The sequence below is a fragment of the Cuculus canorus genome, chromosome 2, assembly GCF_017976375.1.
Source record: "Cuculus canorus isolate bCucCan1 chromosome 2, bCucCan1.pri, whole genome shotgun sequence".
Taxonomy (NCBI): domain Eukaryota; kingdom Metazoa; phylum Chordata; class Aves; order Cuculiformes; family Cuculidae; genus Cuculus; species Cuculus canorus.
The window spans coordinates 92,147,857-92,436,214 of record NC_071402.1 but is presented as its reverse complement, the minus strand read 5'-3'; the positions used below and the strand labels follow the sequence as shown (position 1 = coordinate 92,436,214).

At 39.0% G+C, this 288,358-nt stretch overlaps 1 protein-coding gene across 1 annotated transcript; it reads left to right on the top strand.

Annotated features, from left to right (window-relative positions):
- Positions 1-72,895: 72,895 nt before the first annotated feature.
- LOC104062149 (uncharacterized) lies at positions 72,896-269,937 on the top strand. Its single transcript, XM_054057879.1, has 21 exons — positions 72,896-72,947; positions 76,945-77,162; positions 100,152-100,224; positions 100,524-100,700; positions 113,662-113,748; positions 116,942-117,025; positions 122,433-122,605; positions 136,965-137,020; positions 138,701-138,821; positions 140,970-141,209; positions 153,884-154,147; positions 155,391-155,505; positions 167,227-167,315; positions 171,683-171,822; positions 204,002-204,220; positions 206,026-206,278; positions 210,793-210,956; positions 216,037-216,196; positions 247,531-247,740; positions 258,934-259,078; positions 261,187-269,937. Exons 1-21 carry the CDS (start codon positions 72,896-72,898, stop codon positions 261,300-261,302), a joined length of 3,156 nt encoding a protein of 1,051 aa, XP_053913854.1. The 3' UTR covers positions 261,303-269,937.
- The last annotated feature ends 18,421 nt before the right edge of the window (positions 269,938-288,358 follow it).

The following is a 288,358-nucleotide window of genomic DNA, read 5'->3' as shown; positions in this document are numbered from 1 at the left end:
ATTTATATTATATAATTTCTAAAGAAAGTGATTTTTTTTTCAAGAGTACTTTTATGTAACAGTAAATGCTTACTTGCAAAATATTAGCCCACATAAATATTTGTAGGTTAACTACTTGGTCATGAAGTTCTTGCTCATGCATCATCTTCTGGATTTCAAAGGTAACAACAACAGGTATTCAGCCTTTTTATAATGACGTTGAATGTAGTGATTTGCCAAGCGACCCAGAAAATCAATTTCTATTAGAAATGTAGTCAAAAGGATCCTTGCTGTCTGAAATGACAAGGAAGACCTCAGTGAATAGGGTGCCTCTTGAAGAAGAAGCACCTGGGTACTGCAATTACAAGAGGAACACTATCTAAATGTTGGCTAAGTAGGGGAAGATCCATAGTTACGTTCACCAGACTGGTGCCAGCCAAGTTTGAATAGTTCTACCCTGTACCATGCAGTTTCTTTTCTATAGTGAATTTTCTCATAACTCTTGATGCACTACCACATCAGTGCCACTTGACATGTTATTGATTTCATTCTGTATTTATTAATTCTAGGTACTTTACAGTTTGTTTATCCAGGACTTGTACACTAATCTAGATCTAGTAAACTGACAACAGAATTGCACTTGAGTGGATCCAGTTACAGGGCTTCAAACTATGCCTAACTAGGCTAATTTTGCTCTCCATTAACTACACAGACAAAAAGGCTTTGTAAAGTAAATGCTGAGCATTGCTACCCTGCAGAAGTATGGACCCCTGTGATGTACAAAAGGTAACATTGTGCTACTTCTTCACCTGGGGCTAGTTAGACCACTTGTTTCTGCTTGAGGTTGGAGATAAAGTTTCTCTTAAGTGTTTTACACTAGCAAGGTAGGTTAGACCAACCCAAGACCAGCATGAGCAAATCCTGATCTGGAGCAAGGAACAGTGGAGTCAAATGGCACTGGGGTACAGGACAAGAATGGGAAACTTAAGTAAGACGCTGACAAGGAGGAGATGACCTAGCACATGTGATGCTTGTAGTCAAAACTGGTTCAGATCCTGGGATAAGTCTTCTCCAACGCAATTAGATCAGTTGTTTACCACTTGTGGTTTGCTGCTCTCCTGCAACTGAGGCAACTTCCAGGTTGCCCCTTGCAGTACGTTTCTTTCCTTGTTGGGAGACAGTGATGGGGAACTATACAAGGAGCTGCTAACACAGGTTGTCATTGCTACCTCAGGCAGGGTATGATGGTGAAAGTGGCAGAGGGGTATTTGTTGAGTGAGGCTGACTGGCCAGGTTTGGAGGTTGACACGCTTGGGTCTCTTTTTGATCTTTTTCTCTGGAGTCTTATGAAATCTAAGGCTGAACTAAATGTTTCCATTTCTGCATTAAAAGCACTGGCAGGAACAACAAAGGGCTGTGAATGAATGTGATAGGCTTGGGGAAGGATGTATGAAACTGGTATGGGGACACTGAAGCCGAGGATATTGGAAAATGGCAATCAAGTGGCATAAGGGAGATAAAGAAAAGATGACTTGCATGGGTTACCTAGCTACATGACACTGCACCATGTGAGATCTGCCATCTCACTTAGTAAGTCTAGTTTTTCACTCTTTATGGCATGTAGATCCCAAGTAAAACTATTACACTGGAATTGCTGAGTTTCCACTGGATTTAGAGTAGAGCTATCAAAGTCAAATTAGATTTGGTGTTAAAATTTTTCTTTTAAAAATTAAACTTTTTTTTAAAATGCAGTTTTACTTTGGAAGACTGGCTGGAACAAAGCACATTTGAATCAGCTTCATGTAATGGACTGGCTTAAAAAACAAATTAATTGATTTTTTTTTAAGAAAGCACTGTTACTCTTTGGCTAAGGTTGCACCAACGCACGTTCTAAACTCGGCAGCACTTCTGAACAAAATGCAGAAGAAATGTTTCCTTAGTTCTAACAGTCATTGAAGCCATCTTTGGTTGTCACATTCCTTGTTCGTATATTATTTTTATGCTCCCAGCATACAGGAACTGCAGCTAGGGGAAGTTTTTTATTTTGCGTTTGACAAGCTGCATTTTGCTATTTTTCAGCTTGCCTTTTTCCCTCTTGCTGTGAGGAATTATGTCTGGGGCTTAGAAACTACTACTGCTGTTAAGATACGTACTATGAATTTCAACTTCATCTCAGCAACTTCTGTTTTCCTGTCATTTTATTGTTTAGTTATTGGTTCCACTTCAATTTAAATCCTTTACTTGGGGGCTTTATGGCTTGTGTAGTTTCTACCAAAATTTTAGATAAGAATACATTTTTTTAAACTGAGATTACAAAGTAGTTTACTTGCTACAGGAGAAGCAGTTTAAGAAAAAATGCAGTTATTAAAAACAAAAATTAAATAAACTTGGCAGTTGCTTTCTTCTTCTTTCCAAAGCAGCTGAGATTAATGTTTAAAAATTTAATGTTGTAAATTAATCACTTGATAGTACACCATATGCTTGCTATATTTCCAGTCACTTGCATTGGATCAGCTTCTCTCTGCCTCTGAATTTGCCTGTGATCCAAACTGCATCATAGTGTGTGAAAAATGCAGGAGATGTGGCTATTTCATCTAGTTTTGGTTATACGTTACACTGCAATTTGTTCAGGCCTTATCTAAGGAACTATAATTAGTCCTTATCAGTGGAACTTCTGAATTGGTGCAGCACATGAGACTATGCTAGACATGAAGAATGGGGGCGAAAAACAATTCTGCAGATATTCACAGCTGTTACAGGTCGGACTGCAGGTTAAACGAAAAGGAGATGGGAAATAATGTAAAAACTAAGAGCAATTTTATTAAATGGTATATTCATACACTACATATTTAATATAAAGAGTATCATAGCTGAACTAATATGCCTCAAGTAAGAGAATTTGCACATAAGAAAGACCGAAAGTGCTATATATGGCTTGGTCACTCTGCAGCACTTCTTGCAAATTTATTTGCTGATTTATATTTTTACCTTCCCAATCCCACGTGAGGCTTAAAGCAGTATGGAAAGCAAGCCAAGCTTTGCGTAAGATGGGAAATGTCTCCTGGCCACAGGCAAGCCTGATCCTTTGCAGCAGGCAGAGGGAGGAGAGGGCGATTGGCTGGCTCATCTGCCGTGTAGCTGCTCCTAGAGTGTGTGCTTACGTAACCTTCCCAAAAAAAACAGGCCCTGACAGCTCCAGAGAAACTTGGCCTGTTGCACTGCACGTATGCCACCTGAATTCAGAGGAGCTATTATGTGCAAGCTGGCACCTCTTGCAGGGCAATTACGTGAGCAGTGGTAAAACGCAGGCAGCAGGCAAGGGCAGTGCCTCTGCCAGGGTTGCTGCCTGGCTCCCTCCGTGGGATGAGGCTGCCCATGGTGGAAAAGGACTTGTCTTCCTCTTGGGAGGAAAAGACTAGGTCTGCCTCAGGGTCTTCTAGAGTTGGCAACTTGGCACTGCTTATGTAGCCCTCTCTTATCAGGCCTGTTGGGCTCTTTTTGCCCAAATGCTCGTCTAGGCTGAAGACAAGTGCGTAAGGAAGTCCTCTGATTTCTGACTGCAGCACTCGGGACCGGATCTGCAGGGTCATTTAGCTTCTTCCAATCTATATAGGTGCCTGAGAGCATTGCAAAACTGTGTTGGAGTCAGGCACCCTGCTCTGCTGACTTCAGTGAGGACTAGATACCTTACCTACTTAGGTGATTTGAAAGAAACATCTGACGTTTCTGGATGTCTAAGAAACTTTGGAAGTCTTGATCTTCCTCTTTTTATCCTTAGCTTCCGAGTGCTTCAATGGTCTGCTAATTTTAAATGTTCTGAATATGCTCCAGGTTGATTATATGTATGTCCATATAAAAGATTGTGCCATCACTGTCCGTATCATAAATGTAACAAATTTCTGTAAGAGTCCTAGATATCTTCTGCAGTTTCCATCTCTTCCATAAGCCACAGAAAATGCATCTGTGTAAATGAATGATATTACTTCAGTACTGTCAACTTTAAGATTGGCTTTGGGGCCATGATCTCCATTTTGCAATTGCTTTTACTTCTGTAGAGTTTCTAACTCCTGAACTACCCATTCGTTATGCTTTGTCTCCAGCTTCCTTCTTCCAAGAATTTTCTTACGTAGGTATATTTCAGTGGTCAATCTGATCATGTTTGGCTTCCCAGATGCCTTTTTTTGATTTCAACTCATATGAGACACGAACAGTTCTCCTGAAGTGGGATGGACTTCGCTTGATGTTTGTATTAGACTGCCTTTTATTTCTTTGAAAGTCACTCCATGCTTACTCTTACTGCAGTGCTATCATTTTGGTACATTCTAGAGCTGAAAAATGTCAATCAGCTTTAGAAGGAAACCTCTAATCTAATGTTTCAGTGTAAAAGTGTGTGCTGAGTTTTTAAAATTGTGATCTTTACTTTTGGCCAAATACCTTTGCTGAAAAAATGTACTTATATCGACAGAGTTCTGCCATTGTTTCCTGCTGCTTCCTCTTTGTTTCTCCTCAAAACTGAATCACAGACTCACTGCCCAGCCTGAGCTGCATGTCTCTGGGTGCCTACAGCTCCCTCTTGCAGCTGATTGCAAACATCCTTTCCAAATGCCTATTCTTAGGCTTTCTCAGGGCCTGGGGTGGCAGGTGGGTGTGACCACCCTCCTTAGCAGGGACTCTGTGGGGTTGCCTTTATGCCTGGGGGAGAGTTCAGGAAAAGGAAGGGGGTCATCTGGCAGCGATGTGGCTGCAGACAGGACAGGGAGCCAAGCTGGCTTGCTACCATTTTTCCTCATTGGTAAGACACAGGAGTTGGTGCTTCTGTCCCCCATGTGGATCTTAAAAGACCACCCTGCTGGCCCTTTCCAGGAGCAGGCTGAGGAAGGAACTGTTGCTTTGAGCACCTTTTCACTCCCTGCTCTTTTACCCCTCTCCGCTATTTATTAGCTCTAGAAATTCTTATTATCCCTTGTACCTTGGCCATACCTATGTAAATCCCTCAGCAGTCTGGCCTTGCTGATGTTTCGTGTTGATGTATTGTACAGGCTTATGTGCTGTGTAATGTAGAGAAGTGGTGGGGAAATCCACCTCTGTGTTTTTGTTTGGGTGTGTGTTTTTTCTGTTGTAGTTACAATGTTCCATTTTCATTTAAAAATTTCAAAGCACCCTGGCTACCCTTGCAGGGGACCGCTATTGTTTGTTCAGAGTTCGGAATAATTTTTAAAAGGAATTCTCTATGAAGCGTGAAAATGATTTGTACTTTTCTACATTAATAATAATTAATTGGAGAGAAAAAATCTCATAGTAAACATGGCTATCAAAAGTTAGGGAGGAGGCTCCCGTTGATGTCTGAATGAATCACTATAGCAGCCAGAGGACTCTTAAAAGTATGACACTGAATGTAAGCAAAGTTAAACGAAGATGCACCAGAAGGTACATTCTTGTGCTGGCAAAACGCCTGGAACTTTTGAGGGATATTGAGGAATAGCCTAAGGCCCCAAACCTTGTGGCTTTCAAGGTTTGCTTCTTTCGGTCTCACACCGCTTGTTTGTCTTTATTTTGTTTTTTAAGAAAGTCTTTCAAGTGAAGTTCTGACTTGAGACCGGTACTTCTGGAAAGGTTAAGTCAGCCATGAAATTTGCTTGTTCAGCTTGGGGTGGCTTGCTAGCACGGGTTTTCTGTGTGTTGTTTTTTTTTCGTTTTCTGGTGAAGTGATGTTGTCTCTTTGTCTAGTCATCTTCATCATGTATATGAACGCGTCTTCTGTGCTGCTCAGCCCAAACCACCAAGTTTCATGTACTTGCAAAAGACCTGAGTGGTGCTCAACACTGCAGACAGAGGAGGAGGTCAAGTGTGAAATCTGGCAGGACTTAAATTTTTTAATCCTCCAAAAGCGCAGTAGTACTGATGGTGTGTTTTTTTGTGTTTTTTTTTGTTTTTTTTTTTGTCTGGACTTGGATGCGAGGTGGAAATGAAAGCAGCTGACCGGGCTGCTGGGCCGTGCAGGGTCTTCACCGCTGTAGGCCCTGGCATTCAGTGATGCCGACACCTTGCAACCCAAACTTGCCTCCTTTGCCTTTGCTGCCAACACGCTCAGTGCTTGTGTAACTCCTGCTGCTGTGGTTTGCAGAGGCTCAAACGGAGTTTCAAGAGGTTGGGTAGCCTTTGTGTAGAGCAGAATATGCTGGAATGGGGTTTTCAGCAATATTAAGACTTGGGGTTTATTTTGTAATTGGGCTCTCTAAGGTGAGTAATGTTTGTGGAGGACATGCTGAGCGATGCAGTGTGCATTAGCATGCCGTATCTGCATGTGTGAAAATACCCTTTTGTACATGTGGCTGCTCCTTGTTTCCCACATTTGTGGGGGGAAAAAAAAGGGTGTGAAATTTGGAGCAAGTTCCAGGAAAAACAGTTGGCTCTTTTTACCTCAAGGCAATGCAAGGCTGGCCCTTTGCCATGTTTTGGACACTTTGTTCCCATTTGCAGAGTGGCTAATGACTCAAAAGGAGGAGGATGAGGGGGCTGGAAGAAGAAGTAGCACACAAGGTGGGGCACAGTTGAGCACAGGAGAGAGGCAGTGTTGCCACCCATGGTGGGGCTGTAGCCTGAGCTAAGCCAGGGAGCAGCCAGGAGTGCTCCTTGAAGCTTCTCCCTGCCTGTGCTGGGCGTGCAGGCGTTTTGAAAGAGGCAGGTTTAGGCGTGCGTAGAAGCCTCTTCCACCTTTTATGATCTGCCCAGCTTGGAAGGAGAAGCCGTCATTTTTTCCCAGGGCGTGTAGAACCAGTTTCACTGGTTCAGCGTGCTGCAGAGCCAAGGTATATCATGAAAGGGACTGTGATATATCTGCCTGTTGGTGCTCTTGATTTGTGGGAAGGGTGTGGACAGGGAGCTCAGAGGCTCTATGTACTGTCTTGGCCACCTGCAGAAAAATCTATTTTTCTCAAAGGGCTGTCACCATACAGTGTTGCCGGGTGATCGGCCACTTATTAAGCACTGTTTCAAATGGTCATTACGGAGCTCCAAGCACAGCTTCTTCAAGGAAGACTTTTCATTTTACTGCGATTATTTTTCCATTTACATTGTCATATTTGGATCATCTGCCCCTGCTTCTCCAACAAATTTCTCAGAGTGGTATTTCCAACTTCCCTGATTTTTATTGCATGCTGTGGTATATATTTTTTTTTATTTGCTTGAAGTGCAAAGTCTTATGATCTTCTGAACATGGAAATCTTGGATTGCACAAAATACAGTTCTAATTCCAATGAAGAAAATCTTACATTTACTGGTGTATAAAAAAAAAATAATTAAATTTAAATTTCCACTCTTCTTCCTGAATGCTTTCTTTGAATGGTGACTCATAATTATTTTAAATAATTGGCATTGGAAGTGCTGCACTAACCACTGTGAGCAGTGCTTTTACAAAGGTTAGATCAGAAATGAGTCAAGTCAGATAATCAACTCCTCACTTTGACGCTATGTGGACAATGATGATGGCTCCTCTGGGCTCTCTTTCTGCAGACACTTCCTTTGTGACAGTTCTGTGCATGCCAGTGCACAAAGGATACCAGCATAGGTTTTTACATTATTCTGCCCTCCAAATTAAGCTTCCATGCCAAGTCACCCTTAGAACTGAGGACTGAACTACCTGGGGCCTTGATCTTGCCAAGCCTTTGTTTGCAAATAGTTTTTACTTAGCTAATCTTCCTCTAAAAATGTTTTGAAAGCTCAGAACTTCAGTGTAGACAAGCAAAACCAGTCTAGATGGCAGGTTTGGTTTATTAAGATTACTGGCCACACAAATTATCAGAAATAGCTTCTTCACCATACTACTATCCATGTCCTATTTTCACCCCCTTCTGCTATTGCTAGCATGCCAGTTTTGCCAAGAGAACTTAGTGGATATAGACTCAACCCTGAAACTGAAGAGGGTGGTGGGAACCACCTTAGATTTGATTCATGATTCCTAAGTAGAGTGTTTTCAGTTTTGCACTCTGTCAACAGCACTTCTTTTTTATTAAAAAAAAAAAAAAGAAAGATTTTTGGGATAATTAAGAAGGTGTGAAAGCTATGAGTGATGAAGGTGTTTGTTTGTTTGTTTGTTTTTAAAGAAAAAAAATAAATAAAGGTGCGTTTGGAGCTGCTGGAAGCAGTCCAGCTTCAGGACAAAAGCTGGAATGCCATGTTCCACTTAAATACACTATCTTTTGGCTGGAAAATTTGAGCATGTCAAACTGTTTAATTGTAAAATTCTCATGAAATGGGATAAATGTATGTTGAAAACACAGCCATGAATTAATTTCCCAGCCCTGAAGAGAAAATGCATGTTTCATTGATATTTGCTAAAACGTGGACTGTCTAAGAGTAGGGTTATGTGAATGTTTATCTATGTGTGAAAATTGTCGAGCGCTCTGCTCATTCATGTACAGTTACATAAATACATGTCTGCAGGTTTACATCCTTTATCACAGAATGAAGTAATTAATAGTTTAGCCTACTTGTTTCACCACTTTTGTGCAGCTCTGTATATAAAACTGGAAAGTACTATAACAGCTTGAGAGGCATCTGTGGGTTTATTCTCTTTTGCTACCTCCATTCTCATCAGGCATATTTCTACCAGTCAATTGGACTTTGCATGGTAAGGATGGCATAAAGTAGAGTAAAATCAGTGAAAGAACCAAGCTTTTTATTTGCCATGCAAACACTGCTCTGAAAATCTGTTGATTTTAAAATTATGAAATAAATGTTGCCCTGTACTAATGGGTTTATATTAAAATATCAGAATGCATAAAAGAATTATTTTTCTATCAGATAAGCCCATTTCACAACAGTTTGCAGTTTGTCCTTGGAGATTTTGAGCTGTGCTCCTGGTTTTAGCCACAAGCGCATATGTAGGCTACAGGGTGGGATAACACTGTGATCTGAGCGCTGTGTTTGAAAATACCTCAACGTTGGCACTGCAATGAGCTTAGCTACATTTTTTACACCATGAATGTTTCTTGTCTGAGGAGAGGTCGAGGCAGCTGAAGGCCTCCCCGGGTTGTTGTTCTGAGGCAGTGTATCGCTGTTGGGCATGACTCCTCTAGGAACACTATCCTGGCGTCACTGGCAAACGTCTCTGTTGTGGCTGAGGGACCTGCGTTATCACCTTTGCAGCAGGAGCCAGTTCTCCCTCCTGCTCTTGCTAACATGCTTTGAACTTTGGCATGAACAGGGCCTTAAACATGGTGAAAACTGCATTACCAGCCAGCCCTTTTGCTCTGCGTAGGGCTTCTGGAGAACCACTTCCTGAAGGCAGGAGCAGTGTCCTCAAGCTAGGTGCTCTGCCAACCCTGGGGCCCTGCAAAGGAGGTCGATACAGCTGGGATGTGTCCAAGATGTGTCCCCAGGTGAATACTGGTGTGGAAATCATGCTATCGTCTTTCCTTCCCCGTAAATCTGTACAACAGGACTGAAAAAGCAGTTTTAAAAAAAATATTTTCTGCTTAAGAATGGGAGTCAGCATAAATACACTTAAAATTTAGTCTTACATCTGTATGAAACTAAAGAAATATGAGCCAGTGAGGTGTTTTAAAACAAATAAATGTTTAATGGCTGCTCTAAGGATAAGCTGGTAGGAGAAGGTGGGGAAAACGTTTGCTATATTCTTATTTTATTTTTTAGCCTGTCGGCGAAAGTCCAGCAAATCTTCCATGAGAGAGATAATTATGTGAAGACAGTGTGTTGGAGATGTCTGTTGTAGCACACGTGAATACTGATCTGTCTGCTCCCAGGACCCAGTGGGGCTGGCGTGGTGCTCAGAGTTACCTTTCCTTCTGGTAGGCTGGAAGAGGAGGAGTTTGAGGGATTGGGGTGAAGGCAGGAGGAGCTTGTTCAATTACAAATCTCAAATTTCGCATTGAGGGAAATAACTGATGCTCATGAGGCATCAGGGCAGTTTGACCAATCTTGAGGTTTTAAGTGTCTTTTTTTTTTTTCCCCTTTCATACTAGAGATTGCTGTAGCAAAACACCTGATGGGAGGCGATGATATAATTTGCAGTCAGATAATAATGTGCATATTTATGCAGGCTTTGGAGGTGGGATAAAGAGCCCTTGTGCAGGAAACAAAATGTTATTTGAAGAAACCACTTCTTGCCCGCTGTAATTGGCCTTTTCATTCCAGATCTACTTTTAGCATTCATCGAGGGATTCCATATGGATAAAGATTTTACTTTTTTTTTCCTTGGATTGGGTAGAATGGTGGGGAGAACTGAGGAGAGTAAGGCCTTGGCAACATTTGCAGTACTATGGTGATCGAAGCTGAAAGGAGGGCAGCAGTGTCAGGAGGCTCCTAGCTAAGCTGCTGGGCAATATAGCCTGGCTATTTGGAGAGGGGTGAGGGGGGGAAAAAGGGAAGCTGCAGGAAAAAAAGTAATAAAAAACAACAGGGTGCAAAAAATATCTTTACTTAGCGTTTAAATATGCTTTTGTGTGCTTTTTTTTCTATTTTTTTTTTTTTTAAAGAATTTATTGTGGCTAAGCAATAGGCATGCTTACCTGTAACTAGAGAAACGCATTTTGGATGACTTAAATTACAACAAAGGCATATGTTTTATATGTAAAACTTCTGCATGTATTTTTTTTTTTTTGTGTGTGCGTGCGTGAGCCTTTTATTTCATTCAAAAGGAAGGCCTGTGAGGAGTAGAAAAAGAGGAGGATACTGTCTCTTTATGAATACTAATAAGGAAATCAAGGGGGACAATGGCACTTCAAGTTTCATCTTTCCATTTCCTAGAGGCGCAAACTCTGCAAGTTGTCACCTTGGTGTATTCAGTGCCTCTTGAAGCACTAGACTCCTCCAGAGAGAATGTCAGCCCCAGCCCTGGGCAGTTTTGACAAACAGAGTATATATTGATACATGATAAAGTATGCTAGAAATCACCCCAGCGCTAAAGGCTACTATAGTTTTAATATCATCATTTGAATTAACAAGCATTCTGTGGAGAAATAATGAGCTTTCATTATTCAGAACATCATCCTTACCCCGGGAACTCAGAAACCATTAGCTCTTGAGAACTTAATGAAAAGATGATAAAGAATGTTTTAGATAAAAGTTTGAATGGGTGCACTTGGTAACTAAGGTAAAATATTAATGTTTCTCCCAGTGATGAATTGCTGTTGCTAAACTCATGCTTGCTGAGGAGGTGGAGGGGGGTATAGGTGTTCTTATGGGCAGTGACCAGGATGGAGGGCTGTCACCGCTAGCATGCCCTGCACTGCTGTCTGCATCCTTTGGAGAAACGGCAAGAGGAGATTCGAGGCTGGAGAAGCTGAATACTTGACTCTCCCTCAGCAAGTATTTTCCCAGCATGGGACTGAAGCTAAAATCCTAATGCTGTTTCCTTCTTATCGGGATTTTTTTTTTTTTTTTTAATTGAAATAGTAGCAAATGTAATATAACCATGAAAGACAAGGAAGAGGCAGAAGGGACAAAATGAACTGGAGCAAAAAAATCCCTTTCTGAAGCCACTGACCTTATGCTCAGTTTGGGCATGTCTGAGGCGCTCAGGCCAAGTGCGGTTGCCACTTTCTGAAATTCCTTATGGGTGGCTTGCTACATGTCTGCAATAAACCCCCCCCGCCCCCCCCCGGTGCAATAAACGAAGAAAAAAATATATAAAAGTTCAAATTTTATTGGGTGTAAAGCTCTTAAAGAACTGCTGTTCACAAAGAGTATAACGATTGCTGAGTCTTGGTGTATGCACCCCTACTAAAACGTATTAGTCCTGCTGTTTTTTTTCTTTAACTGTAGCAATTTGCTCTCTTGCTGTTCTTTAATCCTTGCATTTACCAGTGTGGAGTGCTTGCAGCCTGCTTCCACCTGTGGGCTTTTGGGAGAGGTGGTCTGTCCTTCCGATGCAGGTGGAGAGGTTGTGCAGGGACCCCTGAGGTTCACATTGCTGTAGAAGGGTTTGTTCTCACTAAGGAATGCGAGTGGGGGAGGAGGAGGAAAACAAATGGGAATAAACTATCACATAAACAGTCTTAAGTCATGGTTTTTGCTGCTAACAGATGCATTTAGGTAAATGCTGTTACCTCAAGAGGTGTTATCTTCTGGGGATCCTTATCATAATTTTGTTTTAAATCTGAACAGCTGTTGTTTAACTACCACAGACCACAATTTATCTACAGCTTGAGGCCATAAAGGTACCTTTATTACACTCTTTCCTTTTTTTTTCCTTCCATTTGATTTAATTTCAGTGTGTCTGACACCAAAATGCTATATACAATTTGCATATTACAATATGCACTATTGCAGATTCCATACACTGCTAAATGGGAAAATTGGAGCAGAATGGTAAATGGGGAAAGCTTGCAATGACAAATAAAAGAGGAAGATGAGCTCCCATGTTTCATTTACATGTAAAATATTCTGACAATAGTTGTTTCCCCAAGAACAAAGAGCTGGTTTTTCTAGGGTGACTGGTTTATGATGGCTGCAAGGAAAAAAAAAAAAGATGTGTTTTTTTTGGCACTGGAACAGAAGCATACTTATCTGAATTGAGCCCTGGGGCTTGCCATATAATTAGAATAAAACTTAAGTCTTACTTAAGAAACCAACAAATATGGAAACATGAACCATACCCAAAAGAAGATGCCATGGTATACTAAGATTGAAAATCACCTCTCTGCAGGCAAAGTCCTGCCTAAAGTTGAAGTCCTGAAAGGACAAGAGGGTATGAAAACATAGGTGGCTTTTTTTTTGAGGCACTTGGTTTTTCTTAGTTGATTTCCTTAGCTTATTGTGGGATGCAGGAAGGAGAGGCATGCAGGTGTTTTATAGCATATAGCGTGCATGGGAAATTGTGGTTCTTGCAGGGAATTCTTCTAACCTTTATGTCTCTGGCCCCAATGATCCAGGTGGCATCTTCCAGGCAAAGTTTATGGCTTCTAGGCCTGCCAAGGAATCTCTGTTTATAGATTTGAGTTTCTTGCTACCCCACAGCGGAAAAGGGATACAGCTTCCCTCGTCCTTCTCCCTTTTTCTCTGTGGAAACAGAAGGCCTTTGCCTCCAGAGTTGTCAGTCCAGCAGCTCTCTCTAGCACAAAAACTGTGATAAGAAATCTCCCCAAATGTAAAGCTTTAAGTAAGTATTTGAGTTTGAATAGCCCTTGACACTTAATCTAAGTCTCTAGAGTTTTGCCTTATGTTGGTTTTGGTTCAGAATAAGTAATAGTAGTAGCACCAGTATTAATTATGTGTATAACAACTTGATGACAGAAGATACACCTCACCACCTTTACTCCTCCGTTTCCTCTATCCTAGCTGGGTATGTGAACATTGTATGGGTCTCGGGGTGGGGTGTTTTTGTTGAACTGTTTTTGTAAGTGGAGAATACATTAATCTATTGACACACAAAATAAAAAAAATCATACCATAACTCATCTTCTAATTTGACCTTTCATACTCTAACATCATCAAGTAACATAAGACTGTTTAGCTTGGGTGTTCACAGGTATGGTGGAGAGAACCACCTGGTGTGGGGGGGAAGCAAACTGGAGCGTATGTGACAGCTTAATAACTACTCCCTGATGTGATTCTCAGATGCTGTTGGTGATCAAGCTGTTTTCATCTCCTTGGCACTTAAAATGAGCACGAGTAGAATGGGTGGGCTATATAGTGATCCCAGAAGGAAACATTTTCTTATTTCTGAAATCTCTCCCAGCCAACTGAATCTCAGTTTAAGCTTCCCCATCTCAGAAAACCGGAAAGAACTGAGATTTCTTTCCTGTTCCTGAAGGGATGTAGTAGAAAGAGTTAGCAAAAAGGCACCTTGATGGTAGTTGTAGACTTGTCAGCATGGAGTACTTGTGTCCTTAAAGATGGCTAATGTCTCTTGTATAATATTACTCCTGGAAGTACAACTCCACAAAGAATACTGTCTAGAATTACAGGGCAAGAGCAAGTCAACAATTAATTGGCTGTGCTGTAATTACTCCTAGATGCATAATGTGCAATACTTATAGGACTTGTAGAAGCGGTATACAGATTTCAGTGGTCTCCTGGTACTTTATCAGGTGTGGAGGATTTTGGTAGTCTCTGTAGATCTTGGGATCAATGACGCTGTTGTTCTTTATTCCCGTGCTGCTATTTTAATATATTGTGTGGTGTGTGGTTTTCTTATTTTCCTCTTTATTCTAAAATGAAGTCTGTCTTTAATTGTCTTAAGCTAGAGGAAAAAAAAAATGGGACAGATGCTGTTCAAAGGCTCTGTTGTTCTTTGCTAGGATGGAAGTCATTTGACTTGTTTTTTATTTGCTTGGAATGGCTTACCCTTCTGGCGGTGTGTGGCAGCTGTATGTAGTGTGCCATGGTACCACAGCCCAGTGGGCTGCAGACCTAACAAAGGTGCAGATGAATATCTACAGAGAGACAGATATGGTCTTTGAATATTTGGTACCTGATTTTACCCACCTTTAATCCCAGTGTGCATAAAAGGTAATTCCACTGAGTTTATGCGATTACTGTGGTCATATTGGGCAAAGATCTGAAATGTCCAAGAACTGTGACAGTGGAAATATGTATGATTTCTCTAGAAACGAGGCCAGGCAAGAGTAAATTCTTGACCTGACTATGTCTCATGGTTTCAGCAGTCCCCAGAGCTGTGGCTCTTTGGACGTTATCCAAACCTCTGAAGTCAACCATAATCTTTCCCACTGAGGCTGTGAAAAGGCTCTGAAATTTGGTGGCACAGCAGGCGCATTTCAGGGTTGCTGAAATCAGACTTAGTAAGTGAGCTTGGAGGGACTTGTGTGCGTGTGAGGTTTGAATGTACTCAGATCACCCGTCTTCTGTGATGTGGATACAGAAGCTATTGTGAAGCTTTATAATGTGGAATTCAGAATCGCTAAACTGACATTTGTATTTTACCTTATTAAATATGGAAATCATGTCAAAGGTAAATGTCAAGGGGCTATAAAATTACCCTTCTTATCTCCTGTACGTTTATCAGTTGATAAATGGAAAGAAGCTGCTGCCAAAATAACTGTGAATGAATAATTTATAAATGACTGATGCATCGTGTATGTTGTTTCAGGCAGAAAACAGTGGGACATCAATAATCAAAAGAAGTTGGATTAATTTAGCAGTATTTTGCTATTAATATTTTTATCTAAATGCTGCAGTCTGTATCATTGTCGTCATGAGATCCTTTTCTTTGTCACAGGGACTGATCCGCAGATCACTGAAATCAATGGAAGTCAGCTGTTTACTTCAGCAGGCTGTGAATAAAATTTATAATATGCATAGATAGCTCTTTTTTTCTGCTTTCATAATTTTCTGAATTTGATTTTCTTTAGCACTGTGTGCCTTAGCATAGAGTTTGGTTCCGATGTTTCCTCCCTCCCATGTCCCTGTAGGCTTAATGCCCCACATGTGAAATTTGGGGAACTTGATGGAACAAGGATGGGAGAAACATGGCTGCCAACAGAAGTACATATCTACTCTTATTTTTCAGATAGTTTTGTTTCACACAGAGAAAACTGTTTTCTTGCAACTTAAGTTTCAATAAAAGGTGAACTTTTTCCCCCAACGTGTATTTTTCACATGCCTGCTCCCAAATAGATAACATTTTAAAGATTTTCAGCACTAGATGTTGTGAATAAGGTTAAATACTGAAAAGGTGAACTAGATTCTTCCTGTTCTCTTCCATGTGATTTAAATATGGCCCATTTTGCCCATCACATGACAGAGCTGCCAGAGATTGCCTCAAGCTAGTTTATGGCTTTAACTAAAGGTCATCTTAGGGGGAGGGGAGGAAAAGAAAAATCCTGTGGAGCAGGGGGAGGAGACAAATCCATTTTTAAAATAATACATTAAAAAGTGGTTATTAAGCATTAGTTCTGAAGAGTACAAATAGAAAAAAGAAGCTGACGTTATATCAGAATGAGTCAGGGGAAAGAAAGGCAGCCACCACCACCAATAACACTAAATTCTCTTCCTCCCTCTGCACAGCACAATGCCTTGTGAAAGATAGGTGTGCAAAGTGATTGACTGGATTTTGGTCTAGGGCTTTCTCTACCTGACCTAGATATCTGGCTAGCAGTTTACCTCTGCAGAAAATGCCCTACTGCAGAAATCCTATCCCACTGGCTGCTAATAAGAGCAATTCTCACGTAGCACTACATCCATCCCCACAATGTAATTGGTCTGGCTCTCCCAGCTAGCGACCGCTCCTCCAGTAGGCCCACACTGCGATGAGAAATCCCAGACCTCCTGAGGGCTGAGGGGGCTCCAAAACCGTGCTATGTTATCAACAGCTACATGGTTAGCTAACTGCTGTGACTAAATAGAGATTGGGAAGCACTGCAGGCAAAGGATGAAAAGTGATGCCCTCCCATAGCACAATGCTGATATGCAGAATTGGCCAAAACAACGAAACTTCACAGACAGTGCAGCAGAAGGCATTGGCTCTCTTGTTTGGGCATTTTATTACCTGGAGCAAAATGTGCAGAGAAGGGAGATAATGAAGTACTTGACTAATTCAGTGTGATCCAGCTGGCTAAGCCAGAGGGGCTGGAGAGCAGGAAAAGCTACAGAACTCACTGCTAGCCATTTTCCCTTGATACCTGTGAAGCCAAAACAAAGAAGTGCAGAGATCAAAAAGCAGAACAATATCAATATCGGGGAAAATGGGGAGGGGGGGGCAGCAAAAAGGGAGGAGAAACCTCTAAGATTTCCCCCCTCCCTTCTGCTCTCTATCTAGCATGTACGGGAATGTTATTTTCATTTGCCTCATGCTAACTTCTAATCTATTTGAGAAATTCACAAAACTCCAAATGTTTGGCACACTGTGTGCCACAATACTAAATGCCGGCTTAATTTTTAAAGTTTTATTTACCATTTGTGCTTGGGGAGGAAAAAAAAGAGGCATTATAATGCAGTCACATGCATGGTCGTGCCTTCAAAACCTCCTACCCTCCCTTTTCCATTGCCTAAAAGGCTAGATAAACTATGATTCTTATCCAGGGGGACATTAGAAAATTTAAAGTGTTTAAATTCCTCTCTCCATTTCCCAGGCATTGGTGTGTTTTTTTGCCACTGCTCGTGCATTCCCCCTCCTTCCCAACAAGCCAGAAATTTAACTACACAAGTTGCATTGCTCTCTCTGTCTCTTCCCCTTCCCTGGCTGCTCCTCACCATCTTCCTATGGAGTGCAGTGCAATTCCAGCTTTGCTAACAAGCTGTTCCCCAAACTAGAGTGTAATGCTTGCAAAAAGCCAGCAGTAAGTAAAAGACATTTACTATACTTAACTAAATATACAAGGCCAAACTTTGGACCTGAAGTGATGAAGATGTAATGCTATGAGAAGAAACAGAGAAATACCCACCTCCACCAAGGCTGAATTTAGCACACGCTGCTCATCATGGCTGCCAGGGAATGAATCAGTACTGACCATTGCGCCTGCCAGCCGCTGTTCATACAATTCCTTTTTAATAGGAGGCAGGCAGGACTATGCATCATTCAGAGATGAGCATCACAAATACGCTTTGCAGGGAAGGCGACCACAGCGGACTGCCAACACTCTTCCAGTGCCAGTTACAGTGATGGTTTAATCATAAAAGCAGATTTATTAAAATGGGATCAGAGCCAGGGTGTTTGTGATTTGGAGGTTTGTGCTAATTTTTGATAATTATCATTGGGGGCAGTTGGTGTGACTTCACCCTGCAACTCTATATGACTCATATTTTTAACGGAGTACATGCATTTGTGTGATAATTTTGCTGCTAGGGTTAGCTTGGTGTTAGCTCAAGAGACGGAAATGCCAGCAACCAAATCTGAAGATGCGTTGAGAGTTTGCAGTTGCCATGGAAATCTGGGGCAATGGCTGGTGCTTGCTTCCCCTCTAAAATGGAAGTCCGCATTTACTCTTTCCAGTCTGGAAGCTAAAGAAAAGAACTAGGTGAGATGGTTAATCTCTGACAATGATGATTTGTAGATATGGGAAAGCTCCTTTTAGGTTTTCCAGAAACATTTTTTTCTAGGAAAATAATTTCAGTATTGGAAAAAATCTCCCCTGAACCTCACCCAGTTTTTACATATGGTGTTTGTGTGACCAAAAAAATGCCCGGACAATGCATCACAAATCCCTCACAGAGAACAGACAAACTTGAAGTGCTGGGTTGTGATCCAGCTCTGTTGTGATACAGTTGGGATTTCACTGTAGGCAATGCATGTATTTGGCTTCTTTTGAATGTAGGCAGTCTGTACTCTTTGTGAAATAATTTGGAGGTTACACGATGGTGTGTGATGCCTAGCCAAGAGTATCTGCGTGATGCAGATTAGCAACTACTTATAAATAACTCATGAGTTCAAAGAGTCATTACAACCTCTGACTAGGCCACCTCATGTATCAATACAGCTATCAATAATGGTGATGAAAATTATTCAGACAAAGCCTCTTAAGATACTACTGGATTTAGCAATGAAGGCAGAATAGGAACACACTTGTCCCTGGAGGAATGATAACCTGTACCCCTGCTACTGAGGAACTGGGTATGATGCTGACTGAAATACATGTATAATATATACAGAGATGTACTCTATCTAGGAATGTGGTTTGGAATCATTACTATATTTAAAATCATAGCTCTGATACAATACCTATTTAGTGAATTGTTTAAATAGAAACTCATTGAGCAGCATTGCGCAATCTGCCATCAAAATCATGTCCAGCTTGGTGGTCCCAGGTACAAGTAAGGACACGTGTAGCTGCTAAATTTATAGGAACGTTCAAGAGAAAAAGAAACCTATGTGCTGTAAAGCCCAGTCTTGTATGTCGACTAATTTGGGCAAATTAAGCCCCAAAATAAATCGTGTTTAAATCCTGTTTTCAGAGCAGTAGAAACATATAGATTTCTTTCTTTTATTATTTCTATGTTTTATTTTTTCCTTTTCTGTATTTTTCTTTTTCTTGTTTCTGTTTTTCTTTTGTCCCTTTTCTATTTTCTTTTATTTTCCCATTTCTGTTTTCCTGTTTCTGTTTTTTTCTTTCTGTAGTTGTTTATAAGGATTCTGCTCCTACTGCTGCCAATGCTCATTGAAGGTGATCATGGGGCAGGCAGACCACCAAGTTGAGGGAGCAGAAGCAGAAAATCATTGTTTCTGCCTGCGTGGGCCTGGTAGAGGCTGTTTTTCTGCACAGGTTGTGTTTAGGGGAGGAGGGGATCATTTTTTACAGTGCCTGCTAGCCCTTTGCCCATGGAAGCTCCTCTGGAAGGGTGGCTGGTGCTGTAGCACTGGTTGAGGTGGCCACTGTGGCTCCCAGTGAAGAGAGAGGGGTTGTTGGGCCCTGAAGAGGTAGGCATGGAGGGTGGGCAGGATGACTGCACTTTGGGAGCTTGCTTACTTTGCTGCTTCTGCCATAGCTATAGCCACTGCCTGCAGTCTTTTTTACTGATGGTCGTGCAGCTTAGGGGTAGTAGGCCACCCATGCTTTGTCAGAGGGCTCCAGCTTTAGCTGCAGCTCTGCAGCAGAAAGGAAGAGAAGGGGGGAGGGGGAAAGAACATTAGGGCTGATTCCTAGGAGCACCCGTGCCGATTCAGGACTTTCCTTCCTTGATTGTAACCTCTGTCTTCCAACCATGGCTGCCTGCTTGCATTAATTACCGCTCAGTCCCTAGATGCATTCATTTTAAGCTACCTTTAGGGTTCAGAGTGTGGAAACCAACTGACCAAGGCTGAAAGCAATTAACAAACAGGTTATTTTAAATTAACAGCTTCTTTTAACCAGCTGTCCAGAACTGCCTCCCCCCCAGCAGAATTAGCAAGGCAGTGTGCCTCAGTCGAAAGATGGATTGGGTTTTCTTTTGTTATTGTGCTGTGTTCCCTCTTCACTTTGTCACATGGACCCTCACTGATTTCCTTACATCTTAATCAGGAGCTGAATTTGCAGACAGGACCAGTCTTAGCCCATAGACTGAGACCAGCCAGCAGCCATGAGGTAACAGAGCCCAGGCTCTGCTTTCATTCCTACAGGAACTTGTTAACTTGGCCTGGGTACACTAATGACTTTTATCACTTTCTGGTCAACAGAGAACACAAACTGATCAAACTGTCCTTTAAAACCTGGGAAGAAGAAACAGAGCTAGAAGCCCCTTAATACTGCCTAGAATCTTCTTTTCTTTGGGTTTTAATCTTAAAACTATACTACCTATAAGGATGTTATAAGAAGGTAACACCTGTCATCTTGAAGTACTCATTCAAAACATGCTGGCCCTGGTTATCCACCTCAGCTCAACAATATACCTTCTCAAGTAGCTTCAGGCCTGAAAACCCTACTGTATTGCATTTTGGCAGTAGGGTAATTCAATGTCATTCTGACTCAGGCTTGAGAAAGGTGGCCAGCTTGTTTAGCTCAGATCTACCTTTTAATTTTTCTTCCATAAGTTACACTGAAGTCTCCTTTTGCCATTCTAAATTGGTTTTCTTTTTCTTTGATGCATTTGCTTTTCAGAGACTTCTATCCCATTGTGCTTTTCTTAGGTATTGCATTAGCCAGAAACAATTCCCAGAGTGCAGCTGGAGAGTTAAATTCAACAGCAGTTCTGGAAATAATTGCCCCACCAATGTCAACACCCTTTCAAGTCAAGCTGGGTAATGCTCAAAGTAAGTCCCAGTTGCTTTTGGTGCAAAAGCAAGCAGGTTTGCATAGCCTACCCTCAACAATAAATTATTTTGTCTCAGCTTCTTAAATTGTAGTAACTGCTTTGCACGGGTTTTCTTTTGCTTTTCTTTTTTTTTTTTTCTCTTTTTGTCAAGTTTTCATCTTCCCTAGTTAGTTCTGCTAGCCCTCCATGCTAGTCTGTGACTGTTTTGTATGAACTCCCTCCAAATTACTATTAGTTTTTGTTTACACAAAACAGAATTGAGCATGTCTTTTTCCATAGTAGGCTGCACCTGATCAATATAGACAAAACCCCATTATTTCCCTGTTACTTGCAGTCTCTGCGTATGCAGCCTAAAATTGTGGTGACCTTTTTTGCTGTCAGACTGCATTGTGGACTCATGTCTAATTTACTATCTGCTGCTGACCCTCAGTCTTTCTTATCCATTGCTGCTTTCTGGGTTTGTGCAGTCTGGAGGGCTTTTTTCTTTCCTTAAAAAAAAAAACCACCAAACAGCAACAAAACAGAGCTGTTTTATGTTACTTGCAAGTTAAATTTCACCTTGCAATTTTTCTGCTTATATATTCAGTCTTTCCAGATTTCAGCTGTCTCTCTGTCCTTACTCTTTTGGACATTGCAGTTTCTGCAGTTTAACTCAAAGAAATCACAACCTTTTAACTCTATGCCATGTGGTAGAAAAGAGAGGTTTCACTGCCCTACACGTGTTATTTTGTTGCAAACATTTTGTTTGCATCTATTTGCATGTATAGATCATTAGTATAGTTAGTAAGTGCTGATAAATGGAAGCTGAGTGACAGATTACTTCTGGAGAGGTGGCTTTGAGAGTCATTGTCTGTGCGATGATAACCAAATACCTTTGAATGGATGAGATCACCTGCAGCGCAGCAAAAGAGGAGGAGATGGGCACGGTGTTGGAGAACTGCTGTGGGGCAGAAATCCAGTAGTCTGGCAAGGAAGTACAAAGAGATGCTGAAAGACAAACTGGGAAACATATGGGAAGACAATGAAGTTTGAAGCAACTCTCAATGATGGAATGATTTTTTTTTAGATAAATGGAGAAGTCTTCTCACCTGTTCTGTGTTTTCAATTCAGCATTTGCTTACACAGTGCCTACCTCAAGGTGGAGACAAGGCAGTATGTGTTTCTAATGTGGGGCAAACGCCCATCTTGTTGATGTGTTTTTACTGATTTAGCTGGCTCTTGTGTCAACTAGACTTAATCTTGCTTTTCATAGCATTGTCTCACTCCTCTAGTGAAGACTAAGGGTTCCATGGGATAAAGGTGTTTCCTTTCCAGAAAGTCTGTGAGGAAAGGGAATTGATTTTTGCCATATCTTCACTCAGAAAAAAAGATATATTATTGTATAGGAATAAAGTAGGGCTTTGAATATATGGATTTATTTGAACTCTGTGCACGTACTCTACAGGGGAGTTTCAGGAGATGTTCAAGTCCTTCTGAATCAGTAATGGGATGGGAAAAGCTCCTCCAAAAAACTGTAATCTGAAATAGTTGAATTTCTCACAGCTCTACTAATATGAGATGTGTATTTAAACACGGGTATCAAGATGACAGAAACTCAGAAGTTTTAATTCAGCATTTTAACGAATCTCAAATGTTCTCTCTGATTCTCTGACAGTGCGCAGATTAAAAAAATGAACTAGAAATAACCTGACCTTGTACTGTTATTTTTGGGGAAGCTATGGTCACTGTGTTGCCAGCTCAGAGGTCTGGTCATAAGAGCGCAAATTACTCTAGCTTTATACTTGACATGTCAGTTTTGCTACCCATCTGCCTGCTATTATGGCAGTTATCAGTGGTACTAAACTGCAGGGTCTGTGGCCACTGCAGTAGCTTCAGCAGTAACACAATGTATATATAACAAACATATATGTGAAACAAGCTCTTGCTATCAATTAGTCAAGGTTTGCTTCACTGGCTTTTTTTTTTTTTTTTTTTTTTTTGTATTTTCACCATTATGCAAATATGACAAGCAGAGGTGTAAATGAACAAACAAAAAAAACCCCAACAAAATAAAACAACCCAAACCACATACAAAAAAGATGTTATTAAGATCACAATAAATGAGTTAGAAAAAGGAAGGTATTGCCAGAAATATGGACCTTTAATATTCCCCAGAAATTCCTAATGATGTGAAGAAATGATTGTGAACTTAAGTATGTAAAACTGATTTTTGACAGGTCAAGATATCTGCTCATCAGTGCTTTCTGAAATGACAAAGCTTCACAAATGCGAAGGGCCCCATACAGCAGCATGCAGTGAACATGCTGTATGTACCCCAAAAGGTCTTAAGATCATCAGCTAGAGAACAGATACAGTGAGCAACCATTCTAGTTCTTGTTTCTTGTCTCCATTACAGAAAATAAAGGACTAACAGATCCCTGGTGTAACTCTGTAAAGATTTTCTGCACCTGAAGAGTCTTGAAAGATGTCTGTCCTATCTTCTCGAGCTGTGACTCCTGAATAATTTAATGAAGATGTTTACCCTTGTGTGTCAGGGTGCCTGATGAGAGACACAATGTGCAATCAGGCAGAACCATGATAGTGCTGTGAAACTGCATGTCAACTGCTGGGTTATTGCCTGATCCAGCGCCTAGCTAGCATGTTTCCCCAACTGATTTTGGATCACGTTTGCACAGAGGCCAGATACTTCTGTGCAAACTTTGAAAGAAAAAGGAAGTTAAACTGGAATGTATTTTTTCTTTTCTGAAAATAAATTTCAAATGTTTTCTTCCTGTTTGGAAGATTTGTATGTGTGACTAGGGTTTGTGATGTCACAGCCTTATTAATGAGGACTCTGAGTCGGTAAACACAACTTATGTTTCTACAAGACAAGGTTTGTATAACATGGCATAATTTTGATCTCATTTATTCGTGATGTTAGGCTGCTTAGTTCTGTGGAGGTTGATGATTTACTCTAGAATAAATAGGAGCACAATGAATTCCAGCTGTCTATGCAATACATTGGGATACATCATAGGATGCAAAGTCACAAATGTCTGAATGAGAGATTTTTGGTTACTGAAACTGTACTTTGAACATGACTTATAATGGGTGTTGTCTTTCACAGCCTCTGTCTGGGAGGCTGCAAGATCTATTTCCATACAAAGTGTGTGACTTGTGCCAAGTTATTGCGGATAGATTTATGATACGGACAAGAGACTGAAAGGAAACAGTATGTCAGAAATGAATTAGAAGTCAAGAAGAAAAAAGAAATGTGAAACACTTGGGCAGCCTGTATCTTTTTAATATTTCAAATAGAAAATGATATTTCACTTTCTCAGGGCCTTGGTCTAGGGAAGGTATTTAAACCAATTCTTAAATTTAACATGGGCACATAGATATTTGAAGCATAACTTTTTCTCTAGTGGTTTCCTGGGACTGGGTTTAAGAGTTTAGAAAAATGGTGCTAGTAGTATGTTTTATTTATAATTTATGAGGAACGCTTGTTAGGGCATAATCCATATCGGTTTAATCTCTTGTATTATTTAAACACTTGCAAAGTGCACTGATTAGAAGCTTTATTTGGTTGTCTAGTTGCATGACATGTACCGACTGACAAGAACAGAGATAAGCAGAATATCTGCTCAGATTAAAACTTCCTTGCATGTCCTTGCATCTGTCTGTGTGAGATTTAGTCAGATTGAGTTTTGTTGTCCTGAAAATTTCTGACAAATTGAATTTCAAGCTGACGTATTTCAATATTTTTCTAAGATGAAGCACATCTTTCTAGTCATTGCATATAAAGAGCTAAAGGAACCAATTCTGTGCGGTTGAAGCCACTAAAATATTTTATATTTTTTTGTGAAAGCATAAAATAAAATGCAAACAAATACTGAAGATCTATATTGAAGAAGGCTACCAAGGGAAAATCAGCTTCTCTGCAGTAAATTTTACAGTGGTCCTCTTACTAATGGAAATCATATGCCTATACCAAAACCAGGGAAAGATATTTCATTTCACATTTTCTAGTTCATTTTATTTATGACCTCTGTTATAGATATTCAGACCCTTTTTCCTAATGTAATATGTGGCTTCAGTTGCATACCAATGACATTTACTTGCTGTATTTGTGACAAATTGCAATCAACAGAATTCAAGAATTCGTCCCCTGATTATTACAGTGAATGTACAGAAAGTGAACATTGGTAATATGAAGAGCATATATATTTGCACTATGTTTCCTCGGAATTGTGGATGTGAGCAGGTCTTTTTCTTTCCAAAATCCTTCTTGCACTATCCCAGATCGTTCTCACCTGGTAGGATTCATTGGCACTAGCCCAGAGTGCCATAACCACTGACCTACTGTCTGGGTTTGCACCAGGTTACTGGTTTGCTGTCGAAGACAGTGTATTATAGCTGAATTTGGACTCCATGGAAACATTAATCTGAGTGTTTCCCTGCTGCCCAGCTGCTGCATGTCATGAAACGTGTAGGAATGTAGTGATCTCTGAGACGTCAGCTCCTCTTTTGGATTTGGTGGAACTGGTGTCTGGGTTCAAATACAGGTAGGGGAAGGAGACAAGATTTATTAGACAGGCAAAGCGATACGCTGCCTTCCAAAGAAAACAGTCTGGTTATTTTTTTCCACAAAACTGTGGTGTGCTAAGAAACTCATGTTGATAAAAATGCAAAATAGTTAGTGCTCCTGTTTAGTTATTGTAAATGCTTTTCTTGACTTTAGTCAGAGCACAATGCACATGAATGACCACACCTCCCACACCATGCTGCTCTGAGTGGAAATAGTCTTGCAGGAGATATTCTGTTTTCCCAGTTTCCTTTTCTCTAAGCCTTTGTTAAATCTAGGAACTGTTGTAGACTTACAAAGGATCATAAGAAGTTAGGGTTTGCAGAGGCCAATTAGTTCTGCTCCATCTCTCTGCCAGTGCAGAGTTGTAGGATACAAAATAATCCCTAGTGCTTTGTCTAGCTAATTTTTAACATGGGCATGTAGTGTTTTCACAGTTGAACAAAAGTCTTTCTTTCCCCATGATGTTCAGCCTAAAATGTTCTCTTTCTTGCTTTCATCCTATGACCCCTTGTTATACTGCCATGTACCACACTCAGAGACTTGATTTGCTTTTTGGTGTTCACAGCATGTAGGTGAATGTGGAAGGTTGTTGTATTTTGGCTGTATAGCGTTTCTTTTTAGAAAAGGGAGGTCAGAAATGTACACCACTGAACCCTCACTATGTGCTGTGCAATCAGTTACACTGCTTGGAGGAACACTGGTGACACAGTCTGAAGGCTTAACAAGTCACTTTGTTGCAATCAGCTGCCTTTTTCCTGTTTTGTTCCATGTTCTCCTCACCCCTCTACTCACAGTAGGAGCCAGCCTTTTTTTATCCTCCTCTTATTTAAATTCTTCCTTTTAGCTACCCAACTCCATAATAAACTGTATCAAGGCAAAGATGTACACACAGTAAATCGCTTCTTTTGGCAGAGGAGGAAAGTTTGTGCTTTCTTTTATAATCCTCTTCATGTATTCCAAATTAATTTGTTTCCACAGCTTTTCTCCTTTGTATGTTTCTTCAAGAAATGAAGATATTGTCTGTTAGCATGAAAAACTGCTGTCCCATACACACTTGCTGAAGATAACTGCTCAGCCTCCCACAATCTGCTTGCTTTTACCAGCATCATTGCCTCTACTAGTTGTTGGGAACAATCAGGTCAAATTTGGCCAAAAATCAGCCTCCAAGTTCCTGCAAGACCTAGGAGTTGTGGATGGTATTTTTTTTTCAACATGATTTGGTAGAAACGGTGTATGTAATTTCAGATAGATATTTTAAACAAATACAAACAACAAAATGAAATTCCTCTTGTAACACTGGCCTACTGCACTTTCAGGTATCTGTTTAAAGATGGCAATGAACACAAGCAAAACTGGTTAGTCTGATTGTTTTAACAAAAGATACCTACAAAAAGGAAAACAATCACACTCATAAAACTATTGTCTTTTCCCTCACACTGACCAAAGTATGTTGTCCTAAGTGGCATTATCATTTGTCAATACTGCTTATTATGGAAAGATCCTCGTGTTTCAATTTTACCGCCTTTACGGTTGGCTAGAAAGTGAGATGGCTAAAATGTGCAATTGGCTTAGAAGATGAAGTTGAGTTGGGTATCTCTGGTGTAAACCCAAGCCTTAGTCCCATTTTTTTAACTCACGCCGCTTTTTTTTTTTTTTTTTTTTTGTTTATGATGAGGCTCTGGAGTGTGTCCAGAGAAGAGCAACAAAGCTGGTGAAGGGGCTGGAGAACAAGTCTTATGAGGAGCAGCTGAGAGAGCTGGGGTTGTTTAGCCTGGAGAAGAGGAGGCTGAGGGGAGACCATATCACTTCCTACAACTACCTGAAAGGAGGCTGTAGAGAGGTGGGTGCTGGACTCTTCTCCCAAGTGACAGGTGATAAGACAAGGGGGAATGGCCTCAAGCTGTGCCAGAGGAGGTTCAGATTGGACATTAGGAAAACATTTTTCACTGAAAGGCTCATGAGGCACTGGAACATGTTGCCCAGGGAGATGGTTGAGTCGCCATCCCAGGAGGTGTTTAAAAGATGGGTAGATGAGGTACTTAAGGACATGGTTTAGTGGCAGACAGGTACGGTTGGACTGGATGGTCTCAGAGGTCTTTTCCAACCTGGTGATTTTATGATTCTATGATTTTAATCAGGAGAATTACAATAGGCGGCCAATTAAAGGGGCAACTGAGACAGTGGACAAAGGAATAAAGAGAAATATGTCCTCCTGCCTATACATCTTGTTTAGCTCCAGATCACGGGGTAATCCTTGTAAAACATATGCAGAAGGCCCTTTTCACAAAACATTTCAGCTGATCCAGAGCAATATTTCACCCAAAGTACTGAGTGTCTTTGTCATTTCAGAACTCTCTTTTTAATGCTGAAGATGCTGAGTTTCTGCAAGCTGTAGAAACCTGCTCCCTGTTTCAATGCAGCATACTTCATTTGCATTATCTTCTGCTCTAAACCCTGAGTTTAGCTTGTATTGTTCAAAACAAAACCTGTTTGTGAACACCATCCACATAGTAGTGAGCCTACTTTATGCTACTGGTGTTCCTGGATGTTTTTGGGATCACCTGAGCTCCAGGTATCAAACAGCTGCTGCAGCTGTTCTTATGTCGCCACTGTTTTGCCAGCACTTCCCATTGACAAGTTCTTCAGAAAGAAAATCATCACGATTCCCATTTTATTGCTACAAATTAGTTTCTAATAGCACTTGGGTGATCAGCATGGCTTTGGAAGACACCCTAAAATTCTACTTCACAAGTGGAATTCAAAGATAAAATACAACACTGCCAGTTCTGGTCTTTGCTTTTGGTAATCGATGTAGTTGTTGCATCTGTTCTTGTTTCCTGAGCTCCAAAGTTTTCGTGTCTGGCTACTGAACAAGTAAATTGCGACACTGAGTTACAGCCTCTTGCAAAGTGCTGGGAGTTCTAATATGGACTTATATGTTCCTTATAAGGATAGAACCAGAAAGCATAAAATGTCTCAGTAGATAAAAGATCATCTATCTCAGAGTGACTCGCCATCTACCTAAAATCCTCAGACTTGACCCAGGAAAATAGATCTTGTTTCATTGTTTAATTTTTAAGGTAGCAAGGTTGCTGCTTTTCACAAGTATGATGTAAATTGCTTTTCTGTTAAGTATTATTTGAAGTATAAGTGAATGTCGTTTTTAGAAGTGACTATTATTTTTCCAGATGTTCGTATGCCAGGCAATGATGGGTATTCCATGTACCAGGGAACAGGCTTGCAAACATTTGGTTTGCTGTACAGAAAAGGGCCAGAAGTGCCACTCTAGGCTCCTGGTGCAGTTTTCGCAACAGAACTCAAAGGACAAGTGACGAGATCTTTCGCCGTGAAGTGGGCATCTAACAAAAAGGAGTTTTCTTTGAGTTCGGAAGTTTCAAGTTTGGGAGGAATTTGACTTCTGACTTGGTGCTTGCATTGCACGTGCCTTAGGATGCTGGCAGTTACAAATTTCACCAGGTCCTCAAAGCATTTCCCCCTGCTAATTAGTATAATTTCTGCCTTGTCCAGGTTGAGCAGCAGCCAGCTGGCCTTATTCCAGAAACCAGTTTCTGCCAGACATTGTTTGAGGTTGGCAGCAGCTGTGTCTGGGTCAGGAAGGAAGGAAATACAGGGCTGGGTGTCATGAGTGCGTTAATGGTAGCGCAGCACCTACTGCTTCATAGATGCCCTGCAGCAGCTGATGAACCAGAGAGGTGGATGGAAGTGAACCCAACAGGAAAATCTGAGGGTGCGCAGTCGCCCAGCTAAAGATTTGAAAGAGTGTATCATCTCACGTGGATAAGGGGGGAATGTCTGGAATTTCTCCCTATGGATTTTTGTGTTCATTAATGTATGAATCTGGTAGTGAGCCGTTTGTTCTGGGCTGCATTTTCACTCAGCCACTGTAAATCCCTGTGGCCAACTATTACCCTCAAGCCTGGGTTGTGAACAATTTTGGCATCGCTCAGGCAGCAGATTGTAAAGGATGGTGACCTGCTTTCTGAAAAAAAACCAGATTCAGCAGCCTTTTTCAAGCATATATCAGACATGATTTCAGACCATGAAGGATAGTTAGTAAGTGAAGAGATTTAGGTATGCCAATACATGGTTTCATGCTACAGTTTCAGCCTGTTATGTGAATGTATCCACTTTAACCTGTGACCCTGAGAGTTTGTGTTTCTTTTGTAGTACTTTGCCATACTTGCACTCGCACCACTCGTGTGGCATTTTAGCTGATACCTCTATCAAGCTGTGCCTGGGAAGGGCTGAAGAGTTAAGTTTCAGAGAATAGAAATGTCCCTGAGATGCCGTGTGACATTCAGTAAGAAGAAATTGAGCAATGTAGTATATCTCAAAAGAATATTTTGAACATAAGGCTAGGACTTACGAGTGGAATGTATTATAGTGTAAAATCTTATTGTGTAAAATCTGTGGATTCAGCATGAGATGCTACTTTAATGCGATGTCTTTAGGACATGAACTCATTATGATCATGATGTGATTGGTAAGAAGAAATTCAAAGAGTTTTATGCCGAAGAGTGGTCTGCTAAGATGAAATAGCATTACGAGTTTAAGTAATGCTTTAAGTTTACCATCCATAACATGCAATTTACATGTATTTAGAGTTCTCGCATACCAGCAGAACAATGTGATGGGTGGTATCTGCTTGCTTTACCCATAGCAGAAGCCCACTGACATTGGACAGTTAGCTGTGCTTCTTATCTGAGTAAAATATTGCCTAAGAAACAAGCAGAATTTAAACAGGAAATGATATGGAATAAAATACCAAAGAGGAAGTTTTCACATAACCAAACCTTAAAGAAACACTTAAAAATAAGATATGTGGAGAAGTTAAATGCTGTTGTTAGCTAGGAAGACTCAAGCTGCCAAAACACCATTAGTGATGGCTTGTGGACAGCAGGTTCTTGAAATAATTCTTTGGAAAGATAATATCTTTAAACATGTATGTGCATGTTTTTATTCTGTGTGCTGAAGGGATGTGCTATGATTTCACAGGTTTAGGCTAACTGTAGATATATTCTAACTTTGAATTGCTCTGTGATAGTCTTGAAGGTTTCTATGCCTTCCCAGTTTTCTGTGGAACACCTTACTTTTGAGAACAACAACCAAACAGCAAATCATTTCATTTGAGCTATTTTATTTTGAAGTGGTGAGGGTATAATCTAAACTTCTAGATGTTGTTTCTAATTAACTGGATTTGGTAATATGCAAATTACCAATTCAGGTTTTCAAAATAATTTGCAAAAAAAGTGTTTGTGATTTACCACGCTGTCAAACAAAGGAAAATTTTTCAATAAAGGTTTTTTTTAAAACAAATACTGGAAATCAATTCTGTACCTGAGACTGTATAGGAAAGTCCTGTATTATATTAAAGAAAAATTAGAGTTGTATGTTTGCAATCTTATGCTGTTTCACTCAGACTTTAAGAAGAAAATAAAATTCCTTCGACATATCAGGCTGTGAGCATTTCAGATTAAATAGTAAAACTTAGATAAACTTCTTATGCTTGGAATAAGTCTTTACATTTGGTCTAGTAGATAGAAAGATGCTGCATTAAATATTTGGCTAGAGAAAGTGTAGGGGTGTACTTGTATTTGTTTGTGCTTTAAATATCAATGTGAGGATGATAGCTATGTGGGATTTTGGATGCCATTGTACACTGTATGGTGCATCAAAACACCTATGGAAGCATTTAAGGAATCAGTCCAACTGGAGTCCTGTTAGCTATGGGCTTACCAAAAAGTATACTATTCTTTCCCTCTTCCTTCGCACCCCTACCCCCCATGTGCTTTAGAAAATTAATCAATTTCCTGTCTCATACTGTATGTCTCAGCAGGTCTGTATCACTGGCCAAATCCAGGAATGTTGCGTTCATTCACCTTCCATTGAAAGTAGCTGGGAACCAAGTCCTCAGCATCACTCCAGATCAAGTCCTCTTGGGATTTATTACATTTTAATAGAAAATAGCTCATTATTATTTAAAGCTGTAGGCTGACTGAATAACACACTCGGGCAAATACAAGCGTCAGTACTGGCTAAAATAGAGCGTCTGCAATGAGGTTATGATTTTCTCCTGCATTCCTATTGTTGGAATTTAAAGCAGTTTAATTTGTCCTTTGCTCTGTGAGTTAATTACCAGTGTTTTACTGCAAATGCTCAGTCTTTGACAGTTAAGTTGTGTGGCTGCATGGGCTCTGATCAGACAAATTGCACAGCGTTTCTCCTGACAGCAGAAAGCAACTGCTATTAACCAGCAAGATGGCAAATAGGATCATCAGGGTTTGGGGGGTCTCAGAGAACGGGAATGGAGAGGATTTGAGTAGTTATAGAAGTCACTTATTGGGGGCATTTTGAACCTAATTTGGCACCTAGTTGGCCGATTTTATCCTCTAGAATTATTTTTTTGTTTCTTTCTCTTATCCATCAAATTATCAGTAATTTGCTCTGGTAGATTTCAGTGTAACTTAGACAGAGATCTATCAGCCATCTATAAAAAGCCACCATGTTCTATGCTAGCTTAGGTAAGACAGCACTTTTCCTGTTGTGAGAGTGATTGACTTAAGAGATGTGAGAAGCCTTGTGTTTTCCTACTAGTATGCATCACCATTCACACAGAGGAGAAAGTCAGGGTGATCAAACTGAAGAAACAGTATAAGTAAGCTCAACATTCATCAAAAGTTAGGGAAGAGCTGTTCTCCCAGCAGTGCAGGCATGTCCTCCCTGCTCTGCTATCCCTCTGAACTGAGGAGACCTGGGAGCCCAGGGCAGAGCATTAGGACCATGACCTCATGCCGCCTGCCCCTCAAGGAGTCAGAGGAGCCTTCACTTCCAAGTTTCTGCTGGGGAGGTGGGTCTCATACTCCTGTAGATAATATGGTCTTTGCTTCACCCTAATGTTGAAGATGGTGTCCAGATATGGGTGCTCAGGCTCATTAGGAGGAAACAAGTGGATGTATCACAACAAGCTGCTCTGCCAGCACTAGTTACCAGAAGTGTTAGTACTTAGCATGTAACAACAGTACTGTTTGCTGGCATCCAATGTATTATTTGATTGTATAATATGTTGACAGTACTGACGAAGTCTAGTATGAGATACAAAATTGTTGCATTATGCAATGGGAAGGAGTGTTGCAGGCTGGGGTTGTTAACTCTTCAGGGAAAGATCTCTGGTCTCTGCTGGAGACTCCTGGCTCCACCATAATTTAGATCTTCATAAACACTGTGGCTTGCTATGATTTAGGGAAGTGAATAATTTAGCTTTATAAATAAGAATTTCTTCCTGAGTGATCTTCACCCGTTTGTGTCTAAGGCAGTATTACAGGCCTTTGTTGCACAAGTACATCATACTAAAAACGCTTTCTGTAATATGTTTTTTCTACATTCACTCAATGCCTAAACTTGACTTGTCTCTTAACGCCAGTATTTTTAAGAACTAGACTTTATATTTCTTGCTTGATCTCATGCAGAATAAAGAATCCTTTAATTGTGGTGATGTGGTATGTAAACAAGACGCTATTGCCTGTGTCAGGGTACAGAATGTAAGATTTTCTTGTTCATACAAAAAATATTGTTCAAGCAGATGCTGCAGATAACAAACATGAGTCTGGAAGGCTACTTGCTTGTGAATCACAAAAGATGAAATTGCTTTTTTGATGAGAAGAAATATTTTAACAGACCTGTAGCTACTCAGTTCTTGCCTATAACTAAGCAGCATAATGTGCCTATTTGCAGGTGTACTGTGTATACGGAGATGAGAAACAATTCATTTTCTGTGTTAGTCCCAACATAAATCCATAGAGATAAAGGAAATGAGAGCAAACACGTCATGTTTTTTCCAAGTCCTGCCTAGTATCCCAAGCTTTGATCCCTCCCTTTTACTTTCTTGTGGAGGGGAGTGCCTTTCTTTTCTTTCAAGTTGTTCACTTTCTAACAACTTGTCTGTTGTAAATCAATATTATTGATAGCTCTCTCCTGAGCCTTGTTGCATTAAAAAGTAAGCCTCTACAGAAAGCTTTGGGTTTAAGTCCTTTGCACAGATTCACATACCTGGCTACACAGGTGCTCTGACTGTGCTTTCAACTGCTCGGATGGATGTGAGACAGACTCACTGTGTCATTGTGAGCCATAATCTGTTTAATATACTGCTTATTGTTAACCATTATGCAAAAACATCCTGTTAGATAATGGAAAGGAAAAAAAAAGATGCCTAAAAGGACATTGCTCTCACTGTGAACTCCTGGTGTTTTTTTGTATAGCTGGTTGTGTAGCCATGGCTGTGCAGCTCGTGCTACCCAGGCTAGGTACTACAGTGGTTGGCCCTCAAATGTTACCATATTTTCACACCCAGAACCTGCAGCCTGAATTATCTGTGTTTGTTAAGAGTATGGTTACCTGAGAGTAGGTCCTTTCATAACTTGCTAAAAATAAGAGGCAGGGAATTGCCAAGACAGAGAAAGCAGCATATAGAAAATCAAGGGCCAGTTTAGGGAAAGGAAGCAATCAGATGATAGTGGATTCCTTTTTGCATTTTTAATTCCCCCCAGTGACATGCAGAAGTGTATGAAAATACTGCAAGGATGAACCAGAGAGGGGAAAAATGAACTGCTGGGCTGGTGGTGGGAGTCAATGGGAATTCCTTAGCTTGAGCGTCAGGCCATCAGATGCCCATTATGTGCAATATTTGTGTGTCATGTCATGTAGAGTACTTGTATGGAATGAACTGCAGTGGTGTCTTGCTGGTGTGTAACATGGGTTGGAGAGTGCCCTGCTGAAAGAGATCTGGATGTTGGGGAGTGTACTCTTTACCACATATGAATTGCTTAGCTTGTTGTTGAGGGAAAGAAGCAGGAGCGTGGGGAAAAGAGAAAAGCCTGTTGCCTTTGCTTCTTTTAAGTAGTGTTGCTTGTTTAATGGATGGGTAACAGGAAAGAGTGTAAGGGGATGCCATTGTTAATGTGAACTCCTGCAGTTTTTATTGTACTTGCACCCGTTATAGTTAGGGTTGAGCAGCTGTTTCCATTATGAACTCCTATTTCAGGGGTTTATAACTCGGTTGTAAAAATTTGCTCCAGGCTAAACTGTAACTTACTGGTTCTTAGCCTGGGAGAATTTTCTTAAACAAAACTTCAAAACAAGAACTCTGTCTAGTCATTGTTCTGCAAGCTTGCACAGAAGCCAAATTCTACTGACAGGCCTTGAGGTCTGTTTGTAAAACTGTGAGTTGATCACATTTCCCTCTGTAACAGTTTAAAAAAACTGGCTTCAATTACTTCGCAAAATATGGCTGAAGCGACCAAGAGAGGAATGCTGTGGTGGCTTAGCTGATGTCCATTTATTTTGGTAGCTGTTTGGTTATGAAGTTTTCCTTTGAAGAGACAGCAATGTGTTATTGCCATAAGAAGAGAAAATGCTGCATTTGCTTTTACTCATAGGATCTATGAAGATTTAGTGCCTGCATGTATTGAACTGTGCCTATGTAATATTAGCACTGAATTCACACTTCATAGCATACTGTTTCTGCAAAGGTGTCTTATGATATGTGCTTGGCTATAGGTATATTTAAATCCCTTGGGCATACAATTTCTTTCAGAAAGATTTTAGAATGCCATCGCCAGTCTGTCCAAATCTGGTTCAGTGGCCTTTAACTGCTTCTGAGTAGCGTGTTGCCAAACTTTTTTTATGAGGTGCAGTTACACTTTATAACAACACCTTTTATATGTAAAGAGGATTGTCTCTTGGCCCTTCCAGTCTTTCTGTGGCAGTAGATACACATTGGAAACTGGCAGATTTCACCAAAACACTCTGCAGTGTTTGCAGTAAGATTATGAAAAACTAATTCTTAATGTATTCAATCTTTTGTTTAGTTTGTTAAACTGCAGTTGCAAGACATCAAGAAAACATGAAATTCCTGCTTGCAGCGTTGTGTGCGCCGTCATCATCTGCTGTCAGATTTGCAAAGCTCTTTAGATACATGAAACTGAAAACAGCTTCCTGCAGTTTCCAGGGGAAGAACAAACTCTTTAGGCAGACTTTTCAATATAACTGGACACATTTGCGTATTTCTTTCATTGGCACGATACTTGGGTGACCTGAAGAAAGTTTGTGGGGGCTCAGCATGGAAAGTAAGACCAATGCAGCATGGGAATATAGGACTGGACCAGAGTTAGGTTTGGTACTTGATATCAGCAGTATACTTGATATCAGCATTATACTAAGGCTTGCTCTTATAACACTTGGATCTAAAAAAACCTAAATTTTATGTATGATGGGTTGGTCTTCAGGTTTTAGATGTTATTCTGAATCAAAACTGCCAAAGTAGGTAAAAATGCTTACATTTGTCCTAATCTTATGAAAACAGATAGGGAAAAATATAAGAATCCAGGTTTCAATCAGAGAATGTTTCATAAAAATATCTCTGTACTATTAAGAGCTGCCTTATTCTATACTTCTGAGGTGCTTTTGCCACAAAGAATGAAATTACCCTGTGCTTTGTGAAGTGTATATAGTTGTCTGCACCTGTCTTGTCATCTTAGTTATTCAGTGAGGAGGCAGTCTGTGGGAATGAGGATTTGTAGATATTAGTATTTGACAGTGCTTGGTGTCTCCCTGTCCTTCTCCTGATGTGGTCGTGAATGCAACTGCTGGGCTTTTTCTGTCATTGGCTAAGCTTCTCTAACTGCATCGTGTTTCAGACTGTAGTACGGGAGGATGTCAATTCGTGTGTCTTTGTTATTTAGAAGCATGCAGAAGGAAAATAGCTAAGATGTAAAATATATTATGATGATAACCTGCTTAGTCACCAGCATAGAAATGTCATTTGAACTAAATATGCCAAAGTAAATAATTTCTTTATCCCAAACACCAAGGGTGCGGTGAATGAGTCTGCTTACACGAAAAATGAAATTATTTACTCATTCTTCTACTCAGAATCAACTTAGGGCACAATCTCAAAATCTAGAGCCTTTTGCTGAAGGTAGGGTGGTGTCTTCATCTCTGGCATAGAGGAGAGTGTAGTGTCAATCTGACTGCTCTCCCGCAGCAACTGTAGCTCCACAGTATAAAGACAATCTCACACAGGCAGAACCTTGTAGTCTTTCTTGGTCTAAATCAACAGTTCATTCTGTTGGAAATGAATGAGTGGGCAATGCAGGAGTCTGGCACAGAGAAATCCTGTTGAGGTGCTACTGCATTTATCAGCAATGTCATTTTCTCCATTTAAACCTGTAGTTCGGGTATAACAAATCACAACATTGCTATGAGTGTCAAAACCCACTTTTTTTCTCTCTTAAAAAAACAGGCAAAAATAACTTTTTTTCAAGGATAAGCAGAAAGTATGCTGTCTTTGAATTAGTGTGTAGCGATGTGTATAGTAAGCATTGACTGCACATCAGAACATTCTAAAAAACATTTTCCTTCTGATCTGAACTTCCATTTAATAACTATGCTTAAATGTAGACTAAAAATTAGGGGTCACCAGTGGACAAGTTGTACCCCGACCCATCCCTGTTCTTACATGAGTAAAATCAGGTAATGGTGACTGCAGTCAAATGGTGGACATCAGTCTGCCTTGTGATGAGAAGGTGTTTCAAGCTGTGCATGAGAGGATGTCCTATTCTGTGGCCTATAGTCTGCATATGTCTCATGGGGTGTCCCTCAGTTTCCCTCATCCCCATCCACCGTCTCTGTTCTGCATTTGGAGTTTGTCTGTTGCTCGAAGCCGTTGCTTGAGTTGTCTCCATTGTCTCACCCTTTCTCATGTCCCTGCCACTAGATTCTCCCACCAAGAATCCTATTCCCACTGCCCTGTTTTAATGTCCTTTGGATACCTTTTCCTCTCTTGTGTTAGATTTTTCTACCTCCGCTGCACTGTACCACAGCTTCCTCTGTCCCTCACATGGTTCCTCTCTTTCAATATGTTTCAATAAGGAACTACAGAGGTTTTTTTCTTCTCCTCCATTAGAAAGGCATTGTTCTTTGTAAAGTCAAAAATCTGATGGATTTCTTGCATTAGCTAAGTCTGTGTTACCTATGCTGGCTAATTTCGGGATCAAATACTTCGTATAAAAGAGATCAAGACAACATGCAGACAGAATTATAGGGTTTTAACTCTAAATGTAGTATTTCATGTTTAGATGATCATTTTTATTGCTCAGGTAGGGTGCTGTAGAAGTGAACTCAACCCAGTTAATGACCATAAATAATAATGATGGCATTATTCTTTTGTCTTGTCCTTTGCACGCACTAATCTGCTCTGACAGGCAGCTTTGCTCTTTTATTAACTCTCTGTCAGCTGTAATCGGTGATGGTGAAGTCAGGCAGTAAAATTTACATGTGCCAAGTCTCACCAATTTTTTTTCTTGAACAATTTCAGTCTTCAGTTTTATGCATCTTTGAGATGGCAGTTGAGAGAAAGCATAGGGGAAAGAGAGGGCAAATGTGTTTTTTCATGTATTGACTTATCACACTGAACAGCATTCATAACAACACAGGACAGCACCGTCTTTGGTTACTCTTCCCCTCCTTCCTGTCTCCTGCCTATTTCCAAGAATAAATATGTTACATTGATTACATCTTTTGATTGTTTTAATTTTCTTAAAAGTCAGAATCCAGTGTTTGTTTGGGGAGGAAGAGCTTGATGGATCATTTTCTAGCTCTTGTGACAATGCTTCAGCCCATTTTACGGAATGATTTATGCCACTTACTAATAGATTGTCCGGAAGTTGATGATTAAAGTGGAAGTTTCTTTGGAGACGGGTGATATAACTGAGGTCGAGACCTCCTAGTGACCTCGAATGTAACTATTACCCTTCTAGGTTAGTTGCAATTGCAGATCAAAGTGTCAGTACAGGAAACATATTTGGTCCTGAGGTTTTTGGTTGGGGGCTGCTGTTTGACAACAAGGTAGCCATGGTTGGAAGGGAAATAAGCATTTGCCTGCAGTTTATCCATTGCTCACAGATTAAAGACGGGATAGAAACTGCATTTCAGGGTGTGGTATTTCAATTATTTTTCATAAGGAATTCGGCATCTCACCTGAGTAAAACGTCACTGCATAAACAAGTAGGGAAATGATTGAGGCTGGTAGCTGAAACCAGCTCTTTAAATGTGGCAGCAAACTTCTTTTTCTTGCTCACTTACAAAGCTGAGAAACTTTGCTTTATCTTGTGGAGTCCTATTGCTCAAGTTTGTATGGGTATATGTTGCTGGGAGAGATAGGGCAAGAGCCTCAGTACTCGTTACAGATCACAGAGCATTTTATAGTTTGTCTTAAAGGGGTGTGCATGTTGGTCATATGTCAGTATATCAGTGCTTTGCTCAGATGCAAAGAACAAAACCCAGAAAAGTTTTTTTCTAACTGGCTATTCATGCTGAGTCACTGGAATCCTCTAGGTGTTTTTCACCTAGACTTTTGTAAGCCTTAAGGTAAGAATGATAAGCACTCTTGGTTAAGGAGTGTGCCTCATTTGCAGCTTGTGCTCATGTTTTTTTCATGAAGTGCCCTTCAATCTGAGTGCCTCTCATCTAAGCCACTGACAAAATGAGGAACACCACCTAAGTTCGTAGAACAACTGCTTTGTATCTTTTGTGAATAGGCAGAGAAGCCTAGCTCCTGTTTCCTACTATGGAAACACAGCCATACTTCCGAGTGTCAGGCAAGTTCCAAATCATCTTTCATAGCTTTGCTTTTTATAGGGCCTCCCTTTTTCCTGGTGGTGCTGCTGTTGCCCCATCCTCCAGTGTGATTGCACAGGGGCAAGGGGCTGCAAGTCAGGAAGAGCTGCTATTGGCAGTGCAGAACTGGACTACACACCAGCTTGCCCCTTTTATTTGCTCTAGCTCTGCAGGGATGAAGGAAAAGTTCTAATGCCTGAGCCACAAAGCAGAGATGCACAGTAGTCTCTCTTTACCTGTCTGTCTGTCTATCTACCTACCTATCTATTTTATTTTATTTACTGAGATGCTGCTGAAATGTGTTGCTGTGTGTTTTGGTGATGCAGAGTTGAACTCTTTGTGTACTGCTCTTGATTGGCACGGGTCTCTGACTGAGAGACTGATAAGTGTGGACACAAGCTCTTCTGCACATATGGAACCCCACGTGCTTCTGAATCCAAGCAGACCCTAGGTCTTTTGGAGCCTTTTCTAGGTCAGGGCTTGAATTTATGAAGGGCTCTAGCACTATCCTGGCTGAAGACTGTGCTGTAAAAATTCTGTCCTAATAATGAGAACATGGGGGGCATTTCAGAAACATGCTGAAAGGTTTGCTTTACAGTGACTTTTTCTCCTGGTGTGTTTTACTCAGCTGTTTAAGCTGTAAGACAATTTTTAATATGCATGAGTTAAGGCTTGCTCTGCAAGAATGGGTGCATGCAGTAACGCTACGGTTTTCAGCAGGCTCTTGAAGGGCCATTGCTGAGCTCTACTGCAAATACACTGTGTCAGCAGGTACTGTGAAAATAGAAGTGAAAACTCATGATAATGTCCCAGGCAGCCCTGCCAGGGTGTCCTGATTGTGTGTTGCTTTTCTTGGTTTTGATTGAAGTTGCTATAAGGGAGTTGCTACTGGTTACTGAAAAATGACTTTTTGAACAACAAATACAATAAAATAGGTCATCAAGAGGGTTTAAAAAGTCTGCAAGACTAAAAAGTCCTTCTACTTTTCTGTGTGTCACTTAGAAGATTTTCTTCAGTTTCCAGTCACCTAAGCATCCTGAGCTTTTACCGAACATTTCTGGAAAACCTTCCTCTGTTTTCCCTATGAGTTAATGAAATGCCTCATCAAGATCCAAGGCAAGGTTTTCTCAATTCCCTTTTATTTAACAAGTTAATGATAAATAAAATAAAATACATAAATGACTGGCCATCCAGTTAGAAGAAAAATATGTTCAGCTTCATTTCAAGTGAACGTGACAATTTGTGTTCATATGTGCTGATGGAAGCAGTTTCTACCTCCTCCCTTATTGCTAGTGGTAGGCGAACTCTGCATTTTTTAAAATGTTGATAAAAGCTAGGGTTGACATCTTCAGGTCTGGTGCAACCTGTCTGTGCTCTGGATCCTTCTTCAGGAGAATTTCCAAATTGCTGCTGATGCATGCCTTCAAATTGCTTTTCAAAACTGCCCTTCACCACTCCACAGAGAACTAAGAGAAAATGAGACTTGTGGCCCTGTATAAAAAGGCAAATAAAAAGAAAAACAAATTATTTCCAATAGTAAACCCATACATCTTACCATAGCCTGCCCCTGTCTAATGTAGGACTAACTATACCAACATTATCTCTGACTTATTTATTCCTAAATAGAAAGGCTAACCAATTTCCTTTACAATCTAATATTTCCTTTAAGACTGTGTGGCTAAAATAGTCAAACTGTGCTGTCCACAGTGGGAACAGCTGTGTAGTTCAATACTGCTGTGACAGAGGTTAACAGCAATTATCTGTAATTTTTTTTTTTGTATTTGTGTTTCCCATTCACAGAATTTTCTTCAGAACCATTTGAATTCAAAGCTTATTTCTATTTGAGGAAAGCTGGGAATTTTACCTAGCTTCAGGAGTCAAAACACAAAATAAGATGAAATATCAGGCATGCAGTAAAATCATCCATCCTGCAGAGCTGTGTTGGTAGTCCTGTGTGATGACTTTATTTACTCCAGATAGTTACTGTAATATTGCAGAAGAGGGAACAAAAAAATGCTTTAGGCAATAAACCAGATTCATCTATATTAGGTAGTTTGAGGTTACCATAGCTTATTGCTCCTATTTTGTACGCGCATTCAGATTTGGAGAACCCTGTGGACCTCTTCCTATTCAGCATTTCTTAGCTGCAAAATATAACCTGAACTTAGGGTAACAGGCTTTTTCCCTATCCCTTTGCCTGTATCCAACAGGATTTCAAAGAAGCCCAGGGATTAACAGACTTCCTCCCTTTATGTGTTACAGCTGGGCATGATGGGGCTAGTACTGGGGGAGGAGGTTGTAATTTCATTTCATCCTTCTCCAGTAGGCAAGTTTGTGGAGGAAAAGGCACAGTCTTGCTTATCTCCTCTCTCAGCACTAAGGGTATGGCAAGATTTGCAGTTACACCTGATGGTATCTGAGGAAAGGCGGAGGAATTTGCTCCTTAGGCGTAGGAATTTGCTCCTTTGCCAGAGCATGTTTTGCACTTCATTGCACTATTATAAATCACTGTACTCAGCTGTAACTCATGAATGAGTGTTGGGGGTGTGTGGGGGGAGTAGAAAAGGGAGGGTGTGGAGGTTGAGTAGGGTTAACAAAATTTGAAACAGATTTATTGAAAACTCTTCAAGAGTAAATAAAAAAAGACAGCCCAGCTGCTGCTGTTCTGCAACTCAGCAAACTATGAGCTAGAAATCCTAGTAATTAGTTTCATTTGTAGGTGAAAAAAGGTCTTTGAGAATGTCTGGTATTTATTATCATTAAGACTCAGTCATCATTTCCATTTGAGAAACCTATATTTTTTATTTTTGCTTTATGTGTTGTCAGCTTACATGCAATTAAGGAACCCTCAAAGCAACTGAATCACATGTGTCACTGGTACAACTTTACTGGCTCCAAGACATTAACCTTCCCTTGTCCCAGACCCCTGGTGACTCTGGCTTTTCGGGACTTAGATTCAGTGGCAGCCTATTGGTTTGTGTGAATAAAAAGGATCGGCTCTCCTAAGCTGTGCACCTCGCTCACACCCTACAGACAGTTTGGCTGCAGTGGCAGAACTACTTCAGGTGGCTCAGAAAGAGCCTGTAAATCTTGGGTGAGGTATGTGGGTGGAGACTTTCAAAAGCAGAGAGAAATGCTAGGTATCTGCATAGTTTCAGTGGTAAAATTCATACTCCTTTCTGCTCTTTCATACCTCCTTTAAAGTGATTAAAGCTAGTGTTCTCTCAAAAATGGGTTCACTCAATTTTACTTTAAAATCAAACCCCAGGTTTCTTCTTTAGCTTTGCTTGTGGTAGGATGGGTTTCTGTTTGTTTTTATTTTAAATACTATCTTAGATTCTGAATTGCAGCTGCTGCATGTCACAACACTGTATAGCTACTACAAATGATCTTTGTTTATCCTGTATGTGAATTTTAAAGTTCTATTGATTTGCAGTGTGTTCGTAGGGAAAAGCTGATTTTATGCCTAGTAATTTCTTTCTGGCAAGCAATAAGGACTGAAAGAGGAAGGATTTGAGCTGGTTTAGTAAACATGTGGGTAGAATGTTACTTCTGCTGGTTTTGCCACCAAGTTAAATATAACCAGACTCTTGCTCCTTTCCAGTAAATCGCTAGAAGATTTTGGTAATTTGATTTTCTTAAATGAGACAACCATTAGTACCCTTCTGGCAGATCTTCCTAACTCCATGCAATACAAGAGGAAGTGTCACCTGGTGTATGTGATGCAATGCTTGGCTCCTGTGCTGTTCAGTGAAGTTTGTAAACAGAAAATATTTTGGTTGGCTGTTTCTAAGACCTGAAGTAATACTATATCACTTTGGCTCATTATGGCATTAGGGTTTTCTTGTGTTTCTTTACATACTCATAAGGAAAGAGATAGGACAGCTTTGTCATTAATGCGAAAAAAGTAACATTTCCAAAGGGACTCTACCCTATTAGTATTACCTAACTATGGTCCCTTTTTACACCACTTTGTGTGCAAATTATAGCAGCTACCAAGGTGGATGGGCATAAAAGAAAGAATTGTTTTAAAATATTTGCCCACTGGTATTAGTAAATAATGACTGAACTAAAAATTGTTATATCATTATGCTCCTTTCTGTTATCTAGTTATCATAAATATTCTCTCATGAGCTTTTTAAAAAAAATGTATATTTAGGTAATTTGTGGGTTTTGATTTGTATGCGTCTCTCACTGACATCAAGAAATCTTCCTGCAAACAGAAACCTTCTATATATTTTAAGATTTTTGTCCCGAAGGAGAAGCAACAAGAAAAAGAAACAAAGAATAATACAATGGTTATTAGTCTTCAATAGCTTTCATACTATAATTTTAACCCTGATTTACTTAATAGAATAGAATATTTTTGATTATTTCTGTATTAGTTGTTCAAAAATCTCCACTTGTACATTACTTCTTTTCTCTCTAATCACAATTTTTGCTGTTTATGTACTAAAATGTGGGTCAACTGAATACTCTAAAGTGGAATCAACATAATGCTGTTTGCAACATCATCTGCACTGTTATCAAGATAAAAATCCTAATGTAAAGAAAAAATGCTGGCTGATATTAGTATTAAAACACCCCCTGGGAAAAGCCCTCAGTACTAATTAATGAATCATGAAACTCCCAGTTTTAAAGATAATCTTTGACATGTATATCTATTCATAAGAAGTGGGTTTTCATCAGTAGATTCCATCAGAAATTACTAATTAAATCTACCTCTTCCCACTCTGTATTTAGAGACAACATAGGAGGAAAAATGGCTGCTAAAGCTAGGATTTTATTCAGATTTTCAGCACAGTCCAATTTGCATAAATTCTAATAAAGCATTATTAAAATCTATTAACACTTGTCTATGGCAATTAAGTTAAGTTTGCTATTTTGAATGATTGCATTTCATGCAGACTGAGATAAGGAAGCATGGAGAGATAGCAAAGAATGCAGAGTAATCCTGGGAAGGACACGTGAAAGAAACGTTATACACAAGGAGTAAACTTCAGAAAGGAATAAATATTGTCTGCTTTCCAAAAGGCAATGGAAAATTGTGGGCTCTACTGAGTTGAGAGTCTATCATGGCTGCTCTCAGATGTTTATTTTAGTATATATATATATGACATACAAGACTGGTTGAACATCATGATATTTTATTATAAAACCTGGAGGGCACTGTCCTCTAGAGAGAATTGAAGATTTTAACTGATATTGATTATTTAGTACAGATCGTAAAGATCATAAATTAAAATGGGAAAAAAGAAAGCCAAGGAAAGATTTATAATTTTCTATAGATTCTTGAAGGAGAACTGGTGAAAATTCAAATAACATTAAGTCATAGAACACCTTTAGTTGTTCAGATGTGTATTGGATTTATTTGTTTACCCAAATTATGGCAGAAGTGCTTTTGATACAGAGTAGGCATTGCTACCTGGTTTGCCATTTTGGCTTGAAAATCCCAGTTCATCAGTATTTCTACTATTTAGTTATTCATGCTCAGCTGTGGATGAGTTAGGGCATCTCAAAGCACATAGATTAGTGCCCTTGCAGCGTGACTTTCCCTTGCAGGGCCACATCACCCTCTTTTTGACTGGTGCCCCACACTGGGAAGTGGGGCTGCTGGTGGTCCCCATGCAGCCCAGCCCAGAGTTCTGCCTCTGGTTATGTTTGCACTCAAAGCCACGTGGGGTCTTTGTGCATCCGACTTGTCCTGGGAAACCAAGATGGCCACTGGTGGCCTCAGGTTTTTCTTCTACACTTGCCACTGGCGCCACAAACTTGAAGCTGCAGCTGCTTGGTAAACTGACCTTGTGTTTTCGGAGGCTCCTGTTTCTAGGTAGTAAAAGGACCCTTTACTCAGGTTAAAGAGAGTGAGTATAACTACCAGGCGTGACTCTTGTGTTGAAATTTAATGAGGAGTCAAGTGACAGGGGATGAAGACAAGGCTGAGGTACTTAATGCCTTCTTTGCCTCAGTCTTTAATAGAGAGGAAAGTTGTTCCCTCTGTGTACAAACCCAGGAGTTAGAGGAGCAGAATGAGGGTCCCATGATCCAAGAGGAAGCAGTTAGAGACTTGCTTGCCCAGCTAGACACCCACAAGTCTATGGGGCCAGATGGGATCCACCCAAGAGTATTGAAGGAGCTGGCGGATGTGCTTTCCAAACCCCTTTCCATCATCTTCCAGCGGTCCTGGCTGACTCGGGAAGTTCCACTGGACTGGAGGCTGGCTAATGTTGTGCCCATCTACAAGAAGGGTTGCAGGGAGGATCTGGGGAACTACAGGCCTGTCAGTCTGACCTCAGTGCCGGGGAAAGTCATGGAACAGGTGATCTTGAGTGCTATCATGAAGCACATGCAAGAGAACCGGGTGATCAGGCCCAGTCAACATGGGTTCACGAAAGGCACGTCTTGCCAAACTAACCTGATCGCCTTCTATGACAAAGTGACTCGACTGCTGGATGAGGGAAAGGCTGTGGCTGTAGTCTTCTTGGACTTCGGTAAAGCATTTGACACAGTTTCTCACAGCATTCTGCTTCAGAAACTGTCTGCCTCTGGCCTGGACAGGCGCACACTCTCCTGGGTTGAAAACTGGTTGGATGGCCGGGCCCAGAGAGTGGTGGTCAATGGAGTTAACTCCAGCTGGAGGCCAGTCACAAGTGGGGTTCCTCAGGGCTCAGTACTGGGTCCAGCCCTGTTCAATGTCTTTATCAATGACCCAGATGAAGGCATTGAGTGCACCCTCAGCAAGTTTGCAGATGACACTAAGCTGGGTGAAAGTGTGGATCTGGTGGAGTGTAGGGAGGCTCTGCAGAGGGATCTGAACAGGCTGGACTACTGGGCTGAGACCAATGGCATGAGGTTTAACAAGGCCAAATGCCGGGTCCTGCACTTGGGGCACAACAATCCTATGTAATGCTACAGACTAGGAGAAGTCTGTCTAGAAAGCTGCCTGGAGGAGAAGGACCTAGGGATGTTGGTTGACAGCCGACTGAACATGAGCCAGCAATGTGCCCAGGTGGCTAAGAAGGCCAATGGCATCTTGGCTTGTATCAGAAACGGTGTGACCAGCATGTCCAGGGAGGTTATTCTCCCTCTGTACTCGGCACTGGTGAGACCACACCTTGAGTACTGTGTTCAGTTCTGGGCCTCTCACCACAAGAAGGATGTGGAGGCTCTGGAGAATGTCCAGAGAAGAGCAACAGAGCTGGTGAAAGGGCTGGAGAACAAGTCTTATGAGGAGTGGCTGAGAGAGCTGGGGTTGTTTAGCCTGGAGAAGAGGAGGCTGAGGGGAGACCTTATTGTTCTCTACACCTACCTGAAAGGAGGTTGTGGAGTGAGGGAGCTGGCCTCTTCTCCCAAGTGACAGGGGACAGGACAAGAGGGAATGGCCTCAAGGTCTGCCATGGGAGGTTCAGGCTGAACATCAAGAAAAAATTTTTCATGGAAAGGGTCATTGGGCACTGGCAGAGGCTGCCCAGGGAGGTGGTTGAGTCACCTTTCCTGGAGGTGTTTAAGGGACGAGTGGATGAGGTGCTGAGGGGCATGGTTTCAGGATTGTTAGGAATGGTTGGGCTCGATGATCCAGTGGGTCCGTTGCAACCTAGTGATTCTATGATTCCTCAAGAGTTTCCTGAGAGGCTTTGGCCCTTTAGCTCCCAACGACACGATATTGGCTCAAAGTTGTGGAGAAGTTGAAAATATTAGTCAGCCCAAAGGATAGATGTGCACACAGTGTTCTTATCCCAGTAACAATTTGCATTTGTAATCTACATTTGACCAACTCGCTTGAATTCTGCTTATCAATCATTTTCTAGGGTTCTTAAAAGAGAATCTTAAAACAAACTGCAACAAAGAGATAGGAGGTCCTTTCTTCCATATCTGGAATTCCCTTGTCCAAATGATATGGTTTTTAGGGTGACAATCAGGATTGTGACAGTAGGAGTCATCCCTGTGTCAGTAACAAGTGAGAGCTGGAAATGTCATTTTATTTGAAGAGAAAATTCTGAGCTTTTCCATTTGTTTCAAGCATTACTATAATTAGAGGTATCAGGCTTCAGGTTGGTCTCTTTTCTTGAAGACTTCCACTCCTATTTGCCATGCTCTAGAGGGAGGAACCCCTCCTCCCCCCAATAGTAAAGATTGTAATAGTTACCCTTTACTTTGCAATGACCTTTGAGGATTACATCACTCAAAGGCAACTATTTGGCTCTCCCCTGAAGAAACTGTCTATCCCCATCTCAAATTGTCCGTTAAAACCACATAAAGGCTGGATATAGTTACCAGAGATAACCTTGGCAACAACTTCTTACCAGCACTGGTTATGCCTCACTGGAGCGAGAAACTGTGAAGCAATAAAGAGAGACTTCTTGGGTGAAAGATGGTGCTGAGCTACTAAAAACCTCTTTTGCAAAGGATAGGATATCCCATGCCTTATCTAGAACTAAATGCAAAGATCTTGGCTTTGAACTTGTCTCTCTTTCTTGCCAGCATCTCATACACTAATTCTCTGCACATGTAAAATAGAATAAATAAGTTTGCTCATCCCTAGCCGTGGCATTTTTCTTAAAGGCCAGAAACATTTAAGACACCTTGCTCTTGTGGATTTATTTACTTAGATGGGAAGGTTTTCCCATAATATTGCCTAGGTGGCCATACAATTTTCTGGATGGACAGGCTGACGTTGTTTTTATAATTTTAAGTAAAATTACTTTCAGGTCATTTTTTTTAGAAGCTTCTCTAATTTGTTCATTAATATTTTCTTCTCTGTAGCCTGCTAAGTTGGGATTATGAAAACAATACCAGCAACATTTTGGAGTGTTCTTCAAAGCATTTTTAAAATAGTTTTCCAATACTGTGTGGCAAGAAATGAAATGCACAGTATTTTTTCTATTGTACAATAGAATACACTCAAGTATAATAGAATATAAATGCTTTATAGACATTTATTTTTAAATTACCTCTTAATGCAAGAGGTGCAACCCCAGTGCAAGCTATGCTATCGCTCCCAACTCTTGCTAGAGGACTGTTTATTTACCACCATCCAGCATGGAGAATGTGACAGTTTTCTCTATTTCTGCATTCTTTGCACGACCCAAACTGCCACTGGAGCTGGCAATAACTGAGGGCATGCAAAGAAAGTCTATGATGCCACTGCCCTGAAGGAAGATAGAAAGTGATGTTGTTTTCTGTTTCTCAAGCTTTGCTGTAGTTTGAAGAATTTTTATGAGGGGGATTTAATTTGTCAAAGTGAGTTCTCCTTTGCTTTGTCTGTAAAGCAGTTACCATGAGAAATATGCAGAATATTCTGAGATCTGGAGTGTTCTGACTAGTCGTACAGCATTAACAGCCCACTTGCACTCTATGTAAATGGCTTCCCTCCGTGCTCTTGGGAAGGAACAAGCCCTTCACTGTTTCAGAACAAGGCAGTTGGTAGCACCAAAAGCAATCTGAGAAAACTTGCTACCACCACTGTTCTACTACTGCCCAGGCACAGAAATAAAACGGTTTCTGTCATAAGTATCAGATTTCTCTACATGTTAGGATTTTTGCTGGCTGTTACATGAAAAAATTACAGTTAATAAAGTATTTAGGAGTTTAAATACCACTGTCTATGTGAAGTGACCAGTGAAGGCCTCCGTTAAAGCCTTTTATTTACTTTTTTTCTCAAATTGTTACTGTGTTTTCTTTTTACTTTCCCCCATATGACTATTTCTTGCCATCTGTGATAATCACAGCTGAAGTCTGCAAGACCATTTCCTAGAATGGCAGTAGCTTTAAAAGTGCTGAGCAACTTCTTTGCAGTATGTTTTTTTTTTTTTTCAATGTAATGTCTCTTGTGTCCTCTTACAGCTTGCATGCGGCTCTCTATAAATATGTTTCAGTGTCTGTCTTTTTTACTTGCCCACCCAGTTTTTCTGTGACAACTAGCTGCCTTTGCAAAATGCTTCTGGGTTTACTTCATACCACATAAAGTCTGTGCAGATGAATGTTTCCTCTAATGTATTTGTGTAGATTATTAAGAAGAAAACAGACCTAGGACAAGAACAAAATTAATCACTGGCTTATTAGTTTGGCATTGTTGCTTGCATACAGAAGTTCTTTATATCAAACATGTCTTTTTTCATAAGTAATAAATAAATGACAAACAGGAGTACCAAGCTTATCCCAGCATGTATTGACAGTGGTTACTGCTGACAGCCTTTTACTGTTTCTAAACAACATGTTTCATTCCCTTAACTCCATTGTCATAGGGAATAGGGCACTACCAAGCTATTCAGCAGAGATGCATGCAATAACGAACATTCATGGCTTTACTTTTGTCTTGACTTGAAGAGGTTTTGACTAAATTGTGCTGGGAGACTTCAGCCTGGCATCCCCGAGTTAGAGGCTGTGTCTACAGCAGAAACTGGAGACCCACAATTTCCCTGCAATGAGACTGAACTGCACTATTTCAGGAGAGCACTTCTTCTCAGACCTCCAATTCAATTTAATTCAAAACCACTACGCAAACGTGTAGGAGAAAATCCAATAGTCCCAGTAGTTGCAAGGATGCATCTTGATTTATGGTTGGAGCTTCCATTAGTGTTAAGTTGGAAATATTCACCAGAAGGGGAATATACTATTTTACCTTACTCTACAGTTAACATAGCTGTGGCAGCAATCTCCTCAACATAATAGAAGTCATTTGTTGACGTAGCTGCTTTGGCTTTGCTTGGACACAAAAGAATATGAGAATAAAATAGAATCCAGAAGACAAATTCAGCCTTACTGTTCCTCTGTTCTTGTTGTGAATCAGGCTTTGGCAAGGGGTTGGCGATCTGAAGGATCTGTATTCTCAGCTACGATTGAAGTTAGGACACCTTTACTTCTAGAGCTGTGTGGGTCCAGTTCTGGTGTAGGTAGAGTGGGCATGGCCACCACTTGCCCAAATACAGCAGCCTGAGCACCTTCCCACTGCTACATGTTTTCCAACAAAAGTAAGCTAAGTTAAGATGTAGTAACTTTGAGCCTCTTAAAAGAGACTGTTCTGCAAAGTGAAAATATTATGGTGTCTCTCCAAGCTGTCATGTTTGTCTTCATCTCCCTCACTTGCTCTGTAGCCTGTACTACTGGAAGCCCTCTGATGTTAGTAGCAGTTAGTCTGGTTTGTCTTGGCAAAGTTGGCCTCATTTTTTTTAAGAGCATTGTAATCCTTGCATCTTCCAAGAATTACTTTCTTTTTGTTTGTGTTTTCACTTCTACCAATCTAAAACCTTTGCTTCTCACTGGAACTTAAAAGCTGTTTTTAATTACAGAGCTTCATGTGAACTTAACTAGAGAGAGATAATAGTGTGACAAGGGAATTTCAGTCTGTCTTCAGTCAATTTAATTTTACCTGGGAGGTCAGTCACATTGGCTACAACTTGTATACTGCGGTTTTATTAGAGTAGAATGGAAATGAAGGTTTTGTTTTCCTTGGTTTATGGCACATCACATTGATGAATAAAACCACATGTATGCACATAAGCCGTTCCTACTTATTTAGCAACTTACAAATAAAAGCAGAGGGAAAAAAACCCAAGAAAGCACTGCTTTTGCTAATATAATATATGTTTCTGACTTAATCCCTATTGAAACCTCTCTGATGAAATACATTTTTGCTCTTCACTTCTAGCTTTGTTTTAAGCCAGATAGATCATTTCACTCCGTTTATTCTCTTGTGTGGCCAGCTCCAAAGGATTAAACTTTTTTTATGACTCTTCTCTTGTTTTTAATGGTAGCACAGCTCTCAATCTGAATCAGAAAGTAATTGTGACAACTTGATAATCAAATAGGGGGAATCAAACAAGGATAACCAAGACAGGGTCTGGACAACACACAAGCCCATGCCAAATATTGCATAGCTGCACATGGTGCATATTGAAGAAAGCATTTTGCCAGGTGGACTATGAGACTTGAGTTCTGTGTACGCTCTTGCTGCATGCAGCACAAGGAATGTATCTTTATCCATTTCATCCTTGCATGGAGTCTGCATCACTGTTGCCCTGTCATCATACCTGTGCTTGGAAAGGCCCTTTCAGTTGTTACAGTAGTTACTGTATGGTACTTCAGGATCATTAATAATTTCCTATAGATGTTGCATAGAGGCAACCTGAAGAGATTACTGATGAATGCTTTTAAAGAATCAGTAATTATAAAAAATAATATTGAATACTTAAAATTCAAACTTGGCCCTTTGCAAAGCATTTAAAAATGTAATTCACAAATAAGTTTCTATTAGAGGACTTTTTTTATCTCTCTGTGATACACTATGAAGATAGTTTCAAAGTGATGTTCTTTGTTGTATGTGTGATATTTGAGACCTGTCTTGACTTGCACTGAGGATTTGAATGGCTCTTTTTGGAACTGATGGAATGAACACCAATGGATTGAAATGCCTTCAATTAGGCCATAAGATGCTAAAATTACGTAGAAAGATGCACTGATTGCAACGTGGAAATACCAGCACCCCAACAGTATACTAGCAGGGGGTACATCTGGCGTCTGGATTTGGGGACTCGCTAGGAATTATTCTCTAGGGTGCCCATGGAGACTTTTGTGCAATTTTCTTTGAAAACAGTTTTGTGAGGATTTCTATAGATAGTGAGCAAAATTTTTAGTATTTCTTTGAAAAAATAAATAATTTAAAATATTATATATATAAAGTTATAAAAAAAAATCTTGGTAAAATTGTTTTAAAACTACCTTTTAAACCAATTAAGAAAATTTTCAGTTCAGTGCCTGAATGAAACAGAGCTTACAGATGAAAATGGCAGAGGGACAAGGGTAGCATGATAAGACACTTGTTTTTTATGGTGCATTAATAAGATGGTAAAAAAAGAGGGCAAGAGCAAGGCAAGCCTGAAGGGATTAAAATCTTCTGATTTGTGCTGGAACTTAGATTCATGTCCCCAAACAGCACTTATGTTGACCACCTAACAGAATAAAGTCACTACCAATGTGAGTGGTAGCCACAGATTTAAAAGAAAAAAAACCCCTAGACTTTATTTTAATGTAGATCTGTACCACAGGTATAGAAATAATACCTTTCATTGCTACAGTCATTTAAATATTAGGTTTTGTAATGCACTTGCCATTAGCTGCACTTACCGTATTATATTAAAAATAGCTGAAGTTCACCTCTGTAATTTGCAGATCAAAGGAGCAACTCTTCTGCAACTGTGAGAATGCCAGTACACATGGCATACAACGGTGGAGCAATTGACCATTTTTATTACATTGAGATGCCATGTGCAGTATCTGTATGTGCATGCGTGTGTAGACACGTACATACATTCATGCTCGTAAACAAAGCATTTCCAGAGTAATATTTTATTCATTGAGGTTAATTCTGATGCATAGGTCCTCTGAAGTTGAATAATAAGAAAATATTTGGAAGAAGACAACTTCACTTGTTGTTCTTTTGCTGGTTGTAATGTTCTTAATTTACATAGAAACAGGATGCAACTCTAAGATCAGGAAGAGGATTTGAAGAGACTCTGCAGTATTTATGGGATCATAGTATGTCTATAGGATGACTTTTCACCTCACTATACATCCAGTCAGAGAAGAGGATAAAAACCCATAATTTAAATCTATTTACGGGCTGAATTTAGGAGTTTGAATCCACAGGAGATGTAATGTTATAATGTCTGCAAGAAAGTATCCTGTTATAATTTCTCCCTCTTCTTTTTTTTGTATTAGTTCCTTCACAACACGTGTCTTTTACAGCTCTGTTTTCTTCTGAAGCTGCTATTGACTTCTGTAAGGTCAGCGTTTACTTGTGGTCCATGAGAGGTATGATGTGAACCGTGAACTCTCAATGCTTTGGCTTGCATATTGAGGTCAGCAGAGAAATCCTGCCTTGCAGAGATGATACAGAAGGGAAATATGGTGGTGATGCTCTCTGTCTGGAATAATTGCTCTTTTATCAAGATATACAAGGCAACTGTGTTGACCAAGGTTTGTTTAAGCCCTTTTCTGAAGACAGAGCTGTGGGACCCAAGGGAGCAGGGTACTTTGTGCTAAGCCATGGCTCCTGGTGGCTCTCACTGCTGTCCCATGATGCTTCAACAAGTTGCAAGGTTGAGAGAGCCTGATTTCTTTTGTGACTCACGCTGGATCCTTTAGAGTTGAAGGGTAAGCTAGGATTGCATGTTTTTTCTGCTTGGGGACTGTACTTAGGTCTCCCTTTCTTCAGACCACGTTCCTCTTTTCCTGACAACTCACAGGAATTTGGTGTTGTCAAGGTGTCTGACCTTCTGCCAGCTGTGATCAAAGTCAGGCAGATGCTTAAAAGTTGCTGTGAGATATATGGACGGACACACACGCATGCACTCAGCACAATTGCATTAGACTTGTCTCCTTGAGAAACAGATGAAAGCTATATAATTTGGATACCAGTTCTGTGAGTGGTAATGAGAACAGTGCTGCCTCTACCACACAACACAAAGCGCTGGCTTCCGAGTCCGTCTTTGAAGCACTGGGGACAGGCACAGCACTGCAGTGGTGAGACATCTGCAGTGTGAATAAATGTGCTTGGCCATTGCTTAAGTGATGCTGACATTCATCTCTACCTACTTTCTATACAAGAATCTGGTTGGAATAAGCTCTGTGGAGAAGATGTTACCTATGGTCTTTGAACTGATGGAAGCAGAAGTTGAGCCCGTTCTGAGACCTAGCCATGTCTGCAATGACAAGCTGTGGCCTCAGGCATGTTTTTTACATGGTCACTTAGAGATTTCCCTTTCCATTTCTCAGCCATTGTGCAGATTTCCCAGGAACCAGCTTCCAAGAGCTGTGGTAGCTGATGCAAGAGTTCAGAAAAGTTACAAGGACTGGTGGCTGAAAATGCAGTTTTCAGCTGTTAAGCAAAGCAGCTGCTGCAGCAGGCTGGGTAGTGCTAGTGGGCAGGCTTGACTCTGACTAGATAGCTTCCTACAAATTGTATCCTAGAAATGAGAAAGCTATGTCCCGTGATAATAATAACATTGTTGTATACTTTTTCAAAGTGAAGCCAGCATGTAAATAAGGGGGTAGTAAAATCTTGGTCAGGAAGAGAGAGCAAAGGAGATTTAATTTTCAATCTGTTCCAAATCAACTGTCTCACACCTTAGATGCCACTAGATGGGCATGTACTTTTGATTAACTGGCTTCTCTACCAGAACTCAGAATGAAACTGGAGTTAAGATGTGTCATAGGTATAAAAGGTAACTTTACTTAAGGCAGGGTTAAGAGCAGCTAATTTTCTAGATAGAAACTTCGGGCTAGCAAATTTTCTAGCAATTTTTCTAGCAAATGTGCAGCATTTTTCTGCTGCATTATGGTTGAGAAACAGCATTTTGGGCACAGCAACACACAAGATACCATGCCTATGTGTATCTTGGGCTGTGGGAAACCTTTTCGATCTTTAATATCAGTCTATTGGCTGAATAATATAAGAGGTCTGTATTATATAGATAAAATAAAGCATTACTGTATATATGCAAAAGGAAAGTTTAAACTGTGTGGGGTATTTTTCCTCTGACTTTTGCTTGCTCATTAAGCCCAAATTTTCTTTTGAAGAAGTAACTAATGTCTACATAGCAGTGGTAGTGTTATAATTTAGAGTCCCATCCTGTTGTGGGTACAGTCTGCAACTGGTCATCCCTCTACAACAGGAGCTGGGAAATGTGTCTGGGTCTCACTGAACATGCCTCACAGTCCTATTCTCATACATAGCATAGAATTGTTCTCATACCTGTGAGATCGATGTTCAGTGCCATATAAAGGACTTTGACAATTAGAGCTGGACCTTTCAGGAAATATAAATTTTATTTGTTGTTATCGTCATTTTGGTATTTGCAGTTCTTTGAGCAACAGTAAGCTTAGCAGTTGCAGTAGAGTTCTCAGAGCCTCAGATTACTACTTAAAGTAATAGATAATGGCTATTGCAGATTTACTTTGCTCTTGAGCCAAGGAGGGATGAATGCTGGGAGCCAAATTTGAAAGCTCATCACAACCACATGAGATGGAAAAGCAGTGTCTGCGACATATTGATAGATGCAGATGGCAGAAGTGATATTTATTGCCACGGACAGTAAAATTTATATATATTAAAAAAATGCAAACTTTGGAGAACGATGGGAAGCATTGACAAGAAACGCCTTGGAACAAATTTCTGCAAGAAAAAGTGGCCGGAGGAAGCAGCTTCAGTGAAAATGTTTTATTTGTTCTGATCTGGAGGGCAAATGATGGAATACAAGAAAAGTCAACTTCTGAAATATCATTTCCCTTAGTAAAAGTCACCTCAACTTTGATATATAATGTGAATATTCTTCCTTGCATAGCTTTGTAATTAGAAATATTGATGTCTCTTCAGAGAACAGGACCATTAAAATGAAAGCTTTGCTCTAGCTAAAGTATATTGGAACATCCTAAAATGCCTGGGTTAAAGTTGCACTGCTCTCTTTAGCTAGTAAAAATACTGTTGATTGACTATTTAATTTGTATGTTTTTCCCATCCTTTTCTCCAACATGAATTTTAGTATTTAGGAAGCCTAGCCGGCTGGTAAGTGGAACGCTAATTTTATACAGCAGAAGGTGTAAATTACTGTGAGTTTCGTTTAAATTATAGATTCCTCTCTGTTTTTTCCTGGCCTAGCTATTTCAGTTTCATGATGCTGCCTGAATACTGGGTGGCAAAACTAAATTCTAAATAAGAAAAACAGGGTAGACTAGGCTAGGCTTCCTAAATACTAAAATTCATGTTGACAGGCAAAAGTGGGTAAACTGAAAATGTAATGGATACTACAGCTTAGAAATATTGGGAAACAGAAATGAGAGTCATAGGAGTATTTCTTTTCATCTACCTCAAACTAAAGTCCAAAGTTGTGTGATTCTCTTTAAAAAGTCATAGCATCTGTTCATTCTTGGACTGTAAATGCACCCAGAACACGAGTGCTTGCACTTTGTCTTGGCTCTGTCAGAGAGAGGTGAGGAAATGTTTTGTTATGTTTTTTCCTTCCTTTGGTATAGCAGGCAGGGAAGTTGTAGAGATATGTGTTTTAACTGACTAAACAGGTGCTGAGAGAAAAATACTTGAATCAAAGCTAACTTAGATAGAAAACTTGGTTTTCAACTGAATCTTTGCCCAACTGCTTTCCGCAGAAATCTCTTGAAATGTCAAAAAACCCGAAGAAAATTAAAGAAACTCCAGCTGAGTGAAAAGTTGATATTTTGAGCAGAAGTCAGTAATTTTAGAATGTTATGAAGATGGACACGAGATCATTGCCTGCCAGGCTGTAGTGAAGCATCTTGAGGAAATCTAGGGGGTGAGTGAATGGTGTGGGGAGTAGTGTGTGGTGTTTTGGGGCCCCAGCCAGACACTGAGGATGGGTTGGGGTGGCTAAGCTTTGCTATCAGCCAGAGTGACCATAGATCAGTGCAGTACATGAAAGAGAGAAAGGGTTTATATATATATAATATAAAAATATATAGAAACAAATGTATATTTAAAATTCTTCTGAATTATTTGAAAGACTAAAATAGAGAGAGATGAAATGGTCAGAACTTCCAATAAAATAAAAAATAATGAAAGAATAGTCTGTCCAGTTAGGGGATGAAAAGGAAAAGGAGAAAACCTGGCATTTATTGCCTTGTTTCGCAAATTTCAGTGTGCTATGTAGATGTTTTAAGCACCAAACACTTAGCTGCTTGTGCGAACTTGCAGGGTATGACCCTAGACCAGCTGAAGGAAACACCGGAGCTCCTATTGACTGGAGCAGGGGAGACTGTTCCAAACCTGTGTTTTTTCCATCACTATTAACAGCAAATCCCAGGGGCTCCACCACTGACTGCTGTGGGTTTGGGTCCAGCTACCTCGTGGCTTTGGAGGGAGGCAAGGTTGTACGTGGTGTTTGACTGTGTCAGTGGGGTGTGCGTGAGTTGGGGAGAGGTGGTGGAGCAGCATGCTTGTGAGATTTGAAGGCATAGAAATTGCTATATGTCAGAGTCATTTAAGATGCTGTGCACTTAGCACTGAAAGTTTTATAGAAAAGCAAAATATACAATTCAATTACAACTGCTGCAATGCAATCCAAGTTGATCTAGTTTCTCCCACATGAGCTGACCACAATTTTAAGCTTGGCATAGCCTGAAAGCTTGAGGAATGTATTTCCAGTAATTGCCAGGCCACTTCATTGTTTCTGTGTATACATAAACACTAGGCTGTGATCATAATGGTCATGCTTGAGCTGCTATCTGAAATTCACTTGTGCTATAGGGATTGACTAATCTGGTTCATACTGACAGCAGTTTCCATTTACTGTATTAGCTCTCTTTGACTGTTAGTGCCATGTGACTCCAGCTAGACTCAGAAAACAAAAACTGTTAAGAAGTACTAGGCACATGAGTCATACAGCAGAAAACCCATGCGTCATCACAGCATCCACGATTTTTCAGCTCAGGAAATCAGACCAGGTTGCAAAATATATATTTATAAGATGCCAAGAGTACCAAGCACCTAGCAAGGAACAACAGGCAGTCATTTAGGTTTTCAATCATATGGGAGGGGAATAGCAAAGATTTGGTCTTTTACAGCCTCAAGACATGCTCTTACTTGGACTGCATAAGCTTGTTGCTCAGTTTTTGTTTCTCTGAATGCCATGCCACATGTAGGAAGTTAATTCCTAAAAGTTGCATCCTTTTGTTCCCAGGCAAAGTCCCCATTGAAGTTGGTAGGTTTGGGCTTTTTTCCTGTTTTGCTCAGCTTTTGTCTATGCAGCTGTTATGATTTCTTTAACACTGGGCAAACTAAAGCTCCAAGTTAAAATTGGGTGCATTTCTTTATTCCTTTCCAGCAAATCTATTTCTTTTAAGTTTTTCTCAGGGTATTGATTGCTGGTAATTTAATGTGTCTCAACTGTGAAAAGCTGTTATGACAGTTTCACACACTATTGCAGTTTTTTATTTCCCCATTCACAGACAAAAATGGGAGATTTTCCTTGCTGGAAACTGTAATATATAATTCAGCTAGCATCACCCCCATCAGTAGCCAGATGCTGTAACTTCCAGCAGTTAGATCATTATTTTATAATAACCCAGTTTTTAATTATTTGACCTGCTCTTTGTTATGCTTTTATAAAAGAATTAACCCGATTAAATGAATCTTCGGGTAGCAAGGCCAAAATTCAGCAAAGGATATAGTTAACTATTTTGAATTCTTCATATAATATTAACTTGTTTTTAGGTGAGAAGTGGAGGAATGTTTGGGATCTTCAACATCTTTGCCAGGCACATCACAAGATCACTTCAGTGAGCTGACAAAGGTCTGTATGTAAAGTGGATAAAAATATTTCCCTATTTCATCCCCTTCTACTCCCCCCTGATGCAAGTCCTGCCCCTGTCTGTCTTCACTTTACTGAGGAAAGCAAAGCTATCAGTCCTCTTGCTGACTGCTGCTGCTTCTCTGTTCTGGGTTGAGCTCACTGTACTGGGGTGGGTGATCTTTTAGAGATGGTCTCCACACTGCTATGCAGAGTAAGAAAACCACTAGAGTACGTGGGCAATACATGGGCACTGCTTTTCCATGGCTCCCATCAAAAAATAGCAGCTTCTTTCTACTGCCAGCTGGCATGACTCAAAAAGTAGGAATACCTGACATGGAGATTAAAACCTAGGTGCTCTAATTAGATGATGGGAAGGAAGTTATAGAAGGAAAATAAGATCTTGCTTTTGTTTGATTTGCTTTGAAAAGTTTGTACTTCATTATGTAGACTGTTGAAATAACATTTTTAAGATTGCAAAGCCAAGTGCTCCTGACTTCAAGAATGTCATGTGCGTAGTTACCTACGCAGCCTTTGCTCAGTGCTGATGTGAGGAGCTTCCCCATCTGTGACTTCTGTTAATGGCTTCCCCAGCCTGTCTCCCAGGAAATCCGTTCTTTCTACCCTCACCAGCATTAACTCACCTCTCCTGGTGTTCAGGCAGCAGTGGCTGAAGGCTTTGCTGGTCTCAGTGCTTGCCTGCTCTCCTGATTTGAATGAGATGAACAAGTCCAGCGACAAATTACAGGTTAGGTGAAATAAAAAGTTCCCAAATAATTTGTTCTTCTGGTTTATTAACAGCAAACCTAATTTGCCTTTCTGTATATCAGGGGAATTGGATATGGTGATGTGACAGCAGAGAACCCTTGTCTGTGTTCAAAAAGGTGTATGTAAGGCCCTATGCGGATAACATTTCAGTCCGTGAGATTTTGCTCTATTGCCTTTCGTGAGAAGACTAGCACTGCTGTCCTTCACCTGGCTTTTGTCTCAAGTACTGTAGGGAAAAGTGAAAGATTAGGATGTGCCATGCAAAGCAAAGTGTGATTTATTCTCTAGTTAGTTGATATCGATGTGAAATTATTAAGTCCATTGCTGTGAAAGCCAAAACCTGGCATGGTTTTAGTCCAGCTAAATTCAAATATATGGTTTCACAGAAATACAACAAAGCATCACAGTGATAGTTGTAGACATCCAGAATAAAGGAGAATTTATGGGTGTGGGGCTTTTTTTAATGGCAAACTGGGACAGTTTGAAAGAAAGGGGAGAAGGGAATACCTTAAAAAATAAAATGATCCAACATTCCATATGCAGAGAAAACAATTTCCATGCCTCTTATAAAAAATGCGTTAAATCAGCTAACATTGATATAACTTCAAGCAATTAGGAGCATGCTAATAATGATATGAGTCTTCAGCTGTAAATAATTACGCTGCCTCAAGGCTATGCTTTAATTCTTGGCTTGCTGTATCTATAAACAATAATCAAACTGCAAAGCAAGTTCTGTTGCTTTGTTCACAATTTGTGAAATGATTTCTGTACCCTACAGTGATGCTGATGGCTATTTTGACCTTCAGGAACTCCGGCCTGTGAGGCTAAGAGCTAATGTGTGCTTCCATCGATCTGAGTTACAGGCACACAGCAGGTTACTGTGCCTGTTCTTCACAAGTACAAAAGCTGCTATCGTCAATCAGTGTGTGTTGTGAAAAGAGGGCTTGCTGCTGAGACTCAATAAATAGGGACATTAGGAGGAAATGTTATAATTGCTGCTACCCACATCTTGTTAATGAGTAATGTACAGTTAGACTCCATGCAATTGCAGCTAAACTGTTTATACAATTTATTCTTATGTTGCAACTAACATTTAACATAATGAAGTATCATAATTGCAGCCATTAAAGTCAAGATTAAGATTTGTTTAATTAGAATTAAGGAAATGTAGAATAGACTTTGAAAATGTAGAGTTTACTGGGTAGAATCTGCAGCATGTAGGGAAATTCAGAAAATGAGTATTAAAGAGCATTGTTTGTAGAAAAAACGTGCCGATGGAGCATGATTATTCTGTTGCTTACCCCTGGTTTTGGAGCAGATCTGTTGCAAAATAAACAATGTACTGATGCAGGTGTCAAAGCGAAAGCAGCCTGGCTTTGAGTTCTGACTCTGATTTTTGAATCCTCTGATAAAATGTAAAATTATATTTATTTAAAAGGCAATGTGTATGATTGGCTTCCTATTTCACTGTTAAATCACACCCTCCAGATGCAGAGCCTCTTTTCTCCCTGGTGCAAACCTGATATAAGCTTGCTATTAATAGGGAATTAAGAAAGAAATGACTCCTTAGACATGATACAGAATTGTCACGTGTACGTATAGTGATTTATTAATATACTCTTGATTGTCTTAAAGCACTCTGCAGGTACACAGATTCAGACAAGCACTGATATTTAGGGGGGAGGTAAGTGGAAAACTGAGACTACACTTCTGAAGTAGAAAATGTGTTAAATATTTTTATAAAATTGCAAGAAACTTTTTTTAAGTGTAGCAACATTCAGAGATGGCAGAAATATCTTAAGACTTATAAACAGAATAAAATTCCATGTCAGACTTCTGATGGAGCCGAGTAGGCAATATACTGATAAAGTTGTGTTGTGTTTAATGTGGTTCTATTAGCTGTGAAAGGTAGTTGGGTGAGATGTCTCTCTCCCAGGGCTGGTGTGTCCATAAGAACTGATCAGTCCACCACTGATAACTCTCACCTCTGTTTTGAGAAAGGTGCTTTCCCATATAGCTATGCAAATAACGCTATAATTTTGGTTTGTTTGAGAAGTAAATGTCAATAACAGAACTTGTGTTTAGAGAAAACCAAAACAATTTTAAAACTTTCTTGGCAAAAATTTTGCTTTACTTTCACTACGTGATTTTTCTTTCCCCCTCTTCCATTTATTTTGAGGTGAGGAGGCAGAGGCTTGAATGTCTGACCAGATTTGTCATGAGCTGGTTAAGTTGGCATAGAATGGTTAATTGTTTTGTTTTGGGATGCTTTGAATTCTCTTGTGAATAGAATTTTATCCAGATTGTTATTGACTAGGAAAAACATTTTTTTTTAATCTTTTTAATTGGTACTAAAAGATTTTAAGAAAATACACTTTTGTGTTACTTTCAGGCTGTTTTTTCAAGTTACTGAGTAAATATATTGCTATAAAGATTTCGATAATTGCGTATTAAGGAACTCATTGGTCATAAAATGCTATAGTCAAATGTGATACTTTATGAAGAGAATAATCCTTGATGACAAATTGAAACAAAGGCCGATTAGGATGATTACTTCTGTAGTGTCATATCAAATGAAGTTTTTATCTTTATTCTTTTCTCTGGAATTAATCACAACATAAACCTGTTGATCAACATTTTGAAAAAAATTAACTGAACAGCTGTGAATGCTGCTATGATGCTGAAGGTTACTGACAAAGTCAGTGCTGGTTATCTAAGATTTAGAAGCCCATTGATTCCCTTTAGAAGGATCTCTATAAATATGTAATAAAGTTGATATTGATTTCCTTTTTTTTGGGGGGGACACTTGTACTTCAAGATAAGATATGTATTCAGGTATATTTGATTTAGCTTGCAAGATGTAGTGAACTGAGCCGTTGTGTCTGTATTCTTGGCTTTCTTTCAATATATCCAAAATATGAGCTTTGTGGTAATATTTTTAAAGTAGTTTTTTTCTGAAATAAGTGGAAACACTTCCAGCTGAAACATGGTAGTCTTGTTCTCACCCATGATGTATGCAGAGGTAGCGTGGATTCTCCCAGCAGCATGACTTGCTACTGTAATGATTTGGTTTTGAAGGCTAAAGACCATTTCTAGTTCTGTTGCCTGAATTTTTGGAGACAGACCAAAATGCCACCGTGGTTCTCTACAGACCATTTCATGTTGCAATTTATTTTGTTTACCTTTAATTCCCGGAAGGCCCTATTCTGAACTAAGTTGGAAAAAACCCTGCCCTCTTCCTTTCTTCCTTTAGATAGCCTGATCTGTCCTTTCTACTCCCAAATTATAATTCAGGTATTTGGGGAAGCTTATGTCCCAGGTTACCAGATGCGATGCCCTCTCTCAACCTCCTCACAGCCGTCATGCAAATAGCCAGTAGGAGGCCTAAAACTTAGGGTTACCTGCAAAGGGCCATCTGAGTTATAAAATGAAACCTTGGTAACTGCAGTCAGCACACGGCTAATACAGAGAAAAATGTCTTTTCTAAGTGTCTGTAAGCATAGAGTCCTGAGATGCTGTGCCGTATCCATCTTGAAAACTATAAAGGCCAGTAAGATGCACTATAATGGGGGCATCTCATAAGTGTCCTAAGCCTCTGCAATAGCAGGAGATTTTCTGAGGTAGGTTATCCTGGTGGTTGTAGGCAAGAACAAAATATAATACCCCCCCCCCCCCATTGTCAAATGGACCCGAGGGAATTTTTTATCTGTCTCTAAACTCGGTGATCACCTGTGGAACTAGGACATGCCTGGAAATCACCCTGGAGGTTTTAATAGCATAGAAGACTCAGTCTACCTTGTTTCCAGCTGGGAAACACCCATTGATCTACATTCCTGGAAACAGAGGTAGGCATAATAGAGAGGAGGGGGAATAAAATTGTCTTTGCCCCTTCATTTGTTTGCAACTGACAAATGAGATTTTTATTGTAGAGTGCTCTAGATTCCTTATTTAAAAAAAAATGAAAATGTTGCAGAGCTTAAGAAAGGTACAGTTGAAATGATGTAGGCACTTTAAATTATATTCTTCATAAATCACGATGTATTTGGCATCTATGTTCCTGCTCTTCAGAGAGGACCCTTGCCATAGTAGAGCAGGTTTTTTTTGTGTTTTACTTAGCAGAGACCTTACCAGCATTTATTTTACTACTTTGTCCCACTGAATGTGATTCTGTGCATTAAAAAATATGAAAGTAGTGAGGCCAATGCAAATTGTATATCTGTTAAAGCTATTGCTCCCAACTAGGCAGCAGAAAGAGTTTCCAGTTGGGTGTCGCCCCAATGAGCTGTGCTGTTGATGCTCTCTTTGTCCCTGGTGCCCAAGATGCTAGTGTCCTTGGCTGCCTCCAGCTGAAACAGGCAAAATAGCTCTTGGCAGGTCTTCACGCCCCACCACAGGGCTGTACTTTCAGCTAGAAGGGGATCCTCAAGAATGAAGTAAACCACTCTGCTTCCTCCTGGGGCAGGCTTCTGTTGGCATCCTCTGAAATTAGGATGTGTGACCCTTGTCACTTCCTGTGAAATTAGTCCTGTCTTTATATCTAATTAAAAAGGACATTTTCTTCTTGCTAAAATTGGCCAGCTGGTAAAAGAAAAGAATAGTGAAAAAAAAAAAAAAGTCTTTTTGAAGCAGGAGAGAAAACCTAAACCCTGTTACAGTGAATCTCTTCAACGAGGAGTCCAATGATAACAACTGCAGAGAAGAGTACTTCCCAATGATTACAGGTTTATAGTTCCGTAATTATTTAATGCTTGTTAGATATATCTGTTTCAGTATTTTGATCCAAGATCTCTTAATAAGCGTAATTTGGACTGACTCCCTGCCAAATCAATATCAATCTTCTGGCAAATATTATTAAATATTTGTTTGATACCTATTTACAAGTAGGAAAATAATTTTGCTGCCAAGGGATTGTAAATGTGTGAAAAGACCCTCTGACAGCTTACTTCACTCACTGTCTACAAGCTGGTGTCTGCATGCCAAAGTTGGGAGACTAAGATGAAGAACATAATTAAGGAAACATATGAAGGCTAGCGCAGGGTTTGAGATTAATTAGCTGCGCGTCAATAATCTCATCAATATCCGATTAACAAATGACACATTGCCCGATGAAACATATTGATTCATTCACACTCCACGCTGTTAATAAATTGAAGCTGCTTTGCTAAATGAGAAAGCTGACAAAATAATAGCTTCCTAATACTTCTCCAGTATGGTGATAGAAACATAAAATTAGCCAAAAGTATACTTAATTTAGTAGCACTGTCACTACACTTATGAAGCTCGTTAGCACAATAGTGTGGATGATTTTTTTTTTAATAGACTAATCGTTGGAATGGATATATTCACATGTGAATATGTACAAAACTAGAAATTGAAATTTTATCATTTTATTTGGAACGGAGTTCTCAGATGAGTGTATTTCTGCAGAAATACTGTGAACTCTTTTTTATAATGTTGGGACTGGAATTTTAATGGGCATTTTTTGTTAAATAGGATAAAAATATTAGTGTGTAAAATAAGTGTTTAAGTGTCCAAAATACAGTTTTTGTTTTACAGTGGATTTTTTTCTATACATTTATGTATAAGTGGTATCTGTATTTAGCCTTGTGAAGACCAGATTAAAAACTTGCTATTTTGATAGGAAAATTCAGAAAAGTTGATGAAGAAAGCCAGTGTGGAAGTAAAGGAGTCTTGCTTTCCCTCTTACACATTGAGACACACTCTTTGCTCCTGTGAAAGCAATTCTTTATATAAATGTGAAAAATGTCTATGGACAAAATATACTATTTACCTGTCCTATTAGATGATCAAAAATATTCCATACAACAGAAAACTCCAGCAGTGTAAAACATTGATGGTGCGCTACCTCAACAGTTTCTTATGATATCTGAAAGAATACCCTTATAGGGCTACTGTGGTTGTCCTGACTGTGTTAATACTTCAGCAAAGTGTTTCTTAGAGTGTCAGAGAAGCCATTGCAGTCACCAGGGTCTGGACATGGTTTTGTTATGCATGGCAATGGGAGAAATGCTTTCTTGTGGTTTTGTGGAAGGAAATGCACTTGTCCGTGAGCTGCAATTCATCTCCAAGGTTTGGGTTTTTTTGTTTGGTACGTGTTTTTTTGTGGCTGTTTTTTTTTGGCTCTTATTTTTTATTTGCAGAACCCTTCCACCCAGGTGAGGAAAGCCTGCCAAGTGATTGACTTTCTCTTTCTTATTCCCCTAACCACAGTATCTCTTGCTTCTTTGGTGTGAACCTGCATTGTCAGAACAAAGCAGCTGTTTTTCAGTTACCTTTAGTTGCTCTGCTGTTTGCAGGATCCTGCTGGCACTCCTTGCTGTCATCCACTGAGCTCCATGGCACTGCGACAACTTAGGGCAGCCTGCTGGCTCCCTCATGGAGCTGAGGTGGGCGGCAAGTATGAGGTCTGCTTAACCAGCCCACAGAGACCTAAGGTACCCAGAGGTAACAAGATTCACAGCAGCAGCTGCATGGGTTCACTGTCGGCTCACCCTGCTCCTGCAACAGTCCCCATTGATGCAACATCCCTATGGGATGTGGGATTGGGTTAGGAAGAGAATCCCTCTCCTGCCTAGTACTGAATCACTATCTGCACCTGCTGACAGAGCTCTGGTGTGTGTGGAACATGTGTAGCTCTGTGGCGGACTGCCAGCACCAGCCCAGCACCAGCACAATTTAGCTGTTAAGGGCTCAGTTTAGCAGATGGGTTAAAACACCTGCATGCATCTGAAGATGTGCTGAGATAACACTTTGGACAGTAGTCAAGGTATCCAGAAGTTTGGGATCCAGACAATTTTGATTTACCCACACAGGTGTACACAACAGATACATTAATGCCTAAAATCTTGTCTCAGGCTTAGCAGGATAAATTTGACAAATTGGGTGGCCTTTACAATAAGGCTACAATGTTGGTAGATTAAGGGAAGAGTAACTGGCATAATCTTATTCAAGGCATTCGATGCTGTCAAACATGGCATTCCTGTCTCTAAATTGGAGAGACACAGATTTGATGGATGGACCACTTGGTGGATGAAGAATTGGATGGATGGCTGCACTCAAAGTGTTGTAGTCAATGGCTCAGTGTCCAAGTGGAGACCAGTGATGAGTGCTTTCTGCATTGGGACTGCTGTTGTTTGACATCTTTGTCACAGACATGGACACCAGAATTGAGTGCATCCTCACCAAATTTGCTGATGACATCAAGCTGTGTGGCATGGTGGACACACTGGAGAGGAAGGAGTGCCATCCAGGTGGACCTTGACAGGCTTGAAAAGTGGGCAGGTGCAAGAGGTTCAACAAGCCCAAGAGAAAAGTCCTGCACCTGGGTCAGGGCAATCCCAAGCACAAATGCAGGCTGGGCAGAGAATGGATTGAGAGTAGCCCCGAAGAAAAATACTTGGGGATTGCTTGTGGATGAGAAGCTCAAAGCGAGTCAGCAATGTGCGCTTGCAGCCCAGAAAGCCATCTGTATCCTGAGGCTGCATCAAAAGAAGTGTGACCAGAACATTGAGTAAGGTGATTCTCGCGTTCCACTCTGGTTTGTGACACCTCACCTGGAGGACTGTGTTTCATTCTGGAGTCCTCAGCACAGGAAAAACATAGATCTGTTAGAGGGAGTCCAGAGGAGGGCTATGAAGACGAACTGAGGGCTGGAGCACCTCCCATATGAGGACAGGCTGAGAGAACTGGGCTTGTTCAGCCTGGAGAAGAGAAGGTTTCCAGGAGACCTTATAGCAGCCTTCCAGTACTTAAAGGGAGCCTAAAAGAAAGATGGAGAGGGGCTCTTTATCAGTGAGTGCAGTGATAGGATGAGGGTAACTGTTTTAAGATGAAAGAGGGGAGATTTAAATTAGACATTAGGAAGAGATTTTTTTCTTGTGAGGGTGATGAGGCACTGGCACAGGTTGCCCAGAAGGGGTGTGGGTACCCCATCTCCTGGAGGTTTTCAAGGCCAGGTTGGATGGGGTTCTGAGTAACCTGATCTGCTGGAAACTGTCCTTGCTCATGGCAAGGGCTTGGAACTGGATGATGGTCTTTAATGTTCCTTCTGACTCAAACCAAACCATTCTATGATACAATTCTATGAAAAGTGCTTACTTTAAACCTTGAAGTTATTTGAACTGTGCTCTAGGAAATTTGCAGGGTTAGAAATCTGAAGACCAAACCTTTTGTTTTATTTTTAATAACTACGGTGTTCTCATGAGGCTTTTATGAGCCATTGTTATGCATTCAAAAAAACTTAACTCTTAGATGTCACAGAAAATTTTTTGACTTTGTGTAGAAATTAGTGATCAAAAAAGCTCTTTTAAGTATTTGAGCTCATTGCCCTGTTGCTGAGCATTATTTGCCCACAGCGAAGTACAATTTCCAATCCAATTTTAAATGGGTAATGTTTGGTCTATCTGTAGTTGGCTCTTAACTGTCATTAACTTTTTAGGGTTCCATGATATGCTGGATAACATGGAACAACTAATGGTTTTATTACCAATCTTAATATTTAGAGTTCCCTGTGGAGTCATGCATAGTTCTTAATGAAACCATTATTTACAGGATTAAAATCTCCTGGCAAATTCCTTTCCTTCCAACTGCACTAAAATTAACACACACTTGCAGTCTAACTTGGGATGAAAATAGGCTTTATGTGAGGTGTGATACTTAAATCTGATTTCTTTAAATGGATTTTCTCTAAAATGTCAGCAATCAAAAGATCAGTTTACCAACTCCAACCCTAGGTCAATTTAGGATAACCTGCTACTGCAAACTGTGATTATTTGATTATTTTTTCTGCACTGGCTTAGGGCTGGTCCTTGTAATAACTAATTATTTGAATATAGATGTACTTGGGTTCTCCCACCAAAACAGGGTTGTTGGCCTCTGCACTTTTATAATAGTAAAAGATAGTCATAGTCATGAAGGATGTCCTTGTAACCAATCTTGTGGGAGTGTTAAGTTATGCTACTAGGTAAGGGCTTTACCTGAAATGTATATATGAATAGATGTTTACTTATAGGAAAAAACAATTTAATTTCTTATTGGGTTTCTGTCTGTGGCATAGTCACTGGGCGAGAATTTCATATGGTGCAAACTCACTTTCAGAAGAGGAGATTGTTGACACCAATTAGTATAACAGTAGCTAAACTTGTGTCACATTTCTTGTACACACACTGTTATAAAACCTAACCTCAAAATACCCTCTTTCCACAGATATTTTTAATTTTCTGGGGCACTTACAAACTAAAAAGCAGTGACATGAAGTTTGTCTTGACATGTCCAGGCTGAAAGGAACATTTGGAGAGTGTTCTGATGTTAAGTAGCACATTGCCATGTGGTATGTGAATCTGTACAACTATTTATCCTACCTTATTTATGAGAAGTCAGTGGAGACTCTCTGCAACTTTCAGTAAAGTAAATTAAAGTTTCAGGTCTTTCTATTGTCTCATGATGCAGGTTCTTTCCATGCTTTGACTAGATACAAATCACAGAATCTCTCTCCGTCATGTAGATAAGCAGTATGTAAGAACAGTAACTTCTCTGAGGGTTACATATCCATCGGATATCATGAATGGACTCTGGAGCAGTTCAGTCAATAGCGTAGCTCCTGATGATGGTAGTAATATTTCAACAGCGGTTAACAAGGGCAAGGATATACGTCTGCCTCCAGGAAATGATCCTCAGAAACCAGCAGGAGAAAAACCTAATTGGAAGTGTCAAAATAGGAGAAGGAAAAAAAAAAAAAAGAAATCCATTTCTATTAGACCTACAGCATCCAAAGCAACTTTAGCAAGCAACTGGAGCTTTCTGTCATGGACTTGACAGTCTCTCAATGAAAGTCACCTTGTAAGAGAAAAGGGGAACTAGTGGGTGTTTTCTTGTGCCAATCCCAGTGTATTTGAATGGTTTCATAGTCTTTCTCCAAACCCAGCCATGTTTCTAGAAATCATCTTAATTTTCCTAATATAGGTAGCCAGCTTGGAGAAGTGCTCTCTCCTCTTCTTTGATCTGCACTTGTATGGGCCATCCAGCTCCCCCTGCTCATTCCATCTTCACTCTAAAAAATACTAAAGACTAAAGTGAACATTCAAGATCTCCAAATTAGCCCCATGCTCAGCCCTGCTCCTTGGTTTATCATGCAAAAGTTCTAAGAGTGACTGACATGTCCAAATTTTTTTCTCAGGGTGTTTTCCCAGTTTTAGGGAATCACAAAATAAGCAATATCTGTGTGATATCTGAGTGTTCAAAGTCTTTGCTGGACTTGTTATTCAGGAAGGATTCTGCCTGTTTTTTAAGCTCACGTAAACTCGTATAATCCATACAGTCTTGTGACAGAGAGTACTTAACTATGAGACATACAGGAAATATTAATCTTTATTTCAAACCTACCACCTGTTAATTTCAGTGTATAACCAGGGTTTTTGCATTAGATAAAACAGTGAACAATGATGTTTTATAGATCTCTGTCAGGTGCTTCCTCAGATCTGTTTTGCAGACAAAGAATTGCAGACTATTTAATTTTCTTAGACAGAAACCATTCAATATCTTTGATCTTTCTTGCCTTCTAGTTCCTTTTCTAGTTTTATTGTACTTGAATCTGTGCTCATGTTTGCTCCTCTAGCCATGCATCAAATGCTGATTTGACATTCAGAATGAGACCGTGGCTGTTGTCTCTGTAGTCATTGACAATTGCTTATTAGACTGCCTAATCACAACCTGTGCTATACAGTCTATGGCAATGTGACTTACCTATACTATGTCCAGCCTGGTTTTGTAATTCATCTAGACAAAGAGTCCTTTGTATTTCTACTGAAGTTGTAACTTTGGTATGATGGTTTATATGATCTTAAATTTTCATCTGGATCTGTTGGTTTTGCTTGAGGTTGAATGGTCTTGGTGAATTTTGTTTTACTCTTTGAAACTTTAGCTCAATCATTCAGACCAAAATTGTGAGGGTGGAAATTTGGTCAACTCTCCCAAATCTAAGTTGCTATCCTTTTGGGAAAAGATTTTTCTAAAAGTGAGATAATAATAATTTTCTTCATTTTCTTTCTCAAAAGGGAGAAAAAAAAAACCTTAAAAGTTGTTTTGAGATGAAAAATCAAGCAGCATAAAAAAAAAAATTAAGTAGGGAGGTTTCCTCACTAGCTGAATGTAGATTATTATATTCTTTTCCCATGTCTTGTTTAAAAATAGAGGGCTCTGATCTTCTGCAAAAGGCCTTAGAGCTGGTACATGGTAACTGATGGGCTCAGTCTTTTGTTGTGGTGTGTCCAGGCTTTTGTCCCATGCAGAAGCAGGCAGAAAGACCCCACTGAATTATGTACAGGGCATCAGGGTGCTGAGCACATCGCAGTCCTACTTCCTCCTTCTGAATGCCATTTTTAGGTATTTCCAGAATTCTGGGCACATAGACAGCTCCCTATTTCTTTGCTGTTAGTAGCTGTAGCTTCAGCTACATTGTCTGCATGTGCGAAGGCTTACTTTAAGTCTTGTTCAAGTCCCAGCTTTTAGGCTTCATGCCAGGGCCTCAATGATCCCAGCTGTATGGAGCTTGTCCTCATAGCTTGCCTGTCTTCTTAAACACCTGCTAGATCTCAGGTCAACAAGAAGGAAAAGATCCTTTGTATGCCACATCCCAAAATGAGTGATGGATGGGAAGAGACTGTGTGGTGATGCTCTGTCCCTGTAGGCTCCAAGGCTTCAAAGCCTGTTCTAGGAAGACCATTCTCCATTATAGCTCCACAACCTCCTGTGCTGTAAGATCAGATGTGGGGGTATCCTTTGCCTTCCATTAGGGAGTAGCATGAAGGTGGTGGTGTGTCATGTGGGGTTTAAGGTTGCAGAAGACTGAAAGTTCTGTGATGATGAAACAAATCCTATACCTCACTTAATGTAGGTCTTCCTAGCTTTTTCTTCTTTTGACAGAGGGAAAGCAAGATGAAGTCACATGGAATTGCTTCTCACAACGTGAAAAGTGACTGATGTTGACAGCCATTGTTTTGTTCACCAGTGCTGGACAGTAAAAGAACTGGCTCATACATCCTTATTCTATGTATACAGCTCCACGAACCTATGCTGAAGGGTCTTTGCTGAACCTCTGGTATTGTGCTTGTTTCTGTTCCACATCTGTGATGTGAGTCAGGAAACTACACCCTCTTCCTCTCCCCCTTCTTCTTTTATTTCACTTAGAAATATTTTGAGCAATGAATCTCTCTTCCTGAGTGATGTGTACAAGACCTCCTGGCATAGGCACTAACACACATGGCATTTCTGGCAGGCTTGTTAGACATACGTACAATAAGCCTTGAGTTGACCCAAAGCTAATAGGGGACCAGCAGAATATTGGAGTTTCCTTCATGTAAATACTGGCATTTGTGCCATACAGCCTTTCATTGGTGGGTGGTAACTTTCTGAAATGGCAGTTCTTAGGACTAGACATTCAAAACAAAAGACTCATTTTTAAATAACCAAATCCAGTAAACACAAAGAACGTAGCTTTTGAAAAATTGTCATTTCCTTGACTCACATTTTCCTGCTAGTTTTCATCCCTTTATTGATGACAGATAGAGAAGGTTGTTGCTTGTGTTTAGTTGTAAGCTTCCCTTTGTCAGAGCCCTTTCTACCATCTGTCATTGCATAACTGTATGTTCCCAGGTTTGTAGCTCTAATGTGTTTTTGCTGCTCTGTATACAGTATGTTACAAGTTATAAAAGCTTGAGTAAATAATTCATGTAAAAACCTTTGTAAATATTGTCAAACTGCGGAATAAATGATTTACTAAGAGGTCTCTTGGCTCAGCCTAGCAGCTTTATTACTGTAACTTGTTTTGTAAACAACCTCCTCCCCCCCGCCCTGTATTTTTTCCATGAAGTGACTTTGTGTAAATTCTATTGCTAAGCACTACTTAGATGCATTTCGGTCACCATAAATAATGCAATATCAGCACTTTAACCACCTGGGGACTCCATTCAGAACTCAACCAAAGGTGTAGTTTGTGCAAGACCCTTCAGGGAACATATTTCCAATGTGTGTAGAACAATGTACTTCCCACTGCTTTCATCATTGATTGTATTTGCTGGAGATGGCTCCCTCTCAGTTGGATGAAGCTTTTCTGGTAGACTTCAGGTTCGCAAAGGGCTGATACCTGTGCTTAATTTCATGTCCTATGGATGTTCTGCAGATGTGGGAATAGATCAGGAGATGGGGTCATGAAAGGTGGTCCTGACAAATACTCGATTTTTCTTCAGGCCTTTTAATAAAGTGTTGTCTGAGTGGTCAGAGGAAAAGTAATCAGAAACATTTGTGTAAATGAAGAATGTGACTTTGCTTTGATGTATTCATGAGCCCCTTGTTAGCCTTCTGAAAACACAGCTGAAAAAGAAATGTTTATTCAATAATGTTAGTGGAATGGAAAAACGTAAATGGGAAAATGTGTTACATCTGAGTCCTTCTGGGCAGGCATAATTGTGTGGCTACATGTGCTTGTTGTGTGTTTGTTCTGTGAAATACAGGCACGCTTGGCAGGTATCAAACCATTGGTGAACAACTACAATGATCATGAAGCTGGAAGCTATGGACCATCCATGCTGTCATATTGACCCTGAATTTGAGCTAAGGTTCGAGTCCCAAAGTCACTGAACATCTGTATTGGTTATAAGCTGGTTTTGATGCTGGCTCTGGCATAGAGTCAGCAAATCTATTCTCCAGGCATTGCTAGTGGTCACACTTCAAAGCAGACCCGTGCTATTGAAAGCAGGATGAACATGGGCTGTCTTGGGTGTCCTGCCTCTGCAGATTCAAAGAGGACAGCACAGCTGCTGGCCAACTGGTCAAGGGTCATGTGATGTGCAATTTTTCTGTTCAGAGAGGTGAAGCAACAGTTATAGAATAAGCCTAAGATGTTGCAAGTGTAAGGATGGGGGAGCAGCTAGAGGACATGGGAACAGTTCTAGTGATCCCAGGAGCTGGTAGACTCTCCAGGGAAGCAGACAGATCATGATGGCCTACTTGGAGAGCTGCTCCCCTTGGTTCACTGACTCATTTTACCACTCATCCCATCTTGCTTAGCTCTTAAGCTCCATGGAAATGAACAATTCCTTGAAGAGCTGTGTGCCCAGAGAACTTCCATTTGTCTCTCTCGATGTTTTTTCTGTGCAAGTAAGTGTAACTAATCCAGCATAAATGAATAGGATTTCTTAAAATGTATTCTCTAAAAGAGATGTCTTCAGATGTTCCTCTTATGGAGGAGTTAATTTCTGAGTTAATTTCTTTGAAGTGTCTCTATACCAGGCTGATCTGAGCATCTTTGGAAGGTTGCTTGCAAAGATTTCTTACTCTCTGTGAATAGGGGAAGTCATTAATTAGCTTCATAATATTATGTCTGATATCAAATGTATCCAGAACTGAAGTAGTAGTGTTTTCTGATTGTAGAGATGACCTTATTTTACCCGATCTAAAGAAAGGATTTGAGCGTCTTTTTAGTGACTCTCAAGGCTTAAGGAAGCAAAGCAATCTGTGGCTAAAGAACTAAAAGTAGACTTCCAGAAAGAAACCTCTTAGAAAACTTTGTTAATAGGTTTTGAGGATTTTTGTGAGGAAACAGCTTCCTTCCTCTAGCTTCTTAACCCTTATACAAAGAGGACAGTAGCATCCCATCAATGAAGGCAACAGAATTTGTGAGAAATAAGCAGCCGATAATGACAGCATTCAATCATGTAAAGCTGATGAAAGAAGAAATAATGGTGTGCCCTCTACAAGCTTTACTGGTAGTTTCCATAAAAGTTGAGTAAATGAAGTCTGAGGCTCAATTAAACCACATCTTGTCTGTCTTCTTGCATGCCCAAGACAATGCATTGTTTGCTATGAATGGGCCACCCGAGGGCTGATCATGTGTTTTGGTAGAAAACATAGTTTTGTTAAACAAAGCAAAAGACATAATTATAGATTTTTTATATTTTAAAAAACATTTTAATTATTGTTGTGTATTTCCAATGAAAAATGTGTTAAACAGTTGCCCTTAGAAGTTTAAAAACGTGGAAACGGTAAAACGCTAGAGGATTTGTTCTGTAAAAAACTCAGCTTAATTTGCCTCAGTATCAACAGGAAAACAGAGATTCCTCCTGTGCACTCCCACACTTTTAAAAATTTTTTTGAAGGATGAGTAGAGGGTGAGTGGTGTTGGTTTTTTGTTGTTTGTTTTTCCTACATAAGAAAATTCTAAAAGTCACATTATTTGTCAGAGAAGTTATGGAAAAGAATAAAGAAAATGTAACACTTGAAGCCATAATCACTTTTAGTACAAAATATGGGTGCCTAGTCATGTGTTTTACTGGTGTTATGAGATGTAAATTCCTTGGATGTATGAAGTCTAGCTAGCATAATATTAAATACCTGTACAATACAATAGATGGATACAGACTGAGAAGGGAGTGTTTGCTGTTCTTATGACATTGATGGGATTATGTAAGTGAAGAGAGGGGGAAGTGCCCTTAAGAGATCAATTTTAGTCCTAATAAGTCATAAATATAAGACCCTTTGAAATTTCCTTTTCTCTTTATGGTGTGCATGGGCAGGTATCACTTGTTTTAAGATACGAAATTATTGCAGTCAAAGGTTTTGTTCTGGGTTCTCTGAGGAAAACTTTTATTTATCTTTCATGTTTTTCTTCTAGTGGTGCATGCTTCCCCTGTTAAACTCTAATATGAGCTACAGGTTAGACCTTGGAAACTGATCAGTGTGGTACGGTGCTCTTTGATACTCTGACAGTCAATGTAACCCTCTCTAACTGTTAAGTTACTCTGTGTGTTGTCGCCTTGATGCTGCTGCACCTTATGGTCTCCTTTGCTGTTAGACATCTGTGGGAAGTGGAGGAGAAGAAATGCTTTAAATTATACCTTGGTTTTCTAGGTTTTCCTGATGCTCCTTGGCTGATGGGCTTGCCAACATCAGATTTGCTGGTTTGCCTTTCCACGTTGCAGTGCTGGGGATTGCTGTAGGTAAGTGATGGAAAGGGTCTTGCAGGCACCTGTGCAACTCTGCTGATATCATGATATACAGCACTCCTTAGACTAGCGACCTTTACATCCTATGATTTGACTGAGAAATGGTTTTTGTATCTCTTGTTCTGAAATAGATGTTAATTCCGTATGCACTAGGAGAGACAGCTCTTTATCTGCTCTTCTGTTGAGGTTGTTTAAGGGCAAATATACTTGCTTCTGCAGTGAACCTATAGCGATGCTCCCATGAGGAGGAAAATGTGGAGAAAACTCCATCACTTTGGATGAATAAATGATCTCTGCACTTGTAGACTATACGGATTGAGGCATTGCATCATTTGGGTGCAATCCTAGCTTCTCGGGTTATATACATGACCAATTTCTGTACCACTGTCTACTTTTGGAATTTCTTGTGTTCCCTCTCAAACTGCTCTCTTTTTATATTATTGTAGCACCTAAATGCTCAGCCAGGGACCAGCAAGTCAGCATAAGGAGGGCAGTATGCAGAGCAACAAGCATTCCCTAATCCTAAGCATTTACAGTTTGAGTATTAGAAAAGTGGTGATACATGAATAAGGATCAAGAAAAGAACACAGAGCTAAAAATCTCCAAACAGTGGGTAATACACATCAGTAACCAAATCTGGGACTAGATTTTTAACATGTATTGCAGGAATGCAAGTTTTACTAGCATACTATTGCTATTATGTCTTTTCTCGATTGTACCTAATGTCTGCTGGGCTATTGAAATATTAATCTTTAAGATGATAGGCTATATATTTTTTTTGCTGACTGCTGAAAAAGGACACAGAAACTTATGGAAATACAGGACTGATTTGTATCTTTATTTCATTTTTAAAAAATATTTATGTGTATCCAAAAAGACCCTTAAATTTTGAGTGGTAAAGTAGATTCAAATATTCAGAGATAAATCAGAAGTGTGCTGATTGCAGCAATGTATTGTATTTCCCTGCAATATGCTGTTTGCTTACCTGGGGAGGTGGTGGAGTCGCCATCACTGGAGGTATTTAAAAGACTTGTAGATATGGTGCTTAGGGACACGGTTTAGTGGTGGAGTTGTCAGTGTTATGTTTACAGTTGGACTTGATGATCTTAAAGGTCTTTTCCAACCTAAATGATTCTATGATGTACCATACACAGTTAAATCTTCCAGGCAAGACCTCTTGCCACAAACACCGCTGGACTTATCTCCTTCCTTGCCGTGTGGAGTAAGGTTGCAGTGACACAAAACTGTGCAAAAGAGCTTCAGCTGCAAACTTACAAAAGCTCAGCAAAATATAAGGGCAATCTAGATCATCTCCAGGGTGTGCAGTATCAACAGGTGCTGGCACTGGACTGTGGCAGAAAGTCAAAGCTGTTCCCTGGTAGATCTGCCCCCATTCAGCAAACCAGAGGGAAAGCACTAGTGGAGGGTGACCGTCCTTCACTGTGTCTACAAGCTGCTGCAAGAAGGCATCTTACAATGTAGGCATGTTTTGACATTACATGACAGCTAGGTATATACATCATAAAATATAACCAGGCCTATATATAATAGCTGGCATTTGGTAACCCTAGTGACTCACTGCGTCTTTCCTAAGAAGAGAAAGTCAATGGAGCCACCTCCTGTGGCTGCCTGAAAGGCACACCTTTGCAGGTAACACCTGCTGCTCCTCACTTAGCACTCGATAAAAATCTCCCCTCTTGCTCCTCTCTCCTCTAGCCCCAGGTGGATGGACATTGCAGGAGGTTTTCATCGTGCTGCTTATCAGCTGCTTCTACTTCATGATGCAAAGATCTTCTCATTGTCAAACCCTCTCAGAGGAATTACCTGTAATTAGCTCATCCTGTGCAGGATATCCAGATGTGCTCTTTGATAGCAGTGCTATCACATTTATTTCCCAACTAGCAGTAAATATTATTGAAGGGAAAAATAAAAAAATTTTTAGACTGGTTTCCCTCTCTTTCAGGCATGGGATGGTTGTTTGACACTGTTCCCTTAGAAAAGCACCATGTTGCAGGGAGCAGATGCAGACTGGAGAGGTTTTTGGTGCTGACAGACTTGCTCTGGCAACTGATGCGCGTGCCAGCAGCCTTGTCATTGGAGAGACCTGGACGTCACTGTCACCATAGAGATGGCAACAAAGATTCTGTTTCAAAAGGTGAAGAGAAGCTGAGAACTAGGAAGGTAAGGCTGGGTCTGTGTCTCAACTCTCATGAAAGATTTTAAAATGATGGTATGTTTGAAAGGTTGCCACAGTAGAGGGATGCTTTACCATATATTTATACACATGGATAGATATATGTCTATAAATATACAGGCATATTTACCTGAAGTTTTTCAGTTAGACTTGGATGCAAAAGAACCCAATGGAGGTTTTTATAAAACCTTGCTATTGTTCTGCTTGTGTGCTACTCCAATTATTTTTGCTTTTACGGATGGTGTAAAACAAGACATGAGTTCTGTTTAAATTTTATTTTAAGAAGTCATAGAATATTCACTACCTCAAGATTTTATCTGTTTTGCACAGAAACTGAGAAAGCTGTGGTGTGTTGTAAATTAACATTGTTCACTTCTGCCCCTTTTCATGGTCTTCTGCTGTGCTTTAGCAATGATACAGATGTAAAGCAATGGTGAGTGTTGACAGGTAAGACAGGGATCAGCCATGAGTCATTGTTTAATTACACAGGACTTTTAAAGCCTGGGTTTATACTGATCCAGAACAGCTTGCAAGCAATCCCTCTCTGCCCACTCTTATATCAGCAGATAAATCCACCCTTCCTGATGGCTTACCCCATCACTTGCAGATATAACCTCGATGATGCATGGACTCGTTCAAAACTTCAGTTTACGCACTGATAATCCCCAGCAAGGTACCGATCCCAAAAGGATGTTTCTTGTACTTTGAAAGTAAATAATAACTTCACAGCTATGCCTTTGAGAGGAGGAGAGTAGTGGCAAGAAGGAGTCCATCTGGCAAAGTAACGGATGAACTATTAATGAGTAGTGCCATATAAGCATTACAGCAGAAAGGGTGGTAGAGACTTAAAGGTTTATGGAGACTGATAAAAGACCTTGTCTGCAATGCTGTGCAGTGCCAGATGCCACCAGACTGGACAGGGCTGGATGTGTGTTTCTGATCTTGGGCCAGGGATGTTCAGTAGAGCCCTCGAGCCCCTCTTGTGTCTGCCCAAACCACTGCAGCTCAGTAGGGAGCAGCCAGAGCACAGCAGGTTTTATAACCATGCCATGACACACTTCTTGCCTTGACAACTGGAGGAAGTCTGGCATGGGAGCCAAACACGTTAGCTTTGTGTCAGCTCTAGGGTATCTTTCCTGTTTTGGGGATTCCCCATCAAGGAGGTACCACTGCTGTTTAGAACAGAGCTCAGATCTCAGCCGCTGGGGCTGTCCACTCTGGGAGAGAGTTCTGGTCAGGATATGTGTTTCTTGCTATTTCTAGGTCTCTTTGATTTTATAAATTACTAAGTGAAAAGTAAAGTTTTGGTATCTACCCTATGATTGAATTTTCTGAGAGGATTTTTGTGTGTGTACGTGTGTAATATTTTTATTTGTTATTCCTGCTGCTGTTGTCTCTGGCAGGTTTTCTGCAAACACAGAACAAAAGGCAGCTCCCTTTGCAATAAGCTTATGGTCCAACTGCTGTGTAGAGACAGCAGAGGACACACTGCCTACAGGGTGCAAGGAAACCTGAGATAACATTGTTTAGGCTGCCATTGTCAGACCTCTACAAACCATGATGATATACGTATATTGAGAGTATATTGAGTACTAATAAAAAAGGCAGCCAGGTTGTATATGAATAACTGAATTCTATATTTATATGTAGCTGGGGTTTGCATTTTTTGGGGTACCATTGTTGGGACATGCAGCTAGCTGATTGACTTCTGTAACAAACTGCACTTTTAACAGATTTTATCTGATGACTATTACAGGATCCTGTCTACCCAGATTTTAGTCATTCACCTTGACTTCTGTTTCAGGAACCTTCTGACCAAATTGATCTTTGGTATTGATATGAAAATCTGTACTGGTGAACTTTCAGGTTTGACTCACTTTTTGGGATCAGCCTATGCCTCAGTTATGGCACACACTTTTCATTAATCATTTGATGATGCTTTTAAGGGAAAATAGAAATTGCGGTTGTGTTCTATTGGGAGTTCATTCAGTTCAATGCCCTGTCTCCTGTGGTAGTTGTCTTCAACTGTTTCAGAAAAAGAAAAATAAATCTTGCATTAGGTAGGAAGGAGGTAATCTGCCATTCCCTCTAACTCTAACAGAAACTTTGCTACAGTATTTCATTAACAGTTTTTAAAAATATTTTAAACAAGGTAATACAGGAGAACATTCCTAGCCATACAACTATCCTGTCCCTTTTGGAATCCTGTTTTGTTTTTTTTTTTGTTTGTTTTCATGACATCCTTTGGTAAATATTTTTTAGCTTTGCTTTCCTCCTGGAGATTTTTTTTTCTAAACTATTGACTTGTACCCCTCCACTTCATTGAATGCCATCTGCGTCCTGAAGTGCAAGACAAGCAAACACAGATCTTGTCAATGTGTTATCCAGCATACTTGCTCGATGCTTTCCTCGACAGAGAAACCGTTCCCTGAGAACTTGATTACCAGTTGAGATTATTATAAAGCCAGACGTCCAGAGAAGAGCTGCATACCAACATTATCTAGGGGATCTTATCTGAAAGATTTTACTGAGGAAGAAGTCACTTCTGAGAGACAACAGAATCAGCAGGAGTGGACAGAAAGATGTGCTTAATGTCCAACCTCGTGCATTGGTCTTGGCATATTCAATCAATTGCTCCTCTACTAGAGGGGCTCCTTAGCCAGTGCTCTGGCTTCTCAGCCCCTACAATCTGGCCTTGCTGCAGAACACATACGTTTTATCTGCTGGAGGGAGAGGATGGGAAACAACACTTATTCTAACAAGTGCTATCTTTGTCCGGCTTTTGTTTATTAGTGCGTGTGGTAATATAATTCCTCTGCTATACATAATTCCTCTGCTATAACGCTTCACACTTGACTGCCTGTGTAAAGTAGTCAAAACCTGCACCTGGAAATTATGCAGTAACAAGGTTTTTTTTTTCTTCCTCTCTACAGCAGGAATGTTTATTTTTACCAGGTCTATGCTACAGTCTACCAGAACGTAGCAGAAGTAAAACAACTTCAGCTATCTCCCTTATACTGTTATTCTGTGATATTATCACTTCTTTGTAAGATTTCCTGAGGCTTTTTGTTTAGAGGGTGAGGGAGTACTTGTCTGAAGTCATGCCATTATGTTTGTTGGAATGCAGATAATTTACCAATTTGTGTTGAAAAGACAAGAAAACACAACATGAAACTGATGTTGGCATGATTTCAGAATGTAGAGCTGTTTACACACTGTAAGCATCTTCGTTGATCGTAGTGATCATTGCCCAATATTAAATACCTATTAAGTATCTATGTGCTTCCATACTTCTCGTTATATGCTTGGGTTTTTCTAATTGTTTCCAAGTTAGGTCTTTCATCTTTCAAGTGACCCTTTGGATACTTACAGAGCTTATTTTAGAATAAATGTAGATGAAAATAAAGAAGATGAATGAGACAAAATAATTCTGAGTGCCCAGTGTCATAGTAAGAGTACATATCCACCTTTTGTACGAAGCAGTAGACTTTGGGGTTGGTTTCTGACAGAGTGAAAACCTTACTGTGCTGTTGACCTTGCTCTTGGAATGGACCCAAATCAGCTAGGATAATTTTGCAGGCAATCCAGCCAGGATTTTTTCATGTCATAAAGGGAATCATGAGGAACTCTAAGCTCTGAAAGATGACTCAGTGCTGCTGATGCTGAGTTAGACCTATCACTGTACCCATTGCAGAGGCACGCAGTCCACACCCAATTTCATCCTCTGCCCACACACAAATGTGTCATCTGTCTGTGCATGACTGAAGTGCTCATATCAGACATATTACCTGCCAAATTTGTGAGAAATGTCCTAAAGGGTTATTATCCTCTGACTTTTCCAGTATTTCTCTCCTCTCTGATCATTCTGTCCACTCTTTGGATCTGTTATTTCTTCTAGGAAGCCCACCTGTGCATGTAGGTATGTATGTGAGAACTATATTTGCAGAATCATTTGTGAGTCATATCAGTTTAAGGAAAACTAGTGGAAGGGATCCACTGAGCTAAAACAAGGCAGAGAAAATAAATGGATCGCCTTGCTTATTACGGATAAAAATACTGTCTCTTAATGCTAAGTATTCCATTCAAAGTTTAGTTTTGATTAGTGGAATTGATCAAGGTGTATGATCTTAATTTCTAGGAGTAGCAGAGGATTAAAACGTGGCTGTATCTGCAATCTCACCCATTTGCAAGTCATGCTAGAATTGGTTTAACTCTATGAAACTTAACCCTATGAAATAAATTCACCTTCACACTGTGTAAAAAAGGCTGTGAATTCATTCACCTACAAGGAAAAGTAACTTTCCAATCTAAAGGTTTGTGAACAAATGAAACTTATGGTTATATTAAAGTTTCAGATGTATTAGAGATATAGCCTTCCAGGGCCTTGGTCAGGACTTGAGTGTGTGCATGTGCGTATCTTTGGGATTAGGAACTCTAAGCAAGATTGTGATTTTTCAGGTCTTTTTTGAAAAACGTAAGGCCTTGAGACATTTTTCAGAACACATGAGGTCTGGAGTTTCCTTAGGTAAAGTATAATGAGACTTTGTCTCAAAGCAACGGTGAAAGCTCAGGCATGGTACATGAAAAAGTGGTTCGAAGCCACCCTCACCAGGAGGCACAGAGGAGACATGATCTCCTGGCTGGGGAATGTTTCTCTAGGTGCTGCTAATAGACTAACTACTTCCTAATGCTAAACAGTCTGAAGCTTGAAGAAAGAGACATTTCTCCTGTGGAGCTGGGTAAAGAAGAGACAAGACGCAGAGGGAAAATCAGTTTCCCTATCCTCTTTTCTCCCTCGGATGACTGGGGTATTAATGTTTTCTGAGGAAGGAATATATGGAAGCATGGTAGAAGACCAAGGTTTAGAGCAGCTATAACGAAATTTATTTTGGTTCACTTTCCTTTGACCATCAGTCCCAAGAATTCCCAATATGCACTGAAACCAGAACATTTGACAGACTCCTACTTCTGAACCAAGTCATGGCTGAGTCACATCCTGCCTTACCTGACATTGCGCAAATGATCGAGAGAAAATGGCATGATGTGACTCCTTTATGGTAATTTAAATGAGAAGGATGATTGCTCGCATGTATTTCTCAACATGTGGTATAGCAAAATACTTTTCTACAGAACTGTCAGCAAAGGCCAGTGCAGAACAAAGGAGGCAGGGGCATTAGTCTGGGATAATGATGGACAAGAGGTGGCAGGAGGAGCTGAAAGGATTTGAGTCTTGTAACTTATGACAATTTTTACTGGAAACCCAGGAGCACGTCTAACTAGTTCCCAAATAAGTTTGAAATGTTTGGCTAGTATTACGAAGAAATTTACAGTATTAATGGCAGCAATACAAAGGAAAAGAGGAAGATCTTTATCAGTCTTTTTTACTTTGGTTTTATTTAAGTTTTACACATAAAACATATTTAAATATAACAGTGTAAACACACATCATGTCGCATTGTTAATATCTGAGACAGTAAGATACAATTATATGGGAACAGGAACAAGTAAGAGCAAAGCATTTAATTTTACAAAGTCTGCAAATGTAACCAGAGGTTGGCTCAACACTGTGTGCAGCGTTGGCTGGTGGGTTCAAACCCTGGACTCTCACTACAAGCAGCCTGCAATACTTTGGGTTTGAAGTACACTCTCTCCTTGGGTAACAATTGCTGTGAAAAACTGAATTATAAAAAACGTCGAAAGGTTTCCCCCACAAATCAGAGTCTTATCTCCTGTGGGTATAGGATAATCTAGCTTTACTAAAAGGTGTGGGTAACAGCTTGTGGAGGTTGAAAACCTGGCACAAGATCCCTGTTAACATCTTTTACTTTTCTCCTGTCACCTACAACTGCTTCATGTAAGGACAGGCAAAGATACTGCTCATATGAAGACCTTTTTGACTGGGTTTTGCATTGCCTCCTTCTTCCATATCCATGATCATGGTGAGCTGTTTCACACCTACATCCTATTTCTCAACTTCCTCTACTGCCCCTTTCAAGCAGCCTTGTGCTGTATAAAGCAGCTACTAGTGTTTAGTAACTTTCTGCACCTGTACTACTACTGGTTTAGGACACTGCAGTAGATTTTCCTCACTCAGGTAGGTTAAGTTATAAACTGTGCCCTTGGGCTTAGTGCTAGAAAGTATTCAATAGCATCATTTGCGGAGGGAATGGAGGAAGCTGCTCTAGAGGCATCTTGTCAGAATCAAGGCTTGAACATTCATGGTCCAAGCTGAAGCAAATTCTTCAACACGCTGATATGAAACCAGCCTGTTCCTGTTGTCTATATGCGAAAGGAAGCTTTCTCTTAGTTTATAAATAGGATATGATATCTGAACTTCTCATTGAGACTCACGCAATTACCTTGAATGTTTTCAGAAGAAAGAAGATTGTGCATTCCTGTTCCGCTTGCACCCAGATGTCAGCACATAAATTGAGATTTCTTTTTGAAGGATGCCATGCAGGCTTACTTGTGGTTGAAACTGAAGCAAAGGTTGTGTCTTGCTGAAACTACTTATGTTATTTCCCTTCTCACTCCAAATTTAGTTTCTAAAACTGCCTTTACTCCCAGCACAGGAAACCCATGACTCCAGTAGCCATGCCCGGGTGCAGTGATGGGTGTGCATGTGACAGATGAGCTCCTATGACAGCCCGACCCGACTGTGCTGCAGCAGAGTGCTGTGTCCTTTCTTGCACTGCCAAAGCAACTTCCTCTCCAGGGAATGACTTTAGTGTAAAGATGCTTTCTTGGTGGTTATTCCAGAATCCAGTCCCTGATTCAGGCAAAGCGGTCTCTAGGATTTGAAACAGGTTCCCTAGTCTTGCCAGGTCGGCCAAGCCTTTCCCAACTCATATGCCCACACTGTCCACTAGTCTTTGTAGTTTAGATTGTAGACTTGTCCAAGTTGACACAATAAACCTGGAGCAAAGCCAAGAACCGAATCTAAGTTTTTTGGGGTCTAAGTAGAATATCTTGATCCTGAAACCTACCTGTGATTAACTCCTTCCTGTGATTTTTCTCCTTGGGGGTGAGGAGGGAAGGAAAAAAGAAAAGCTAATGCTTTTAACACACAATGTCTGCATATGCTTTGTTGTGGGATTCATGATGTAGTGAATCTGGATCTATCTTTTTGTTAAAGTGAATCCATAATTGAACTCAATATTAAAGACTACAAAGCGGTTATAACTCTCATAACAGTACAAAATAGCTCTCAAAAATTACTGTGTTTATTGTTTCTGCAGATGGGATGATCAAGAAGACTCTTGGTTCTTATGTGTCCTCTTGTTTTTCTGTTGTTGTAAACAGATGATGGAAAAAAGGAGTCAATACAGTGGAGTGCCATTGTTAGCATCATAAACCCATCACTTTGAAGACTTGGCATGGTTTCCTTTTATCCAAAATTATGGACTTCAGAACCTCTAGCCTAATGACATAGACAGGTCTGGTTTATTGGCATTAAACGATGTATTTAAGGTAGGAATGAAGTACTAGAAAGTTTATAGCATGCTACTGAGAGCCAGCACTCACATGATATTTATTGCTATCTTGAATACATTGGCGTGGCTTAGTATGAGGGAAAGAAAAAAAGCCCTCAAAGTTCATGGCAAGGTTTATAATACCCAGCCTTTATTCTCATTCACATAAGCTGAACACCCGTAATTTATTTATATGATGCAAGTGGCTGAAGGGAACTGTGTATGGCTTAGCAGTTAGAGGATGGGCTCCATGTTCCTGCTGTCATGCCATTGTGGAGGAACTTTGAGATCTTACGCAGTCGTGCTGGATTTTGCTTGGGAAGTGGCTTGCCCACACACAGCTTACTGCAGCATGAACTCTTGTGAAGAGTCATGTTTTGTTTTGCTTTGTTTGGTCTTAATTAAGCCAAACGCCCAACAACCAGTTGCAAGAAAACATTTGAAAGATGCATCAACTTCACTCATGCAACAGATGAAGATATTTCCAAATCCAGCTCTCCAGCGCTCTGGAAACATCTCCAAAACCACTTGAAAGACAAGATTTTACATTCTTAATTCAGATATTTAAAAAAAAAAAAAAAGGAAAAAAACAACCTACCAAAAATGACGAATTTTTAGACATGTTTTATGGATCTTTTTCACCTTAAAGATCACCTTTGAGGAAGAGTCAAGTGTGAAAAGTAACTAACTAAAGACTTAAACTTAACCTATGGGTGTATCAGTAACTTCAAACCGAAATGTCATTCCATTGTGCTTTCATGAGAGTGGAGTGAAAAATGCAAAAAAATTAACCCACACATTCTGTGATAACAGCCACTTGTGATATAGTTTTCACTTGCAACATGCCGCGTCTTATCTAGGAAGAGCATATCAGTGAACCAGGGCCTGGAAGGGTTATTGTAAGCAATATAATTTGTATTTTACTACTATCTCTTTCTGTCGAAGATTGAAATACAGAGGAAAAACATAAGGGTGGGCCAGATGGAACTGAAGATCTGCTGAAGGTTTCTTCCAAGTCCTAATGTGATGAGGCATGGTGGCACTATGCAGACTCACCCACTTGCGTGTGGATCAGGGCTATGTCGATCCTTTCCACAAGTTTCTGAAATCTGAGGCAGAGATTGAATCCACAAGAATTTTAGTATGAGGAAACTCCCTATTTTCAGGGTAGGAAAGAATCATGTTGGAATTTCAGATGGAAAACCGCTCAGTATTTGAGCTACCCTATGTCCACTTCGATGCTTTTAGAGTGTGACTGATCAACAGTAAGTATTTGAAGCTGCTTTCACCTCCACCAAATGAGAAAATTCTTTCAAGCTAGTGAAATTATACCAGTCTGAAATTGTGGAAAATGATGTTAGAATGAGCTCCTTCAGTCCTTCTTTTGGTATCTGGGGGGAGGGAGAAAGGAAAGGAGGATGAAGGATAGGAAGAAATGAAGTGCCATCATGCTTCTTTAGTTCTGCAGAGATTTTCACATGTTCCCTTACAAATGTTCTCAGTTGAGAGTGGGTTTATACATCGGTCTGCTGTATTCGATGAAGTAATTAATGCAAATATAGACAGTGTGTGCATGAATGTTTTTCAGGATTGGGATCTATAAATTACAAAGTAGGCTAGGCTTCAATTATCTTGTTCCACTTATCATGTAATACGTTTTTCAATTGTAATAATCATCCAAATCGAGTTCTAAATATACAAACAACTTGTAGACTGTAATATCTTAAATGAGTAATGACATGCTTTGCACAGCTGCTCTTCAAACCTCTTTTCTGTAATAGTGAAAAAGGTAATATTAAAAGGTGTTTTTAGATTGAACCACAGATATGACCCAAGCTAGGAAAATCCAAGAAAGGCAAAACTGACTTATTCTCCAACAAAAGAAGGGATTCTGGGAAAGGAGCTTCTTCTGGCTCAGTTTACTCACTTCTCAAGTTAAACTGACTCTTTTGAGAGAAGCTGTTGAAATGCCAGTACACCACTAAAACCTCAAAAGAATTACTGATCTGTAAGCCTGTTGCTTATGAGAATGGAAAATTTCCTGCCATTTTGCTTCTGAACTGCCTCAATCCTAAACTGAACAACCAGCTGTGGGGCAGCAAGTGGTACCCAAGCAGGTGAAAAGGAAGCAGGGCTGCTCTGCTCCTCCCTAGCCAGTGGACAGCTTAGAAGAGGTTGTGCTGTGTGTAGGTATGCCCTCCAGAGAAAGGTGGGCGTGGCTGCTGGGAAGGACTGCTGATCATCCATTAAACTCTTTTCTGTTGCTCTCCTTGGTTCAATATCCCCAAGGATACAGAACTTGTGGCATACTACCTTGATGAAGTCCATTTTCATTTTAATTTCTTGTAAACATTATTTTATTTTATTTTGTTTTGTTTTATTTCTTGGTTTTGGTTTGGGATGCATCTCATCAGTTCCCATAGACTTATATATGTTCAGGTTCCTCTGTCGGTCACAAACCTGATCCTTCTCTACAGTGGGAGGAGCTTTACACCCCTGGTCCCCATCTTGTTTTAGATTGACCCAGGAGGGGAGAGGAGAGCAGTTGGTGAAGACTGAGGAAAAATGTTGTTGTGTACCTCAGCCTTCTCCTTCTCTGTTGGTAGAAGGTCATTTTCATCCCTCAGTGAGGGTACACCTTCTTTAACTTTCCTTTTCTGACTGACATATCTCTAGAAGCCCTTCTTGTCAGTCTTCACCTCCCTTGCCAAGTTCAGCTCCAGCTGCCTCGGATGGCTACATGTTTTCCTGGGAGTTCAGTCTGGGCTAATGCGTCCCTTCTGGAAGGCACATAGGATGCAGCCTCTCATCAGGCGGACACTGTGGCTGGGCTCCCTCTCAACAACTGAACTCGCCTCCTGAGCATGGAGATTGTGCCCTCCCTGTGTGCTCTGCCTTTGCAAACTGCTCTCACAAACTGCTAAGCCCACCCTTCTGATGAGGCCTATCCCTGTTTGCCCGCTCCCGGTCACTGCGTTCCTAGGGGGACATTTAAATCTCCTGTGGCTGCTTCCAGGACGGCCACGTGGCAGCTGCTGGAACCGAGAGTCGAGAGCCACCCACCCCTCGCTCTCTGTTGGGGGGTTCTATCACTCCTCAGAGCACATTTTCTGCCTCAATGTAGTGCCTGACTGCAGTACTTACCGTGTCTGCTGCTGTCACTTGCTAATTTCATTGTTGCTGATGGCTTGTCCACATTTAAATTTATTCTAAAGAAAGATTCGGTTTGAGAATTCAAATTCCAGAATGGGAATTCCAACTGCTGACTTTCTGGCTAGAGCAAAGATACTTTGCACTAAAATGTGCTGGCCAATGATACCCAACTTAAAACATACCAGATGTGATTTTCCTGCTACTGTTGTTTGAAAACTAATGAAACCATTACAAATTTCAGGTTATATGTGTCTGGGTCTTATCAGCTACCCAGACTGGAAAAAACACACTGCAGTTCTGTTTGTCTATTGGTCAAAATATATTTTTACACAATGCTATTTTTAATTATTAGCATGCAAACAGTGCTGTTAAGTGTGTCACTTTCTCAGTTATAGTCATGATGACCTCAGTTTCCCTTCATTTGTACGTGATGCTTTTGTTTCGTTAATGAGTACCTGACAGAGAATGCACTCACCGAGTTAAATATACAGATATATACGTACAGTCAATGTCAATTGGCATGCAGAACAACATAAGGAGGAGTAATGTGAATGTATAAACAAATAGCCTATGTTGTTTCCTGTTGACACATATATGACACTAATCCAGAAACTTATGCCAGAGGCAAGTGAAGTATGTTTTGAACCACTAGAAGTATTCCTTCTGGGACTGCTCATATAGTATGATTTCTGTCTCTTTGACTGAAAGAATAATCTACTGATCTACTAGCGACAGTATTTGAAGTGGTATATATGTAAAAAGTGCTACTTTTAAAAGATGCATATTCTTGGTATTTTTCTAGTGTATCCTCACGTATATTCTTGCCTGATTCAGAGAGAAGATGAGGATCAAAAAACCCTTTAACATTATGCTTTTGTACATGTATTTGTAGTTTTAATACGTAACTGATAAACAGCAAATCTGACTTTTCCCTAGTGCAAATCGCATGTAATTTGTAGGCAAAGTTCCTTAGAAAATGATGCTCTGATAGTCAGGTTTATTTCCTAAAGTGTAATTTTTGATTGGCTCTTCTTTATTGTAGTAGTGGAAACCGGAGAATGAATCGAAGATCAAGAGAAGTGCTAAAATGCGTGGCTAGTATAGACAGTCACAAAATGAACTACTTGCTCCCTGAAAATAAATTAGGGGGAAAACTCTGATGCATTTTTCAAAGTAAGCTGGGAACTGTTGTCACTAAAATTGTGCATGATCAAAATATATTATATTTGCTAGCATGTTTACTGATGGATACATGTTTTCTACCTGTCTCTACATTTGCATAAGGTAACCGTTTAGATTTTACAGTGTTGTTTTTGCCCAAGAAAAATCATTCACTAATTTTGTCTCTAAAGGATATATATTTTTTAGGATTTCATGTACAATTCAGTACTTCTAGCTGACATGCTAATGTAATATGGAGGCTGAGTTATTTAAGGATTTACAGTCACAAAAGCTTTTTGTAATGAAAAGAACCATTTTTTTTTTGCTGGATAAGGACTGGCATGTGGATCGGGAGGGAGAAATAAGGACAGTGGTAGTGCTGAGGTTCCTGGTACCATGGAGGAGTCAGCAGAAATCTACCATGGATGGTAAAGTCATGGATGTAATGCAGAGTATTATAATGCCTGTTTTACAAGTGGAAAGCTGGAGGAAAAAGAGATTTTAGGCTTGACCAAGACTGTGAAGAATGCCATTTTCTTCCTGTGCTCGGTCCCCTGGTCCTGCTGTCTGCTACCATCTTGATCTGAGTCGTTTCTGAGCCTTGTAGTGGCAGCCAGAGAAAAACCTGGCAAGCAAAACTGGGAGCTTGTCAACTTATTCTAGAAAGACTTTTGTCTGAGCAGGGGCTCACTTTGCTCTTGCCCAGTACTGACTGTCAGATGACAAACTCTTACAAAATTCAGTGCTCTCAAATATGAGCCCCGGCAATTAATCAGGTGATTATTTGTAAGACATTTTCTGAAGCAGCGTGATGAGTGTTTGTGTGTTGCTTTCCATTTGGTGGGAAATGGGAATATTGGAATAGTAGCAAAGAAATTAAATTTGGTATTTGTCACTCCAATGGGAACTGCTGGCATAATGTATTGTACTGGTTTTAGTTGAGCTAGAGTTAAAATTCTAGTAACTAGTATGGGGCTATTGTTTGGAATTATGATAGTGTTAATAACATGGGGATGCTTTAGTTATTGCTGAGCAGTCCTTACACAACATCTAGTCCATTTCTTCTTTGCTTATTGCCCCATTAACAAGTAGGCTGTGGGTGCACAAGGAGTTGGGAGGGGACACAGCCAGGACAGCTGACTCCAACTGACCATAGGGATACCCGATACCAGGTGACACCATGCTTGCAATAAAACTAGGAGTGAGAGGTGTTGGTGAAGATTGGCCAGGGCTGCTGTTGTGTGGGGGCTGTCTGCGCCTCACTCAGTTGGTGATGAGCAGTTGTTTTCTCACTTTATTCCTTTAGTGTGTTTATTTTCCTTGAAATTATTAAACTGTCTTTATTTCAACCCATGAGTATTTTTGCGCTTTTACCCTTCTGATTGTCTCGCCCATTTCACTGGGTAGGGGGTTGAGCAAGCAACTGAGTGATGTTTAGCTGCCTATGGAGGTTTATCAACAGAAAAATCATTCATCTATCTACTTTTTCAAGCATACAGAAAAAGGCTAGGAACATCACAACCTATCAAGCAAAGTAATTGAATGTGAGTTTAATTTCAAGTGTGTTAATGATCGCTATAAAAGTATATTTGCAGTAAATCCCTTACCTTTTAAATTAAAAAAAAAAAAAAAGAGAAAGAAAGGATAGAAAGGATCCGAGATTACTTTGAAGGAACTGCTCCCAAAATTGGTGATTAAAGAAGGATAAGCACAGTGCTTGTGGCTTCAAAGGTCAGTCCTGCTGAATTTAAGTGACTGATGGATTCTCTTCACCAGAGGTGCAATTTTCCCCTGAAGAAATACTTCTTAAAGACCAGTGCTGGCTAGCTGGTGTTTATGAGAGTCCAAAGGGAATTACAAGTAGATTGTTAGGGTTATCATTTACTCAGTGGTTTCTGCCGATATTATAGCACAGAGATCCCACAGCACTTCTTCTTAGCATGTGATAAATTGTGTACCAAGTGAAGGTGAGAAAGGAGTAAGGGCAGCCACTGTGCTGACAAACTGTTGCTTTGCTACTCCTGCTATGAACCTGCTGTTTTTCCACCAGCAATCAGCAGCACCTTATCTGTGCCCAGCATTGCTTTTCTTGGTCTGTGATAGCATGCCTGTGCATTTGGGATTGCTCTAAGGAGATGCTGTGTGTGTGGCTACAAACAGCATAGTTTTAATTCAGTGTGCCAGCATGGCAAGAACAGTGCGTTTTATGGCTACATTTGCAAGACCCTTATTGTACACAGGATCTTCGTGCAACCCAAGTGATTTCCAGTAGCTGATACAGCATAAAGTATCAACGAGAGTGAGAAGGAGGTGTACCTCAGTCTGTTCCTCTAGGAAGGTCTGTTCTTTTGATCTCTTCTAGATCTGTGGCTGGCAACAGCAGCCTATCAATACAGTTGTGGTGCTATAGGAGTTTTCTGTTGCACCTCCCTCTAATTCCTCCAACTTTTTATTAAAAATAGATTATTTTCATTATAGAAAGCTACTTGGCTATGTTGCATATTTGATGTAGCTTCCTAAGTAATTTCTTTTATGGAAAAATAGCACAAATGGAGGGAAAATGAAAATAAGAGTAGAGTAAGTGAAGTATCCAGTTTAATAACTTCTAAGTTGTTGTTTTATGTATTGTTTTACTACAAATGTACTTAAAAATTACTAAAGTCCAGTCCTAAATCATACAAAATATTACATCAGTTGAGTATAAAATAAAATATCTGTTGGAATCTGAATTATGTTTCATGTTGGCTTTGATTGATGGAAAAATCATATACTTTGTTTCTGCTGTACTCTTTCAGGACTGCAAGCCAGTTTAATGTTAATGATTCAGCGGTTATCCAGATAAAGAAAATAAGCTGATGAGGTTAACTAAGGCCACAGTCAACATCAGTTAATGCAGTGTTGAATGTGTTGCCTGATTAGTATAAGAAGAAAAAAGGAAAAGCAATGTCTAGCACCTTCATTTAAAAACACACCAAAGTCATTCCCCTACCCAAACTAGCAAATAGTTTCCTCAGAAAACCTAAATAAAGGGAAGTTCCTAAACTCTTAAGAAAATCACTGATAAGGCACAAATGATATTACTGCCTCATTTGAACTCACTGTTTATATATTTCTGCCTTTGCTTTCCTAATTTTGGTTAACCACATTCTTTAAGATGACACTCCAACCCTTCCCAGTAATGTCTGAATTTCAGGGCCTATTGTGGTTTTGCCAGTCCTTATTTCTTCAACCTTGGCTCCCCTTTAACGAGCGGGTGTTGACCATGGATGAAAACGTTGAATTTGCAGTTTACTTCTTGATCAGTTCTTCCTGATGGCAGATTCTTTTGATTCTATTTTGAAAAAGAGGAGGAGCTATTTCAAGATTTTGTTGTATTTGGTTCATTCAGGTTCTTTTTTGCTGCTCTTGTTTGAGTCATAATAAGGAACGTGCCTTGTCACTGGGCTCAAAACTAGTTACCTGCTGCATTCAGTGAATGTGTGATCAGATTAGAACAGCAGCTGGAAAACCAAGGCAATATGCTACCTTGGTCTGGAAACCCATCCTAGATTTTTGAATTGGGTTTCTGGGGTTGTTCTTTGAGATATATGATGACTAGATGTGCGAATAATCCTACCTGCATGAAGCTGATGGGGCTTTGTTTTTAATATTGCAGGGTGCTACAGAGCGGAAGAATTTGGGCACAGTTCTGTGAGAGTTGTGGGCTATGATACAGGAGCTGTTTGGGCAGTGCTGGCCATAGGAAGAGCAAGAGTTGCCAGAATCCCAGCCCCTGAAATCACTGCAGTGGCTTTGGCACCCTGAGGAGGGCACCAAAATTGAGGGGTGATGGCAAAGGTCAGGAAACTCTCAGCATCAGTGAAGCCTGGGCAAAAGCTCAGCCAGCCCTTCATTCATTACTGAGCAACTAAAGTGACAATGCAGCTTTTTTCTATGGAGAATTTGTGGCCCTATCCACTGTCCATTGTATTGATTTCAATGAAACTTAAGCACATACTTAGAATTAAGCATTTCTTTGCCTGGTGCCCTCAGGAGAGAGTTTCCCCAACTGGGGCCAAACATGTACTTTGTACGGGGCATCCCCTGACCCAGAAGGTCAATTAAAGCTTCTGGGGGACTCTGAAGGGATATTTTTAATTGTTCGGGTTCTTATTTTGTTTTCAGATCCTGTGAAATAATCTGAATGTGTGTTTGTATAAATGCATAAGGGGAACGGTGGCAAAGGAAGAAGATTGCTATTCACTGCAGTTTGGGTCCTGCGACTGTGGAGTCAGTTTGACTTTGACTTTTGCTATTTATTTCAGTCTGTGAAGGGGCAACTTGTGTAGCCTTTTTGAATAAATAATTTTTTTTTCCACCTAGAGACAAAAGTAGGTGGTATAAAATAGAGGCACTTTTTTTTTTCTAATCAAGTATATAACTTGTAAAATTACTGTATGTTTTCATAACGATCATAACTTCAGAGTAGAGGATAATTTCCTTCTTTGTAATGGAAATCCTACTGCACGAAGTGAGGTGCAAGTGAGGATCATGGAAGCATTCCTGAGTCTGGCCGCTTCATACAGTAATCTTCAGGTTAGGTGTACTCTATAGCAAACTCTATACCATTTTAGTAGTTACTGCCCATGGGTAGGAGTTATCCAATTCTTGGCTACTTCCACCCAAACCCACATCTTTGTTGGTGTTACTTCTTCTGAACTTTTTCTTGTTTAACTTTGTTAGCTATCTTTTTAATTTGATCTGATGTAAAGATGTTTTCAAAATGATTAAGTGAAGGAAAAGCACTGTATCTACCCTTTGCTCTTTGAAAAGGAAGGAGCAAGAACTGCAGCAGGAAAAGATCCTTCATCTCGGTAGATTTCTAGGCTGGTGCTCTGCAAGTCTGCCTGTTAAACCTAAGGATATTAATGACTGTGAAGACTGAAAATTCAGTTCAACTCCCTCTGTTTTGTTGCAGGAGGAAGCATTTTCTGCTGCAGGTCTGAGAAAGGGCAGGCTGGCATGGAGAAAGAGGTAAGCAAAGAAAAATCATGCCTTAATACAGAAAAATTAAAGGTGCTATTCCTAGTGCTGCTATTTCATAATATTATTGGTAGCGTGATGGGGGGGAAGTCAGTGGACGCATAGGCTTCTTTATATTATTGACAACTCAAGGGAGTGATTAATGAGAGTACCAGACAACATAATGGTAGGAGAAGGCCCACAGAAGTTAAACAAAAGTGCCTTCAGAATTTAGAGAATTCCCATGATTCATAGTAGGACCTCATTGTGCTTGTCTACTGTTTCTATTTTTGATTAGATTTATAAACACAGCACCACATATTTTCATGTGGCTCATAGCCCCAGGGCAGAGCGAGATTGACTGCACTGAAACTGTGAGGCTTGTGAATTTCGGGCAGGGGATGGAGTGAAATAAGTAGTGTAATTGTTTTTGTGGAGTGACCGTGGGACCTCCTCTGTTCTGAATTACACATGGTTCAACCCTTTGACCTAACCAACCTCAGCAATGCCTGGTAGATCTCCTAAAGCTGTGCTGAAAGGTCCTATCAGTGACATGTTGGAACATTATCTGTCATGTGAGATGTGTGCCAACAACCATATTAAACTACATTAATTACTAGTGAGGCCATGTTTGTGACAATCTCAAATTCATTTAACCCATCATCATGTTAGTTATTGTTTAAACAGGAAGTACAAATGGGGACAATCTATGAAATCAAAATGCGACACTGACGCTTTCTTTAATAAATTGTATGTTTCACTGTGTTTTATTTCCTTTCTAGTTTTTCCCCAGCTTTTTTGTTCTTGTCATCAGCTCTGCAGCTTGAGTTTTTTGAGGACTTCTCTATTTCAAGAGCAAGCAAGAAAAAGACTTCTTAGTAGCTAAACTAGCATGCAGTGAAGCTGTTATTTCTTTCAATTCAATTGTAAATGCTACCAGAGTTGACTGAAAGCTCCAAGCTTGTTTTTCTAGCAAGAAGCAAACATGCTAAGGTAGTTTATGTAAGGCTGAATTATCACATGTGGATTATTGACTTAAAGTACACCTTCACTGCTTTACACTCCAGGTAGTGCATCTCTGCATGACAACACTTGCACACCTCTGGATCAGAAGTGAAGCATGCACTTCTTTTTTATTCTCAGAAAACAATTTTCTCATGGGCCTGTCCTTGTAGATAGAAAAGTATACTGCGGGTCCTCAAAAGACAGCGCAATATGAAGAAATTCAGAGGGATTCTTTGCACATTTTTGTTTTCTGAAACAATTCTATATTTTATAGGGGAAGAGGCAAAAGCTCTTCTGTGTGCTCCTGCATGGGCAGTATAAGGGTTCAATCATGCCTAGCTGTGCCCAGTATTATTAGACTAGACATACAGGATTACATCTTCCACCTAACACATTGAGCTGTTCTTTTTTTGACAAGAGCCACTCTTTTCCTTTAGCCTCATTCTCTAACTAGAACAGGCTTAAACGAGGTATTAATTTATTTATTAATTGCTGCAGAGTCAGCTAAAAATATATTTGACCCTACTAAGTGCCACTCTCATTAACAATGAAAAGTTTGCTCTATGCAAAATCTAACACAGAGTGCTTAAAGCAGACAGGTGCAAATTCATAGAATCATAGAATCAAATTACAAGCTGTTTCTCTTTGGCTGCCATCCCTTGAATAGACAAAGTAACAGGCTAGGAGAAGGGAAAATGTTCCAGCTCCAGCTGCATAAAAGAAAGCCTTAACAGGGACTTTGCAGCTGGTTGCAAGAACTAAATGCTGTAAATAACAACTGACGCATTTGTGTGTGCTTTCACAGAGGAATGTTTTTAGTAAGGTTTCATCCCTTCATATGTGAGACGATCCCTCTTTGAAAACTTTGCTCTGCTCTATATTGAAAGGCTAATACTCTTGCTGAGGTAAATGAGAACAGAATCCAACATACCTGTTCCTGTTTACCATCATTACACTCCTTAAAACATTTCAGGCATTATTAGGTTCTTGGAGCCCTACCAGATTGACAATATTTCCAGCTTCTTTGCTTTGACTGTGTTCAAAGGAGGCCCCAAAGGAAAAAAAAAAACAAACAAAACAACAAACCAAAAGCCTACCAACCCACAAACAAAACCATGGATGAATCTGCTGAGCTAGTTTGCTGATGTTAGAAACAGTTGTTCATATTAGGAACACCTAATTTAATTTCATGAAAGAGACATAACATGTCAGTATGTGTATGAATCTAAGGTATGCATTTCCTAAAAGGAACTAAAACTCTGTCATTCCAAAGTTGCTCTTCTTTTTGACTTCCAGCTTGCATGGGGACTGCTGTCTGGAAGCAGTAACTTTAACTTTAACTCTAAGGCTGCTGATGAGGTCTGTCTGTGTGATCTTCGTAAGCAGATAAGGGTAGGGAGACAGCTCAGAGCAGAGCTTGTTTACAGCAGGACAGAAGAAAACAGCTAGACATAAATGAGGGCTGACGGTTTCATGAAGCACAATTGGTTGATCACAGATTCAATATGACTGCCCTGAACTGAGCGATGATCCGTACAGTATGCAAAATTCACTTTCTTGCTGGTCTGTGCCCACCAGCCTTCCAGCAGCTTTCCCAGAGCCCCTCAGCCACGGCTTTGAGTGGAACCAGAGCTGAATGCAGCATTGTTGTACCCAATTCCTTTTGACAACAATCACATTCTTTTAAAAACTTCATAGGTTTTAGTTGTCACTGGTTATAAATGAGGTTTTTTTTTCCCTTGCCGTTGCTGCTACTGCTGTTGTGGTGCTTGCTGCTCTTCTGAAGACTCGAGTGCGGCAGGTCCTGATATTCTGGGTTTTCCTTTGTTTCAATTGGTATCGAAAAGCAGGCGGTGCGTTTTAATGATGACGGCATGCAAAAAGGCATTTAAAGGTTTAGGTTACTTTTTGAATGATTTAAGGTAAAAATGCTTTTTTTTAATAAAAAAAGAAGTTAAAAGGCAGGACTTTCTGTTTATTGTCACACGTGGTAGAGATTTGAGACAGGGCGAATTGTTGTCTGCAGCAGCATCACCATTTAAACTTGACTTTGCAAGTGAAGGACATCCCCTTTCTATGTGCTGATTGTGGATGGACAGGTTTGTCGTGTATTGTTTGTGAATGCAATTTGGACCACCTCCACTGCAGGTGTAAACCAGCACAGCCTTTGTATCAGCTGAGGCTCTGGTCCAAAGGTGTGTAACTTAGCTAATTTTTTGTAGGAAAACTTTTTTTTTATGTTTGTTTTTGGATAATGATCTATATTTAGAACACCATCTTTCTGTTCAGATGTGCATTCATTTGGATTTGTCTAGGTATGCTCATGCAACTGGACTTTGCTTGCAAATTTGGCAAGAGGTCACTGAAAGTTTTATTTAATTTGCTATTGGAAACCTAGGTTTTGCAGGTATATGTGAACTGATTAAAGAACAATTGCTTTAGACATAAATTTGAATAAATACATAAATTAACAAGTAGTGACTAATGATAAAATGAATATAAAATGCCACTGGATAATTTCCTGCCTATTCTCTGATGAGAAGGCAAAGTACTATAAGAGTAAGGGGGCTGGGGAAGGAAACATAAAATAAAGGAGGGGGGGAAGAGTGTAATTTACACTACTTAAAGGTGCTCATGTGTAAAAGAGAGAAGGATGAGGAAATTGGCTGAAGAGAGGTATGAAATAAAAATGTCTTCTAATTTCCTCTGAAGCACAAAGTGACAAGAACATGTGTTGATTACACAAAGTCCACCACTGAAATACTCTGCTACTCGGTTACGTTGAGAAGTAACCCTAGAAAAACTCATTTCTGCTGTTGAAAATCAGATGTTGCTTTTACTCTGAAAATATGAACCAATAAGACACACTTTTTCTAAACCTAAATCACATTAAGGGACAAGGGCATAATTTCTTTTTAAGTCCTTTGTAAGTAAGTAGGAACCACAATCCTGTTACATTAACTATTTAAAAATACTAACATTTGCATTCAGGGAGAGAAGTGCCAGAGAAGGTAGTCTGTTGTGTTCCCGAAAAAACCAAAATTTAGTGCTAACTCTACGGAATACTTAAAAAAAAACCCAACGCACACCAAACACCCCCCCCCAAACTAGGTATAATAACCCCAAACCACACATACACACACAAATCCACTTTGAAACAACAAAACCCATTATGCATCTTTATTATATATGGCAAAGGAGGACTATTTTTTTTACTTCTTTCTGTGAAAGGATCTTTTGCATTTTGCAGACCATAACAATTGAAAGTTGACCATGGCCAATATAGCCTGCAGTTGATTTTGCTAGGGAAATTTGACATGCAGAAGGAATATGTAGAATATAATGCATATCATCTTAATTTCAGTGAAGTTACGGCTGTATACGATTTACACCAGTTGAAAATTTGTCCTTGAATTATTTGTCTAGATGTTGCTTTCTTTAGCTGTTACTATAACATTTAAGGTTTCATGTGGTGATTATATACAGCAGAATAAGAATAATTATCACACAACAGTGTTACAAATACTGCTGGAATCTTTAAATCTGATTCAATTAAAATGTTATGGTATGTGGGAATGCAGAAAGTATTTAATGTTGCATAAGAGATATATTTCTAAAGATACTACCTGAGCAAATATGTATTTTTGAAGGAATTTTCAGGTGGGAAAAAAATCAGAACAGTAAAGTGAATTTCTGAACCTATTGAACTCCTGTCAAAATTATCATTAAATTCAGTTGTGCTGCATGTGACTTGTAGGAATTATTTCTGTTACAGCATTTATTTATTGTAGCTCTTGGAATGTCTGGTCATTTTTGCACATAATTACTTTCTAGTAGGGAAATAGTCTTAATTTAGAGGGAGTCCAGTGTTCTCAAACTAACATATATGCGTGTGTGCATATATACATGTGTATATATGAGTCTATTAATATCCATATTAATCTGTCAGTGGTACGGTTCAATTATTTTTCACAGATTTATTGATTGGGTCTGTTGCAAGCACTGTTTTTTTTTACTGGAAATTGACACCCACAATAAAACGAGAAAGATGGATGCTGTAAAAATTGCAATTTTTCAATGATTCTTGTAATTAATCCTTTTGTATTGACAGTTTCCAGGAGCTATGTTGCCAGGAGTGGTCTTTATCGCTGGACAATTAAGCAACTGGCTTGAAAAAATAATGCTGTTTTCAGAAACTGCCATGTGACATTAGAAAATAAATGGGTCTGAAATGTTTTCTTACTTTGGCTTTGGCTTTGATTAATACTCCCAGATGTGCGTCGTTTTAGGTAATCTTTGCCTGCTTTGACTGTTAGTGTTTGCTATAAGGGTCTGTAGCCATGCACAAGCCCATGTGTTACACATTTATTTAGTGCTGCTTAAAGGTAGTATACAAAGGTGATTTTTATCATTTGGGCCTTCCTGATGGTAGTAATGTGACTGTATTTTGGTTTTTTTTTGAGCCTTTCTTCCCTTCAGGAATTAATGTGAATTGTCAGAGTTTAGGTCCTCCAAGATCATCTGCTATTTGTTTCCACTGTTACTGTTGTTGGCATCTCTCTACTATTAAATGAACTTTTCATCATTGTAATGAGTCCTGCTTCCCTTTTCCCCTAGACCAAAATTTCTCTTTTATGACATCTCATCATGAATTGTTTTGGAGGTTTTTTTTATTTTTTTATTTTATTGCCTTGTACAGAAGCATAGAGCTCATTCATTTTTAGCTGCTCTGTGATGAACAAATACGCTGGTTATGTAAGTGGACCAAGAAAATAAGAGAATGGGGGATGTAAGGAAGTCTGTCTATAAATATGCTGCATAACCAAACCTTCCTAAATGAAGTGCTGCAGTTCTGCAAGTGAAATAAAGCAATTGCTGCTGAATATATACTGTAAAGACATGTCTTATAATGTTCTTCATTTGCTGAGGTTTCTTTGCATTAATTAAAATTAGGAAAAAACAAAGTATTTTAATGTGACCTTCATTTGGCATTTGTTTTAACTTTTCTTCTCCTATTTTATTTAATTATTCCACTTCTGTTGTTCAATTAGTGTTTGACCTCTTTAGCAGAGATGTAAATTAAATGACATTTCAATGCCATCCCATATTTAAAATACTGTGTTAGTTGTGGATCATAAAGGATGATCTTAGTTCTTTAGCTAATTTATTCATTTAACAATTTCCCTCCAGAAGTTCCAGCAGAAGGCTCTGAAGCAAACTAAGCAGAAGAAATCCAAGTCGGCTGAATTTCTGATGGGTGAGCCTTGCTTGATGAGTTATTGCTCATAATTTGTGTAAGGATTAATTAACTAATTACAGACAAATGGCTGTGGGCGAAATTTTGCTCTTGCTTGTCAGGGTGCAATTTGTAATTATTTTAATCATTTATTCTTTTTTTTTTTTTTAGAGTTAATTTTAACCTAATTCTGTTTTGGCGACATTTGAGGACGATACACTTGAGTCTTTCAGCAAAGGAATTACTAGAAGGAATTTTCTGCTTGTCATTGAAATACACTTTGCTATAATGTGCTCTTCTGACCTCCTTGTTTTCTGTAGTAAAAGAAGAGAGAGCAGCAACAGAAGGCATTGAAAATCCAGCTTTTAACATCAGCAGCACAGATCTTTCAGCGTATCAGCCTTCAGAAGAGAAAGTTATTAGACATGACAAGCCAGATAGCACCCTTGCAGCTCACCAACAAAAACTCAGGCTGCAAGCCCATGCTGAACCAAGAGGTGAGACATCAAACCTGATTAACTTCAAACACAGCAGCAGTGGTTGTGTTCCCCATCCAACCTGCTTGCTCTGTGGCCTGTGCTTGGGCGTTCCTGTCCCAACGTATCCAAACAGGTGCCCCTGCAGACCCCAGATGGGAAACTCAAAATACTGCTGAAAACATTGACTGTCTAAATGTTTAGAGACCCAGGCTCTGCCTCAGTGCTTGAGTAACTCCCTGTAACAGGGGTACAGGTTATGCGGGGCACCCTGCCAGCGGGGAGGAGCTCAGGGAGCAGGCTTGCATGGCAGTGCTTCCCTGTAATTTGTGTTGAGCTGAGTTTCAGAGGCACTGCAGCCAGTCCGAGTGCGCAGATGCTGCTCCCTTGCTGGCTCCCGAGCATTGAGTAGTTTTAAACAGCTTACAGATTCATGATTAATTGTTGTCCTTAGGTCTCCCATATGCCCTTAGTCAATCAGCATCTTGCCTCTGCTTCGTCTTTCATTATTTTTTTTCAGCCAGTGTTGCTCAGATATTTGGAGCACAGAGTCTTGTTCACTCAGCGTGTCCAGGGGAGTGATTCTGGTTTTTAAGCTCAGCTTTGATGCAGGACCCAAAAGAGTCACGGCCTCAGAAGGCAATTTCTGTTTATTATTTAGATTTATTCAAACAAACTGTAAAGATCTTCACTGATAGGAGTTTTGCTTTTGCAGAGGCTTAGTATCTTTTAACCCCAATGGCACCATTTTGAATTATTATTACCACTGAATGTTACAACGAATTTTTTCTCACGGATCCATTGAGGAAGAAAATGAGGACAATAATTTAAAGGCATTTTGTAAGCTATATGAGGAAAATCTTGGGATAAGATTTAACGCAAAAGCAAAAATGCTTGGAGTCGGACTAAAAATCTTGCCTGAATGTCCATTAAAAAAATTTACTATATTGGACTGTGTGGTCTCATTAAATCCAAGTGGACTGTGAGCACCATGAATATGTAAATGTGCACACAAGGCCTGAGGCCTCCCAAGAGTACCAAAGTAACTGGTGTGCCTTTGAAAATTCCCAATCACCCATCATTTCCCGGTAAACTTGCAAGTAGTGATCCTGTGTAACTTGCATGCCAGCCTAGGTATTTAAATAGGTGAGTGCAAGCTGGTAAGCAGAACTTCAAGCATTTTCTTTTAAAATGCTATAACTTGTTGTGTTAAGATTTTATCCTTGAGGGACTGGAGAGCCCACAGCTCCTAATGACCCTTTGCAAAATTAGGTTTGGCTTTCCATTTAGCCTTCATGTGACTGTGCAGTGCCGCACAGAGCAGGAATTCTTCGTCTTTCCTTTTCAGCCTGTCAGAATAGTGATTAAGCAGACAAAAGGATTGATTGTTTTTTAATGAAATAGTCTATCTGACAAAAAATGAGGTTGGGCTCGCTGGAGACTATCCATGCTTTCAGTCACCTCTTCAGAAATTCATAAGTGGCTCCCTCAAGAAAACAACACATGCTTTTAAAAGCCTGAAATGAGGTTTTAAACATTTTGATTTTTCATCTTAAGTATCATTTTGTTCAAACCCCCCTAAATGAATATAATCTTTGTGAAAGGAGTAGGAACTGCTACATTTTGCCTGGAATGCAATGTCTGAATACACTGCTAAATGTGTCTGTAATGGGAGAAGAAAGCTTGCTTTGAGTTGGAAAATTTTGTTTCCCAACACTATATCCCTCCTCAACCTTCTGCTCATCTATTTAACCAAAAGATCAGTTATTCATGTAGCTCTGTCTCTAAGTCACGCAGCTATTAAAGAAAAAAAATCATCCATTTATATCATCATAAAAAAGTCTAGATTGGAAAAGACCTCTAGAGATCATCTGGTCCAACCTTGCATTAAATTATTCTTAGTCTAACTTACGCCAGGACTCATTTGGCAGTCACAGGGGCCAGTTGTAATTTATCAAGGGCTGCTAATAAAACAACAGCTTCAAGCCTGTCCTGAAACCTGGCAAAAAAAATGAACTAAACCTTCTGGTACCTTATGCACTAATTTTCTCCATTCCCAAGTGTAACAATATTTCATTAAAGAAGAAAAAGAAAAAGCCAGCTGCATAGGTAAAAGCAGTATCCCATGAATGTAGTAATGTATAAATGATTCCATTTCACAGTCCTCAGTAAAGACTAGGTTTACAGGTGGCTTATCCTCTCATGTGACAAACTGTTGTGGTTTAGGACTGCCAGAGCCCAAGGGATCAGTTCCTTGAGTCTTCCTTCCTTTGCTTTGCTCTAAGTTCATAGCTGCATTTGCATAGCTGCTGTCATTTCCGTTCATAGCAAAAGCACATGTGATGAAAACTACCACCATCCTCTAGAACAGGGGAAACTCTTCCACAGCTTTATCTCTTGCTCGCCAGCTCTCAGAAGCCATTTTACAGTTCACAAGACATTTTAGCACAGAAAATTCCTTTTTTTCCTCTATGAGGCAAGACTTGCACCCCACACTGGAAACTATTTCTCTAGGAGAGGTTGCCCCCACACACTGGAATGGCTTATTGCCCCAAACTTTGCTATGCCAGTGAAATGACAGTCCACACGCCACCTCATGCTAGGCTTCCTTACATTAAGGGAAATGCCTGTCATGCACAACAGCATAGCCTAAACATATTTTAGGTTCCTCCACTGCTCTCTTTCATTTTTCTCCCCCGCCTTTTTTTTCCCTAGATGACAATAAAATACTCCTCCTTTTGGGTTCTCTTCCAGCTCTAAGCCTCCAGGCTTAAGTTCTGTTATTTACTCAATGGGAAATGGCATTTGTCAATTCTAAAGCCTGGTATTAAACTGTACAATTTAAAACCAGTTATAACCTTAAGCACAATTATTTAATCGCAGCATCTAGCAGATTACATGTTGAAAACACTATATAAACATTAGGCTGGATTTTCAGGCTATGTATTAGAAGACAGGGCATGGAGATGGCATTGCCTTTCCATTATCTTTCCACCCATCAGCCGTGTCATTAATGGCAGCAAATAATAGCTACAGGGGTTGCTATCATCTCCTCCATCTTGCAACGGTGTCACAGTCTGTTCCTCTGTCAGCAATTGCTGGAGGGAAGTGTTCTCTAGAAAGAACTCCACCTACTTTTGAGATGTCTTCTCACACACCTCCATGCTAAGGATACCAGGAAGGAGTGTGAATAGTCAGCTGCATGTTCACAAGAGCCTCGAGACCTGTTCCTGGAACTTGGCTATGTCTGCACAGGAGGTTGCTCTGCAGAACACACACCACTTGGAGATTAAATAACCAGTGCAGAGGGCCGTGGTATTACAACTTACCTGCATCTGAACCCAAACAGCATAATTCACCAGTGTGTTTGCGCTATATTGACTTTTCCATTCCCTTTCCTCAAATAACAGAACATCTCCTGAAAAGAAGAGTTTATGAACTCATTAAATCCTTCTAGTATTGTTTTTTTTCAGAGGCTGTGTCACTTTTCAAACCAGATTGGTGGGGGCAATTCCTGTGACTCAAAGTGCAAGGCTTCTGCATCCTTTGCTTGTAAGGAAGTTGAAGCAGAGCATGAGGTGTTATCTGCATTTACCACACAGGCCTGTAATGGAAATAGAAATATAACCTCTTATTCCTAGTCCATTGCTCTGTTTGTTACACTGTTCTATTTGCCTTGATGGAAAAAATTCCAAATTTTATCATCATGATCAGTAGGCTGTTATTCAGGAATACGCCACTGATAGACTCTCTGCTGTATGCTTTCCATCATTGCTTTGATATGGTGAAGACTTAGCACTGCTGTTAAATGTTATAGTGACTCAGGGGAACCAGCTGACTATTTCCTTAGATTACTCTCCTGATTTTCAACCAGCTAATTGCTTGCAGTAGCTTCTACACTGTTTTTGCTTCTTGTTTCTATGTTGGTTCTTTGCTGATCACTCCTATCACCTTCATTTCTTTCACATATTGCTTGTGAAATTAAGGTTGTCTAGCAGTGGCCTTGTCTTTGCCAAACTGTGCAATTTCTTTCTTTCTGAAAGCCCTCAAGGTTTCTTCGTGACTAAATCTGACTGTATATTCTGCCTTTCTTCCTCTCAGCAAACATTGAATAAGCCAGGTTTTTTTATGTTTTCTATCCCAATGGGAGGTCTAATAGACAAATTTTCCTTTTTTTTCCCTGAAAAAAATATTTGGGGTTAGATCACCCTAACCCAGAGTGACAGGAACCTATGTGCACCTGTTTCTCAGTTGCCAGACACCTGATCTCAATTTGAGCCAGTATCTGTTTTTCTCTTTTCTCCAGAGGAATTTAAACCCCAAACACTTTGTAGAGTGCCATAATGTTCATGCTGGCTTGGTAAAATCTCTGCCCTGCAAAGGGCTTCTTAGAAAACAGTCATAATGGAAGCACCAAACCTCCAGGAATATGCTGTCTTTGGCTGATAGCAGAATATGAAGGCTGTTGCTCAACCTCAGACAGACGATGTCTGTCACAAGCAATTCTTTAACATAGGGCTACTGTACTTAACATTTTATTATAGGCCTGTAAAGCAAATGTTAATCTATTTCAGCATTTGATACATTTTGTCCTTTGCTGTGATGAGAAAATGTAGTAATTTTTGTTCCTCACAGCCACAGAGCTACACAGATTTGGTCCAGCTAATCCTGAGAAGAGCCCAGTGGGATGGCACTGTTCGCATTTCTATGATATAGGTAAAATTTCCAGCCCAATCATACAGAGGGAATATATGTCAGAACAAGTTACTCTGTGATCTTTTTGGGGTGCTGAACATACATGCAAACTGAAAATCCAAGCACAGGTCTTTTTGAGTATCCTCCCACTGTCGTAGAATCATAGAATCCCTAGGTTGGAGATCTTTGAGATCATCAAGTCCAACCATATCTGTCCACTACTAAGTCATATCCTTTAGCACTTAACCTACCTGTCTTTTAAATACCTCCAGGGATGGTAACTCAATCACCTCCTTGGTGATTCACCTACTCCTTTGCCCTTAAGGGCTGTCTCCCATGGAACTTTATCAACCAGCCTTCTGAACAGTCCAAAGTCTGCCCTCTGAAAGTCCAGAGTGGCTGTTCTGCTGGCCCACTCCTTACTTCTCCTTGAACTGAGAATTCTATCATCTCATGATCGCTATGCCCAAGGCGTCTTCCAGCCATCACATCTCCCGAAAGGACTTCCCTGTTCAGAAACAGCAGGTCCAGCGGCATATTCCCTAGTCAGCTCACTCACCATTTGTGTCAGGAAGTTGTCTTCCACGCGCTTTGGGAACCTACTACTGTTTCCTCTCTACTGTACTATACTTGCAACAGACATCTGTCAAGTTGAAGTCTGCCACAAGGACAAAGGTTACAAGACTTCTCCCAGTAGCTTGTAGAATAACTTGTCAGCCTCTTCTTCCAGGCTGGGTGGTCTATAGCAGACTCTGACCATGATATCTGCCTTGTTAGGTGGTCCGCTGATTTTTATCCATAAACACTCAAACAATCATTACCATCATTAACTCCAGGGTATCAAAATAGAAGGTTGCCTTACCGCCTCCTCTTCCTCACCTACACCACCTGAAGAGTTTATAGCCAACCATGGCAGCAATCCAGTTATGAGAGTCATCCCACCACATTGTGTGATGGCAATTATATCGTAGTCTTCTTGCCTTACAATTACTTCTAGCTCCTTTTGTTTATCACCCATGCTGCGTGCTTCAGCTGGGCTGTTGATCCCTCTACACTCCTAAGGGGAATAGTTCCATTTTCTAAGTGACTACTCACTGAATTTCCTAACCTATCAGTAATCTTTACATCTGTGCTGCCATTTGAAGTGCTATCCCCCACTACCACTGAGGTGGCAGACCAAAGGTCCTCACCAGCACACCATTCCCCAGACACTGGAGCATCATTCCCAGGCTTTTTTTTCTATGAAGCCTGGTTTTGTCCCCCTCCCCCTTCGCATCTAGTTTTAAAGCTCTATGTGGTCTGCTTTGCATCTGGTGGCTGCATAGTCACCATCAGAGTTTGTGGTGCTTTGAGGCTTTGCATTGGAAGATTAAAGAAAGGCTAATTTTGTTCTCTTGTGTCCTGTGTACTTATACAAAGGCTAGAGGCAGCCTAACCATAAATGTTGATGATTCAAGTTAAAATTGTCTCCAGATGACAAGGAACGCTCATTTTTTCCCCCCATTGCCCTCAATACACAAATCTTTTTTTCAAAAATAGATTATCTCCTAAAATCAAAACCTCTAATTAAATCTACTATTTTATCTACAACAGGTGTTTTTAACATGGCATATCATGATCCAGTAAATTTGCCCACAGAGATTAACAACATTTGAGGGGAGAATTAAAAAAAAAAAAAAAAGAGAGAAAGAAAGCTCTTTCAATTGAACACCAGAAACTATTCGTCTAATTAATCCAGGTACTGCACGACATTAACAGGGCTATACTGCTTCTGAGAGTAAATTAGTGTCTCAACAGGGTGCATTGCTGTACCACCTTTTAGACACAGAGCTAGGTTGGATGTATCTACCGTGATGCATCATGCCTCCTATGGGGAAAGTCCCACTGTAGAATGGAGCAGTTCTTATCAAAAGTCAAACTAGAGAGAAGCCTTTGCTAAGGAACAGTTACTGCTGAAAGTAGTTCAACTATGACAGGGCAATATACACCCTTTCTTGCTTAGTGTAACTGGGTGAGGACCTTGACCTCAGAATATGCAGACAAAAGAAGGGCTTTGTGAAAGAGCTTTGAGGGATATCAACTGGATAAAAATATCAGCAAGTGCATTGAATTCCATCTGTTTACAGAGAACTGGAGGCTGAAGCTTTTTGGACAGGGTCTAATTTAATTCCAAAGGGACAGTAGGTACCTATTGAAGAGACAGTAAACGCAGATATACCCGTCTGCTGGAAGAACACATTTGCGCTGCACGTGAAGGAGCTTGCAACACTGGGTATTTGTGTTGGACAAAATGATTTGCATAGAGGATGGGAGCAGAAATATGAATCAAAACCATACCCTTTTTTTCTTAAACAGTGTCAAAGTTTATATCTAATAATTCAAGTTCTGTGAATGTGGTTCCATGTTTTTTGATTCCAACAGGGACTTGAAATGGAAATGCCAAACCCAGTATGCAGGGCATGATGAATCACCATGTATGCATAGGAATAAAAGGGTTGTCATTGGAAGTAATTTTGCGTTGAATTACACAATGTGTAATCCAATTGAAATCAGCAGAACGGCACAAGGTGTAATGTAGTGTGCAAAACGTGATCCGTTGCATTCAATTTCAACAACAGGGATACTGTACCACTCATCTAAGTAATGTGCTAAAATTGAATTTGTGAAAGGTAGGAGGAGAAGAATTGTGAAGACTGAATGCATTTTATAATTGGGAAATACTCTTTCAGAAGGTGACAGAACAGATATTTTTAAGACTAATTTATTACACTTGGAAATTTTTTGCTTCTTAATAGTGTTGTCTGACCCTCAAATTTTGACAAGTTCCCTTGCTGGAATAGTGTAGGACTATTGGAGCTTACCAGCCTGGAAGCACCTGCTCTCCATTTTCACAATTGACAAGCATCTGCCATCATTAGTAAATTTTTTTCTCATGCCTTCGACAACCAGCATTTCCCAGGAAAAGCAGCAGGTCTCACACTGGCATCCCTTGGCACAGTGCCTCTTTTCCCTGCAGGAAAAAAAAAAAAAGAAAATAATAAAAATATAATTCCCATGCTGTACCTTTGCTTAAACAGCAGCAAATGTGGTAAGTTGTCCAGGAGTGGAGTTGGGTAGGGGAGGGGAAAGTGGGTGCCGTGAGAACAGTGTGGCGTTTTTCAAGTGTTGAAGAAGGCACAGCGCAGTCTGTGCTGCTCAGGCTCATGAACAGCCCCTTTGCCAACGTCCTGTCAAAGCTGACAAGTGAGTTTATTCAAGACTTGCAATATAAACATAAGACACTGTTATGTGGTTTGCTCATTACCTATGGCCGCCACTGGGGATAAGAAAAATGACATATGATACCTTTAAAACTTTTTAAAAATTGAGAAGTTGCCCAGCAATGGGTAGTATTTAATAGGCGATGGAATCAAGATATAAACTACTCTCCAGTCACTTGCTTAATATTCTGCAGTTTGAGGATGTCAATAGCACGTAATTTGTCATTGAATTCTGCCCCGTACTTTTGAAAATTTGAAAGTCTATGGAAAACACTCTATCCCCTGCCATGGATTTGGTGACAATCTGGAATGAATTTGTGCTTCCCAGGAATCTTATTTTAGATCTACATCTAAAATAATAAAGATAATATTTATCTATACTTATCATGTAGATAATAAGGCTAGATGTAAATCTAAAAGTGTAATATGTCTTAATTAAGGTATTCAGCTTCTATATGTAACCTAGATGAACCTATATAAATTTAATTACAGGTGTTTTTAATGGCCATGAGTTGAGGGGAACATAACAAATATCATAGTTTAGTAATGATAATTATTAAAAATCCAAATTGAAAATATAACTTTTGGTTAAACTTATAGTAACTCTTTTTTTTTCTTGTTGAAATGAAAACAGAGAGTTAACGTTGTTTTGTGTATTACATATCAATTCTCCGTGTACATCAAAACTAAAGTTTTATTTTTAACATCTTTGTAACGTTTAGATGTAAGTAAATCTAGCAACAAAAAAAAAATTGGAATGAAAACTCAATAAAATCTTTTCTTATGGAAGTTTCAAACTTTCTTACATTCTTTTCCAGCTTTAATTCTTTGTTTGAATCAACTAAGAACCTCTAAATTCACTAGGAATTGAGTGAGCTTTTCACTGTCCAGGAACTCTCACTCTTTATGCAGGTTTTGTTGATGATTTTAATTTTTCTTCATTTCTACATTCTATGAGATTTTTTTTTAAGGGGGCAGGCTTCATTCTCCTCTTTTATGCTTGAATTGTTTTGAATGATTTTTTAGAATTCATGATAGACTTCCGAAAGCACAGATAAAAAGCAGAGACCTGTATCTACAAAGACTCAACCTGCAGATATCGAGTTTTTTAAAGCAGGTACTGAATAATGAAAATAAGTGAGTGGGAGTGCTAGTCAGAAGACCCACCGTATCTTGAGAAGGGGTGAATAAGTGAAGCAATTGGAAATGCAGGAGGTAGGACCCTCCTCTCCCCTTCCTCCTGATACCAAGTTTTAGTACTTGCTGGTCAACATGAGTTGGGCGCCTCTCTTGGAGGGGGTTCATGTCTGACCCCAGGATGTTGCTTTGGTTCATGTGGTCAGATACTATTCTCATAATGAAACTGGGAAATATGCTAGCATAGAACGTTATGTTTGGGGCTGCCCAGAGGGCCATATCTGCAAAATCAAATGAAAAGTATCCCTAAGGAAATAAACTCAATTCTGTTGAATGAAGACAGTGAGGATTTATCATGATGTTCACAAACAGGAATTGCTGCTGAAATCAATCCTTTAAGACAGCTGCGTGGAAAGGAGGACTACTCTTTTCCATTCTGGGCTGCATTACTATGTTTCAAAAGCACTTCAGGTCAAAATGCTGTCTCAGATTGGAATTTCATCTTTCCAGGATGTCTCTGTCTTATTCTATCTTATACAAAAGGCTTTTATGAGTTGCCTTAATAATGCTCAGTAATATTCTACTAAGTCATTGGTAGAGACAAATGTTAACCACACTGCTGCCTGAAAAGGGAGAGCTGTTACTTAATAAGGCAAGTTTTCTCAGATCATAATCTGCATTCTGTCTTCTAATGGAAGCTGGCTCGTGCCAAAATTTTTGCTTTTATCTCCAAGACCCAGCATCATTCTGAAAACAAACACTAGTGAATGCTTATTCAAGCTTTTAGTAATCATCCATCTGGCTATTAATAATGCTTTCATTTTTAAATTGGTCAGAAGGCACTTAAATTCAACAGAATTTTATCTATTCATTTATTAAAATAAAAACCTAAATCTATAGTACAATATAAATGGAATAATTGCCTGTTGTCCAAATTCCATGCTGTACTCTTGATGTGATATTGATACAGGATACCTGATCTCTTGGCAGAGTAGAAGATGTTATTCATGCCATTTCTGTGGTATTCTCAGGACATATACTGTATAATTGAGTACAGACATCTTAGCTTAAAAGCCATCTTGGAGTTTCATCCAGTCCTAGTAATATGTGTGCAGTCCCATGGGCTGCATCCAAGGATTATGCTAATTTTATTAGCAACTCCTCTTCTTTAATTAAACTATATAAATTCCCACCTGGTCACTGTTGTGCCAACACCCTTCTTTCCCTTTTTATTTGAATTTATAGATAATCTGTGGTTTTGCACTTCAGTTCCGATTTCCTGAATATTCCACTGTGTTTTTCATATGAAGTAACACACTTTTGAGGGGTGAATAAGGTTTCAAATTGAGTTAATGGTTTTGAGTGAACCTCTGGATCAAAGATTTAAGTTTCTAAAGTTGGCCAATTCTTTGTAGGAATAGATATTCAAAGCGGATTGCTGTCTGAAAGCACCATGCTATATACTGCTGTTCAAAATACCTGCAAGCAAGCTCTGTATTAACATTTACTTTACTGTGTTCATACCATGAAGCAGATAGATGGGAATTCCTTAGTGGACTGTTAATTTACATGTTCTACACTTTCAAATATTTCCAAAAGCAAGTGTGAAATGATTAGTAATCTGTTCACATGCTCACAAAATGTTATTAGCAAAATGCCCTGGGCAGTATTTTATGTTGACTAAAATTGATAATTTTGTATTTTAAACCTAAAGTAACTCCCCCTGCCCCCAACAAATTGTAGGACCTGCCCAGAGCCCAGAACTCCTAGTCACACCTGTTCTCAAGGTGTGTGTTAAGCTGAGGGAGGGTAAAGACCAAAAAACTCCCCCACCTCTGCCTCTCCCCCGCCAAGAGCAGTGATCTAAGGTTTGCAGTGATTTTGACTCCTCAGAAAGACTCGCTGAAAGTCTTCTGTGTAGTCCTGCGGTTTACAATGGCTTGTTATCTATAAAAACACCATAAGAAGGCGATTCTGGCATTTACCACTAATTTTACCTATGCAGGGTTTAAAGTGTCTGCTTTACTCGGGAGAAATCAAACTTGATTCTTTTCATTTCTGCATAACTTTCTGTCTCCAGCTGTATGTGGTTCTGACAGACTCAAAGCCCTGGATGAAATATCTCATACTCCTCAAAGAAGGGTTGAGGTGGTCTTTAAGAGGACAAAAGAACAAGCTGTTTAATGGTATTTATCAATGTATCTCTTTTTTGAATAATGGTTTCCATGCCTTGCAGACTCAAATAGAACATGACACTTGCTCCTAAATGCCAATTATTTTGTCCAGAAGAGTTGCCTCAAAGTCTGCTGCTCAGAGTTTCACACCAGACACACAGGATAAAGAACATGGGGTATTAAAATTCAGTAAAAGCTGTTGGGATATTAAGACTGAAAAAAAGCCTATGTACTAACTGAGTAATGCTTGTATGGAAGCAACATACTTTCCAGCAATTTGCATTAGCAGCTATGATGTAATTGAATGAAGAAATACATCATCATTTTCTTTTTTAGCACATGGGTGAATTATTTTACCAACATGTGAAGGGGTGTTCATATAACATCGTGCTGCTTTGTGCTAGGGAAAAACAATTACAGTGAATAAGGTAGAATGACTCTGTTATTGCAGTACATAAGACTTTGATTACATACTGCCGAGATTCATACCAGCCTAGTAGTTGTTGACAGATAAAGTAACAAAAATGAAACTCATTTATTTTTTCTTTATTGAGACCTCAAGGTAAAGCAAATTTTCAGATCTTGTACTTACTACATTGAAGGAACAGAGACTGACAGTGGAAATGTGCCAGTCTAGAAATATAAATTAAACCTAGTTTCATATCAAAGTTTCATTCAGTCTCTGAAAAGCAGCTGCTGTTTGGATTATTTTTGAACCTAAAACAAATACAGTGTAGACTACTATAGTGTATCTTGGATGAGTTAACCCTCTCGTAAATTGAACTCTTACACATTTTTCTAGGATATTGATCTATATCTGTTCAAGTAATTTTAACATTTGTTATGGATTTAATTATTTTATTTTTTCTCTGTTTAGTAATAATTCACTCTGTTTGCAAAACCAGTGACTGTGAGCATGGTTTTAACAGTGTAGCACTTCTGCTGAAGGAAGGACATATTTTGAGGAAAAAAACACACTCTTCCTCCTTGTGTAAAGAAAATTCTTCTGGCTTTTACTATGAGTTCCTCTAGGCAGCTAGATGTTACATTATTCCTTGATAAATCTAACAAATTACTTGTTTTCTAAACTTGATTAGTTTCTAAAGAGCAGTTAAAACTATTTGTTGAAATGGAAAGTGCTAAAATGAGTGGTTTTATCTCACCAAAATCGTGAATTAGTTACGTAGCCCAACTGAATATAGTTGCTGTTGGGATTAATGAGGCAGTATTCTAGTAGCTCCTCTGTAATTAAACACTTTTCTGGTTGAATACAGTATTAAAGATGCACCAGACGTTGAAACTTCAGTGGTGAAATTTAAAACTCTTGAAATTGGAGGGGTCAGCTGTGAAGCACAAATTCCTCTGCAGCATGGGTAATTCACTTGTAAAATGTGTTTCAAGAATAATTTGGCTTGTGTTGGAGGTGCTGGATTTTTAAAAATTTTCTTATCTTTCCATCATCTAAATTTGAGATTTTTTTCTCATTAGTTCCTGAGCAAAAGTAACATAAAGTGCACTTGTTTCCAGAATTACCTTTTCTGACCTTTCACAAGATGATAATTGCGGTACTAGTAGGCTTAGAGGACTTGTTAAAAAAATTAAGCTTATAAAGTAGCAAAAAATGTCCCTTTGCTTGCTGGTGTCGATTTCAAAATTAACATTTTGGTTCATGTGCTTCTAATAATCACTGACCCTTACTTCATGTGCTTTCCACAGGAAATGAATACAGCAGAAATTACTTTGACCCGTTGATGGATGAGGAAATAAACCCAAGGCAGTGTGGGATGGAGGTCAGTGAAGAAGGTGAGGTAGAATTAAGTATGTAATTTGGGTGTCAGAATATTCTTTTCCATTCATGAAAATGAGGTGACAAAGATCACATATGCAGTTCTATTTAAATATTGAGGTTTACAATTTAAATTAGAAGCCTTAACCACTGTGAACATGATCACCAGTACACATAGTCTTTGATCAAGGACAGTGAGTTAATGGACAAATAAAAGTGAGACTGTGCTGTATTGACTCTGTTATCGTAGCAGACTGAAGCACGTTCTGCCACCATTCTCTACACCATATTCTCTTTAATTAACAAAGTTTCTCTGGAACTGAGTTCCAAGCTGTCGCTTTTTTGCAGCCATGCACCCAGAATCCTTCTTGGAGATGAATTGTATTAGTGAGCTGAACGTGTGTTTGCCTAACAGAAGAAAAGCCCAGAGTCCATAAAAGTTCCCAGCGCACGAAGAGTCTTTTTTGGTATTCTTTTTGCCAGTTTAGCCGAGATGTCTATCTTTGCTATCTGTGGGCGGTAGTGAGGAGTAGGAGGGTGTGACTCTGCAGAGCTGGGAAAACAGAAGTTATGCATAGGTATGAGAGAGATTAACCAGGTGGTATTGTCTAACGGAGGAAATTCTCCTTTGCTGTCATGGATTTTAGATAAAAAAGGGTGGGAACGGGCCTGCCTGAATTTGCATGGACTTAAGTAAGAACACCATCATGGTAATGAAGTGCTTAGCTACCAACAGAATGCTTTGGCCCAGCTCCTGTTGTTAAGCACTAATGACTCGATAGCACGCAAGACCCAGTTATCCCATCTTACCTTCCTAGCCTTTCATTTTTTTAAACCTTGTGTTTATTTGTGCTGCAGAGACTCTAGATACACAGCTGTAGTGAAATAAAAAAAGTGTGTCTACTATAAAAGGTCTCAAAGTAAGTTACTTCTGAAATTCATGGGAAACTTTTACTATGAGAAGATACAGAGGTTTAAACTTTTGAGGAAAAAACTTGTGTGACTAAGAAAAACAGACTCTAAAGCACATAAGCAACTTGAATTTCTTTGTAGTGGTGAAAAAAAATTAAGGTTTATCCCCCATTGGGGGGAAATAGGACAGCAATCCAATAGATATTAGACAGTCCACTTCTGCCTCAGAGTTTTTAAATGAAAGTTTTTTTTCCTGTTGGTACTTCCCTGGTTCGTGTTATGAATAGGCTTCATGAGTCACGATCTGCTTCATAACCAGAAAATGAAAAGCAGATTAGATTTCTGTAATTGTACGTATGTGCCTAAAAGCATGGATGAATAAAGTGGTGACATAAGGGATCAGTGGAGATTTGATTTGGAGAAAATGTTCTCCTGCCTGTATTGAGGAATCTAAGTGATACTTAACCTGAATTTTTTTTGCTTGTTTTCTTTTTTCTTTCTTTTTTTTTTTTTTTTAATTTTTAATTTGCAAGAGATGAAAGCTATGAGAAAGTCCATCCATATGTGAAGAGCTGTCCTATGGTATTCCTCCTTTTTTTCTGCCCAGCAAAAGTGTCTCTCAAAGACTGGGGTAACACTTGTTTATTAAAGGTCTATTAGCAACAGTACTGGCCTCAGGTTGGTTATGTTGACATCTGCAGAGCAGTATTAACACTGTATTTACCAACACCTCTGCCAAAAGCAAGTCTCCTACCTTGGAGATATTAAAAATCTGTCTAGGCATGGTCCTGAGCAACTTGGCTCTAGGTGGCCCTGTTTGAGCAGGGTAGATAGACTAGGTGGCTTCCAGAGGTCTCTTCCCACTTAAACCAGTCTGATTTGGTAATGCACAAAAACCAGGCTCACTGTTTGGTTTCCTTTTCCTTGCAGAAGTTTTAAATAAGTGGAACTACATTTATATGTAGTGGATGGAGTTAAAAGGACAGAACTGAAATCTGCTCCTGCACAGTCATCCCCCAGCTGGAAAATGTATTCATTAACCTGTTCTTTCCAGCTAGCAGCTGTCTCACTAACAAGAGACAAAAGCAGAACAAGATGAAGAAATCAGGGCACACGTTAAAGTTACACTGTCATGACTTAAGCAAGTCAGGCCCAATGCCCAAAGAGAGTTGATAGTGAAAAGCCAATCTTCAGCCACTAACTCTATTATAAAAAGTTAAATATAATTTTAATGCATCCATCATATGGGATTCTTTAATGGGTTATTCTGTGAAAATGAAGATATTAGCAATTATCTTCTATATTTGACAAATTAAATTTGTTCTTGAAATTTGTCAGAGTTGATAATGCCCTGAGAACAAACAACACCCCACTACGGATTTGCTTGCCCCCTCGCCAGGGGAACATTTCAATGTTATATGCTAAAAGAGATGTAAAAGATTCTGTACTTGCAGAAGAGGTTTGCAAAAGCCTCCCTATTTGAATGCTAAGTGTAACTGAAATACTTGACTGTGAAATTTCATAGTAAATTTATTCTTCAAGATTCTATTGGACACTTGAAAAGAGCCACTCAAAGTTGCTTGTATCTGTACTTCAGTTCACCTACCTTGTATGCATTTCTTTGCATGCAAGGTGTTCTTCTACCTGCCTTTCTTCACTGGCAACTTGGGGATGCTAGGGTCCAGGATATCTGGAGAGAAGACAGTCTCAACTGGTTGTTTCTCCCTTGAATATAGACAGTTAATGGAAGAGGGAATGTGTGTGTATCTCTTGCTACTTTTTAAAGTCTGCACATAACACTAGAAATTTGAATGACTGACCAGCCACAAACTCAAAATTCATAGTAGTCATAGTGTGACTTCTCATACTAGATGATGTGCTAATATTATGGACAACAAGGTAAAATTTCTAATGAAGATCCAAAATTTCACTGAAAAAAAAATTAAGTACTTTGATTTTTATTAAAAGTCAACTAGAATTGAATCATTCTTGGCTTTAAATAATAATTTCAACTAGTCTATTAGCAGAACTGGTAAACCAGTTTCAGTCTAGATCAAAATATAACATTGCTCACCATTTAAAAATATGAGATTATATAGCTTTTATTTTAAACTGACTTTCGTAACACTGAAGGAAATGAAAATCCCCTTTGCTACAAAACTAGCACCATGAAAACTTTTTAAGTATTACATGGTTTCTTAACTTTCATATCTTTATATCTTTATTTGTAGTTTAAAACAGTGTTTCCTGAAATACTATTGGAAGGAACAATAGGTGTTTCACTGTTGTTTTTTTAAGATCCAGTGAAATTTGATGAACAAATCCTGTATGGTAAACTGATGGAGCTTTTAGATGAAGAAAACAAGATGCCGGACTTCCAAGGTAAATGACAATAATTTGCATGAAGAAAAATAAAACACTTCTAAGTATGGATGCGGGGAGGAGTGTGGATAATCCATCCCCTCGAACTCAGAAGCAAAAGAGACATTGATTTTAATGTGAGCTTGTAAGATCTTTTTCCCCAAATGCTTTTGTTTTGAGTCATATTTATGTAGTTTTAAGCATAACTTAAGTGACGTGATTTCTCTAGGCTGCTTCACTGCATGTTGAATTTCATCTTTATGTAAGAAGACTGGAAATATCATTGTTTATGTGCTCAAAGCTAGGAATCTAATTCCTTATTTAAGCTTATAAATGGGTTGGCTGTTTGTCAAATGCACATGTCATGTCATACAGTGTTTGAGGTTACCTACATAACGATTTACACTAACAAATGAGTAAGAAAATGTTTTCGGTGGCTTTGTTATAAAATACAAATTGATGTTCCATCTACAGTAAAAACAACAAAGTGTAGGAAAAGAGATTTCTTCACCTAAAGTCAACTACCTCACTTTGGCTTCACTTATTTTTACAGGCTTTATTTAACATCCAGTTGATTCATGAGACTGTTACCACCACAGCCTTTACACAAGATGCACATCTGCTTTTCTCCTCTGCTTCATCTTAGGAGAAGTGGCATACGAACAAGCACTGGCTCAGGGCTGCTCTCATATACTTGGGTATTCCCCCTTCCGTTTTCAGCAGAGGTTTTTTGCACAAAAGTGTTTTCTGTTCTTTGATTCAGTATGAGGTTTCCTGTCACAGTTCAGTTACACACAGGACCTACTCTGCCCGAAAGGCAGATCAGGTGGTTGCCTATAATGCTGGAGCTCCAGGAGCAGCAATGTGTTCTAGAACTATTTAGTTTGTGATCGACTTTGTTGTAGAAAAGGCAAGCATTTCATTTGCCTAGAGTTGCAAAATCCCTTGAACTGGCACTAGTCATTTAAGTAACATGTTTGAAACTCATTTTGTCTCATTTAAAATGCAATCCAAAGACAATACAACCTTCACAGCTAAATTCATGTAGATAGTTTCAGCAAAAATATTTAACAGAATATTAGGAAGCAAGCCCTCTATTGTTACATGTTGATGTAGAGCTCCATGTTGCTGAGAAAGATTCTGGCAGTGCTGCAGGTTGATTGTTGCTTTTACCCTGCAACAACGTAGATTAACATAAAAACATGTTTGGCTGTGAAGTCAACATTATTTCTACAGGAGATGTTGACAAGGGATGTCTTTCTGTGATACCAAATTAGTCTCCATCTACCAATATTTATAGCATTCCATATTCATCAAAACAACTCTGTATAATTAAGGAAAATGACCTGATGACGTAGAACAGGTGAGGTCTAGTACCCTTTCCATTAATTTTCTGAAAGTTAATTTCTGGGCCTCTCCCAGAGTGGCGGAAGAGGTAGAGAGAAACACCTCTGGGCAGTGGGTCAGCCCACCTCACACAGATACCTCCTAGGGAGTTAGACAAATTGTGTCCCAGAAGCAGTTATCTTTCCTTTGGCGCTAGAAGGGTCTTGGACAACTGACAGATTCACCATTGCTAAAGGTAAAGCAAGAGAACCAAGATCTGAAGGGGAGGCATTCCCCATCCATCAGTGGTTACTCTCTCCTTCAGCTAGGTGACATAAACCCTCACGTTGTTTTAAAACGAGCATTAATGAATATTACTAAGACGAACAGAGGTTTTACTGAGGATAATAGAAAACAGCATACATAGAGAGAAATAAGGTTTCACTGAATCTCCTCAAATGTTTATAATTTAAACACACAAGGTATGTTTGAACTGAAAATGCTGTCTTATCCAACTAATTTTATCAAACCACCATGAGAGGCAGAATGCTCTTACTACTGTTTGGCTATGCAGAGCGTGAAACAGGTTCAAATCTCTGATCCACCCAAAGCCATGTGAAAGTACGCAGCATGCTCTGTGGTTGGTGAACTCTCACTGAGATTGCAGAGGTTGCTGACCTACCAGCTCAAGGGCAAGCAAATGCATCACACTCCAGGGACATGTCAGAACTCCCATGTAGGCACAAAAGCAGCTGAGTGTGGGAGACATTGCAGCCCACTTCTGTCTTGTCTTGGGCAGTACCCCAGAGCTTTTATTTCTTAAAAGCACTGTAATGGGTGTTGGAGCTAGTCCTGCGGGAGAATCTCATGGCCTGTCCTAGCTGAATTTTTTACCAAGTTTATTACTGGCTTGAGTGAATAAAAACCAGAAAAGAGCAGGATTTTCCTGAGGAAATGATGCTTATGCACCCTCGGTCTCTGTGTGTTTATATTGGACTGTTTTTATTTCTGCCTGTCTGTATTTGTCTCTCCCAATTTTTGAACTTGTCCACTTCCAAACTCGTTTTTTTTAACAGGTCTCACAGGCCTGACTTCCCTACCTGTTTTATGGAAGTGGGCAGCTGAGCAGAGCAGACAAGCATTATTAATGTTTCCACTGAGGGAAAAACTCTTATGGGAGTTTGACTCTTATTAGGCATTGGAAAAAATGTAGAAAACTAGGATTCATTTGGTTCCAGTCTTACAGTACTGCTTCTTTTCTTCATTTGACCACTGAGCTGAAAAATCACATAGTCATACAGTCCTAATTAATAGATGATCCCCAAAGGAGAGGAAAGAACGTGGCTCAGAATTCATATAATTGTATATTTAAAGCATTTTGTCAGTGAGTAACCTGTTGGTCACTCTTGGCATGTGCTAGATCGCATTATAAAACAACTTAAAGGCAACATTGGTTGTTTGCTTTTAACAGAAATATGTAGACTGTATATTTTTTACCTATGGATAAAATCTTTTAAACAATGCAAGATCATAATCCAAGAACATCTGAAATGATGCCAGGCTAATACCGTAAAATTATATTCTATTATATTATTCTTTGACAAGACCTGAAGAATTGAAGTATAATGTCTTGCAGCATTTTAGTTGTTTGATTTTGTTCTAAAAACAGGCAGCAAATATGCATTTTCCTTGTGGAGTTTGTGGTTGGTTTATACATTCAAACTCATGCTGAGGTGTAGTTTGCTGGTGAATCTGTCCTTTAAATTCTCATCTCATTGTATAAACTACTGCTGTCTGATGGGCAAATGCAGGAGTAAATGAAGTTACAATTAGCCAATCTAATACTGGCTAGATAGTTTAAATTACAGCACAACATCTACAAATACTGCCTGTGATAAGGAGAAGTGGCTATTTAAACTATGTGGAAAGTATGACCTGCAGTGTTAAGCACAGTAAAGGCAATGAAAAGTTTGATACAAATGCTAACATGTCAGTTTTTAATTAGATTATCAATCTGTGAAATTCCTTATGAATTTTCAACTATTTTGTTCCATATGTGCAGACTAGTAACATTTTTAACACAGTGGCTGCGTTAGTACAGCAAGGAATTGTGGGCTTTGTTTTCATTAAGTGTTGCTCTGGGGTGGCAGCTCAACCCTCTATCCTGTGGGTCAGTTCAAACAGGGAACAACCTGATGATGACAGAGCTTCAGAGTTCCTTCATAATGCCAGCATGGAGTTAATAGCAGCTGAACAACTCTATTATCTCCCTGTCTCCAGCTCATGCAAATGAACAATTTTCTAAACTGTGCCTAAGTGAACATATGTATCTTTTAATCAAATTTTTAAAATCTCAGTCATAAGTTATGGCTGTATTTTTAGCAGTTTCTTCCCTCAAAGGCTTTTGAAAATGTTCTGTGTTGCTCTTTTTCTACAAGACATGTACTAGTGAGCTTAGTGTCTTTCACCAAAACTGAGTTTGCTTGATACTATTCCTCTCAAAAACAGTAAGCATGAAAAAGGATATTTTGACGAATGAGCGTATTTGCCTTTGTGGACCAAATGCTTTTATTCCTTTTTTGATGTATAAGGACTATTTCTCTACACTCAGAGGATCCTGAGATAGGAATGTACAGTTTTCCCAGGATGTAAACTTGCATTGCTCCTGTGAAACCAGTAAAACAGCTGATTTATACCAGCTGAGCTTATGGCCCACAGCATCAAGGGGAACAAGTGGTGCTGTGTTTTCTGCTGTTGGCAACGTTCCTTTTTCCAGCGCTTCCTGGATTTTGCCTCTTTTAGTCAAGCTCTTAATCTTACAGTAAATTTAAGTGTAAATATTGTTTTGTTTTCCCAGTTAATAGTTGTAGGTCAAATCACTTTTCATTAGGCTTGTAAGATGCTACATGAAGAGACGGTGTACCCTGAGGTAATGATTTGGGCTGTTTGTATCTACTGTACAATTCCCCCAACGTGATTTTGAATTGTATCCTGTTGTAATTAAATAAAAAAAACCCCCTACTTCCTGTGTGTTGGTGGCACTGAGGTGATTTAAGTACTCAGGAGGCTCAACAATTAAAGTCATTAAGCAATGTGTAGTGAGCAAAACTGAAAAAGTTAATAGCTTTAGTCTTAGCTTTCCTTTTCTGGTCTTCATTAGAGAATGAGAGACTTCAAAGAGCAAGGAAAAAAAGTCTTTTAACTGTTTTCGTGTCTTAGGATGGACAAAGAAAACCAAAAAAATAGGTATGGCGGTTTCTTGCAGAGAAAGGCACAGAGACCTATAAAAACTTACACACAGAAATATGAGGCAAAAAAGACAGTCAGATGTGAACAACCTGATATCTGTCATTTTTTAGCGAACCTAATGCAGAGAAGTGAGCAAAAATATTTGTCTTCATTATTGATGACCCAAACTAGTGTTAGTACTGTACAGATAGCAATGAGATCTATTTTTTTAATGTAGCATGAATTAAACTGAAAAAAAGACACAGCTTCTCTTTAAGGTTGACTTTGTGAATGGAGTTTATTTTTATTTATATGCAGCATGTACTTTTTGGTTCTGCATACATCACTGTGATGAAATCAGGGGAATGATGTGGGTGAGAGCAGAAATGGACCCAGTTAATTAGGCAGGGGCTGAGTGCACACACCTAGAGGAGGGGTCCAGTCCTCTGAGGTGAGTGGGAGGAAGATGAAATGCTGAGTGTGAGTCCACCTCAAGCATCCTTTTGATTGCAATTATTCCTTCTCTTACTCAGAAACAAAAGACAAAATCATTTCAAATCCTAATTACTTTAGGATTTGCAGGGTTACAAAGTGACCATGGATATGCAGAATATGCCTTTTAAAATCATCATCATTTAGTACAAGCAGCATATACTAAATTTGTACCTGTATGCAGATATTGCTCTTGAGGAGAGTTTTCCTGGTAATGGCTCTTGGAACCCACTAGTTCTACTGCTGTTATTCATTACTGTTCAATTTATGGAATGAATTTTTGCCTTAAAATGTCAGTGGGCTAAACATGTTAGCTGAGAAGTTACTAACTGGTAAATGAACTCTCATTTGCTAAGGGATAATCTGCCACATTTGTTTCAAGCAGCCTGTGTCGCCAGTGAAGATTTTCCAGACTCCATGATGCCTGTCAGCTCCAGTAAGGCATGTGACCTTCACAGGGAGCTTGAAGATGAAGTGATTCCTTCATATATTGAACAGTTTGAGAGAGATGTTCAAGATGACATAATTCTGCTTGGCAGCTATTCACTGGAACAGGTCAGAGTTAAAAACTGTAAGACAATTTTATCGCTTGCTTCATAACATGATGCTGGCTTGTTAACCTTGTACACCCCAATTCTATTTCACTGCCCAGCATTACATATATTGAAAGGGGAAAAGATAACCCATTTTCTTGGCTTGCTTTATGTGACTGGCACTTTGCTAAGCTAACAGCAGGACCTTTATCTTTGTCTCCGTTTCAATGTGAATAAAAATATCTTGCCTTCATTGCTTCTTTCCTAAATAGCAGAGTGTCTCTGACTGCTTCATAGTAAGTATTGCAATTGAATTTCAATCAAGAGCCTAAGCTTAGGGCATCTCTCTCTGCCAAATTTAATAGAAGCTTACTCATCTATCAATGTGGAAGTTCAGATGGGAGCCCAGGAAGGATTTATGTAGCAATATTCATTGTACAGAGGATAAGATTATTCCCAAATTATAAATATGTTGAGTTTTTCAGGGTGGCAAAGCTTCTTATGTTTTTCTTTTTGTCATTTCATAGTGTAAAGAGACAAAGTTAGGTTCATGTTGACAAAGGCATGAGTTTTCAGTGCTGGAATGATACTTGTAGGCACCTAACTACCATTTGTCCCTTTGAAAAATATCATACCAAGACTAGGGGACAAGAAGAGAGATTAATTGATGAATCTATCATTTTTAATTAGCAACATGAGAACAGAACGCTGGCTCTGATGGGCTTAAAATAGGTTATCCAGTGACTGATGGTGATCTAAGATTTCTTTTATTTTCAGAGGAAGTTTTCAGAATTCTTTCACTGCTTTCCTCATCATTGCCTTCTGCATGTTGGTGAGGGACTCAATTCCCTTCCTAGTTGCTTTCATCTAAATCCTTGTGTAGCTGTATTTCATTCCTTCTGACTTGTTTTGTATCTGCATGCATTGTGCATAGAAGATGGTTTGGGGAATTTTGCTCAGAGAACATGAAATGGGGAGGGAAACACGAGGAAAAAGAATTGATACAGTACTAAGATGCAAGAGACTGATGGAGTAGGAACCTAGGAACAGGTGAATAGAGTGTCACACCTTTCCAGAAGACTTTATAATATGTTAAGAGTTCACATTTTAACTAGGTTTGGACTGTTTGGATGCCCCCAAAGCTTCATGACACCTGAAGGAAAACAAGATTTGTCAACGCTTTTTTTGCCTTCCCTCTAAACATGATCACTGGGATGCTGATTGTCTTACTTGAACTCTTTATGGAGGTGTTAGGCAAAACTCGTGTCCTAGAGCAAGATATCTGGTCATCCCAAAACAATGTTCTGCTTTTTAACTGACAACTGCAGATGTGAATCCACTTGTAATACAATATAATAGAGCTTTTCTTCCATATTTTCTTTCAAGGGAAAGAAAATCCTCATTTAATGTGACTGAGTAGATTTACCTACCACTAGCTTAGAAATAGGGTCTCAGTACTTCATACTGCACAGAAAAATTCTTAAATGCCTGTGTTTTCTATCCATCCCTCCCACACATCTCTAACTTATTTTGTTCATGCCCTGTTTAGAAATCCAGTCATACTGACATGGTAACAGTTGTCACATCAACATCCTACAACGTGGAAGGTAACAAGAGCATCACTGTAAAATCTATGTTGTCTTCTAGATCAGTGATGTATACATCCACCCTTTCCTTGGGAGCTCATAGGAGTGGTGCATTCAGCCACAAACAGAAAATGGAAGGTGGCACTGGAAGCAAAGGCTCCAAACATGCACCTCTTACGTTATATTGCTATTCAAAGACGTCTAACAATAACATGATCAAGCTTATTATTCTTTCATTGGCCTTCTTTATTCTTTAATGGGCTGTGTTTACTCTTTGATCTGTGGACATACCCCTGCAGCATTGCAGTGTTGATTCATTTCCACAGCATCTACAGGTTCAATGTTAGACTGCTACCATGGTCTTCAGAATCTGTTACTGCCATCTTCGGGATGCTTCCAGCTTCCGTTACTTGAATGTATGTATGTTGGTTTGAAAAAGTCTATAATTTGCTGTGTGGCATTTACTTCTTATTCAGAAAAATAACCCCTTCCCTTCCTTCTGCAAGTTTTGTGTGTAGCAGATGTACTTTAGCCAGTGTAATTTATGATTGGTTAATTCAATCTGCCATAATCACATAAAGTGATTCTGAAACAAGCTTCTATCAATTTTGTCATTAGAAGTAACATAATATTTTCAAAGATCTACCAAACTGAGTAATTAACCCTTGGGCTGAATGAAGGAGTCTAATAGACACCTCTCTCACATTCCTTTGCTTTGACAAAATGAAAACAAAACACAGGAGCCCAAGGGTTAAAAATAGAAATTGAGAGTTTACATTATATGAGACTAATTTTATAAGCAAGGTTCAGAAACCCCCTTGAGTCACTGCTGTTTCTTTTTAGGCTGCTAAAGATTCCGTCCAATGAGGCATCTGCTTTGCCCTAGAGCTTTGCTGGCAGCATTGGCACAAAGAGGACAGCTATGTGTTAACTATCTATCCCTTAGTTCATCTATTTTTCTTCTCTGCTTTATAGCTTTACAATATATGAGTGGCTTGTGTTTTACAAACAGCAGCTCAGTGCATGAGATCCCTATGATTAAAAGTTTTTTTAAAGAGCAGATGCACTTTTCAAATAAAAAAAAAACCCACAGGTTTATGCAAGATCTTAGCTCAGGAACTTTAAGTTGCTTTGTTACTTACTTCATGTTCCACTTTGTAAATGCAAAAGCTGATAGTTGAGATTGGCATGAAGTTCATAAGGGGAGATCTGATAGAGTCCTGTAAAGAAAGTATTAAGCAGATGTCAATATTCTGTGAACAAACACATTAAAGAACATTAAATTTGGAAAGCAGTGTTGCTTCCTGTGGCCAACCATGTAGGCCTACAGATTTCAAAAGCCCCATGACATTTGCTTTTAATAAAGAAAATAAACTCTACTGAGAGAAAATAACAACTTTGGGATTGTGTTGTGGTAGAAGCTGAGCAGGTACAAGAAAAGCTGGGTGTGCAGAATACTGCAGAGAACCATCTCCTGAGACAATGCACAGGCACATGGGTATGGGCAGAATTTGATCTTGCAGGGCAGAAAAATATGCAAGGAAAGACCTTACTTAATGTGTTTGATTAATAGCAAGATGCTCTCAAAACATGAGAGACTGCTGAGGATGAAGTGAACACTGGTAACTGGGATGATTGCACTTGATGAGCCCTTGGCAACATAATCTCGTCAGTCATTAAATCAAATGCCATGTAGAAATACCAGCTCTATGATTTTCAGCAGTTTCCAACTGGGACAATAGAAGTGACTGCTCAGTTGCACGTAGTTTCTCCTAGGAAAAAATATAACTAGGCAATTGGAAGGATCAATACTGCCTCAGAAGTCAAAGACATCTTTCCTGCTTGGCCACCCTTTTCCTGCAACTTGGTCGGTATTCTTAAATAAAGGTAATTTGTTTACAACCTCTGTCTCTCTATACAGGATTCAGCTGCTACATTTAGCCCTCTGTGCTGGGCATAACACCTTGTAGGGCTTGATCTTTACAAATGTATAATCAGTTTTGATCCATGACCTCAATGTGAATTACTCAAGAGCCTCCGAAAGTAAAGTGCAAGTTTTGCTCTTAAGTAGCAGCAGTTGAGTTATAGTAGTAAGAAATGAGCTATTTGTTGCAGGTGGATAGTAATAAAATGTTGCCTTTCATCAAGACATTTACCTTTTGGTTAAACAAAGGTTAATGCCTCTGGGCATTAGACCTAATGTTCTTACAGGGTTAATATCATCACTGCCCTGACTCCTTGCCAAGTCACAGTGAGATCAATTTATATGATGATGGAGTGATCAGTTTTCCTTCGGTTAATAGTGGATAACATGTAGGTAAAATTTAGTACAGTGTAAGATGATGACAAGTCTACCCAATCAGGACTTTAATCAGTGAGATAGTCCTTGGTCATATAAAACCAACGCACACTTGCTTGCATGCTTTACCCTTTTGGATAATACTGTTGTTTATATCCTGATGGTACCTGCAGACATCCCCTTATCCAAGCCATAGCCTACTAAACATTGTACAATCCTTTGTGATCTTCTTCATGAATATAATACTTGTGTGAACATAAGAGTAATGCAGAATTGAAGGTGACTTTTCCTCAGCTGAAACCTAGTGGCTACTTTGTGATATTTGTCAAGGTTTTAAATAACTTTCATGTTCCAATGAGTTGGGGTTTTTTGTTCTACTGAGAATTGCAGGTCAAGAATACAAAAGCTGGCAATATGTCATTTATACAATGTCTTAAAAGTGGGCAACTCCATCTTAGGTAAGCTACCTATATGCTACACTCATTATCTGAGTGTCAAAGCATCTTTACAGTTAGTTAGTATAATGGCTTCCACTTCATTTATGTGATATAGCAGGAATTATGGGTGCCTCCCTTTTACAGAGGAAGAACAAGGGCACAGAGAGTCTGAAATAGACACCTGTCAGAAGTGCTCAGCAGCTACTTTCCTTTTGAAATCTCTCATTAGGCCAAGCTCCGTGAATTCATTATTGTCCTGCCAGGTAGACTACTCTTAGACTGGTGAAAAAGTGCTTCACTGAAACCTCTGTTTAAGGGTGAAATAAAAAAGCTGAACTTCCCAAAATTTAGGATACTGTGCTTCTGGTCCTTGGACTTCTGATGTCCTCCATAATGAGTATCTTTGTCTCTCAGCTGTGCATCAGCACCCATCCAGAATATCCAAACCCTGACCAAGATGTCAGTATGTGTAGTTAGGAGACTTTTCTACCCCACAGACTGGCAACCTGAGACTTCTGAATGTCTTTATTCTACCAGGCTTGATCCTGCTTCCTCAGAGCGAAGCCCAGGAACCCTTCAAGTTTCAAAGATTCCTCCCCCATTGCTTCTGGACACTCAGATATACACAACTTATTTTTAAAAAAATAGAGGTGATGGAAGGGGGATCGTGGAGATGAATGTCCACATAAGCAGAACTGTGACAAAGATGTTTGTAGAGGACCTGTGACTGTGCTGGTGCAACACCCATGCATATTGCTATGGCTGCTCTTTTTAGCTGTAATTGTCTTTCAATTGCTTTGTTCAGGAGTTATGTAGATTTTTATTTAAGAAAGTATTTAGAAGGAAGTAATAGAAACATTCTATATATTTTCTTTCACTAAAAAGGAATTAATTTAGTTTTTACTGTATTCTTTAAGATCAGAGAAACAATTAAACAACTGAAGTAATTCTTTGATATTCTATTGAGCTGGAACAATGAATTCTACAACTACTGTAAATGATGATACTGCATTCATTGCTGCTTAAAATAATCTGACTGGTCAGCTCTCTGCTTCATTATCCTAATATAAGCTCCAGTAAGGAAGTCTATTTCTATGGTTCACTAAACAGAGGCAGCTGGAAAGATTCTTCAAAGACAATCAGTGATTGCCAAATCCTGTTGAAGTTTAAGTGACTTCAGGTACTGACTGCCTGTTAAAAGCATCAGAACTCAGGATTATAAGGGAAGAGTGAGCATTACTGATGTATAGAAGTATGAACTTGCTAAAATAAATACAATGAAAAAAAAGTATTTGCTCATGTATTCTCCAGAATAACATTTTTTCTTCCCCAGCAAGGTTTTATTTGTACTTTTAATACATTTTGTGTCAGACTATATTCAGAAGTATAGCTAAGTCTACTGTTGGTTAGCTTTTATGACAGGATACTCCTTAGCAGCATTAATAGACTATACAGATTTTATGAGCTACAGATAAATGAATTGCTCTAAATGTTGTCACATTTTTGATTCTGCAGTCTTAGAATAGAGATGGATTTATTGAGTGAAACCTATGCTGGATGGTACTTTTGACCTCTACTTTATATGGGGAAGGACTAGACCTCTGGAGGCTGTCTAGTCCAACCTCCTGCTCAAAGCAGGGCTAACTTTGAGGTATATTGGGCTTTCCATGTGTAATCTGTTTTTTTAAGGACTTTGGAATTGTTCGCACCAGTTTGTTAGTGTGAAACATAACCAGATCATCTGTAAGTTGAGAGGTGTGGAAATACTAGGAAAGATAGTACTGTTGCATTACAGGCATGCTTACTTAGTATAATACAAAGGTGGGAAATCATCACTGTCGCTCAGCTTGCTGGCAATGCATTAGCACAGCTGGTTTCTTTCGCTAACGTGCTAGACCCTTAGACAAGGTGCAGCTTGGTGGCTACAATGACATCACGTACTAAAGTACATAAGTTTGCTCAAAGATGTGTCGGCATAGTGTGTTGTTATGATACAGTTGCTCAGGTCAGCATTCAAATCTGAGGAATTCAAATCTGAAGGTTTCAGCTGAAAGTATGAAAAATTTCCAGCTACAACTTTAAGCAGAGAGATAGAGCAAGATGTGAGCTTGCAGGAAGAGATTGTTCTCTAAAGGGAAAAATCATTAGGCATGGCAACATGTCATTTCCACTGTTGTATTTAAGACAATCATATAGTAAACTGCACTTAAAGCATTGTTTCTCTCTCTGTAATTTTCATATACTAATTGTAAGTGAATGTCTCTTTTAATTATAAAGTGTTGAAGTGAACGTCTGCACACTTGAAACAGAAGATGATGTGAAAGCCAGTACAAATGGAAGTTATTGGATAAAGCCAAAGCCTGCGCTTTTAGATTACAATTACAGAGACAAATGTGTGAGACAATGCTTTATTGACAGTAAGAAAAAAGGAATAGGGACTTGGAAAGATGGGATAGACTGTAACCTCAGACCTATACAACAGTTTTTATGGGACTGTAACAAGCAAATTAGTGATTATGACTCAGTTTTCCCCATCTAAAAAACAGACCCAAAATTAAATACCTGCTTTAGGGAACAGTAAGAGGATTAAAGGAGTAAAGTTTCATGAAGTTTCATGAGAGACTTTAAAGAGGCTATAGAAATAATAAAAACATTCTGTGCTGAAATTAACAAACGTTCTGAAATTGAGGAAGAATGGGGAAAAAAACCCACAAAAAGAAGTTTTGGTATTTCCAATTAGTATCTCCTTTCAGTTTCTCTTCAGTTGTTTGTGCCATGATTTGCTGTCAGTATCCATAAAGTAGAAAAGGTCGTGAAACCCTGAAGTTTGTTACATAGCTTATGATTTTTTATTTTTTTTTTAATGTAAACTATTCATTTTGGTTCCACAAGTTGGCATATTTCACTTAGTTTCTGTTGACATTGTTTGTGCAATTTGAGTTTAGACTGGAGGGAAGGTGTTCCCTAATAAGGTGTGGCTAGTATCTTCCATTATAACTTGTTAGTATCTTTTGTTATACCATATTATTTAGGCTTAAATGATCTGAAGCTTTTTTTAGTAGCTGTTGATCTTTAGGATAATCTGGAGACATCTGAACTTGTGGAGTTTTGACAGGCTAGCAAATTTCAGCTTAAAGTCTCCTTGTCAATGGCAAACACCATTTTAACACTATATATTTGCAGTGTGCAGCTACGGTTGTCAGACACTCTGATAAATGGCCTTGCATACACTTAAAACAGTCTGCAGATTTTGATGAGGACATCAGAGCTTTATGACCTTGAAGATACATCTTCTCAACCGTGAAATAAGAAGCATCTAAAGTAGTACTTGGTGGTTCTGAAGAAACTACAGGTGGTCCTTCTGTGAACAGCAAGAGAGAAATGAGAAGGGTGAGTCCTCTTACTGGAGAGGCAAAAATCTTTGTTTTGCAGAAGCTCAGTAGCTCTGCAACAGACCTCCCTCCAGAATTTCCTCAGTGTCTCTTAAGAAAAGTGATTCAAGTTTTTTAATTTGTTTGTACTGTCATCTTGGATCAAAATCATGGATGAAAACATCTCTGAGTTTTGGGGAAGTTCAGGTCCTTGTTTATCACATCTACTTTACAGCCAGATCTAGTTTCCATAAATGTTCAAAATTATTGTCTTTAATATATATGTCTAACAAAAGTATCCACCTTGATAGCGGGATAGGTGCCTTCCTCTGTTGGTTGTTAACTCAGTCTTCACTGCATTGTAGAGATAATGCAATGCTTTACAAATATCTATATTACTCCATGTAACAAGGTGGTAACATGCCTAAAATGAATCTCACTTTGTATTCTACAGTATCAATTTTAAAAGACAGTGTGAGTTCTTTTTTTTCCTAGCTGTTACAAATGGCTCAATTGTCTAAGTTTTAAATTTTATGGACATGGACAGTAGTTTGGTTTAACTTTCTATTCAGAAGAAGTCACTGTGTGTTACTTTGTTGTTTTTTCTCTTTCTCTTTTGAAAACATGTCTGAAAGTTTGTGGCATGCATTTGTCAGGGTGCACCATGTGTCCAGGATTTTGACAGAACTTTACGTGGTGGTTTGTGGCCATCTCCTAGACAAAGTTGCCCAGCACCCAAAGAGCAGTGCAATTTTCAGAGCAGGATTTATCCAGCTACCGTACTCTTTGCTTTGAATGAAGGGCACTCATCCCACTTACCTCCCACAACCCCATTTCCCTGTGATCTCTGTAGTTAACAGGAAGAGGATGAGCCTCTCAAAATCTCACTTTGCCCAAAAGGAATGTTAACTTCTCTACCAATATTTTTTTTTCTTCATCTCAAGTGGTTCTACATTTTTTACTTGTTTTGTGGTATACGGTATGGTATAGATGTTGAAATTCACTGGGAGTGAATTTTGTTGGAGCAGCCAGAGTGAGGAGGAGGACTAGGAGGGACTAGAGACATGAGTTTTGTTTCTTATCCTGCTGAAACTTTGCTCTGTGTGCTTGGGCATGCCACTTCTCACTGGTATCTTGCTCCAATGGAATGGACAGGATTTCTATAACTACAAAACATTTTGGGATGCAGGGATGGAAATCCTCGGTAAAAGCTTTTACCTGGGCATTTATTTATGGCTGGGAAGATGGCACTACTATGTACCAATGTGATTGGTCAAGGACCAAAATGAAGGGGAAGCACCAGGATCCCTGTGAGTAGTTGACTAGTTGAAGGTTGCTGGAGACCCTCCCAGTGGTGTCTCCATGCTGCCTTTGCTGTGCCCTGGCCTGGTGAGGGGGACATGTAGGAATGTGGACCCCCAAAGCACTCTTCTCAGTGCCAACTGGCTATGCCAAACTGTGGTGAGTACCTCAACAGAAGGTTGTAGTACCAGTGCTAGGACTGACCAAAAAGGGGAGGGTAAATATTTTCCCTAAATGCTCCGTTTTTACTAAATGATAGAAAGCCAATTCCGTTTTGCTTCAAAGCTTTGCTGAATTTTGTGTATTCTCCTAAAAGGAAGGTATGTATTTGGGCAGGATTTTACTTACTTTTTTCCAAATAGAAAATTAGTATAGGAATCAACTCCTACTGTTTGTGAAGTAGTTTCACAATGAAAATAGCCAGTCAGCACTTATTAATAGTATTGAGTCAGGTTCTTGTTTTTGCCTGCAATAGAAACAATGCTTACCATTGTGTGTCTCTAGGCTGAGCCCAGACTGAAAGACCTTTTTCAAATACTGGTCTTGATCATGCTCTCTGAAATCAGTAGATGGGTCATTTGTGTAGTTAGACCTCTAGATAGCTGATGAAGAAACTGAGAAATATGTGTGAAGGAGCTGGCTCAAGCATTACCTGGTATCAGAACGGGGAACAGGATAAAGGACAAAGTGCCATTCTGGTTGAGCCCTTCTGCCTTCAAACAATGCCCTATTTTCTCCAGTACATCCCAGGTGAGGTCTGAAGGATATCCTATGTTTCCCAGGTTTTACTCACTTTTTTTTTTTTTCTGAAGAAACCCTCAATGTCTATACTGACTTGAAGCTAAACCACATTTCATACCTTCTTGTTGGGAATGTCTGTTGTCAACAATGGATTATTTTTACAGTCTACGCAATGCTAGTGTCATTGATGAGAAACAAGCATTTAGCTATGTGTGCAATGGTATCTGCCATTGAGAAAAAGCACTCGGGTTTATTCCAGTAAATCTCTGGTTCGAGGGATATTGCATCAATGATTATTCCATATTTGAAAAAAAAAATTACATGGGCTGTTCTGTTTTTGAAAACTTACACATTTTTTCCTCTATCAAATTGCTTCCTGGTAATGGAAATATCTGAGAGTTTTTTTCTACTGCATCTACTTTTCTTTGGCTTGCTCACCCCTAAGGTAATTAGTGTAGGTTAAAATTTACATAACTGACTTTGGGGTTTTGCAAATAAGAAAAATGGAAATTTATTCAAGGTGGTGAATAATTCATTTTAAAGCAAGTTTCCTGTTTTTAGTCATGTAAAAGATGTATTACAGACTCATAGAGGTTTTCTGAGTAGGACCCTAAGCAGTGAATTTTTATATATTTTATTTCTTAGTGTAGGTAAAGAAATATTAGCCATGACTCACTGCGCTTTTCCTGTTCAATGAGATTTGAATAAACTTAACAAATTTATTAGGTAGATGATAGAGCTTTTTAAAAATTATCATGACAGACTGTGACAAATATTTTACTAGTATCCAGAAGAAATAGCTTTAAATCATATTCCCACTGCCACTTCAGAGGTAGAGAAATGGAAAACTGTGCAGTTTATACAGAGAACCCCAATTCATATTTTCTTTTGAATATTCATTATTTAATTAAGATTAGGAAGATAAACAAGGGGATTGGATAGCTATGGGAGTCTGGTAATATAATCAACTTTGCTAAAAAAAGAAAATAAATTATCTACTTCTGGTTCAGCATATGCTGGCAATGTCACTATGTTGTTGTAATATTATGACTACTTGATATTTTACATGAAGTGAGTTTTCTGTTTCATGTTATTTCTTAAGCTAAGTGCCCATCTCAAAGAAATTGCTATCCCAGGCATTACCAAGAGCTGGATCCAGAAGACAAATTATAAACCAAACCCTACTCCTTCTGAACTTTAGCTTCAACTGCTTTAGCCTGTCGTTAAACCCCTTCCCATCAGCCAACAAGCTCTGGAAATGCCTGATGACTATTGGTTGGTAGTTTTTGTCATCAAACTTTCTTAGAGACTTTGAACTGTCACTGGGCAACTTCTCAAACACCCTGGCCATGGCAGACTGGCTTCTGTGCCTTGCAGGGGTCGTGAACATCACTGCTTGGTCCATGCTGTTGCTGAGATGTATCCTTTACACCTGTGAGAGAGCACGTCCACATGGGGAGGCCTGGGAGGAACAATTTGCCCTTCCTCTTGACACGTTCCCTGGTGGTTGCAGTCTCCACTGGACTGCAGGAAATGGCACAAGAAGAGTCTGATCACCCTAACCAGACAGCTGCCAGCTCTGCTGGAGCAGAGCCAGGACTGGAGCCTGCTCCCAGTCCTTCCTAAGGAGGTTATGTGGGTCATGATTCACCCATCTGGAGAAAGAAAATTAGAGCCAGCATTTGTGGAAGCAGGAGAAATATGGGTCCTGGTTTCTTCTCTGGGGATTTCTAGTGAACTTCAGACCAAAGCTGTTCAGGAGAAGGATGGTTTTGTTCCCACTAGTTGAGAAGCAGTGGTAGAGAAGCATTGCCTATGACGTTGTTGCCATGTAGAGAGACCTTTAAGCTAGTTTGGTCATGTCATCTTTGTAACTGTGTATGTGTGATGCTTGACCAGGACCTGGAGGATTTATTGCATTCATCTGAGTCTCTCTGCTGGGCCTACCAACAAATCATACTGTGGTTTAAGACAACTGTGTTGTTTCTGCTTTAATTTTACAGGGTTTAAACAAATTATGTTAAAAGCTACTCATGCAGGATTCTGTGATGCGTTTTTGTAGTCTCTTTTTATACTGTTATAATTTTCAGTTAATAAGCAGGATACATTACAGGCAATTTTCCCAGTGCCTTAGTCTTCAACAGTTTCCTAAGCTTCCTTGAAAACAGCCAGATATTTTTTTTTAAAAAAAAATTTAATAAAAATAATAGAGATTTGGGAGAAAGGAGAGACTTCAATATCTAGAATATGGAGCCTTTGATTGGGAATTTTTCTCCCTTCACTATTACATTGTTTCACCATCAAAATGTTTTTTTTTCGGCTTTGAGGCTTGATGAGAGTGGAAGGGGAGCATAATTTTACACTGTTTAAATGACACTATGTAGTATACGGTAGGAAGCCTTCTTACATACTAGTAGCATGGCATGCACATTTTATGATGATCTCGGGGACATCAGTAGGAAGCATAAACGTGTCCTTGAATGCTCAGTGAGGTCTTTGAAAAATGCACGTCAGGAAGAAGGATCTTGTTTTCCTGAGTCTACAGCCTTCAGCAGAGCTATGTTTTTCAGGTTTTGCATAGAGAACATAGTCCAAAAAGGACTGTGGACGCTAGCGTCTTGATGGGCTCACTTTTTCAGCTTGCTGTTCAGGAGTGAAATAACTTGAGACTCTCCAGCTTTGAGCTGGAGAGCTGCAGAGCCATGTGAGGAAAGTACTGATCACGCGAGTTAGCCTCCTATGCATTGTAACATCCCAAAATATCAGTCTTTCTTACTAAACATTTAAAAACAGTTGTGGTGACACAAGTCCTCAAGATCTGGAACAGATTTTAAGTGGGGCAAGCTGTGGGCTCTCTGGTAGTCTAACTGTTTTGCTTATTACATTTTGGTTTGTGTGTACACACACACTTACGCGTGCATATACTTATGTATACATATATATGGCTGTATTAGGTATAAGACATTACTATGCACAAATATATATTGTAAAAATAAAGCTTTTCAAACAAGATTAGAGTTTAGTTTTGCTTGGAAATAATGGAGTAAACATACGGACAAATTGTATGGAAAAAAGTTATGGAAAACGAATGGAATAAAATAATGCTGTCTGAAATTCCTAATTTCTTCTGAAAACCTTCAACCAGGAGACATAAGGTAAATCTTTAGAAAACTGCACATTTATGGCTTTTATTTCAATGTTCTTTCTGCACATTTGGAACCAAAATGTATTTTTTTCTCTTTTTTTCTTTTTTTTTTTTTTTTCCTTCTTGGCATGTGGGACCCAAAGCACCACAAGGAAGTTTCTCACCACAAGAAACAAAAGTTGCAAGCCAAGATTCATGAACTCTTTCAGAGGTATGTCGGGAAAGGGCTACTTTGTACTTCTATCTAATGTGCTTTCCAAAGGTCTTTCAGTGCTTTACAGATACTAATGAATGGAACTTCTCCCAGACAAAGGACCTCAGGCCTAGAAAAAGTAAGCCTGTGCTTTTGAAAGAGGCCTCTGTTTTGGATACCTCAATTTTCAGATACTCAGCTTAGGCTGTAATTTTTAACTGCTACTCACAGTGCACTTCAAAAGACAACCAAACGGCTTCTCCCAGTGCCCTTCATCCCTGTCTCTGAATTACCCTTAGATAGTGAAGGAAATATGAATTGGAGCAATGTTTTTGTGATTAGGCTATAGGTGACCTTCAAATAAACAGATGCATCAAATTAACTGTAAAGAAATGAATGGAAGAAATAATTAACCCTCATGGAAACAGCCAAGGAAGCTGTATTCTGCCTTAACAGATGCTGGTGATCAAAAAAGAGGCCTAACTTCACCGAATAAATTATTCTCTTGAATCTAATACCCACTAAAAGGAGGGAATGGAGAAAAATGATTCAACCCAAAAAGAGATCAAACGCAGTTATTTAAATGTTTGATGTTCAGTAATGAAAACTGTTTACCTTCATAATTGTGTATTAGCAGCTAATAAAGGCAATAGATACAGTAGTTTAAAAGTAATAAAATCAACAACAAAGTGTATTTAATTTTAAATTGAATTGCAAGCAAATGGGTGTCCTAATGAACCTGTGTGTCAATGCAGCTCTAACCAAATTAAGTGAAATAATTTCCATCATGAAAAGCTAAATAAGTACAAAGTTCCAAACAGACCATTCTTCTTGAGGAGAGAAGTTTTCAGATGTTTCAGCCTTGCAAATTACCTAGAGACATTTAAGAAGCATCTTCTGTTACTTCCATTTAGGACAACTGGACCTAAATTGACTTGACTGCAGCTCAAGGATAAAACCTAGGTGATTGACCCTGTGCTTCTTGTATTCAGTTCTTAACACTGAAATTTTATCTTTCGTTCTTATCAGTCTTGGCTAGGGCAAAATTCCCTTCTACACAAACCTTCCAAAAGATTTAGCCGCTACCTTGGCATTTACATGATGCAATTTTACTGGTAGAGAAATCTGGAAAACAGGTTAGCTATAGGCGAGGTCTATAAAGTAGAACCTGATTTGTAGTAATATGATAGGAAATAGAAGATGGACTGGGATGATTAGCATGACTTGCAGAGTCTCTGTAAATAGTTTTCTTAATAAAGAATCATGTTGAGGATACACATGTGCAGACTTCTCATGTCGTCACCTAGAACACAAAGGAGAAAGAAACGAATGAAGACACTGGAACCGAATTTTCCAAAAGCAGGTCAGAACTTACTGAAGAAATGTTTCAGAAATGCAGTCCAGGGAATATTTTATTTTATTTTATGAACACCAAATCTTAACGTTTTCTTTTGTGGCTAATAATTTAACTAACTACGTGACTTGGCAGCCTAAGCGAGCTTGTCCTCTTATTGCCTCTGTTGTAGATACCCAAGCTAATTCTGAATTGCAGGCGTACTCAATGCAGTGATTTCTCCTTGGCCCGTATGACTCCCCTCAGTACATTGCAGGCAGCAACCCTTGACCTCCATGGTGGCATGTGCGTATCCCTCAACCACGAACAATCTGCTCAGCCTCCAGCTTCTGAGAGCCACTGTATCTTACTCTGGCTCTGCTACCTGCAAGTGTGGCTGGAGCACTGCCAGTGCTGGCACAGCTGACTGACCCAGCTTTTTAAAGTGGGTTGTGGAAAGAGGCTGGACTGTTTTGAAGTTATTATTCCCAGGGAGGTAGTTTGAGTTGCCTTCCCTCGAGGTGTTTAAAGGATGGATGGATGAGGTGCTGCGGGGCATGGTTTAGGAATTGTTAGGAATGGTTGGACTTGGTGTTCCAGTGGGTCCTTTCCAACCTAGTGATTCTGTGATTCTATGATTCTATGAAGCCAGCAGAATGTCTACAGATCTCGTTACTCAGGATCATTTCTATTTTGATATTGGTTCTGAGTAGGACAGAAGAGTTGCTTATGGTTCTCTGTGTCTGTTGAAAGATGGGATGAGATTGCCAAAGTACACAGCTTTATAGTATCTGTTATAAATGACTTAGTTTTGCATTTGCCTCTGCTGTTTTCTAGGAACAAGACCTTCTCCATAGGGTACCATGGCTTTTGTGTCTGCTGCTTGATATCCAGTGTAGGGCTGTTCTCATGCTTTTTGCTGGAGTCCTGTGTTGGTACAGGGAACTCTCAGAATAAAAAAAAAAAAAAGATAAAATCTTTGTGTTGGTATAATTAACCTTGAAGTTACTTTAACTACAGAAGATCTTTACATCTGAATACCAAGGAAAGCCGAATGTTTCATTTACAGCTGAAAATTTGTGTATGTGCATTTGTGTGTGTATATATCACATATAATTACATATATAGTTTTTTAGTATATGTAAAATAAGATCTTTTAGGAGATTTATAAGTGATATAAGATGCTTCTATATAAATTTATAGGATTGTTTGAAAAATAAAATGTAAAATATATATAGATAAGATTTTTTTCAGTCGTCTAAAACAAACTTGTCCTCAAGGAAGCAATGGTTTCCAAAAATCCATTCCAGCTTATTGAAGCTGTCAGTTGGTCATGAAAGTGTCAATAGAGGCAATGGTTTCCTAATTTAATATTCTTAACCTAGAACCTCAGCTCCAGTGCCAGACAGAGTTGACTGTATGTGGGCAGTAAAATTTTAGGTTCCTTATGTCAATCTGTGTTCCAGAATGACAAATATTGATTGTATAACTGGGGCTGTGACTGCATTTTTCCTATGCCACTTTTTGAAGCCTAGCCATTTCTCTGCTTTAGCACAATGTTGTTTCTCTGGGGTGCCCTGCAAAGCTTATGATAAATTCAAGGAAAATATCAAGCTGAGATGCATTTCCAGTGGCAAGAGCTTTCTGTGTCTGCATTTTAGTCAATTTCTTTTCAGTTCTTCTTCCCTTTTCCCTTTCCAACTGCTGCAGAATGGGAAGTCAGCCATTGAAAGCAGAAGAGAATGGATTTGAAGACGAAATGGTGGCCAGCTTTGGTAACCTTGTAGGTATGAATGCTGGATTAACTAGAGCAGCAGGACCTTGTCAGAAGGTGAGGTTCTCCATGAGTGCTCTTTTCCCTGATGCAAACTGCTAAACGACTAGATCAATTACTTTGCATTATTATTATTATTATTACTACTATTATTATTATTATTTTCTTTTCATAGTTTAAGAGGATAGAATTTAGCAGGTTTCAAAATACGTTCTCCAGCAGTTGTAACCATACATTTAAATGGAATGTCTAAAACTATTATTGATGAATAATTTGGGCATGGCAAGAGTTCTTCAAAACAGTTTGTCAGCACTGGCCAAGCTAAGTCTTTCAGCAGGAGATGAGACAGCTATGCCACCATGCAAATGAGACAGGCTTGAAATATGATGAATCTTCTATCTCCTTTTCCTACTCGACTGACACTTGCTTTGAGGAAGGTTGTAAATGCAAGAGAGATTGTGGTATAATTCCTCAGACTGGCGTTTCTGCCCCCCAGTCACTATTCGATTATCTTCCAAATTGCTGTGTTTCAGAGAGATAAAGATTTTTTATGGCTTGCTGACTTGAAACAACCAGAAGAGCCAGAAAAGAGATGGCTAACCGGCCATGCATAGTAATTCCATTGGTAAATGACAAAATCTTTGTTTGTATGACATTTCCAAAATTACTACAGAAGATGAATCTAAAATACAAAATGTCACATTTGGCATGCAAAACTATCACAATATATTTCAGTATAAAATTCATAGAGGCGTTTAATTTAGAATGTGTTTAATAATGAAGCCTGCCTGCATCAGTAATCCTGCCTTGAGGTTTAAAAAGATTGTCTTATTTATTCACATAATGTTAATTTTTTTATATATGATTCAGAAACCAAAAATATTAAGGTTAAATCTTTTTTGTTAATTAAGATTTTCTAATTAAGCTGAAAATAATTGTCATTCAGATTAGTTGTTAAGTATGGTTTGTGTTGAGAAACAAAAGAAGTTTAACAAATTCAGCTGTTTATTTAACTGCTTAATTTAATTCCAGAAGCTTTCTATCTATATGGAAATATGCTATCTCTTCCAAAATAAATCCAAGACAGCATTAAAGAAGAGATTATTAGCTACTGTAGGCTTAAACTGTGAGACAACTAAACCTAGTAGTCAAGGTAGTCATTAGATTCTGAAGTGTAGCATGGATTCTTGTAACCCATTGAATTAATAGAAGAAGACCTAGCACTAGTGTTTTCTGAGAATAATGGATAATATTGATTCCTTCCAGAAAAAAAGTATTGCTGATTTGAAGCTCTGAATAATTAGTTATTGCAGAAGCAATTTTGTCCATTGAAGTCAACACTGGGGCCAGACTGGGACTCCCTGTTTTGTGCCTGACCCTGTAGACTGATTTAGGCAGCACTGAAGTGTCTGCTGGTGCAGTGGGACAGGTGCCACACCTTTACCCAGGCAGGACTTGTAAGGATCATAGTGCTGTGTCTGTTTCCCTCTGCCAACCTCCACGCTACGAGCTGAGCATCCAAGGAAAGCACCAAAAAGACATTTTTGATACACAGCACAACAATTATTCCATGCTAAACATTCGGTAACTCAGACAACATCTTGTCAACAGCAAGAAGCAGATGTTTCCTTTTGTCTGGACTTGGAATAAAGGTGCCTGTAGGGAGTTGCTATTAAATTCTACACGTGTTGCACTTTGATTACTATTTTTTAGAGAATCTGATTATGTGATAATCAGAAGGTGAAAGGATAGTCTGCATATTACACAGCACTAATAGTTCTGACAAGACTAATAATTAGTAGAAAAACATAGCCTGCCCTGTCTTTCACTTTGTGTCTGCAGACTGCTCATCACACCACACATTGTGCCTGTCTTGGAAAGTACGCTGTGTTTTTAAAAGTGTTGTTTTCCAGTTAATTCTGCCATATTATGGCTTCAGATGTCATCCTTCAACAGCTTGCACCTTCCCCCCAAGGATACCGAAGAGTTTATTAGTAGTATTTTTATTATTTTTTTAATCTGCCACCTCTATGACTTTTGACCTTCCTATTTGGAGAGTCTTGGTTAGCAATAGGTAATTGCAGGTTGAACAAGATGTATGTGGTCTGCTTTTTAGTAGTTATTTTCTTTAAGAAATTTATTCTTGCTAATTTTATGGTTAAAATCAGCTCAACCCAGGTCAGTAATTCAGAGCCTTCTCCCTAGGTTGACTGCTCCAAGACACTGCAGCTGATAGAAATTCACATCAAATGTCTGAGGGGAGTCAAAGATAAGGTCCCTAAAGGCCACTACACCCTCAAAGTTTCTGTTCTCAGCCATTTAGGTGGTGACTTACTGGAGTGGCCCAAAGCGAAGGGGCAGCCTCAGGACTGGACAACACTGCCTGTTAGTCATGATGGAAACTACTACAACATTGGAATCTACTTTGGACAAAGTATCCAGACTGTAAGCAACAATTCTTAATGCTATCTTTGCTTTGAAAGTTGAAACACATCCGCTCTTTCTCCTTCGGGCTTATATATTTAATGCATTCCATCTCGTTCATAATTTATTTAATAATTTAAGGTGCAATTTAGGAGGGTACCATATTTTTCCCCTAGGTTAACCCTCATCACTCACTCTAAAAGTGCTAAATATACACTACATCACGTAGTGTTGTCAGCTAATTTTAAATTTTACTTTTATTATCTCTTATCTATGCAGCTTGTCAGCTACGTAATTTGATTTCTGTAAAGTAGCTTTAGAATAATAAATGAATGAGTGGGTGTATATAAACACAAGAATGCCCAAATCCTTCTGTGAGTTTTTAGCTCCATTGACCTCCATTTGCCAAAAACCCACAGCATTTGGATTATTTTGGAAGGAGACCAAACACTTGAGGCTCTATTCTGTCTTTTAACGACTGAGGCACACATATTTTCCTGCCCAAGCATGTTGTGTGTGGCAGGATTATTGTGTCAGTTGCTTACTGTTGTAGCTAATGCCTAGTGCTGGTGAAATGTTGGTCTCAGATAAACTCTCTGGCATGTGGAAGCTTCTTTACAGTTTGAAAAACAACCCCCATCTTTCTGCATGGTTTTGTGGTTTTTTTTGGTTTTTTTTTTTTTTTTCATATGTTATGATGCATTGGTAGAAGCTGAAGGAGAATCTTTTCAGGTTTCAATTACTTATTTTCCAATATGACCTGAATGGTAGATTTCCTCCTCCACTCCTTCGGTTGTGGGAGGTGTTATGTAGATACAGAACAGACAGACAATCCCTATCCCAAAGAGTTTTCAGATGAAGCAACTTATATGTGGCACTGATACTTTAAGATACTAGTGGGCATGTCATTTTAACTGTTGGGTTTGTGATATATAAAGTGCTGCTAAGTCACATTTCTTGTGTTTTAATTTTTTATCGTCTGTAATGAGTAATGAACAGTGTCTGTAAATGCAGCTGTTGGTATGAAAAGAGTCACATATATAGACATGGAAAATGTGAATATCACATGATGTTAAAAAAACCCCATGTATCTGTCGGACAAATCACGGAGTTGTGATTGCTCCCTAGGCAAGACTCATGGATCCTGCTTACTGCCTCAAAGACATAGTATTTTCTCTTCAGTCTTCAGCGAAAGGAGAAGCATACAGGCAGAATGACCGAATGACTTGGGCATGCCCTGCCTTTTGCTTTCAGCATCATATTTCTCCTGTGTCTTGCCTGCTGCTTTTGCTCCTACTTCAGGAATATTTCCCGTTCAAAACTGGGTATCCCTGTTCTCAGTACTAAGCAAAAGATGCTTCATATTGACCTGTCTTTTGTCCAGCTGCTCTTCAATGCAAAGGAACTCTTCACATGGATTTGTGAGAAGTATATGCAAAGTCCATGTACTTGTCTTTCTGTTAGTTTCTATTGGGTTATGTGGACATCTCAGTAACTGTTTAAAGGTATTATGCTTATCACTTTACCAGCATTTGCTTTAAAGTTCTCAAGTCTCACAGAGGACATATAGTCAGCATCTTCACCAAACTTCATTGTCAGTCTAGCGAACCAAGGTGCAGGTCTCGGACAAGTACACTTAAAATGCAGGACTCGGAGAAGTTGGATTAAGTGACCTTCTGATGATTCCCTGTCTTCATTACTATATAACGGACAGCAAAATCTTAGTACCATCATTTTAGAAAACCTTCTTCATCTGCTAATTTTGAAGACGTAGGTATTGTACTCAGAATGATTCTACCTTTCTGTTCTTCCTCCTTGGTATTGGTCCATAAACTTAAGGTATGTTTCCAAAGAAACCCTTAACATCTGTGCTGAGATGAGGCAAATTTTAGGCTTCCGATGATTGGCATCTACTGCAAAACTTAGTGTGAGTACTGAAGTCTTGCTGGTCAGCTCCAGATGAGCATCTGGATTTAAGCACAGTATTATATAGAGCATTGCTGCCCTGGAATATATTACGGGGGGGAAAATACAAGTGCTCACAAATGAAAAATAAGCTTTTGTTTCTATTGGCCAGAATAATGATAGGAGTTCAGCGAAAATGATGACATGCATGCTTGATATTGAAGGAAGGCTTAGTTTTAACTAATATATTAAAGAAATTGTTCCAGAACACTACATCCTTCCAAAAATAATAACCCTGTCAGGTCAACAAATTTGGTGTCAGCATGGGTTACCTGCTGTGTACAGAAAGTGCTGGTCATGTAAGTTAGATCTGCCTCAGGGCTAGTCTGACTTGCACTCCCGACCTTTCAAAATTTTTTTTTGTTCATTAATCAATGTTCTTTGCTCTAGCTTGCCAGCTTCCCTTCTTTCCCCTCCTTCACTGTCCTCCTTTTCAGTTTGTCAGCATATCTCCCACAATAACCTCTGACTACATATTAGACAGTGCCTCCTAATAGCTCCAGTTGAGTCTTGTTTTGTTTGGTTTTCAGTAAGGCCAGACAGTCACAAGAGTAATGTTTTTCCTTAAATTATGTTGGACAAATCATATATAAATGCTTTGGATTGTGATAAAATAAAATTGCTGTTTCAAATGACTCTTCGCAATTTTAGGAACAGCAACTAACTGCATGATCATAAGGGTACTGGTTTTAGACACAGCATTTCAATGATGTTTTCATAGATTTAGTTTATGGGTCAATACCATCTGGTTTAGGTGAAGCAAGAGCTATTCTGAAGCTTCACTGACTTTATAGCACAAACTGAAGGTAAACTGAAGCTGAGATTCAAAAAAATGGAGTAGGTTAACTCTGACAGTAAAGAAGCTTTGTTCTTAAACTTTCAATATACTCTTGTACTTCTTGATTTTTCTCAGGTCTGGGATAAAAGTCGAGTAAGGAGAGGACAGGAAAGGAGATGAGATGTTTACTGTGTGTCTAGTAAGGCAGTTACACAACTAGATTGTCCTTGGCAGCACCTGCACAGATGTGACTGCATCATCTTTATGCTAGACCAAGAATTTTACTACTGTAATTTCCTTGTTTCTGTCTCATGTTGACTAAGATCCTAGTACAGATAAGGCCTAAGTAGTCAGTAAACATTTCTTCTTCACAATGTATTATAAGTAGTGTCTTATTAATCCGTGGGATCCATGTCCTGGTGTTAGCAAGCCCAGATTACATTTTTCAGAGCGCAAATGAATTGTGGTATGCAAAAGTTTAATTTTGCTTAGAAAAAGAAAATTTGTGGGGTTTGATTTTTTTTTTTGTCAGCTTTTGTTAAGTTAGTTCAGTAAACATTAGAACATTTGTATAATACAACTACAACAATAACTATTCACTTTTCAGAGTAAAAATATTCATTGGAGTCAAGGGCTAAAGTGCCTCCCTTCTTTAAAAAAGAGAAAAGGTTTTCAGCTATAATTTCAATTACCAGGACCAAAATATTTTGTTTTACATTGCAACATTGTTCCTTTTCCAAGTATTCACAATAAATTATAAACATTTCTGGGACAATTTTCTAGAAAGTATTACCTGTTAGGAAGTGAGTTTTTGTTCAGAAGGGGACGTTCAGATAGGAAATTTTCAGTTATTGTGATGAGCACTATACACCAATGAGACTGCCTACAAGTGACATTTAAAAAGTATTCCTTAAGCCTCCCCGCTAGCTGGAATGTCTGTCGCACTACTGAGAAGAAGCAGGAACAATTGTGTCAGTGTTGGGCTCCCCAAACTGCTTTTTAATCTCAGTCTTGTTGCACCTGTTTGGCATCAGTCCTTATTCTGTGCTGGACTTCTAAAATCAGGACTTCAGCAAAAAAAATGTGAGCTCCAGAAGTACATTAGCCTGGTGCTACACGTTTTCCTCAATGTACCTGGAACTTAGGACAGCATTAAATCAGTTCATATGCATATAAAGCCACTGTTGGTGACAGAATAGTTCATAGATCTGTAGATTTTTAGAGTATATCAACCAGTTAATATTTATGTATCAATGTGGCAAGGTACTAGCAATATTATAACAGTAGCTGGGTACCATTTTGTTTTACTTGAGGGAAATTTAATCTGAATAAAACAGCAACTTTTCAAACATGACATTTAATCCACGCATGTATATCAAACCAGGAGATCTATTATTCATTATTAAAAGGGCACCATATTTTTACTACACTGAAAATGAAACACAAATGCTGTGAAAAATTTAGTGCCTTTTCCTGAAGTTTCAGGACACTTATCATGCAGTCATCTAGCAGGGGCTGACACTCATTTTAAAATATAGCTACAAAATTAATAAATTTGAACTCTTTTGCTTGGAGAAAGAGGATGTTCTATTTCACTGAATGAGGTGGATTTATTTTTTATTTAAGGCTTCCTAAATACTTAAGATGGCAAAAGTACTTTGGTAATGTTCACATTTGGAGTTAGATATATAACGCATAAAGTTCATATCTTTGCTGTTATTAGTCATTTCCAGCATTTTCTTCCCTGAAGTGCATTTTGAAAACTACATATATCAGAAACTGATTAGCATGACCTAAGGTATTAATTCTTAAAATATGATGAAACAAACAGTTTCAAGGACCTTATTTTCTGTATGTCAGCAGCTGTCTAAGGACTATGATGCTTTTAGTAATTACAAAACAAGGTATCATTAGGAAAAGTACAGCACAAACTTTTTTTTTTCCTCCCTCCCCCCCAGCCCCTTATTTTATTCTTGAGCGAAACTCTGGCACAGATGAAGAACATTTAGCTCTAGGATACTTTATAGGACATAACATAAGAGTTTGATACACTGTGAAAAAAGATAGGAAGTAATAATGCTTGGCAGTGCCAGAGGACTTTCAAAATGAGAGCCACTTAAATTTTCCCTGGATGTAACTATTTGTAGTTGGGATGATAAGAGGCTACGTGAACTTTTTGGTAAATGCTAGAACTAGTCTTAGATGGACACTTGTATATATTTGAAGACTGAGGGTTTGATGTGTTTTTCACGCAGCAGGAACACATACTTATTACTATTTTTATTTTGTTTGTCTGGGGGTTGGATCTTTGCTGTTTGTTAACTGTCTTTTTGCAACAGCTCCTCAACATGCATGTTTTCAGAGCGTCTCTCTTCCAGATTGTCTCAGCCCTGGGTCACTGTGCCATCCTGGGGACAGATCTCTGTGTTTTGCTGTGAGCTGCCCTTGGACAGGGCGCTGCTTATACCACAAGGCCAAGCACTGCATGCTGCTCGAGCTGGCTGCTAGCCCTTCAATAGTGCTCTTCTCCCCAGATAGCCATGAATCTTTCTCTTTGCTCTGGGCCCAGCAGAAAGTGTCACGGGGACCAACAGTACACAGGTCCCATTCCCAGAGAAACCACTGCCAGGTGGTTTCTCTGGAGATCTTTGCTGCCCACAAATGGACTTTCCCAACATGGAAAACTCCATTTCCAGCACCGTGTGAAGACTTGAAAGGATTAATTGAGTCAGGTGTGCTGATATTACAAAGACATCGTATGTTAGAATCTATCGCATTTACTGAACTGCATTGTGCAATTCATGTAAATGTGCAAAATATTACTACTTATAGCAGGTTTTGTTTCTGGTAATTATTGTGGTTACTTTTCACATGTTGTCTAATCTTTGTGCTCCAGTGGACGAGATCTTGGAAAAATTCCCTAGACTGTACTAGATGTGCTCCTTCAGCTTAGATGAACACATACTGCCCAAAGACCTCAGAACTGTAGCCTACATTATAATACATCATATTTAACTAGATTAAGGTGCGTGGTCTGCATTGGAAAATCTAGCAGAGGTTAAAAATCAGGAGTGTCTAGAGACAGGCTTTTATTTTGGACTGCTCCTTGTACTTTTCCCTACCTATTATATCTGTAAGAGAGCTTTACGTGAGCCACAGGATGCTATAGTACAAAAGACGTATTATCTGGGGCAGATCAGCAGAAAGGCAGAATGCAGCAGCTCCCTCCTGCATCCTTAGCTCCAAGTAAACTCTGAACAACAGAGGACACCAAGAACAATATAAATGTCTGCCCCAACATTAAACACTGTGAATGGAAAAAATGGAGCAATTCCATGACTCACCAGAGCTGACAGCCTGGAACTGTCAAAAGCTGTGTTTTGGTCCATATCTGCAACTCATAGAAGTCAGCAAAACACCCAGAGAAGACACTTATTTTCTCTTACAATATTGGTTTTGAGGATTTTCATGTTTTCAGTAATTATCTGTGAGCTCAGGATGAGCAGGTTAGTTGCAAATCTGTGCTACAGAAATGAGAAGAGTACTTCATGCCACAAAAGAAAAAAACCCTGATTTTGTTTAAACATACAATTTGTAAGCGGAGCACACAAGGAAAAGAGTATTTCTTATGAGGAGCTGGCCTTCCTGTTTCTTTTCCTGGAGGAGTGTTAGCTGAGCCCCTGGAAAGACAGCAAAGCCCGATGAGGACTGGACCATCCAGCAAATACTGCAGGAATGTGAAATCTGCATTGGCACAGCTTCCCTGGTGAAAGGAGCACTGCTGCATCTCAGGCTGGACTGAGACTTAAGGAGGAAGGAGATGCTGCTCTGCACAAAGTATGATGGGGAATTCAGAACAGTATCACGAAAGAGACCCAAGATGGAGAACCTGATAGAGCAAAAAGGAGAGGAAAGCTGCCTGTTCCTGCACCAAAGCCCATGGCAGGCAGAGTGGCACTGCTGTGTGACTCAGCCCTGTGTGCCAAACAAGCCACGTCTCCATGAGATTCCTTGTCTCTGAGTGGTTTCTGAGCAAATTATGTGTCCTCTTGACACAAAAGAAATAAGCTCTGCTGTTTTGTGTCCGTGGCTTACATTATCCTGGGAAACTCATGCTCTGACTGTGCTGGAATCAATCTTGGGAATAAATATATGAGATGGGAGTGGCAGGAGAAGGAATGGGAGTTCCTGCCTTCCTCTTACAAAGACAATTTCTCCCCTTGTAAGATGAGGTCAGAATCTGCCCAGGCCAGTGGTATATCACCAGAAATGCATGGGAAGGCTAGAGCTGACTGTACCATACATTACTACTCCCTGCTGGTCAAAGAACAGAAAAGAATTAGCAGCAGATGTGCTAGGACAATTAGCAACAGATGCAGAGGCTAAAGCTCACAGAATGCAAACATTATTCCCCTGTATTTGAGAAGATAAAAGACCAGACTCTGGTCCTCTGGTGTAAGGTAGTCGTGCCGCATGCGATGCTGCTGGAGTTAACTATGCCCTGAGTTATCTCTCCTAGAGGAAAGGGAGGTAGTGGGGAATCATTGCTGCTTTGGTAGCATGGGAAAGGGCAGAAGGTGTTTCCATTGAGGTAGTTGGTGTGGCTGTAGGAAGATGCTAGAGTGCTTTGGCACGGTGTGTCAGGAAAAATCCTTCTCACTGCCACCACTGCAGGACCGAGGGCAGTGAGTACATCGCCTGCTTACAGATAGTGCTGCCCTGCAGTCTGTGTGGCTCATCCATGATCCTGAGCTTGCATGCTGTGCTACAGCCACTTCTGGTCCTTACTCCCCCACTACCAGGAAGGCTGGGATACCGAGTCACAGGAAAGACGGTGGCACTGGATGAAGGTTTAAGGAGTGTGCAAGCTGCAGGGAGGAGAGTGAGGGAGTTGTTTCACTTATGTCAGATTTGAAAGATCTTTTCTCTTTTTCAGAATATAGAAAAAAGTATAAATGAGTAAAAGAATGATAGTGCACTGCACGGTCCTCCTTTGATTTGTGTGGTATTTTGTATTTGGACACCTGTTCAAAGACAGGCAGTGATGGAAATTGGGGAAGTAAGTTTCCAGCTACTCCAGGACATTCTAATGATAGATAGGACTTTTGGAAAACTTTAATAACATGGTATTTTATTTTTACCTCAGTCTGTGTTTCTATTCCCTCCCCTCTGGCCTTTTATAAATTTCAAAGTTACATAAACACTTCCCCAAAATGCTGTTCCCTCTGCCTGTATTCTGGCCTTGCACATAAAGCAGGAGGTCTTGAAACTGGATTGTGAAAGCTTCACCTTCACCTTATTTTGGCAATAACAGTCTCATCTCCAGCACTATTCATTTCACAGAGTGAAGCAATTTTTTATTTGTTAATGAAATAGTTATGGGAAATGTTTCCTATTTAAAAGGTTTTCTACCTATGCTTTGCACCAGTGAGATTAATTTACTGTAGTTTTCATAATCAGAAACCACGAGTCATTAATTTATACAGTGGTTTGCAATATACTTCTGTATTATAAGTAAACATTGAATTGACTTTGGATATTATAATTCACTTTAATCCATTTGAGTTTTATATGTTTAGTGGTCAGATTTTTGTGTTATGACTATTAAGTAATGTAATTTTTGTCCTTTTCTTCTAAACTGAAAGCATTTGATGATGCAAGGCAGAGAAGCAATGGTTTCTTTCTTCTCTGACAAGGTTAAAGCCCAAGAATAAGTTAGAGAAAAACTCCAAAATCTTCACATTGTATCTGTTTATTGAAATATTCAAATAGAATTCATTGTCTCTCTAGAGTAAATGATTTCTTTGCTGAAATTATGGTGGCATATGGAGAAGTAAGATATATTGCAATAAAACTGATATAAAATGGTTGAATTTAGAAATAGTGGCAAGAGATAATTTTACTTCACTATGATTTAATTCAATTAAATGCAACACTGTTAACTGCAGCCTAAGAAGGATTACTTGTGCCTGTGCAGGCACCCAAAACCATTATTTATTCTCTGCTGCATCTCTCTTTGAGGAAGAAATTACACCAGTAGAAAGTGGGTGCTGGATACTTTCATTGCACTGTAAAAGCCTATATATCTCACAGACCTCGATGGAAATTTTACCTAAGCAAGGAGAAACAGTAAACTAACATGTTAGTGAGTAGACCCATTAAAACATTGGAAGCTGTATTTACATAATGTGCTCTCTTTGAACATCAACAGTGTTGGCGTAAGCCTGTGGACTAACTACGAACTTCAGAAAGGATTGCTGCCAGCAGAGAAAATATAACTACTGATTGTTTTTTTTTTCTTCAGAAACAAAATGGTCTGTCGCTACAAACTGGTCAGTTTGAGCCTCCTGTACCTTGCCCATCCCAGGTGTTGCAGGAGTCTCTTATGAGAAAGAACAACTACTGATTTCCTTTACCTCTAAGCACCTGAGCTGTTCCCTGCCCTGTAGCTGAGCACGGCAGCCCAAATCCACGGCGGCAGGCAGGCACTCAGAGACCGTGGATTTCGATTGGAGTTACATGCCTTAATGCCTTTGTGTACCTGTGCCTATGGGTTTTGCTGGCTGTGCTCCCAGTCCCTGCTCTCAGGCTTGCTGCCTATGAGGAGCCTAATGAAGAGCAGGTGGCACAACACCAAGCTCCATTCCAGAGCTGTGGCTGTAGGACAGCGAGTTGTGGTGGTGATTTGTGTTCACCATGGCAATGGGGATAGGCTTAGTATGGGGACCTGCCTCCTTTTTGAAACTCTTCTGCTTCAGCCTGGCTGTCCTTTCCTAGACATTCCCTACGTGAATGCTTGGCACATCAGCATAGAGTAACAGGCAGAGACTTGGCCAGGATTTTTGTATGGATTTAACACTAAAAAATTTCTTGCTTGGTAGATGTGCTTTATTTGACTGTGTGAGATGAGATACGTGATGATGTCCCACCTGGGTCAGACACTCCGTGTTTCTGTATAAGGACTCCTAGAATGATAGTCCTTACAACCTCAGACTTTGCAGCAAACAGGTGTTTGACAAAATCCTCATTTTCGTTTTGCCATTATGCATTTTGATCATGGCTTAAACACCCAGGTCCTGCAACTGTATGCAAAGGTACCCAGTACCGAAGAGTGAGTTTGCAATCTAGGCCCAGGATGAGAGCATAGAGAAAATGAAGAATAATTGTGAGCAGGAAACAAAATAAATTTTTAATAATCACAATTATTACCCTTATACCAACTGCTTGACCAGTGTCTGTTTATAGGCAGGGTGGCAGAAGAGCATATACTGTTGAGTTATACTTCAGAAAAGAGTAAGTCTGGAAAACAAGGGAAAAACTTAAAGGGATGTTGTGATATGGCAGTGATTTCAGCTGTGTATGCTTTGGGATTGTTCAATAATGCAGGTAATTGTCTTTGATCATAGCCTTGTAACCAGTGCCTTTAAATTGTAGCACAGAGGTTACTATCTAGCACCCAGCTAGCCAAATGAAATGTATGGCTTGATTAAGGATCTCTTTTGTCAGTAATTTGTACCTAATGTTTTTAGCTTTCCCACGGGCTGTTATAGAAAATGGTAAATCTGGTTTAAATGAAACCTGATACTGTTAATGGTTTAATAACAGCTGCCACAGGGTTATGGCTTTTTTCAACAGATGCTTCTGTTTCGTTTTAAGCCTACACTAAGTCTTAGAATATATTTACATAATTAATATAAAGTATACCTACATAATAATGAAAATATTTATAGTTCTAAAGAGTTCCTTAAATGACTTTCTCTCTCTTGCCATTATCTAATCACAATATATAACATGAAACTGGAAGGCATATTATTAGAAATAGTAATTTATATTCACCTCTTCAAAAATATTATAGAATGGAACACAATTATGTACATATATCATCTCCTAACATAGCAGTCATTGGTATGGGTAAATCCCTTATCTGCTTCAGAAAAAGTGAAAGTAAAAACTTATGTGTTCCTGAATTGTGCTTATTATCTTGCCTGCTGTTTAATCAGGAGGGTAAAAACCCAATTATTGCATTTAAAAGTATCAATCAACAAAAAGCTGTGTTGAGGTGTATACTTATGCACAGAAATACTTAAAGAATTAAAGGTTTGTGTCTGGTTATCAGCTGCAGAATGTCATGTGATTGAGGAAATCCCTGCTAAGTTAAGAAGACTTTGGCATTTCAGATTTTTCATAGTAAGTGATCAGTTTGAATGAGTGTCTTCTATCTGGGGGGTCTTATTCTGTTTCAAAAACTACTGAGGGTATGTTCTACAGGACTCTGTAAATCAGAGGATACCCTTGAATATTTTGGCCTTATAGAAGTACATGCCAGTTCATAGGGAGGAGAGAAGGAGAAAAGGCTCCTCTTTCTCTGCCCTAGCTGGAAGGCAAGGTAAGTGTACCAAGGTGTTTGCTGCAATGAACTTTCAGGACTGGAATGGGAACAGTAAAAGATGGAAAACATTCAAATGTCTCTATTGGAGAAGTACCCAAGATAAATTATTTAAGAAATTAGGCAGTGCGAGTTCTCTGTATTCCAGGAGAATGTGTAAGAGGAGTGGTGAAGCAGATGTTTTGCTGTGTGAAATGTGTAGTTGACATATACTACTATATATGTAGTTGACATATATATACATATAGTCCCCAAGTGACAGGGGACAGGACTAGAGGGAATGGCCTGAAGCTCCGTCAGGGGAGGTTCAGGTTGGATATCAGAAAAAAATTCTTCACAGTAAGAGTCATTGGGTACTGGAACAGGCTGCCCAGGGAGGTGGTCGAGTCGCCTTCCCTGGAGGTGTTTAAGGAACGGGTGGATGAAGTGCTTAGGGACATGGTTTAGGGAGTGTTAGGAATGGTTGGACTAGATGATCCAATGGGTCCTTTCCAACCTTGTGATTCTGTGATATTTTCTCACCTTGTCCCAATATGACTACATTTTAGAGCTGTTAGCTAGGGTATGATGGTTGTTGCCTTCTATGTTCTAGATTTTATACGTTTTTTTTTTGTTTTATTTGTTCTTTTGAATGTAATAGAATTGTTCAACAGGACATAGGTCAACCCCTATATTAATTAAAGAAAGCAATTAAAACTGTGGCATTGGAAGAGACTTCTTTTTCTTTGTCTTTGCTTTACTTCCTCCTCTACTCTCTTCTCTGTGACCTTGCATTGTTTCACACAACAAATCTTACAGATGGATTTGTATGAATTTGTTGCTCCAGTATGGTTCTTCATCCCTGATTTTCAAGTCTTTGTCATAGGAACTTAATTGCTTCAGGGCCCTAAGGCATTGGCAACCCTCTTCCACATCTCCAAAATATTCAGAAGAATATCTCTAGCTATCTCATGAAAAGTGCAAACAGTATTTGGCTGTCTTTGGTAAGCTGAGAGTTTACTATCTCAAAATCATTTTTGATCCTGCCTTGATCTTCACATACTTTGCAAGAAGAGTTTTCCTGCTTGACTTTGAAGGAAGAAGGCTATTTTGTGTACCAATATACCAACATCATTCCCAGAAGTAGGTGGAGTGTTGTTCCTCACTGAGGAGCAAGCCTGCAAGTGTTAACTCCAAAGTTGCTGCAAGAAGAACCCAATGGTGAATCTCAGCAAGCACTCACAACGTTACCTCAGATTCCCAAGTTGGTTTGTTACTCGGTCTTAAAGTTTTCTAGTTGCAATGTTTTCCTCCACTGGTAAATAAAGACAGAAAATGAACACTTTCAGAAATCCAAAAGAAAAAAAAAAGAAATCACAAAATTAGAATAGAAAGAAGCATAGTATTTTCTGTTGGAGCGAAAAAATGTTCAAATGCATGCTTTGTGAAAAGAAGAATTGTTAACTGTTTTAGTGCACAAAATTGTTTGAAAAATATGAAGTTTGTAAAGTCTTACAAGAAAGATAAAAGCTGGTTCCCTTGTTATGTTTTTATAACTAATAAATCTTCTCTTTTCGTCTTTGTTAGCTTCTACCCCCTAGAAAAGCTGTGAAGCCAGGCATGGTCCTCCTCTTTGAACTCTTCCTTCTTCGGGGGACCTGTACTTTGGTTGATCGAGAAGTGGGATGGGGAGCTTTTCCCTTGTGTGACAACAACTTTAATACTTTGGAGGGAAAATTTAAATGTCCTTTCCTCAGAGGCCATTACGACTCCAAAGTTGACCGATTCAAAAAAATGGAAAATTTTATTTCTCAAGACCTGGATCATTGGTTATGCAATCTCTACTTTCAGGTTTGTATTTAAAAAACTTAGGCCTATTGGTGTGCTTACTGTTCCTCAGAACAGACTTCATTTTCCATTTGTCAGCCTTAAAATCTATACTGTCTTCCAAAAAAGCGGTTTCTCACTCTACCCAGTAAGTATATACAGAAAATGAAAATCCCATGCACCTTCTAATTTTACATGAAATTAGTGGTTTTCTTCCAGTCATTTTTTGATGTTATTTCAAATATCAAAATACTGTTTGGGGTGCTGAATAATTGAATTAAAAAAAATGGATCAAAATTTGAGATTTCGAGTTTAAGCTTGACACCGATACGTGTTGATTTCCTCCACAGTTTTAGTGAGTCTCAGAGGTGACTTTACATGTTACAAAGCAAAATAATATTGTTTATTGTATTGTTGCATTTGTATGTCTGGGATCCTAAGCTAGCGAACAAGTCTCTGTTGTGATAGGAATTTTACCTTCAAATAATTTTTGGACATAATTCAAATGTGACATTTTTTGTATGTCTTAGGTGAAAATGGGCCTGAATTAAGAATTCTTCCTCAGTGTTTCTAGACTGGCAAATTAAGGGTTTATTGTGAGATATGTCCCCTCATTCAGAATCTTAAGAAGACATCAAACTTATACCTCTTTTGTAATCATTTCTGACTCAGGAAAAAAACACCTAAATAGATGAATTTTGAAAACATCTTAATTATAATGTGTATGTTTACTTAATAGAAAGTGTACTTATTAATTTTTTTGTAGTGATGATTTTCAGTCAGTCTTCCTTTTTGGATCTACCAAGAGGAAACCAAAGCAAAAATAGCTTCGGAATCATGTAAAGTAATAAGAATTCATACAAAAAATATGCCAAATTTATGCTAGGAAAAAGAATATGAGAAATAACAAAATAATTGAAGGGAGGGGAGAAGAGCACAAAGCTGCAAAACTAGTCTTTTGACTCAGTGTATAAGCTGAGATAATTTAATGATTCAAGGTATCTGATTTGCCCTGATAATTCTTAGTTTGGGTTCTGAGACACTCCCATTTACTGGGCTTTAGTTCATAAGCATGAGTAAGACATGCATGGGAAACTGATATGAGAGAAAACTGTAGTAAATGGAGTACAGAGAAACAAGAACTTCCTAAAATCCTCATAGCATCATCTTGGACTTCTAGGATTCACAAATAGTCTACAAACAAGTATGTTCTGGTTTTGAGAAATACTGAACTGCTTATGCTCCTGTGTGTTCTTTTTCTTAATAGGTAATTAAACTACCACAAGATTCAAATAAGCATCTCCCACCTGAACTTCTCATGTATTCAAGCATTGCTGAAAAGAATGGTGTCTCAGAGAAGGTTGGAGAGTCTGGAGTATTAGGTGATGGTTCCAAACTTTCATGTTTATAATCAGGCTTTCATTGGAGCAACCCATTGTTTCATTTCAAAGCTGACTAGTTGTTACTGTTTTTGTTAAGCCAGATTTTTGTCATTAATCTATTGGTTGAACGTGTGTTATAGCAGGAATACTTGTGATTATTTTTATTGAGATTGCTTAATTTGTTTTCAGTTGTGAGCAATTTAAACCAGCCTCATTGCTGAGGATGAAACTTTCCATGCTGGCCTCTGCTTCAGGCTGAATAATGCTTGGAAAGTTGCAGCAATAACAATTCAGCTGCTGATGACACTGAGCTTACAGGAAGAAAAAGTTATTTCTGGAAGAACTCTAGTACCTCCCTGGGCTACAACAAGGACTTCAAATTTGGCGGGGGATAGTTCTGGCATCAGAGGCATGCCTTATGCTATTCCTATGAAATTCCATTAAGATTCAATCAAGTGGTAACCCATAGGAAAGACAAATTATCATTTGCTTATGTGCTGCAATTCTCCCCAGCAACTTTCTTAAAGAATCAGCAAAGGTGACTTTTAGACTGACCATCCTCTCTGGCCTCTGTGAGTCTGCAGATCTAGCTACACTAAAGACATAATTGACCATATTGCAATGGATTCACAAATTGCTTCTCCTCTGTTAGGAATCCAGGAATGAGAAGAATGACAGGATGCTGCTTTTGGTTTTTCTTTTTCAGCATGTGGAATCTGACTTTCATGGACAATAATAAGATTTTTTTTCATACACAGACATTCCTGTATCCCTTCTTGTTTAATGTACTGAAGGATGCAGCCAACCCATAGGTTGTAGTATCTGTGTGACTATTATATGCAGATCAGAAACAGAGATTTAGTTCTTCAGTACAGAGGTTCTTCAGGCATTTGAGAATAGTAGCAGTGATACAATGTAGAAGGCATGGGAAAAGACAGAGCAGGATATTGTAAGGAAAGAAAGAGAGCAGATAGGCAATAATCATTTAGCATGGTGAATGGGCAGATCAGGTTGGAAGTATAACATGAGAAGAGGCCAATAGAAGTATTTTTCATTTTAGGAGATAAAGAAAATGAGGTTTGCCCTGTGACACATAAGGCTAAGCAGGAACTGCAGTGTGATCGAAAGACTTTTATCTAGCTGCCCTGATACCAGAAGCACAGAGTTGTAAATACACACTGTACTGAGGGGTAAGGTCCCTTTTGTTGCTATATATCTTCTGCATATCTGGTAAGGTGCTTTGACATGCAGCACAAAACCATGAATAGCAGATCAAAATGTGGAGTTGCAGCAAATTTTTCTCAACAGTGAAGGCCTATAGACAAGATCTTAATAAATCAAGCTTGTCCTTACAGTTGTTTGGTCCTGCCATCAGTCTTCCTGTGCACACAGACATGCATACACACATCAAAGATGCAACTAAATAGGTCACAGTTCTGGAAACACACAGAAAACTTCATGCTATTCAGTTTGAGAAGTCCAGAAAGATCTGCTTCTAAGAACTGAGAAAGAGTGTTAGCGTATGTCCTATTTTCCTTGCAGACCTCTGAAATATGCTGATAAGCTGATCGTGGAAGATCTCTAATTTCCATGCCAAACAGATTTGCACTATCAAAATTTCTAAGAGTAATTTTTGATATTGTTTATATTTTTTTTTTCTTGGAGCCTTCTTTAAAGATATTATTAGCTGCTAATATCCCCCATGGGTTTGTTTTCAACGTATCTGTACAGGGCTACAGTATGCTGTTTCTGCTGGTGATATGTTGCTAAGAGATTTAATAATGGGTAAACAAACACAACATGTGGTAATCCATTTCAAATTAAAAGTTTATTAAATGCTAGCTTGATGACTTTCTGGCTATTTACAATTAAAGGAGCAAACCTTGGGGAACTGGAGATCACGTGGTGAAAATCACAACTTCAACATTTCCAACAGAAAAATGTGTTTATGGTCTGTGGCAAGCTGTTGCACATTGATATGCTCTATAAATACTATATTATATCTGTTAAGCCACCAAAAGCAGGGGGGAAGAAAGCTCTGTTAAAGTGACATTAAGGTTGAGACGCAAACCAGAGAAAGCAAAAACAGTCTAAATGAAGACTGATGCTCTGTAACTCACTCTGCTGCAGTAGTCTAAATAGTGACTGATCTTACATATCGATACCATATGTGGTGTTACAACATGTAAGGAAAATAGAGCAAGTTAGGAGATGGTGTTTTAACCTTCACTTCAAATTTGTCTTGGTTTTAGAAGTTTAACACAAAACCTTCATATTATTCCCATTAACTTCAGGCTACATTATTCTTTTAAACCACTGCTCTGTGGTGGGCTCGGTATGGCTCTTCCCTGCTGCACAGGGGAATGCAATCTAATACCTCCCATTCTACCTCCTTTGTAGGTCACAGATGCACTTTATCAGATCTGGTGTATCTCTTAGTCCAAACCATATTTTCTCCATTCTTTTGAATTGATATTCCCCGAGAGGCTCATGGAAGAAGTGTTGTTGACCTGTTGCCCTGTTAATGTATCAATAGTCCCTGTCAATAAATAAATTATAATTTCTTCATGGAATTTATTAACCATTGTTTTGTGTAAGGTGGTAACAACTCTAATAAAAGTAGCATAGGTAGGAAAATTTGATGCGACTACAAGAAATGTTGCCTCGCTGCTTGGATCTAAGTAATCCAATCTTCTAAATGTATGAAAATTTCAGAAATGTGAATCTCCATATAAAATGTTAAATATACACTGTTTTCATAAGCACTCTTTCTCACTGTGAAATCCATAGCAAAATCCCCTGTGACTTGAGTGTCCGTAGAAGAGGGGATTCACATGGGCAAAATGTTAGTGTAACTCAGTCTTTTTAGAAAGTGGCAGCCCTTTCCTCCTTAGGAAAGTAACTGGACAGTGTTCATATATTTCTTCTTCAGTTCAAACACTTCTAGGTCAAACTCAGGCTCATTTGGGAAGTGTTACTCTGCACTTGTTGGGAACATTCTTCCAAATGCTTGCTCTTCTATCTGTGATGTTGCTCTAACTTAATATGCAAACACCTATTTGTTCATCAGAAATGATGATCAAATTAAATAGGCAAGTAGAAAATCAAGGATAATTTTAACCTCTATAATTTGTAGAACAAAAGCAAAAACTTCTTTGTTCTAGTTTCTTACTCACACTTCTTTAGTATTAGCCAGTTTCAAGTCCTGAACTTATGGCCAGCACTGTAGTAGCATAAAATGATCTGCACTGAATACCTAAAAAAGGTGTTTGCGAGGGAGAAGGGAAGAGGGACTGAGAAGTATTGAGATACTGAAATATTTTTTAGTGCCAAGTTGTGTAGAGTTTTTGGTCAAATTACAGACGCAAACACTACCTGTAACTAAATAATTGTGACTAATTGTACATCTTTTTGAGCAGAAGTTATCACAAGCACTACAGTGTGAAATCAAGAAGGGAGTTTTGCTTGGCCTGGCTGTGTCAGAGGAGAGGTGTTATCAGCCAGTATTTTCGAAGACAGTGTTTGAAGGTAGCCAAGCTGGTTTGGTCCCAGCAGGAGGATGATCTTGCTATAGTAAAGCTGTGACACAGGCTATACTAGACTGGGTACAGCGAGTGTTGTGCTAGCATGGCTATACTGCTTCCAATATCTAGGCTAGCAGAGATGTTTGTTGCTTATGCTTTGCTATGTGGCTTGGTCATGTAGAAAGATTACCATTACCTCTGCTGTTTGGGCTAGGCTCCTACATGCACATTTTTCTCTGTCTGTAACATTTTGCTTCTAGAAAGTTTTCTAGTCTCCCACCTTCTCCTACTGTACTGTTCTTCAGGAGTGTAAAGAAAAAAGCAATTCAGCTCTTTGAGTATGTTTTTAAGGACACTTACATTTTTACAATGACCAAATAGCTCATTTTGTCCACATAAATTTTGGGTTTCCCTACAAGGATTTGTTGTCTAACAGCAGCACGTGTGGCTCATGTGACCCATGCATCAACTAGAAGAAAAACTAGAGCAGTTAAATTTTTTTCAGTTCCCAAACTGTGAGCTTTTAATGCAAATAAATACTACAGAGAAGGATCACTTTCAGATATACAGTTTATCTGATGCTGTACAATTTAGAGCGTTTTTTGGCCTGTCTTCCTTCTCTTTGGCTGTCTAGCTGTTAAAAATAAGATTGGTTTGTACCACTTGGCTTCAGCAGTCCTTGAAACTTGCTGGACTTGTAAAGCTTTAAACAGTTGTGCAGGTCTTTAACTGCAAATTAGTTTCGACAGGACTGCTAGGCAAAGGCCTGGACCATCCCATCGTGATGCTAGCCGACAACCCCTTACTGCTCCTGGAGCAAGGAAACATGTGGAAGGAATTGTTCTTTTACATTTCACAGCTTGTCATTTCCTCTGCAGGGCAACCTCTGACCTCCACAAAAGATCCTGACACCCATAAAGGAAGTATTCCCACTGTTGTAAAGGAAGTGGAAAAGCAGTTTAATGCTGTGGAAGGAGGAGAAATGTGTGTCAGAAGAAGGTGGGAGGGAAAGAGAAGAGTTTAAAATGCTTCTAGTACGTTAGGACTTTTATTGTGTTATTTAATTTACTGAAAGTTTGCAAATAGGTCAGCCTGGCATGTACATAAATACCTTCATCTCCCTTTTTCCTCACTCTGTGATATCATCTCATCATTATTTCTCTAGGCAAAGGAAGTGATGGAAGAGTTTAAATCAATTGTGGGGGATCAAAAGCAGCTTGGGCAAAAAAAGGTGCAGAAGTGGTGGGCTCCTCTGTCTAAAAAGTATTAGTAGGCCAAATGTGTTAGTTATTACAAGGTGTGTGTGGAGTGCACTGACAACATTAGATTACAACTGGTGTTTCTGTGACGTTTTTACATCCTTTCATTTTATTTGGTCGTTTATATCCATGGATCACAACACGTTGCTGTTAAATGCTTGGGAAATATTTTTTTCTGCAGCATGTTAATAGCATTATTCTTTGTTAATTGTGCTGAGCTAAATTACGTAAGAGTGCTTGTCTGTGTTAACATCAGGCAGCACATGCTTCTGGGATGTGGGGTTTCTTTCAAAGGCAAGGCTTTGCAAGTTACACTGGTGGAGGGGTTTTGTTCTATTTTTTTTTTCTTTTTTCTTAATTCTCAGGTAAAACATATATGTCTGAGAACTGAATGAACAATCCACTAGGTGCTATTCTAATCTCAGATGCCACCATGATGACCAGAGGTAGATTTACCACAGGACAATGATCTGATAGTACCAAGGTTATAGACAGCCACTCTCACTCAATAACCTTGGTAGTGAATTGTGCCTTCTGTCTCATGATAGGAAAATGTGCAGGCACAGAAAACGCTGCTGCCTGCCCTCCCCTTTGCATTCACATCCATACACATGCCCTGTGTGCCAGCCAGTCTTCTTGGTCATGGTACAGAGGTTTACAACAAACAGACAAATTGAACAGCTGAGATAGCAGAGGGGGCACTGAGAACTGACCAAAGTTCTGCAGTTATACCCATTGCTGGTGACATTCCCACCTACCACAAACCAGACAAGGGTCAGTTAACATTCTAGGGAATGGGTGATTCTCACTCCCTTGGCTGGTGTGTAGATAGAACTCAAAGTACAAATGAGAATAAATTAATCCGTCCTTCTGAACAGAAAGAACAACTCTTCTTCTGTACCAGGAGGCAATAATAGGTCATGTTTGTACATTGAATTGAAAAATATTACCTAAGAGATAACTAACTAAGGTCTGATAGATACCTCTTATGTGTGTAAACTGTAGTTTGTAGTTGTCTTCAAGTCTATGGGCTCTCCAAAATTATGCAGTAGAATTTTGGATGCTGATTTGAAGCCAACTGACAGGCCAGATTTCCTTTTACAGAAACCCGTGGAATGTAATTCAGAAGTTATTTATTTGGAGTTGTCCCTCTCTGTTGGCTGCCCAAGAAATCTAGGACTAGTATGGTATTGCTTAGGATTCTTAAACACTGATGACATTTAAGATCTTCCAAGCCCTCTCTACATCTGTGGAAAACAGTTAGGAAGTGAATAGTGCTCTTTTATGACATCAGAAAACAACCCTGAATAAAGCTTCAGAATAACACATGAGTAAAGATGGCATCAGGCTAACTGAGAAATTAGTATATTAGCAGATAGCACTCAGAAATTTATTCAGAACGTATTATATGATGTGCCATCCATATCAAAATACCAAGCACAGAGACGGTTTCATTCTAAATTTAACTTTACTTTTGGAGAGAAAGTTTTTCATTTGTTAAACATGCTTGTGAAGATGAGAAACAGTTTTGTTGAGAGGATTATATTTATACTCACAGCCACTTCTGAAAAAATTTCTGACATGCTCTTTGCTTCTATGTAACAGTCATATGCAGATGCTAAAATAATTACCTATCCAGAAAACCCCAAGCTATTTGCATTGGTAGTTCCTCATAGGTGCCACTCTAAAGGGAGTGGAGCTATGTTTTAAAATGAAGATTACTTACTCTTCATTTTTTCTACAGGCAGAAACTCAGTTGACCAAGCCTTCTCTTTCTGTGCTGGTCTTTTCCTTCTCTGAGCAGAACTGTGTAAAGGATTGTGCTGTTTTTTTTGCAGAGAGGATCAAATTCAGCTCCCACTTACAGTTGTGCTATCCACATAACGCAAACTCTTTTTTATGACTCTTACCACGCTGTTTGATTTCCCACAGGCCAGGGTATTACTAAGTAGGAAGTCTAGATAGGATTTTCATGTTATTTTCTCTTTCCCTGCTGTAATTTAACCAAACTGGTCTACCACCCAACTGTGGGACAACGAGCTTGCCCAGATTTTTAAAGACCAATCTTCCAAAAGGGGGCAAACACCAAAGTCACCATGACTTTGTGAAAGGGAGTGGCTCAACTTGAACAGCTTTATCTTGTAAGCCGGGTGGATTGGATGGTGGTCTAATGCTCAAAACAGCTGAGTGACACCTGGGGTGAGGTGGAAGCCTCACAGCCTGATGTTTCATTAAGAACAGAAAAACCCTTGAAAGCATGTACTGAGCTCCCCACCCCAAAGGCATGATGAACCATTGAGTCCCACTTCTTACAACAAAACAGGCTTTGCCAAGACTTAGTTAACACACAATAATTGATTTAGTCCCACCTAGCCAAGAGGTGCCACAAAAGCATAAAACTGGAACTTGAAAACCCTTTTGTTGGGGAGGAGGAATCAAATGGGTGCTTTACTTAACAGACAGATCAACAGAGCTGGACCTCTCCTTCTCGCCCAAGAAGGGATGCTTTTCTGGTAAGAGTCATGCCACTGGCTTAGTGAGATGTTCCCTGGGAAAATAACTACTAGCTAGAGTTTCAGTTCTTTCATCTTGGAATCATAGAATCATTAAGTTTGGAAAAGACCCCTAAGACCATCAAGTCTAACCATCTTATATATATGTGATTTTCTTAACCGATTGCAATCATCTAATGCTAGCACATCAAAAGAATTTATCCACAGCAATTCCAAACTTGTTTCATCTGTTGAATAAATTGTTGTTTCAGCATTGCAAAATTGTCTAAGTGAGACCCTTTGGGAGGGCCCTGGCAGGCTTTTTGAAACTGTAACTGTGCCAGTGACAGCCCATTTGGCTTTCTGGTAGCAAATATTCTGTCGGTGAAAACCTCTTGATGGACTTTGACAGCAGATCTGTAGGTGGCAGATTGTGAGGAGGCTCACACAGGTATCACTAACTTTGACTTGTGGCTAACTCATATATATATATATTTATTCATCTAGGACCCTCATAAAGAGGGAGTAAGGAAGATCACACAATCCTTTAGTCATAAACTGTTGACCAAGTCTGGCACTAAGGTAGGATGTAGCCAAACCTAGACTTTCCTCTGAGGAGGAGCTTAGAAAGCAAGGGGGTCTGTCCTGAACCTTGTGACTCAATGGGAGGACCTCCCTCAGTCATGCATCAGACCTGTATTTATTTACACAAGACCTGCTCCAGGCTGGCACAACTCTCAAGTCCTTTCCTCCTGACTGAAAAAGAGCTTTAGCCATCAAAAGATAGTCTGCTTCATCTTTCTCTACTTTACCTCTGTATAAGTCAGAAGTATTTCCCCCTAAACCAACATTAAGTAATTTCCTAGCTGTGCCGTTTCTTTATGTCCATATTAAAAAAAAAAAAAAGAATTCTTCCTCCTCCTCACCATCCAGATTTCACAGTATTGGTTCTATATGCAGCCTCTGAAAGTTTCACATTATGGATAATCTGTTTCCCACCCCTTTCTAATCCCAGTTCACAAGGGTTATATTTACATTAGTGTTAAGGTTTTTAGGTTACCTTTAAAGATAATGCCCTTCATCAGTTGCTGCTTTCTAGTTCGCATTGCAGAGTGATCTTGGAGGACAACCTCTGGACTCCTTTAAAGGGAAGTTAAGGAATAGGATATGCTTTAGGTGTGCACATCAGGTATTAGTAGACCATTAATCCCCAGGACCAGACTAGAACTACTCTGACACAGACTCTTCAACGTACGTCAGTGTCCTCAGTGTTTAGTGGTATCCTCTGAATTGCTGGTTTAATTCACTCCTCAATACTTGTTACAGAAGGTGTGACTGAAGAGGGTAACCTTCAGACCTAATGTGGGGGGTGAAAAAAGTTGCATTATACTCTACAAGTGTTAAGAAGGAGTAAGATGCCCTCGGTTATTAAAGCTCAGCTATTGCCCCAAGAAGGCTGATGCTGGGAAAGGTAACGAAGTAGCACTAATGTTTTATTTTCCAACATCTTTTCGTATTGTGTAAAAAATGTAGGTTCCTGTTGAACTAGAGGATTTGGCACAAGTGATACTCTCTTTATAACTTGTATCATATGTGAGCTGAGTAGCATCTAAACTGTTCTGTTGGTACTAAACCTCACCAAGAAATAAGCCTGCTTTCAGCGTTGTCAAATTCTAGAAACAAACTTCATCTCGCCAAGTTTTCCCAAATCCAGGCTTTATGGTTATCATGCCCATTTGACAATGATAGGAAAAAATACCACCGTTTTTCTTACTTGTCTTACACAAATGTAGAACGTTAAAACTGTTCTTCTGGACTTATTAATACCTCACTATAGATTTATAACATTGGATGAAGAATTTTATTTTCTTTTCCAGGCTGTGGTGTAATCACATTTTCCTGCTTTTATACATATGTTTGTTGACTTCCAAATAAACCTGTTAACAGAGTTTACACCTGCTATTGTACCTTTATCATAGCTATGAAATGTGTCTTTGATCATTTTCACTTGGTGCTATTTTCTCCTCTTCAAATTGTTAATTTTTATCATGTTCCCGTGTCAAGGAACAAAATGTATTGTGAGTGAATATACTAAAATATTCACTGCTAAGTGCTATATCTGGACAAAGCTGACACTTTTGACATTTTCTAAAATGGCAAAAATAACTGTATTTAAGGTATGATTTATGAGTACTGTATTTCAAAGGAAATTCTACGTTGTTACAGTTTCTGATGCAGCCATCCCAACTCCTTCAATGAACAGATTACTGATAGTACAGCTAATTAATGCTTTATTAGGGTTCTGCGGTCAATTATAAAAAGTTATAAAAGAATAAAATGCAATTTAATAACAAAGAACTGTGTTATTCTTGTTTCATTATCAGGACTGCTTTGTTTTGTGCATGTGGAAGAAACAATTTCTACATAGCTTAGTTTTATAAGACATCTCCCACCACTAACTAAGAGCAACTCCTATGATTAAAAAGTAGATTGGAGTCTTTAAATGTCTTTCTGATTGCTGGCCTCTATTAAAAACTTCTTAAAATAATAGATAGGTTTAATTCCTCAAGCCAAAGAAAAATTATATCATCTTAAGTATTTTCCATATTTATTATATTGATGAGACTTGGCTGCAGAGAAAAAAAGGAAGCAAAATCTCTTGTATTGCAAGTTTTAAATGTACCAGGCTAAGGTTTACTTAATTAGAACCTCCAGGCAATAAAGGAGCACTTTTTTAAATTCTGTGAATCTTAATATGCTAAATAATGCAAAGCTTCAACTCTTCAAGCATGAGACACACATCTGGCAGCTTAACATTTAAATTACAGAAAAAAAACCACTTCAGTAGTAATTTTCATGAAGAAAAGAATGGGAAATGTATTACAACTAAATTTAATTTCTTTTTGGATTTTTCATCCTGTCTAATTGCAAGCATTTGCCATCTTCTCCTTTATTTATTTATTTTCATACAGTTTTTTTTTGTACTTTTTATTGATCTTTAATTTGAGCAGCTTCTTACTGTTACAGCCATTGAAAAATTACATTGTGTTTTTACTTAGCAAAAATTGTTCAGAGAAATCTATGAGGAATTAAAGTAATGAGCTCACTAGTACACAAAGAAAAGAGCAGAGCATTCTGTGCCTTACACACAGAATGAAAAAATAGCATACCATGGTTAAATAACAAGCTTGAATTCCTTCTACCTCTTATTTCTTAAATGCGGAATATCTAAGTTTTATTTATTCTTTTCATTGTGCTATTGTTTTGGACAAGGTAGTGACTGCTTTATTAATTTGTCTCACAAAATATTGTTTAAGTCTTCACTATTTCAGCAAAGCTGTTTTGAAAACATTTCAGTGAGGCAAAATTAAAAGAGAAAAATTGAACAGCAAAGGAAACCACAGTAATCATATTAACAAGGGTACGGTCATATTTTAATCAGTATATAATCAGGGTTTATGAATGTATAACATATATGGAATACGGGTAGATAATTTGATCTGTTTATGCTGCAGGTGGGCACACGTGACATACTCAGCAGCTCCGTTTTGCAGTTTCACTGATTTCAGTAGACCTCTTCTTTCACCCCAGATGATGTAAATATCTACAAATGCTTCATCCATTATAGATGCTCAGCATATATCTGCCTATATGTGTGCATATATATAGAAAGTAAGAAACAGAAAGATGTTTATGTACACAAACACACAAGCTCAGAGCTGTGATATTGTATATACGTGTATTGTATATCTCAACTGTAACACCTAAGAGCAGATCCTACCCGTACTGCGGTTTTAAGTACTCTTGACTGTCTTTTACTGAGGGGAAGTGGAAGTAACTGAAGAAAAAAAGAGATGAAATAAAGTACAATTTTGGTTTATCCTCAAAGTGCTGGACATTAAGAAGTGTCATACAGACCTTTGTTTCCATTGCACTACTGTTACCTACGATGCGGGATTACATTTTTATTCACTCCACAGGTCACTGCTTTTCAGGAGCTTGAGGGACACACTATTTGAGTAAACGTTGTTTAGAAAACACAAATACTTTGGATCCCTGTGCCTCATTCTTGATCCACAGTCATGCCCATAAAAGAAAACAAACCTACTTTCATTTCTCAGAAAATACAGTCTGAGGTGTTTAAAGTACCCTTCACTGACATTGTTCTCATGTCTTTCTTTATTTCTACCTTTTGTCCTCCACATCATATGCATACAACTGTTATTTCCAGCACCACAATATCTGAAGTCTTCTCTGCTTTTACTACCCTAATTCTTCTGGAAGATAGGAGAGAACTAACCATGTATTTATAACTAGGATGGAGAGGAAAAAAATGACTGGTGTCACACAGGATCTTGGTAGGAGAGGGAACAAACTCCAGATTCTTCTTTTCCAGAGCTTTGTCTTATGCATTGACAATAAAATACCTTTTTTTTTTTCTTACAGAGGATGACTTTTACCAAGATTGCCTTGGCAGTGCAGATGAACACTGCAGCTCATTTCAGCCAAAGGAAGAACAAGAAGAGCATCACAAGGTATTCAACTTAGTCTGAACTTCGCCATCTCCCTTAAAAAGCATGGTGAAGCCTTTGGATCTTCTACCTGTGCCATCTAGGAAAGATTTGTGGGTTTATGTCTTGTTATTGTTTTGTTTCTTTAATCTGTCCCAGTGAGTTTTGTTATAGCTACCATAAGGCTTGACATGGCCAGGAATGTTGCTGTCTCCTGCATAGATCTATAGGGAGCTAATCTCTCCAGTAAAAAAATTTCAAAAGAGTAGTCAGAAAGACCATCAAGTAATCAGGCAACAGCAGCTTGATCAAGGCTGTGTTACAGGATAATATTACCTCAGTAATGTTTAAACACAAGATAGATTTCCTATGTATCTGTAATATTCAAGCTCTCATGTCCCTGTGCAGAAAACCCCTACAATCATATACATTTAGTATCCTTATTTGTAGTATCTTGGTCAAGGACATACATAATTTATGAACAAATATTCTCTCATCAGTACAAGTTACCATGAATTCGTATCTGCATCATGGCTACTCTTTCTAGGTGAGATACTACTGGAACTTTTCAATTTAATGGAAATCCTGAGAACTAAGACTCAAAGAAAACTGTGTTGCTGAAGTTCACTTCTACCTGCATTATATGTTCTAAATTAGATATTTTCCAATGAAAGATGCAATTTTTCTTTGGAAGTGTTGCCCCACTTCCCTTCTTAGATCAGTGTAGCTATAGTGAGTTGTAACTGCAAATATGAATATTCAAATTAATCGTTCTGGCAATTTGTCTCACCCTATTCTAGATATACTCTGAAACACTCTTAATGTTTTTAATTGCCCGTGGAAAAAGTCATCACGGTACTCACAACTTCTGTACTATATACTGAGGCACAAACACCCCGTAGCTGGGAATTATTATTGTAACTTTGACTTTAGTAGTATGATGATCTACATATAAATATCTACGAGCAAAAACAGATTAGCCAGTTTGAAATTCTGTCCTTTCAAAATGACTAAGTTTTCAAGTGATTTGTTTCTTTAGGAAGGTAAGGGTAACTTGGAGAAACCAGAGCTGTATATAAACACAACTGCAGACTGATGTGTGTACGCGCGCGTGTGTGTGTGTGTTTGTCTGTAGCTTTGTACCTATATGAAGACCAACATAAGGACTGATGGAGTGGGTATAATGCACAAAACAACCCAACCCATGGGAGTGGCAGAGTGAAATTCATTTCCTACAATCCCATAATAGCACATTGCCTTTGAACAAAATGCCATGCTCTTACAGGAACCTCAGTTGTGGGTGGCTCTCAAAGCCACATTAAAGTGACCTGGTTTCAGTAAGGTGCGTAAGCCCACGGGTAATCCAGCACTGTCTAGTCCCTTTGGACTCAGTGAAATGACTCACAAGCTTACAGTTATTGACATGTTTAAATAGATTTCTGAAATGAGCCTCTTATGAGAATAGTTCCACACAAAAGAAATGGAAACATGTGAAATCTTCTTTCAAAGGCTGTAAGGGCCCCTCTTTTTCAACGGGATGAGTGAACCCTGATATTCAGAGAGATCCCTGTTTTAGCATGTTCAAGATTTAGGCACCTGGTCTGAATTATGTCATTTGGGCCTACTTGTACCTCTTGAACTGAAATCACCTTCTTACATCATTTTACCCAGCAATCATCTATTGGAAACAACTACAAAATAATATGAAGAACAGACTTATGGCACAACACAGAAGTTAATATAGTGGATTATTTTCCTTAGCTGCCCCTTTTCTTTTCAGAAGCAGGAATTTTTTTTCATTTATTCTTTTTTTGGTAATAAAAGAAAACAGTGGGTCTGACCTTGCCTTGTTTGGGAATATAGTATACATCAGCAAAACCAAAGGTGTTATTGCTTTGTCCTCCTGTCCTCAAATTCATCTATGCTAAAGAGTTGCAAATTGTCTCCCACTGACTATCTTCTGAGTGATGGGCATTAGCGACAACTTAGTTTTTGTGGCAATGAGCGTGCACCACGTATTGGAGATATTAAACAGTGGCTATGAAAGACACAGTGCTCCCTGGTCAGTGACTTCTGAGAAAAGTAAAATATATTCTGTGGCTATAATCCCATCTTCATGAAGATGGCTAAGCTTCTGCTGTCATACTTTCAGACGAGACCAAACACAGTCTCAGAAAAATTCACTTGTAATACTCTAACAGCTTTGGGATTTGTGTCTTAAAGTGTTTTTATATCTACTTTGCACGGGTGTAGTTTCACTGAGACAATTTCAGTGCAAGCAAGGTACTTTGAACATGCTACCTACTTTGAAAGTTTCACATTTTCTAGGAAATTAAGTTAGGCAGTCACGTGAAATGCAGTGGTGAAATGCAATGCTATCTGTAGCTGCCTGGTCTTAATATTTGAAAATAGCTTTGAGCATGCTACACAGTTCTATTCTGCTTTAACTATTCCTGTTTACATACAATAACTTTCTAACAATATATTCCATTGCTTGTGACAGCTTCTCCAGCGACTGCTGAAAATACGATGATTGTAACTTTTTTTACTTGTGTCCATATTCATCATTACATAGATACACATACGAACCCCTTCATGAACCTTAAATTAAAATTCAGAATGTGGGTGAGGCCAATGTAATCCAACCTTCAGAATACAATTTTGCATTTTAGAGCAAAATAGATCACTGTGTTAAAAAAAAAGGAATTCTTTGTGTTTTTCATAATTAGCAATGTATGTAGACCGATGTGACAGTGCTGTGTTCTTTGGAAGCTCTGAAATTTTTTTGAAAAGCTGCAGAGTAAACTTGGATGTTTTGTTCATTACAGATTTCATAAATACAATAGTCAAAAAGGACGGTAAATCATTTAAGTTAGCTTTTAGTAAAGGCCAAAAAATGTGAACCACTTGCTGTGTAAAATCAGTCTAAATGGATAGAGAATCAAAATTTCCCTCTGTGGTTACCTCTCAACAGTATATTTTCCAACTCCCTGTCTAATAGAACAAAAAGGGAATTCTGTTTCTAGTTCAAACAACAGATTTAAATACCATCTCTTTGTCTTTGGTTGTGCCCACTAAATGTTAACAAACTTTGTAAAGATTTTGGTATTGTGCCCAAGAAGGTATTTGTAGATATCTTCATGAAGTCCTTCGTGGACATCCGTTTAGTAAGTTATGATCTCACTGTGTCTCTTGGTGGAAGTCATGTTTGGCACTCTGTCTGGGGGCAATGATGCTAAACATGTGAGGCACCTGCTGCTCATTCCAGAGAAAGGCAATGTCAGCCCTGTGATGCAAAAATGTTATTCTAGAGATGAGCACAGATTAGCATTCTGTACTTTCTAGTTTAAATCAGCATAAACTGGCATGAACACTGAAGGATGCAGTACTGTCCCTCTCCTCCCTTTTACTGGCATCACTGCAGGGAGGCCTGGATCAGAGTGGGTCCAGCTGAGAACTAACCCAGTTAATAAAAGCAAAAGAAAAGAAAGAGGGCAAACATCGTTAGTTCCCTCTGTATGTTTTACTATGTGGATGTCCAACTTTTTGTTCTAACATAGTGCAATGTGCAGCACAGGAAAAAGAGAGAAGGAAGTGGAAGGCTGGAGGACCACTTCTGGTGTCAGCATGAGCTTATGCATCCTTGAGAGGGTTTGTCAAACCAAAGCTTTATAGAAACAAATGAATTCACTGAACAATACTCTCTGTGAAGTTCAGGGCCCCTCAATTTAAGAAGGACATTGAGTGTGTTCAGAGGATGGGAACGAAGTTGGTGATAGGGCTGGAAGGCGTGTCCTAAAAGGAGTGGCTAAGGAGTTTGGTCTTGTCTAGTTTGGAGAAGAGGAGGCTAAGGAGTGACCTCTGCTCTCTACAGAGTCCTGACGACAGGAAGTTGAGATGGAGATGCTGAGCTCTTCCCCCTGGCATACAGTGAACAGGATGTGTGGAAGCGGTTCAATGCAGCACCAGGGGAGTTTTAAACTGAAAATTAGGAAGCATTTATTTACCAAGAAGGTGGTCGAACAGTGCAAAAGGCTTCCTAGAGAGGTGGTTGATGCCCCAAGCCAGTCAGTGTTTACAAGGCGATTGGACAACACCCTTAGCAACATGCTTTAACTTGATCAGGGCTGACTTGGTCAGGCAGTTGAGCTAGATGATCGTCGTATGTCCCTTCCAACTAAAAGTGTCTCACGTTGTGTTGTGTTGTGTTCTGTTCAGTTCTATTGCATTTTGAACCAGCTTTGTCGCTGTTGTTTTCCAGATTTGATATAGACTAAGTTGTAAAACCATGCTAGAAGTTTGAAACAGGGTGAAATTTGCAGCTCTTCCTTTGCTCGCTGTGCCCAGCTAATTGCCTTATTAGCCTGTTTTTTTTTTCTTTTCATACAAAGATCATCTGCAATAACCCACTTGACCAATATTATAAGGAAGAATCAAGTCCTGGGAACAATGCAGGCCCAGAAGAAGGGAAAGCATCTGCAGAGAGAAATTTTTATTTAGAAGAGTTAGAGAAATATACCTTTTCTGTGTGGTAAGTAACCTCAGCATCAAACAGTTTCACAACTCTAAAGTATTCCTTGTTGTTCTTGCTGTTACAGAGGTACATACATTCAGATGAATGTTATTAGACTGAAGAAAACAACACACAGGTAGACAATCACCTAAACAGTGTCAATTTGTGCACTTGTGTATGCATGTTATGATTATGACATCATATGCTATGTTTCCATAGAGCTTGCTTTTCTGTGTGTGTACTATTGATTTATGTAAATATTAAGGATTTCATTTTCTTCTTTTTGGTCACTGTGGCCCCTAGCATTATTTAGAAATACAGACCCTGCCTGAAATTCGGAATTACTGGTTTCCTTGTATTTTCCTTCCAAATAGAACTTTACAAATAAGAGTTACTTGTTATTCACAAAATTATTGTGAAGGAAGGGATGTTATTTCACCTTCACAGATAGGGATATAAGGTAAGATATTTCTATTACTTCTAAGCAAGCAAAAATTTGGGTTTTTTTTTATTTCAAAGTATTATTTGTGACTGAAGTTGATTAGAAAATATATAGAAGCATTTATTTTTTTTCTGAAATTGCAATTCTGGCATTGATCCATTGCTTTGAGAAGGCGTGGCACAGGAAGAAATTAAAGAGGATTTCTAGCAAAATCTTTTCAGAATTTTAAGAATAATACACTACCTTTCTTGGATGTTACTTTAAATATTATTACTTTTCTCTGTTATAAAATAAACATATGGGGAATGACCTAAACCGAAAATAAATTAAAAAACCTCCATCAAAATTAAATCTTTTAATTTACTTGTAATTATTTTCCTTGGGATTTAATCTTCTAGGTAATTGCAAAAGTTGGACAGTTATTTGCAGTTAGTAGAAAACAATGGAGACCCAATCTTCCACTAAATGAAATGATCTGTTAGTCTTTCACATAGTCTTGTATTGCATTTTGAATGTTTAAAGCCCAGCCATAATGTACATCTTTGACACACATGATATTCTGCAAATCAGTGCCCAGAGTTTCAAATGGAGCATCCAGAAAATGAGCACAAGAATAGGGCAGATGTCTGCGAAAAGTTAGTTTTAAATTAATTATCTATCAAAATATTTGCAAGATTATCTATTCAGGCAAGCTAAGCAGCCTTCAGCATCACTAGTCCTGTTGCTTGCTATCATTTGTCATGTTTATTTATTGCATTTAAAATCTGGCAAAAATGTAGGTAAAGACCCTACAGAGACAAAATGTATTTTCACTATAGAAATATGAACTCAGCCCTAGAGGTAGTCAACGCTGAGTATTGCAGGAGGCAGCAATCAAACAGAAAAATAACACACAATCATATAATTAGACTGCCATAATTCTGCTGAATTAATCGTGGTTATTTTGGACAATTAAGACCATTATTTAAGAATAGCTTTTAAAGTAGCAGTGTTCATCCAAATATCCTTGCTGGCTCCCACTGTTTTATTTTACCCACCTCAATTTTCAAATTAAATTAACCAAATAATTGTCAACCCTTTCTGTCTCAAGGTACTTGCTTTCTGCGGCAGTGAACTTCACTGTCTCTTTTCTGTGTCTTGCAGAGTTACGGTAACACAATTAATGTTTAAAGTTAGCAGTATTAATCCTTCACTCTTCAAATTTAGTCAGGTTGAAAGTGTTGGGAAAGGGGCTCAAGTCCACCCTTCCTCAGCACTGAAGCACTCCTGGAACACATAATGGTTTCTGGTCACGGACCCTGCAGCAGCTTGACCTCAGACTTTGAAGCCTGTGGCCTCTGTGATTGCATAAGATGCCCAGAGGAGCAAAGAGAACAGGCATTTTGCTAAGCTGGCATGCACCTCGCTGTCTTGTTTGGGACCGAGAAAAAATGGTGGCTCTTTTTTTCCTTTTGTGTTTCCTTTCTTCATCCTTTCTTAGGAAGCTCAGTTGACTTTGGTGCCTCATGCCTGTAGGGATGCTGGCTTTACTGGGTTTCCCTGGGGCGGCAGAGGTATGTCTGAGCACAGTAAATTGTAGGGTGTGGACTGTATATTCCTAGTTTGAAACAAAGGCTACAAGGCAGGCTTCATGGTGACTGTGCTGCCCATCCTTCTGTGAAGACAGCTGAGGCCAGTATTTTATTATTTCAATATGCCATTCTATTTACTGTCTCTGTCACGCTCTTTGAAATAGGCACCAGCACTTGCTTTATTTACTTATTTATTACATGCAAATCCCACAAGGTTAGAATAAAGCAGAATTTAGAGAGCATTTCTTTGCCTTCTGCTTTGCTTCTGGTCTTTGCTTCGTCTTCCTTAGAAAGGAAAAAAAATAGGAAAACAAATTACTCCACTCTTGGTCAAGTAAAACATATATTAGGCTTAGCATGCCAGATAAAGAAAGTGTTCTTATGATTTTTTTTTAAATTAGAGTCAATTCAGTTTCTCTGTGTGTTTGAAGGTGTATCGGATACCTTATGAATTATTAGTTCCATTTGTTACCATACCAGCATGATATTTCGGTTGTTACTTCTTTTTGGTCTCCTTTCCTACCTTCTCCATCAAACGGCATCAGCTCCTCTTTGTCTGTTTCCAGGCCTTCCTCTCTGCTAGGATTGCTACCTTTTAAAAAATGCAATGCTAGATAATTAGCTACTACAAAAATTTTTAATAGCACTGTAGTTCTAGGGGCAGCTTAGATCTCCATAAACTTCAGAGTTTTAGATGTTCCAAGATGCAATCTGAGCAATTTCCTTGATCTTTTATTGCAGCTGGTAAATCATTTATTGGGCTAGGTTATTTTACAAAATCCTCTTTAAAAAAAAAAATCCCATAAAAAGTATTTATCATAAAATACTGCACAACTGACATTCTTTAAAGTGGTACATATTCTGTATTAATTAAAAGCTAGTGTTGTACTGTGACAAGTTAAAAGTATCCTCTCTGTCTTGGTCTCTCTCTGTTATTTGCTTTCCTTTCCCCACCTCTCCCTATATTTTTTCTTTTTTTCCTCCTGCTCCTCTTCTTTTTCTTCTTTCTTTCCTCCTTCTCCTCTTCTTTTTCATTGTAAGTCTTGCCAAAGGGGAGACTGGCGAGTACGAGCAAAATATTCTTTTGTGATCACAAATATTTTTGTGATAATTGTGATATTTTTTGTTTCCATTGCTATAGCATGCTTGTCCTTTTCCATTCATATTAATTTGACAGTAGTGTCTCACATCCGTAGGCCATAGTCAAACCTCCTTACAGTGGGCATTATACACATATGTAGTAAAAAGATCATTCTGGCTGCAGAAGCCCACAGCCTTCAGCTTCAATATTGCAGCCTACGCAAGTGACTTTTTCACTGTGCTCGCATACAGCCTTGCTGAAAGCAGCGAGCTTTTGCTTGGGTCCAGTGAACTGATGAAGGGAATGAGCCTAATATGTAAGATGAGAAGAGGTTAAGGCAACAGACGGACTGGGTCACATATTACAGGGAGATGCACACTACTGACGTTGTCGGCCGTGGTCACAGCCCATAGCTGCTAAATGGTCACTGAGCACTTTGCAAACCTTCCTGGAGAGCTGTGCCTAGGACCTTGCCTCCTGCCATGGTGTGTCTGCATTGCCCTTCTCTCAGAAATTTGTGTTTCGGGAGCTAAAATCCTGTGTAAACTGTAGCAGAACATGAATATTTTTAGTGGCGGTTCTCTAAGTAAGATAAGTAAATCTATGACCTTGGGAGAAAAAATATTTGGATGAATTTTGACCCTTGTATCCCAAATCTATTACCAGAAGCTTTTTAGCTCTATTCTTCTGTTCTCTGAAAGAGGGAAAATTTGAGGAAAAAATTTGTTACTATAAAGCCCGGTTTCATGGAAGTGCATAATAAATACAGGTCCTAGACGTAATTTCAGCACTTCAGCACTGCTTTTTATGTGCAGTTGTATTGGAGATAGGAGAAAGAGTCCAAATGTTAAAAAACTTGTCTGTCTTAATGCAAAACAATAATGACATAAACACTTCCTGTGACTCTGGGAATCTTCAGATTTGAGTCCAAATGTACACAACAAACTAGCAGTTTCAATAATCAACATCTTATACACAGTTCTTAAGATCTAATATTGCACACTAATATAAAAGCAACAATCATCCTTTGTCTCCATGCAGTTAACTTTTTAACAACATGCCTGTACCTCGTACCCAAGCTAAGTGCTCCTCTGAAATATTTTCTCCTGAACTCAAAATATGCTACTCTGGCTCTGGCCAGCTTCTGTAAAAATAGTTTATTGTAGGGCACTGCCTTTTGTGGGGAAATACCTAATACCCCATGAAGCAGTGCCACATGTTGCAGCATCAGTTGCAGGATCAGACAGTATGTTGAGACAGGAGACAAGCTGGTGTCTCACTCACTGTACGCAGGCATCAGTAAGAAATAAATCCTACTTAGATTTATATGCTCACACCTCTGAAACTCAGGGTAGGTGACCCAGACTTTGTTTCTCACTTTCAGCCATCAAGAGCAGATGCAGCCCTGGTTCAAGGGTGATGGAACAAGGGGAGGGTGGAGAAGAAATGGGCTTATGGCAGCATATGTGAGCCTGGTGTATTGAGTAGCCACCGAAAGGTTTTGGTATCAGGGGGCTTCTGTAAGAGGCTGCTATAAGCTTCCCCTATGTCTGATAGAGCCAATACAGAACTGCAACTTTCCAAGGCCAAGCCAGTCATCAATGGTGGTAGTGCCTCTGATACCACATTTAAGAAAAGGGCTGACAGGGCAGGGAGGAACCTGTGCAACTGCAGCTGGAGAGAAGAGTGAGAAAATGTGAAAGAAACAATTCTACAGACACCAAGGTCAGTGAAGAAGGAGAGGGAGGATGTGCTCCAGGGTCCAGAGAAGATATCCACCTGCAGCCTGTGGAGGACCCCACAATGGAGCAGGTGGATGCCTAATGGAGGCCCCGATCCCATAGGAAGTGCATGCTGGAGCAGCCAGGGACCCATGGAAAGGAAAGCCCACAGTTGAGCAGGTTTGTCACCAAGGCTTGTGACTACAATGGGGGACTAATGCTAGAGCAGTCTGTTCTTGAAGGAGTGCACCCTGTGGAAGGGGCTCATGCGGGTGCAGTTCATAGAATCATAGAATCACAGAATCAGAGAATAGTTTAGGTAGGAAGGGACCTTAAAGATCACCTAGTTCCAACCCCCTGTCACAGGCAGGAACATCCTACTAGATCAGACTGCCCAAGGCCCCATCCAACCTGGTCTTGAACACCTCCAGGGATGGGGCATCTACAACCTCCCTGGGCAACCTGTGCCACCGTCTCACCACTCTCATGGTGAAGAAATTCTTCCTGATGTCTAGTCTAAATCTGCCCCTCTCCAGTTTATACCCATTGCCCCTGGTCCTATCCCCACAATACGAATAGCCCCTCCCCAGCTTTCCTGTAACCCCTTCAGGTCGCTATAAGATCTCCTCTGAGCCTTCTGAACAAGCCCAACTCTCTCAGCCTGTCCTCAAAGCCTGTCTTCTTCATGAAGAACTGCAGCCTGCGGGAAGGACTCACATTGGAGAAGTTCATGGAGGGCTGTCTCCTGTGGGAGGGACCCCAGGCTGCAGCAGGGCAAGAGAGTGAGGAGTCCCCCCCATGAAGAAGGAGGCGTGGCAGAAACAACTGTGTGTTGAGCTGGCCACAACCCCCATTCCCCATCCCTCTGTGCAACTGGTGGGGAGGAGGCAGAGAAAATTGAGAGTAGAGTTAAGCCTGGGAAGAAGGGAGGGGTTAAGAGAAGGCGTTTTTAAGATTTGGGTTTATTTCTCATTACCTTACTCTGATTTGATTGATAATAAATTAAACTTATTTCCCCAAGTCAAACCTGTTTTTCTTGTGACTGTAGGTAATGAGTGATCTCCCTGTCCTTATCTTGAGCTATTAGCATTCAGATACATATTCTTTCTCCTGTCTGGTTGAGGAGGGGAGTGATAGAACAGCTTTAGTGGGCAGCCAGGTCAGTAACCAGCCAGGGTCAGTCAACCCACACATCTGGGCACGGTGCATGGGGTTCAAGGCTGCTTTGCAACTCTGCCTCTGCACCTGTAGCCTGTATGACTTTACCTGCTGATCTTTCTTTTTTTTTCCAAATCGATGAGGACACTGAGGAGTAGGAAGAGTTAACTGTAAACAACACACTAAAGTAAGGTTGGTTTTTAATAAAAACAATAAAATTTCCTTTTATAATACACATGTGATTTGACATTGAAATAAATGCAGATGCTTCTTTGCCTGGTGTATTCCCTGTTGTGCTTTCTATAACACCTTCACATATGGTTTGCCTCATTCCTGTGAAACTAGTTGTTTTTTGTCATACAAACAGAACAGATTGAATTTACACTGTATAAAGAGGGTGATGAATTATACGTTGGAGGAAAATCCTTGTCTGAATGTTTAAAATTTGTTAAAAATTAGTGTGACCTGTTTATAAAGATTCCTTGTATTCTCCCTTGAGCTCTTCTACAGCTTTCATTAAAACAGAAAAAAATTCTGTTGACTGCCTGTAAATGCAACCTTTTATTCAAATATGTAACATTTGTCTAAAATCAAAGGTCACATTTTACCAATTTTTTATAGCTAGTCCTAGTAGGATCTACTTCATGCACTATGTATAAAATATTGCCATAGAGAGTGGGCATTCAACTTTCTTTGTGCAAAGGAGGCTAGCTCTTTATTACTTGCTTTAAAAAGTGCTAATCATTTAAAGATTACTTTAAGAAACAGTTTCTCAGTAATTCCTAGTAGTTCATCTAAACTCTGTTTCATTATTTCTAATTCCATTTTGAAGTGGAATCTAGGTAATACTTTTCAAGATGGGGATTTAAAGGCAGGCCAAACCTTACCTCTCAGGAGAAACTGGAAGTTTGTTTGGGGTTTTAAAACACATTCAAATCTTTCACATGTCATTTCACATGTTGCTTAAGCTTTGGCCATGCGAGCAAGGAGTGGCACTGGTATTGGACCTGACTCTGGCCTGTCTGTGGGAGCTTTGTTTTGCAGGCAAGTCACAGCAAGACACGGGTCCAGGTCATAGTTTGTTTTGGGTTTTTTTTGTTTTGTTTTGGTTTTTTTTTAATATATTCTGATGCCGGATTTGTGTTTATGTTAGTGCATGTCCTCACATCTTGTCAGACTGAGGTTTTTGCAGCAGACCAGTACATATTTCTGTGGAGTTTCTGATTTAGTCCTAATTTTGTGGAGGATTTTTCGGTTGCAGTAAAAGTTTGCTTTTTGGAAACTTCTATGGACAAATCATTAAACAGATCTATTTCAGCTTTCACATTCCTTGTGATTTTCTGAAGCTGTCTATTCCTTCTTTTCATTCAATTCAGTATAATTCAGAGATGGGAAAAGTCCAACAGTCTGCACACATTTAGAGAGAATGTATTTGTTTGCTGTCTTGTATAATTGCAGAATTGTTTCCCTGGACCAGTGCATTGTGGCAAAATGGTGCAAATGAAAGATGAATGAGGAATAAGGTGTATCTTCTTCTGATGTTTCAGATATGGGGGTGAAGACAGAGAGGACCAAAATTTGAAATCAGCAGAAAGGTGAAGGCATGTGGAGCATGTGGAGGCTGCTCCCTCTTTGCCCAAATTCAGACTATGTCATTTAAGTGGCAAAAGAACATAGATTTGGATATTCAGAGTTTATAAGGAGTTTGTAAATCCTGTGAAGTGACTAGGAGACTAGTCAATCAAAAACATGGCTGCCCTCATGTCCTAGCAGTGCCAGAGAGAAAGCTATCTGTCTGAATTTATAATCCATATAGTCTGTCTTTTTCTCCTATAGTGGCCTGCTTAAATGTTTTGAGCTGTGCTCACCTCCAGCAGGTTATGGACATCAGGGACCCATTCTAGCTTCAACCCACTCATTTCCATGGATTACACAACATTAAGTATTGCCTAAATTGCCTTTAGTTTCACCTCAATATTAAGATGTCTTGAATAACATAAAAAATTACAAACCTGCTAGGAAGAAGAAGGAAATAATAATTCAAAGATTAAAAATACATATGAAGGAAACATGAGTCTGTATCCAGAACTGCCTTTTACAGGAGTCTTTTGCAAACCCTCCAGTGTCTATGCACATATTTGATTTTGCAAGAATTTGATTTTGTTATGGTGAATGGAAACATTTACTATTGTGAGTACCTATGGACTTCAGTGCAATTACGGTTGACAATAATTTTATTTATAAGTTCAAGGGGATGAATAATATTGGCAGCTGCTGCCCTTCCTCGTACAGGTAAAAGACTTGCAGAAGTTTGCTTGTTGAGAGCTGGCTGAGCAATGGAGAGGAGAAATGAGTGATACAGATGACTAAGTTGAGAGTGGTCAGTGAGCGATCACTTACTGAAGGGTCAGGAAGATATTTGGTTGTGTAGATGGTCTTTTTGTTGTGTTTGTTTGCTTGTTTGTTTTCTACTGGCTTTAATGTTCTTGAGCAGAAAGGAGTAGTGAGATTAGTCCTTGAGTGACACCAGTAGGAAACCCATTTTCCTAGAGATCCTGGCAAGGGACTTGTGTGGTTGCTATATGATTATATGTGATGGAGCTGGAAGATAAGACAAATGCTCTCCCATGACTGAGTAATGCACAGTTTGACCTAGCCCTCTCCCTGAGAAGAGGTCTATCGTTCCCTGCCACGCTGCTTTTTTCCCCACTCTCTCCCCCTTAGAGAATTCCTATTCAGTAAAACTGAAAGAAGATGGTTCAAATTTGGCAGTAGTTAGGGGAAGGCCAGGAATGATGACAGAATGTGGCTATCATGCAGCTTTTTGACAGAAATCACTAGTTTTTAAATACTGAGAACATTGATTCTTCAGTCAGTGAGCAGCCTGGGCTCCCAAAATTGTTGGAGCCTTTGCCAGGAGGGCAGTCAAGTGCCTCTGAGAGAGTACTGACAGCATTTCTCCCTCATGAGCATTTCATACCATTCAGCCTTGATTAGTGCTCAGCACAAAACTACTTTTTGACACAGCTGAGTTACTCTTTAGTTTATTCAGACTCATAGGAAGGTAGAAGACTTGGCAAGCTGGCTGTGAAGCATCGGGTAGAGAGATGTGGTTGTTTGTCATTTAATACAGATCTTTTCATGAACTAGAAAATATGACATTACTGATGACTAGTGGAGAAAAGCAAAGCAATAAGTACGCCATCCACGGTCATCTGCAATGAATAAAATTAATAAAAATAAGTGCATTACATAGCTAACTGTCACATCTTCAGGGCACTACAGTAAATAAGCGGGAGTTATACCTGTGCTTTAGTAGCAAAATGGGTGCCACATTTTGGATCCTATTGAGTACAGTGTGGAGAGAAAACCATGATAGATTGCTGCTTTTTATCTGTCACTGCTGTAGTACAGAAGCATAGACTATATGTATGTAAAATGACTTTGTTATTTGAGTAAATTCTTTAACTGTTTCTGTTGTAGCCTGTAGCAAAATGAATAAGTAGCTGAAGATCCTGGTGGGATAGTTCTGAATCTATCTGAATAAAATACCTCTTCTGAGGTATAATTAAAATTAAATATACACTGATGTGTGACAAAACAGCCAGATAAGTTAAGAGGGTCTCTGCTCTTACAGGTTTTCAGTATAAACTGAGACACTTTGCAAAGATGGGAATAAGATGATATGATGATAAGCTGAAAAGATCAGAAGTGGGGGACTTTGGGCAAAAATGGGCCTTGTAACTGGTGACCCTCTTTGTATCTCAGAGGTGATGATAGAATTGTGTATGACTGTCAAAATCCTCCTTGTCAGTCACCTGGCAGGACAAATATTTCATTCCATGTATTTTGTCCTTACTTTAAGTGTAATGCAGTATCTCCCTCCCTGACAATATCAAAATTGGACAGAGCAGAGATGAGAATAAGAAAGGACAGAAGGATCTGCCATTTGTCTGGCCTTGGATCCAAAAATCCAACCCAACAGACTAGGCTTGGGAGTCTGGTTACAATGTTCTGAATGAGCTATAATCTGCTTGCCTTTTGGTTTAAGAGAAAGTACAGCAAACAGGGTATGAGCAGTTAGCCATGCTTGAATGTTATGAAGGTGCAAATGACTGTCTTGAGCTTAGTTTTAAACAGAATAGGTGGCTCTCTGGTGTCCTTTGTCCTCGTAAGCTTTTCAGGCTGGTACCTGGATCTATCTCAGTTTTTGTTTTAGGCCTCCGCTGAGAGATAATGACTGAAAACATGCTAAGTGGTTTGTTTCATGAGATTCACAGTGATGCCACTGTGAATCCTGGTTCAGTCATTTCTGCAGCTGTACTGAATGTTCCACCTCTCTCATAAATGTGCAGAGATGCCCTTTCTTACTGTTAATCCTCCAAGTCTGAACAATTGCAGGGGAAGAGAAAAAATTGCTGGGGATGGAAAAAATCCACTTCCATTCCTTGATTGGTCCCATTTCTCAGAAGTAGAGGACAAGCTCCCTTACAGAACTTCTAACTGACTACCAATGTAATTTGTTCTGCATTGTTTGCCCGTTAATCCAAAAATTACTATTCCCTTTGAAGCTTGCTTTATAAAAACAATACCACCATTACCCATACTGTGTATCATTTTATGCAGAGTAACTGTTGTCTGTCTTGCATTTCAGTTAAATGTACAGAGGGCTTCTAGAATCTTTGGTTATTTGGTAAGTTATAATATTTCAAAGTTGGAATAACTTCCATTTTGAAAAATTGCATCATGATCCTCAGCTTGTAAAAGACACTCAGATGTACGTTCATGCCACAAGTATTCAATTTAGCTTTAGATGTGGGAGGAAGTCTAGGAAAAGATTCTCTCGTCTGAGTATATGCCTTTCCCTCTCTGGCTTTAACATACATGCATCTTATTTAGAGTTTGACCTACAAAATGGCAGAGGGTGAAAGATGTCTATTCAGTCCAGTTCACCACATGACAAAGCATTCACTATCCCACACAGTGCATGTGGATAAATACTTCCCTGTCTGTACAGGTGTTATATATGTAAATACAAAACCCATATGAAAACAATCCCCAGTTTTCCCAGACATCTATGAGAACCAACACCTCCACTGTGATAGTGCCTTTCTTTTTCCTCGGCTTTTTCCTCAGCACTGCTAACTTTGGGAACACTGCCAGGCTTCAGAAGAGGGGCTGTATCCCACATGCATCAGGAGTAGCATTTTCCCTACTTTGAGTAATGTTACAGGAACAATAAAAAACTCCTGCTACTAGGAAGGCGAAGCTACATTGGACTTAGATGAGACCTGACATTTATACAGTTCATCACTACTGTAGATCAAGGAACACTACTTTTAGCAAAGAATGCATATTCATTCTTTTTTGTTAACCTTTGCTTCAGTGCATTCATGACAAGATTGTATGGGTATGTAGCTGTGTTTTAACAGTTTTTTAATTTCAGTTGTTGCTGGAAGCACTATGCTGGAAATTAGACACTTTTAGTAGTTCAATTATTGTTGATTTATTCATCCCCCTTGTAGATACAGTGAATGTAGTTACTATAGTAAGGTTATCTAGTTCTGAATGCCAAATGCCAAGTTTCAGAGCTTACATCTTGGCAACTGCAAGACTTATTGGCTTGGAATTTGTCATGCCAGCAGTACTGCCTTGTAGCATTTATTTCACACATAAAAGGGGAAGACAAGAGAGAATCGTGCTACTAGTGACATTGTGCATCAAACTGTTTACTAACTTTACAGGAAAATCAGCTCAAAATAATGTATTCCAGGCTTCATTCTGCAAATTTCTTAGACTTCATTGGAAGAAAGGCAGCATTGCACTAATGCTAACAGGGAAAAATATTTTATTTAATATCACTCTTTTTTGAAAATAAATGGGACTCTTCAAACAGCAGAATAAACTAAAAAATGCTATACAATGCTTGAACATTCATTAACTTTGTTCTAATTTCTCTTTTGGGGCAATGACTTGTCAGAAACTTATAAGTTCCACCAGTTTAAGCATCTGCTCTGAGTATTTTGCTAAAGACAGCAAATGCTGCAGTAATACAAAGGAGCAGATCTTCAGCTGAGATAAGTTGTAAGCATCATTTCCAGTGGAGTGACGAAAACTTACTCTGACTGAAGCATCGACTTTAATGCTAACCTACTGTAATACTTTCCATCACACTGTAGAATGTCTGTATGTGAAGTATAATGCACCTAATGGCATTTAAGTTAGCTATCACTGGAGGTATTTGTCATACTATAATCTTTTCCAGTCACTAGTAAGGTCCTCTAACACTTATCCTCACTCTGCTTTTCAATAGCATGTCTTGTTGTGATCTTACTCTACATCCAAAGATATCAGCTCACACTTCTCCTTGCCACTATTTTCACATGCAGCTTTAACCTGCCCTTTCTACTTGGGGACAACTGCTTGTGGTATCTATGAAGTCCTTCCACTAATCCCATCTTCTGCAAAAAAGCAGCTATGAATCACTAACATCAAGCTCTGCTTGGAGTGATGATGACCTGAGACTGCCAAGTGCAGTGTGACATCAAAGGAAACCATAGCTCCATCCATGGCTTTCAACTTACATTTGTGTTTAATTCTCTGCCATTCAGTTTCAATGCTACATTATGATCTCTCTGAAGCGTGAACTGGCAATGTTATTCATCCAGCATCTTGGTTGTTTCTAGAATAATAAAAAAAGGAATGCCAACTAATAATTTGCATTTATTTAGCAACAACAGAACTTCAGGTGAAGGTCAGTGTCACTGCAGTCTTTCCAATTGTTATATACATGTAAGAAGCTGATTCTATTGAAACAGTTTAGGCAAAAACTGTAGCAGGCATATGAGAATAGCTGACCTCCTCAGTGGAGTGATCTATAATCAACTGAGAAATAACACAATGTACTGTAGTTATTATTTTGTTTCAGTGGCTGTCACCAGCTAAAGTTTTTGTCTTTGTTTGGGATTAAAATGAAAAATCAGAGATCTCTCTTAATTCATTGCTCAAAACATCTCTCCAAAATAACTAAAGCAAAAATTTCAACTGGAAAAAGCAACAAAAACTTTTTTCCGCTGTGATTATTTCTTCCTAGAGTCTGAGCACTGCATTTTACACTTTAAATGGTGAGTCTGCACTGAAGTTTTCTTGCATTGTATTCACCATTTGAAGATTTTGGCTTTTCAAAAATAGCTCTAGATTGCAAAAAGTCAGCAGTGCTTTTAAATATACTGTGAACCTAACAGTTTATCGAATTCTAATATTTTTTGATCCATATTTGTATTTATCATTGTCATTGAATCCTTGCTTCAGACTCACTGATTTATTAACTTTCTCTTCATTACTAGGCTGATTGGTATATGTGAAATATTTCTGGTTTCACTGCTGTTCCCTTTCCCTTGTTAGTGGTTCATAGGTTTCCTCAGGTAGTTGAAAACCACATGCTGTTGCAGGATACTTTCTAATCCATGTTTTCCAGTAACTGAATTATACATAGTGGCATAGCACATATTCAGTCTTTCATCCTTATCTGCTACTTCATCATTACTTTCAATCTGAGTGAAAAATGTGACTAACATGTTGTGTGGTATAAATAGACACTGCACGTTGAGATCATTTATGCATGGTTTGAATTTTGATGAAATTTTATACTGCCCTCTGGGCTAAACACTTAACCTAAGTGATTGTCCCAATAATTTTGTTGAATCAAACCTTTTCAGATGGAAGTTTTACCTTTCATTATCTTCTAAATTGTTTACTATAAAGCTTTCCAGGAGTGTCAGGAAGCAAATAAAAAGGACACAGTTGCTGTTTATTAGTGATTCTGTGAATCATTATCTTGTCATTATAAAAGACTGGAAATAGGAATATAAAATACTCCAACTCAAAGGACTACATTTTTAAGTTATTGCAGGCCACTCTCAATATATTTTTTCTTTCACACCCCCAGGATTGGGGGTTATACAAAATGTGAAATTATAAATGTAGATCTACTTATTTTCAAGTATGTGCGTAGAAATATATTTGCATTTGGTACAGTTCAATGAAGCAATTTATGTAATTCTTAATTTTAATTTCTTAATTGCTACAGTTTTGTGATCTTCCACATTTATCTATTTGCTATTAAAATGACTTTAGCAGCATTTCTGTTATTTTTAAATATGATGCTTCAGGTTTATAATTGCGATAATTTTTATTTCAATGACAAAAATTCTTTCCATGTAGCTTTATTGGTTTTGATGTTTAAAACTCTTTAATTGATTATTATGAGCTGAAAGCAGTCATTGAACACTGGTGTTTCAAGTATGATAATAGTGCAAGTAATTGCAATTCACTCAGTTAAGATATTTCTATTTCTTGCAAGAACCAATTACAATGCAGTGTCTTTTAACTGGAAAAGAGTCTCCTTTGGTTTTCAGCTGAGTATTTTGTAGAGATTGTCACTGTTCATAACCATGGTGAGCTGCTGTTCAAACACTACCCGCTGCTTTCCCTTAGCTGTTCTCAAGTTAACAGCCTTAATTTGTTAACAAAGTTTAGGGAAAGACTTTCCTGCTCCCCCCTTCCCTCCAGAAAACAGCAGGTTTTTAACTAAGTTGCAACATCCAGTCCAGATGAGTTAAACATCTCTGTTTAGAAAGGTTGTCACTTGATTGCTTGCTGGCCATGGCATAGGCAAGCCCCGTGGTATCCTATGTAGTTCCTGTCTTCTGCTTCTCTTGGCAGAGGTGGGTCTCGTCTCCTGCCTGTCCTCCTGGGTTTCTTTGAAACTTGGCTAGGCGGGGTGAAGATGGAGGGGATGGCACTTGGGTTTCACTTGGTGAGAAGAATTGTGCCTCTGGGGACCGTGAGGCTGGGGTTTACCCTGACAGCATTTGCCCAGTAGTGTGGCAGTAGCACTGTGCTTCATCTCCCCGTTTTCCTCCAAAGCCAAGGCTCCCCAGGCAGGCTGCGTGCATGTTCCCTGTGCAGAGTGGTGTCTCAGCCTTTGTGCTGCACATTGGGATGCTTGATTCTGGTATATCCAAGTGAGGTGATCTGACAAGAGTACCTCACAGCACTTGGGCTGTGCAAAGGAAGAGCTGGTTACCGATCCAGATTAGAAGGACTGCTGGAACAAAAGAATTTTACTTTTTCAGCACGTTTTATCAAGGAAAAAATTCCCACAGAAAGGCAGTTTTCTGGCAGCCGCTGCTAGTGAGAACTCTCAGCTCCCCTTCACACAACAGTTTCAATGGAAAATTTTATGGTTAGCCTCAGTGCAGACTCTTTCAGAGGTGTTGAGCACCCACTGTGCCCATTAATTTAAATAAGCCCATAATGTGGTTTACATTTAATAAAGTTGCAGCCTCCACATGAACCAGGTTTACTGAGTGTTGCCTTCTTTCCTGCTGGGTCTGATTTTGCCGGTCTGGATAGTGTAAGAGTCTTAGACTCAGAGCATGCCTTCACTTCTTGTGTTCATTAGAAATCTCCGAGAAAAGACTGCAGACAATGTGTTTCCACTCAATAGATGTGACTTTTGTCCAGGGATAAGTTTGCACAGAAGTGGAAGATGAATAGATTTGTAGTTGGAAGAGCCCTTTTGTTGGCTGTCCTACTACTAATGTATTAGAATTGAACTTTGATAATGCCAATAAATAAAAGCAATATATTGCTTCAGCAATTATGCAGCACAAGAAATGTAGATTACTATTAATTTTAAAATCACCAGATATACTACTAGAATAAAAAGCACCAAGTGTATATTAAGAAAATAAGCAAAACAAAAACGGATCAGATACTTCACCAGTGTGGATTAGCTTTCAAATCTGGTGGCTTCAGCAAAGCGGTTATGTCAGCTGAAAAACTGAAGTTAGACTTCTTACTAGGGGAAATATGCTCTGTTTACAGAAAGGAAGGATGAAAAGCAATGTATGTGTGATTGTGTGCTGATTTGTTCATGTTTACAGTGAGGATGCCCAAGTAACTGTAGCTCACAGCAAACATTCTTCATCTTTGGCATTCTGAATTAAAATAGGTTGGTGGTGGATGCTTTTGTAACCAAGCCTAGTCTCATAGGCTGGCTGCATATATTTCCAGCATTGTGTCATCCAACTCTGCTCATAATAAATCTAACCAGTTTATTGTTCAAGACTCTGCACCAAGCCCTTGTGTACAATTGAGTCCCAGTTTATTTGTTACGAAGGAGGGAAAGATTTGTGGGCAAAGTATTTTTGAAGTCCACTGCAGACAGCTGTCCAGGGTTTTCAGTACTTTAATGTTAACTGTGGTTTAACTGATCCACAATCACCTTTTAGCTGGTTGATTGGTGTGGTGAAAACCTGGTTTTGCCTTTCGGTGACATCCTGGGGTGTGACTTGCTCAGTGCAGAGTTCTCCCCCTCTTTCTTTCTCAGGACTTGCCAAACATTCCCCAGTCCTCCCACACAGCCTCCGGCAGCCTTATGACCAAGTCAGAGCACAGTCTCTCAGCATAAGGACAGTCCCCTGATTGCTCAAATTGCACAATGGAAGATGTATTTTCAATTTGCACCCCTCCTTCTCACTATGAGTGCAATCTCAGTACTCTTCATAGCCTGCCACAATACTTGCTGGAATGGGTGACACACTAGTATTTTACAATCTGTCTCAAGCTACCCACTGAAGTGAAGGAAGCATATGACTGTCAGAATCAAGGATGTGTGGTTATACTGCCATAGTTGAGGGTTTTGTTTGTTGTTTTTTTCTTTTGACAAAGCTCTTTTCTCTGGAAAACAAAGCTTTTTTTAAAAAAAAGAAATTGTGGGAAAGATCTGGTGTTAATGCTTCTTCCAGTTCAGGAAAGGATAGTTGAAACAAAGTTTGGAGACTATTGAAATAGTCCATGTTGATATTCTGAAAAGAATATTTATTTTGAAATTAATTTTTTCCACATGTTTTAATGTATACAGAGGTGTTCATTTTCTATTGAAAAGGTAAAAATAATTTCAAATGTCTTTAAATGGTTAAAATAAGTCCTTTCATTAACAAAAATATCAGTACATGAACATTTTTGTTTCCAACATTTTCATCCAAATTTTAGATCCGAATTGTCTTTTGAAAATATTCACATGAAAGGAAGTGACTTCTCATCCATCTTGAATTTTCAACTAAAAACTTCTAAGAGACCTTCATGGATTAGTTAAAGTGAGGTCCCATGCGGCATGGAATAGATAATACTGGTTCTTTTTGCCCACACAGGTATTTATCTTTTGTAACTCCTACATCTCAGAAACACAGAATTAGATTCAGCATGAAAAAGCAAATGGACAATAAGAATCACCAACCTGTTACTGGCTTACTTTACCTTGGATAATATTCTGCCCATTGTGCCTCAATATCCTTATTGTATTCTTATTATAATGTGTATCATGGAAAAACATAGATACAGAACTTCATACTCATTTGCTTTCTGGGGACGACTTTTACATGCCTTTATTCTTTCTCATAAACTCTCTCTCTGCTCTTTCTCTGCCCATTCTCTTATGTTTTCCCTGTTCTCATATTACTTTGTGTCAAAATCAATGGAGTTCTGGGCAGTGATAGCTATGATATTCCCTGATATTTTAGTACTGATTGGTTAGACTGTTCAAAAAGTATCAGAAAATAGAAAAACATTCACAGAGAAATGTACTGAATTTCACATTTGTTTCTCACCAGACTTCATAGAACCTGGATCTCCCAGATTCTCCCTTTTTGGGCCTGGGTAGAAGCTGAAGACTTTCAACATTCATTCAAGATGTCTGGAACTTGACAGCCCACATGGCAGATCCAGATGTATCCACTGGGCTGTACAGACTTGCTCTACAGCACATGAGAGGGGACTTCTCTGTGCCTGAGACAAGTTAGATCTAGTGTGTGTGGACTAATAAGTCTTTAAATGTGTAAGAAATCTGGTATTCTCTAGGTGCCTTGGACTTGTGCACACATGCAGCTCTATGGACAGTACTTCTGTAGTACTTTCTTGACTACTGGTCTGAGTGTGCTTATACTCTGCAGCACATGCAGATCCGTTTCTTACAGGAAAGCCCAGAGATATGAATACCCAAAGCAGAAAGGCTGAAATTATTAAATATAAAATGAACACTATCTTAAAGATTTTTTTTTTTTTTTCACAAAATTATAAGGATCTGGCATACTGGTACACGTGATTTTCATTCTGTATGAAGAGCTGTTCTTTTTAAAGTATTAGAAGATTTATTACTATGATCTGTAAAGGGCTAACTTCCAGATCACATAATTTAACCTACATACAAAAAAACATGACCTGGAAAATCACGTTGCAAAGAGGATTATTGCAGATTCTGGGAATATGGCTTAAAAAATCTGCCAATGTGAAGTCTCAAATGCTGTTTAATATTGGGAATCCTGTGGACTTTTGAGACACACTACAAACTGCAGATGCAATATGTAACCTGTCTACCTTCTCTGTGTTTTCTTTCTTTCCTAATCTCATGTAGGACTGAAATACCAACTGATGAAATATCGGGGCAATTATAAAATTTAAATAAGCTTAGATGAGCCTATACACACAGACTAACCATCTTGATCAAAGGATTTGCTGTCAGGCAAAAAGTTGACTAACAGGCAAATGATTGGAAACAGCTTTTTTCCAGTCTGGGTTAAGTGATAATAGTGTGAAAAAATGGAAGTTCAAGGAGGCATGCTCTTTCACTGGCTATGTTGGAGAAAGTATGAAAGACTATCACAGGGTGCAAGAGGCAGTCTCTTTGAGAGGAGAAATCATTGCTGGGAAAGCAGAGGTAGAGAAAATCCTGATGTGCTGAAAGAAACTCTGACCTCAGTAAAAGGAGTGCTTAAGAGCAGTGCAGAAATGCAGAAAGGATGACACATTTAGGCTTTTTAAGCTTGTGTTTTTACCAACATATGCCCCAGGAAAGATGCATCATTAACACACAGCAGTCACAAAGCTGGAATACTGCAGTCTGGGAGGTTAGACGTGACCTGGAGAGAGGCTAAGGCAACTGGGCTAATGCATTTCATTTTTCTGGACGTCTAACACCCTTGCCTAGAAAGTACACTGAGAGAGGGTGAAGAAAGGTTATTTCTCTCTCCTAGCAAAACGACACAAGATCACTGAAAGAAAGAATGTCAGGGGTAATTTGAGAATTGACACACCAAGGCTTAGAGGCTATATTAAAAGAACTATTAGACATGTCAATTAATTTTACTTTGCCTCATTAATGAGCATCTTAGCTATATGTCTTCTTTTTGAAGTAGTAAGCAGTCATTTTTCCAGGTTCCTTCATGCTATGACAAGTCACAGCACTCCTGAGACATATATGAGACAGGGTATAATATAGTGTGATTATCGTTCCTAGTTTCATGAATGATTCTTAACTTTTGAACTGAAGGGAAATTTAATACTTATTTTAAATGTTAAATGATGCCTCTGAAAAAAAAGAAATCTACGCAATTCAACGTTTTTCAAAACACCAGCTTGTTCCATACTTTTATTTTCTTTTTCAGTAACTGAGTTTATTCACTAATTCCAGCCTCAGACCCCAATCAAAACCCCAAAAGAGGAAGGGGAAAAAAGAAAACCATACCCCCAAACCAAACCCAGAGCACAGTCTTTCTTTTGCTATGGGAATTATGAAGTTTTGGATAGCCTTCATTAAATGTCACAGCTGACTCTGACATGCTCAGCAACAAGTCTCATGACCCACAAACATAAAGCCAATCTAAATCATGCAGTGGTTGTATTTGTCTTTTGTGTCTAGAGATCCTCTGCTGGAATTTGCTGAGTGCCTCTAAAAATGCAACAGAAGGTTCCCTGACAAAAGCATTGACTTTGTAAATATTATCTTCAAACCTTGAGCCCAGGAAGCAAAAACTATTTAATAAGCAGAGTCCTCCCCCCATCCCAAACCACTCAAATGTTCTCTCTTTCTTTTTTTTTTTTTTTTTTTTGTTAGTGATTTGAAGTCTTTAAGCTGAAAGAATAACATCAAATATGAATAACATCAAATATGACCTGTGAAACAATTTGCCTTCAGGTTAAACCAACAACAAAATAAAAAATAACACTGTGTTAACACAATTTTAAGGTTACACAACTAAAATATAACCAACAAGAAACTAAATGGGAAAACTAAAATTTTATCATAAGCGTTCTGATACATCGTGTATCATGTAAGTTTTAGGTTGATCCTTAAGGATATAAAGATTATTAAAGCCACATATTAAGCAAGAAAAAGAGGCTATAAAATATCAAGAGCCTGAGAGAGCATTATTGTCTGAACTGAGACAGAGGTTTTCAAAGTAGTCTGTTTCCTGTAACCACAATGGTCTTTCTAGTTGCATTTCAGCAGCTGAATTCCTTTGGTATCTTTGGAAACCTCTCCCTGACTGCCCTGCCTGACTTCTTGCAGTTTTTGCACCCCTATGCTGCTACCAAATGTATGGGAATGAATGAGAGGGTAAGGAGGTTACTTAACTGAACTGAATTAATACTGCTTAAGCATACCTGATTATTAGACATCGCAACTAAACAAAAATCTCCAGGTAAGAAGGAAGGAAGGATGGATAAGAATCGTGGTGCAGTAGAAGCTGTTAGAGACGAAAGAGCACCAGACTCAGTAATGTTGTTAGACCATCACACTGAGATATGGCGAGAACTTTTGTCAAGAAGAGGAAGGCATGACTACTTTGCAGGTGCTTCTATTTGAATGAGGTATCAGTTGTGTTGAGTCAAAGGGGTGCAGTCTGCTGCAAGTCAATGAACTCTTATCTGGATTCAGACTAGTAGTGGAAAACCTTGTGGGTCTAAGATAATGGGGTTTTGTCCTTTTAGATTGTGTGAATGTCTTTATCATAGATAGAAATGTAGGAAATTAAGTTTTAGGGCCGACTGGCAAACTGACAACCACACACGCCTATGAGTCAGTCTTTCAGCAGAGTAAGGTAACCCGAACTCTTAAATTCAGAATGACCTCTGACTTTTGAAGATTATTTAACTGTTTCTTACCTTTACTGTCTGGGCTACCCAAGCTCTTTGAAAAACTGCAGTTGTCTTTCAGGTATTTACAGTCCTTTGATGAAAAATCTAAAGCTTCCAAGAAAAAAACACAAATGTATTTTTGTAAAAATGACAAAAAATATTTTCTGAGAGCTTTTAAAATCATTATTTAATAAACTCCATTGTTTACAAATATGCTTGCACACAAACATACACAGGAAAAAGAAAATGAATAGAGAAGTTATTTGCATGGTAGGTTTAATACCTGCCAACTACTGTTTATCAGAGACAGAAAAATAACAAGGCTTTTGCTCTGCCCAAGTGCATTATTCTTCTGCTTTGGAAACTTTGGTCCAATGGTTTCTGAACATGGGGGGTTGTTTCTTTGCCAGGTCTTTTAGGAAGCAAGGTAAGGCTGCCTTTCACTCTAGATCTAGTAACTTCTGAACCTGACGGCCAATTTTAGCAAGGGGTTTAGAGAGGAAGTACCTCAGTTATTGACCCCTCAGAGGGAAATTCCAGCACAAAGTCAGTTCCTCTGTTCCTGGGAATCCTTCTTGTATGAGTAAAGTCTCACAACAATTTTCTTTTAGAAAGGCACTACTTAGAAATCATGTGTGTGGCAGACAAGTAGTATAATACTCCTCTTTGTTTGAACTGAAGATATAAGTTTATTGCCATCTTTAAAAAGTATGCAGCCCTTCTTTACTCTTCAGCAAAACTTTCTTTTGGCTAGGGGTGTTGAGTTCAAGATACTCTACTGCTGCTGAAATATTTTTTTTTAATATATAAATGTTTCTCTGTGTTCAGTTTGATGAAATTGTACTCACCTAGGAACCATATCAAAAGCTCTTCAAAACAGCAGAGATTCATATGGATATTGATTAACTATGTCTTTTACAAATCAATTTTTATTTTTAAAGGAGTTTGCTTTTTTCCTATGTTCTCACTTTCTGCTCTCAGTGAAGTTTCTCTGAGGGTACCGATGTCTTAGCCCTGTACACTATGCTATCCCTCTCTCCTACAAGTGTAGATGCACAAATGAATGTGGTTTTTGCAGGGTCTTGTTTGTAGGCATAGTCTCCTTTTTGTACCTCAACATTCTTTATCTACTCCTCTGCTTCTCAGTATTCTCTGATACTGGTGTTTCTCATGGTGAGGTTGTTTAGTATTTTGACTCATACTGAAGGTCACTGAGTCACACCTAGGACAACTTTTTTGAGTGTGTCTGAGAGGAAATGCCCCTAAAGAAAAACACACACACAACACACATTTTTATCTAAAGCACAAAGAAAACACCCAAGGAGTTTATTATATTGCACTTTTTTATTATACACTTTTAGTATCATAAAGCAGCATTTATACCAGGAAAAGGATGGTTCATGTCTCATTTGAGCTTATTTTTTACAGACTGCCAGTGTTATGTATTATCATGATGCTGTGTAGTAATTAGCAGGAAGTTTCAGGATTTCTTAGCATAAGGGAGAAAGGTTTGCTTCTCATAGCAAATGTCCCCTTTGGGAAGGAAATTTCAGATGAAGAACATTTCACTGGATCAATAGATGACACCAACAGAAAAGGAAGCCTGCATTTGTCTTGCCATGTCTTACATGCAGCTATGGGCAATAGAGGAAAGTATGTTATCTAGAGATTTTCTCTGATAAGGGAATATCCCTCAAACTCCCAGTGCAGCTAGCAATCACACATTGATTTTTAAGAAAAAAGCTGCAGCAATTTTTTTTCTCCATTATGTCATTCATTACAACAAGCAGGAAGGAGAGCACTCTACAAGAAATTACATAGTTTTCTCTTCCTTCCTTCCTTCCTTCCTTCCTTCCTTCCTTCCTTCCTTCCTTCCTTCCTTCCTTCCTTCCTTCCTTCCTTCCTTCCTTCCTTCCTTCCTTCCTTCCTTCCTTCCTTCCTTCCTTCCTTCCTTCCTCTCTCCCTTCCTCTCTCCCTCCCTCTCTCCCTTCCTCCCTTTCTCTCTCTGTATTTTTTTTAAAGGCTGGAGACCTGATTTCTGTAAACAACCCCCTAAAGGTACTCCCCTACCAACAGCAGTCCACTGTAAAATAGATAAGGTTCTCATTATGTATCCTCCATGTCTTGATCATAATTTCTATCATGGTTGACATTCTGGTCCAGTTATATCAGGTACATTCTGTGTAAGTCCTTTAGAAGACCGGGATAAAACCCTGCTGAATGCAGGATCATTTTGCCTTGGGGAGAGAGTTAGTCAAAGTGCACATAGTTCAAGGTGGATTTCTAGTCAGATTCTGCAATACTGGGATATTCTGAAATAAATATTTTTGAATCAAACATAGCTCAGAAGGAATTAAATTAGTTCTTTAATATTTGGTTTTTCTCCAGAGCCATCCACACAAATTACTTTCTAAAACAGACATCTAAATATAATAATATGGCATTAAACTGAAAAGAAAAAGTTAATACTGTTATTATGTGATGGTTTTGTTTGACTAAATTGTATGGATAATTTCTACTATAATTTCAGTGGTGTTTATATAGATCTTTTTAAAAGATATCAGTTTAATATTTCCTATAGCTGTGTTTTTCCATAATGTAACTGAATTTAAAACATTTGTACAGTATCTAAGTTTTCTCATCTTGATAACTGCTTAATAATATTTTAAATATAATAGTATCCCAGAATATTCAGCACATGCACATATGCATATAACTTTACATCCCTTCCTTCTTTTTTTTTTTTTACCTAAGGCTCTTAAAGATTTAATTAAGCTGGCCTAACATAGATGAATTTTCTTCCAGAAAACAGGTTTATTAAAGCAAAACCATTTTTTAAAATGCAGTGTCATCATTAAAATGTCATCATTAAAATCATCATTAGTCATCTGTTCAAACCTGAGATTGTTTTCTTTCTTCAAAATCTTAAGGAAGAATTCTTCCAAAATGGTTCATTACAGCTACAGTTGGGCAAAGTATGACTTGTAAGTGTTCTACATATTTCAGCCAGTTTTCTGTTTGTGAGATTTCTTTTTCAGGTTACAACATTTTCTTTGTACTTTCATGCCTTGTCTTATCTGGCCATGTTTAAATTTGCAACTGCATTCTAATTGGCCTTACCCAGGTCACGTCATACTCTCTTCTAAGATTGCTGTTCTTGTGTCAAACTCTTCTGTGCATGGACAACTTGGTGCATAAAATAATTATTAACTAAAGGAAGGTAATTGATATCAAGTGAAAAATTAATCCCCAATGTCAAAATTACTCTAAATACATGTCCCATTGTTTCCCCGGACTCTATCTATTTTGCCTACTTAATTCGTCCTTGTAAAATTTGCTATGAAAAAGGGAAGCGCATTTTTATCAGGTTGTATAGAAGCTTCTAGAGGTCTGACTGGAATAACATTAGTGGCCTTTTAGAAACATTTTTATGTACAAGCTACATCAAAAGATTCATTGTTTTCTTTCATCTCTATACTCACCTGTTCCTATGGTTCATGAGTATTATAAATCTGCACATGAAGTAAACAGTATATTCAGTTTAACCATCGATATCCCAACTCCAGCATCTTCACATTCATACCATTGTGGCAAGAGAAACAATGCAAGCGTGCAGGAATTCAATTTCTGTTTCAGCCTGTTGCTCTGAAAAACATGCAACTGAAGACGAAAAGGGGTTTTGACTTGTGGCTCATCTGTGTTTGTGTAAGATAAAGTTTCATCACTGTGCAGCCAGCCAGCAAAAGGTCTTTCTGAAATGTAGGATCATCCTATGCACCACGTGTCTTGCCCACTGTATCTACAGCAGCCACAGGTCTGTCAGTTCTCGCTGAAGGAAGGTGGCTGTTTGACTCCAGCTGTACAGACTCATGCTCTCAGTGTGATGCTGCTTCTAATGAAGTCCAGGATGGTAAAGATCAAAGCTATGCCTTTTCCTTTTTTTTTTTTCCCCCCACACCACAAGGCTGTTTCTTATTTTGAAGCTTCATTGTTCTCTGCTACAATGCTCACTGGAAGCCTCACCTGTTTACTTGGTGGAGTTTTGGCTGGTACTGGATTGCGATTTTAACTTGGCAACTTCAGAGTCTTGTTTCCCAATGGCCTGCCAGCTAAATTGGTGTGTTACAGATGAATGCACAGCTCACAGATGGTGTTTGAGTGTTTAGTGGCTCTCAAAAGTAGATATGTATATGGTCAGGAAGAAGATTACATTTTTCCTCCAGACAGAGCAAATGTCCTTGGGGATGTTTGCTGTGTCAAGGTAGAAACTGTTCCACACATCATGTACGGGGAACTCCTTTAGCTTAAGCATGAGTACTACCTACATATATATATTTATATATATGTATTTCTTTTTTTCCTGGATAGGGTATGCTGCTACTATTTACATAGATAAAACATTTCTTACCTTGATTCTCCTGAACTTCTCTAGATGTTATAGGCCTAGTATCTTTCCTCTAGGTTTTTTTTTGTTTCTAATTGAGATGAGCTTGTAGGTATACGTCTTACTCTGGTTGACCTGTGAAGTTCTTCTCTAGGTCCTAAACTCTTTGTTTTATTGCTCATGCACAAGGTTGATAATATGTGATTTCTTACTGGTAAAACAACGTTACAGACAGTGCTGATTTTGCAAAATCTATACCTCCACTGACATCTTGCATCCTCCTGTGTATGTTTGCCCTTTTCTAATTCATTCAATGCCATATTATTTACTTAAAGCAGTCAGAGGGCAAGAAGTAGAGTAGGAGTTACGTGTTTTCTTTTGGTGCTTGATTGGCTTAGTCGTGTTGTGAGAATGAATAACTGCATTTTGTTCTTTTCTAGAATGAAATATAAACCAGAGCTTCTTAAAAGTTCTGAAAGCTACATTGGAGTTTCCTCATTTCATGTTTGTTCTCATCCAGAGCTGGAATCAGACAGACTGGAATATTTCAACAAAGTCTGTTCTTGTAAGGTTTCCAGACCATTTTGCCAATCCAATGGGCTCATGAAAATGCAGTTAAGCATGAAATAGGCAAATTTTTAGTGGCCTACCTAAACTGCAGTGTGATGACAATGATTTGTTTTTTGTCATTTTTGCTTTGTCATTGTCAGATGCTGCTCAAAGCTGAAATGTGCAAAGCTCTGCCAGCTCTCTACAAGGAACCACACTGTCCTCCAGCACTATTTCCACTCTGTTTACATTTTGCAATTCTTCCTTCCTCCTATGCATCCTTCCCCAGCTTGGTAAAAAATCTCTTCTTGTGAATGCCTCAGCTAATTCCCTCAGGAAATTCTCATCTAGTAAAAGGCAAGAGATGGGCTCCTCTGCCAGTCTTAAACATGGGTAAAGGGACCGCTGAGGACAGGAATCTGCTGTTGTTTGCCAGTTTTCTGTTGTCATAAACTCTTTTATAGTGAAAGCTGTGTCTACCATTTTGAGGCTAGCACAGATGTATCTAGAGGAATATGAAGCTGTCAGCACTTCCTTCTCGTCCTTTTAAATGAACACATCTTGGCCCACTGACCCACAGTGTCCATCCCCCCGTATGGAAGAACACAGTGGTCCCTCCAAGGCAACAGCTGTGTCAGCATATCTTCCCATGAGCTTCTTGGCATAAGTGGATTTTGGGCAAAGTTCAGCTGATGTGCTTGTTCTGGCTCCTGGCTATGCACGTGATGCAAACACACCTGGGTTGTTGCTGATCCAGAGCTTGCTGCCTGCTGGCCATCCCCTTGTGAGCTGGCAAGGCCTCGACCCTGGAAGGAACTCAGCCACCATCACCCTGCTCCTCCCTGGGTTGGTGTGTGCGTTCACATACCTGTGTCATGTTCTTTGCAGCAAGCCCCAAGAAGTTATTGCAGTTATTGGCTGACTATTTTTCTTGCATTGCAAGAATGTTTAGCTCTTAAAGACTACCTTTGGTGTTTTTAGATTTTGTATGCTTCTGGCAGTTTCTTTTTTTCTGCGGCAGGTGCACTTGAAAAATAAACAGCATTTCTTCCGTACCGTGATTTCAGATTTTTTAGCAATCTGTAGAACAAATTCTCCTGTCAGCATTTGTATGTTAAGGAATTGCTTAATATCCCCTCAGGTCTATTGCTATGTCTCTTACAGTAGATAGCCCCTGTAACTATTTGTGGTATCCCCTTTCTTGGTGCTTTCAAACTGCCATGGTTTAACCCCAGCTGGTGACTAAGCACCACACAGCTCCTTGCTCACTCCCTCCTTGGTGGTATGGGGGAGAGAATCAGAAAAGTAGAAGTGAGGAAAGGGTTTGAGAACAGTTTAATAGGTAAATGAAAAGCTTTGTACATGCAAGCAAAGCAAAACAAGGAATTCCTTCACTACTTCCCATCTACAGGTAGGGGGAAAGTAGGGCTCCAGCACATGTGGTGGTTACTTGTGAAGACAAAGGTAATCAAACCAAAGTTCCCCCGGTCTTCTTCTCCCCAAGTTTTATATGCTGAGCACGATGTTATATGGTGTGGAATATCTGTTTGGTCAGTTAGGGTCAGCTGTCTCAGCTGTGTTCCCTCCCAACGTCTTGTGCTCCCCCAGCCTGGCAATGAAATTTGTATTATCACTATAGAATCTGTGATAAAGACAATGTTTTTGTAATGGAATTTGAGCTCTATAAAGGGAAAATATCATGCAAGAGGAATAGTAAAAAAATCCTAATGATAATAAAATTATGTATTTTTCATATATATGTTGTGCACAGCAGAATGAACTAAATTCTATTCTGCCTCATGCTTCATTAGTGGTGCTCTTAACTGGTTTCCATTTTAAGGGCTACACATATTAGTGTGTTATTTTTGGATGTACCTTAGGTGCAGGTTTGGTTTTCCACTGAAACTGATAGCACTTAGTCATAGTAACACTGGGCAGTATTTCTTGTGTTTTCCTTAATGTTGATAAGCCATGAAGGAATTTATGGCTAAGTTTAAATACTTGCCAGTTATGGTGATGATGAGGAGTGATTTTTTTATTTGTGAACTGAGTGAATATGTTGCACATATTCTTGGGCTGTGAGGACTGTGATTCCCTGAAAGTAATTTGCATAAAGCCATTCATGTCTGCATTTGCTCTTTTAAATCTGCTCAGGCTGTATGGGTAACATAAAGCATTTATTTTGCCTTATTTTATGCGAAGCAAATATTAGATACATTGAGGACTAGATCATGAATACTCCTGCCTGGTTTACACCAGTGTAGGTCTGGAACAAGCATGGGTGCTTTGACTGAGAATCTACCCCCAGCATCAGTTGTAAGTACTAGTCCTGCAGTGTATTATACAAATCTTCTCTGTAGTTCTTCAGCAGCAAAGTTGTCACCTAACAGCACACACTACTTCCTATCAGACATTACTTTTCTGTAATCATCATCAAGTGTAGTTTAAGAGAATCTGTGCATCGTTTCTTTCCTTCTGAACAATTTCCATTTAAATAATTGACCTGGTTTTATGATAATTCAGTCTCTGCTATTTGTTACTGCAGCATTTTGTAAAGAAAAATGCAAAACTAATGCCCTAGAACAGAAACATTCAGCCAAATTACTTACCAGTAATCCAAGGAATCATGGATAAATCCATTGCTCAAGTGGCTTCTCATCTGGAGCTTTATATATTTTTCAGCCAAGGGTTGAGATTTGGTTTTTTTGTGGGTGGAGGAGTTGTTTAGTTTTTGAAAGGTAATACTCATGCTCTCTGCCCTAGAGCAACTTTATATAAATCTCTTCTGAAAAGTGTTTCGGCCAGGACTATCACTCCACCCACAAGCTTTCCCTAGTAGCAGCAGCTAAAAATCTTTAAAGGGGCTGTTTCCACTTGTTTGGCGCATTTCATTTCATTTCATTTCATTTCATTTCATTTCATTTCATTTCATTTCATTTCATTTCATGTTTCTGCCTCTTCCTTTCTTCATTCTTCAAAAAAGTCAATAAAATACTATTTAAGACCAGTCTTTTGAAGTGGCAACCAGTAAACAGCCTTATAGCATGATTAATGAGTACTTGGGAATAGTTTGCTGTAACTTACAAGTAAGTTGGGGCCCACTGAATTTGTTTTTAAGCAAATGAAAAGATTCCACTTATGGGTTAAGACCTTCACTGAGTCACTAGCTATGCTGTATTTTCCACCAATTTCTATCATTGGCTGATGATGTTCATGTCAAGACGTTACACAGTCACAGGGAAGTACAAACTAGAACAGCAGTGACACTCAGAATCTGGACTGCTGACAAATTAAACAATAAAGAGAAATTTAATTTACAGTTAAAAGCTAGAAATGATGGTCAAAGTGTGTGATGAAAATCATCACGTCTTTAAAAAAAATTGCTGTTTCAAATGTCAAAATTAATGTTGTTTGGTTCTAACTAATGGATATATTTTTCTTGATTTCTTTGACTTCCAGCAAGCTTGGCTTTCTATGGAGTTTCTGGGCTGCTATTGTTTTTTCAGAGGAAAGATACACCAAAGAAAAGACATCATAGACATTGCCGTAGTGATTTAAGCAGGGCTATTTCCAGTGGAAGACTTCTAGGGCTTGATAAAATGAACGTGCTCTGACTTTCTCTTCTTTCCTTTGTGAGTTTGTTGAGTAGGTGGATTCCCATGGTTGGGAGAGCCAGCATCTCAGCAGGGATGATGTAACTTGCAAGTGGAGACACTAGCTCTCTTTTGACCTCTTGGAAGTGGAAGCAGGCTGGGAAGCAGTGGAGGGAGGAAGGCACAGGTTGAATATTTTTGTTGCTGCCTAGGTCTTAGGGAAGTTCAATAGCTACACCTTTTATGGTGCGCTCATGGTGCTTAATGCAGGCAGCTTCCACACAGTGAGTTACAGAGCTGGGGTAAGTGCATTCATGAAACTCCTGTGAAAGTACTGACTGCATTGCCAGATCCTGCCTGTGTAGGGGAGACATTACCTCACCTTCCCAAACCAGTATTTTGGTCACTAATGCTTCTCAGTGTTTCTGCTCTTCCAGGACTCCTGTTAATGAAAGAGGACATGGTATTTTCAGTACTCTGAGCTACATGCCCTCCTTCTCAATCCATGTGTTGGGTTGGAGTAAGGATTTATGTCTTGAAACTTTTTACAGATCGTATATTGAACAATTCACTCTAGTGTTACGTGTTTGGGGGTGCTTCATTTAGTAAACTAAGCCCAAATAATCTAGTAGAAAATGACTCTTACATGAAATGAGATGGTGATCTCAGTCTAGACTTCTGTGGAAAATACATGGTTACTTATGTTCTCTGTACAGAGGTGAAAGCTGGCAGTGATCCCTATAGGATATGAATTTCTGACATGGGTGAGGCTGAGCGGGACGTCTATGTAATTCTGCTTGTTTGATGAAGGTTGAGAGGAGTATTAAGAGCTAATATGAACTAAGATAGTATTATTTTTTTCTTTTCTTTTTCTTTCTATTTTTTTCCTCCACAAACAACAAACTACTTGTTCTAACTAAAATAAATATGTGAATAATCTTACCCTACTAGCCCTCCTCAAGGGGTGAATACTTTGATGGCAATTATTAACAAAAAATTCTATATAAAAGGAAGCATATTCCAATCTACCTTCAGAGTTCAGAACATCCAGAATGCCCTTGTTAATGTAGTATAATACCCAGTCAATTATATTTCTTGTTTTACATTTTTCTTTGTCTCTTTCTCTCATAATCCTAGACTGAGATTTCGTAGTGTTAATGAAATGTATGGTGAAGTTTCTGTAGGCTTCTCTGGTAAATGATTACAATATGAAGAAGATGATTCATGATGTGGTAATGTCTGTAAAGTAGGACTTTGTGACTAATTGGAATATAAGCTAAGTGGACTACAGTGTCTCAAAAAGCCCTTCAAAACCCTTGACAGATGAACCTGCAGTCACTGAAAGGATGACCTGTCTCAGCCAAACAGAGGCTTCTGTGAAAAGTTTTGGTGATTTGTACTTGAGGCCTTCTTAGTGACCCCAAACCTGGGGTTTTTTTGTGATATGTCCCTGACAACTTCTCCTGTTCTTCAGGCAATTAAAGCTTGAACCTTCTCATGAGAAGAGGGGCTTGCTGACAGCATGACTTCTCCTACACAAACATCCTGCTCAACACTGACAGTCAGGAGCAAAGTGATGCCAAGACTGGTCCCCAAATCCAGACATATGGCTGTCAAGTTTGGGTCTTTTTTGATTCTGTTGATTCTGCTCATTCAAATCCAGACAAAATGTAGTGTCCTTTTATGTTTTTCCAGTGTTATTTGCACCTCTCTTTGTGACTTCTAGAGAAAGGAATGTCCACAGCTATTTGAGAAGCACATGTGTGTAGGCAGGAAAATACTTAAAAGCATTTAAAATACAGTGCAAGTATTGCTGTTTCTTCTTCTCCAGTCATACGCTGCACTTTAAAAAGCCAGCATGTTTTCTTCCACAAAAAGATCTTTATATTTCTGAACTGTCAAGAGCCTTAATTGATATAATTAACAGTTTGAACATGGTGACATCATATTTAGTCCTAGAATTGTGCATCCCAGCTGCTTAGTCATTTAAATCAGTGGAAATAAGCGTACCAGTTAGAAGTTTCAAAAGGTCAAAGAAGCTACTGTCTTTTTAGTTTTGAATCAGCTGAGAGACTCCAGTTTCTTAGAAACACAATGCCAAGGCTACATCTCTGCATCTCATCCCTCTTTTTCCCCTGTTTTCCCTTTGAAGCAGTACAATAATTAGCTGGAAAGGCAAATAACACCACAGTCAGTACCAGAATACTATACAGCACAAGTTCCTTTCTATTTTCTCTTCCACTTGAAATTTGTTTGAAGAGGAATTTTAGCTCACATTTTAGCTCATAATGAAATATGAGTGAAGTTCTCTTACCCAAAGAGGACAGCCTAAAAGCTGTTCACATTTTTCAGTAAAACGAATACTTTTTTTTAGTACAAATATGATAACTTTTTTTGCCATTTTCTCAAGCTGAGACAAAGTGATAAAGTGGTCCTCAGGGAGAAATTTATGAGAAAATTAAAATTAAAATGGCAGCAAAATATTTTCTAAACCTTGAGTTTAGATGTTATTTGCTGTTTTCTGTATGAAAATGGTGTGACTATCATCTAGACTGCAATGGAAAAAAACTATTCCTTTTTTCCTGCCAGATGCGTTAGTCAATCAAAAGTTACAATTAGAATCTGTGCCACATAACAGGACTCTACAGTGGTTTAGGGACTGCTATTTCTTGTAATTTTTTCTGCATGACACTGTTTTATTTCCATATATTTCCAGCTGTCATTCTGTTGCTGAAGTGAAATTGTCCAGGCGAGTTGTTGAGCATTTCCATTTTGTGGTATACACAGTCTTCTCAGAGCTGGGACCTGCACACTGGCGCTCCGGGGACTTCTGGCTGCTTGCCCTGCTAGTAGTTTTGCTTTGGTTCATGAGACTTTACCTACATTATTTGAGCCAATGGCTCTTTCTTCAGACCATCTCCGTTCCTGTTACAAAGTAAGTCCTGCTCCTTTTTTCACTGTTGGAATATTTCTACAAATAATTGATTCAAAAGGGTTCCTGTGCACTATAAAGAGAACTGATGACTAAGACTTGTGCTAAGAGTGCTGCATGCAAGTCCTGATGGGAGCCTCTCCAGACACTAGGAGAACAAGGACCATGTCCAGACTCCAAATGATCTAATATGTAAATATGACCCTAAAACAAAGGTGAATGGGTCAAAAATGTAAATTTTCAGCCAGGAATAGGATGTGTCCATTTGTGCATCTTGTGTCATGCCTACCTCTCTTCCCTCTGAGGTATGCAGCAGGTTATATTTCTTCTGCAAGAATCGTTTATCGTTTTGGATCAAGTATTTAAAAATGCCTAAGAAGTGCACAAAACTGAAGAAGCATTTAAATCATATTTGATGCTACCAAAATTATCTATGAGTAAAATGCTTTGAAGTATTTAACTTACGTATATCAATTTTACTATGAGGAGTGCAATGTGTTGACCAATTTTAACTCTATGATATATTGACTTTAGCTCAAGAATCAGAGCTCTCTAGAGAATTCCAGGAAAATCATTACTTGTCATTACTTGGCATGAAAAAAGAAAAGATGGAGAAAAGTCCACAAGGTGATAGATAGTTCCCCTTATGTTGTTGTAGGAGTAGAGAATGGGTTTACAGAGCAAAAAAAAATCAGTCATGCTTAGAGAAGGGAAGATTTCTCCAGTAGGAACTTTTTGTTTCTTTTCTTCACTTTAAAGTGTCATGCCAAACTGAATCAGTTAGTAGGAGCCAGTAGCATGCAACTCTGACCTGTGTCTGCTGTGATACTTGGGATTATTGGCAAAAATTTGAACAGGGTGTCTGGGCAGCACTGAGTATTGTTAAGGTTGTCTTCTAGATCTTAATGCAAAGCCATCCATCTCTCATTTCTGGCCTTGTGCAGACCAGGAGGGTTCAGCCAGCTGGCATTAAAACTTCTGGGAGGCCAAGCATCAAAAGTCTGTGAAAGCAAAGGAAACACAACAGAAGGAAGCAACGTGTGAGACAGAGGTGGTCAAGTTCAAAGCCACTAATTACAGATGTCCCAGGCAACCTGCTAGATAGAGGATAATGTTTTCAAGCCAAGAATCATCACTGAATCAGCATCCCAGTCTGTAGCTGTGTGCATGCAGAACAAGAGACTGAGCTGAGTGCTCTCTCTAGTCCCACCAAATACAGTATTACTCACAAGTTGGAACCAAATGGAAAATCGAACCACTTCATCTTTACATAGGAACAAAATTTGCCTGGTTTTTTTTGCCTTAAATATCAATATCTGTGTGTAACTCAATACCGTGCAGTTCCTGTCTCCTACAGTGCCAGCAAACTTGCTCATTATATGAGATTTTCAAATTCCAGCACCCCATGGTGGCAAGAGGGACATTTTCACTCTTCCATAACTCATTTTCCATTTTGTGCGGTGTCCAGAGGTGCTGCAGTATGCAGAGAGGGGTGAGAAACCAGGGCCTATGCTCACATTGGTGTTACTGGGAGCTAATGTCTTCCTGCAGCCCTGCCGTCACAGTCCCGAGAGCCTGGATGTGTAACCACTGAACTGAGAGTCAGAGGAGTTCAAGTGATGTGGAAGCAGGAGGAGAAGGGAAAAACTTCAGTAGCTTCATACCTCTTTTTTTTTTTTTTTGTAGGAGGATTATGACCATGATAGGGATGCAACTTTACAATATAACATGCTGTCTGCATTATTCTATGAATTTTTGATAGTTTGGCCAGGAGCACAGATAAAACCCTTTCTTTTGCTTATTTACAGATTCCAGCTTTTCCCACACACCGTTGAGCTGTGCTATCAGAACTCCTTGCTGCACACCACTGAAGAGTTGGTCATGGTTGTGGTGGGACCCCTAACCTTGAACGCAGTGCTGCTTCTTATGGTCCTGATCAAATGGGGCTGTCAGCATCTGTTTGACTCATTCCCTTCCTTCTTGTCAAAGTTTATCATAGCTCTGGGACTCTGGACAGTGCTAGACCCCTTGGCAGTGTTCGTAGTGGATTCAGTCCTGGGGGTAAGTCACTTAAAATAACCTGGAATGAGACCCTGACGCAAAAGTTTGTTTTATTCAATGAATCACTGAGAGATATGAAATTCCACCCCTGGCAATGGAACATGAAAGTTAGAAAGAAATTAAATAATAATGTTATGCATTACCTTTTTATTAACAAATTCCCATCTAATGAAGTCAGTGTGTTTCTGCATAAAATTAAAAGCACTGTACAAGCCATATATGGAGATAAGAAAGTAAATCTACCACTGGAATGACTGCATCTGCTTTGAAAAGGATTACTGCAATTTTGGATGTTAATGGAGATGGGTTAATGAGCAGTCCTGATGAGCAGCACTTCAAGATCTTTCTAAAGAGCTGAAACAGACTAACAGAATAGCAAAATCAAAAGGAGAGGTTATTGTGTACTTCTGTCACATGCAACACAGTTAATATGACTCGCTGGCACACCTAAAAAGCCTTGTGAGAGTGACAGACAGACATCTTTAAGGAAGGAGCTTCATCATACATGAAATCATGAGAGTAGAGCTCCCAACTGCACCTGGGCCTATGTGTACACTGTGTAGCCTTTCTGCACTTTGATGATCTGGGCTTTTATCACATATGAGGTAACGCCCAGTCTCACAGAACGTGACTTTCAGATTTGGCTTTCACTGTACGGGTCACACGGGGTCCTTTCAATGGGTGCAAAGCACTTCAAGCTTTTCTGAGGGCAAGACATTGCTGTTCTTCTGCCCTTGTCTGCCTTTCAAAGGCATCTTTGTTTCTATTGCTTGCTTCAGATCAAGCAGTAATCCACAGTCCTTGTTGTGGATCAGGTTTTCTGAGGTCTTAGTTCCTCATCTGCTAACCTCTGCTCCTGTTAAAATATGATTTTCCATTGTTTACATGCTATTTCCTATTCATTGTTTTTTGAAAATTAAAATATAGCTCTTCAAGATACTTAATTTGAGCTCACTTAGGAGGTAATTGTCATATTTTAAGCATGTGGCAACAAAACATAGCTTTCACCTGGACAATCTGCTTTTATTTGGTTTAATTTGTGGGTTTTGTTTAAAAAAAATAAATTTATGGTGTAAACCCTGTATAGAATTGAATTTTAGTTGTAATCATACTGATGGAGACTTTTTTTACCTTAGGAGAAAAAATAATATTTCCACAATATTCAGGCTAGAGATATATAAATATTTAAAATGCTTTTTTCTCCCCCTAATATTGGTGTAAACATAAAAACTGGAGGAAAGGCTGAGGTGTGCCCACACTTATATTGAGAAAATTCAGTTCTAGTCAGACTGGATTCTTTATCAATTTCAAATAGGGCTTCTTTGCTTGATCAGAGCAAAAAGTGAGATATGAATGAAGTAACCAAGTCTTTTCATTACAACATGAAAAAAAAAAGCACAACTTTCTACTTCATATTGAAATTTTGGCAGTTTTACCCACCAAGATCGTCTTTGGTAGAAACTCATTTGTTCAAATATTACACAATATACGGTATATATCCCTTCTGAAATGAAGATAGATTTCTTATACGTGTTTTCATTACTGCATTTGTAACTTTTTTTTCTCCTGGCATTCTTTCAGCAGCTATTTCAGATTTATTTGCCAATCAATTTTAGACCAAACATTTCTAAAACGTTGTCTGTTGTATATGAGTTTTTAGTGCTAGAATGTATTTTAGTATCTTAAATGACCTTAATACTTATGAAAAATGACAGATAGGCCTGGAGACAAAGTTTTCTCTGTTTACTAACTAATTGATTTTATTTTTAAGGGAATATTAGAAAGCCAGTAGTATGTTTGGGGTGTTTCAAATCATAGTTCAAGGTGCTATGTCAAATGTATGATTCCAGGCTTGGTTTACTACTGGCTTATAGAACGAAATTCCAGGGCTAAGAAACTTTCTTATGACTTTGGAGAATACAGTTCTAGTTCCAGTTCTGCCTGAGCTTTCCCAGGACGAGTCACTTTGCCCCTCTGTATGTTGTAAAATGCAGGGAGTAACAGCTCCTTAGACATGTAGATACGTCACCAGAAGAAACACTAGAGACTGCAAAATACTCGCATGACCATCACTCTATAGTGTGATAAGAAACAAAGACAGCTGTTAACAAAAGTTATCTAAGCAATTTATAATTAAAACAACTTTCTTGGATCCTGTCTTTGAAAGCCATAAAATAATGGGCACAATCTCTTTGACAGAAAGATGCATTTTCCCCATGCCATTTTTGCTTTGCCACAAAGAACTGCTTTGGTAAAAGACAAATTTGTTCTTACTCCCCATTCAGACTTTTGCCTCTCTAGAGGGATGTCAGGATGTGGCTGCTGTGCAGAGGTTTTTCCTTGGCAGACAGTCTCTTTGGTGAGAAGGCAGCGGAGGCAGACAGCTTTTTTTTTCTGGAAGAGAGAGGGTACAATGGAAGATAGAACAGAACCAGAGTATTCCATTGGATTTATTATTTTTTTTTTAGAGAATACAGACAGATCTGAACTAATGACTAGTCTTTATATGCTAATACCAGTCTCCTGGGACCTGTAATTTCTATTACAGAAACCTGGCGGTGTGGCAAAGGGTGGAGAGAGAACAGAAATATATTCAAGAATTTCAGTCCTTGTACAGGTCATCATCAGACTTGTAATTGTCTTTCCTTTACTATTCATGTCACCACAAAGGCAGCCAAAAATGGGGAGAAAATTTTGACTGTTCCTAAGGATTATTCCCAGCAAGTTAATCCAGAGGGTGTGGGTTTCTTGAAGCCTAGAGGTCACAGACTCCCACACTGAATGGAAAATACTGGATTTTTTTGTGGTGTAGTTTCATATCCTTGCAAAATGTGCTAAAATGGTTTAGTATGGATATGGTTGTTACTGTGTCACTTTAAAAAGAAAAAATTGAAGCCAGGAATTTGTTTTGGCTCTGAGAAGCAGAAGACCCATGATATGTACCTGAATCCTTCTAAATCGATCCAGCAGAGGGCAATAATGTGTCAATACAGTAGCCAGACATGGATAAAAAAGGAAAAGAATAGCTTTTTGGAATTTTTTTTTCATATTTTACTGGTAGTATAGGAGTGCTATGAAACCCTCAGGATTCTTTGTGAATATTTAAAAAACTACACAAGCCACCTTATTCCCAATTAAATTACTATTTTTATTCTATGCATATTAATTCCTTATGATATTTAGAATGCTGAAGATTTGTTTCATCTTCAGTAGAATGAAAATAGTTATACCTGTTTATTTGCTTACAAAGCAGTTGAATATAAACTATAAGTAGCATAACTGAGCAGAGTATGTAACAGTCGTGTACCTTTAGAAAAGCTATTAAAGAAAAAACATATGGTTTCAACTTTGTACTGTTAAAAGGCATCTTTAATTCCACCCCAGCAGAAGCAGTATGGTACAGTCAGGTATCTTGAAATCTATTGGTCTCATTGGGTGTGTCTATGTCTTCTCAGGAAAGAAAGAAATTAAATCAAAACAATATCATAAAATAATGCTGGCGCTTGTTGGTTCTTCAATGGTACAGATTGTCCTTGTACCTTCTCAAACTGGACTGGCAGGACTCTAGGAATGGGGAATGAGGGGAACATCTGATTTTCTGACTAAAAGTTTGCAGACAGCTTGATAATGCACGTACACAGATTAAAATACTACTTTGTAAAGAGGAACTTGTCCCTTCTGCACTAAAAATGGTCAATCCCCTTGGGCAAAATTTAACAAAAGCCTGCTGGTGTCCCTTGTTAATCTACTTGTAGTTGCTTTCTCTATTTTTATCACTTCATTGCATTTCAGTGAAGATTTGTGAATCTACCACCTTCTTTGACTGGTTCTGTTATTTGTTGCATTGGTGGGAAAAGCTATGTGAGGTGTCAGCTAAGCAAAACACACAAACACACTGATATTTCTATTAAGTATTTCAGATAACATGATGGTTAGTTTTGTTTTCCAGTGGTAGTAATTTGATCTAAAGTTGGTAACTGGTGTGAACACAACCCCCAAAGTGTGCAGGTTCAAAATACTATGTATGAGTAACTTTCAGAGTCTGGTCGGCACCAGCATTTTTTTTGTGACAAGAATAAGTCATTTTGAGACTTGAGCAGGTTGGAATTACGCACTGACACCAGGGTTTTCCGCTTACTCAGCACTCCTAAAAACAGCAGCATAAATTATTCAATAGTATTCTCCTTTTGTTGTTGAAATAAGGCAAATTTCAGCCTTCCTACTCTCCCAATTTTCCTGAAATATGTTAATGAATCTTAAATTAAGTACTTTCACTGTGACTTTGGTTTTGTTCAGTAAGTCACTATAGATGTACTCAAATAAGCCAGAAAATAATTTGTTACACATTTCATGGTTAATTTCAAATTTTGTGTAAAAATTTGTTTCAAGCCGTATGCCCCACAAATTACAGTTAAATCCTTCTTATAAAGAAATCCAGGTTCTTTTATGTCTATAGGTAAATTGTCTAATCAAGTTTGGCATTTTCTTATGTTGATATTTTTCCCCCATGACAGCGACTTGGAAACAGTGTAGAGGAACCTATTGCTGATGCTGCAAAGCTCTACTGGGTCTTTGTAAGAGCAGAGGAGTCAGGTATTCCTGGTGTCTTAATCACTGTAATGCTTTATGCAATTCTATCCATCATCTCATCAACGACGTTGTACCTCTACTTTTTAAGGTATGTCTCTTTGTCTCATTATTCCCTTAAGACCTTAGGCTCAAGCCCTTTCCCTTGTGATGAAGTGATATTAGAAAATGTCAAATATCCAGAGCCCAGAACTGCAGGTGATCACGGAGGGGTTACCTCCAGCTTAACTTTTAATGCACTGGTATTTGCTGGACACAGCAAGTCAGAGATGGAGCCAATTATATCCACAAAAAGAACACAGTTGATATGATGATTTTTTATAGCCTAGGAGCCTCTGTTCCTTTGCCTTCAGATAACAGTGTCTGTGTCGAGGGTATAAGCTCTAAATTTTGTGTACCTTTTATTTAGGTACTTTGGTTGACACAATCTTTAGACTTCCAAGCAGATTTTTTTTCAGAAATAGGGAAAAATTCAGAAAGCTACATGTAGTGTGAAGTGCAGAATCCCTCTCTGAATCTGCACTGGCCCCCAGAGTCTTACAGCTTTTTGATGATAAAGGATTTTTTACTTGGTGTGACCGAGGCTTTAACACACAGCATGAAATGACTTAATCCAAACAATATTTCCGTGGCTTTAGCCTGTTATCAATATTCAGTTAATCATGAAGTAGTTAATCACTACCTTTCCCATCACTTTAAATAGAGACAGATGTGGGTCACTGAAAATGAATGAGATAGGTTTTCTAATTTATTGAATATAAAACTGTACTTTCTTTTTTCTGAGTGACTCATCTATAAATGCAGTAAGAATTTTGTACTGGCCTTTGATTCATCCAGTCATGAACAACGAGTGGTGGCAAGCACCAACAAAAAGTTGTACACGATGGCAAGATGCATGCAGGTGTAAGAATAGAAAAGCTCAGCATCCTCCCTCCATCTAACAGAATCATCTCTTGGTCTACTTTCCACAAATTCAATTGCAGCAGGCAGGAAAAGATAAATGGCAATCTAAATTTCTGCATAGTATTTCAAAGCTTCTGCATTCCTGGAAGCTGTACACAGCTTCAATGTACTGGTAGTCTAGTTAATTAGTTTTTGGGATGTTAATGCCTTCTTAATCATTGACTTAATAGTTTTGAATAGCTTCATAAGTTTTAGCTGCTGTCGTTTATTACTCAGGAAAATTAATTTAAATTAAAACATTTGTAAGGCAGGTTTTTATGAGAATATTACCAACATCTTCATTGTCTGGGGAACAGGTGCAAGATCATCAAAGGTTCCTTTCCTTCTGGATCAATTTTCCCATAATGTTTTCCAATAAAGGGGTGGGGGGAAGAACGTTACCAGGGGAAAAAAGTCCTCTTTGTACAACAGATTTTAAAAATGATTCATAGCAAAATATAAAAGCAAAGAGAATGTAACAAAATGTGTTACAGTGCATAAAGTCTTTGAAGTTTTTGCTTGATAACAAAATGAAACATTTCTAATACTGGAGTCTGTGCAGTGTAAAGTTATACTATAATCTTCTGAAATTGGATTAACTTTCTCTTCATTTTATGTCCACAACATAATGGGAACCTTGGACCTCACTAGGACTCTTGAGCAGCACACTGTCAGTCCAATAATGATAGCATTAAAACTTTTTAAAATGTTTCTAAGGAAAGCATCTCTACAATCCGTAATATTTTTGTTCCTAAATATTGATATAACAGCATTTGTTTTTGAGAGAAAATAGTATTATAGCCAAGACAGTAGTATTCCTTTGTGTGATTATTTTTCAGGTGTTATATCTCAAAGATATTCAAATGTAATATTATTCCAATTAGAAAACATTTTTACACAGGCATCCCCATCTTTCTCTTGTAAGGTAAACCAATAAAAATATTGAAACACGCTTTCTGTGTCTTAAGACAGCACTCCACTTTGGCTGTTGGATGGTGGAGTTGGTGTCATTGGTTAGAATTACCCAGCAATTTGCCATTTAACAGAAGTGTTCAGCAGAGTATGAAAAAGGGATTAAAAAAGGTGAACCCATCAGACCACCAAAGCAAGTAGGGGAAATGTCTATTTCTGTCGCAGTTAGAAAGCTTCGTGATGAACAACCAGGAAGACAATGAAATTGTGGGCAGGGGATAAATAGCAGTAAGCAGTAAGTTTGTGTCTTTATAAACCAGCATACCCCAAGAAATCTGGCTCTCTTTGGCTGTCTTGGGAGCCGGTAGTACATCTAGCATAGAGAGATATTCTAATTACATATTGGAAAAATGAAGTAACACTGTTTGCGATTCCTTCATTTTAATACCACTAGACATTAGAAACAGTCAGGAATTTGTTGGTGAAATGCTTTCTGTACTGTGAGAAAATGCAGATGCAAGTCAACTAAAAGTGTCTACTGGAAAAAGCCTAGATTTGCTGATATTTTTTTTTTTAGAAAAAACCTTCAAAAAAAATCTACATTTGTTAATGTTAACAGCAAAATTATTTTTTATAGTTGTTTTGCAAAAAAGGGATGAGAAAGGCTTAAGTGAAGATGTAATAAATTGTTTTAACCCACTCTACCCTCAAATTTTTGTTTTTGTAAATTTTTGAGAAGTCTGTTTTTATATTTGATTCTGGATAGCAAATAATTTCAATGCTTTCTGTTCTTTCTGATAAATAAATTAAATTGTATTATACTGGGTGTCATCTCTAGAAAACAGCATCTGGGTTTTTTTTGCTCTTTATTACATCAGCAATAGCAATTATCATTGTCATATTTATAAGGTAGCATGTTAAGATACAAGAGGCATTTTATTAGTTTTCATGCCAAAGAAAAGAAATTAAAGCAGGTACCAGGAGCAGGCTGAGTACTTTTGGGCAAAAAGAACAAAGCTGGAAGACAGGCTTCATAGTTCTTAATTAATTCAAAGTTAATTATATTGTTTATAACCATGTGCTTAAAATCTTCATGTAGAAAATGTTTATGGCAGCAAGTAGACAGTAATTTAATTGCATTAAATTTTACTTCATTTGAAATAAGAATGTTACATTAAGTGAGCTTAAATAAATGGCAAGGTCTTTTTCTTGTTTAGCAAGACAAGTGGCAAGTAATTTAAATTGCTGACCTGGAATTTCTAAGATGAATGCCAGAATATTATACTTTCAAGATGAGCAGAAGGCCAGAAAGCCCACCAGATTGATCGCTAGTTTTTCAACTAAACACAGTCAATGTTACTAGTCAATGTATCTAAAAATGCATCTGTTGTGTTGAAAGAACATCTAATGTAGATACAGGGATTAAAAGACAACCTTTTCTTTGAAGACTATGTGAAATTTGGACAATTACTGCATGAAGAGTATTAGTTATTTAGAAAAAAATCTCTTCTGTAGCATGTTTTAAGATACTTTAATATCCTACTCTGCCTTAGCACTGATTTGCTTCTCATACTTTAGAGCTTTATCTATTATGTTCTTTCTTGGTAGCGAGTTTGTTTATATTCCCAGGACTACCTACATCTCAATTAGGTTGTCTACCAGCTGCTCTCTTCTTTTGATGAGAGAATCTCAAAATGACAGCTTGGAAACTACAGCAAATTTAGGGCTGCATCTTCAAAATGGAATGTTTCAAAAAAGAAGGGCAGGGAAAACCATACAGGGAGTGCCTTTATGGCAATGCGGAAATGTAAATCCCTAACGTGATGTTGGGCCAGGCTGCCAGATTTCAGTATCAGAATAGCTACTCCATCACAGAAACTCTTGGATATAGATCTTGACCCTAAATACATATTCACTTTTGAAAAGAGAGTTAAATCTCTTCCTGAGATTGAGTTGAAAAGCTGTCTATTGGGACATCTCCTTATTTCTGTTCCATGATAAATCTCAGTTGTGGGCAAAACTGTACAAAGCAGCTTATTGAATGTGCTTCTTTACAATTACTTTGTGTGCTGTAAAGTGAAATGTAGAGCTTGTGTAAATGCGAACTTCATTCTGGTTTGCTCGAACAGTCCATTTCCTCAACCTGTGCACACATTGTTAGCATGTACATGGCAATACAAGAGCCAAAAATAAGGATCAGCCACAAGAACTGCATGTAGTGCTGCTATACGTGAGAAGGATGAGCGTTTGGAGAGACAAATGAGTTGTGCCTCTGCTCCCTCTCTCCCACCTGTCAGAAATTAAGAACATGTGTACCCCCACAGAAATCTGGGCTTTTTGTTGGTTGCAGTGCCACACAGCAATCCCTGCACTTACCATGACTACCCAGACAATGCCTGCAAAGGACGGAAAAACTGAGATTGGCATCAAGCAATGACTGAATTGTGATAAAGTATTAGCTTGGAAGAAGGTACGAAAGGAAAGATCTCAGTTCAATATCCAAGTCTGAGAGTCTAGCTTTTCTGATCTTTATTTTCTGATGCCCTGGTTTTGGAATAGAAGTAGAATGAGAGACATATGAACTCGAAGAGGTTCCATTTGAATTAAACAGCAATGTTTTGAAGTTTTAAAGTTCATCTAAGGCTAAAAATGTGACACAAGGCTTTTCCAAAAGCCTCACAATATTTCTTGGTTTCACCTACATTAAGGAATACCACACAGCAAGCCTTTCTTGTGGTAGAGAATTTTACTGTGTAGTGCTTATTCAATTCCCTCCCACAGCACAAAAACGTCATTGCAAAACAAAGGCAACAGATGAAATGAACTTTTCTAATTTCAAGAGAAGTTTAGATTGTATAGACTTCAGGTTTGAGGATGAAAAAACTGGTGAGGAGTTCCTTTCTATATGATGTGGTTTGCCTGTTATTGAACCCTGGCACAGCAGGACTTCCATTCATGCCTGAGGTACTCCATGTAAGCACTGGAACTAGTTACCCGGCTGATGCTAAGGACAGACAATGGATGTTTCTGAAGGAAAGGAAGATCAGGATCTTTTTGAGAAGTCAGTATCTTGAAATAATTAAAAGAAATTGCTGCTTAAGTTTATGTGATTTCATTCAGGTATTGTAGTCTCCAGCGAGCTGGGAAGGGTTGAATGTTGGAGACCTTGTGGGAAAGAAGCTTCTTACTCGTGGGTAGAGAATATAGTCATGAAGGGGACACCAAGCTTTAGAAATCCACAAAAGGGTAAGACACCCTTGTTTTTTTCATGAAGGGTCCTTTCAAAGAGAAAACAAATGTGTCATTTGTGTCCTTAGGCTACATAGTGAAGGTTGGCTTTTGGATGTATTTCAACGCATTCATGGTGAGGAAGGCACATTTTTTGTTCCACTGGATTTAGAGATTTCCAGTCAAGAGCTGAGCTACATTATGAAGAGAGCTGAGCAGTGGAGAGGAATCAATGGTGAAAGACGGATGGTGAGTGGTAAACAGAGTCTTCAGAAGGAGTCTGCAACATACTGGTGCAAATTAATGGCTTGTATTTCTCTTTACTACCTAAAAGGACTTAGATATAGAAGAAAATTATTCTTAGTGTGCTTCTTTGAATGGAGAAGCTAAGAAGCATGTTCAGGAGAATTTTGTGATGTATATGCATTGCCTGAACATCTTGAGGGGTTACAATCTGCTTAGTATGCAAAGGCATCACTGTTGTCAAAAGTAGTTATGCCATTTGGTGATTCTTGACTGGATCATAGAGACTTGTTACTTGTTCAAATGTCAATATCACCCCAGATAATTTCTCAGTCTGCTCACAAAATGGGGAGCTCCATGGACAAGTCAAATATTCTCCCTCCAAGGGCATGAGTGAGGGCTGCAGTGAGGAGGGAGTATGAGTTTAGTGGGTCAGATGTGATAGCTATGCTTTCTTTCCTGCCCCTGTCCTTCTAGGATCACCCAGAACAGTGGGCTGAGTTGAAAATGTGCAAGAGGAGGTAGGAGAGGTCTGAAAATGGTCTGCTTTGCTTTAGTTGTCAAAATAATTCTTTGTTTTCTGTTAAGCCTCTAGCCTGTAGTACCATACACAGACTCTAAGCTGTGATGTGCAGAAGATATATCCGTGTTTGCAAAGTGTCCAGTGTTGGGAATATCATCCACAAATGAGACTCCTGGTCATAATTGCTTTCAGAGAATTGAAAATAACAGAAATGACATGGTCAGTAGTCTGTGAGGGACTCTCTTCCTTCTTTAAGGGAAATATTTTTTCTTGCTTTCTGGCTTTGTATCAGCATTATTAATTTCTGAAGGTCTACCATTTAAAGCTGCCCTTGGACAATTGTTAAAATGCTCATCAACTGGATTTATACATGTGTGAGTGTCTTCCTGCACAATGCTTTGTTCAGTCGCTGTGCTGCTTCAATGTAAAAATGAACAGATTTTAGATAAGAAGAAAATTTGTCTTCTCAAATTCCCCTTCCCTTCCCTTCCCTTCCCTTCCCTTCCCTTCCCTTCCCTTCCCTTCCCTTCCCTTCCCTTCCCTTCCCTTCCCTTCCCTTCCCTTCCCTTCCCTTCCCTTCCCTTCCCTTCCCTTCCCTTCCCTTCCCTTCCCTTCCCTTCCCTTCCCTTCCCTTCCCTTCCCTTCCCTTCCCTTCCCTTCCCTTCCCTTCCCTTCCCTTCCCTTCCCTTCCCTTCCCTTCCCTTCCCTTCCCGTCCCTTCCCTTCCCTTCCCTTCCCTTCCCTTCCCTTCCCTTCCCTTCCCTTCCCTTCCCTTCCCTTCCCTTCCCTTCCCTTCTTCATTGGAACAACTGGTTTCAGACTAGAGTCTGCAGGTTTTCAAGTCTCTATAGCTACCTCTGAAAGATAAGCAGTTTAAATAAATATATAGCCTCAGTTGTGACTGCCATAAACATCTGGCCCAGCTGTAATTATTTTCCGTTTTTGGTTTTTTTTTTTTTTTTTTTTGTGATGACAGTTTGGACCCTGAAAGGAAAAGCAAAAAGGTGAATGTGCCAATTGAATTGAAATAGCAGATAGTAAGTTTAATGAGGCCACCTGCCTCAGACATTCCCACTTTTTATACAGACAGCATGTGTTTGCTTTATGCCAGTAAGGAAAATAAACCTTTTTTTTTTACACTTAAAAACATTCTGCTGCAAGTTAAAGCATAGCCACTGATGACTGGTTTCTATTACTGTTGTTACAAGTTATGTAAGGTCAAACAAAGAATAGTGGACCTCATTTTACATGCCAAGTCTACCAACGTCATACAGAAAATGTGGCAGATATGGTAAATGCAAACAACTGCTTTTCTGCTTCAAGTGCTGAATAAATTTCTAATAATATTACTGGTGTAACATTTCTTGCAGAAGTGCAGAAAGGGTTGAGTAAGGGTGAGGGAGGGGGGAGGAGGGGAGGTGGTGGGCAGAAGGAGAGGATGTGGGTAAAGACAAATGGAAATGACTGGAATGAAAAATTACTTCTGTGTTTACAAATAGTCTGTCTCTGAATGGAAGAAATCTGGATTGTCCACTGCTATAATAAGAAATGCTTCAGAAGGCAGAAAAAGGAAAAATGTGACCCATGCCTATAGACATGCAAGTGCCTTGTTTTCCTCCCAATACTAAACTTGGTATTTATGAAATGCCGTATTGAAATGTGGGTCCCTGATCATACATTAAGATTCTTTAAAATGGACCCAGCCTCAGCCAGATCCAGCAGCACTGAGGCTACAATCAGAACAGAGGGAGGACTCCCTACGCTGAGTAGGGAGCACTGCATGTTTCCTTTTGACAAAGTGCAGTGGTGTACGTTTTTGTCTTTACACTAAGTCCCCAAATTTCTGATTTCTGTTCTGTCTACTTCTTCACCAATTTCATGCCTTTTCCTCTATATCAGCCCTAATCAAATTCCAGGCTGTGACAGTATTAAACGTTCTTGTCCTCTATGGGACGTACTGGTGCAGACTGTTCGATATAAGCATATAGTATTGATGGGAAAGAGTGTGGAAGTTTGCATCTCTGGCATCAGTAGGTTCTCTACCATTTATTTCAGTGGGTATAGAATCTGTTTCACAATGAGGAAAATTTGTGAGTGAAGAACACTATCCAAAACTCCTGAGCTATTTGTACAAAACACTAATCCCGTGAAAAAATGACCAATGTTCTTCAGAAATCTGGAATCTGCCCCTTCTGCTCCAATTTCTTGTTTATGTTATTGCGATGGAAAAGAGAATAGTTTAGAATCAAGTTTCGTTAGCTGTTTAGCAAATTTAGTCTTTTACTAAAACCTTGCTGTATTCCAGAAATATGTTCTCCACACAGAGCATTTCCCGGCAAGACCAGGAACTGTCTTTCATGCTCCTAGGCATTGCAGATACTGAAAGACCCTTTTTTTTTTTCTGCTATGAATTTGCATAAGGTATTTATCTTGTCCCTTTCTTTTTGTATGTCTAATTGTACAAAGTAATCAGTATGGAAGACACATCACTAGGCCTTATTGTGTGCATTACTAATGTGTTAATTTTTAAATAAGATACCAAATTAACTGTGAGCAATTTTTATAAAGAGAAGCATGAGACTGCCATATCTTACATCACTCCACATAAAAAATATATTTTAAATGGAGGTCATTCCGGTAAATAGTCAGTCAAACCTTCAGGAAAAAAATAGGTCTACGTTTTTGCAATATTTTCTTTCTGTTAACCATGTGCTTCTCATTTTTATTTCCTGGATTAAAAATTGCCCCATTAATGGATATTTTATAATATGCTTAATTTCCTTTTATTAATTGATAAACGCAGCAGCAAAGGACACATTTACAGTATGATGAGAATTTAAGGTTATTTCATTTTATAATTTTTATATTGTTCAGAGAACCAATTTGTCATTTGTGGAATGACATCTACGCCATCATTATGAAGTATTTTTAGTCGTTTTTTTGATAGGAAAAAGGTCACTTTCTCTAGACCAAGAAGATATCACTCTATTAAACTAATTTGCCTACATGCAAATTTTGTCATTTTTACCTCATTAAATATTTATCATAGAGTAAAAAAATATATATATTCATGAAGGGACAGCTAGCAGCCTGATGGAGCTGGAACTAATATTTTGCAATATAATGATTTTTTGCATCCTTAATTAGATAGCATAAGGTTGATATGATTAGGTCAGAATGTAGTGTTTTTCATTAAAATACATTTCAGAAGCTGTATTCATAATCTGCCCTTGCAATTAAATAATGAGCCTATGAGTTTAATATTATCGACCCAATTATTATCCCATGGTAAAGTATACCTTTAATAAATTTGTGCCGTAGGACCTTCATTACCAACAAAACGAATTATATTTCCAGGTACACACATTACATGTCCACAATCACATTTACATAGCGGTTTGGAAGGCACTGTGGGGAGAGAGCCACCAAAGCCTCGTACAATACAGAAACATGCTTGATTATTTTGGAGGAAGTCATTTACAATGCCTTTCATGAGGAAAGCTGCAAAGAAGTAAAAATGCCACCTACAGAGGCAGAGAGAAATATTTACAGTAACAAACATTGGCAGAAACAGTGTTCTGGGTACCCTCTCGACCCCCACTCCTCAACTTGTTATAAACATGAGGGAGGCAGAGCTGAATATTTACTGAGCTTTATTTGGAGATGGGCTTGTATTAAATGTATGTCAAATTCCAGAACCAGGGATATCAGCACCAGTGGCAGACAGAAATACATTAACTCGCCATTGATTACAGTGGGTCAGTAGTGATATCAGGACCCTGGGTTTTAGCCAACTGTTTTTCTTTTTGTTAGATGTGACAAAAGTGATCGTGTCTTGTTGTCCTCACCAAGTAATCAGTTTCCCAAAGTTATGTGATAATTCAGAGCAAAGCATCAAGTGGAATTTTCCTTTCCTTCACATCATTTTGCTCATATTTAAAGCCTCTGAACTATTTATCTGGCAAATTACTACCAGTACGGGTAAAAAGAAGAAAATCTGGCCTTCAGTGATTTTTACTGGATTTAACCCTCAAGGTACCACCACTACTTGCACTGGGACTTTTTACATAATACTAATAATGATGAGAAAAGCTGTACAATCAGCAAGCTGAAACACCACCAACAGTATTCCAAGCATAGGACAAAAAGCTTTGCATGTAGAAAGGGTTTCTGAAAAAAATATGCAAGCTCTATAGGCAAGAAGATAATGTGAAACTTACACTTGAAATAAAGCCTGATGCACTGCAAAATTATTTTAATGAGACTAGGGCTAATTTTCTAATTCTGAAACGATATTATAGCAAACCATAAAAAATTACCCGGCAGTAGTTTTTTGAAAGGAAAATATATTTGTAATTATCTTGAACACACGAGATTACTTCAGGGCCTATTATCGACACAATTTTTGGTACCACTTTACACTAATTTGCATTTATTACTCTCAGGCCAGCTATTAATATGTTAATAAATAAGTCATTAATACTTGTTATTTAATTGCTATCTATTTATTCCTGTTCAATAACGCATTAATTACTTGTGAATAGTTGAGGGCAAAATCCTGCCCTTGTTAGTGGAATCAGCAATGGCAAGAAATGAAACTGATGCCGGACTTGTCTGTGTTAGGGGAGATGGCAGAGATGAAATCATTTAACCCATTCGGCACAAAGTGAACTTTTCATCTTGCCTCAGAGGAAGAAGCTTCACGAGCCTCCAGGTAGCTTGTGCCGTCGCAAAGCTGCTTGGCCACATATAGAGGTTGCTGAAGACAGGCAGTACCACACCTGAGGTCATTGTAATTTGTCTCTTCTTACAGTCCCGGGCTTTCTCCTGCATTGGAGTTTGAACCCTACTTGCAAAGATGGGTGGGTGATGCAGAAGGAGAAGCCACGGGCAGACTGAAGTCCTCTGAGAGCCAGTGCTACAGGGAGGAAAGCATGGTACATAGCAGAGAGTGAGAAATGGAAATAGGCACATTGCTTTCCTGCGGCTGGATATTGGAAACAGAAAAAGGAGGATCCCCTACCCTGCCCCAATCCAGAATCTCACATTCAAGGTCTTTGATTCCCCTTGCATAAATGGACCATACTGTAAATGAAAAAAAAGCTAAAGAAAATATGGATACCATAATTAGTGTATTTTCTGTTTGAAGAGTTAGCATCGCTGTGATTTCTTGCCTCTTTTTGGACAAAGCTTACATTTAGAAATGGGTAGTGAGACCAGACTACATGTTGAACAACACAATCCAGCTGACTGTGTGAATCTAACAGACTTAAATTTGATCTCTGTAGTTGCAGGGTGAATTTTTCCCATAAACACAAAGAGAAATTGTGCTGTTGCCTTCCAATAAGCTTTATTTCAGAAAGATAGGTGAGAAATGGCAGCAGTATTTTGACTTAAAAAAAAAATAAATTTAAAAAACCCCCACCCACTGATGAAATGAGCGGCAAGGAGTACTATCGTGGTACAGAATTATAGGTCCCTGAAGGAAAAGTAAGCAAAATGGTTCAGGAATTTGTTCAGAAGACACAACCATGCCAAGGGGAATAAATTGAAGTGCCAGGTAAGAGAAGCTGATGGAAAAAAATAGCAGTACAGTCATGTCGCTTTTGCTTCCCCTAAAAGAATGCTCCTCTTGGCAAATTGGTGATTTAGATACCACTGGTCTGCAAATGGAGAAAGAAAAACATGTTGAGACAGCAAAAAAATAGAAATTGTGACTTTCCTTCTTATTTCTCCACCCTTCGGTTTGCAAACTGTTTCTATGAGTTATACTGTATATATGTAAGTTCTACTAAATGTACTCTTTATTATACCTTTAAAAAATACCAAATGGCTTAGACAATTCAAGATGCAGTAAGAAATATGGTCTAACGATTTTGATTTGTGGTTTCTTTTCATGGAACTAGTTCAGTGATTTTTTAGAAGCCTAACATTTTGCGAGTTCACTATCAGGGTTCTTTTTCCTGATCTTAACCCATGTTGTAAAAGATTTGAAGTTGCTCACTGGAGCTCTCAGTACTGTGTCTCCAGCAATTTAGATTCTATGAAGAATCAAAACGAAGTTTGCTGTAAGAATAGCATAGGAGATTAGAAAGCAGTAGCAAAACCGACTTTGAGCATATCCAGAAAAATTAGCCATAATATAAAATTTAATCCTTTAAGTGCCAGTATGAATAAATCACTTTGTTGATTTGGGGTAATGCACAGTTCTTTTAACCAGTACAAGTAAACCACCCTGCTAGTCCAGAACAATTCAGCTCTGCTTGTTGAGATGACACGACTAGGCAATAAGAAAGAATTACCGACCTGCCACAGAAACTGTAGGAGAGAAACCTTGGCCCCTTTGCAGCCAGCAGCAAAAAATTGCACTGACTTCTTCAGGGACAAAATTTCCATCTGTCTCCGTAAGCAAAGGAGAAAGGGAGGAAATAGGGCCATGTCTCACTGAACTTGTATGTGATCTGTGTACGTAAGGTCAGATTCTCATCTGGGTTAAATTATTGAAGGCAGAGTCTGTATTTGTTTGAAGATTAAATAGAGATTGAAAGTCAGGAGATGAGCAGAGGGAAGGCTCAGCCTAGTAATGGGATGTTAGAGAACACAGAGAGAATTATAAGGTCAGGAAGGAGTGTAGCATTCCAACGCCTCTTAGATTTAAAATAAAATTATTTCTGTATGAAATGACAAGGCCATGAACTGTGTAGGATCAAACTGGCCAGGTGGTTCTGAAACACTTTGCTTGCTGTTATTTTAGAACATTTAGTCCACAGGGAGTGATGGGTGAAAAGAAGAAAGGGGGAACTGTGGATCTTTGGAAGCATATGGGATAGTCAACTATACTGACCGTATCCATTAAAGGTCATGAGGCATACCATTAAACCTCACAACAGTTGATTAGTAATTCATCATAAAGTGTGTACGTGTGAGCTGTGGAAAGCAAGGAAATGTAGACTAGGTAAAGGAAAAGCTTGTTTTGTCTTGGTGCATGGGTCTAATGAGTGAGACTGCTTAAACAGATGTGCACACATAAAGAAGCATTGTAGTAAATAATAACAATGGTAGAATGGATATATCAACAAGTTAACTAATGAAAATGGCATTAGAAATTGAGCCAGGAGAGTAACACTGCACAGAACTTTCTTGAGTCATTGCTATATCCCAGCATAAGGGAGAAAAACCCACTCAAACAAAAAAGAGATGAAAAATGGATAAAAAGCCTGAACAGCTATGCAAGACTCTCTGAATCTGAAAATTCCATGGCAGTATGTTAATAGAATAAAAAAAAGATAAAAAGAAATACAAAGTATGCAGAGGTAAGTATTATGAGTTATTTAGAGCATTTGTTTTTGGTTGCCATGTGTGATCTCTCATAATAAGACTATAAATTGAAATGAAAATTATTTAACTTATTATCAAACTTAGGGAATTATTTAGGGAGGATGTAAACATGATCTTGGTTTTAGGTAATGTGTTTTTTTCCCCCCCTTTTCAATGAGAACCGATTTAATCAAGTCTGCTTTGCTATCCCCATTATATACACAATACAGTATTTCTATAGCAAATGGTAACAAATTATTTCAATCCTATAATCAATGTATGAATTATATAAAGGCTTTAGTGCAGATGGACAAAATTAATTGTCTGCTGACATCCTTCTGATTACTGTACTGGCAGAAAGGTGTTAATTTCTGTAATACTTCAGCAGATATCCAAACTGTTTTGTCAGAGATGTTGGACAGTGATGGAGGAGGAGTACATTTAACTGTAATTTTTGTAGTAATTCATGGGAGGCTTCATTGACAGGTGCTAATAGCACTTGATTGCCTTCAAGATGTTTTCACAACAGAACTCTGCAAGTGCCACATCAAGGTTTGCTCAGTCAAATAGTTTTTTCTCCGTGCATCTATATAATTTGTAACCACAGGCAAACTTCTGAAAATCCAAGGTGGTTTGCAACACTCCATTGGGGTGAATCTGTCATTGGCTGGCTGGAACAGATCGGTGCACTAATGAAGAGCAAGCTCTTTGGGTTTTTTTGTCATTTCTGTGCAAGCAATCCATTTTATTTCTCCTAAGTGGCAGGGCATGTTATACATCTCATCCCATATAATCTGACTTACATTATAATTTGATTCATACACAGCCTTTCCACAGAGATTAATTAGCAGCAGGTTTGGAGTTGCAAGTGAAAATATGATAATTAGTTTTCTTGGAATGTTAACATTTCAACAGTTCGGGTTTTCTCCATATTTGTCTTCAATGAAGCTGCAGTAAACAAGCACTATTTCTCTTCTAAATCAGACTCTTGTGAGGTTTGAAATACAGACATTTTCATCAAGCTGGATAATTTCCATGGAAAATTTACTAGCTCATGAAATATTGCAGGAGTAATTAATACAATGGTTCCCTCCTCCCCTTGGTAGGTTGAAGTACGATGTGAACAGTTCTGAAAACCCCCACGACAGCCACTTATTTAACAATGGTGATTCCTATTCATTCTAACAAAATTCAGCTGACTCTTCAGTTTTACACAAAATAGAATTAGCCAATAGGTCTCATATGGTTGTTGGCTAGTGCTGTAAACAAGGTTACACTAACACCTTTGACTCATTGCAATCACTTGTTCTATTTGAGTGTATAATATAGGTAACTTGTTGATGCATACTACATTTCTAAATCCAATAATTTAGCCAGATTCTAAAAAGAATCAGCAATTTATCTGAATAATGAGAACATTCAAAGTTACAATAGTGAGTAAAAATGTTACATTAAATATCAGCCCTGATGATTTAAAGACATAATGTAAATGCTAACACATGGGGCTGAAGACGAAACTCTCATTATGAAAAAGTTATTGTGTTGTTATCCATTATGGGTGGGTGTAGCTGTTTAAAAGATAATATTTTCTTAGTTGTTTGTTATTTATCCTCCTTAGTCTTGTGTCGATTTCTTTTTTTCCTGGTGATATCATTTAAAAAAAATCTCAGCCTTCTCTTATTGCTGGGTTAGTCTCATCTTCTTGTATCTTTGGCTTCAGTCACCCTCTGAGCTTTGGCAATGTGCTGTCGATGTCCATTGATCTAGTCAGGTAAGGGGTAATTGAAATATTCTACCATTGCAACATCTAAATCACCATGTGGCTGTGAGCTTGCATATACAATTGCATGAAGTTCAGTTGCCAATTATGTATGTAATTGCAAGCATATTTTTGCAGACCAAACTCTGATTTTCTTCCTTTAGAGAAAATGGCTTTACTACCATTTTGTGCTTGACATACAAAAGGCTGCTAACAAAGAGTGAACTACTTTAGGTATAAGTGCATTAGAGAATACTCAAGAAATGTTAGAAAACTGAAGGAAACTGAAGTTTGCTTTCTAGGAATAACCTTAGAAATATCCTTAGATCAAATTATATTTTCTTCTTTAAATATAAAATTCCCACACTGACAGCAGAATACTGAAGACACCTGCACATAACAGAGCAAAATTTACCTGCCCACCACATGGGTTTGGAGGAATATAGCAAGCACATAGCAAAGCAAAACTTCCCTGTCTACAGAACAGGGCTAGAGGAATATAGGTCTGAATGAGGTCTGGCTGAATATAAAAACAGCTCCAGGAGACTCAATGGCAAGGCTGAGGTCTTGCCACTATGTATGTCTACAGGGTGAGTTCAGCAAAGACACACACTTGTTCTCAAGCCCAAACATGTTCATCCTGTTTTCTATCTTAACCTCAGCTCAGAAGGCAAAATAAACTCTGTGCTTGACCTTTCAGGTGAACTTTGGCTCAGTTAAACCAAAAAGCAGCAGAATGCATGTAGTTCACAGGACTCGGCAAGAACACTCAACTTTTCTGGTGAAGATATGCCAAAGACAGCGGTCTTGTGGTGGACTACAAAGCCCAGTTCTGGCACAAGGATTGAAATAGTTACCCTTTGAAGTTGTATATAAACAAGGGCCGCGTTAGATTTCATCTGCTGGCACCTGACAACTCTCTCCATACCTTATTTGCTGGACCTTTCTGTAGAGATCATGATTTTCACTCTGACAGATTTGTCAGAGGACAGAAACGTGCTGTCGCCATGCTTCCGATCTACATAGTTTTTTTCTTTCCTAGTGATAATCGGGACATCTCAAACAACAGTAATTTCCTGTGTCTGTCTGAAACCTGGCACAGGTGTCTCTGAGGCCAGTCAGTGAGACTTTGTTGTGGTAGAGAGTCTTGTTTTCTCCTGATCGACAAAAGGGGAGAGGAAGCCATGCCCCAGGTGTATGAGCTTGTGAGGAATTCCTACAAACAACAAAAGAGCGAAGGAGGCAAATTGACTATTTTATTAGGAACGTGATCTCTGATGTTTTTCATCTGGAGAGGGGATTGTTGCATGCTGATGAATATGGGAAAGAGTGCTAAAATGCCCCTGAGCGAGTATGTTCCTTCAGCAATCCTTCAGCAGCTCCTGCTATCCCAGCCACTGACCTGTGAAATGTGGTCGCGTCTTCTGCATTTTTTCCCTCTATTTTGAAAGCTGTTCTTTTCATCCTGCAAAACATTACTCCAAACACTTAAATGGGAGTTGTATTTGCAAGGTTATGCGTATTAATATTAATGCAAAATGTGATGGGTCCAGTGGTCAGAGGGGAATAATCATGCCATTCAAGTGAAATGCAAGTACAACAGTTTTTATGGATTTATTGTTTCAAAACTTACTCAGTTTTCTCCAAAACAGAATGGACTTTTAAGAATTAACATTTCTGAAAGAAAATCCTACAGTTTTGGAGGAGATGTAGAGAAATGATCAAGATAAAAGGTGGGCAGCTGCTAACTTTGGTACACTTTGATGACGATAGAGCCAAGCCTTGAGTCTCATACCATCTTGATCCTAATGGGCACTGTTCAGATGATCTACCTTCCATATAAATCCTAGGGCCTCCTCTCCTGCTGGCTCTGAACACTTTTCGCTGTGCCTAAGTCTTAGGCTTTGGGATCCCCTCCCACTGACCCTGTGCAGGGACTTATTTACACGTCAGGCTTCCTGAGTATTGCCCTAAATGTGCATCATTTATCCAGTGACACTAGCATCAGCATGTTGATGTAAATCTTTTAGTGCTAGTGCACCATCAGGTGCTAGGACATAATTCCCGTGTTCTCAAAATGAGAAATAAAAAGCAAAATGGCAAAGCTAAGCAGTACATTAGGGAGCCGGGTTCCCCAAGCCCTCACTATGCTGCAGCAGTGGAAGCAGCCCATCTGGTTTTGCATGGCATTACTCTAACCAAGGTAACTATGAAGGTTTATCTAGAAATAGGAAAAAAAGCACCTCGTTATTTAAAACCTCTTGAAAGGATTTCTTGCCTCTGTCAGATGAACAGCTATCGAAACTGGCACGTTGGCCATGACATGAGTAATTCTCTGATGAATCAGTCTTTTTATCTACAAAATTATCCCATCAGAAATATTCTGATCAGCAGCAGCCTGAAGTCTTGAAGCTTAAGCTTAGTCATGGCATAAAAATGTCGCCAGTATATTTTTTTCTTTTGTAGCTGAGATTATCCATTAAGGACTCATAGTTTAAATTTCTCTCTAATAAACCTCCTTTTGTCTTAATGGGTCTTGCCTGAGCGAGCAAGTGAGCTATCTGGAACCTTACTTCACTAGTTCACAAAGAAGGATGTTTGTTTGGGCTTTGCATTTCCATTTAACAAGTGAGAAATAACATAGTAAAGGTAGAAAGCTGGTTTCTGTCTCTTTCAAAGTCAAAATGGAGAGAAAACATGCTTGATGGTGTCTTGTTAAGCTTTTTAGGATTACTCTAGTATTTCTCTTGATTAGTTCCTCTTTGCTGAAGCCTGATGGGCTTCAAATAAACGGAAGGTTTGTGAACCTGGTAGTGTAAGACCTCCTGCTGCTAAGGAAAGGTTTATAGACTAGTTCCTTCCATTATAGCTTTATAAATGGCTTTGTTTGAAGCAGTGTGCATTGCAGCTTGAATAACAACTTGGAGAATGCTAGTTAATTTGCTGTTTGAGAACCGGTGTCTCTTCAAGTAGCTTTTGGGGTGTTCTGATAATTGTTAGACAGATGGGGATATCTCTTCTTGACAAATGTTACCCTACCTCACACTCAAGTTTAGGAAATGTCCACTGAGTGTATGCAGAACTTCAGGGCTACAGATATGCAATAAGTGCCTTTGGCTCTGCAAATAGATGTGATGCTTATATAAATTATGCAGAGCCTTGCACAATTTATCAGGTCCTTCTGCAGGGCAAGAGAGTCAGAACTTCCCCCAGCTTCCCCAGCTGCATCCCAGAGTGTGCAGCCTGCCTTCAGGAATAGCTCTTCCCTTGAAAAGGCAGTGCCAGGATTGCCAGGATTGGAGCAGTATGTTCACACATAGCCTAGTGCAGCCTCAATGCCATCCTTTATGGTGTGATCTAACACTGCATGGTATCAGCAGCACCCCCTGTTTCAGAACATTTGAGTCTGTGGTGTCCACAACACCCAACTGCTTTTTCCAGTGACAAAGGAAAAGATCTTTTGAAATGTGAAAAAGTCCGAGGTGCTTGACTTTAAAATGGCTTTTTAAAAGAGGTGCTCTTTTCACCATAGTCCCTTCCATCATTGTTCTCTTGTTCCAAAGCAAATTTGATGCAGATTCATGCAGAATCTATGTATTCTCTGAGTTTAGATCTTCTTTCTTGATAACATGGCTTCATTGTGCTTTCTCAGCTGTTTCTGCCATTTTTGCCCCCCAGCTGTGTGACAAGCAGCTAGGGACCTGGGTAGCCTCTGTGTTCTGTGCCAGAACACGTGTGTTCTTATCTCTGTAGTGGTGCCAGTTCACTAAAAGTGTGCAGAGGGGGGAATTTTAGGACTTAAGAAGCATTCTTCAAGGAAAATCAATGTGCAATCAAATAGCTGAAGCTATACGATGAGCACCCTCTGCAGCACAGGTGTACAGTAGTGTTCACCAGAAAAGCACTGCAAGTATTTCTGATGGCTTTAAACCGATCAGACATCCTGCTGGTAACCAATAGGGTGGTTTAGCCTGCATGGGGAGCGCAGGAGTCCACTGCAAAGCTTCCCAGCAGGCTGAAATGGCCACTTCTCAACATGGAGCTCCTTAGCTGTGCTGGATCAGAGGCCAGGGTTCTGTGGCTCCCCATGCGGTATGCTTTGTGGCTGGGGAACCTCATGCCATGAACACTCTTACAAAGCAGCTTGAGGCACAGAGTTGGATGTTGCATACTGTGACTAAAAGAAGAGGAGGCCTAGCAATAGCAAAGTATTCAAAATATTTTCTTCTTCAGTTTTTATAAGTAGAAGTATAAACATGTGTGTGAGTGAGAACAATATGACAGCAGATTACGGCTGTTTTTGAGTCTTTACCCTCAATTTCCTCTTGCCACATTTACACTCTGAAACGCATGCATGTGTACCAGAATTCTTGTCACTCATGTGCACATCCAGCCAGAGAAGCTATAATCAGCATTTAAATATTACAGGAGCAGTTTTTATATTGATCACAGTGTCTTGTTGGCACTAATTTATTTGTAAGTGATGTTAAATACTTGAAATCAACCCTTCGGTTGGCTACCAAATGCATTTTTTGTGATGAAAACTAAAAGCAAATGGAATGGACTTTTGGGGGTACAGAGAGGGAGGGGAAAAACCAAAAACAATGGCAAACAACAAACAAAAAGCCTCAAACCCAAATGACAATAATGACATCTTTGTGTAAATATAACATTCTCCTGCAGTGTTTACAGTCCAAATGCTGGGGCACTGGAGAGGGTGAACAATCGCAAGCAAGGCAAAATTTCCTTCATTAGTATTTACTATAAATGCCTATTAGTTTTTACTTCGTTGTCCAAGCTGAATGCAAAATACCATGAAAATAAGTAAGTCAAATTTACCAGAAAAAAATTCCCTTTGCTTTTGCACTGGTGGTAGTACAAGTAATTGTGTCTGTTTTAAATGTCTGGAGTCTGACTCTCATTTATGCTGTTCTGGCACCTTTACAAAACTGTAGCATGGGTATAATGATGTGCCAGAACTGTGTGAAAAGGTCTGAGTGTACAAAGAGAAAAGAATTTATGATTTTTGAACTTGACAGAGCCCTTTAAGCTAACCATGGAATAGATCTGCTTGTTTTGCCATATATTGCTTCATCTCTGGCCACTACTGCTTACTATTGTCGTTTGTTGAATATGTAATAGAATTTAGAGATAAATTAAGCTAAATGTTTTGGCTTTAAAAGTGGGGAGTTTTTTTGTTTTTCTTTATTTTCATGGAACAAGCCTCTTTTCTGCTGGCACAAAGAAGGTCCTACAGTTTAAACAAAACCTAATGGAAATTCTTGAATGAGGCATAGATGCTGCAGTTAAAATACATTCATCCTGTTTTGTAGTGATGGGGCATCATCATGACTGGAATTTGTTGTTTCTTTTTCTGGTTGATGTGTAGCCAGGCAAAGATTCTGACTTAAGATCTCAGGATTCAGACTCCCAGCCCAGACTTTTTTGAGAATCATTCTCTCTGCAATTGGACAAAGGGATGCTTTATGGAACAAACAAGCCAACAAAAATAAACAGAGAGCTCACACTATTTTTTCATGTTTTCAGCCCCATGACATTTTGTTTTTCTTATAGATACTAAGCATGTGGGGTTGAAAGTTACCGTAGGTCACAGGCTTTTGCTCATTTCCTGAAGGATTCTAATACTATATTTCCTTTTTTTCATGAGGGAGTAAAAATAGTTTCGGACAGTGCACAAACAACCATTTTCATAAACCCCCTAAATTCAGAGTAATAACAATTCAGCCATCCAGGATATGTTTTCAATGGATTACTAAAGCATGTTTACCATCACATGAACCTTGTTCTAATGCAATTTCTTCAACTGGAAGTTTTCTTTTCTACTCTGAGCTGACTTTTGATTTTTAAAACATCACTGTGGCTGAGGGAGAGAGAGAAGGGACACTTCTTGTTTCTAAAGATCATGTACACACACATAATTTTCTTGTGCCAGGAAGTGCAACCCACTGCTCCAAGAGTTCCACCGGCAGTACCTTCTCTGATCATTTCAGTGCCAGGTTATCAGGAGATACCCCAGGCAGATATTTTTGTTGCTGGGCTGTCACATTTCTGTAACCTGTCCTGGCTACAACGTTTTTCAGGTCAGACAAGATTCCCGTATCTGCACAGTTACCTCTGGAAGGCATTTTCAACTCTCACGCAGTCCAGGGAATTGTTGCATTTAGACTGAAACAATCATAGAGAATACAAACCAGAACCATATTACTACACTGTGTTATTCAAATGAGAGGTCAAATTACCCCCACTGATGTAAGCAGGGTTGCCAAGGTCTAAATGAAGACACAACTTGGCCAAAGGTCTGTTTCTAATGTGAGGTTTGAGGGCTGGTAGGTCTTGCATCTAATATCAAACAGCTGTAAGGCAGTACCAGACTGACTAGAAAATAGGCATGCATTTCCAAAAACAAACCTTCCCCAAACAAAAACATAAACCCCAACAACCCCAAATCTTAATGTATTATTTAAACGTTGCCAGCATAAAACGGCAAATATAATTGTTCATTGTTGCTTACTATTTTAGTTTTGAATTCCCCGTATGAGATTATTTAGGTGCATTAAAGCATGCTAAGATATTTCAGTATGATGCTCATGTTGCTCTGCTCCTGCTCCCATATGCACCCTCAGACCCCTCAAGGGCTTATACAAAAGTACAAGCTCGGCTCTTGTATCATTTGCACCCCTGTAGATCTGTGGCAATTTCTCATCATTTGCATTTAGCAACAGAAAGCAAGGTCAAATGTGAATTTGGTGTATAGTTAGCATGAGCAAGAAGATAGCTCATTTACTAGTATTTAGTTGCATTTTGCAGTGCAGCTTCCAGTGTCCTAAGACTTCATGAGATGCCACTTTTATAACTATAATTATTCAGGAACTCAACTACAGACATACATAATAAATATGAATACATTGCTCAGAAATTGTTAATGGCTTGCAAAGTATCCTTTTTCTGAATTACTGCCAAGTTTCAAAACTGCATGTGTCGTCTTATCACATACTATACATTAAATGTTGGTCATGTAAGTCAGATCTGCCGAATGAGTATTTTAAATCTCAAACATAACTTTTTGGAAACTCTAGTGTAATGTCTTTTATTTGGCTTGGTTTCTAAATCAACATAGTTTTTTCATACTGGTTTGATTGTGTTTTCCTTACACTTTGCCAATTCAATATCTTTTACCTGAACAAGAAACAAAGAACAAGTAAACTTTTAACTAGTTGAGCATCTAATGTGGTCTAAACTCTCTAAAAAATCTGTAGTAAATTTACAGTATGCCCTTTTTTTTTTTTTTAATGTAAGTGGTATAGAAGTGGAACTTAATACAGCTTGTAAGTTAGCCATGAAAGAAACACGATCTTTTTTCCATCATGTTTTGGCAATAATAAACTTCAAAGAATCAAGATCATGATCATCTCAAAACATTTGAATTTATGCATCCTTCTTCTGCTGTACTATTGTAGTTCAGCTGATACTCTCCTGCTATGTAACATTGCTCTTAGTTTGGATTGTAGTCCCTTGTACGTCTTTGAGCTTTCAGCCCATTAACAAAGTCTTCCTTCCTGACTGAGACTGACTGACTCTGCTGCACTGTAGCAATGTTCTTTGCCTGTTTCAGTTTCTTTTTGTTTCCCACATGGTGACTGATTCTATAAGCAGACATTCTTTAAATTCCCACATCATGAAGAGGAGTGTGAGGACATGAGGCAGCATGGTGCACCAGACCCTAATCAGGTTGCTTTTCCCTAGAACGCTGTTTGTTCTGGGACTTTTGAGAACTTTTTTCTTATGGCCCTCTCTGAGTACTAGAAGCAAAAGATCCTGACTGCAGATGAAGGCTCCGAATGTAACTAGATAGAATTATCTCTGAAAGTTATAGGTAGATAAATGGATTAGTAAAGAGTCATGTATTATGTATAGAATATATCTGTGACATACAAAAAAGCTGTGAGGGAAACAGAAGCATAGAAAGGTTGATTTTTTTAAGAAAAGAGAACTGTAACATCTCAAAGCAGAGGAGATTAAAGTAGTATTTCCAGCCATTCTATTTGAATGAATTATTGTTTTTTTCATAAATACCATTGCTATTGTAGGAAATGGAAATGGGATTGTAAAAATTACTAATAAACATCACACTTTAGGTTTTAAGATAGCACCAGTTCCAAGGGACCAAATATGGTCTAACTCTGGGAGGCAAATTAGCATCCTGTTGAAATGGCTTTTGTCAAGCAGGACAATATAGTACTGGGCTGCTTTAAACTACATGCAGAATAACAGATCTTCTTGTCATCAGTCCATATCCATAGTGTGTCAAAGTCAAGATTTCTTTGCAGCACAGGTGAAATGAGATGCTGCTACCACAGGAACAGGGTAGTTTCTGCTGCTACACCTGTTTTATGATGGATACCTTCAAGCTATCTCTGCTCTTGCTCTGTCTGGAGGAGTGGCCCCAGCTCAGGCACCCTTCCTGGCTGGTTTGCCAGTGCACTGCTGCAGGTAAAGTAGACAGAAAAGCAAAATTCATTTCCCAGGCACCTGCCTGCTTTGCTTATGCCTGGAGCTGGTGCTGCTTCAAGAAGGCAAATAGTCTGGACAGGCAGAGCAACACTTTTGATGTGTGATTGCTTACTGATATAGCCTGATCTTTAGTTTTTAATGATAACTAGAAATGGAAGGTACAGTTGATTGTAAACTGATTAAATAAGAGGTGGAATCATGCAAGATTGCTAGTGCTTTTGTAATGAAGGGAAACGCATCCTGGATATGAGTGAAAAATGTTTCACAAGCATCACTTCACTAGCTTAACACCCAGCAAGGACCCCAAAATACTTTTTTCTCAATAACCTTTCTCAAAATATATTTTAACTTCAGAAAAACCTGGAACATTCCCATTCTCTGTGTGTTAAAATATTTGACGTCAATAGGTTTTTGGTAGTATTTCCATAAAATTAAGTCATCAAAACATGCTTGAAATTGGAGATTTGCTGCGTGTTTTCTCATCTTCTTCGGATAGGGCTCATCCATCCACGTAAGACACATAATGAGAGAAGAAGGCAAAAAAAAGCTGATGAACGGTAGTGTGTTCTGATTGGAGTCTCACATATTTTACATATACCAAAAAAACGGGGAGATCAGTTGAATTAGTTTTAGGCAATAACTATACAAAACCCAATTCTTTTCTCAGTGCTTTCATTCCTTGAAAAGTATCAGCTAAGTGTTTGATAACCCTGCTGACTTGAGAAGGCATTAAACCATGCTCGGGTATACTTGCCTCTTCTTGAATACTAAACAAATTTAGTTGGTGTTTTTCTATGCTTAGCATTCTGTTGATTGATATGTTGCTCTAGTAAGTTGGGGAAATGTTCTGATTGCGGTTAAATAACGTATAATGTATGGGCATGATTAATTCCTATGTTGCTATCACTCTAATTTTACTCTATCAAAGAAGTTACAGCAGCATAAAAGTGGAATCAAGCACAAACGCAAAGCAGAAAACATAATAATTTTTAATGAGATATGAAATTACTTTGGTGTATTATCTAAACTACTACAGAGTGTACATTTTTCATTGAAATTAAATATTTATATAATGTGATAAAATTCCTACTGTAAAAGGCATACAATTTTCTTTGGACAAATGGCGAAAAGGCATTAGATCTATATTTTTAAAACTCCATTGTTAATTTTGCTAATCATTTTATCAAAGTTTGCCCACTTGAAAGGAAACATCTTTTTTAGAGGTGCTATTTTTTGTGTTCTCCCATGTAGCCTTAGCTGAATCAACTTGCATTTACTCAGGACAGAATAATTATCAGTGTTCAAAATTTTGTATTATTTTCACTATGTAACAAAATCTAGTATAGTATAGCAATATCTCTCATTACTTCGCTGAGCAGAGAAGAAACCTGTCATCTATTAATCTATCAAAATTGAAACAAAATCATTACGGAGTAAACAGTTATGTTCCTTTTCAGTATCTGCTGTCTGATGTAATGAGGATGGTGTACTGACACACTGCTTACATTCCTTACATGACTTGTGAAAGCAGTAACTGTCTTAGCAGAGCAAAAAAATACCCACTGATATGAAACTTTAAAAATTTAAACTTCCAGTTTTTTTCATTTTGCCTACACAACACCCTACAGTTGTGTGTCTTTGCTATTCTACACAGACTGTGCTGCCTTTTAACACATTAACTAAGACTAAGCAAATAATTTATTTGGGTTTCTTTCCTGTGCTTTACTATTTATAGCTTGTGATGTGCTTCTTATGGTGCTATTATATATGTGAATGAAAAATAAGTGTTTTCACTTAAGGAAGATACTACCTCACCCTTGGTTGTGGACCAGGGCTCAAGTGATGCCAGTTGTGCTCTTCCAATACGTGTCTTTCCCAGGGCTCTCTTTTCCTGGCCCAGGTGTGACTGCTCACTAGTGTTCCAGGTGATTTCATCTAGCCTGCAACCTGAATCATATAAGCTCCTGAATGACATCCCAGAGAGAGGGTTGTCATGGATAAATTGCCTAGGCAGCAGCAGCCTTTTCTCAGTTTTCCTCTTTTCAGCTGCACTTCTGAGCTGCTCAAAGTTATTCCTGCAAGCTGGTGCTGTGGGCACTAGCTGTGCAATGCATTGTGTTGCAGATCTCGTGTTGCTTATTCTCAGGAAAACAGCACAGATGTGTGCAGCAAACCCTCTGCTTCCTGGAATTGAACCTCTTTTTTTATGTTGGGTCACATGTCCTAGGAGAGAAGACACTGTAGAGTTCTTCTCTCCGGGTGGGAGGAGAGGCGTTGTTCTCCTATCAGAAAACATGGTTATCTAGCTAGAAGTAATGGGAGGAAAATAGGGCCATGACTCTTTCTGAAGCTTATTAAGATGTTATGTTCAGGCAACATATATTTTATTATAACTGGATCTGGCAATGAGTAATATTTCCTAATTAATCAAAGGGATGCATGAGCTTTGCAGACCGAAAGACTGAGCATAGGAAGTGTCTCATGTCCAATTTTAGTCAAATTTATGTTGTTGTGAATTATTTACTTCGGCAAAAAATTTCAGGAATAGCCAGTTTTGGGAAAGACCCAGGAAGCAGGAAGATACTCCCAGTTACATTCTCGTAACCTCTCTGGAGCTGTACCAGTGCTTTATTTTTTTTCAGGAAAGAATTGTTTCTATAGAATTCAAACATACTTCTGAGCACACACAGGAATGGTAGATGATCTCATTACCTCTATCCTCCTTAGACTTCTTCTAAGGCTTTTCAAGCTCACCATGGACTGTTTTTCTAGTCCATGTAGACCCTCATGAGTCATGAATCTGGAAACTGAACTTTTGCATGCAGATGAGGATGGATTTGTGATAATGCAAACCTTCAGCTCATGAAGAAGCTTTTTTCAAATAGTCCCTAGTGGAAAATACTTCTTTCTTGCCTGGATCAGGCCAGGCTTTGACCATATAGATACATATATACACCAGTGAAGAAGAAGGGAGCTGTCAGTATACGCTCTGTGTTACAAATGTGGCAGGAATAGCTGTGCAGACAAGTACAGGGGGAAGCTATGTGCTGGTACAGATGAAAATATCAAGGAGAGAAGAAGAAATTGGAGTGTAGCTTTCAAATTTAAGCTGGGTCAGACTGGGGCTAGCTGTCAGTGAACCTCACAGTCCAATATGGGACAAAAATTAGAACTATTTAACAGAGCTAATGCACAAGAGGGTATGACTGGAGTACACATTTCAGCATCTTTCCTTTCCATGGCGAATCTATGTAAATAAACTTGTCACATCTAGGAGAATCATAACTGTTTCTGGCTTGTGGCTATTCCACAACCAAAGAATTGAGAATGCCACTCGTTAGTTCAAATACTTTTACAGTAACGAAAAACTCTTCAAAGATCTGCTGGATTATTTTCAGTGTTGAAATAAAACCTGCTGCTGTCTGTACTAGAATACTTAATTATTAGTATAACAATTTTCATATTAACAACATTTATGGATGTTTGTGTACATGTGAATAGTACATCCACAGAGAAAAACATCAGTTCTAAAGAGACCAGCAAAATTGGTAAGCTTGATCAAAAGTCAAGATTTCCAAGACAAACCTATCACTAAACTGATGGGATATTGAAGTGTCTGATGGGATCAGGTATTGTTTGTACCTGAACTCTGGGGCAGAGCTGTCTTTTTGTTCTGCATGAATTCTCACAGCACCCTGCACAAGACAGGTCTCGACCCCCTGCAGTATTTAGTGCATGAGGCTTGCTGCCTTGTCCCATGCAACAACTACCATTGCTACAGGAATCTTCATGTTCCAAGAGGAAAGTAAAGCAGATAACACAGAAGTCTTGACTGGTAGAGACACCCTGGAAAGGTCCATGCCACAGCTTTGTGGGTTGTCACCTTATTCCTCTCAAAAAAATCCCAACCCCCCAACCCAACAAAGTTTCTCACTTGCTTCCTTATATATGGGGGTGAACTATTGATGCAAATACACTTTTGTGATCCTGTCTTGGAGTCATTTAGTGCACCACAAGGCTATATCTATATGCTTATGCAGCTGTGCTGACACACCAGTGTTGTGAGGAGCTCCGTGTAGTGGGCACCTGCTGAGCCAAAGATTTGAGATGAATAGTGCCCATATTGATTTGCCTATAATGGAGTGGAAAAGAAAAATGTCCAGGTTTTGTTGCAGGTATTTTCATGGGGTATTAAATTGGTGGATTAGTTGCAAACAGCAGTACTGATAAAGTCTCCTGTCCATCTTGATGGCTGGGCCTTTCTATTAAAATGACACATAAATAACCTATTATGTCCCCCACCCATGGAAATTCAAATGCACCTGTCAACTTGATAAAGCACTTGCCTGGAGGGAAGCATTGTTTACATTTTCACTCCATTCTTCAGAAAAAGTGAGATTCTAATTATTTTTCCCACTGTAAATTAATGCTGACTATGATGGTTAGCATATCTCTGTATTGTTATATCTATGCAAAAGTTAAATAATAGAGCTGATCCATCATGTATTATGCAATGTGCATTTTTATGACAGGCTTCCCTCTGATCTTATTATGCCTTTCTTCATAAATACTTACTTTTTTTCCCAGGAGCTGGGGGAATCTTTGTTGACTGCTGGTTCAGAAGTTGAAATCTGTTCTGTGTGAAAAGGAAAATGCAATTTACATGTTTATCGGATGCTGAACTCTGCTGTCTTCCCAGGAGGAAAAAATAAGGATATAAAAGTATACTCTATTAATAATAAGCTTCATTGTAATAGGCAATTGGTCACAGTACACTAAACCATTTTTTTACAAACCAAGCACATCAAACTCAATAATGCAATAAAATTGTTTTTGGATATCTTAGACAGTAACTTTTGATTCATCAAGGGCAAACTTGTTAAGGTGAAATCAAATTCTTCCATGCATAAAATCATGCCAAACCTTTGCCCAAAACTTGAAGCTGAACCATATACCATTTATTAGCGTTCCTAGCAGGCAGTTTTACTTTTCTGGGGTTTTTTTTGTGGTTTTTTTTTTTTTGGTGGTTTTTTTTTTTCTTTTGGTGCATTTCATGGTTCCTGCTTGAATTGAAGGCAGAACTACTGAACAGCCCCACAAAGGGGGCTGTTTTTTGCAATACTGTGCTAAAAGTGAGAAATATTATCAGAAGAATTTTTGCTTTCTGTTTACTGAACTCAGGCAAGGAAGAAGACTCAGTGGCTCCTGATACACTCAGAGGAGCAGAGGAGGCAGCCTTGCCTTGCAAGTTCTTTTGCCAAGTTTGTCAGACCCAAACGGCTTGCATACCCTGTTGAAGGCTTCTGCATGCTGCCCTGAACCTTTGGCCCTTTGTCTGCTTGCTAGAGTAGATTTCTGGATTTCTAGAGAAGCATCAGTGCCAGGCATCATTAAAATGTTTGTAAGAGACAAAAATAAAACCCAGGGGCAGAAAAAGTAAGGAGTAAACTAACAACAAGGACCCGTCTTAGGAGTTGAGGCAACTTTGGATTGATTAAGTTCTGTTCAGCTTGCAAAAAGGGTTCTAGCTCTGTGGGGGCAGAAAAAAGATCATTTGGGTGAAGATGGAAGAGGGAATGGGATGGCAGTGGGAAATGCCAGTCTTGGCATTTCCTTCACAAAGGAAGACCTAAAACTTTGTCTTCTTCATTGCTTCTTTTTTACAATGAAAGCTGCATTTGTTTTACTGCCGTGGAACATCAAATTCTTACAGGAATAGGACAAGCCCTTCCACTACTGTCCATCCTGCCTGGAAGATGGTTGTGAAACTTTTTTCCTGCAGTTCTCTCTCCATGGCCTACCTCTGCAGTGATATCTGCAAGAAAGCAGCTGGGAATTATTTGGAGAAACAGATAAAATAGTTTAGAAACAGTTAGAGTAAATGACTGCATACGTGTAGTAATACAGCTATTGCTTTGACCTTCTATAAGTTGTTAACTCTGTGCTCTGTGGGCAGCCCCTTTCTACCTGTCTGTACGGCAGCTGGAGCAAAGGGGCTGCAGTCTGAGTGAGTGTCTAGATGAGTCTGTGGTAAATCTGTTTGCTAATAATTAATATCCATGATGGAGTAGTCAGTATACTCATTAGGACTATTGAAAAGTCAGAGAAAAATGACAATATTTCTAGATGAGGGCCCCCTTCCAAAATTTTCGGATGTGTTTTAGCTGAAGTGTTGAATTTGACTGAAAATCTTTCACCTTCTTTTTCCTAGCCCCCTTCCATCTGCTTGAAAGGAAAACTGGGCCTAAGCAGCCAAATTAGGAAAATTTTATGAAAAAAAATAGGCAAATTAGAAAAAACTCATAGTGATTTTGCTATTATTTGAAGACTATTAAAAAAAAAATTATTAAAATCCAGACTTGGTCAAGTACCCAATAAGAGACACTCTCCACGGGAACACAGCTCGTGCTATGCTCTATCCCACTGGTGCAAGAATACACAGTTCCTCTGCTTTCAGAGGAGGAAATTTTCTGAAGCCGGGGAAGATGCAACTAGAAGCTACCATTTCTATGTACTTACATTTTAATTTCTCAGGTGGTTTACAGCCCATGTAATGATCCAGGTTTAAAAGTGATATTTAGTTACAAGAAAGAGATTTGTCCATCTGACACATGTCACAGGCGAGTAAACGCATGTCTTATACCCAGATACATATTACATGCACATGGTCTTGGACATGTCGAGTGAAATCTGTGAACATAGACTTATTTCTTTTACCTATCTTTTCTCTGTGTTTAATCTGTTCCTGATGGTAGAAATCTAAAATAAATGTTCATTGCAAATGGTCTAATTGATAAACTTAGCTCCTTTGTTTTCTGTTTACAGATTCATTTTGAACCACACTGTTTTTATACAGTTCTATTAGGGCTATTTCCATAAATTTTTGCAGAATGTCTTCCACGGGCAGTTTTTATCCCATAAGATGAACTGCTCCACTGATCTATTTAGTATTTGTTGTTTCTGGTGTACATTTAGTCACCAAAGTCGTATAGTATTATTTCTGCTTTCTGACTGCATTATATTTGTAAACAGATGACTAATAAATAACAAATGTTGATGAGCAGATAATGAATAGCAGACACACTTATTTACACAGATATGCCCTTGTACGCATTAAGATCCTGGCTTCCATAGGGAAAATAGCTTTTTCTAAACACTTTTGTATATAAATCCTGTCTGTCTGAAGTTACTGAAGATGCTTTCTTAAGTAACTGATTCCAGCATCCCTTATAAATTTGGGAAATGAGGCGTGGAGAGAGATTTCTCTTACTCATCTGAATTAAACCCATTCTAGGCTTGGAATACAGCAGGATTCTCTGGAATAGGAAGGGAATGTATTTTATCTCCTTTCCTTAGGGCAAATTAATGGACAAAGGCGCTGCTATGCACAAGGAAATGCAAGAAAGCTGTGGCCTTTAATTTTCACTCTTTAAGGTTTTTGCTGAATTGAATATCGGTTTTCCTTGACTTAATACCTGAGGGTTTTTATGTTTGGTTGGGGTTTTTTTTGGGTTCTTTTTTCAAATTTATTTGGAAAATACTTATGGATGACTCAAGTATGGGGACTTAAAACCATGCATGATTTAGATCCAAAATAATGCGATGGTAAGCAGCAGACTACACTAGGAATGGGTGCATGGTGGCTAACAAATAAGTGACTTTGCTTTGTAATATCTAAAAGCATGAGATTAGAATAATCTTGTAGAAAAGATCTGCATTGCTGTTCATTTGGACATATCCGTAAACACGATGCTATCGTAATTCAGAAACAAAAAGACCCTCCACTGTTTCCCAGTGTTACAAAGCTGAGCAGCTTGCTATAAATCTATTCTGGGATTTCGCCTCAGTCATTTACAAAGAGGTTATTCTCTGTATATGGTTATTTTCATCATTCAGTCTGTCCATGTCAGTTTATTAAATAAATCAGGGAAGACTATAACAACAACGCTTCAGGCATTCATAATTTGACTGAAATAAACAATTCCTGGATACTACTGGTCCATTATGTTCATAAAGAGGATGATTTAGAAACAAGTTATTTATCTGCAGAGTTACTATAGACAGTCGTAGGTGGGGATATCACATTTGCCACTGATCTGGCTCTGTAGGTCAGAGTATAACTGTTATGCCACACATCTGGCAGAAGTCCTTTGCCAACACTAGGCCAAAGGTGTTTGTTACACCAAGACATTTACATGCTTCATTATTGCCCCAGGTGCAAGAGCATATGCTATCACTCCGCCAAAGTACTCTATTATGTATAAGCACGTGTACTTATATTTATACATTTAAGCTCTAAATATAAGGGACATCAGTATACCTGGTCATGATTTTCTCTTGATGGTATGACAGTTCTAATAGCTTCTCTTGTTCATGCCTTTGTTTTCCATTTCTCTAGTTTCATCGTTTATTTGAACTGAGTTCATTTTCACTTCTTGTAAAGCATCTCATCCGTCATTTGTTGGCTTGAAAATCATCCGCACTGTCAGAGCTAGTTCTGCTTGAGGTCCAGTCCTAACCTCACTCAGACTTCGATGCCACCAAGGGGCCTTTGACATAGGCAGAAAGGGCATTGTTAGGCGTGTCTACGTAAATTCTTCTCCTGAGTTGCTGGCAAGTTTTTTAGCAAGAGCATGTTAGAGGTGGGGCTTATAATACTTGGGTGCTGATCTTCCCTTGGAGGTTAATACTAGCCAGCTTTTGTTTTTTAATTCTACAGCTACATTGGTTTAGTGAAGATTGCCTCCAGGATAGCAATTCCCATATTTGCAACTCTTACCACAGAAAATACACTTACTATGCTTATGAAAGTTACTTGAAGTAAATACAGCACCCTCGACTTTTGATGCCTTTCTTTCCTGCAATTTCAACACTTTTGCCCTTGTGTCTGAAGTTAACAGCTTGTAACTTTTGCTAATTATTTGTCTTGACCAGCTTTTAGTTCTGCCCGTTCTCAGCTGGTTGTTTTGGTCTGTATTGTTCATTTTACATATTTACTTTGAGTGCTGTTTTCAAACATTTTTTATACCTTTTGCAATACATGAATCTGGAATTAGTTCACATTACACTGCTAATAATAATGCTGCAAGAATCAGTGCTGCTCATAATCAAGCATTTGGATACACATGGATATGCATAGTTCTCAACTGTTTTAAAAGAAGTTTTTTTATGCTGATGTCATCTTTTCAGACACTAAAAGTCAGCCTTCCTCTCATTCCAACTCTAGGTCAGAAAGTTTGAAGAATTCTTAATTCGTTTTTTCTTTTACAAAGGCTGCCAAACAACAGAAAATTACTTAGTGCCTTTATGCACTAGCGTGGCATTTTCTGTACCCTGACCTTGGAAATATTGATATTAATTGGCTGTGTGTCATGTGTGTAATATATTAATGAATATATGTTTATTAATATATTTGTATTTATAATGTTATTGTGTTCTACTTCAGTAACACATTTTTATACAGTTGGTATGGTATGATACAGTTATATGACAAAGTAAATTTGTATTTGTACATACAAATTTATTTTTGTCTCTTTTCTAGATTATGTACTGTTAATTTTCAAAGGGTGACATAATCTACCTTCTTTGTACAGGAAGCATCTTCCATTCCTTTAAAAGTCTGTGTACACGTCTGTGTATAACGTCACACTGTACGTTAAAAGAACAATGATTGAAATCATTGTTGTCAAGGAAAAAATGTATTAAAATTATTAATAAGACTAAAACTCACATGAGACTTACTGAATCATCTGATCTGACCTAAATTTATGACCCTTCCTCCCAGTTCTTCCCTTTGCATACTTGCACAAAGACAAGAGGACTGAAAGGAAAAAAACCCAACCCAATAAAGACCAGTGAAAAATGTATATTTGCATTAGGTCAATGTAACATTTTGTGATTATAATAACATAAACAAATAAACTATAAGGGCATTCACATCAGACCTCATTTCAAGCTGAACTATTATAAAGCGATTAACAGCCTCACACTCCTGCTGTAATTAAATCATGTTGTGAAATATTCAGCATTTGAACCTGTTCTGGCCTGCATCTTTTATCACTGAATTAAGATCCTTAATGTGTTTTTCTGCTGAAAGATGAACTTGATTTAAGGATTAGCGTACACTGCTCTGGCATTTTGTGGTTTCTTGTCAGACCTTGTGAATCTAGATCATAGCTAACTTCAGTTCCTCTGACATGTCCTATATGCACAGTCTCTTGACTAGCCTGTCTCAGTGGATTTATTAACTCATATTGTATTCCTGTAGAAATGAATGGACATTTTTGATTAACTTAACGATAGAAATTTCAGATGACAGTAGAGTTTACTTTTGGAGCTTATTTCAGGTTATGTAGGCCACAGCAGCTCTCTAGTGACCTATCACTTCACACAAATGCATTTTGAAAGTTTCAAGGCAGTGGACATCTGTCTGCCAAATACTTTAAGATGGTGCTAGCAAGGAGGGAATTGAACGATACTTCAGAGCTGGGGTGTCTAAATCCCCAGCTACCCTCAGTGCTACTCATTCCTTTCCTGGGATTGGTTTTCAGCTATTTTATCCCACTGCATATTACAGAGTCTGCCTGCCTTTAGGCAAACTCATGCTAGCAGATGACTTTAAGGAAAGGTCAATGAGTGATGCTCCAGCCAAGTGTCTGATTTCCCTCTTTTCTACTCGTGCCTACCGCAGACCACGGCAGTGCAACTCAGCACAACACAGTCAGGTTTGGAGGTGCCTTTTCACTCTCAGTTGTCTGATGGTCAGGCTGTGCTTTTAGGGAGGAGTGGACAAGTCAATCAGTATTGTCAGGTTCTCTTAGCTAGTCACATAAATGTCCTTAGAGGAAGCTCACCAGATCTTGAAATGTGGTGCCTGGTCAGGTGGGTTTTTTATTACTACTACCACACAGATCTGTCTGCTCAGGCTGGGTGGCAAGGCTCCTGATGCTGTACCTGGTACGATACGGATATGGTGCCACAGATATGACACCCAAAGCTGGGAACTTCTGAAGGAGGTCTTCTCCCTGGCAAGGCAAAGATTTGCTCAAGCACAGAGGTTTGAGTGATGTGGCTTTGGCTTCCAGCATGGTAAATATATGCTGTAAATTACACTCAGCTCTGGCATTAATTGAAAATGTATGTGGTACTTTACTTGCGTGAAGGTAGTCTAAGGCCCATGCTGTCCTCTGAAAAAGCTCTGAAGAAAGGAAGCAAGCAATACAGGGGAAAATGCATTTAACATAAAGAGAGTATCAAAGCAGAGATCATTCTGTTTGCTTTGTGGATCCCATGCAGACTGAGTTTCTGAGCTGGCTCTCCCAGCTGCTTCTCTTCCCTGAAGTCACAGATTAGAGAGAAGACATGAAACCAGGAAGGATTCAATGCTCTTGGCTGGGTAGGTCAGAGTTCTCCCTTGTGAGACAATGAGATGAGAGAGGAGGGCAACAGTGGTAGGGTCTTTGTTCCCATTTCACAAGCTATGTCATGGTCTCCTCTGGTAAACTCCATCTCAACAGAAGCTACCTTTCTGCTTTTGCATCTGTGTATGACAATCTTGTACGATACATTTGTGTTATAGGCAGAAGAAAATGCAGGGCTTGTCCTGTCCTTGTAGTTGCTGTATGTTCCTAACAAAGTGTTCTTAATAAAAGCCTTTTAACACCAGAAACTTTGATGTGGGAAATACAGACTGTGCATATTTTATCTTAAATTCCAGATAACCTTTCCTTGTTTTAAAATGTATAAAATCATTTAGGACTGATGCAAATGAAGGCTGACACTACAATGAGGTTTCCTATTTTTTCTGTTGTTCCTGGAAAAGCGTTGGAGATAATTTCCAGTGTGTGTTCTTGCTTTCTTAACTCACCTAAACCGAAACATCTCCTCAAGGCAGTTCTCAGAATAGCAGTGTGCATGTCAGGATCGTGGCGTTGGCACACTGTGCTAGTTTTGGGATTCCTCATAATGTGTAAGAACAGCTGTGGAAACATGAACTGGAACATAGGCAAACTGAGCTAAATCTAACTTTTCCCAAGGAGGGATGGGAAATTGTACCTGATGATTTTGGGATGTCTTGTACGAATCTCAGGTCTTTGTTTCAGAAAAAAGAAGGGAAATCTGTGCAAAAGATGTGTTTGATGAACCCATATTAAATTAGAGGTTTTCTATGGCCAACTTCATGAACGAGTTCCAATTATTTCAGTCTGTGCAATACATTTTCTTGAAAGAAGAGACATGTGCTAGACCACAAAAAGGGTTGTTTCCTTTGCATAAAGAAGAAGTGTTTGGGAAGAGCATGCCTATCATAAGGATATGGCAATATCACCTGTCCCTTTCTACTGTAAACAGGAGTAGCATCTCATGGGATAATATGTGACACAAAGGCCTTGTGAAAGTGAAGGGTTAAAAAGCTTGCACTGCAGTGTAAGTATAAAAATAATGCTTCTAATCATCAGTTCTAGTTAAGGATAACGCGTGCTTAAACTGTGTGCTACAGCCCATCAGAAGTCTTGAATTGTGCTCAGCCAGTGTAAAAATTTAACATGAAAAAGGTTAAATAGTAATTCTCACTGACACAGGGAGGTTCAAAACTGATCCCAGCAAATGTTTTTAGAGCAAATCAGGAAATTAGGTAACCATGTCAATAAGCTACCTTTATACAATGCACTAAAATATACCTTCTTTCCTCCGCCTCATCTACAATTCAGTTGGCAGCACGAGGTTATTTTAATAACACACAAGGATCAGAGACTAAAAAGTGCTTGTAGGTACAGGTGCAAAGGCTTCTCAAAGACAGAGGAATACAAATACTCGTTCATGAAATTCTCAGGAAGATTTCCTTTTTTTAATCAGCATTGCCATTTTATTGTTTAACCTACCCTGCTTGATCTCCCTACTTTTGGTTAATACGGGAGTCAATTACAGCTTCAACTGTGCAGAATTAACTTTATAGAGTGTACACTAGGGATTTGTCTATCTCCTCTATTTAGATCTATGTCATAAAAAAAATATGTAGTAGAGAACTCTGTGCAGGCACTGCATATGGTACAGGCTTTCTAGATTTATTGTAAAATCATTTTAAATCGGTTAGGCTCTTGCCAGAAGTTAATTAAATATGTTCCTTTGGTGGGGGGTGGGGGTAATCTGTGTGTGTGCGTGCATGTGCGTATGCGTGTGCGTGTGCATGGGGGGGGGCCTTCTGTCTCACTAGGTGGCAGTATCTGATTATATCTGGAAGGACCATGCCAGCAAGCCTGGTGTCTCCAGCTGTGACCTCCAGCAAGGCGAAGAAATCTCTGACTCTGCAACCACATCCAGACACAGCACCACCGTTCATGTCTCTGTCTACACTGTCCACCTCAGCAGCTTCCAGGAGCTCTACAGGCACTTCCTCAGGCTACCTGATGGGGCTATCATTGAGGTAGGTCCAAGCAGACTCCTCACCTTCAAAGACTGGCACTTCAGAAGTAGGTCAGCATCAAAACAGGACAATAGACCTGCCTGACCCTTCACAAATATACACTGAAATCTTCCATGAGAAGACTTCATTCCTAAACAGTAGCGTAAAATCAATGAGTTAATGTCTTTGCAGTGAAAAGTAGCAATTGAGTGTTGTTTATAGAGCCATTTAAAGGCAATTATGTAAGATATACATTGAAACGACACACATAGAGGTTATTTATATTTAAATGTACACACATAGAGATTGTATGTATTGCATATAATCACATAAGGTCATTCTGTACAGGAATTATTATATATATATACGTAAGTGTTTTAAGTATTGCATACCTTTTTTACACAGCTAGTACTATGGATATGGTCTTTCACTTAGATTTTCCTCAGATAAATAGAGCTAAGGCACAGTTAGATTACTTACTGGTATCTCACAGATTTTAGATTGAATCCTGGATATTTTCAGATTTTTAGCATCTTGTGCACTAAAATGCAATACAAGATGGTATTAAAAAGAAGTACAGCCCATTACTTCTTTCACAGGCTGCATTTTGTTCATTGCATTGTCGTTTTTGTTGTGCTTAGAAAGTTCATTTCGTTGTTGCTTTTGGTCTTGTGTTGAGAAACCTTTAAAAAAAATGGCATCTAAGAGGAAGTAGAACGAAAGTATATTACTTTACCTACCCAGATAAGAAGTGGGAGAATGATCACAGAGGTCTGTTTACTACAGAAAACTGGCACAAATGATGCTGAAGTACAAAGTTTTCAGCTGCTGATCTGTAAGCTGAAGTTTCAAGTATGCCTTTCCAGCATGAGGCAAACATTACTTCTTCTATGGTTAATGTTTCAAGGCTGTTTTCTTCACAAAAAGATTTTATTCTTTATTTCTTTGCCCTACTTGGCTTTAAAAAAATATCTAATTTAAAGGAAACTGTCCTCAAGGAATCCAAACATAATTCTCTGCCTCAGGAACTTGTGATTCATTAAAGTGAGGACTCCAGAGTCTTAGAGCTGGCCAAAGAAAACAAGATAAGGCATGTGGCCTACATGAAGTAGAACTTAATTATTGAAATAAAGGAACTGGCAAATCCAGGTCCATTCCTAAGTCTATTGAAGAAGATACTCATACAAATCACCGGCTAGATTTTTGCTAGAACACCTTTTCCCTGTTTGATGTCAACAATACGGCCCCATTCCTACTTTTCACCTGTTACAAACAGTAGCACTTTGTAGAATGGCTTTTCCCAAGTAAGTTCTTCTCAGCTTTTCTGCCGTAAGGTTTCATTCAGCTTCCACAAGACTGTGGAAGGATGGTTTTCAAAAACCAGAGGTGATCTTAACCTAGTGCATCGTTTCAGTTCATTAATAATCCTTTCTGTATTTCTGAAAGAGGAGAAATGCATTCCCATACAACGCAATTCTGTCTTCCCAGATAAGCTTTGTAGAAGCTTACAGCTTCTGAACTTATGCTGATCAGAATCCACAAAGGGAACACTGCACAATGTGCATGGCTTGAGTCAGTTTTGTACAGATTCTCACACCAGATCACAACATCATCTATCCCTAAAATCTATATGGCTGAATCTTATGTCATTGTCTTGAAAGCTGCATCTCTAATTCAGGGTGATCAGTGGATGCTTTACAGCATTTTCACTTGTAGATTCAAATACAATTACATATAAGAAATGTGCTTAACTAGTAATTGCAGTAAAACTTACATACAGATCTTACATTTAGCTTATAATAGATGTAATTATACATTTGTGTATTTTATAGGTCAAGGCATTCTGCTTCAGTCCCAAATTAGGAATATTCTATAAGTTAATGAATTTTAAAACTATACGCTGACTAAAGAGAAGTTAGCTGCCATGGGACAAATGCACATGAACTTAACCAATTAGAATCATAGAATCACTAGGTTGGAAGGGACCCACGGGGTCATTGAGTCCACTTGCTGTTGTTGCTGCCCCTGTCTGCTGTGGCTAGACAAGAAATGGTACTTGAGTGGGGTTAGAAAATCCTTTCGGAGCTAAAAGGTTGCATTGTAAACATAAGTATAGCTTTTAAAGGAAATGAAGGAAATGAAGACTGTGTAAGCTTGAGATGATCTGTCCCATCTGCAGCTTCTGTGGCAGCTGCATCATGAATAAGCATTTTCAGTATGAATATTTAGAGCTAATTCTAAATATGCATGTCGTTTACCTAAACTTAGTCTAGTTTAGGTGTGTTGTATCCAGTGATCCAGGAAAAGATTTTTCTGGATCCTTACAATCCATTTGGTGAGAAGTCTCCCCTTATTCTCCAGCCTCAATTTGTTCATTGGCAGTTTCTATGTATTTATTTGGATCACCCTCTGGTGTAATTAAAACTTCTCTCTTCCAGAAGCTTACCTACATAAGCTAATTTTGCAGTCTTATCCTCTGATTGCCAAAATGGGTACAACACTTCACCAGAAGAAACAAGACACGCTCCCCTTTTCCTTTTTGTTCCCCTCCTGACTCCACCAGCAGTGGTGAGGGAGGAAAAACTCTTCTTCCCCAGTGGCAAGGGCAGAGATTGTCACCTATTCTCTCCCTGTCATAGGAATGACAGCTGCCTTTCCTCTTTCTTCATGATCAGCAAGCCTTCTTCTCTGCTTCAAAGAGAAGATATTTGTACAAAATGCTGTCTTGGGTCTGTAGGAACATGACCTGTAGGAACAGTGTGTGGCAACTGTGACGTGTCCTATCATTGCATATATATCTGTCTAGTCTGTAGAGTCCACAGTGAAAGAAACCCACCAATTTTCACTTCTTTTTTCTCTCTTTTGGGTGAGCTAGTTCTATTGTACAAGTGCAGAATACAAGGAATAATTCAACAGCATCTAGGAACTGGGGGCTGCATCAAACAGTGGTGATTTTTATTACAGTAACTTACCAAGGGTGAAAATGTAATTATTTCAGTGTAACTTTTTGTTCACTTTTATTAAGAAAATCTGGATGCATGTAGCTCTGAAGAGTGAAAACTGAAACCTCTTTGACTTTTTAATTTCCATGACTTTCTGTAATCATCCGTGAAAGAGCTGTTTACACCTATTCTTAATCACTGCATTGGGAACTTCTTAATTCAAGCATTTGGGGACTAGTATCTCTCTTTTGGACATGTAATGCTTTGTTCCATTACAGTATGATGGTTGCTGGTATTGGTAGGTATCCTTCAGAAATATGTGCATATTAATAATAGGAGGAAATGAGCACTTTGGCAGAAAACAACAGAAATAAGAATAACCTTAAAAAGCATATGCAAACATAGACATTGTTGAAAGGGTATCACCAGCAAGAGGAGTAGGTTCTTAGCGTTCTGTTAACTGAGATGTGTGTGCAGACTAGCAAGCTTTGGGTTATTGGAATGGCAGTATATTTCTTGTCATACTGACACCACAATGGTATTTAAATCACCAAGCCAAATTCTTTCTCTGTTCAACTCCTAGCGACTTCAGCCTCAGATGTGGTTCTGTATCTGTAGATATTCTTCGACAGTCATAAAAGGAATTTTGCATAATCTTTGCTTCAAAGTCGTTGGATGCTCACAAGGAATTTACATTATATTCACAACCTCATCCTACTATTTTTTCTTTAGTGAAAGCAAAATTTTCTCATAGTCCTAATCCAGCAAATCACTTAGTGTGAACTCCATTTAAGCTAAGGAGCCAAAACACTCACTTCAATAATACCTTTTTTTTTTTTTAATAATAATTAAGGGCAGTTTGTAATTGCTGTATTCAGGAGTGCAGTAACCAGGAATAAATGTCTCAGTATGCATAATTTCTTTAAAATACCTTTTTCTTTAAGTATGGTATTCCCATTAAAGGTCCAGCTTTGCTGGTATATCTAGAAATTTCATGTCTGGTATGCAAAGTAGTTATATAGGTTTCATAAGTATGAGGCAAAAATAACTGTTTTAAAAGGAACATTAAGTACAAGGTGACACGTATAAATTACCCTAGAAATGTTAAATAAAAAGAACTTTTTTAAAAATATACAGCATAAAAATTATAGAGGTTAAACCTGTAAGTGCAGTCCTTTTATCATAAGCATTATAAAACCTAAAGAATTCACATGCAGTAAAACCCATTTTCCTTTTTACCTATAATATATTTCTCCTTTATAGCATTTAATTTAGGTATTGGCTAGCCAAGAATGACTTTTCCCAAATAAATCACTTTTCATCCTTTCCCCTATTCATTAATCTTATGTTATTTTAATATACAGGAAATTATTGAGTTCTAGCTTTTTAAATGTGTTTGAAATCCATGCACAGAAAAGTTAATGGTAGTGGTACATGTTTACTGTCTACATGGTGATAACACCAACTCAGTGATTTTTATCTTGACTTTTGCTGACTGGAGTTGATTTCTTATTAAAAGGGCAAAGATATGTCACTTTAACTCAGCAAAAAATCAGTTTCTTATTATAGGCCTACTAAACCTCAGTATTGTAGATGAACTTTTTGTATATTATGATTTTATCTATCAAATAAACCTGCACAAATGTTAAGGATTCATCCAATTTAAACTAACTGGATAAGAGAGATCTGTTTTCTCTGATTACTTGAAAAGTACCTAGTAGTAATAGGATAAGACAGCATAGGTGACTAGCCAATTACTTAGTTTAAGCTATTTACATCAATCCATATGCTATAAATTATGTCTAAACTCTCTTGCACTTCTGGAAAAGTGAATAAGATCATATAAGTTTATTTTGAATACAAGATCAGATATGGTATACTGAGTGACACTTAAAAAGAATGAAACAGTAACTGTAGCTTATTTTCTGAAGCAATCTTGACACTAATGCTAAATTACAGCTTGAAAACATCTAGCATTTTTACCTTTATGAGAAAAGGCTTTTTACATATTTAACATAATTCTAGGGAAAATATACTGGAATTATGTATAAAGATATGTACACTGTAACCAAAGGGCATTTATATTCCCCAGTAGAATACTTACAACAATTTTATTGCCATTTGGTGTCATTTTCTAACAGATATAAAATACAGCCAGTAAACAAACTAGACTTTAGATTTAAGCTGACAGCTGTTCCTTCAGAAGCAATATTCAGATATTTAATCTTAAGAATACTGAATATTTTACAATTGTTTGAGCAAACTACACTTTTAGCATGTGAAGGACTGTGTGTTTTTATATACAGTTCTTGGATCTGATAATGACACTAAAAAACAACCTTAGGATCCTTAGAATAATCTACACATTTGTCGCTTCCATATATTCCCTGGGCAAATCAAGAAATTGCCTCATGTTTTATTCTTAATTCCACAAATTCTTTTTATACATGCAATGTTGCTTTGAATACTAGGCTCTATTTCTTTTTCTGTATGTGCATAAGTCATACAGTCAACCCCAGAGGAGCTTATACGTGTATCTGAACGCAGTTTTTCTTGCTCTAACTTCATTAAGGGAATAAATTGGCCAAGTTTACCACAAAAGCCCCACACACTGCTTTCATAAGTGTCTCACTGCAGTGGCCACTGAAGATTTATGGCTGAGAGAAAGAGGTAGGGTTGCTTTAGCTCAGTGACTGAGGTTGGTACACTACCTAATGACTTCATCATTGTACAGCTTCATCATATCACCAGACCCTTTAGAGGAATCAGGAAACCACTGCCCTTTTCAAACTATAAGCTGGATCAGCCAAGGTGAGAGGATGAGGACTTCTGGGCTGGGAAGAGCCCATGCAAAGGTAATTATTTGGCGTAAATTGACCCATATAAGTTGGCTTAATCAGCGTCATCAGAGAGTAGTGATCAATGGCGCGAAGTCCAGATGGAGATCTGTGACAAGTGATGTCCCTCAGGGATCCGTACTGGGGCAACTGTTGTTTAATATCTTCATCAGTCATATCGACAGCAAGATTGAGTGCACCCCCAGCAAGTTTGCAGATGACACCAAGCTGAGTGGTACAGTTGCCACAGTGGATGGGTGCAATATTATCCAGAGGGACCTGGACAGACTGGAGAAGTGGGCCTGTGAGAACTTCATGAGATTCAACAAGACCAAGTGTAAGGTCCTGCACCTGAGCCAGGGCCATTCCCAGTTTCAATACAAGATGGGGATGATGTGATTGAGAGCAGCCCTGCAGAGAAGGACTTTGGGGTGCTGCTTGATGAGAAGCTTGACATGGGCTGGCAAAGTGTGCTTGCAGCTCAGGCGGCCAACTTTATCCTGGGCTGCATCAAAAGAAGCATGACCAGCAGGTCGAGGGAGGTAATTCTGTCCCTCTACTCTGCTCTTGTGAGACTTCATCTGGAATATTGTGCCCATTTCTGGAATGCCCAACATTGTTGGAACAGCTCCAGAGGTGGGCTACAAAGATGATCAGAGGGCTGGAGCACCTCCCATATGGGGACTGGCTGAGAGAGTTGGGCTTTTTCAGCCTGGAGAAGAGAAGGCTCCGAGGAGATAGTATAGCAACCTTCTAGTACCTGAAAGGGGCTACAGGGAGGGACTTTTTACAAAGACTTGTAGTGATAGGATTGGGGGCAATGGCTGGAGAGGGGCAGATTTATACTAGACATAAGGGAGAATTTCTTCACAGTGAGGGTGGCGAGGCAAGGGCACCGGTTGCCCAGGGAAGCTGTGAATGCCCCATCCCTGGAAGGGCTCAAGGCCAGGTTGGATAGGGCCTTGGGCAGCCTGATCTTGTGGGATGTGTCCCTACCCATGGCAGGGGGGTTGGAACTGGATGATCTTTAAGGTCCCTTCCAACCCAAACTATTCTATGATTCTATGTGTGCACATACTCCTCAGCTGAATAGGTTTTGTCACATGCTGCCCACCTAATTCTGAGATCTCGTCTTGTCCCATTGAAGGCAAGTAATAATTTGCAACAGTATTCAATGGGAAGACAAGTCTCTCAATATGCACCGAGATTCAGTTGGGAATCATACATGATAAAGTCAGTTAAGGGGTGCTCCAATTTGCATAGGTAATCAAATCAGTACAGTCTGCAAACTTACAGATTTTTAGCTGAAGGTCATGGCAGTATTGCTAGTTCCTCTGCAAATAAGAAGCAAACCAGACTGTTTTAAGTTATCTTTACCAGTATATATTTCTCCTTTAATGCTATAATTCAATTAAAAATAATCAGTTTAAGAAACACAATTGTTGCCCAGGCAGTTCTTTCTACCCTACTGAAAAGATGAGAGCAAGAAAAAGAGTTTTCCTGGAGAAATCTTGCATTCATGTGCTTTTTGTTTTAAACTGATCTAGCTCATCTCTCACATGACATGTAAATTCTGTTTTGAAATAGAGCCTCCTATTGGTCCCCGTCTTTATGATGGCTAAAGAAACCCATTTGCTGCAGAAGAAGAGGATGTGCTCACTCCATCTCAGCTGAGGAGAATCTCCATACCTTCTGTTTTGGATTGTTTACTTGTTTGAGTAAAATTAAGCCCTTACTTTTTTTTTCCAGCAAATTGAGATGTAGTAATTGAGGTGTAATAGGCTATGCTGCTGCATTCAGCAAGATTGAAATGCAAGAGGCAGCCTTGAACATGCAGACATTTCTCCCTCTCCATTTTTTTTTCCAAATCCCAGGTTTGATCTACTCTCCACCCCAGAAATTCACAGAGTCTTGGGGAAAAAGATGTATTGCTATCAAGATGCCATGTCTTATTATCTGTGATGGAGGCTGAGGTCTGATGAAAGGTGGAAGAAAGTGATGAGACAATTCCACCTCTCATTCTCAGCAGGACATGTAGGCTTTCAAATAACCAGAAAATGAGAGAAATGTATACAACGTATCATTATGGTCTTGTTCTGTATATCGATATGCGATTTTAAATCATGCTGCTGTCTTTAATATTGGCAGAAAGCACAGGATGAGCAGAAAGGGTTATATAGTGCAATATTTCATAGGCATGGATAGTTACATTTATTCTACCATGGGAGTTTGAGGAGTTAGAGTCGTTTCATTTGGATGTTCAAGGAAAAGATGGGAGCAAGTTCTGCCAGAGTGCATCCATTCAGTCTGAGCCAACACTTATGGGAAATATGTTGCCATATCACTGTAGTTGTGTTGTATAACAAACATCAGTGATGATAAATAAGGGGTACTTTAAAAGTGCTGCTATGTATTGAGACTCTTCCCTTTCAGTTCCAAACCACTTTAAAACACAGATTTGCTGTATTTTCAGTGATTTTCTTTATGACTTTGTGCCGCGAGGGTGCAGCCACTGGTTGCTGTAGAATATATTTTAAACTTTTAAATGCTTATGTAATACTTATTAATCTGTCATGTAATTTTACCTGAATCAGCAGTAAAATCTCTGAAGTCAAAGGATAATTGCCAAAACATTAACATATTTTATCCAAATAAAAAAAAAGAATAACCTTTGAAAAAGTACCTTGCAGCTACACAGACTGACAAAATGCATCAATTATATTTTTGCTCACTTTGTAATTACACTGCAGTAAGTGTACAATGGACTTTAGTACACTGTAAGGTTACTATTAAGTCACTATCAGGAACAATATCTTGGACTTTAATTTAGAACAGAACTCTGCACAACATGCAATCAGGTCTAAAAATCTGACATATCCATAGAAGCGTCAATTTACAGTACACAAGTACATGATAACACCTTGAGTGTAGTGAAGGGTTTCTGCTGTTTTGGTCAGGAATGCTGGGTATGTGAACTATGAAATTTGAAAGACCTTTTGGTATGTGTTGTCCAACACCAATGGAGAGGGCTTTCCAGTGAACTCTAACTATCCCCCTATCCCCTATATCCTCTTTTTTTTTGGATGTAGAAACATAAAATTTAGTGTTCCAGCTTCTAGGGAATTAAAGTTTAATCTCCAGGTATACAGGATAATATTTCCAAATCTTATCATATAATCATAGATAGTTTGGGTTGGATGGGACATTAAAGATCATGCAGTTCCAACCCCTCTGCCATGACCAGAGACATCCCACTAGATCAGGCTGCCGAAGGCCCCATCCAACCTGGCCTTGAACACCTCCAGGGATGGGGCATCCACGGCTTCCCTGGGCAACCTGTGCCAGTGCCTCACCACTCTCATCATGAAGAATTTCTTCCTAATGCCTAGTCTAAATCTTTCCCCCCTCCAATCTAAAGCCACTCCCTCTCATTCTGTCACTACAAGCCCTTGTAAAAAGTCCCTCCCCAGCTTTCTTTTACCTTCAGGTATGGGAAGGTCGCTACAATGTCTCCTTGGAGCCTTCTCTTCTGCAGGCTGAAAAAGTCCAACTCTCTCAGCCTGTCCTCATATGGGAGGAGCTCCAGCCCTCTGATCATCTTTGTAGCCCTCCTTTGGATCCGTTCCAACAGTTCCATAATCTTATCTTGGGGATTCCAGAAACAGACACAATACTCCAGGTGGCATCTCTACAAGAGTAGAGGGACAGAATCACCTCCCTCGACCTGATGGCCACTCTTCTTTTGACGCAGCCCAGGATACAGCTGGCCTTCTGGGCTGCGAGCACATTGCTGACCCATGTTGAACTTCTCATCAATGGGCACCCCAAAGTCCTTTTCTACAGGGCTGCTCTCAATCACATCATCCCTCATCTTGTATTGAAACCATGGATTGCCTCAACCCAGATGTAGGACTTTACAATTGGCCTTGTTGAACCTCACGACGTTCACACAGGCCCACTTCTCCAGCCTGTCCAGGTCCCTCTGGATGACATCCCATCGTTCTGGTGTGAATCTTTTTCTCAATTATTGCAACAGGAAGGATATCGGTATCTCACTGATGCTATAGGCGGTCTTTCGGTTTTCTGTCTTCTTGGCTTTGTATTTTGCAAAAATGTTGCTACGAAGCCCTGCCATGATATTGTATCTTTGCACGACATGGCCTGAAGATTGTTAATGCCACGAGAGCAAATCAATTAGGACAATATAAAACTGGACTATGAATCAGTATAGAAGAATAAAACTAGAAATATAGTATTTTGTTTTCTGTTTAAATGATACCTAGCTAAGAAGAAAGAGTAGCATTGTACAAAGAAACTTGTCTAGGTTGTAGGATGCACAAGATCACTCCAATGTTCAGTCACAGTTTTTCATGTGAAGTGGGGAATATCCCCTATTTTGCCTGTTATCTCCCTGTTCTAAAGGTAACAGCACTTCCCAGCTTCATAGGGTATCAAATCCATAATTACAAGAAAGATTTTAAGATGTTTCTTCAGACAGAACATAAATGTACACAAAAATACAATAGAATTCAGAGATTACTCTCATACACAAACCAGTATTTGTATAACTTATTACAGCTGTGTTAAATGAGGTTGAGAATAGCAAAATTCATTAAAGCATTACAGTACTGCTGGAGCAATCTACTTTTTCCATGCTAGCATGGAAAGTCAGAGCTGAGACTGTTACCTCTCAGTGTCCGAAATTTGATTTCTGTTCCCATGTATCTGAGCAAAATTTCTCTTATATGGGCACTCCAGAAAGTGAAAACAATTGGAGCTAGGGCAGTCTTGTGCAAAATGCCACCCACATGACACAAGTTGAGGATCTGGCATGTGATGTGGTGACTGCTAATGAACTGAGCTCGGTCTGATGCAGTGTCTTGGCTTTATAAACAGTTTCCAGTCCTATAACACATCATCTCCTCCTCATGGTCGTGATTTTCTTCTTTGAAAGTCTATTCTTTATTCACTCAAATCTTCTCCATCTGTCAAGACCATCATAAGAAGAAATTATGAAAAGCAACGGGCGTAAAAATCCCCATTCCACTGTTTTACTAAAGCATTTAGATTCTGAAAAAAATTAGGTGAACTCACATTTCACATGTGTTTAAATTGCTAATCTCACTGCTCTATCTGTATTAGTGAATGCATTTACAGTAACTTTTACTTTATAATATTTTGGCAGAACTGTTAGAAAAATTGTTATAAGCCTAGGAGTGGAACTGAACCATGAAAGCTAAACTGTAAGCTGCGGTAAAGCTGGGTTATTAGTATGACAGAAGAAAATTTCACACACACAAAGCTTCTAAGCTGCAACATTTTAAAAGCAAGAAGAGAGAGGTGGGGAAGTGTAATCAAAGTCATCTATGTTCCCTCTGATATTTCACTGATTGCTGCCATAATAATATGTTGGTCCTATCTGTTCCGTTTTTCAGGCATTTGGTGATATTACTGGAGAAATTCTTTTGTGTAATGAAATGAGCAGAGCCCAGGAGTGCATAAGTGAAATGGACAGTATGCTGCATACATCTTCACATATCAAGCTGAGGGAAAGGAAAAAGAGTACAGCGAGGTGGAAAGGTATTATTTTCAATTTCTCTACCTAGCTGAAAAACAATGTTAATACCTAAGCATAAAATTGTGGGAGAGAGAGAAAAAAACAGATGGTTTGAAAACATGGTTTCTCTTGGACAGACTAGGGTGCAGTCAGTTACGGATGAAATATCACACTTGTGTTTTCTAGTGAGTCTTCATCTTTGGGTAGTTTCATAAGTCTGTAGCAAGAATCCCGAAGGCTGAAGATCTGTCATTCACCCAAACACTGTCACACTTCCCATTCAGAAACTCAGTACAGTAACACAATGCAGAGCAATCTATCTAAAGCAAAGGCCAGCATTTAAAGCATGCTGAGGGCAGGATTAAATTAACTACTTTATACATAATTGTGTGTGTCCAAACATATTGGTCTGACTGTGAAATTCAGTAAACTTCAGTTAAAAGCACCTTCTGTCACTTTAAAATCCACAGTAATCTTGTCTTCTAACAGATAACCCTCTGAAAGTTTACATAAGCATACAAGATATTTTTTTGACAGAAAACTGATAAATTTAGTGTTTGGGCTCTTGTTGCAGTATCCCTGTTGTTAGGGAAGGGAGGTCATTGCTACACTGTCACTCCTGTATTTATATCATATCATTCTTTAATTTTCCTAATCTTCAGAAATCACATCGTCTCTGATAAAAGCTAATTCCTGCAGCAATACATAGTCCACTGAGTTGTTTCCATCCTGATCCATATCCATGGTATAGTGATGACCTCCCAGGATTTACCCTTCTGATGTCCACACCTCTGTGCGTATGGCGTTGTCCTGCAAATGCTCCATTCATAGCTCTTCTGTGGCTTCAACAAGATTTTCAGCGTGGTGAGCTCACTGGATCAGATCACAGATCAGATACTGCAAATATAATTATTTCTTATTATTTGTTTTCTATCCAAATAGTGGGACATTCTTAGATTTCTCAGGTTTGCTTGTTCCTACTTTTTCAAGTTTGCTTGTACCTTCTAGTGGTGGTGGGGAAAATGTTGAAGATTTGTCTTTCAAGTTTCATGACTAAAACATTGACAGTGTTTTCAGTAATTGTTCAAAGCACAACACCACTATAGCTGCAAGGCTGCAAAGATGCCAAGAAGAGAAACAATGATGGCTTCATGCCACCAGTTCAGTAGCCAAGTCCCAACAGGCTGAAAAATTTACAAGATCCCAGAGAAGATCATTTTTCTGGGGCCTTGACTTTGGTCAGACCTGCTTCCCTGGGAGCTACAGCAGCTTAAAGCAACCTGGAAGTTTTCCTTATGCTTACTTACTAGTATTAGAGTCTTGCTTATTAGTTTGAACCCGTTCTGTTTGGCTTTGAATGCATAAGAAATTAAGTCCATGCCCCAAAGGCAAAGACTTCGAGAGACAACAGAAGGAGAAGGTGGGAAGGGGAAGAAAGGCAAGAATGGTGAAGTCATTTGTCCAAGGTCACCAAAGTCAGAGGTAAATGCATAAATAAAAGGCAGAATGCCAGTACTTTCACTCTCGGTCTTCCCTGTAGTAGGATCCTTTTTGTCCTGAAAATACAGATGGAAAAGGTAAAAGTCTTACCTTCCTGCTATTTTGAATCATTCATCTAGAAGACTTGTAGTCAATTAACAGAGTAATCAGGGTCATTTTTCTAATATGTATGCTTTCCTGGTGTCTGTTTGTTCACACTGGTAGGGGAAAACTTTCGTGGATGCATTTACCTTTGCAAGGTCTTTCCCCAGTGTCTTCATCATTGTTGATTAATTTTAACGCTTAGATCTAGGTTCTCATCAATCTGAATAATCATTAAATGACATTAAGTAGTAACACAGAGGTTTAAATATTACTTAAATAAAACAGCTTTTCTTTGGGTTTGCAGGATAATAATTTGATAATACTTCGACTTGCACTTTTTTCTTCTTTTAATTGATTTGCATGCATGTGTGTATGTGTGTATTTATATGTATTTCACCCAGACAGAAATGCTGTTACAAATCTTCTGAATATCTACAAGGAGTGATGTGATTTCTGTGGGATCTATTGCATCAGATATTACTTGGATTAATTCTCTCTCCATAACATGAATAAAATTGTCTTTTAAATGTTTTCTTTGCCTGTTGAGACTCTAAACTCCTGTACACAATATTGAACAAGAAACTAACTGAAGAGAAACCATCAAGTTCCAGAATTTTTTTTATGGACATTTTCCTACCTGAGCAGAGTTGCAGTTCTCACTGATCACTCCAGCATCTGAGGTAATGCTAATTACCCTACAATGAGTGAATGACACAAGCAATGCAGTGGAGGCCACTAGGATTGCTCATCCACATGACCGACCTCTGCTATGAGTTACAGTGATGATCTGTAATCTACTGCAGTTTACAGGTGACAGTACCAAGGAGGCAGCATGCTATATGCAGCATCGTACTTTGTGCATCTTCTTGCCTCCAGTTTTGAATGTGACTGAATGTAATGGTAAAAATTTCTTTGGAAAATACTATATCCTTGGTTTCCCTACACTGAGCTAAGCTATCCCAGACTGGTTCCGTGAGATTTTGACTTCAGTGTTGGTAACCTGCCATTATTTAGTCTGAAGACAAGACTGACTTTAACGTGCAAAGCCACCGCACCTTTAGTTGTGATGGGAATATGCTGACTTTTTAACAAATGTGGATCTGGCTCTGAGGACTTGGTTCATCAGTTTTATTCCTTCAGTTATGTTGATGTGTCTCCAGTGACTTTCATCTGGTCTGGGACGCACAATTCTGCAGCAGTACATATTCTTGAAAGAAGAATTTACAGTATTCTTAAATATTAAGTGAATTTATATTGCATTTTTGCTGACAATGTACAATACTACCTATTAGTTTTTATCATCACATCCTGCGAGTTCCCATGGTTGTTGGTCAATATACACTGGGTGGCCTTGGCTTTGAAATTGTTTTTTGAAGGGCTCTTATCAGCAACATCATCTGTAATGCTCAGTTATAGTTGCATAGTAATTGCCTGTCTATGCAGTGTTCCTTTACAACAATTTTCTTCCACGTAGCTATATATATGTAGTCATTACTGAAAAGTGTAAATAAAGAATCCTTTTAGTGGTGCAGTTTCCCTAGGTACCTACTGTGCTCTTATTATCTAAAACATACTCCCCATCTGTAGTTCTGTTCTATTAAAGGATAAAGACATAAGTATGAATTAAAAATTAAAATGCTTGTTGTAGATTGGAGAGCAAGGTCTATTAGAACATATCTGGCGCAAGGCTCACAGCACAGTAGATAGATTACACTGAGCACCAGTTAAGCAAAGGGATGAAAAATGACTGATTTTAATCATCCAGTTAAATATAGTGCTAAGTGGTATGTGCTAGCATTAAAAGAAAATTACTTAGCACTTCACCAATCACAGCATGAGAGCATTCCATTGGAAGCAGTATTTCCAGTGGTGCTCAATCCTCAGTTTTATTAAATAAATTGGCTGTTAATGCTTAAGGAAGCAGTTGAAGACGTATTGCTATGATAATAAAAAGATTGAAAATGTAAAAATAAAGAGAAGCAGTACCTCATTTTAATGGAATGCCCTAAGAAAACCTCCTTCTCTCTTAACAACAAAACTTCAAAGTGCTAGTAGATCTGTAATATTTGCATCTCCTTTCCTTTAGTCAAGTCTTCCTTTCTTACTAATGAATATGACCTTTCTCTTTTTTTTATCTCTATAATGACATCTTTTTTTCTCATAAATCTGCTGCCATGTCACTGAACATTTTGATGAGCTTTTCTGATTCCCTCTTATATCTCCATGATAGGATATTATTATCCACTAATCTAGAGATGAGGAGCCTGATCCTCAGCACAGGTACTTTTTGATTGCTCAGTTAAAGATGGAGATGTGAAAATTTACACCAGAAGAGGTTTTGACATTGAGGACTATCTTTGTATCATGCAGCAATCTTACTTCCTCCACAATAATGGGCACTGGGAGACACTCAAATCTGCTGTCTGAACATGCAGAAGTTGCAAGAAGACATAAACTTATCTCAGACCAAACCTAAGCCTCCTTCTCCTAAACAGAAGTCACCTGGCAGGAGCTGCACAGCAAACGTATTAGGAATGACACATGCAGGCGATGGCCCAACATTGGAGTCACAGCTGCATCTTCACCAGCAAGATCAAACATTAAAAATACAGAAAATTTCAACTCGGATATCAAAATTACAGGGTTAAGGAAATTATGCATGAAGGCATCTTGAGTCCTTCGTTTTCCCCCAGTTTCATTCTTTGGAGAATCCAATTTTGAGTTTTATTTTATGACTAGTTTAGAAAGACTTTTTTTTTATAAAGAGATAAGTGCAGGTACTAGGGGACAAATTAAGAGGATGAAGACTAAGAATCTCTTGTGAGTATGTAATTGCAGGAGCTCATGTCTCTTCTGGAATTCATTGCAAACATGACAATCAGTTATTTTCTTTGGTCAGGGGAGGAAGGATAAGGGCCAATAAGCTTTAACTTGTTGCAAATACTGTTTATTTCTGGGTTTTTTTTTGAGACAGGGCTAACAACCATATTCAAGGGATAAGTCACGTAGTTCATCTACTTTAGAACAAAGGTTAACTGGAGATGTTTTGAGTTTTCTTCTGGTCCTACATTTTTAGGTATCTGTGACAATGATGAGATCTGCTCAAAACAAGTGCCTATCCCATATGCTTAACGCTTTAGTGAAATCAGTGTAGTCCTATACAGCAGAACTCTTTCCACTATTAGTGTAGAATGATGCTGTTGGACATGAAAGAATATTTGTAAAATCATGGTTTATTTAAAAAAAAAAGTTTTCTTGTGAAAAACTTGTCAATCTTTTGCAATGTATGCTCTAAACCAAGACATGTAAGCAGTGCTTTCTTCTCTTGCTGCAGCATATTTTCATTCACATTTCCCTGTCTCCTTCTACTTAGATAAGCACCTAGAAGTATTTTTTAATTGTTGTACAAGATCTCTATTTGAAGAACTTCTTTAAACCTTAAACCAACACACATTTTCTTTGTACCAATGCAACGTTTTCTTCTCAAAATATTTAAGGATATGATATTTAACCTAGTTTTCAAAATACAGAATTCCATTTTACATTTTCTTGGCTGACAAGTAATGGTTCTGATGCATCTTTTCTGGGTATGCCAATTCTGTCATATACACTAATATGAAATAATGACACAAGGTTGACTTAACTAGAGATAATAGGGCACATTTCTAAAACATTCTGTATGGGAGGTATATGGACAGACCTTGCCACTTATTAATAAAATGGGAGAAGTTCCTCATCTGCGCTACAACATATAACAGTTTCCTACTCCAAAGGCACAGACTCCTTACATAATAAAATATTAAAAATAAAAATGAAAGGAATCCACACAGCATTGTTTCAGGTAAATTTTAGAACTTCACCATGCGATGGAAAACATAACCACGTTGAATTTGGCGCAATAGACAATTACCTTTGCATAGAAAACCAGTGAGTGAATGTGTGTTCGTGTGTGTGCTCATGTGAATGGAACAATAACAGGACAGGTTTCAGTGGCAAATCTCTGTATTTGAAACCTTTTCAGGGGGTTGTCTCTTGTCCATGTTGTTTAAGTCTTTTGAATAAAAAATCAGAATTTGATGGCTTTGTCTTCTGCAAATATTATCTGTGTATATATTAGAGAAACTCTAAACTATCAGAGAACATATGTTACTTTTTTTGTAGAATATTTCAGATTAGAGATGGAAAAGCCTAAAATTTTTGATGATCTCATCACGTTATGTTTTTTCTTTAAAAAGTGGTAGACAGGAATTGGTCATAGCTTCCTATTCCTTCCCTCCTCCCTTTTTTATCATGTTTCTGTTAAGAATTGCTCATATTTTGGGTCAAAAAAATCTACGGACAACTGACATTGGAAAGGTTACCATGTTACATCAACCTATTAACAACACTTAAATGTGTTTTCCCTGTGAATCGATGGCCTTATGCACATGAACCCAGCTTATACAGAATGCAACATTTTACTTATGGTTGGGGCTGTACTTACAAGCTGAGGGCTTCTCTGTGCTACTTTGACAAACAGGGATTTTACAGGGAAAGTTGAAAGACCTGTTACAGGCACAGTTTGTCCAAAAAGAAAATAGTGAGACTAGATTAAGAGCTGTTGCATTCAGGTGTCTGATTTTTAGCCTTCCTCTTCCACCCTTGCTGTTGTTGTGGACACAAGCTCTACATGGAGTGCAGCTGTGTGCTGCCTGAAGAGATCATCTGCAGCTGCATTTTCATGCAGGAGCAGCTCCTGTGGGACCTCTGTTTCACCCATTTCAGGATGAACAGCAAATATCTTCTGGTCCAGCTGCTTAAGCTTTTCAAGGCCATTTTAACCAAAACCAGGTGAGAGAGCATTCGCATGAGCAACTACACTAGCAGTTACCTTTGAGAGAAGGGTGTGAGAACAGGTGTGGATGGTGCTGTTATTGCTTTTTCCAGCACAGCTGTAAATGGAGTGGATTTCTGTTCCGTGTGTGCTTGGCTATCTGTTGAGTCTCAAAGACAGTTAAATGGCTGGGGATGACACAGGGATTTTAATGCTCATTAGGGCTATGAAGATGATTAGAGGGCTGGAGCCCCTCTGCTATGATAACAGGCTGAGAAAGTTGGGGTTGTTCAGCCTGGAGAAGAGAAGGCTCCAAAGAGATCTTATAGCAGCCTTCCTGTATCTGAAAGATGTGTACAAGAAAGCTGGGGAGGGACTTTTTATGAGGGTTTGTAGTGATAGTATGAGAGGAAATGGCTTTAAATTGGGGGGGGGGAAAGATTTAGACTAGATATTAGGAAGAAAGTCTTCATAATGAGGGTAGTGAGTAACTGGCACAGGCTGCCCAGGGAAGTTATGTATGCCCCCTCCCTGGAAATATTCAAGGCCAGGTTGGATGGGACCTTTGGCAGCCTGATCTGGTGGGAGGTGTCCCTGACCGTGGTGAGGGGGGTGGAACTGGATGATCTTTAAGGTCCCTTCCAACCCAAACCCTTCTATGATTCTATGATTTTATTCCAAGACGAAAAAATGCAAGAAGTGTGTGCCAGAGATTGTGCAGGGAAGCAACACCTACATTAGCAGCAGTACAGGACAGTAGGAACAGATCAGTAGTGGAGAAAAGCTGGCGCTGAAGGTCTGGCATCCATGCCACACAAGTTGTAAGAGTTTACTTCGGACTAGTTGTAGTCTGGTCCTATGGGCTTAATGCGTATTAAAAGCCCATTCCAGTTTTACTCCTGGAATAAACTTTCGGTAATAAGTTGGAATATTCTTCCAGCCTAGTTTCATTTAAGAGACCAAGTAGATGTCCCCTGAGACTACCACAGTGTGAAGAAGAAAGCACAGTAATTGGAGACATTGGTAAGATTTCCCCTAAAAGCTCACCTAAGATACTAATGTAGAAATGTCCACAGTTACCCACGTCACCTGGTTTGATATCAGCTGAGAGACAAAATGTCCACATAATCGATCAAAGTTGATGGCTGTCCATGAATGGAACCTTCTCAGCTCTATAGTGGCTTATTCTCTCAACCCTACTAGGGTTGTCAGTGAAGTCATTAAGTAGCTATATGTTTTAAAATTCTTAAATAATTCTACTTAGGTGTTTGCTTTCTCTCTAATATTGTCGTATCCCTGGCGATGTGTGCCCTCTTTCAGCTTTGTCAGGATATAACGGGAAAGCAAAGGGAACATTAGCTCCATGCAGTGTAAGGCTTCATCCACCAGGTGTTTGACAGCCATATTTTAGATAAGACTCTGTGAAAAATGTGCTTTATTTTTTAACAACGTAAACATATTTTCAAAAAGAAAAAAATCAACTTTATTTTATGGGGAATTATTATTATTCTTTCACTGATATACTTTGCTGCTGTTTTCCCTTCATTCTTTTTTTCTGCTCAGAAGGAGAAATTGAGCCCATGCTTAAACTATAGCTTATACACCTTGGGTAGAGGATAGCACTAAAATAGGGCTTGCTAACCAGCTTCAGACTTAACAACACTGAAGAAAGAATGGAAGCTTTTGCATGGCCATTACTCTAAAAACCAAAATAGGCTATTGGTTATGCTTTTGGTTTTCTCTAGTATGCTTGCCAGGCACTCATTTTGTCTGTGTCTAATTATTTGGTGTGGATGGGGAGTCCCATTCACTCTGCAGGCTTCAGCCCTCTGCTGCCCAGTCATCTGGGTCATACGCAGTCCTAGCTGTTACATTTCCGAATAAGATGAAACAAAAAAATGCTGTGAATGATACTGCTTCAAGTGAAGGACCCGATCAGAAGTCTTCTCAAGGCTTCTGATCAGATGGGATTTGAATGGGTGAGGAAAGCAGCCTTATACAAGGTCAGAGCTTCATAAGTGAAGGCTACAGTTTTTTTACAGGCTCTGGTGCTCCTGAAAGGGGAGCGATTTGCCTGGTAATTAGGTCAGGATTGTAATAGTTTGTCTTCCTTTTATGTTGTTATGTGAATAACTCGGATTTCTTTTTTCTTCTCCTCAGACTCAGCAGTACAATTTCAAAATTGACATGGTGCTTATCAGAAGTTAGTAATTGGATAGTGCAACCCATTTGTTTGATAAAGCTGAACTGTTCATTTTTGGTTTCTAAAAGCTAATAGGCATTGTTCCTTCTTTGACATTTGATTTTAATGGCTGTAATGTTGCTCCTGTCTCAACAGTTATATGTCTGGGTGTTTTCCTTGATTCAGTGCTTGCTCTGCAGGCTGCAGGAGATTTTTTTTTAACTCTTTAGCTTCTGGCATCTGTAGTAGTTTCCTCGCTCCTCCAAATGTTGCTCTATGTCATGGATCTGTCAAATGCAAAGTGCTAGGATTCAACAGCGAACTAAAGCTGAAGGTACAAGTGCAGTTTTTCCCAGGTCTGCATTTCTCTAGTTGGTTCAGAAATCACATAACCATAAGAAAAAAATCTTCATTATTGTTTTGCATCTGTGTGATCCTAAGAAAAGTGGAGAGGTGGTGTCAAACTTTGATGGAAAAGGGGTGTGTAACACTCCTCTGACTGTATCATCTGCTGCTGATGAAGTTCTCCAAAGTATCACTCTGGTACTATAGGATTGGCTTATTGCAGGTCTTTTTTCTTTGGCCTTCAAACAAAATCAGTTCATGAACTATGCAACACTGCTTTAAGACTGCTAGTCTTTTTATAAGACTAGCCTAATCTACATATGCCATTGTCTCTGCTTTACAGTGTTTTAATTGGCTACAAGCAGCTTACCATACTGATTGAAAAATCCTTCTGTTGCATTTAGAGCTACAGCTAATTATGATCTTACTCCTCTCCTTGTATTCTTGATTTGTACTTCACATCTCCCTCTCAGAGCTCCCTACTTTTTCTTTCAGCCTGGAGTCTCCCCTACTGGAACTCATTCCCACCCTGGTTTCATAAAACCCCATTCCTAAACCACTGCTCTTAGCAAGATACTGAATAAGATGGACTGTTGTTCTGGGGCTGGATGGCAAATTCTGCTTTCCAAGTAAATACTGCACAGCTCTTGGTAGTATCATTATGTTAGCTAAGGCTGGGTGTTTAGAGACTGTTTCTGTAGCAAAATAGAAAATATAAATTTAAAAAAAATGACCTTAAGTATTTTGTGCAGTTTTATTGGGGTTAAAGAAAGTTCATTAAATTCATTATTTCCTTACAGTTAAATACAGTAGAATCCTTACTGAAAAGGCTGTTAGAAACAACAGTTTTCACTTTTGATAGCTGTAAATATGTAGCAAATTTAATTGAATAACTGATTATTATGGAAAGACTATAAAGAGAAAAATGCTTCAATGAAGTATTATTTTCCAGAAATCTGACTAGTAATTTCTCCTATATTATGATCCAATGATCCAAGAACTTCTAACTCCTGCGAAAAAACCCAACATGTTAAATATTGCAGAATATCCATCTTATTTTTAAGACTGGTACCTCCAATTGCTGTACAATCCTTGCTGCTGATGTAATCAATGGGAAATCTGTTTAAGCAGGAAAGATGTGAAATAGCATGCCACACTGTGTCATGAATAAAGCTGAAAAAATTCTACTTGACACATTGTGTCACAAGCTGGTGGCAGAAATTTTAGGATAGTTCAGGAACTCAAAGAGAGTTCTTCAAAGATCTGGAAAGTGTTGTCATCAATCTCTTTGGAATAAAATGTGTGAATTATTTTTATCATTCTGTGTCTTTAATATCCATATTTCCTTCTTTTGTGCCTTATTTTATGCATTTAATTCAAATGAGAGCAAATGTATTCTCGATGAATGTCATATACATATTATATAATAGAACTATGATTAACTCTATGAATAATTACCAGTTGCAACTAAACAATTCAGATGGATAGTTTCATTAAGTAAACAACATGGGGTCATTATAAGGTTCTGGTTGCTGCCCCCAATGTTAGAAAAAAATATAGTTCTCTGAACCGCCAGTCTGTATTGGTGATAAAATATCCCAAGTAGGCTCACATTAAGCTGGATAATATTCAGGCTGCTTGATTTGTATTGAATATGTGTCTGGTGGCTGAAACCCACTGTAATGAACTAGCCCACAAATCACAGCTTAATGGGAATCTACTTATACATATTGCTTAATTAAAAGTTGTGAGCTTATTAACATGTGTCTTTGGCACTGAGCTTTGGGGATGTAATCTCTGTGCAAATAAGACTAGGTTGTAAAAGTTTTATAGATTGACGATGATATTAAATTCCATACCTTAATAACCCATAATTTTCACAAAGCATGGTTCCTTTTCTGTATTTATTCAAAGCTGTGACAAATTATTTGTTTGCAGTTCTTTACAGTGTAGGACTTCCTGTACTTGTTTTATCTTAGAAAGCTATCAGTGTGCATGTTTCATCTTGTTCTGTTTTTTAGCTAATTCCACTTAGTGCTCATTATTGCTTTCATTTTACTTTAAAAAATAATAGAATAAAGCAATTTCTTGAAAGGCTCTCAAAACACTACTTCTGAATGAGGTACCTCTTCTTTCTCTGCGGAAATATTAAAGTTATTTCACCTTATTTGCACCTCCTCTTAGATATTTTGCAATGAGATGGTGCAACAAGGAAGAAGAAGGGAGAGAATTGGTAAATGGAGATATGGAGATGAGTTTTCAGAGGTTGTTGCAAGCCACATATTCCAGTGTTTTTGATAAATACCACATACACAATAGCTATCCTTTCAGAAGAGAATCATGACTTTTCACATTTCACCCTCTGAATCTCAGATCTGTGAAAGAGCAAAAAAAACCAAAGCTTCATTCTCAGTAGTTTTAATGGTTTCCTCCTCAACCTACCTGCTTGAGGAAAAGACTATTAGCTGTGGATATGCCTCTATCCCTTCATGCCTTATGCCTAATCCCCTCACCTCAGATTCCAACCTGAGAACATACATGGCAAAGAGCTTTGGTTTTTCCCAATTGACCTCCTCGCCAAAAAAATGTTTAGATACCATTTCAAACAGATGTGTTTCTTCGTGCAAGAAAATTGTTGCCAGCATCACTCTGAGTAAGTGTAAATGAAGCCAGGTCTCCTTAAAGGACGTGAATGTGAGAGCTCAAGACTTGGCTTTCCACAAAGGACTTGAACATAGGAGGCTGCATGATACCAGAGGTCTACACAGTTCTTACACCCTTCAGGAGACAGGAGGATGTGTGCTATACCTTTGTCTCTGTGTTTTACTATCATCCTGTCCCTGAAAAACACATCCAGGGGATACACAGGGACAGTTGTCCAAACAAGTATGTGGATGGGCAGAATTCTGGTGTGATGGATCTCTCAGACATAGACACACAGGTCTCAGACTGTCTAAGTCCAGCCTAAAGTTCCTCTGCAGCAGCATAAATACTGAGCGGCACTGCAGTATCTCTTCCACGGTGTGTTGCCAAACCAGGATGGTTATCCATCTTTGGAGATCTATGCTGTGGAATAAAGCATGGCTTCACAACTGAGGTGCTCTACAAGGAAGACATATCCTCCACCCCTGAGCTTGTGGTCAGTCACTGTCTGTCATCAGGCCCAAATGCTATTGTGCCTCCTAAAGCTTTGAGTTGGACCAGAGGAAAACTTGGGTGATGACTCATCTACAACAGAGCAAGGGCTGAGACTGGAACAACACACACCCCACACCATATTACTGCAACTTCCACGAGAATGAAAAAGTGAGTCATAGTTGTAGGAGACTCTCTTCTGAGCTGAACAGAGGGTTCAATATGTTGAGCAGACCCTACTCACAGGGAAGTCTGCTGCCTCCCAGGTACCTGGGTAAGGTATATTGATAGGACACTCCCTAGTATGTAAGGCCATCAGACTATTACCCATTACTGCTGTTCCACGTGGGAATTGACAAAGCTGCAGTACATAGCCCAAGGGTGATTAAAAGAGATTTTAGGGTGTTGGGATGGCTAGTGAGGGAATCTGGGGCACAGGTGATTTTTTTTTTCCCTTCCTCCTCCCAGTTATGAGTGGTGACATTATAAAGATCAGACTGGTCCAGTCTATTACTACATGGCTCTGAGCTGGTGTCACTGTAATAACTTTGGGTTTTTTGACAACGGGATGGCCTACACGGCATCAGATGGGATCCACCTTTCTCAAAGTAGGGGGGAAGGTCTTTGCTTAGGAGCTTGCAGGGATAATTGATATGGCTTTAAACTAGATGTGAAGGGAGAGAGGGATAATATCAGGCTTGGCTATGACAAGCGGTGGGAGGACAGACAGTGGTTAGAGGGATGGGGTGATGGGATGGGCCCTGCACCTGCTGTCCAGGGTGTGCTGGGGATGCTGCAGCACAGTTGAAGTCGTGTGGATATGAACAGGAGGCTTCTGAGGTAGAAGGTGCAGGAAGGAAACTTCTGTAGAACACCTTGAAGGAAATAAAGGGTCTTCCACTAAGAAGAAAATACGGCCAACAGCCTGGCTGAAGTGCCTCTATACAAACGTACAAAGCTTGGGTGTTAAACAGGAGGAGATGGAAACTACTGTGCTACTAGAAAGCTATGATCTAGTTGCCATCACTGAAACTTAGTGGGATGAATCCCATGCCTGGAGTGTGGCTATCAATGGCTACAGGCTGTTCAGAAGGGACAGACCAGGATGGAGTGGTGGAGGCGTTGCGCTCTATACCAGGAAAGGGGTAGAATATGAAGAGCTGTCTTTGAAGAGTAGCCACAAACAGGTTGAAAGCTTGTGGGTGAGCATTAAAGACAAAGGAACCAACAGGAACCTTGTGGTTGATGTATACTACAGGCCACCTGATCAAGGAGAGCCAATCAATGAAGCCTTCTTCCTCCAGCTACAGGAGGCTTCATGCTTGCAAACTCATCCTACTGGGGGACTTCAACCACTGTGACATATGCTGGAGAAGTAGCACGGCAAACTGTAGGCAATCCATGAGACTCCTAGAATACATCAAAGATAATTTCTTAACCCCTTTAATAGACACCCCCTACTCAAGGTGACCATTGGACTTGATGGTCACCAGTACGAATGAGCTCATCAGTGAAGTCAAGATCGGAGGCAGCCTGGGTTGCAGTAATCACACACTGGTGGAATACAAGGTCCTGAGGAGTATGGGACAGGCGAGGAGTATAGTCAGTACCCTAAATTTTAGGAAAGCAAACTTCCAGCTCTTCAAGGAGCTACTCAGTAGAGCCCCCTGGGACATGGTCCTCAGGGACAAGGGAGTGCAACAGAGATGGCAACTATTTAAGGATACTTTCTTTAAAGTGCAAGAGCACTCAGTCCCAGATGTAGGAAATCATGCAGACAAGGGAAGAGAGCAGCATGGCTGAGTCGAGACCTGCTGATCAGACTGAAGAACAAGAGGGAACTGCACAGGCAGTGCAAGCAGGGATGGGGAACCTGGGAAGCATATAGGGACACTGCCTGGTTGTGTAGGGATGGGGTTAGGAAGGTCAAGGTCTGAGCTGAACTTGGCAAGGGAAGTGAAGACTAACAAGAAGGACTTCTACAGGTATGTCAATAAGAAAAGGAAGGTTAAAGAAGAAGGTTCATCCACTGGCAGATGAAAATGGTGACCTCGTATCAACAGACAAAGAGAAGACTGAGGTACTCAATAATTTTTTTGTCTCAGTTTTCACCGACGAGCCCTCTCCTCACTCCTCCTGGGTCAATGGACAACAAGATGGGAACTGGAAGGTTAAAACCCCTCCCACTGTAGAGGAGGATCAGGTTTGTGACCAGATCAGGATGGGGCCTTGGACAGCCTGATCTGGTGGGAAGTGCCCCTGCCCATGGCGGAGTTAGAGGGGTGGAACTAGATGATCTTTAAGGTCCTTTCCTATCCAAACTATTCTATGATTCTGTGATTCTATGATTCCACGATTCTATGATTCTACGATTATCAGGAGCCTACGGCTAAGACAGGATTTTGTTGATGAAAAGAGAAAAGCGGGATCTGTCTCTCCAGAGTGCTCCTGAATGGCCTGGGCCTAGTTTCTACTCCAGCCCTCTGTATCACACTGGATGACGCAATGGGATCCTATTTCAACTAAATGAGGTACAGCAGACAGCAGATCTGTACTAGGCTGTGTTATATCACAGTCCTTATTGCACAAAGCCTGACACAACAGTTGGTGTTTCCATGAGTTTTTACAGTGAGCATTATATAATAATGAAGTTATTAATCACAAATGACTAACAATTAGATATTTCTTCCTAGAATAGGATGCAGATGAATATGTCATAGTTCAAGAAATAAGTATTGTTTCCAATTTGTACTCTAAAATAAACTATATATAAATAATCTGAAGCCACAACATTTAAACATCACTGCATATGACAATTGAATAAGATATAATAAAATATTCATGAAGGATTTCCTTTTTGTACCCCACAAAGTTTGAGTCCTGTGCACGGGCTGGTTTTATTCTGGTTGTTTCATATTTTGCATTCATCAGCAGTACTGACAGTTCGAAAATAATTGTTTCAGTTTGGAACAAAAGTCAGTATTTTGGAACAATTAATTAGAAAAAGGTCAGATCAGATGTGGTTTTGATTTCTGATTTCACGACTATATAGCAAAAAGGAACTTTGAAACAAATGGTTATTTCAACTTGAATTGTCAAAATGTTTAATTGAAATATGTAACCACCGACAAAGCTGAATGTTTCTAATGGAATTTTTTTTGACAAGAATTTCAGAAACACCTCCATATTTTCATAAATCCATTTAATGGCACCTTTTTGTTTAACAAAAATTTTCCCTGCCTTAATCCTAAAGTCACACCCTTAGGACCCAACTCAAGAAAGCAATTAAATACCACTGAAGTCTGTGGAACTTGAGGAAGCATTTGAAGTCTTGAACATGCTAAGTTCTTGGCCTGATTCCTTCTGAACTTTATTCCTTAGAAATCTGCTATTTCTTAATTAATTTGATTAAGTAGCAGTTGGTCTGAGACACCCTCCAAGAAAAGAAAAGTAAGAAGAGCTAGTTGGCAGTTAGACTAATGAGAAAATGATAATTTCTTTAATACCCTGCCAGGGTCCAGTAAAATACTACTCGCATTAAAATAAAAGTAATATTTCCCTAATCTTTTAGAGATGTGTGATTCTTTCAAAATGATATTAAAATCAAAGACTTATTACTTCCCAAGCCTCAACCCATTTGTTTTAAGAGGTATGTTTGAATTCTGGGGAAGAAAAAGCAGAACTAATTGACAATCTGTCTTACGTCCTTTCCATTATTTTATTTGATTTTCTTCAAATAAAATTAAGCTTATGTATGCCTTTTGAATAGCCTCGCTCATTAGCCAGCCAAGTGTTGCATTGGAAGGAATGGGTAAGAAACCAAGAGACAACAACCCCAGCCTTCACTGTGCAATACAGATAGCTAAGCACTTAGCCCACGAGCATCCTCACTTAGGTGCACTTCTCATGCACATGTTGGTTGCAAGGAGGTCTGGCAAAGACTGTCTAGAGAGCGTTGAGCCAATGCCAGGGTGCTAGGAGAGCAAGGGACAATCAGCAATAATGGTGCCATATGGAAGGTGTCCATGGAGCATGGGGAGCAGTGGGGCTCTGCAGACTGCCCATCCGCTGTCACAGGGGCGAGAAGGGAGTGGTTCAGCTGTTGATGGCAGTGGTAGAGGCTCCAGCAGTGACAATGCTGCAATGCCTCTTTCATCTACGAGGAACTCAACATGTAGCCAGGCATGTGCCTCCCCACTTCTGGAGCCAGACAAACCTCATCCTCCCACATTGCCAAGCTCAGTGGCTAACTGTGGCATTGAAGGAATGTGCACCAGTCCCACAAAGGAAGTATCCTGATTCTGTAGCATCTAGGGTATAAACCACCAAAAAATGGGCAAGAACTGAGAAAAATCAAGCTATAGATGGGGCTGACTTCTGCAGAAGTGTTTCTGCTGCTGCTCCTATGCTTCTACAGCTGATCACAAAGTGACATGCCAAGACAGAGGAAAATTTAGACTTAAGTCAGGACCACAGACACTCCTTAGCCTTTACGTAGGTCACTCCTAGACAAAGATAAGCTGAAGCCATTAACTTCACAATTTTTGGGTCCTCTATGTATGTGACTCAGACTTTATCCAATACAGGATACAAATGTGCTTTCTCAAAGCTCTAATTGATATTCAGATGAAACTTCCATCATATTAATGGAATTCACAGCTAATCTTGAGGGAAAAACCCAGCATTTTTATATGAAATTAGGTGGATATTACTAAATCAAGGCTTTTCCAAATTAATTTACTAACAAGTATTCAAGTTGGTTTTGTTTCAAAAGTCCCTTTGTTTCAATACAACCATTAATTTTTACACAGTTGCAGCTAGTTATTAAAGAAAAACTAATGAGGCTGCTGGTGACATAATGCAAGAAGATACTATACTTTTTTTTTTTGTTGAAATGCCCACCATTTCTCTTTAGATTTTTCTTCCATATTGTAGGTATCCCAGGAAGAAATTATATTTTATCTTTTACCGCAGAATATCATTAAACATAATGTCATTTTCTACTGAAAAAAAGCCTCTGTGTACTCCAGTGCTTCATAGAAGGGTGAATCAAATCCTTCCTTCACAAATACCCCATCAGCTTTCTGCCCAGACACTGGGCTCAACCGAAAAGATCCTATGCAATGCAGACTACAGCACCAGGAATATAGGGAGAAGATGAATAAGGCCAAGTGAGGTGATACAAATGACTCTGAGACTTCAAGCAACAGGAGGATGTAGGAAGAACAAGTCCTGATGCCTTCTACACCAACCTCCTGCAGGAGCATTCCAACACCAGTCTGTAAGCAGTGGAGCACTGTGCTATATTCATGCTGAGGTGTTCTGATTTGAATATATAAATATACCATGGTGTTGACCCTTCCATAATTTCTGTGTTTAGTGTTACATTTGCATCAGGACTGATCTCACAGTAAGTCACTACTCACTCTGAGAATGGGTGAGGTCATTCATTTGCACACGTTTATCTCCAGGAGCATGGCTTATTTGTGCCTTTGTCTACAGATATTTTGTTAACTTCTTTGTTTGGTTTTGTGACTTGACTTTGTGCTGCTTAGCAGGGTGCTATTTATTGCCTCTTATTGAAGTGGTGGGAGGACACTTTTTCTGTTTTTAACTGGTTTTGAATTCTATTTCCACTAACATTTCAGTTTACAACACTGGGAAGAAAATAACTTAAAAAACGGCATGGATATTACTGTGTGGTTTTTGTTTCTGTGTAGTTAAGCCTATGCATATGAGCTGCTGAAACAGCTTCCAGTTGCTCCTTTGACTTTGGCTTCTCTGTGTCAAGTTTTCAACTTGTGCAAAGTGAAGTTCATTACAAATTTATTGATATTTTCTTGATTTTAAAATTTCAATTAATTTGCAATGGATTTTAGTGAAAACAGTGTGTTCAAGCACTAGCAAGGTTAGTGAATTTCTGGGAGAGAAGAAAGGGTAAGTTCATACATTTGGTGCAGTAACTACAATAGATCTTAAAAATTTGATTGTGGTAAAAATCAAAATGCTCCAAACACCACTATAAAAATCCAACAAAAAAACAAACAAAGAAACATACCCCCCCCCCCCTAATTTCTACCCTTCCTAAAAATTCAGGCAAATCCAATGCTAAATAATTTTTTCTCTCAGGTCAGTGTTTTCTCTGGTTCACCTCTTAACTCTCTTGTCACTGTCTCAGCATCTCTCCGCCTTTATGTAGGCTCCTGTCCTTGGTCTTCTCTATGCTTATTTCTGAGTCTTGTCAACATTAGCTCAGACTGGACTCCTTTTGCTCTGCTCCTAACTTCCATCACTTTCCTGCAACTTTAGATTTGTTTCCTCTCACCCTGAAATACCAGGTCTTCTCTGCTGTCTCTGAAATGTCTCAAATCTGCTCTTAAGACCACATGGCTCACATAGTCTTTTCATTTTCCCGGTGCAACCTCTCCCTCCTCTGCCTTCCACTACTGATGCCCAGCTTCCAGGTCACTACGTCCCACCCTCCTGAGTTTTGCAGCTAAGTCGCATCCCTGCCTTTACAACTCTTCATCTCTTTGAGAATATGCCATTTTCTCAGATCACATACGAAGCAGTCTGAACACCTTGGTAACCTCCTAGAAGGTGATGTCAAAGGTAAGTCTTTTTTGCCCTTTGTTTTTACTGGGTTACTACTCACCAAGAATCGCCTTCATGTGCCCCTCAGTGTTCTGCATCAAGCTGTTCTGTTGGCTTCAACACACCACAATCCCTTTTTGTTTTCCCCATCACCTCACACTCAAGACATTAATCTGCACTTCCATCTATAATTTTGAAGCCCACATTTTTGCAGAGCTCAAAACCACTGCTATCTTTCTCACAATTCCCTCACAACTCTGCCCCATGACCCTACCATAAATTCCTCCTTCAAGGTCCTCTTCTGCTATGCTGCAAAAAGCCTGCTGAGGTCTGCACAATACTTGAGCAAGTGTTTGACGTGAATTTACTGTTATTTTACGAAACAAATTTCATTATCTCTCTGTGCTCCTCCATCTGTCTGCCTGCCTGACTTTACCTCTTCTGTCTATCAGTTACATTCTGAGTTTACACACATTTTCTGTGGCAGAGGCTGTATCTCTTTTTCTGTGGATACATATTCTCCATCAGAAAACCCTGATTCTGGGAAATGCAGAGCGAGCAACAGAAGGTGGTGTTTGGCTAAAGATCTTTGCTGTTCTCTTCTGTTGTTTCTGAAGAGTCTTATGGTTTTGTTTTTTCTTTGCATTGTTTTATTTTAAGTTTGATTTTATTTATTCACGTGGCCAAGAATGGCTTTGAACAGCTGTGAGTGATCCTACTCTAGCTCTTGATAATTAGCTGTCTGTAGGTAGGTTATTGGAATACAAGGATGTAGAATGCTGCACAGTAGAGATACTCCTGATGTTGACATCACTGTGCGCTCCTTAGTTGGCAGAATAAACCCTAACAAAGTAACCAATACTGCCATGCAATATTTACTTTTAAATCTAAATCAGGACATACATATGGAAAAACTATACATGATGACTTTACAGATTGCATTTTTTTCAGATAGGTCCTTCAGGGTAGCAGCTGGATTGGTCCAGGCAGATGTAGCTCTCATCAGAAGTTAATTTGCAGGGATATTCACATATGCAAATCGTGTCACAATGTTGAAATGCAACCATGTAATGACAGGAAAATGTTACACCCATAAATCATGCCACCACCATCATCAAGATTTCCACTCAGCCAGGAGAGATTCAACAGCATTTATGTCTTTCCAGCTTTTAGCCCATAAAAATTCTTGGTTTTGGAGAGTGTGTTACATTGGTGATCTTAAAACTCCCAAGTCTGGCATAATGAGTCCTCAAGTGCATTATAACTTACCAGTAATTACATTTCAACATTTCTGCTTTCAGCAGTTAGTGTTTTATTCATAAACATTTAAACACTGAATTAGGCATAAAATAAGAATGTTGGCAACAACCTGGCTTAATTTCATTAACTATTAGGTAAACGTAGTATTGCTTCTTCAATAATCCTTGGTTTGAATGCTAAAGATGTAATGAACTTCATGGTTCATAGCATCTGACATTGCTTAATTAATGGGTACATTTATAGTACATGGGCCTCGGTAATTGATTTATATGCATGATTTGCACATACAGCTGTTAGTTCCTGTAGGAAAGTCATAATTCAAATGTGTGCATATTTTCTAGATATAAGGAAAGGGGGAAAAACCCACCTTACAAATTTATCGAGTTCCCAAAAAACATGATAGCAAGTAAATAGTGCAGGAAAAATAAATAGCACAGGATAAAAACTATCAGAAGAAACATTAATGTTATAGCTCTGAGTTTCCATAGCTCACACATTTTGAATGGAAAACATGACAAAATGCTTCTCAGCATTTTTTTTTCCTCTTTACAGTAGATGTGGTTAAGTCTATATATGGCCACACACCTCTGCGAGTCTGTTCATATTACAGCATACACAGAGTGAATGGAGTCCACATTTTCCTTGTCTGTTTGAGTTTCTCTCGCTCACTCACATACACATAAACACACACACGGTATACATAATTTAGACTTAGGAGCAAGTACAATAAAGCTAACAAAAGGTTGCACTTAATATTACATATGTTTAGTCTTCGGGCAAATCTTCTCCTAACCAAAGCCAAACATTGGAGGTGAGGGAATTCAGCACAGGTTTCCTAGCCTGTCCAACAGATTACTTGTGAAAGCCAAAGTGGTGTGTTGAGAAGTCGATGCTGAAGAATAACTAAGCTCTGAGTGGAAAGAGGTCTCCTGTGGCAGTTTAAAAAAGGTTGAAGAAGAGAAACAGCTGTTTCTGGATAATCCATTACCTTGGAGCTAAGACTGCATCCTTCCTAGTTCTTTTCTTGCTGTTTGGTGTATCCCAAGGAACAGTCCCTTGTGCTGAAGCAAACATCCCTATTACAGCATACAGAGTTCCAGTTCCCCCAACTTTTTCCCTTTCGCTGATGACTACCCCACATTAACAGCAAACCTTATTTCAAGGGCGCTTGCAGGAAGTGCTTGCCATTTTAGGGGTTTCAGTTATCAAAGTGTTTCATTGTACATTAAGGAATGCAGAGCACAGGCAGCTTGATGGCTTTCACAACCTTGCCTCCATTTCCTGGTGCTCTAAGGCAACACTTAGCTTTTCACTTTCCAGCCCCTTATACACTCTACATCTGCTATTCTAATGCCTGCATTCATCAGTAGACTTGCAATAATAAATTTTCTTCTTTCCTTTCTCTTTTTTTCTCCAAAGGCTCTCCCTTGTGCACACGTTTGTCATTTCTTTGCTATTGACTGCTGACTGGCCAAACCTCCACGAACAATAATTCCATTATAATGTAAGCCAGGGGCATGGTTGGCTTTATGGTTTGATTGGAGGCAGGTGAAAGGGTGGAAAGGAGATTATTTTAAACTCTTAATCATCACTCATCTTTTTTCAGTATTCATTGACAAGCTGTAGTGGAAACTGTATTTTTTCTCGTGAACCCAGGCACTCTTCCAGACTCTTATTCTTTGGTATTAGCCCAATGCTTTTCTTTTCAGGGTGTTACTGCAGTCTTCTGAATACAAAGCTAACACTAACACTAACAAATAGTGTTAGTGGCTATCTCCATACAGTCCCTCAAAGCCTTGCAGTCCAGCTGGTGGGCTAATGTGTCTTATATGAAAATGTCATTTACATGTCCAAGATCTAAGAGGCATGAAGAACAACAGCTGAGGGTCTGAACCATGAGCTTAGTCCCTGCTCAATGTAGATAAGTTTTTGCTACACGGACAGAACATCTAATACTTCAACTATCATTTGAGAAATGCTGAGTGATTCTGTTAGATTCAGAGGTGGATAGTTTAATAAAAAATAGAGATGGTGGTGTAAGGGAACATCTGTCTTTCTCCTTGTTGTAGATACACCTGTAGTAAAGTAGAGGCAGCTCATGGAGCTTTGGAGTGCTAAGGACCAGCTCATCTCTTAACATCTCCGATGTAGCACTGGTGGGTATAGCAGAGCTATCACAGAAAGACAGAATAATTTAGCTGCAGGGATGAGGTGCACTTCATGAATGATCTCAGAGCCAAACTATACAACTACATAAATATACCCATGTTCACTTTAATGGTATGTCCATTTAATGATATCTACATGAAACTGCACATACTGTTCCAGCTCTCCTTCAAATGGGCAGTAGTAAGAACTTAGCCCATGGAGGGAATTGCTTTAGTTGCTCTTATCTTTTATACTTCAGGCAGATGACAGGCAGCGACTTAAACCATGTTTAGAAGACATTCTATTGACAATGACTAATTTATATCACATAAATTAAAAAAGAAGCAATTTGAAATCCTAAACATAGTGAAGAGTAAAACTGGGAGGAGAAAAAATAAATGTATTGCAGTCACTGAGGTCAGATAATTGAATGGTTTCTCATCTGAGACATTTTTTGCAAGTGTTTTGATCACGAGTTTAGATTTTCAGGGGGTTTGGCCTCTGAAATTATCTTCAAAATATTACATATTTTTCAAAGCAACAGAATGATTTTCTAGACAATACAGGTAGAAATGGTGATTATCTAAGATACATACTCAATTATATAAACACTTCCTGTTAAAGCTTCCTTCTTTCCAATACATAATCCAGTTCTCATTAATTTCAAAAGCAGTTTGATTTCATTTGATCGCTAATTGTTAAACAGCTTCCAAAGTTATAAAAAAACCCCAAAACATTGCTAGCAGTAATCTTAGTTTCCTATATAACAATTATTTACAAACATGCATACACACATATTTCCTTTCCTTTTTTTTTTTTTTCCTAATATCTTCAATTATCTGGAGTTCTTCATACATTTTATGCAGGTGAGTGAAAAATAATTATTTTTGTTTTGCAGACACAAAGGGAAGGTATGATTAAAGTTTTCAGAAAAAGGAAGAATATTGTGAATTTTTCACTGAGCTTGAAAAAATAAATCAGAATTATATGAAAACTGCTCTGGGTTTCTTTGACCAAAGCAAGCTGTGTTCAATATTTTTACCCTTTCCTTTATTTTTCCAAGCATCCCAAGTCTCCTTGAGGCTAAGTTCGAACTCTTATGACACTTTGAGCAGTATTCTTGATGTTAAGCTGGACAATAGGTAGAGCATATCTACCAAGCATCTATTCTGTCTGTTCAGATAGGACCATTTTTAGGTCCACCATTCCTAAGAGTCTGATTTTCATCCCCTCACTCACATCTGGTGTGCTTTTTCATACCGCGGTGGATGCGGGCTGGCACTGCTATCAGGGGCCAGTCCTTTACAATTGATGACCGTGCCCGTGCCCAGGACTGTAGAGAAGCAATGTTCCCATGTGAAGGCAGGCAGAAGTGGAGCAATGGGGCATGCCAGGTGCAGGAGCAACTCTGCTTGGATCCAAGCAGTTCCCTGCCTACAGGACACATTTCCTTCTCATCATGCTGCTGGGTAAAGACTGCTCTTCCACAGTGATGTGACTCAGTCCTTCCCCTCCCAAAAGCTATCCTTACCCATGCAGAACTATCTTCAGGGAACGCAGTAGATGAGGAAACAGACAAGACTGAAGGGGTTCGATGGTTTGTTATTGTGGTAAGATGCTGGTCACTGTGCATCAGATAGCACTGGATACACTTGATTTTTCAATCAGTATTAAAGTTTCATACATGAATGGTTCATGAATCTTGCTGTGTGCCATGTCCTCCTGAACTTGTTCTAGAACATGCTCTTTCCCATGCAATGGTTCCCAAGTTTGCGGCTGTTTGCACAGCAGGGAGATATGCTCAAAGCTTCTCTGGTATCCTTTGGACTACATAAAAGCATGTGGATGTGATCTTGTGATTAAAACTAAAGTTTCCTCTAAACAGGTTCCTGGGGAAGTATTCGGCCTCTCTGCAAAGGGATTACAGCTAATTCTAACTGAGGAACACTTGAAAACTATTAAGAGTCAGTAATTTTAGCAGTTCTACAGATGATTAAAAAGTCATTTTCTAAAATATTCTCACTGGAGGGATTTTTCCTTTTCTTAAGGAAAACATTTAATTGCTCCAATCAACCATAACTACTTTCTGTTTATGATGGAATTTGTATAACCTGATTATAAGGTATTTTTCATATTTGCTTATAAATGTATTCCCCTCAGTTCCTGTCAGTCACCTTTAATTGACTGTACTTCACTGCCCATTAACAAAGGAAGCACTAAAGTGAGATGAAAAGGGGAGCACTCTGGTTTTGCAGTACCAAAACCTGACACACTTTGTAATACCACTCTGATAGACACAGCTTCTATTCTTTTTTCCCCTCATATAAAACCAGCAGCTGAAGTCCCACTTCACTGATCAGTGAGGCTGGCTATGATTTTAGCTCTAGAATTTGCTCTGGCATCACCTGCCTGTTTAGTGTAAAACCAGTTTCTCTAAGAAGCAGAAGAAAGCCTTGCCAGAAAATGCCACCAACTTGAAAAGGTAAATAGCTAAAGTGATCAAAGAATGGGACTCCTCTTCCCATCCTGGATGCTGAAGTTAGACAGCTCCTCTACCATTCAGCAAAGGCTGTTTCCCACACACCACTCCTTGAGGCTGTGGCACAATAAGTAAGAATAGCGTCTGTGTATTTCAATGTGTTCTTAACATCTTGTCCAAGCTCTTAGTTTTTCTTGATAAATTATATTCAGGTCTTGGCTGAAGAGTGAGACAGGTAATCAGGTATCCAGGCAATATGCAACACATTGGCAGTCCTGCCTGACTTCTGATTCTGCCTATGTAATAACTACAGAAAAATTTATGATTTTTTGAAAGTACAGTGTTGCATATAGTTAAATGCTGTTGATATGGCCTTGTGATTTGAGCTGCTATTGCAGTCTTTTTATTTGCAGCACTCAGAAGCAGGCAAATTCAACAATTTCATCTGACAACTCATTTTGGCAAACATTTTGACCATAGCATTTGATGAGCAGTGTGCGTGGAAGGGTAGCTAGGCTGTCACTTTGTTGTAGCTTACTCTTGGGATAAAGAGCTCCATTTTGTTATGAAAGCAAATCACAGCAAGCAAGTGCCACAGCGTTGAAGTTCATTCAGTATTGAGGGCCTGCATTATCTCATATCTCATCGACGAGAGCCACCATTCAGCAATGTCTTACCATCTATCACTTTATGTCTGTTTTCTTGTAGATTTTGTTTACATACTAGAGTAGACCGAGGAAACACCAGGCAAATTTTCAGATATAGATCTGAATCATCTTCTCTTTTTTTGAGGGAATTGTTTTGCCCTAAGGACCACTGCAGCAACATTGAAGTTCTGCCCATGGTGGAGCAGCTCTGTAAATGAGCCTATGACATAGTACCTGGCAGATACATTGTTGTGAGAAAATAGTTGTCAGTGGTTTAACTTCTAGGACCATGCTAAAATACTTGTTTTCAGGGATCCAAAACCTAATTTAATCTCAGCATTTTTAATTTTCAGACCCTATGTGAGAGCCCACCGAAACCTAAAACTTCAGTATGCTTTCCCATGAGTTCTCATGGATGTTTTAAAAGCTGAAACATTTCTATTTGCTTTATAATTGTTCCCAGGAGCATTTGCCAAGGACTGGGTACCCCAGTGTCATAAAAACATGAAACAACAGAGTGCCTGTAAGTGAAAAGTAACTGTGGTTCCGAGCAGCAGAACACCAGCAGCAACTTGTTGGGCTCTCTCTGCTTATATTCCTGGTGCCCAGAATTACTCGGTTAGCCCTTTGAACCAGGAAAAAAAAGAGATCTGACGCAGCCCAGGCCTTTCCACAACAAGCCTGGCCCTGCCAAGTGCAGTGTGTGGCTTTCCTTTCACTTGTAACCTTGGGCTGGAAAGGGTCATGGCGTTAATGCTGACGCCCCAGCCTCATCCACCTTCCCAGATTTATTGAACTCTTTCCCTACTTGCAGCAACCTGTCTAGTACTCAAATGGTTTGCTGAGAGAATCAGTGCCCACACCTGTGTGGCTGTGACTGTAGCTAAGCTTCTGCTGACACAAGTAACTTGGTCCTTTTGAGTCATTGCAAAAAACTGACCCCACCCAAGATGATTTATACCTTTAACAGCTAGAGGACTCATTGCTAATGTCAGATTTGGCCTTTTTTTCACCTTCTAGCTCAGCACATCACAGTTTGATGTTCTACAGGAAAGTGGGGATAATTGGGACAACTTGTTATGAGTCCTTTGCCCATTCTTCGTCTTTCTGCACTCCAGGGCATCCTTTCCCATGATACAGTATCTTTCAGTATATTATGACACAGAATACTACATCCAAAAAAAAGACCAAGGCTAAGGAAACCATTACATTATTATGTAGTCTTTCCTTGTTCTGCAATAATAAAACCTGATAATTTCTTGTCACAAGTAAATAGAACATTTCTATAACTACTTCTAACTCCATTTTTCTCCCTGAAGACCAAACAAGGCTATTTCCATGACCACTTAGTCCCTGCATTTGTCTTGAACTGCTGAATCTGCACCAATCACTTAACTTTCATCAAGTTATGTTCCCTTTGACACAGACCCTTCCATCTGACCTCACCAAACAATTATGCAGTCGCTTGCCCCTAGACATCTTTTTTCACCCACAGAAGTTAATTTTAGCCTCATAACAGTCATGGACATAATACCTGACTAATAGGACAAGATAAATCTATGGAAAAGAAAGAGCAGCATTTAACAGGGATAGTAGACAGTTGCCCCAAAACCACACAGGATCAACTTCTGACTTTGCTGAAATTAGTGGCAAAATCTAATGAAGACATAGTTTCAGTTTCCAGTCTTGAAAGAAGAATGCCATGCAGACATTATGAACATATACTTCCATACCAAGCTTGTAATTTTTTATTAAAGTTTACAGGATGCTTCAAATAAACAAACAAACTGTAGAAAAGGTACTTGTTGATCTTTCATGTTAATAGATTTGCCATGAAAGAATACTGGAGTTTTTTATTCAGGATTTCACACTGCTTTTCAAACAATGAATTTGAATAACGTTGACCTAATCCAAAAAAAAGCACGTAAAGACTACAATAAAGAAGTACTGTTATTTCCATCCTTAGTGACATTTGCATGTTGGTTAGGTGAGTTTATAAAAGGGTGTAATTCTAGAGTGACTTCTGTGTCTGAAATTCCAAATTCATTTGAACAACCACAAGCTTTGTCATTTGATTCAGTGGAAAGAAAATTTCAATGTATAGGTGTGGAGTCAGATGTGTAGAAATAATTGGTCTCATTGTGACCCACAGTTAGAGAGTTGGGACAAATGACAGTTTAAGTATTCATACTGTCTGTATCAGCCTAGAATCTGCTTCAGCTCATGAAGATTCATACTTCGTGCCTTCTGTGAGGTTTCTAAGAGAAAGGAATTACCAAACATCCAAATTTAGCTAATGTCTGAACAGCTGTAAGGAGAATCATGGCCCCTCATTATCAGTTTTCTTGTGTTAGACCGTTTTACTTTCACCTTCATGAACAAACCTAAGTCCAGTTAAACAGCTCACAGGTCCAGCTTTCATAATGAATGATCTGTGCAGTTCTAATGAAAACCTCAGACACCTTTTGCCCACTCATCCCAGCCAGACTGACCAAAAGACAAACAAAGACAATAAATAAAGGAAGCCTAAATCCTCAGTCTTTCTGTCATCTGTTAGTGACCTAAGCTGATGGAGAAAGCTTGAGGTAAAACCACTGGAATATGTAGCTCTATACCATCCACTAACAAGGCTTGTGAAGTTTTCCCAAAAAAGTAACTTTGCTGCCTCTCTTTCCTTGTCTCTGAAACCTCATCTGCAGAGATTCCTTGAGTCCTTTGGCTGAATAACCTTTTCTAAAAGCTCAGCAGTATAGGAATTAACAGCAGCAGCTCTTTATCCTTTCATGGAATGGAGGACTGCCTGGCCTGTGTGAAGTGAGTCCCGAAGGAGTATTGTGGAGGGGTGAGAAGAAAGAAGGAACTCCAGGGCTGAGCAGTGGAAGGAATGCCCCAACCCTGAGTGCTGTGCTGAAACCCACCAGGCAGATGGCCTTTGGTAGGCACAATGTAGAGCCTCTGCTGACAATTATCACCTGCCTTCTAGATGGCACCGTAAATAAATAAACAAGGATAGACAAACAGATATTGACACCCATGGTCTCCCCTTTTTGCTCCTTCATACACAAGTACAGAGGTGTTCTTGTGATTACTTCTAAAAAGTGGCTTGTTAGGACAGTGGGGAAAAACCCTCAAGAATGGAGGTCAGTATATGAGTACATTTCATATAATCATTTACAGACAGGACTCCAAAAACAACTGCTTTGCTCTGTAGGATTTTACAGTTGCTGAAACGCTTAGAGTAACTCTTTCAGGTAAGCCATCCAGACTTTTATTTTATAAGGAACGTCAAGCAAATGTTTCAAGTACATCTACAACTACCTGTTTTCTACAGTGATGAATCTGAAAAACTCTTTAACTTGGTGAAATCTGTGCTGGTGAAACATCCTAAAACCAAGCTTGCATTTTAAAAAAAAAATTTGATCTCAAAATGACACACACTATTAACATGCATTGACTCATTTCTGTCCCAGAGATGAAGACAGAGGTTTGTTTATTTATCTGAAAATCTAAATTTTGCAGAGATGTGCCAAACTATAAAATTCTAAATTCTCATTCAGCACCATGCCCAACAAAAGACTGTACATAGCCAGAGAGTGCTCTGACTTCACAGTTGTTGGCTTCAGTTGTTTTTACATTATATAGTGTAAATGCAGACCTGGGAGCAGTGGCACTGTGCCAGCCATACCCTGTCCTTTTTCCAGAATGGCTGAATTTTGGTAGGTCTTCTGATGTTAAACTATCTCACATGATGCCATCATTGAGAAAACCCAGAAGGTAGCTGTGTCCTGGCACTGCCCCCCTTGCCATGCCCTAGAACCCTACCTGGATCCTCTCTTGATGGAGGAATTAAATCAGAATATAAAGTTTTTGGCCATTTGGGGATGTCTATTCACATTGCCTTCCTGGGAAAAGAAGTGTTGCCCTCTGCAATTTTTTATTATTATATTGTTACTGTAAACATCAGGTTCAAGTAAGAAACAAGCAGTGTTATAGCAAAGGGAAAAAAAGGGAAGTGGGTAATAAAACAACGATAAAACTGAATGAAATTCTGTTTAAAAAGCTTAAATGTTTCCACACATCTCAGTTTTACTGTGGAAATATAACTAATATTAAACA

Bases quoted from the DNA above. Each gene is read 5' to 3' on its own strand.
- LOC104062149 (XM_054057879.1), top strand. From the start codon at position 72,896: ATGGGGGAGCAGCTAGAGGACATGGGAACAGTTCTAGTGATCCCAGGA. The intron at 117,026-122,432 runs GTAAATGACAAT...ATTTGTTTCAAG, and splicing joins CAAGATGCCGGACTTCCAAG to CAGCCTGTGTCGCCAGTGAA. The intron at 155,506-167,226 runs GTGATGGTTCCA...TTTTTCTTACAG, and splicing joins TGGAGAGTCTGGAGTATTAG to AGGATGACTTTTACCAAGAT.